Source organism: Pan troglodytes, chromosome 11 (genome assembly GCF_028858775.2).
Source record: "Pan troglodytes isolate AG18354 chromosome 11, NHGRI_mPanTro3-v2.0_pri, whole genome shotgun sequence".
NCBI classification, from domain to species: domain Eukaryota; kingdom Metazoa; phylum Chordata; class Mammalia; order Primates; family Hominidae; genus Pan; species Pan troglodytes.
This window is the reverse complement of record NC_072409.2, coordinates 63,333,017-63,621,374: the sequence shown is the minus strand read 5'-3', so window position 1 is coordinate 63,621,374 and position 288,358 is coordinate 63,333,017. Positions and strand designations below refer to the sequence as shown.

Here is a 288,358-nt window from a genome sequence, read left to right as displayed (position 1 = left end):
AACCTTGAATCATCAAGTTTTTTAAAAATTAAACTTAACAAAACTTTCATTGAAAATGAAAATTAAGGCCAGGCGCAGTGGCTCACACCTGTAATCCCAGCATTTAGGGAGGCCAAGGTCACAAGTTTGAGACTAGCCTGGCAACATGGTGAAACCCTGTCTCTACTAAAAGTACAAAAATTAGCTGGGCGTGGTGGCAGGTGCCTGTAATCCCAGCTACTCAGAAGGCTGAGGCAGAAGAATCACTTGAACCCAGGAGGTGGAGGTTGCTATGAGTTGAGACCGCACCAATGCACTCCAGAGCCTGGGCGACAGAACAAGGCTCTGTCACAAAAAAAAAAAAAAAAAAAAAAAAAACAACTAAAAGTAGTAAAAAAAACAAAAAAAAACTTTAACAAAAATAAACCTTATAATTCAATTTTACAGAATCAATCATTACAAAGTAAATCTATAGGTTACAGAATAAAACAATGGCATTAGGTGACAATTTGAAGCTAGAATTGATGAAACTGCTGCCAGTGAGTACCCATCTATTTCACCCTGTCATTTTCCTACACTTCTGTACCCTTGAAGTGAAGATAAACTGTTAATTTACACTGTCAGGGTGAGGGATGCCCCCTCTGAAGACATTAGCTGTCAATTTAGGAACAAAAGGAGAGGCAGATTTGGGTTGTTTTATTTATTTATTTATTTTTATGACTCAGCTTCCAAGTTTAACTCTTCCCTTTTGGCATAGTGAATTTGGGGTCCTGAGCTTTTCTTTTCCTTTCACAACAGTAAGGAAAAATTTTTTAAAGATAAAAGTGTGTCCTGAAATCAGACAAGTTTAGGTTTTCTTTTGGAAATGATTCTTTCACCATTTTTCATGTTTTATGATGAAAGTGAAGTTATTTTGGAAAAGAAATTCATTATTTTTTGTATTCTTTGAAGTACTCTGAACGTGTTTCTATATTTTTAAAGGCACCTGATCAAATTTCTCTAAGAGTTTGGCCCATAAGGAAAACAGATTAGTAGAAACCTTATGAAGCTGAAGGAAAACAAGTGAATTATTTATTATTCCACTTTTTCTAATTTCGTTGTATGTTCAGAACCACCACAATGCTTATCGTGTTATTATCAGAAGACTATATGTCATAAAACAGAAATGAAAGGATCGTTCTTATGAAAAACACTGAAGAAAGAGAAGAGGGACGTTAGAAAACATTGCCAAAGATGTGGGAGGGCCGGAAATATTACAAATACTAAAAACTGATGAGGAGAGAAGGCAACAGCATGGGCTACTGCAGCTGTAGCGTTTAATGCTGGAAACTCCAGGCGCTCCGAAGCCCCACGGCTGAGCCTGTCTCAGCATGTTTCTCTTTTGAGTCTGTGTGCTGGCAAGGCATTTCCTCAGCTGGTTGCTATAGAAATCATTATACTACACAACTTTGAGAAGCAGAAGCAGACGGAAGTTACAGCAGAAACACTGTCATCTTGGTGTTGTTCTAATAGCCTTAGGATTCGAAAACGAGGCAAAATTAAAAACAAAAAGCACCATTATTTAAATTGAAAATTTAGAAATGTGGGTTATTGTTCAAGTATTCAAAGTCAGCACAACAGAACAGTTAAGTGAGTGTTCTTACACCGAAGTCCTCAGAGCCACTTGGCAAATGCTAGAGAAAACAGGAAGTAAGGACCTCTGTCAAGCAGAAGAATGTCTGATTTTAATCAGGAAATTGAGGATAAGTATATTTTTGAAGGGATGATATCATCCGATGAATGGTCTCTTTTGTTTGTAGTATATGCTGGAATGTCACCACCTTGGGAAAAGGTATTCAAAAATTCATAGCCTTTTTTTTTTTTACTAACACCATATTCACTTTGATTCTTTCTTTTAAATTTTATTTCTTGTGAGATTTATCAACTATGTGTGATTGCATATGCATATTTGTATGTGCAGATATAGACATATAGATATATGTCTTTCAATTTTCTCTATTCTCTTCCGTCTATTTTTTGATCTTTCTCGTTCCCAGTACCACAGTATCTTAATTTCTAAAGTTTTGTAATGAATTTTGATGTCTGAAAGGGCAATCCCAACATCCTTTTCTTCATGTCACCAAGAAGCTAACAATTTTCCATTAGGAAACAGCCAGCCACGTTTCCCAGTTTTGGCATGGTAACATACTGAAGACTGCTGTGATAGTAATTGTAGCTTTTTAGTCATTACAAAGTAAAAGATGACAGAGTTAAGAAAGGACTTAAACTGCAAGACCGTTCATTAGTTCTACAATGGATATCAATTTTCATTTGACTCATCTGATGTTGACTACTTACAATTCCAGCTTTTAAACAAAAGCTAAGTTTAATCTGTCTATCTACCCAAGTTAATCATTCTGTATTAAGTATTCCTATCTATTTTAGTTTATCTCAAGGATTTCAAATAATTCAACCAATTAACAATCTAGGATAAAGGGATAACTATAATAATATTTGCATTTTGAGAATCAATAATAATTGATTCTCGAAGGTCTACTTCAAGTTTAATAAATGGAATAAATTAAGTATATCAAATGGACAATTCCAAAAAACTTTTATTTATATAAAAATTTTAACAACCATTCGAAACTGAATATAGTAAATGTTAAATGAACAAGATAGCTGTTTGGAGAACGTGATTTCTACTAAGAGATAGAGGTCATCGAGAAAGGTTACCGTAAGCCTTAAAACATGAAATAGCACTCACATAGAGAAGGTGCCAAAGGGTATTCCAGAGACGAGAAGCATCATTACCCAAGATAAAGAGACTAGAATATGCATAGTGGACTCCCTGGTTGTAATTCAAATTATAAGTGGATTATTTTTAAAATGTATACAACTGTATGCACAGAAATCTCTGCTGTGTATGCTTGTGGCATTGCAGCTTCCTTCCGTGGGTCTGAGAATTGGTGCAGGTTTTTAAACTGGGTCAATAAGTGATATTCCGTGGGCATTGATGACATGAGGCTTCCAATTGCTCATCCAGTTTTAATCATCCTTGATTATGTATAGCCAACCACGCTTTTGTTGTCTATCCATCTATTTTTTCTCGATAAACACCTTGGGATATCAGCCATCACCATAGATCTCTAGTGGTTGAGTATATTGCACTTGACCCCTGATATTCTGGAATATAATCATTTCCATTGACACTAGGGAGCCCAGTTCTCTAACAGTATTGCCTACTGTCAACTTCGGTCCAGCTATCACTAAGCTTCTCAAATACGCCAATCCCTCCATCAATAGCACATTCCTTATCAGCTTTGTGATGAGAATGTTCTCTGGCCCTTCAATGAACATAATCAGCTGGTAGTCTCTCTGGTGTTACATAATAGAATCATTCTAGCATGCTCACTTCTCTGAGCCTTTTGAGCCCTTCCTCAAAACTCTGCTAAAGCAGTTCTGTCATCTCTGCTTAATTTAATGTGAGCCTTTTTCTTCCCCCTACAGAACTTTTAGTAACCATCCAAGCAGCGTATTAGAACCATTCCCAGGTGCTCTTGTTAGGGAGTTTTCAGTCACGGAAGAATGTTCCCTTGTTGACAAATGTTCCTTTATCGAGCTTCTCTCTCACTATCCCCAGCTCTCACCCCAATCCAGCGCTATCAAGATATACTTCCTGGCATGCTGTCCTGATTCCTTTTGCTGCAAATTAATCACGTCTTGATGTTCTTTTGGAGAGTAACTTTTTCCCTTCCCTGGTTGGCCCATGCTGAGACTTAGATACAGAACTAGAAGACAGGAGAGAAAGTGAAGTCAGATCTTGATAAGGACAAATATCATCGTCAAAGGCATCCATCTCGGTTGAGGTTTTGGTGTGGCCTTCAAGCAAGAGAAAGCTGCTATGTTCCAGCAAAACTAAATAAGCCACTCTTATATGCCCAGGGGTTCAAAGGAATCTGGGATTTCTATAATTTTGAGCACATCCACCTACAATTCTCTGCACCATCTCTATCAGGGTTCTGACTTAGCATAAAACCTTGCCAAGGCTATTAACTCATCTTTTGTTGTATTTCTACTACTTTTACAGTAAAGTTTATCATCCAGTCTTCCTTTCAATCTGTCTTCTAGCTATAGAAAGCATGGGTTTCTTTAAATGCTGCCCTGGAGTCCTCCAATCTTTCATACCATGCCCCTGGTTAGTAACGGACAAACCTGAGCTTGTCAATTTTCTTCTTCGGCACAATGACACTTAGCAACAACCAACCAATTTCCAGACCTTATAATTAACAAATCCCCCCATAGCTCTGAAATGCATGTGTAGTCTCCTTTCATCTGTATCCCATGCCAACTCACCACTGGCAAAAGTTATGCAACGACAGTGCTAGAGTTTTCAGTTTTTAACAGTTTAATCTCCAACAGTGTGATCCAATTGTTATCCAGATGGCAAGTGATCTAACTCAGAATCCCTTCCTAAGTGTATGCTTCCTAGGACCACTTCTGAAATAACCTATTTTCAAGTTGCGTTTCTTCATTAGTTTCCTAGGGTTGCTATAAGAAAGTACCACAAACTTGCTGGCATATAACAACAGAAATTTAGTCTCTCACACTTCTGGAGGATAGAAGTTCCAAATTAAGGTCTTGGTAGGGTTGATTTCCTCTGGGTGCTCCAAACGAAATTATGTCCTGTGCTTCTCTCCTGCCTTCTGGTGGTTTGCTGGCAATCTTTGCCATTGCTTGGCTTATAGATGCACCATTCCAATATTTACATCTGGTTTCACATGGCACTCTCCTTTTTGTGTCCTTGTGGTCAGATAACATTCTCCCTGAGTGTCTCTATCTCTGTGTCCAAGTTTCCCTCTTCTTATAATGGCACCATTCATATTGGATTTAGGGCCCACTCTAACATAGTGTTATTATCTCACCCTACCTTAATTACATCTACGATGATTGCATTTCCAAATAAGATCATATTTACAGGTTAGGACCTTAAGATATATTTTTAAAGGACACAATTCAACCCATAACAGCATTCGAAAGACAAATCTTATGATGAAAATTTGTGTGTAACTTGTGTATTAGAGTATATTCCCAAGAAATTACAGAGAAATGGGAATAATAACAGAAGAAGACCAATAAAGGATGCATTATCAAGCAATTTCCAATGAAGTACATCTTTTGTTCAAGCCTGCCATGCATTTCTGGGCACAGTATAGGTCTCAACTCTGAATTGGTCAATAGAGGTAAAGTCTTACCTGTGCACCTACCAGTCATTGATTCAGAGCTATGACTGAGGGAATGTAAATTTCCAGGCATATTTAGTTCCCTTTTGTGCAGATAAAGTGGTTGTGACAGCCTGAATTGCAGGTCCCTCACCCAGATTCATAAGTTAAGGTCCTAACCCACAGTACATCAGAATGTGACTTATTTTGGAGATAGGGCCTTTAAAGAGAAATGGCCTCTCTCCTTGCCATACCACGTGAGAGAGTTTTCTCAGAAAAACCAAACCTGCTGATGCTTTAATCTTACATTTCTGGCTTCTGGACCTTGAGAAAATAAATGTTTATTGTTTAAGACACCCAGTCTTAAAGACACCCCTAGCAAACTAATACAGCAGCCACTGATAATCACAGGGTGCTGTCTCATGGGACTGAGAGCACACTGAGGCAGCTATGAATGTAGTGAAAGAGCCATCAGAGGGAAGAGCACCCATGGTGTCTTCTCTGGCCCTAAGCCTTCATTGCCAGGAAACCATTTGCAGAACACCTGCTTTCTGTCCTCACAATTTTAGCTTTTGCTCCATTAGACATCCTGTTTTTTCCAGAAAAGGAACCTGAAATTGCCACTCATACTTGGTCAATGTAGGCTGCTCTAAAAAGTTTACCCAGGATAGCTTTTATATAATAGAGTATCAACTATGGACCCGGGAAGATCATTTGGATACATCTTGACATTTCTCCACCTGCTGATAAAAGTGAATGAATAAATACAGCAGCTGTAGTAGGATGAGGGCAGGGTACCAAGAGCACAGTTCCTTCAAGGCTGAGGAAATGTGTCCCCCACAGAATGATCAATTTAGACCACCAGGTACAACATTAACCGAGGATAAGGAAAGTCTAGGATACTGGAAGAATAAAAAGAACACTTAGTTGATTGATTACTATTAAAGCCTCTGCTTAGTTTAATATATATTAAATTCTGTTTTCTTAACTGCACACACAGGGATTTCCATCACAGTCCTAAAAAACAAAATGCATAGCCAACTTTGAGAATTGTTGTCTATATGTAAGAAAAAAAATGCAGTAAACAATCACACAAGTGGCAGAACCTCTTTGCTTCCATAAAGGACTAATAATAAGACCCATATTTTAATCTACTTTGTTAAATCTGATTGTACATAATTTTATATTTCCAAATCTAATTAATATAATGACTCATTGAATGACATTCTACCATATAGTAAAATGTTAAAGTTGATCTTACTTTTTTCGCTCCTCATCTCTATTGTTTGTATGATTTTTTTTTTTTTTTTTTTTTTTTTTTTTGAGACGGCGTCTTGCTCCGTCACACATGCTGGAGTGCAGAGGCACGAACTTGGCTCACTGCAACCTCCGCCTGCTGGGTTCAAACAATTCTCCTGCCTCAGCCTCCCAAGTAGCTGGGATTACAGGTGCATGCCACCACGCCTGGCTAATTTTTGTATTTTTAGTACAGACTGGGTTTCATCATGTTGGCCAGGCTGGTCTCGAACTCCTGACCTCGTGATCCACCTGCCTTGACCTCCCAAAGTGCTGGGATTACAGGCGTGAGCCACTGTATCCAGCCTGTTTGTATGGTTGTTATCTTTACCTGGGATTATAATTTTACATATTCATTGCCTGCAGAAGATATTTACTATGAATCTTTAACTCCAAAATTAATATACCTAACATCTTTCTTATTATCTAAAAAAATTACAAGAATGATGATCCAGCTTTCAAACTTTTAAGAACAAAACATAGAGATGCAGTTCTTAATAGAAAGAGATACAAAATGGTAAATGTGGTATAGCATTTTTTATTCAGATTAGGAATATTTTGTATAAATATATACAAAAATTAGGTGATTATATTTTTATTCTGTCAAATAGAATTGATGTGAAATCATTTAGTACTATTTTTAATAATAGAAATTGAAAATGTTGCATGTTACTTTATAAGTGACATGAGAAATTAATGTAAAAGAGGCTTTGGGTTATCTTCAAGAATGAATTTATGTGGGGACATTGTTTATACTCATACAATAGAAAATATCCCGAACACAATTCAACTTATAATAGAATAGTCTTCAACACCTTTTCGGAGCTAAAATAAACTTTTAAATAAATATTGCATGGACATTATATTTTGTATGGGAAACTATTTTTATGTTAGTTTCACAAATGCTTTATTCACAACCAGTGTGAATTAACTTTTAAATCTACGAATTAAAACATCAAAATCTCATGTTATAATACAATAAAGAGACAATTTTATTCCCAGGAAACAAAACTGAGTTAGTATTTAAATCCTAGAAACTAAATATAGACAAAAATATTAACTTTCCAATTCAGCCAATCTCCAATTAACACATATAGGAAAAAGAGTGGGGGGAAGCGGAGGGAGAGCATTAGGACAAATATCTAATGCATGCAGGGCTTAAAAACTAGATGATGGGTTGATAGGTGCAGCAAACCACCATGGCACACGTATACCTATGTAACAAACCTGCAAGTTCAGCACATGTATCCTAGAAATTAAAGTAAAATTTAAAAAAAATCTTAAAACACAATAACTTCATGCTTACAGAATATAGGCTTATTGTGAGGAAAAAAACCCAAAAGTCCATAACTGTTACAAAGTTGGTCAGGGTGTGAACTGAAAAGGCAAACATTTGGTGAGCACACAAATCAGCATATATTCTAATATTGTAATATTATCTCATTTAAACCTGTTCTTACTCATGTGTGTGTCATCCTAGTTTTCTCTGACTTACAGCACCTCACCCTTATTCCTCATCCATCCAAGTCTCTGAGTGTCTCCAGAGAAGCTGCAGTATTCAGTGGCTGAGAATAGTGATTCAGAGGTCATACTACTTGCCTTCATTTATCTATGCAACCATATCGATTTAGCCAGGAAATGTTTTAGGTACTGAAAATATAGGAGTGAAAAACAGTCCATACACAGTTAATCCTTGAACAGCATGGGTTTGAACTGCATACGGCCACTTAATACATTAATTTTTTTCAGTAAAAGTTACATCAAGTGTGCCTGCCTCTCCTGCCTCCCCTTCTACCTGTCTACCTCTTTCTCTGCCACCCCTGAGACAGCAACACTAACCCTTCTTGTTCCTTCTCCTCCTTAGTCTACTCAACCTAAGGATGAGAAGGATGAAGGCCTTTATGATGCTGCACTTCCATTGAGAAGAAATATGTCTTCTCTTCCTTATGATTTTCTTAATAACATTTTTTCTAGCTTACTTTATTGTAAAAATTCAGTATATATACATATAACATACAAACATGTGTCGATCAACAGTTTATGTTATTGGAAAAGCTTCCAGTTAACAGCAGGCTATTTAGCAGTTAGGTTTTTGGAGAGTTAAAAGTTCTACTCAGATTTCTGACTATACAAAGGGTTGGCACTCCAAACCCACATGCTGTTCAAGGGTCAACTGTACCTGTCTTCATTAAGGTGGTTTTTTTATGGTGTAATATACATAAATAAATTGAAAGATTCATAAATAAGTAAATAATTATCTTAAATTTCTGAATCTTTTACTTACTGTACAACCTTGAGTATGCTATTTAGCTAACTAATCTTCAGAATATTTTTTAACCTGTAAAATTGAGATGCTAATATTGAATACAGTTAAGTATATAATATGAATATATATTTGTGAGTATGTGTGTGTGTGTGTGTGTATATTATATATAGTCTTTATCCATTTTATGTTGCTGTAATAGAATACCCACAAACCAGGTAATTTATAATGAACAGAATTTGTTTGGTTCATAGTTCTGGAGGCTGGAAAGTCCAAGAGCAAGGTGCCAGGATCTGGTGAGGGCTCTCATGCTGCATCATCCCATGGTGGAAGGCGGAAGTGCAAGAGAGCATGAGAGCAAGCAAGAGAGAACCAAACTGGCTTTTATAAATTCCCACTCTTGCAATAATGAGCCCACTCCTGCAATAACGACATTAATTCATTCATGGGGTGGAGCCATCCTGACTTAATCACCTCATAACAGTTCTACCTCTTAATACTGTCACAATGGCAATTAAATGGCAACATGAGTTTCAGAAGAGGCATTCAAATCATCGCCATACACACACACATACACACACACACAATATATATATGTATATATGCACATATATATGTATATATGTATATATACACGTATATATGTATATATACACATATATGTATATATGTATATATACACATATGTGTATATATGTATATATACATATGTGTGTATATATGTATATATACATGTGTGTGTATATGTGTATATACACACACATATGTGTGTGTATATGTGTATATACACATATGTGTGTGTATATGTGTATATACACATATGTGTGTGTATGTGTATATACACATATATGTGTGTGTATATGTGTATATACACATATATGTGTGTGTATATGTGTATATACACATATATGTGTGTGTATATGTGTATATACACATATATGTGTGTGTATATATGTATATATACACACACATATATGTGTGCATATATATTCTTTCTTGAGATTAAAAATTAGCTTTTATTGAAAAGTATTAATAAATAACAATCAGACTGAGCCAGGAGCCTTAGATAGATATAAATCAAACTTATAAAACTAAACACATACTTCACTCAGGTTTTGTCCTACAAATTGCCTTGGTTGCCATGATGAAATAGAAATAAAATTAGAACATTTCTTGTCCTTTATCATAAATTAAAGATTCTTTCTCCATCTTTTTTGACATCCAATGTAAAAAGATAATAAAGACTCTCTGATGCACCAAATCATGTTGCCAAAGAGGCCATTATTTTGTATTAACTCTAAAACCTAGAAATCATTGGTTTTTTTAAAAGTGTTGAAATCTTAATAGTCTACTGTATGAAATAATGTTAGTTCATATAGTTTACCATTTATTAATGGCAGCTTATGAATAAGTTCAGAGTTCTTTTTTTCTTTTATCTTATTTGATCTTCCAACTAATCTGTAGCCTCTTGTATGAGGGAAAGCAGTTCACACAGGAGCAGCTCATCTTATGAAAGTGTAAAAGGCAGTCTTTGGCTGTTTCCTGACTGTAAACAAAATGCAAAGCTTTATTTCTTTCATATTATCTCATAAGCTTGTTCTTAAGTTAAAATGAGATAATCCATACAGAATTCTCTGCACAGTGCCTAGCATAGAGTAAATGCTCAATAAATGCTGGTAACTGATCCCTCTCTATCTCATCTCTCCCTCTATTCTCACTGAGCTTATCATCATTTAGAATATCACTGCTTTTGCTTTGTTATATTTGCAATAGCCTTCTGTTAGGTTTTGCCTTCTCTAATATTACCTTTCCCCTCTTCCCTATAATTATGTGTTGTCACCAGATTAAATTGTCCTCATGAATAATTCTGAATTATCCAGGTTTCTGATCAAATACCTTTAATGAGTTCACACCGTAATTATTGAAGAATACCACTGTCTAGATGCACTGTCCCTTTCTAATCCAGTTCCTTCTGTTATGCTTTGTAATAACTCTTGTATTCCAGATAAAACAACTTGTTCATTGTTCTTTTAAGTGTCTCAAAATTTATATTCTATGAGAAATGGCCCCACTTACTATTTCACCCCCAACAGAAACAGATGGACACACCAGTCCTCCAAACGTCTTCTTGTAATCTCCTACCTGAAAAGATTTTTTTCTCTTTTCTTATCTTTATTATTACTTTTCTCATAGCCCTTTCTATGTAAAAGGACTTTTTACACCCTAGTTTCTAGCATTGGTCCATGTGTACATGGTGTATTTCTCTTAGGAGAGTCTACTGTCCTGGAAGGAAAAATCTGTATCTGGTTCGTATTTTTATTCCTAAAGTTTCCACATTAAATCAATATTTGTTGACTAAATGCAGGAATTAATTTTTCAAATTCTTCAGAAACATTAGAAGTTTCAACACCAAATACAAAAATAAATTACTACAAAACTGTTTTTTTTTAACCAGGTAGATGTGACTTAATTTTTGATATGATTGCTGGAAAACAAGGTGATTAACCCTGTTCCAAAATATCTCCCAACCCCTTGTATTCCCCCAGTAGAAAGCCACTAGCAGTTGATATTCCTAGTCTTCCTGATGATAGCTTTATCACATCTGATTTAAGAGACATGCACTTGCTTGTTTGCTATATTATAGAACACAAAACAGACAAGAAATAGTAAAATGACACTGAAGGTGGATGTAGAGTTGTGAAAAAGACACACTTTGCCTACATAGAGCTTTTGAAATAGATGTCTCTGATTTAATATTTTGCAGCAATTTAATTTCTCAGTAGGATGTGTCATAATCTACGTAACCTGAAGTAGACAGCCAGCAAGTTTCAAGAACCTGTCAGGTGGCAGAATCAGAGGGCACAGCTGACTGGCAATAATATGAGGGGATACAAAGGCAGGTATGAGTCTATTTGAAGCTGGGAATGTTACAACCAGGAAAGAGAAGATGGAGCTAGAACAATTCATATTCCCTTACTTATGCAAATTTAGAAGCCACTGTTGAGTCAAACCAGGCATGAACAGTCACCCACTACCTTGAAAAAAATTCCGGAGAAGTTAAGGAAACAATTATGTTAAGTAAGGAAGAGAGAGTCACTAAAGCAAACTCAAAAAGGAAACAACCCAAGTCAAAGCAGGGGAAATATTGGTGGTTGCAAAGTAGCAAAAGAAACAAATATACAGGGTCCATATGACCTTGTGTTAGACACTGTATTGCTCCATCCCATTTGTATTCTTTTTTATTTTACACGTAAAGGCCATCAGCATACCTTTATAAATTCTTAGAATTATGACATATAATTTAAGTTGCCCAAATACCTCAGATCAGATTGATATGAGACAATTGGGAAATTGATTAAGTAGTATATTATTTTTATTGCTAAGTCATGACAGCAACCACCACTTGACTGGTAGAAAGTAATGCCCATGAAAGTGCATGGTCACTTAAAAAGCATCTCATATGTACTCGAAGTCAGTTTTCGGCTACAATAAGGATATGGGGCCTGTAGCCAGTACTGTGCTAGAGTGGCTTCCTAGCAGCTCAGCAGATCCAGTTGTGCACATTTCTTCCCAAATCCCCAAATCCAAGCTCAGTGATTGTTGGTAACTTGAAATTGGCTGTGGTAGAAAACATGACAAGCTAGGGCTTTTCCCCAACCTTGGTGAAGGGTTGTTAAATATTACCAACATGCCACTATGTCTGTCCTGGTGTTTCTTTCCACCAGGTCTCATTTGTGGTTTAATTCTACTATTCATGAAGACCTTTGAGAAAGCCCTACCATTGCCACTCATCATCATGAGTTCAATAGTTGTGCCAATAGTATTGTTTCCAGATGCTTTCGTAGCTTCCAGTCTTGGAGTTGCCAAAATATTCCTGGATTCCATGCAGAGATAGGGAAAACAGTTTACCTCAACTCCTCATTTTTACACGTGGGCTCTGAAATCTCTTTATATTCATCCCCTGGTTTCTCACTGTATCTTACTGACTTCTCCATGTTGTCTCAAAATGAATCCAACGAACCATGTAAGAGATAGACATTATTCCAACTTTGATTTGTTTTACTACTTAAGGTCCTCCTGCCAACCTCCAAAATATGTTTCTTCTTCCCCAAGAAAGCATTCACATATATCAGTAAATGAAAACAATGTCGAATGTATGAGCCTATGGGTAAAAAAGAAGAGAAGAAATGCTGTCTGATAAGAGGGGCATATGGAGTCCAGCTTAGCCAAAAATCAACCATGCCATTTAACAGTTTTAATTGTATAATTTGCTAGATGTTTCTGCTTTTCCTCCTTTCTCAAATTGACTCTACACAATTTTTTACCCTGCTGTGTATTCTGGAGAATTGATATTTAGGGGCTACCTTGATGGCTTCCTTTCTCCCTAACCTCCTGTTGAGTTTGGCCAAAGGAAGGCACAAGCAGGAGATTTGGAGATTTTAGTTGAATGGCCTTCTCCATATAGCTGCTCTCCCTGGGCTATGATAACTGTTCTTTCCCTGGTCTTTCCGACCTGAGGTTAGTAATAGCTCCTTGCTAGCACTAGTCCTTGGACACAGTACTGTTCTTCATTGTTTTTGGAAAAACCCCATCCCATACCTTTAAGAAATTCTCTCTATAGAAATCTCATCAATTATCCTGTTTCAGTATGTCATTCCTTATTCTGCTGGAATCCTGGATGATACTTCAATTAACCTAAGTCATAGCCCATGAAGCTCAATATTCTTTTCACTAAAGGTATTTCTATTTAGTATATTTATGAATCATACTTATGGTGCTTCAACTATGAAAAAAATTTTAAAATCATTCTGCCAAAGAAGGCTGTTTATTTGACCCTAAATATTGTACATCTACCCTACCTGCAATTTCATTAGATCTTTTCAGAGTGTTTCAATTTTTTTTTTTTTTTCTTGAGATGGAACCTCACTCTGTCGCCGAGGCTGGAGTGCAGTGGCGCGATCTTGGCTCACCGCCAGCTCCATCTCCTGGGTTCACGCCATTCTCCTGCCTCAGCCTCCCGAGTAGCTGGGACTACAGGCGACCGCCACCACGCCTGGCTAATTTTGTTGTATTTTTAGTAGAGACGGGGTTTCACCGTGTTAGCCAGGATGGTCTTTCTAAATGAATAACTCCTCTTGACGTAAGTATTTGAAGAGAAAATCAAGGATAATGGAGGAACATGGAGCACATTGAATCTTGTAATACATATAACACATTGGTTTGATATATATTGATATGAGAAAGAAACCCAGCAGTTTTATCAGAGTATTAAATATGTAGTGATGCATTGGAAAAAATAGGCTCCATCTCCTCAACATTGTCTCTGGGTTCTTTTACATTTAAGTGAAAACTTGATTGTGCAATCTGAGTTTAATGTAGGTGCTAGAAAATCCACTCATATTATCAGGATCTTGAAGCTCACATTACTGGGTTGAAAAGTTTCCAGAAAAAGATTTTCCTACCCATTAATGAAAACCAACAATTGGAATAATTCAAATCAAGAATTAACCAGGATACATTTAAGCTGTCTAATCCTCGAATCCCCTAGGCAATCCTGAGTCATTCAGCTACCTAAGGTGCTGCTCCAATGATCAAGCAGTTTCCAGAGTGAGAAAGGGCGCCCTTGCCCTGACCTGCAACTAGAAGACTGGGAGAAAGGTTACGTTATATGAATGATTCATATGAAAATGTGGGAAGGAACTGCTGTATCATTTTATCATATTCCAGTGATGACATAGTTTGTAAAACATATGTTTTCTACTATGAGGGAAATGTTAACTTAAAATTTCCTATTTTTACAATATAATTTCTATTGTTTTACCTATTGGCTCTGATGAAGGTGATCCTGTAACTGTAACTCTGTTTTTAAATGTAGTTTAAGAATGTGGGTACATGAAAGGAAAGGCCTAAGTTACTATCTGACCCTCCCCAATCCCCAAAGGGCCTAACGTAATAATTTGAACATATTAAGACCTCTACATTTATTTATTGAAATGAATACAAAATATTCAAAATATTGTTAAAATCATATTGTTTATTTCTGAGAGCAGTCCCAAACTTAAACATTTGGTTATTTTTCTTTTCACATAATGAAAAAATAATATGCTTACAGAAACTTTGTATCTCCAAGAAATTCTATGACTCTCTGAAGGAGCTGAAGGTTACCTAAAAAGATTTGTCATCAGAGGCATGACGCAAGTAGTCACTTCCCCTGGTGCTCCCTTGCCTGGAATTGTTCCTGGTGAAACAAAAAATTACCCACCCTGTGTGACTAAAAGAATTAAAAGCAATAGAGAATACAGACAGGGTAAGCTATGATTAATTGCTTGGTAAGATGAAACTTTAATCCAAAATATACACGAATCCTGGTATTTAATGCTCAGGGTTTTTAAAAGGTAATCTTTGAGGTTTTAACACACCTTCAAAAGCATGGCTTTAAATATATTCTTTTGCCTTCATAAGAATTTCCGCTTATGAGTTCTCAGTAACAGCAATAATACTAGAGAAATTAAATAATCTAATCAGGCATAAACTTTCCAATGTCATCAAATTTATCTAGCATGAACAGTTTTGATGAGATCTAATTATAGTCCTAATTACTGAGAGTTGCCTACAGATCAATATTTTCCTGCTTCTCTTTGGCAACAAGAAAACATGTTCCTATAGAAAAATAAAAATGTCAGAAAGCATTGAACTGAGAAGAGGCAGGAGAAAGCATCAAACTAGGAAGAGCCAGGACAAAGCTGTGAATCAGTACAGAGCCAAGACTGTTGCAAAAGTTTCTAATAAATCTGAGGGATGGTTCAAGGATACAAATGGTAGAATGTATGGCAAAGTTGGTGATTTGGAGAGGCAACACAAGAAAGAAGACATTTTCTACTCAATTATATTATTCAGGATAAGATAGATTATATTGTGGTAGTGAGATGAACCCTGAAATCTCATCAGCTTAATATATAAAGCTTTATATCTTGTTCACCCAAAGTCAGCTGTGATTTGGTAGCTCTCAAGAACAGCTCCCTTTCCCCTGTACCACAGGTATCAAGGCAAAGCTCTTGTAGCACCACCGTCAGCAAGGGTTGGTTTAAGAGTTGTGTTGAGAGAAGAGGGAGCTAGGAATTGTGTCAAGGGAGGTGTGTCTGGACTCTTCCCAGGTGAGGATGTAGAGGGGCAAGTGGACTGAGGTACAAACCGTAGAACTCACCAAATATCTCTATGCGCTTTTCCACATTTCCCAGTCTCCATGTAGTTATTTTGGGACAACAAGACTACCCTGACCAATGGGATATGAACAGCAATAATATATCACCTATGAGATGAGGCATTTAAGAGACGGTGTGAGTTATTTCTCTTCCCTTGACATGGTGATCACTGCAGTCCCAAAAGATAATGCTAGAAGATTTAAAAAGAAAAAAAGAAAAGGACCTGGATCTCCAAGTCACTGTTTGGAAGGAAGCTGTCCTAGAGAGTTACTTGAACCACAAATGACTTTGTGTGGGCAAGAGAGGAGTAAATTTGTATGCAATAAGCCCTGAGTGTTGAGATTTGTTTCCATAGCATAACCCATCTGTCTTTACTGATATCCTAGTGAAGATGAGTGCTTCAGAACTAAGCTCTCCTATGGAGGATGTTCTGGAGATCTAAGTTTCCTAGAATCCTACTGTGGTTTAAAAGAAAAGGGCATTACAACCCAGGTATGAGCATTACATGATTATATGAATAAGAATGAGATTACGTGGTTAGAAATGTGTCTATCCAACTTAAAAGTTGCAGTACATTTTCAACATAACAGCTAATTTTCCCAAAAACAGACTTGATCTTACTCCTAATCATTTTCTCCTCTTTTCCTTTAGAATCTACAAAAACCCTGCTGAGGTTATTTTTACCCCATGGTCAATAGGTGTTTTCCTAATAGACCTGAGTGACCATTTTTTTCACAGTACAGAATAAACTTTCATCCATCAAGTTTTTTTATTAAAGAAGATCTTCCCAATTGTGAAATTCTGCCATATAGAAAATAATTTCAAATATTTTTAATTGAGCATGAAATAGATGGCACAAATTATTGATTCATTGTCTCATTGCTACATAAAAGACACTGTTAGTATGTTTTAATGTGTTTGCTTCAGATATGTATTCAAATAGTCCAGAAGTAGAAAGGGCCTGATTTCTAAAACTGGAAACAATCCATACTAGATATTCCTAGCAGAAACAAGGCTCTAAAACGATTTTAATAGGCCTGCAGATTTTAGTTTAAATAGAACTAGTACATGGATTGAAAATACTTAAAGGAAGATAAATATCCTTGCCTCTGTGAGGGCCGAACCTCATGACTGGGAAAAGTGCAGTCAGAGAAACCATGAATTACATTTATAATTTTGCTGTGAATCTTGAATCCCTTAGTTTCAGTCAGGATATATGAAGTCAGGTTTATGACTAAGAAAGCCACTGTTTCTCTTTCATGCAATGAATCAAAGGGAATAGGCAGTTAGCTAGAGCTAAGCATAGATTAGCAGAGACAGAAACGCTGAGCTGTCAAATACTTCAAAACCAGTAGCAGCAAACAAAATATCCAAGTGCTGCTCTAAACTTATAAGACTATTACAAACCTAGGAATTTTCAACACCCAAAGCAACATAAGTCTTAAAGGTATCTTTTGGAATATGAAAAACCAGAGTCATGCTATAAAGTGATAATAATAAGATATTTCTTTCTTATTTATAGTTCTTTAACACTTGCTTTTAAATATAGTATTCTTTTAAACACATTATCCCTTGCTATAATACAAGAAAAATGACAGATGAATACTTAGAACTTCTCACATTACTCACATGTGAGAATTTTTTTCTTGTTTGTATGGCCTGGAGTAGTGAGTGAGGAAGGAAAAAGTAATACCTGTCAGCTGAAATCCACCGGATTGATTTTCACTGCTCAGAGCCGGGAATTATTTGTAACAAAGGAAGGGTAGCAGCACAAAGACAAGAGAGAGGGAAAAGACTGGGCTGGGTTGAAGGAAGAGATTTGGAAAGATTTTAGAAATTGAGGAATGGGATTGGTACTAACCTGCCATCTTATGATGATTGGGTTTTTATTTGTATGAATGGAAGTCTTCTTTTGGAGAGGATTCAGTAAAGGTTAAAGAATCTCTCTCTCTCTCTCTCTCCCCCCGCCCCCACCCCATTAAGAGGTAGTTTTCTGAAAGTAAAAAAAAAAAAAAAAATTGCTGAAATGGGCCAAAGAGTGACCAGTGTGATAGATTGTTCTAATTGTTCACAAATATTTTAATTTTCTAGAAAAATATACTTAATCAGACATCAGTGTGCTAGCCCAAGCCAACAGGAAAATATCAGACAATGATAGACCAACCTGGTCATCAACTTAATGAAAAATCTCAAAGTAACAAGCAGGAGTCAGGACATCTTTTTCAGTGAAGAATGCTCCCACTAATAAGTAACAGAAAGTTTAACAATAGAGGGATATTTTTATTATATAACAAGACATCTGAAAATAGATCTCTGTTGGCATTTGTTCAGCAGCTCATTGTGGTCAGGCCTAGCATCTCTGTTACTTTCTTTGCCTTTCTTTCATGATTCAAAAGTGTTGCTATTTCACAGTGGCAGGTCCTTGAGATGCAAGAAAACAAGACATCCTCTTAGGTCCTCCTTAAGGTCCTCTTAGCTCATAGCAAGGAAGAGGATGACATGGGAAGCATGGTAGCCCTGAGAAGGTAGCCTGAGAAACAGGCCTGGAGAAGACGGAAGAAAGCTCTTGTGTAGTTCAAAGTTACCTATATAAGTTTGGTTTATACAGGTGTTCCACAGAGGTTATATTTTTGGCTTTTTATGATTTCCATGTGAGTATTCTCAATACTCAAATATTCTCAATACTCAGATTAACCTGGGAATAAGAATATATCCAGGCCCTGGAGCATAACTTATTCCTTCCATCCACTCTCTTCTTTAAGCTAAAATTATTTCACAAAACAGTATTGATAAAAGCAATTTGGCATATATTTGTACCACTAAAACTCAGGCTTTTTGATTCTCAAAAGAGACTGCCCCTTGGGTAGAAAGAGAGGGGAAAGTTGTATCATCAAGTACTTTATTGGCAATATATGTAGTAGCCAGTGTATTTTATAATTCCAAGATATTTAACATCGAAAATAGACGTTCTATATGCACAGATTGAGCTTCATTTGGGTCATGACTGAAACCTTTTATATTTCAACCTGGACGATAGAGATGTAAAAACTTGAGAGTTTTCCAACAGAACAGAGTAAAGTCAACATAAACTATGCTGTCTACTAACTAAATGCACCTTCAGGCATGTTTAAAATAAGGCAATGCAGTATTGCTTTTTTTCTATGCACTGTTCTGGCAGAGTTTCTCCAATCTGCACCTGTTCAATAATGAACAGCGTTCATCTGAGAGATTAAAATTCTGGGCCATAGTGAGGAAGTAGTAATTAAAGCAGTATTTTTATCTTCCTTACTCTGTGGGACTTCTTACCACAGAGTTCTTCTTTCAGTTTAATGTTGGTTTGAGGTTACACCTTGATCTCTTCAAAATACATTCCCATGAATGTTTTTCACCCAAGTTTACCTATCCCTTTTGAAGTTGCAGAGCTGGGAGTGTCCTGGATGAATAGATTTGGCATCAACAGAAAACTTAGTTTTGTCAGTTGGCTCATTAGATATAAAGAAAATAATACCACTATGGACAAAGGTATTTTATTATGTAACATGCAAATGTTTTTATTAACTGGTAGAACAAGTTTGATAAAAGGCAACCCGTACCAAGATAAATAACATACAAATAGTCTATTCCACTAACTAATTACAGAACGTTGAAGAATGTGTTTCAGGCAAGCCATGGTGGATTATACTTGTGATCCCAACATTTTGGGAGGCCAAGACAAGAAGTTTGCTTGAGGTCAGGAGGAGTTCAAGACCAGCCTGGGGAATAATAGGGAGACCCCTGCCTCTACAAAAAAACACACACACAAAAAATTAGCTGGGCATGGTGGCTCGCCATTGTCCCAGCTACTCAGGAGGCTAAGGCAGGAAGATCACTTGAGCCCAGGAACATGAAGCTGCAGTGAGCTGCGATTGTACCATTGTGCTTCAGCCTGGGCAACAGAGTAAGACTTGTCTCTAAAAAAATTTTAAAAAAGAATGTGTTTCTATTTGCTTATCATAACAATAAGTATTCAAAAAATAGTTTTTGTGCTATATTGATAAAACCTGGAGGTGGTAGGAATTGATGTCATGTAAAAGTGTTAAGAATAAGAATAAATCTGATACAAAGAGGTATGTTTATATCTGTTATATTAAGCAAACAAAATAAACTTTTTTCCATAATGATGAGGAGGATAATAATTGTAGCTACTTTGTATTGAGTGGCTTAATAAATATCTGGTGATATATTAATTTTACATCAGCCCATTAAGTCACAAACCCCCTAAGCGGTAGGTATTACCTTCAACAATTTACAAATGAAGAAAATGTGTCCTGAGAGGGGTAATCATTTGATTAAAATCAAACTGATTGAATGGTGTAGCACTAGGAAAGGATATCAGGTTTTAATACTTCAAAGCCTTTGTATTTAACCATTATTTTTTTCTTCCCAACCTTTTGAATCCTAAGAGAATAGTGAAAAAGCATGAAAAATTAATTATATGTATCTCCTTATTGAAGCATTATATATAACAGAAAAAACTTTGAGGTCATTAAAATGTATAAAGAATGTATTAAGAAGTAAATATGCTTATGAGAGGATGGCAAATGGAAAAAAAGCTCAATATACAAAATATATCTGATCCAGAGCAATAAGAAACAATATGAGCAATAGGCAGTATTTGAAGAGACAATGAGCAATAATTCTCCAAAACTCTTCCATGGATTAGAAGAAGAAGCAATACATTCCAACTCATTTTATGAGGCCAGTATAACCCTGATATAAAAACCTGACAAGAAAGATTGCATGGAAGGAATGTACAATAGCTTCTCTTTATCTGTAGGGGATCTGTTTCAAGATGCCCATGGATATCTGAATCCAAGGATATAACTAAACTCTATTGCCATCAATAGGACATGTTTCTACGCATGTCTTCCACCCACAAATTAAATGCGTTTTCTATCTCAACTAAGTACTTACACACCGTAGCTGCAACTTTTGCAGTTTGAGGTGTGGCAACAAAACTAGCACAAATTTCTTTTTTCCTTTTTTGAGATTTCCAGGATAGAAGATTCATTCTTACCATAGATCTTAGCAACCTCAGCCTGCAATTTTCCTTTCCTTAAGTCAAGAACTGATGGCTGGGCGTGCCTGCAGCTCTGCAGTATGGATACTCTGGACTAGGGAACGGGCAAGACAGAGGGTGAAGGACAGCTCAAGATTTCATCACGCTACTCAGAACAGCATGCAACTTAAATCATGAATTGTTTACTTCCGGATATTTCCATTTAATATTTTTGGACCACAGTTGATTACAGGTAACTGAAACCGTGAAAGCAAAACTACAGATGAGGGGGGAATACTGTAGAGCAATCTCATTCCTGAACACATCCTTTATCAAATGTAGGTATTATTTATTTGAGCAATAGCTGATAGAAATCCTGATGAAGATGAAGCAAAAAAGCTAAAATAGAAAATGTTAATGTAATTTAGTTATGTAAATGTTCATTATACATATAACACACTATATATATGTAACTTCATATATATATATATTTCTCTTCACAAAACATGCTTCTCAGAAAACCAAGAAATATAATACTATTCTTATGTTTATTTTATTCTGCCTTTATGTCAACAATGGCCAGTGAAAACAACTTGGGAGTAGTAATGAAGATGACCAGAGGCCAGCGAGCTGAAAGTGTTTCCAGCAAAGCAGCCCTCTGATCCATATACTTTAGCTACATCTTACATCACCAAGGTAAATATGCTCTCCATGAAAGAAATGGGTCCAGCAAATGTATTTTGTTTTAATTTTTTCTGATTTGTGTAGAAACAAATGCACAAAAATACATTCATACCTTTTAGGAATATAGGCAGTTTTTGAACATTTACCTATTGAATTAAGTGACATCTATCTTAGAAATAATATAAAATTCATCCCAGAAATCTGTGAAAATACTATAAGCAAGAGTATGTCCTTGCAAGCATTTGGTAAATATGAAAAAACAAGCTCAATAACAAAGATATATCATAGTGTTGTTTTGAGGGATGCAGTCCAGATTCATGGTATTCCAAATATTCCTATAATACCAGTTGAGTGACACTTGGATAAAAGATAGACAACTTTTTTTCAACCTAGTAACCATCCCCAAAAGTGAAGAATATATTTATTCCACAAGAGATTTTGAATATATCCTAAATTAATGTTACCTGTTTAGAATTTTTTAATTTTAGAATTGACAGGCAAGAATGTATCTGAAAATCGTTGAATAATGACTGGGGTTGGAATATTTTCCATTTTGACTACGTATTCATATTTTTTGTATATACTTAGTATATGTTAGGCACTGCACTAAATGTAAAAACAGTATGAAAGGAGACAAAGAGAATTGGGTTTGGAAGTGTAAATAAATGAGTTTCTGTAACTAGATATTTGTTACTAAAATTGAAAAGCAAAAATCTTGAAATAGACAATATTTTTGATCAGTTGGAATTTTGAGGAGGCTACAGTTACAGCATATTGATATGAGGAAATAATTGAAGCAGGAATTGTAGTTCTGTTCACGGATGTAGTGCTTGAATCTAGAATACCACCCGTCATATAACACAGGCTCAGAGAAAAAATGCTGAATGAATATATGAGCTGCTCAGGATTTTACAGAGATCTAAATATTTGAGTCTGTTTAGATAATAACAGAAGGTACCAAATACAGCTCTTATTTTGTCAGGCCAACTTCTAGGTGTTTTATTCATATTAATTTACTTATGCTTATCAGTCCTATGAAATTGGTGCTGTTTTTATTCCCATTTCATAGGTGAGCATACAGAGACTTTAAGCAACCTGCCCAAGGTCCCACAGTTAGTAAGTGTTGGAAATGGAATTTGAAACCAAGCCATATGGCTCTGGATTCTGTACTGTTAGACAATGTGCTACACTGTCTATGTGGATCTTAGGAATTTTAAGAACTACCGAAATCAAACCTCACCTGGGGACTCAAAGCATTGTGGACAGAATGTGTTAAGTTTTCATTCTTTCAATTCCCAGTCTCTCATTCTGTATTAAACCACCAATCAAAGAAGAAGTCAACAATCCAGCCATGGGGGGATGGGGGTAGAGATTAAGTATTTTTGCTATTTTAAACAAACAATAATATTAATATAATATTCAACTATCCTTAAGAAACTGGTCATACAACCTGTTTGTAAGATACATCAGGTTAAGCAAGAATTGTTGAACAAAATCAAAATAGTATCAATTTTGAAATTACATGCTAAAGCTAGACTGAGACTTCACCTATTATAAACAAATCGAAGTGTAAGAGTTGTCAATATAGATGATAGAATCTTTTAAGATAAGTTTGCTATAAAATAATGAGTCTTTGGCAATTACATAGATACACACACGTACGTAAACTCATGAAGAATGACCCCATTTAAACAAGACTTAAGCTTCTGCTTCATGTTTCTTATTAAAATGTATTTTCTTATTAAAACGTATTTTGTATGCAATTTTCAAGAATTAAATGAAATTATTCAGTAGGCCGGGCGCGGTGGCTCATGCCTGTAATCCCAGCACTTTGGGAGGTTGAGGCGGGTGGATCACGAGGTCAGGAGAGATCAAGACCATCCTGGCTAACACGGTGAAACCCCGTCTGTACTAAAAAAAAATACAAAAAATTAGCCAGGCGTGGTGGCGGGTACCTGTAGTCCCAGCTACGCGGGAGGCTGAAGCAGGAGAATGGCGTGAACCCAGGAGGCGGAGCTTGCAGTGAGCCAATATCGCGCCACTGCACTCCAGCCTGGGCGACAGAGCCAGACTCCGCCTCAAAATAAATAAATAAATAAATAAATAAATAAAATTATTCAGTAACTCACCTTCTATTTTGAAAACATGCTGACAAATACGATCCCACTTAGCTTTCGAATAACACTTATGAATAGCAGTCTTGATTAGTAAAAGGTTTGGATTTAAGACTTCTTTCCTTATTACTTGAAATGAAAACATGAGGCATTATAATTGTGTTAGTCATTGTAGTAAATGTAGAATCAATATCATTAACAAAGCCACTGTGGTGATATATGGACAGGTTGTGTTTATTGTTCCCTAGTCAGGTTCTTAATGAACCAACCTCTTAGTCTCTGTGGGTTTCTCAATATTCCAGAGAAATGACAAAGCCACTGGCCACCTCAGGTTTCCAGAATATTCTGCTGTAAGGCAGGCCAAACCAGATCAGAGCAGAACAATAAGCTCTTCTTAGACTTCCTAACATAATGATAATAAATTATTTGAATAACATCAGCGCCTTTAGCATACAGTGATTGCTACGAGATCGAGTAAGATTTTGTTCTCAAGTGCTCACCATGGGAATGAGGAAAAGAAATGACCTCATATTTGGCATGTACTAGAGATTTGGTAAACAGCTGATCAGAAGAGTAATTTAGAAGAAGAGATAATCATATGGGAATTAGAGTCAAATGATCAAAGTTCAAATGTCAAATTAACCACTGAGTAGTATGATCCTTACAAAGTCACCTATTTTCTCGTGTGTGTGTGTGTGTGTGTGTGTGTGACGGAGTCTCGCTCTGTCGCCCAGGCTGGAGTGCAGTGGTGCCATATCGGCTCACTGCAAGCTCCGCCTCCCGGGTTCACGCCATTCTCCTGCCTCAGACTCCCGAGTAGCTGGGACTACAGGCACCAGCCACCACGCCTGGCTAATTTTTTGTATTTTTAGTAGAGACGGGGTTTCACCGTGTTGGCCAGGATGGTCTCGATCTCCTGACCTCGTGATCCGTCCGCCTCGGCCTCCCAAAGTGCTGGGATTACAGGCATGAGCCACCGCACCCGGCCAAAGTCACCTATTTTCTCTAAGTAGTTATTTCCTTATCTGCGAATTGGATTTATAAGACCAATTGTGAAGATAATTTTTTAGAATTATACAAGATAATGTCTAATAAATGTTTAATACAGAACCTATATGTGGTAGATGAAAATTTTGGAGGTGAACCCTGAAAACATTGTGTTACATCTTCAAAAGTTTGTTTATATAGTCATATGAGCATTTCATCTTCTACTTTTTTTCTGTTTTACTCGTATTTTGCAAATGACAAGACATGCATCAAATGCAACATAAACACAAATAACCAAGCAGATGGAGTTTATGAGAAAAGAGAAGGTGAATGGTGATAAACATTTTCTACCATTATTAATGCTATAGTACTTAAGTGTTAATAATTTACCATTGACCCAACTTATTATCTAGCATTATAAAAAATTTTATGTTAAAAAGTTATGTGTCACAATAGGTCTTATGTTACACTTTATTAGGTTTTCATTTGTTTGATTGACGTACTGACGTATTTGACAATCAAAATCTATAGTTTGGGGGCCAGGCGCCGTGGCTCACACCTGTAATCCCAGCGCTTTGGGAGGCTGAGGCGGGCGGATCACCTGAGGTCAGGAGTTCAAGACCAGCTTGGCCAACATGGTGAAGCCCCATCTCTACTAAAAATACAAAAAATTAGCTGGGCGTGGTGGCGGGTGCCTGTAATCCTAGCTGCCCAGGAGGCTGAGGCAGGAGAATCGTTTGAACCTGGGAGGCAGAGGTTGCAGTGAGCTGAGATCGCTCCATTACACTCCAGCCTGGGCAACAAGAGCGAAACTCCATCTCAAAAAATAATAATAATAATAATAATAATAATAATAATAAAATAAAAATAAAGAAAACAAAATGTATAGTTTGTATTTAGGTAGAAGCTACCATTGAGGTATGGATCCTCACAGAAAATGAGTTTGCACCTAGAGTCATGCTGTAGTTAGCAGGTGACAGCTCCCTCTCCTGGCCAAGAGCATAGATGAAACCCTGTGTATCTGACCATACTCCTAAAATCTTTCAGAGCTTATCTTGTGGATCTGCAGGTGAGAAAACATCTAGGCACAGAACACACATATGCATATACATGAGTTTATGCACACACAAAAACATACTATCCACATTTTCATTCCTGTCCCACATACATAGGCTTGACAAATGCTAAGGATATGAAAGACAAGATGATACATTTGAAAGGTACCCTCTCCTTGTGAATAGAAGTGCAATCCAGGGAGACATTAAATACAGAAATCTGCATTCAAGGCTCCAAGACTATATTTTTACTTTATCAAGGCATGAGGTTTTCAGGAATAAATAATACCTCCATTAAATTTAAGTGCAACTGATTTTTTTCATAGACTTATTTGTTTCTGTCAGATTCTTCTTAATTTCTTGAGTTATTAAACTAATATTTATTAGATCATACTCTGAGTCAGGTGGTATGCTAAATGCTAGGAATACAGCAATGAACCAATCAAGTGAAATCCTTGCCTCTGTAACAGTAGAATTCTAGGCGGGGGAGATAAATGTTCACATTAATTTGTACTTCGTCTCTGAAGTTTTCAACTTGCAAAACATGCACAATAATTAACAGTGAGTTTTAATCATTACTCCAGTGAAGTTTAGAAATGTGAGTTTTGATTCTCTCACTATTACTTAGAATAAAAATAGTTGGCCTATTCCTTAGTAAATTTGTGACTATTTCTGGCTTCTTACTGATGTTTGTAAATAAGTCAAAAATGCTAATAGGTAGAAATGTGAAAATCAGATATTGCGTTATGAAAAGTGTGAAGATCAGTGGTACTATGGCATAGAAGTCAGTGAAAGATACATCTATGTGAAAGAACTTACTGCCATTTTTTTAAGAACTTAATCCTTTTCCAGTCACCTCAAATATGAACCATTTCTATCACTAAATTTATCATTCTCATTTACAGGGAATTATGGAGAAGTACTAAATAAAGCCTGATTTGAAAAATTCCCATAGGCTTGGAATGAGCAGGAAAAATTCTCAAAACACAGAAAAATCTCTCTGTAGAGATCTTGCACAGGCCCTGGTGTTGTGTTTAAGGTTACCTTCTGTTAAAGCTCTGTTTTTAAGCTACTCAGATTAGATTTTTGAAGCCATAAGGTAACCTTTCCAAGGCAGATTTGTGAGCTTTTATTTATTAAGTCAAGAACTGTCCATAGAACACCATTGTTATCATTTAGTTTGAGGTGATTGTTTATTAACATCAGGCTGAAAAGTGACTTAGCACCCATGAGATCCAGAGTTACCAGCTGTTCTTGTTCACAGACACTGCACACTAAAAAACAGGTGTCCTTGACAGTTACTGTCTTTTTCTAGTATACAGGGCTTGTTGAGGTTTCATCCTACAGAATATCCCTCAGTTATAAGGGGCAGAGATTTATGGTTAGATAATGTGGTTGCAAGGATGCTCTAAACCTTTCTTCTCTCTATAGAATGATTCTGACCAGAAAATAAAGATACTCAAGAGAATGTGTGAGGCATATTATGACTTAGTAGTATAGAAGAAGAAAAACTAGCAAAGCACACTGAAGGTAATTTTAAAATGTAAACTGTCTCATATTAGGTTGGTGCAAAAGTAATTGCGGTTTTGCCATTGAAATTTATTACGTGGCCGGGTGCGGTGGCTCATGCCTACAATCCCAGCACTTTGGGAGACTGAGGTGGGTTGATCACCTGAGGTCAGGAGTTTGAGACCAACCTGGCCAACATGGCAAAGCCCCATCTCTACTAAAAATACAAAAATTAGCTGGGTGTGGAGGCGTGTGCCTGTAATCCCAGCTACCTGGGAGGCTGAGGCAGGAGAATTGCTTGAACCTGGGAGGAAGAGGTTGTAGTGAGCCGAGATTGTGCCATTGCACTCCAGCCTGGGCAACAAGAGTGACACTCTATCTCAAAACAAAACAAAAAAACACTAATTATTTTGCACCCAACCTACTAGAAAGGTAATTATATACAAAATACTAAATAGAACCTCAGAGATAATTATAACCAGTACTAGAAAATAAACAACTCTCTTTTCATACTAAACTTTATTATTGCTGTATTATCTATATATTTCTTCTCTTCCTTCTGATATTTTTATTCTCAGTGGTGTAAAGGAAATATTTCAAAACTTTTGCAGCAACTGTCTTTAAAGTTTCGACATATGTGAGAGATATCACATAGATGTTAAAGATGATCGTTTTGAACATATGTGATAGATAAATGCTGGTTGTCTCTCAGCCTTTGCAATTCTCATTCAGTGCTGATGAATAATGTTTAATATGAATGTCATGCATTATTCCAACTTTTTTTCTTGTTTGCAGAAAAAAATGTTCGAATCATGTATTTATATTTTAAAAAAGAGTCTGAAACAGGGAACTGTCTATAATTTATAGAATTGTGTACCTTTTAAGGTGTCAACATTGATATTTGGGCTACTGGAAAAAGAGACAAAGAACTTAGCCAGGACTCACTTATGAAACTTCATGCTCTGAGCCAGCCCCATGTTTAAGACATAGGAGCTATGCAAGAGAACCATGAGGGGAGAATTAGAAGGTTAGGCCTGGGGGAATTCGGCTCGACTATGTCTCCATAATCTTACCCCAGTCAGTATGAGAAATGATACTCCTTAATTATAATTTCGATTTAAAATAATTCTTGCACAATTACAAAATCAACCATTCACTTGACTAAACAGCAATGTTATTTTTCTCTGGAGTTGGTTTTCAAATTTTGGGGACGGAAAATTTGTATTTTTTTCATTGCAACTCTAACAAATTACCACAAATTTAGTGGCTTAAAACAACACAAATGTATCATCTTAGAGTTCTGTGGGTCACAAATTCAAAATAACCATCACTAGGTTAAAATCAGGGTGTCAGCAGTATGGAATTCTTTTCTGGAGGCTCTCAGGAAGAATCCATCACCTTGCCTTTCTGGCCTCAAACACTGCCCAGATTTGCTGGTTGTGACCCTCTCCCTTTATCTTTGAAGCCAGCAGCATAGCAGGTCTCCAACATTGCCCCCATTGTCACATTGCCCTTTCTGACTGCTTCTTCCAGTTTTAAGGTTTCTTGTGATTACCTTAGGCCTGCCCACATGATCCAGGCTAATCTCTGATTTAGGGTCAGCTGATTAGCAACCTTAATACTGTTTGCAAATTTAGTTCCCCTTTGCCGTGTAACCTGACATACTCACATGTTCTGGGGAGTAGGACATAACTTAGAGAGGTGAATGGAGTTTTGAGCTGCAACTTGTTGCAGCTAATCAAATTAATCAAATTAATTGCCTACTAAATCACAAAAGAAATCAAAATTCACCAAAGATATATAACAACTCTAGGTATCAAAGACACAATAATCACACTGAACAGAATATGATGTAAAGAACCAGGAAAGTCAGTCTCAAGGGGAAATACAGTCAACAAAGACCAATCCTGAGATGAGCTGGATGTTGAAATTATCAGATAAGGATTTTTAAACAGCTGATATGACTATGCTTAAGGATTTCTTTCTTTTAACTGCTTATAATAAAAGAAAAGAGAAAAATCATACCCCAGAAACAGAATATATGAAAAATAACCAGGTAGAAATTGTATAACTAAAAAACCCAATATCTAATTTTTTAAAATAGGCTTAATAGCAGAATGGAAATCATATAAAGAAGAGTTAGTAAAATTAATATGGATTAATATAAATTAGACAATTTTTAAAAAGAGAAAACATAATTTAAAAAGAAAGAACTGAGCCTCAGAAATATTGTAAAAGTATATGAAAATTTCTAATATTTATAATCAGACTCTCAGAAGAAAAAGGCAGAGAGAAGTGATAGGAAAAAATGTGAAGAAATAATGGATAAACTTCTCAAGTTTTGTGAAAGTCAGTGTTTCACAGGTTCAAGAAGGTTGGCACCACCTATCAGAAGAAATATGAAGAAAGTCACACCTAAGCTCATCCTCATCAGATGGTTGAAATCCAGAGATAAAGAGAAAATTATGAAAGTAAGCGGAACAAAGAACAACAATACATCACACAGAAGGGAACACAATTCAAGTTCATGGAAAATCTTTAAAAATATTTATAAATTGGAAAGGTGGGAAAATTAAGTACTGAAACAAAAAATAATTGACAACCCAGAATTCCATATCCAGCAAAAAATCCCTCATAAGTGAAGGCAAAATAGTACATGTTTCAGATATCAGAAAACTAAGAGAATGTATTGTCCTTGTACATGCACCAGGAGAGATGCTGAAAGAAAGTTCTGAGGATGAAGAAAAAGTAGGTAGTAGAGAAAAATTCATATATTAAGGAAGAAAGAAAAAATCATTATAAATGATAAATATCTGGGTAAATTTAAAATATTATTTTTTCTCTGAATTTAAAAAAAATACATGTGACTATATACATACAACATTTTCTTGTGGGATCTTAATGTGCAAAGAAGCACAAGAAACTTGGGGTTAATTAAAATAATTCATACATTGTGTGTGGTGGTGGTTTTATGGATGTATTGGTCTATTAAAATTAGTTGAATTGTACACTTTAAAAGCTTGCAGTTTTGGGGGGCATGTAAATCATATATAATAAAGTAACTTAACAAAAGATCCTGAGAAGAAGGGGCATGACAAGTTATAAATGCAATAGATGGCCAGTAAATAGTAATAGTAGGTGTGACTCTCATATGCTTTGCTTCCTTATGTTTTTCCTTGTATAGTTCCAGGAACTCTAAATGTAGGGAACTATGTCATAATATATCACTGTGGGAAGATTAATCAGAAAAATAATTAGTCCTTCAAATATGAGTACCTTTTTATTGTTATGAGGTAAAATTTAATTTATCCATCTAAAAATTAGAGTATGGATATTATGTATTTACTAAGCCTGAATATTTTACAGTCATTCATTCTTGATTCTTCTTTTATTTGGAATTTTAAAAGTGTAAGTTTAATTGTCAAAAATATATCTTAAATCCATCCATCTCTACATCCCCTACTCTGACCTGAGTCACCAACATCTGTAGTTGCTGCCTGGTAAACTACAACCACTTCTGAATGGTCTCCCCGCTCCTGTCTTGGCACAACCAATTTATTCATCACTCAGCAGTCACAGAGATCTGCTTTAACTCTGCCTAAACCCCTCCAATGGCTTTCAATGGACTGCAAGTAAAACCCATACTCTTTATTATTTCCTACAAGGCACTAAGTTGCCTGATCCAGGCCCTGTCATACTGCCTGAGCCTCTCTCTTTTACTCACTGAGATCTTGTCACACTAGCTCATAAGTTCCAAGATATTATCAACGTATTTCTTCCATCAGGGCCTTTTAGCTTTCTGTTCTCTCATCTGAAGCATTCTCTCTCACACTCACCTTCTCATTTTCAGCATGGTCAACTTCTATTCATTCTTCAAGATTCACTTCAAAAGTTGTTCCCACTGAGAAAACTCCTCTAACCAACCTTACCTAATCAGATCTCCCCAGTAATGTATACGCACAGTACTCTATTTACATCTTTGCTAATATTTATTACAATCTTTCAATTTTTCAACGTATGTGTTTAGTCATTTGCTTCTATTCTTTTTCACTGGAATATAAACTTTATCAGACACACTGAGTCTTTTGTTCATCACTGCATTTTTTATTCTAAACTAAGTGTTCATCGAGTAGTAAATATTCAATAAATATTGAATGAATGAGAGTGGAACGATGTATAAGCAAATTAATAAATACACATTGGATCAATGCTGTTTGTAAACTAAATTCTATAATTTTTTATTCATGAAATATTAACAATGCTTTTTTAATGAAAATTTCTTATAAGTTTCTTCCCGATTCTTCCTCTTATATCAGCTGCCCAAGAACTGAAAGAAATTATGGTGGAGCTGGAAAAAGTCCAGGAAAGTTTAAAACTTGCACATAGCCATCCAAATGCAACAGTATCCCCAGGGAAGATGATGTCCTGGGATTTGGATGTAGAAACAGAACAAGAGAATAAAAACAAACTTACAAATGTAATCTTTTCTCATGGCTTTAGAATAACTAAAATAACTCTTAATAACATTAATCTGGTTACCTTCAAGTAAATATCCTTCGGATATTTGAGTTTCTGATGCACAAGGCAGTCCATTAACAAACTGAAACAACCATGTTGATTGACATCCAGAAGGAATATATTTGAAGACATTTATTTCATAGATACCAAAATGCATATTTGCCATTTTCTTTTATGGGTCTTTTTTTTTTTTGACTCATGAAGATTTAAGAAGCACTTCACAATGTCATGTTGAGATATAGATTCTGACTTTTAGATAAAGCACATTTTCTAGATAAGTAACTCACTAGATTCATATTGTGCCTTAGCTTGAGAATCTTCAAAACTATAGATGCTGTATCATTGAAAGAGGAGACTGTTCCCTCTGACTTTTGTAGAAAATGGCCTGACATGTATATTGCAATTTAAAGTTTTATTGAATCAATGATTATAATTAAGATAAAACATGATCTTGAGTGGTAATAACCAGACCTAATTTTAGGGTGAACAGCAGAGGAATAATGCAGCAAATGAAATAAAACCATCATTAACTTCATAAAAACTTTGAGTAGTATTTTGAAAGCCCTCAGAACCTGAAATAATTTTACATATATATATATGTGTATATATATATATATGTGTTGTGTGTGTGTGTATGTATATATAATGTTTTCATGATACTTGTGGCTAGCCAAGATCTAGGGAAAGAATACAATGGAAAAGTATCTTAAAATGTGTGTGTGTGTGTATGTGTGTGTGTGTGTGTGTGTGTGTTAAGAAACAAGCATGTTACTTTGCAGATATGGTTCCCTAGCCATCCCTTTTCCATGCAGGCACTTATAAGTAAGTTATCTGATATTTTGGATTCTTTGAATGGCTGATCCCCATTTCATACCATGTCATAGCAGGCATAACTGACCGTGGAAAGCAAAATCCAAATTAATAGACAACATGTGGCTATTCCTGTCTATATGTGACTCACTGTTTATTGCTCCTCTACTTGACACTCACTCCAGCTCCATGTCCAGGTACTCCACATTTGCTTTTACCTGTGAAGGAGCCAATCCTGAAGCAACGACACACGGAGTTGGCCCAATTCCATTCATGAGCTCTAATCACCTCCTTCTTTCTTACTGGATTTCTGCTTCCCACTTAGCTCCCGGAATGTTCTTTCCCTGAGTATGAGAAACTGCTCTTGCCTGAGTCACCTCTTTATCATGGGTTGAGTCAATACCTAACCACCTCTCCTACTCCATCCAGACCTGCATCCACACCTATGCACGCGCGCACACACACACACACACACACTTTCTTAGGAGATTAGGATTCAGTTTCCTACAACCATACTTTTTACTCAGCAGCCTCTAGGTTAGAGTCAGACACACAGTAGGTGCACAAGACACACTCATTGGTGGCTCAGCCATAATGCCCCCATTGGGCTCATAATCACAGGTTATTATTACTTTTAAGGTAAGATAAAACGTTTTCCATATTTAACTTCACATGAGATATATTTTCCCTGAGTTTTCTTTTTTTCTTTTAGAAAAACGTTGGTAAAAATATGTAAGAAGCATATATCTTAAACACATCTTGGGATTAAAAGTCAATAAATAACCCACTTTTTACAGAACACTGCATTTGACCTAAGGGGAAAAAAAACACACACAATTGTTTTTACTCCCAGTTGAACTAGAGGAAATCAGAATGACGGAGCCGAGCAAGCCAGAGGCAGTAACCATTTTAATCAAGATTATCATTTTTAAATCTTGTTCTATTTTTTTCTTTTATTGGCACATAATATTTTACATGCTCATGGGGTACATGTGAGAATTTTTACGTGTATAGAATGTGTAATGATTGAGTCAGGGTAGTTGGGGTATCCATCACTTTGAGTATTTATTGTTTCTATGTGTTGGTAACATTTCCAGTCCTCTTTTCTAGCTACTTTGAAATGTTGCTATCCTTTGAGAGTCATGAAAAAGTGGGAGGACATTTCAGTTTCATTTTCTTCTTCATCAGTGCTTTTTCCCCTTCAATGATAAGTATTATAATTGATCTTAATTACTAGTATCTTGATTTTCAGTGGTGAAATGTAATCATTAGTTGTCATTTACAAATTGTCATTAATATTCTTGTTATAAATTTTTTAATTCACTTCAATGTAACAAATATTTACTATACTCGTACTATCATGACCTTCTCAGATTTACTTTCTTGCTTACAAGATTCCTGTCTGTAAACAGTGTCCTAGTTAGAACCTCAACTGTTCTGTTTCCAACACCTAATGTAGTGAATGAATGAGTAGATAGTATGAAGAATGTTCCCTATCTTGGCAACGTAAGCTGAGTGTAAATACTTGTCTCTGATACAAGAGAAAACATAAAAAGAACTTGAAAAAAGGTAAAAGTATTGTGAAAGTAATCACATTATTTCTGATAGTATTTGTCCCACAAATGCATCTTAAAATGAATTAAATATTTCCCTGCTTTTAAACTCTAAAGCAGCTAATAAATTACCACAGCTTCCATAGAAAATATTTTAAGATAACTTGCAAAATCATAAATCAGTAAGCTAGGTTTCTCAAAGCTTAAGTAATCCATGAAAATATTGAGAACACAGAACATTTGACTTTGCAAATCTTGAAAGAGAATTAATTTTATGACAAAATTAAAGTATGTAATTATAAATATGGATTTTAATTTAACTATTTTATCTTCTCTACCCCATATTCTAGTTCCACAGTTCTTTAGAACACTGATATTTCATAGCAGCATAGCAAATTAAACATGAGAACAGTTAGCTAAAAATCACTTGAACTCGCTATAACAAAATATCATCTGTGGATTTTGACTTAAAGAAATATAAAAATATGACTCCCATTGACTGTAATATTAATTGTTGAAAATGTTATTAATGTAAAACTTATTATCAATCTAGGCAACTAAAACTTACAGTGATATAGTGATATTCCTCTAACATTTAGACCATTAATTAAAATAATTAATTTTGTGTTCTTTCTGGGAGAATAATTTTATTTCAGAAGGCAGATGAATGGTAGACATGGAACACATTTTGTTCTTATGACACTTTTGGAAAGTCAAGATCTAGGGAAAATATACAGTGAAAATGTTTCTTAAAATTATGATTGAAAATGCAAAATCTTCAAAGCCATCTTCAAAATCTGAAGTAATAGCTATTGCTATGGCTTAAATATTTGTGCCCTCCAAAACTCATGTTGGTATTTAACTGCCATTGTAATAGTGTTAAGAGGTGGAGCCTTTCAGAGGTGATTAGGCCTTGAGAGCTCAATCCTCATGGGCGAGTTTAAAGCCTTAATAAAATGGGTTTTGGTGAGTAAGCTCTCTTTCTTGCTCTTCTGTTTCCGGAACCTAGCCAGGTCCGGCTGCATTTTCTCAGGGCCCAATAAGGAGAAGCAGACAAATTAGGAAAGAAGGGAATTTACTGCTATAACCAGACTCAGGGAGTAGGTCAGCGATAATTCCACCAGACCAACTCGAAGTGTAACAGTTTTCTTAGTGCTTATCTAGGCTGGGGTCATGTGCCAACGTGAAGCATTCACCGAAGTCTATTGTAACTAATTTTGTTTCAGCTAGAAGGTCAGAGGCAAAAAAGTGCTTGCTAAGTTTGATTAAGCTGTGAGGTCCCCAGTACCTTCAAGCCCTGTCTACTGTGGTACTGGAGTGATTATTTCTAGCCTATCTCCTTTACAGCATTGTTCAGAGAGCTGCCTTAGACTCTCCAATAAATCTATTCAAACAGCTGCCTCCGTTACCTTGACTCATCTCAGATTTCATCAACCAGAGACGGGTCCTGGCACTAGGGATGTAAGGGTGTCTCTATCATTCTCCCTTGCTCCAGCAAGGGAAAAGCCCATGCAAACCTCCTACTGACCATATTTTTCATTTCTAGCTTTGATGTCTGGGCACGATTTCCTTAGGTTTAACTATCCGCTCAATGTTAAGGCAGTGCTGTGGAAATCTGTCTGTCTAACTGGGGTGCTAGGCAGGCCTGTCTGTGTGATTGTCAGGGAGAACTGGCCTGCCACACTTCCACCTTTGATCATGGGATTGTGGTAAAGTAAGAAGGCTCTTGCCAGGGGCCAACCCCTCAAGCTTGGACTTCACAGCCTCCAGAACTGTAAGAAAATAGATTTATGTTTAGTATAAATTACCCAGTGTCAGGTATTCTATTACAGTAGCACAAAACGGGCTAAGACAAAAAATTGGTGCCCAGATGTGGGGCTGTTGCCATAATAAATACCTAAAATGTAGAAGCGGCTTTGAACTGAGTAAAGGGTAAAGGCTGGAAGAATTTGGAGGAGCAGGCTAGAAAAAGCCTAGACTGATGTAAATAAAGAGTTAAGGGCAATTCTTGTGAGTGCTCAGAAAAAGATAACTGTAGAGAAAGGCGGAAACTTCTTAGAGATTATAGTTGCCCTTCCATGTCCATGAATCCCACATCTGTGGATTCAACAAAACATGGATAAAAAATATTTAGGAAAAAATTCACAATGTTCCAAAACACAAAATTTGAATTTGCAGTGTGCCAAGTACAATGTTGAATACTGTACTGTTGAAATAATGTGTAAGCTTTGTATTAGGTAGTATAAGTAATCTAGAGATGATTTAAAGTATACATATGAAAGGATGTGCATAGATTATATGCAAATACTATGACATTTTACTTAAGGAACTTGAGCAGTCATGGATTTTGGTATCAATTGGGGGTCTTGGAACCAATTCCTTATAGATACTGAGGGACAACTCTACTTAAGTGATCGTGACCAGAGTGTTGATAGAAATACAGACAGTAAAGGTAATTCTGATGAGGTCTCAGATGGAAATGAGGAACAAGGCATTGGGAACTGGAGAAATGATATCCTTATTATAAAGTGGCAAGAACTTGGCTGAATTATGTCCCTGAGTGGCAGAATTTATGAGCCATGTACTAGGATATCTGGCTGAAGAAATCTATCCATAGCAAAGCATTGATGGAGCTGCATGATTTCTTCCAATAGCATATAGCAAAACTCAATAAGAGAGAAATTATTGAAAGATAGAATTCATAATTAAAAGGGAAGCAGGCTGGGTGCAGTGGCTCATGGCTGTACTACCAGCACTTTGGGAGGCTAAGGCAGAAGAATTGCTTGAGCCCAAGAGTTCAACAGCAGCCTGGGCAACATGGCAAAATCCTGTCTCTACTCAAAAACAAAACAAAATGCAACAAAAATTATCCAGGTGTGATGGTGTACACCTGTGGTCCCAGCTACTCAGGAGGCTGAGATGGGAGAATTGCTTGAGCCCAGGTGGTCTAGGCTGCAGTAAGCCATATTCATGCCACTGCACTCAAGTGAGACCCTGTCTCAAATAAATAAATAAATAAATAAATAAATAAATAAATAAATAAATGAAAAGGTATGAGATATAAAAAAAAATGGAGCATCCCCAGCCTGGCCATGTAAAGAATAAAAATATGGGAGAGAATACAAAGGGTATGTCCAAGCAACTCTTTGATGAGATTAGTATGAATAGAAGAAAGCATGGTGCTATATATCAAGATAATGGGAGAAAGATTCTGAAGTCATTTCAAAGATCTTTGAGGCTGTCCTTCCTATCTCAAGCTGAGTTCCAGAGCCTTGAGGTAGAATGGCTTCAGGGGACAGTCATGGGGTGCTGATGGGGCATCAGGCCTTGCTGCCTTGACCACTCCAGTTATGGCTCAAGTAGACCCAGATGTGGCTTCACCTGCTACTCCAGAATGTATAAGCTGTAAATCTTGGCAGCATCCACCTCGTGCTAATTTTCAGGTGCATAGTACAAGAGCTGTAGAAGCATGGCTGCCTCCAACTAGATTTTAAAGTACCTACTAAATAGACTGGAGGCCCAGACAAAAAACTGCAGCAGTAGTGGAGTCATTCCAAAGAGTCTCCACTGAGGCAGTGCCAAGTGGAGCCAGCTCCAAATCCCAGAACTATGGAGCTACCATAGTGGAGTGCAAAGCCAACCTGGGAAAGCTACAGGCATTCTACTCCAATATGCAAACGCAGTTACGTGGGCTGTAGTCAGCAAAGCTATGGGAGTGGGGCTCCCCAGGACCTCAAAGGCTCAGTCCCTACCACAGTGTGTCAGGGAGGTGAGACACAGAGTCAAGAAAGGTTATTCTGGAGGCTTAACACTATCAAACAACATGTTTCATGTTGTTTGTCCTGTTTGGTTTTAGACTTACTTGGGATCTGTTTGTTACTTCTTCCTTCTCGCCTATGAGAATGTCTATCCTATGCCCATCCCACCACTGTATTTTAGAAGCATATAACATATTTAATTTACAGGCTCACAGCTGAAGGGGATTTGCTTCAGGATAAATTATGCCTTGAGTCTCATGCATATCTCATTTAGATGAGACTCTGGACTTTGAACTTATGAGTTGGTGCTGGAACGAGTTAAGACTTTTAGGGATGAAATGAATCTATCTTGTATGTGAGAAGGACATGAGTTTTGGGGTGCCAAGCACAGAATGCTGTGGTTTGAATGTTTTTCCCCTCCAAAATTCATGTTGAGATTTGATTGCCATTGTAACAGTACTAAGGGGTGTGGTTTGTAAGAAGTCACTAGGCCATGAGGGGTCCAGCCCAATAGGTAGATTTAATGCCTTAATGAAAGTGTTGTCAGGAGTTGGACTCTCTCTTTTGCCCCCCTGCCTTCTGCCGTGGAATGATGAAGGAAGAAGGCTCTCTCCAGATGCCAGCCCCTCAATCTTGAACTTGTCAGCCTTCAGAACTATGAGAAAATAAATTTCTCTTCATTATAAAGTACCCACTCTCAGGTATTCTGTTATCGCAGCACAAAACAGACTAAAGCAGATGCTTACCCATCTATTCATTCCACAATTATTTATTAAGTTAATGTTGACTATTCCCTAGGGACATTTTAGTTAATAAAATGTTCCTTTTGTTATTTACCTCATTTTGCTTTTTGCTTATTTAGAGTACAGGTAGAAATTACCCTTTAAAAGCATGTATTGTGTTTTGTAAAGTAACTCTTAAAGGTTTTCTCCTTCCCTCAAATAAGCACTCAGTTACTGAAAAAATTAAATAACAACAGAAACAAACTCTTCAATTCAAAGTTTCAAACTATTTACCCCAACATTTCTGGAGCAGTTTAAAAATACACATGTATTTTAAAACACGTGTCAGAATTTAAGTATTTGATATTTTTACATACTTAGCTTTTCAGAAGTCCATTGTATTGGTGCTTTTTATCATATGATAGGATAATACTGTTTGCTCTACTTCATAGATTAAAAGACAAAATCATTATTATCCAGAAATTAAAATTAAACTTGTATTCTTTTTCTCCAGGCTATTAGCCCAGTGGAGGAAAGGAAGAATATCCTGTTAGAACAACACATAGCAAGGTCCTTTGTCACACTGGAAGAAATGAAATAGGCCTTATCCAAATAAGAAAGAGCTATTAAAGAGATCTTACAAAGTGAAAGTAAACCTAGGAGATTGAATGGTCCCCAAGAAACAATCCACTGCTGCAAATTTTAGTTAGCACAGAAAATATTGGTGACATTTTCCAAATGAAACTTCGGTGATTAAGGACACGAGAGGGAAGGTATTTTATCCATTTTTTTTTTTTTAATTTCCTGGTCGAGTGTGCTGGGGCAAATGGCTCACCAAATCGGAATAAACCAAAACAGAGAACTGGTGAACTAGAAAGAGTGCTGCTGCTAACTCAGACCAGTGGTTTTCAAAACCTTTTTATAAATTAGAGGCTTCTTTCTCCTAAGAAAATCTTATCCCTAAAACCCCGAATATAAAACATATTGAAACAAAAATAGTGATAAAAGACAGAGATGCTTTGTTGATGCCTAGATAAAGTAATTGGGGGTCTCAAAGGGACAAATGCTTGAAAATTCATTAGGAAACCAAGCCCTTTGGGGCTCACTTTGCAAGAAGCTCATGTGGTCCAATCCTCTTATTCTATTCAGGGAAAAGCAATAAGCTTATGTGACATCACCCACAGTCATACAGCTGGTGAGTGGTGACCTAGGGTTCCTCAACTGTGAACTAGGGCTCCTGAACTTTCCATCTCATGCATTTCCAGTTCCTCTGATTTCATCCTATCTCTCCAGTGTAGACAGATATTGCAAGAAGACATTTAACTGATATGCAGACAGACCACATTTGCCTTCACAAATTCAAATTCAATTTATAGCAAGAAAACTAATCAAGAATAAATGTTTTTCTTATCTTTTATAGGAGGAAAGCATTGTTAATACAATAATGTATTTATTGGAAGGAATGATCCATAGCAAGGTCAAAGGCAAAATAATTGTAATACAGACTTTTTTCTGTGTTCTTCACCATCATCAAGACTGTAATTTATGCTTACGGTGCAGTTAATTAAAACATTGAGATAATCATAGGTTTGATTTTTGTGTGGGTTGCATTGCATGTTCCTCATTGGCCTTTAATTAAAGGAGCTATTATCTTTCAGATACTAAAGACAAGAGAGTGTTGATGGATTGGTATCTTAAATATTGAAAGCCTGTTAAAAACAGATGCTGTAATTATGATGGCTATTATCAACTTTACATATAAAATATTTATAGAGTATCCTATTGTTACCATGAACAATAAATACTTAATAAACAGTTAAATGTCATGATTCTATTTCAATTTTTATGCATTTTTAGCCCTCTCTTTTCTTTATTTTTCTGTCAATACTTTTGAAGTTGGTCGAGTTAATGCCAAGTTAATGGTCAAGTTTATTCTCAGAGTTAGTATTTATAACTCTAATTACCTAAGTATAGGAGTAGTGAGTTCTGGAGCCTGGACAATTTAAATGGTTGGGGCCTGAAAGACAGCCATAGACAAAATGGCACTTATTTAGATAATGTCAATAATAGGCATATCTTAAAATAAAATTATTGAATTATTTATTAAAACAATATGTCTATATGTATTTGCAAAAATTATTGACTCTGTAATAAGGGAAAATGCAAGGAAGTTAAAGCACACAAGACAAACTTTTTACAGCTTACAAGAAAGAAAAATGAAATTTTAGAAAAGACACCCACTGTTTACAAAATGTAAATATTTTGCTACAAAAAGTCATGGAAATAAAAATTGTATTATAACAATGCAAAACTGAATCAGAAAAAACACAGCAGTTCCCTGAAGTTACAGGAAGTACATGAAGTACATGAAGTTACATGAAGTACAAAAAGCTTGTTGTTTCTATAGCACCAAGAAGTGTGTAAACCAGGGTGGAGCATTAAACAAACAGTCTTAACTCACCTGTTTGGATTTATTTAACAATGTATAAGCCAGTGTTTAAGTGCTATGCAAATATAAAACATAATTAGTCAGTTTTATATGCATATTGAGTTGGGAAAGAATAAAAATGCATTCTGAAATCAGAATCTCCAGAATCATAGAATCTCCAGCCACAATGAACTTTAAATGGCATCTAATACAATGACCCTTGATTCTCAGATCCTTCTCATAACTTCCCAGCCTATTGAGCAATTAACCTTTGTCCAAAAACCTCTAATGGTGGAATAGAACAGTTAAATAGTGGCAAGTGCAGAGTTTAAAGTTTCTGTCAATAAAATTATCTAATCTTCATTTTTTATCAGGTCCATATTATATACTGTGATATTCCAGCTGCACAGCGAAGAATCCGTCACCTGCTGACAAAAAAAAAATGATGCTGAGAGGTTTGAGCACAATAAAGTGGATAATTATACACAGGCACTTTTTCCCATGCAGCATTCTTTAAGGATGTGCCAGAGGATCTTGAAAGATCTTTGAAGAGCTATGAACTGATAGAAATACAATCTTGGATTTATTTTTTAATCATTCGCTAGTTAATAAAATTACTGCTTTCAATGTAGAATTACAGCTTTGAACTGGTCCTACTTTATTGCAGATTTGCATAAAGAAGAAGACAATCTAATGTAATATCTGAAAGCAAAACAAAGAGAATAATAATAGTTTGAGGTCTGAATTATATTCCTCTGCCTTTTGATATGCATTGCCAAATTTCCTGTAAGATATCCTAATATATTTATATAGAATTTACAATTCTATATAAATATTTTAACTTTCTTAATGTTGTGATTTTACTTTTAAGAATCTGGCAACTTAAATTCATGACTACTTACAGAATCACTTTATCCTTATACATCTAAAGACACGAAAGTCTTATTTCCTAAGGAATAATTGGACCAAAAATTTTTCAAGCCAGTTTACTTAAGTCATTATTTTCCCTGTAACTCAGAATACATTAACTCCAGTATCAAAATGTAACCATTATGATTCTTCATGTCTTCATGACTCTCTAAACTGTGTTGTTAATCATTTTGTGATGAATCTTTTCAGCAAGCCTATGATGACCAAAGTTCATTAGAATCATCAAGATGTGGAAAAAAATAACACTGGGTTCCATTAAAAATGGAAAACACCCCAAATTAACTCTTGCAGATAACCCACTGTCGAAGATAGGTGAGATAAATAATTTAGGACATTCATTTTACATTTTCAAATTAATAATGTATATTCTATGGCTTTCTATTTATATATAGATCCACATGGTCTACTGTAAAAAATACATTTGTTAAAATACATTATCAAATTATTTAAATAATAAAATTGACTTTGTCAAGTTTTGCTCATTCACAAGTATTTATTTTATGTTTCACTATATACCAGCTACTGTTTTTGTTAATCAGCTTTTTTGAGGTATGTTACATTCACTAAAATAAACTCATTTTTAGTGTGTAGTTCAATGAATTTTGATAGGTGTATATACACTTGTGTAACTACCACCACAATCAAGATACAACACATTGCATCCCTCTAAAATACTTTTCACCCCCACCCTCTGCTCCAAGCAATCATTGACTTACATTGTTGTATGTTAGTCTATTCTATATTCTAGAATTTCATAGAAATAAAATTATTCATGTGGTGTTATTTTATATGTGGCCTTTTTAAATTTTCCCTTGCCAAGTATAATATTTCTGAAATTAATCCATAGTTTTGCATTTCAGAAGCTCATTTCTCTCTATTGCTGAGTACTCCCATCCTATGAAGTTCTCTATTCATCTGTTTTTAAGATACTTTAACTGTTTCCAGTTTTAAGGTATTACGAACAAGGTGTTATGAATATTTGTGAATACGTCTTTGTATGAACATGTTTTTATTCTCTTGATAAATACTTAGATTGCTGAGTCATATAATAAACTTGTTTTTAACTTCCAGTCACGGCTTTAAGCTCCTAAAGTGCAGGTATTTGTTTGTTTGTTTGTTTATTTATTTTTAAGAAAAAGCCAATGTTTCAACTCTTATCCAACTTACATGCAAACTTAATTGAACTTACATAAAAAAATTATCCAATGCTTTATATATATATGTGTGTGTTTGTATGTGTATATACATGTATATAAATACTCTCAGACATATGCTATCTCAGTAATAAAATACTGAGCCTAGGCTAGCTCAACATAGCTTTCGCTTTTTCTAATTGAATGAAATACAAGGTACATTAATTTTTTATTGCTCCATAATAAATTACCACAAATTTAATGGCTTAAAGCAACACATATTTAACATCTCAGTTTCTGTGAGTCTAGGTACAACTTAGCTTGGGTTTCTTCTCAGGATCTAATAAAGCTTAAGGTGTTTGCCAGCCTGCATACCTTTCTAGAGCTTGGGATGCCCTTCCAAGTTTATGTGGCTGTTGACAGAAATTAGTTCCTTGTGGTTGGAGGATGTCATTCCCCATTTTCTTGCTGGCTATCACCTAGGGACTGAGTTCAACTACTAGAGGGTGCTCACGGCTCCTTGCCACATGGCACTCACAGGACACAGCAGCTCACTTCCTAGAGATCAATATGAGAATCTCTCTGACCCCAGGGTGGGCCCCAATCCCTCTCTTTAAATTACTCACCTGAGTAGGCCAAGCCTACCTAGGATAATCTCCCTTTTAATTAACTCAAAATCAACTGATTAGAGATGTTAATTTTATCTGGAAATGTCCTTTGCCATAAAATGTATCATAGTCATGCAAGTCACACCCTATCATATTTACTATCCTACCCATACCCAAGGAGAAGAAATCATACAGGGCATACACATCCAGGGCCAGGTATCCCGGGTGTCATATTACAATCATGCTTACCACACAAGGTAATATGTTGAACTTGCTCAAGCTAGTTTACCCTGCTCTCTCCACTTTTTCTCTTAGTTTGAATGCTTACATTTCTGAGCTGAACAAAACAGAGTGGTAATTTTGCCACACAGGTGAAGGGCTTAAATTTCCATTGACCTAGAAGGATCATGCCACACTTGTCCTTATTCTGTTTTTAGGGTGTTCACTGTAATCATTTCAAACAACCACCTTAAGAAAAGGCTTTTGAAAATATATATATGAGTCATTTTATAGTTATAGTAATATTGTTTTATGACATTAAATTTATTTTGGGGGGTTGTTTCTTTTGGCTTGTCCTCTGTAAGTTATTGAAATGAGTTTAAATCCACTCTTGGTCATCTGCTACATTAATAATATTGTCCTCCTTTATGGCATATTTATTACACATATATCAAGAGACACAAGTCACTCTGGATGAACCAGAAGGCTGCAAAAGAAATAGCAAGTAGCTAAAAGAAGACTGAAAAGATGAACCAATAAAGAAGTCTCTGTCTCTCTTTCTTTCTCAATACTAAACGTAAACCAAGTAAAACTCCTCTTAATTGGAAATGTGATGAGATGGTTTATTTCATAAACAAAATCCTTAATATCATCTGGTTTAACACATACATGAGATTCTGAAGCATGTCTAGTCAGTCCTCATCAGGTCCAAGAGATACAATTTATCCCAAGTAAATTCTGCACATTGGTGGAGATTTGGAATTGGCTTCTCTAATCTATCCAGCAAATCATAAATGCTATGCTAGGCCTTAATGTTAGGTTTTTGGATCATACCAAGCACTTTGTTTGGTCTCTCCATATCTGCTTCTGCTCCTAGTTTGGGAATAAACTTCAGGTGTTATGTATGAAAAAGAAAAAGAGATAAGAACCTCCAAAATTATCTGGCACCAAGATACAGTTTCAGAAAAAAACAGTCAAGCCTTTTCAATCCAATTAATAACCTCTTCATGATATAACTCTTATATTATATTATTAAAAATAACCTGATCTATAATACTGAAAACTGACTTCTATTGGGAAATGATGAGTATGTGAGGAATGGGGTATAAGGAAGAAAAGAGGATCTAATCATTTTACCACAGAATGTTAGAAATGCAAAACAATTATGAATGGAAAGACCTAACTTCATAACGAATGCCCAGGAATTGTTTTAGAGACCCTTTTTTTTTTTAACTTAAGTGTTCTGAACTCTTCAAAATAGAAATAAATGCTATTTTATAATCTTCTGTGCTAAATGCACGTGGGGAAAAGAAAGAGAGATCAGATATTTACTGTGTCTGTGTAGAAAGAAGTAGACATAGGAGACTCCATTTTGTTCTGTACTAAGAAAAATTCTTCTACCTTGAGATTCTGTTAATCTATGACCTTACCCCCAACCCCGTGCTCTCTGAAACATGTGCTGTGTCAAACTCAGGGTTAAATGGATTAAGGGTTGTGCAAGATGTGCTTTGTTAAACAGATGCTTGAAGGCAGCATGCTCCTTAAGAGTCATCACCACTCCCTAATCTCAAGTACCCAGGGACACAAACACTGCGGAAGGCCGCAGGGACCTCTGCCTAGGAAAGCCAGGTATTGTCCAAGGTTTCTCCCCATGTGACAGTCTGAAATATGGCCTCGTGGGAAGGGAAAGACCTGACCGTCCCCCAGCCCGACACCCGTAAAGGGTCTGTGCTGAGGAGGATTAGTATAAGAGGAAGGCATGCCTCTTGCAGTTGAGACAAGAGGAAGGCATCTGTCTCCTGCCCGTCCCTGGGCAATGGAATGTCTCGGTATAAAACCCGATTGTACGTTCCATCTACTGAGATAGGGAAAAACCGCCTTAAGGCTGGAGGTGGGACATGTGGGCAGCAATACTGCTTTGTAAAGCATTGAGATGTTTATGTGTATGCATATCTAAAAGCACAGCACTTGATTCTTTACCTTGTCTATGATGCAAAGACCTTTGTTCATGTGTTTGTCTGCTGACCCTCTCCCTACTATTGTCTTGTGACCCTGACACAACCCCCTCTCGGAGAAACACCCACAAATGATCAATAAATACTAAGGGAACTCAGAAGCTGGAGGGATCCTCCATATGCTGAACGCTGGTTCCCCGGGTCCCCTTATTTCTTTCTCTATACTTTGTCTCTGTGTCTTTTTCTTTTCCAAGTCTCTTCGTTCCACCTAACGAGAAACACCCACAGGTGTGGAGGGGCAACCCCCCCTTCAATGCACAAAAGGGGGAAAGATGCCTAATCTTTTTATTTTCAATTGGAAAATATGAAAATATTCCATCAAAGAAAGTGGTACCTCGAGGAGAAAATATAAAGTCAGAAATCCAAATTAACGCATTTCTAAAAAATTCTATATTATCTACAGTAATTTTACAAGTTGTATAAATTATTCAACAGAATATTTCACAAAGAAAGCATTTGTGTTTATTTTAGAATCTGTTTCATATTTACAGTATAATATTGACCAAAAAATGAAATGCAAAATGTTTTAAAATTACCAAGATCCAATCAACAATGGAGGCCCACGAATATGTCTGACCTTTTGAAAGTGTAACCAAAATTACTTAGCCAGGAACGAAAGATTTCACTATGGCAAACTGATAAGAATGTTGGCTTCCCAACCTTACAGATCTGCTCCTTATGACCCCATACACACCCCATCCCGCCTATGCTCCAAAACATCATCACAAAGATTCTTTCTGCGCCTAGCAAATTTGGCACAAGTTGAGATAAAGAAAAAAAAATAAATTTTTTTACTTTTATTTTTATTCCTTTTGCCTATCACATGAAAAATAGTCAATGGGCAAACAGAGACTATCAATAACAAAAGAAAACAAATATAAAACAAAAACAATAAACCACCACATCAAAGCAGAATTATCCAGACTGAATGGACATGATCTTAAAGGATTGCTAAAGGAATGTCTATGGTTGATTGAAATTTGATTTTAATTTTCCTAATTGTCAAATACCTAAAAATTATAATGCCACAGGAATTAAAACCCATGTAAACTGAATCCAAAGTATGCATCTGAAAACCAGTTCCATCACTTCCTAATTATGTAACTTCAAATGAGTTTGATCCTTTTGTGTCACAATATTCTCATTCTAAAATGAGGGTAAAAGAAACCTACATTACAGGGTTGTTTTATAATAATATATAGAAAGATCTTAGGAAAGTACCTGGTTGAGACTGCATACCAGTGCATACATTTTAGTTACTTTATTTTTTAAGCATAAACTTAGAACTGTATTGAAAACATTCTAAGAATTGTCAAATGTTGGCTTTTAATATGTTTTCAGAGTTTAGAAATAGATATATTCATGCCCTTTTAATTTCTTTCTTAATGAATAAACATATTTCTTATATCTCTAATTATAATTTTATTAAAAACTCATGCATTACTTTAAACTTGTATTTTTGTAAAGATAAATACATTTCATAAAATTCAGAAAATGGAGAAAAAATATGATCATCTTATATGCTAATGAAGATAGTGGGAGAGAGAAAAGCCATGTTCTCTTGCAGGGTCTGACAGGAGCTAGTTTTCCTGGCACAGTATTCCCTCTTTTTAGGGGGTGTCACTAGCTAACGAGAGTGCTGCCCATCTCTTTAGGTTGAGTGTAGGAATATGTAAAGAAAAACCAAGTAGAACTTCTAGAAATAGAAAAGTATTGTCTCTAGTCATACAAATTAATTGAGTGGATTAAATAGCAGGTTACACAATAAGTAGAGTGAGAGTACTTGGAGGTAGAGCTGAAGAAGCTATTCAGATTATAGAGACATAGAGGGATACGATCCACAAAAGGGAAGTTAATAAAAATACAGAATAGAATAGAATAAAATAACAGAATGATAAAATTGGTGTGTCCAAGAAATATCCAAGAAAAAAGAGTAGATGAAGGACCTTATAAGAAGATATAATGGCTCAAAAATTGCCAAAATTTATGAAAAATATAAATCTTTAGATCCAAACGTGAGCCAAATCTAAAACAATATTAAAATATATGTATTGAAAGATAAATTATAGAGCTACATATATATCATAAATATATAAATTCATCTATGTATACCACTAAATTACATATCATACATTGCATTTCGCAGATTGTATCTTACATAAAAAAGAGATCAGAATCAAACTACAGTACTTCAAAGATAATATCTCTCTGAAAAAAAAAGAAGATTACCCAAAAGAACATGGTACAATTGTCATAAATAAAGACAGGCTAAAGGTACCTCAGGAAAATGAAAACTGAATGAGTACCCAGAAGAATCTCACTAACATACCTTCTCAAGGATAAACCACAGGAAAAAAAAAAACCCAACCCCAAAGGAGACACTGAGATTCAAGAGGTAACGTCAGCCAAAGCAATTAGTAAATCTATGGGTAAATTTAAGTAAGCATTGAATATATAATAATAAATAAATTTGAAGAATCATAATGGGATTAAAATACTGGATAATATTGACTTACAGTCAGGAGGCATCTGATCGGAGTTAGTATGCTTGGGTTTTTGTTTAATTCATGTATACATTTTAAGTTACATACGTTAATTTAAGTTCAGGGAACAAAAAATTCAGTATATTATTTCCAAACCAATAAAGAAAATATATAGCATTACAATAGTCATTAATTTAAAAGAAAGTGGAAGGGGAAGAATGAACAAACATCAACAAAGCGGGACAAATACAAAGTAAAATGATTTAAATAAGTCTAAATATGTCAGTAATGAAAAGAAATTAAATAGACATGTTCATTCCTCTTGTATTTGAGAGTAGAGAAAAACATGTAAAATGTTATATTACCAATGGCATTGTTAAATACTATACACTTTGGAAGAAAGCAGTTAGTAATTTAACAAAGCAATTTGACAACCATTCTGATAGTTTATTTGATAGAAAACCCTAAAACACAGAGAAAGCCATAAATACAATGCATTATTTAAAATGCTGAAAGATGAAAGAAGGAAGGAAGTAAGGAAGGGAGGAAACGAGGGAGGGAAAGCAAAGAAGGAAAGAAGGGAGAGAGAGAGAGGGTGGGAAGGGGAGAAGAGGAAAAATTTAATGCTCAATGATATAGGTGGATGTTAAGATAAATTATATGATCATTTGCTGGATAATGTTGCAAGCATTTGATGCCTACAGAGATCATGTAACAATATGCCAAACTGTAATCAAATAATAAAACTAATTCATGCATACTATAATTACTATATATATGCATAGAAAAAATATATGCATAGTAAGAAATATTTTTAACTATCAAAGCATGCATTTAGTGTCATATAATTGTGGGTGACTTTTTCATATTCTTTTCAAGTTTTCTACAATGTAATTGAAATTTAGACTTAAATAAAAAGGAAAGAGGATTCTTGTTTCAAAAATCACTCCATTATGCTATACCTCAGAATATTTCTGAAGATACATGTTATAAGCTAGATGGTCTTAGCCTTTTTGGATTTGCTGAAGTCTACACCAAATCTAATATTGTGGATTTCCTTCGGTTGTCATTTGTGATATGTATATACTTACTCATATTTTTACTGCCACACTACATTCTCCTTTGTTTCTATCCTGGAGAAACTAAAGCATACAAAATCCAGGTGTGCCACCTCTTCCAAATTTTCTGGACTAAACTCTTAATATTGCTACATCTAGTGTTAGGACATTGGGCAGAAAATACTTCACCTTTCTGTGTGTGTTTTTTGTTTTTTCGTTTGCTTATCTGTGAATGGAGGTTGGCTAGATGACCTCTGATACCTCTTGTTCTAGTTACCCATAATTCTTGCTTCTTTCATTTTAAAATGGAAAGAAGCAGAATCCCAGCCAGTATAATTGCTGAATTATACCCAAATCTAATTTTAAGGCTGGTAAAATTACAGTAAAGATAATAGAGCTGAAAGAAATTTTAGAGATGGTATAGCCCACTTCTTTCTGAAGAAAACTAAGCCCTTGGGAGGAGTGCTCAAATTTTACCTAGAAAGTTAGTTATGAAATGGAGTGACATGTTTTTGCCCTGCGTCTCCACCCAAATCTCATCTTGAATTATAATCCCCACATGTTGAGGGAGGGACCTGGTGGGAGGTGATTATATCATGGGAGCAGTTTCCCCCTGCTCTTCCTGTGATAGTAAGGGAGTTCTCACAAGAGCCGGTGAGATGGTTTAAAAGAGGCACTTTCCCCTGATCTCTCTCTCTCTCTCTCTCCTGCCACCTTGTGAAGAAGGTACTTGCTTCTTCTTCGCCTTATGCCATGATTGTAAGTTTCCTGAGGCCTCTCTAACCATGTGGAACTGTGGGTCAGTTAAACCTCTTTTCTTTAAAAATTACCCAGTCTCAGGTAGTATCTTTATAGCACTGTGAAAACAGACTAATACACTGAGAATGGAAAAAATCAAGATTCTGTATCTATCTAGTGAATGAAATGACACCTACAAAGTGCTTAGCAGAGTAGCTAGCTCATAGTCATGGCAATAATGTTTTTTTCTTCTACTGTACTCTACACAATTAATTTTCTAGTATATACTAAGACATAGAAGGAAATATGTAAACCCTCTATTATGCACTCTGAAGCTACAGAGATGAATGAAAACACGAACTTTGTCCTCAGAAGGGTAATTATAATGGAAAACTTTTATTGTGCATTGCACGAAAGGTGCTCTGCTGAAGTTTGCATACATCACATATCATTTAATTCTCAAAGCATTCCTATCCAACATGTATTATTAGCATTGCTTTTTTATCAAGTGAGCAAATAAAGACTTAGGGAGGTTATACAGCCTCATAGCTAGTTAGTGGAAGAATTATGATTCAATGGATTCTTGCCTTGAGAATATTAAATATTAATATTAAGTATTAATATTTAACATGTAAGATAATGGATTATGAATTTAATATCCATGAATCATCATTTGCGGTGAAGACATATGACCTAAAATAGACTTGATTTTTTCTCATCTCCAACCTTTCCACGTGCCATAAAAGCAGTTGTTTTAGGGAGTTGTTTTAGAGTTGTGTATGAGAATTACATTGAGAAAGCTGGAGTATTTATACCAGAGAAAGGGAAACAAACAAAAATGAATAGAAAATCAACAGAAAATAAAAGAATAGGAAAAGAAGAAAAATAAATACAAGTTTTGAGAGAAAGCATCAGAAGATTTTGAGTTTGGGTTTCTTGTAATTTAGGGCACTATAAACCCTTTCCCAGTAGGTGGTGCTAGAGTATATCAGTTCCAAAATCCAGAAAGGCTGGCTTGGTCCCTTTCCTCTCCACATACAGAAACAAAACAAAACAAAACCCCTCACAACCAATCAAATACCAGAAGTTGAGCATTGACTGACCTTTTGTAGTGATGCCAACTTTAGAATAAATTATACTTTCCTCTGTATTACACAAAAAAGAGACTATTTGAAATGCACTCCCCTTGTGAGGAAATACTGTAATGCCAGCAAGAGTTGAAACCTTTTATTCAGTATTTTTCCTCTGAGAATTTGTCCTTCATTCTCGAAAGATGTTTTCCATAGCCACTTAGTACGAAGTAAAAGGAGTTTCAGAGATTCCCAGTTCCACATAATAAACGCAATATAAAAAGAGGTTTGCAAATGCTCACCTCCCCAACAATTTTCTCATAATGAAAGAAAACATGAGAATAATAAAATGTCAGTATAATATGATTTAAGAATACACTGAAGGAAAATCCTTTAATTTCTCAGCCAAATAATACAGAGTTATGTATACCCAGGAAACTAAGACCTGATGGAACTACCAGAGACTTTTCCTTTCTCAGCCTGGGCTAGTCCCCAAAAAAACACATTTATTAAAGTGTATTCTCTTCCTGGCCCATGGATACACTGAGATAGACTTTCTTGTATGTTGAGAAATGATCACTTGTCATTTTCATTCCAACATCTTTAGTTTAATCATAAATGTGTCATTGAAGACATGTATAAAATGTAGGTATAGCTCGGCCGGGCGCGGTGGCTCACGCCTATAATCCCAGCACTTTGGGAGGCCGAGGCCGGCAGATCACGAGGTCGGGAAATCGAGACCATCCTGTTAACACGGTGAAACCCTGCCTCTACTAAAAATACAAAAAAAAAAAATTAGCCGGGCGTGGTGGCACACGCCTGTAGTGCCAGCTACTCTGGAGGCTGAGGCGGGAGAATGCCGTGAACCCAGGAGGCGGAGCTTGCAGTGAGCCGAGATCGCGCCACTGCATCCAGCCTGGGCGACAGAGTGAGACTCCGTCTCAAAAAAAAGAAAAGAAAAGAAAAGAAAAAGAAAGTAGGTATAGTTCTATTGGTTTCTTATCAAAAGCAACATTCCTCTGCCTATTATTCCCAGCAGTATCTTGCCATTTCCATCTTATCTGCCCATGAGAGTCAAGAAATGATTGTATTTCTTTAATGTGCTAAAGAATACAGCTAGTGCAAAGGGCTTGGAAAGATTGCAAGAGAATAAGAAGCATCTGCATATACAGAAGGAGATAATTTTTAAGTAAATGAGTGATGACATTTGTAATTTTTCTCCTTCAACTTTAGATTTCAGGAATAAAACACTGTTGAGTGTAAGATTATAAAGGCCAGACCGCCGATGGAGGTTTGGGGCACTCCTTCAACCACTCACAAATTGGACAGTATGTTTTGATGGAGCGTGCCCTCCTTTATCAGGTATTTCAGGTTATGAGGAGAGGCTACAAGCTGTGAATCAGCATAGCTAATCGAGACAGAATTTGTGTTTTGTGCTTCATGGATCTTTTTTAGATTCATGTCCACTTAAAGAAGGCAGCCAGCTCCTTCATTCTTTCAACCTCACAGGAGGTTTGTGCTGTAGGACAGAAAGGCTAATTATCCAGCAGATGATCTGCCTTCCTGGCACTCCTTGAGGGAATTATGCCAGATAGGGGAAAGGGAGACATGTGCCTTGTGGAAAAGAGAAGGTGGGAGGGGAGGCATGCCCCAGAAGTCCAGGATGGGAAGAGAGATCTGCAGACTCCCAGGGAACCTACAGCTTTCTCCTTCACAGCATTGCAGGAGGTGAGCGGAGTTTTGGGTTAAGTGGGAGGGGTGTGGCTGCCTAGTATGCCTGAGGGGCTGGAGTTTAGGCTGAGTTTCACAGCCTTTGCAAAGTTTACTGGGCTTCCAGATGGCACTAAAACCCAAGGCTCTCAGATTTCAGTAGCCCTTGTAAGTTTAGACAAGGCATCTCAGTGGTAACCGGATGAGTAAAAGACCCCCAAATGCTTCGGTTTTCATAAGGTGGGTGTGAGTGAGACAGCACCAAAATAAATTCAGATTGAATTATCACGGGATTTGAGCTCAAAAAAAGATCTAAGCTTACTTTAAATAATTACATTTGATTTCTCAGATTTTTTTTACTAAGACTTATATTTATTTTAGTTCAAGTTTAGTTTCTCATTCTGAGATTTTCCCTTTAAAAATGTAACTAACTGTCCATGCCAACAAAGGCAAATAACATTTTTGTCCCAAAGAAAATAAAAAATGCAAGAAGTGGTGAGAATTGTATAAGAATACCTTTTTAAAATACTGTTCTTTTCTGGGTAAACATAATACTTGATGAAAACTCAAGGAACTATCATTATTATGTAACAGGCAAATTTTTGCAAGATAAGAATTAGGGAGGGGTGCGTAGATTTTAACATCCTTGTACCTGCAAGTGTGCATGGCAACAAAAGAATAATGTTTGGGCTTTTATGATGTGAATCAAGAGAGAGCCTCATGGCTGAATTATCCAGTGACATAGAGAAGTTATTGTTCACAACCTTTTATGTTAGGGTAACAAGGAGATGACAGCCAAGACCTAACTAAGGTCATACCACAATTCCTTTGGTTCAGTGTTCTAGCCACACCTTGCTGTACCTCAGTTCTTCAACAAACAAGGTGTGTGCCACCTTGTGGTTAGAAATTCTCAGCAGATAATTGTTCTTTTATTCTGGCTTATCTAGAGCTAAGTTCAGGACAGACAAGTATTTCAGACATCTCCATTTTAAAGCAAAGTCAGGTTTTTCCCTTGAGATTTTGCTGCTCCCGGCATTATGCTGTGGATCCTACCAGAGCTCTAGTCTCAAGCTTTGTTTCCTGTCCCAAGAGCTCATGACCCCTCACATTAGCAGATCCAGTACTCACTCACCCCTCTGGATTGCCTTCTTATTTATTTATTTATTTATTTATTTATTTATTTATTTTTGTGAAAGAGTGTCATTCTATCGCCCAGGCTGGAATGCAGTGGTGCAGTCTGCTCACTGCAACCTCCGCCTCCCGGTTCAAGCGATTCTTGTGCCTCAGCCTCCCAAGTAGCTGAGATTATAGGCGTGCACCACCACACCTGGCTAATAATTGTATTTTTAGTAGAGACAGGGTTTTGCCATGTTGGCCAGGCTGATCTCAAACTCCTAGCCTCAAGTGATCCGTCCACCTCCGCCTCCCAAAGTTCTGAGATTGCAGGCATGAGCCACCGCGCCAGGCCTGGATTGCCTTCTTATATCAAGCTTCTAGATTCCCTTATTTTTACTTTCCTACCATAATTTTAAAAATTGTTAAATTGTGTTGAGATTTTTCAATGTGCTTTACCAAAAAAGGTTTTTCTGAATATCAAATCAACCATTTTGACCCCATTTTCCATTTTCTGTCAAGTACCTCTGAGCCAGTCTTTTGCCTACATCACCACACCAAAGTTAATGCTAAAAAGATAATTTTCAGAAAAAGGTGAAATCATAACCCTCATTCAGATATGAAAATGAACATGTGTTAAATAATTTTACTTACATAATATGAGGGAGCCACGGAGATGTTATAACTGATTCAAAGGAAAAGTCAAACAGCGCTAATTTATCTAGAGCACAGAATGTTGAAATTAATTGGAAATGCAGACAAAACTGATTTTTCCACATTCATTTAGATCACTACCAAACTGGACACAGAAAGTCAATTAATGTCACTACCAGACAAGTCAGAATTTGTTTATCAGTTACCTACCACTTACAAAGATTTGCAAAACAGCTCAAAGACAATGAGCAGGGGTAGAATTTGATACCCTAAAAGAGTTGTCAGACTATGTTTAGTTGCCCACTGAAACACAAAATTTTTTCATACACTGATCTTGTCAAGGCCATTAATGACTTCTACACTGAAAAATTCATTGTCATTTCTCCATAATCATCTTGCTTCAGTTATTAACAGCTTTTGATATAGCTAATGACTCCCTTTCTTTTTGGAAAAAAAATTATTTGCTGTCCCCTTTGCTGATTTCTCTTTATTTTCATAAACTCTTCTCCACCTGTACTCCTTGTGTAGGTGACTTCATCTGATTCCAAGTATTTAAATACCAACTATATGCTTAAAAAATTCCTAAGATTATATCTTTAGTCCCAACATCTCCTGGATACACCTGACTTATACATTTTTTGGCTTACATCTACTGTCAAGTTGCCATCTTAAATTTCTGCTATCTGAAACTGGACTTTGATTTATTTTAGTCTACCCCTTTTCAACACACACTCTCACACACACACACACACACGCAAACACCCACACCCACACACACACCTGATCTTCATATAGTTCTAGCTACTCAAGAAAAATCTGCAGAGTCATTCTGAATATCTTCAAATTGTCCCTCCAGGTTCATTCTCTTTTCTAAATCCTGATCCATGCCAGCAAACTAAACTGAATGTCATCTCTCAGTAAACATCTTGCAAGTGTGTAATAGCCTTTTACACTTGCCTTTCTACAATCTATTCTCATATGCAAACAGAGCAAACTTTTAAAATGAATATCATATCCTGCCCTTTAGACCTTCTTGCTATTCCTTGAATATACTTAGAATATTCTTGTCTCAGGGTCTTACTTGCCTGGAAGGTGTTTCCCTTAGATATCCATTTTGATTTCTCCTTCACTACAACTCCATGAATAGATGTCACCTTATCAGAGATTTTCCTGACTCTCATATGAAAGAGCATCCTTCCCCTTCTCCACTATCATTCTCTATCCCCCCTACTCTACTTCACATTACTTCACAGCACTTACCACCACTTTACATAATTTATATATCTGTAGTGTATTTATATTTGTTTAAGGTTTATTTGATATCTTTCCTTGTCAGAATCTAAGTTCCATGAGAGCAAGAACTTTTGTCTGTTTTTTTCCAGTGATGTTTCTGCTGTGTATATAAACATGTCTGCATCATAGTCACCCCATACGGGTGTGGAGTGAAATAAAAGATTGAATAAATGAATTGACCAATGATGCAGAATTTATGTTATGGCACACTGAGTGATACATGGTCAGTACTACTGTTATTTGAGTCCCAATCATTTTTCAACAGGAAGAAAAGAAGTTCCCTACATATAATCACAAATATAATCAAATACTTGAAAGATGTTCATTGGTCTCAATGTGACTTTAAAGCTGAAACACAAAATCAGAGTTGAGCAACGATTTCTTAAGAAGCCAATAATGAGGAAACAAATCAGCAGGATAAACAAAGATCTATATAGAAGAAACTTCACATCATTGTGGGTTCAAGTTATATTTTCTTTGAGTCAAAAAGCACAGTTATGCTATTGATAGTATAATTAGCATCTTGTTTAATTCATAAAATTGCCTTGAATAAAGTAATGATTGCCTAGTGAATTTCTAAGTTCTCCATTGGAAGAGAAATATAAATATATCAAATCCATATTATGTAAATTTGATATATAATATAAATTTGATATATTTATATTTCACAAGCAATAGAATAAATGTTCTTCATCTTCCTTTCACAGAATTACTTCATTTCATTTTTATAGTTTTGTATTTAGAGGCTTCTATACTTTTATTATATCAGTAACTATTAAAATTCAGCTCTTTAATGAAGCAATTCCAGCTTTATCCTATGCATCTGTGATAACATTGAAGCAACTCTCCTATGGCCAACTCTATACCATTAAATTATTTTTCATTATATCTTCATGATAGTAATAGAGTGTATTGATCCTGGTATTTTTTCTGAAGATTACTAGCATAAGAATTATCTGGGGAAGCCAAAATTCAAATTTCCACACCATCTTATTTGGTAAACAATGAAGAATAAGACCTATTTAAACCAACTTAATTTTTTTTTTTTTCTTTGAGATGGAGTTTTGCTCTTGTTGCCCAGGCTGGAGTGCAATGGTATGATCTCGGCTCACTGCAATCTCTGCCTTCCAGGTTCAAGTGATTCTCCTGCCTCAGCCTCCTGAGTAGCTGGGATTATAGGCACACACCGCCACAACCAGCTAATTTTTTTTTTTTTTGTAGAGATGGGGTTTCACCATGTTTGCCAGGCCGGTCTCGAACTCCTGACCTCAGGTGATCTGCCCACCTCAGCCTCCCAAAGTGCTGGGATTACAAGCATGAGCCACTGTTCCTGGCCTAAACCTACGTAAATTAAATGAACATAGGGAATAATGTAAAGGATAACTGGTAATGGTTTCAAATATGGCTTATTCTAGGAGTTCGAATAATAGCTCCAGAACCTGCCATATCTCCATCCTTAGATTCTACTTTCCTTCATGTTGAGTGATTCTTAGATTCCTCATGACAAGATGTTTGCCAAAATCTCTGTTCCAGGAATAAAGATGTCTCCGTCTCTTTCCAGTAGCTCTTGAAAAGCCTTAGAATTAACTTTGTATACCTTAAGAAAATCAGTAACTTTTTCTCTGTCAATAGCAAGGTTGAAGCAAAAGAAAAAAAAGAAAGATTCATCTATAATAGGGACTAAACATGAAAATTCTTAGACTTAAATATAGCAAGAGTAGCATAAGATTTATATAAAAGTTAATTTATAAAATCCAAATGAAGTACATAAAATATTCCTAATGATACTACTATTATAGAAATGTCACTACTTCTAATATTATTATAGAAATGTTATGCAACTTAAATTACAATCTTAATAAGCTTTTCTGTTGAACAATATAAAGTGATTCTAGAATGTATGTGGAAAAATATATCTCTAGAAATAGTCAAGAAATTTATGAATACTGAATAATAACAAGAAGGCGAAGTAGGAGGCTTCCAGATACTAAAATAACTATGGAGTAACTGTAATCAAAGGTAAGTGTATAATTTTAGCACAGGAATAGGTAAATACATTAGTCAAATATGCCTGAGCATCCATAGAAAGATTTAGTAGTTATAGGATTTTAATTGAACTTAGTGAGAATGTCTAATTTCATAAACGATGCTTGTATGTTTGATTATCCATGTAGAAGAAAAATGAATCCTTGCTCTAAGAAAAATATTGAAAGAAAATTTAGAAGGTTATTTGTGTAAATTTGAGATGGGAAAGATATTCCCAAGTATGACAGAAATCACAGAAACCATAAAGGAAAAGCTAGATATATTTGGCTCTTTTAAAGTTACATATTTCTGCAAGGCAAAAGATACCAGAAACAAAACGAAGAAACAAATTTAAAGATATTTAAAGTGTTGAAAATTAAATTAATTGTAGAATAAGTTTATTTTTCTCAGGCACTAGTTATTAAAGGATCATTACATGTGAATTCCTTCTGTAGAATTCATAGGATTATCAAACTGTATAAGCAACAGAAAGAGAAATTACAAATTTTATCAATAAAACTATTTTACAATTAGCACTCAAGCTTTTATTGTCTAGAAATATCTTTCTAATGAAATGATACTTCTAGAAAAGCATGAAAAATCACCCCAATTCTTTATTTTAAAAATAAGTAGATAAAAAGCAGAATGGTACTCATTCGAAAAGATACAGAGTAAAACAGAGCAAAAGAAACACAAAGGCAATGAAAAATAATTAATAAGAACTCAAAAATGTCCCTTTCAAACAAAAGTTGAAAGGGTCAACAGACTTGCACTTTTGACCAAGAAGGAATTTTAGAAATGTGAGTCGATAGAAAAAAACATCCTGTTTTTCAGTCCAATCATGGCAATGAAAAATAAGATTCTGGAAAACATAAAAGTGGCATGCCACAAGATAAACATAAGTCACTACTCTTAGATGACTCTTAAATTATGAACAAAATGTAGACATTGTAATAACTGAAATGTATTTTAAATGTAGGGTTTGATCTGATTAATGGAGAAAATCCCACAGCATCCCTACTGAAAGAAACTATAAAAAAGAAGTACTGGTAAAACAGCTTTCTCAGGGGGCCATGGTAACTGTGAGCTAATATCATTTGTATTTGGTAGGAGGTGGGGAAGAATGGGAGATCATTAACTTTTGAAGGACTTCAGTGGATGAATGCACTCAATCTGTCCCAGATGCATGTCATTAAGAAAGAATAAACTAGCTAACATTGCCAAAATCGAGTTCACTTAAGGTATCAGGTCAGGGATGTTTTTCATGATCTGTGTCTTTAATAAGGATATGTTTTCCATCAAAGTGGCTAAAATGAGAAAGACAGAAAATATCACATGTTGAAGAAGGTGTGGAACAACCAGAGAGCTGTTTTATGGCACTGGTAGGAGTGTAAATTGGTACAACAATGCTGAAAAACTAGCTGGCAGTTCAAAAATTAAACAAATGAATGTTTGTGACTCAGCGGTTCCAGTCTTAGGTTTATATGGTCAACAGAAATGTGTACCAAAGAATGTTCACCAAAGAATGTGCACAAGAATGCCCAAGCAGCACTATTCATAACAGAACCAAACTAGAAACTAAGTGATTACTAGTAGCAGAACAAACTCATAAACTGCTGTATTCACCTAACGGAACACTCTACAACAATGAGAATAAATGAAGTGCAACTATGCAACATGGAAACAGGTCTTGCAAACACAACATGGACGAATCTTCAAATGCAGTGTGGCACAAAAGAAGTCAGGCACAAACAGCATGTGTTGTTTACTTCCCTTTATATACAATTAAAAAACAAGCTAAACTATGGGCATTGGAGGTCAGGATAACGGCTGTCTTTGGAGCACAGAAACCAGAGACTGTAAGGGGAATCAGAGGACAGGGGGTTCTGGGATGCTGGTAGTTCTCAGCTTGTAAAAATTCATCAAGCTATATAGTTATGTTTTGTATGCTTTTCTGTATGTATGTTATATTTTAATAAAAAGATTCCCAACACAGGTGTGTGTGTGTGTAGTACAGAGCTGGAAGCAATAAGTAGGAGAAGTGAGCAAGTTAATTTTCCTTAGAGGAAATCATTTATAAAAATTTATAACTAAAATGCAAACAGCAACTTTCTATTTATAGGATAATGGACTTCATATATATGTTGTCCAATAGCCTAGGAAAAACAACATCTTTGGTTCTTATCTCAAAGCCAAAGGCTAATATTATACCTGCTTCAAATAATTGTTTTCATGTACTTGATTCCATTATGTAAACTAAGAATATTGCTGTATTAGTCTGTTTGCATTGCTATAAAGGAATATCTAAGACTACAAAACTCTTTTATTTAATTTGTAAATAAAAGAGATTTAATTGGCTCACAGTTCTGCAGGGTGTACAGAAAGCATGGCATCTGCCTCTCCTCCTGGTGAGGGTCTCAGGAAGCTTACAATCATGGCTGAAGGCGAAAGGGAAGCTGGTGCATCACATGACGAGAGACAGCAAGAGAGAGCAAGGAGGAGGTGGCAAGCTCCTCTTTTTTTTTTTTTTAATGTGTATTTTTATTTATTTATTTTTGATTTATTTATTTTCTATCTCAACAGGTTTTGGGGGGACAGGTGGTGTTTGGTTACATGAATAAGTTCTTTAGTGGTGATTTCTGAGATTTTGGTGCACTCATCACCTGAGCAGCGTACACTGTACCCAACATGTAGTCTGTTATCCCTCGCCACCCCCAACTTTTCCCCCTGAGTCCCCAAAGTCCAATGTATCATTCTTATGCCTTTGCTTCCTCATAGCTTAGCTCCCACAGATGAGTGGGAACATATGATGTTTGATTTTCCATTCCTGATTTATTTCATTTAGAATAAGCTTCCAATTCCATCCAGGTGGCTGCAAATGTCATTATTTCATTCCTTTCTATGGCTGAGTAGTATTCCATGGTGTGTGTATGTGTGTGTGTGTGTGTGTTTGTGTGTGGTGTCTGTCTGTGTATCACATTTTCTTTATCCGCTCATTGATTGATTGGCATTTGGGCTAGTTCCATGTTTTTGCAATTGCAAATTGTGCTGTTGTAAACATGTGTGTGCAATATCTTTTTCATATAATTACTTCCTTCCCTCTGGGTAGATACTCAGTAGTGGGATTGCTGGATCAAATGGTAGATCTACTTTTAGTTCTTTAAGGAACCTCCACACCGTTTTCCATGATGGTTGTACTAGTTTACATTCCCACCAACAGTATAAAAGTGTTCCCTTTTCACTGCATCCCCACTAACAGCTATCATTTTTTGATTTTTTAATTATGGCCATTCTTGCAGGAGTGAAGTGGTATTACATTGTGGTTTTGATTTGCATTTCTCTGATAATTAGTGATGTTGAAAATTTTTCCATATCTTCTTTTGAGAATTGTCTATTCATGTTTTTTAGCCCACTTTTTGATGGGATTGTTTGTTTTTTCTTGCTGATTGGTTTGAGTTCTTTGTAGATTCTGGATATTAGTCCTTTGTCAGGTGTATAGATTGTGAAGATTTTCTCCCACTCTGTGGGTTGTCTGTTAAATCTGCTGATTATTTCTTTTGCTGTACAGAGCTTTTTAGTTTAATTAAGTCCCATCTATTTATTTTTCTTTTAGTTGCATTTGCTTTTGGGTTCTTGGTCATGAAGTCTTTGCCTAAGCCAATGTCCAGAAGGTTTTTTTCCAACCTCATCTTCTAGAATCATTATGGCTTCAGGTCTTAGATATAAGTCTTTGATCCATCTTGATTTTTGAATAGAGTGAGAAATGAGGATCCAGTTTCATTCTTCTACATGTGGCTTGCCAATTATCCCAGCAGCATTTGTTGAATAGGGTGTCCATTTCCCACTTTATGTTTTTGTTTGCTTTGTCGAAGTCCTGTTGAATATAAGTATTTGGGTTTATTTCTGGGTTCTCTATTCTATTATATTGGTCTGTGTGCCTATTTTTACACCAGTACTATGCTATTTGGTGCCTATGGCCTTATAGTGTAGTTTGAAGTCGGGTAATGTGATGTCTCCAGATTTGTTCTTTTTGCTTAGTCTTGCTTTGGCTATGCGGGCTCTTTTTTGGTTCCATATGAATTTTACGATGCTTTTTTCTAGTTCTGTGAGGAATGATATTGATATTTTGATAGGGATTGTATTGAATTTGTAGATTGCTTTTGGCACTATGGTCATTTTTGCAATATCGATTCTACCCATCCATGAGCATGAGATGTGTTTCCATTTGTTTGTGTCGTCTATGATTTCTTTCAGTAGTGTTTCATAGTTTTCCTTGTAGATGTCTTTCACATCCTTGGTTGGGTATATTCCTAAGTATTTTATTTTTTGTGCAGCTATTGCGAAAAGGGGTTGAGTTCTTGATTTGACTCTCAGCTTGGTTGCTCTTGGTGTATAGCAGAACTACTGATTTGTGTACATTAATTTTGTATCCTGAAACTTTGCTAAATTCATTTACCAGTTCTAGGAGCTTTTCAGATGAGTCTTTAGGGCTTTATAGGTATATGATCATATAATCAGCAAACAGCAACAGTTTGACTTCTCTTTACCAATTTGGATGCCCATTTTTTTCTTTCTCTTGTCTGATTGCTCTGGCTAGGACCTCAGCACTATGTCGAATAGAAGTGGTGACAATGGGCATCCTTGTCTTGTTCCAGTTCTAAGGGGGAATGCTTTCAACATTTCCCCATTCAGTATAATGTTGGCTGTGGGTTTGTCATAGATGACTTTTATGACCTCAAGATATGTCACTTCTATGCCAATTTTGCTGAGGGTGTTAGTCATAAAGGGATGCTGGATTTTGTCAAATGATTGTTTGTGTCTATTGAGATGATCATGTGATTTTTGTTTTTAATTCTGTTTCTGTGGTGTATCTCATTTATTGATTTACCTATGTTAAATTTTCCCTGCAGCTCTGGTATGAAACCCATTTGATCATGGTTGATTATCTTTTTGATATGCTGTTGGATTTGGTTTGTTAGCATTTTGTTGAGGATTTTTGCATCTATTATAATCATGGATATTGGCCTGTAGTTTTCTTATTTTGTTATGTCCTTTCCTGGTTTTGGTATTAGGATGATACTGGTTTCATAGAATGATTTAGGAAGGATTCCCTTTTTCTCTGTCTTCTGGAATAGTATCAATAGGATTTGTACCAATTCCTCTTTGAGTGTCTGATAGAATTCAGCTGTGAATCCATCTGGTCCTGCACTTTATTTGTTGGCAATTTTTTTATTACCATTCCAATCTTAATGCTTGTTATTCGTCTGCTCGGAGATTCTATATCTTCCTGGTTTAATCTAGGAGGGTTGTAAATTTCCAGGAACTTATTCATCTCCTCTAAGTTTTCTAGTTTATGTGCATAAAGGTGTTCATAGTAGTCTTGAATAATCTTTTGTATTTCTGTGGTATTAGTTGTAATATCTCCCATTTCCTTTCTAATTGAGCTTATTTGGATCATCTCTCTTCTTTTCTTGGTTAATCTTGCTAATGGTAAATCAATTTTATTTATCTTTTCAAAGAACCAGCTTTTTGTTTTGTTTGTCTTTTGTATTTTATTTTGTTGTTGTTTCAATTTAATTTAGTCCTGCTCTGATCTTTGTTGTTTCTTTTCTTCTTCTGGGTTTGGGTTTGGATTGTTCTTCTTTCTCCAGTTCTGTGAGGTGTGACCTTAGATTGTCTATTTGTGCTTTTTCAGACTTTCTGATGTAGGCATTTAATGCTATGAACTTTCCTGTTAACACCACTTTTGCTGTATCATGGAGGTTTTGATAGGTGGTGTCACTACCATCATTCAGTTCAAACAATTTTTTAATTTCCATCTTGATTTTGTTGTTGACCCAATGGTCATTTAGGAGCAGGTTATTTAATTTCCATATACTTGTATGGCATTGAGGATTCCTTTTGGAATTGATTTCCAATTTTATTTTACTGTGGTCTAAGAGAATACTTGATATAATTTTGATCTTCTTAAATTTACTGAGACTAGTTTTGTGGCCTACCATATGGTCTATCTTACAGAATGTTCCATGTGCTGGTGAATAGAATGTATATTCTGCAGTTGTTGGGTAGAATGTTCTATAAGTATCTGTTAAGTCCATTTGTTCTAGGATATAGTTTAATTCCATTGTTTCTTTATTGACTTTCTATCTTAATGACCTGTCTAGTGCTGTCAGTGGAGTATTGAAGTCCCCCACTATTATTGTGTTGCCATCTATTTCATCTCTTCGGTCTAGTAGTAATTGTTGTATAAATTTGGGAGCTCCTGTATTAAGTGCGTATATATTTAGAATTGTGATATTTTTCTGTTGGACTAGTCCTTTTATCATTATATAATGTCCCTCTTTGTCTTTTTAACTGCTGTTGCTTTAAAGTTTGTTTTGTCTAAGAATAGCTACTCCTGCTCACTTTTGCTGTCCATTTGCATGGAATATCTCTTTCCACCCGTTTACCTTAAGTTTATGTGAGTCCTTTATGTGTTAGGTGAGTCTTCTGAAGACAGCAGAAACTTAATTGGTGAATTCTTATCCATTCTGCGGTTCTGTATCTTTTAAGTGGAGCATTTAGGCCATTTACATTCAGAGTTGGTATTGAGATGTGAAGTACTATTCTATTCATCATATTATTTGCTGCCGGAATACCTTGGTTTTTCTCACTGCATCACTGTTATATAGGTCCTATGAGATTTATGCCTTGAGGAGGTTCTATTTTGATGTATTTTGAGGATTTGTTTCAAGATTTAGAGCTCCTTTTAACAGTTCTTGTAGTGGCACATTTTCTCAGTATTTGTTTTTCTAGAAAAAGACTGTATCTTTCCTTCATTTACGAAGTTTAGTTTCACTGTATACAAAATTCATGGCTGATAATTGTTTTGTTTAAGGAGGCTAAAAAGAGGACCACAGTCCCTTCTATCTTTTAGGGTTTCTGCTGAGAAATTTGCTGTTAATCTGATAGATTTTTCTTTTTAGGTTACCTGATACTTTTGCCTCACAGCTCTTAAGATTCTTTCCTTTATCTTGACTTTAGATAGCCTGATGACTATGTGCCTAAGCAATGATCTTTTTGTGATTAGTTTCCCAGGTGTTCTTGGAGCTTCTTGTATTTGGATGTTTAGATCTCTAGCAAGGCTGGGAAAGTTTTCCTTGGTTATCCCCTTAAATATGTTTTCCAGACTTTTGGACATCTCATCTTCCTCAGGAACACCAATTATTCTTAGGTTTGGACATTTAACATAGTCCCAAAATTCCTGGAGGCTTTGTTCATTTTTTAAAATTCTTTTTTCTTTGTCTTTGATGGATTTGGTTAATTCAAAAGCCTTATGTTCGAGCTCTGAGGTTCTTCTGCTTGTTTGGTTCTATTTCTGAGGTTTTCCAGTGCATTTTGCATTTCTCGAAGTGTCTCCTTGACCAGAAGTTATGGTTGTTTTTATTTATACTATTTCAGTGAAGATTTTTCCTTTCATATCCTGTATCATGCTTTTTATTTCTTTAAGTTCGACTTTGCCTTTCTCTGGTGCTTCCTTGATTCTTTCTCTGGCAATTCAGAGATTTCATCTTGGTTGGGATCCATTGCTGGTGAGCTGGTATGATCTCTTGGGGGTGTATTAAAGAACCTTGTTTTGTCATATTACCAGAATTGTTTTTCTGGTTCCTTCTCATAGTCTGGGGTAGGATATGTCAGAGGGAAGATCTGGGATTCAAGGGCTGCTGTTCAGATTCTTTTGTCCCACAGGATGCTCCCTCTATGTGGTGTTCTCCCCCTTCCTCAAGGGATGTGGCTTCCTAGGAGCCAAACTACAGTGATTCTTTTTGCTCTTCTGGTTCTAGCCAACCAGTTGAGCTACTGGGCTCCAGGCTGTTACTGGAGAGTATCTGCAAAGAGTCCTGTGATGTGATGTGTCTTCAGGTGTTGCAGCCCTGGATACCAGTACCTGCTCTGATGGAGGTAGCAGGGGAGTGAAGTGGACTCTGAGTTTGTGTCGTGTTTTTGTTTAGTGCACTGGTTTTGTGTTGGTTAGCCTCCAGCCAGGAGGTGGCGCTTTCAAGAGTATATCAGCTGTGGTCCTACAGGGAGGATGCAGACTTGCCCTAGGAACACCTGGTTAAGTATTCAGGTTTCTCAGGCAGTGGGCAGAGCCATAGAGCTCCAGATTATGACTTTTGTCTTCAGCTACCAGGGTGGCTAGAGAAAGACTACCAGGTAGGGGAAGAGATAGGTGTGTCTGAGCTCAGCCTTTCCTTGGGCAGGGCTTGCTGGAGTTATATTCCCATGGGAATTATGGCTGCCTCTGCTGAGTCATATATGTCACCAGGGAAGTTGGGAAAAGCCGGTAGTCACAGGTCTCACTCTGTTCCGACACAGCCCACAGTCCTAAAGGCCAGTCTCACTCCCACTGTGCCCCCCAACAGCACTGAGTCTATTTCCAGGCAGCCAGTTACCAGGGCTGAGAACCTGCTCCAGACCACAGCCTCCCTGTTGAGAAAGCAAGCCGACTCACAGCTTTTCAGTGTCTCACGCAGCCTCCAGCAGTGATCCAGTTCCTTCAAAAGGTCTGTGGATTCTCTTAGCTTTGCTGGTATGTTCCTGCAGTAGTTTTTGGAGCAAAAGTCCATGACATGAGTCTCCACACACCAGTGTGTCCATCTGAGAGGGAGCTGCAAGCTAGTCCTGCCTCCTATCCACCGTCTTAATCCCCTCTCTTGCAAGCTCCTTTCAACAACCAGCTCTCATCATCACCAAGTAAATGGCACCAAGCCATTCATGAGAGATCTGCTCCCATGACGCAAACACCTCCCACCAGGCTCCACCTCCAACACTGAGGATTACATTTCAACATGAGATTTGGAGGAGACACACATTCAAACTATATCGATTGTTAAATCAAGAGATATCATCTTCTAAATCATTTCACTGCCCATAGCAATTTTACCTTTCGAAAGTCTTTACAAGCAGTACTATTCTGTGACCCACAAAGGCCTAGTGAAGTAGATTGCCAATCAATAAATATTTTAAATGGTCATGAATTATCCAGTATATGTTCAATGACTTTACATTTAAGTCACTTAGCTAAGTACTGCTGGGACAATAGGTGACATTCTGCCTTTCAAATGTGTTAAACTCTCTTCCTAATCTGCTGGATTTCTAAACTACCCTGTTTTCACCGACTCAGATGGCAAAAGCCTTTAGCAATGCCAAACACATAGATGAAAGTCAAAATGCTGGGCAGAACAGTAAGAGGCACACTGAGGCCCAATGAGGACTGCAAGTATGGAATGCTAGGAAATAGTGTAAGCTAGGTGAAGTTGGCATGGAGGAGTCAAGGAATGAAGACTCTAGAAAAGCGACCTTCTGTGCAAAGAGGTAAATTGGTAGAGCTATACAAATATGCTTATCAAAGAAAAAGCATCCATCATGTTGAGATGGTATAATTCCCTTGAACCCCTTCAGCAGGAACTGAAGTGGCTCATTTCACTCAGGCTGCCACTGGCCACTCCTTGCAGGAGGAAGCATGCGAGCAAGGGAATGAGGGAACCAGAGTGAATGAACTCTAGAACTGGCTAGTCACTCCTCTCTGGAGGGAGCAGGCTCTGTGTGGGCCCCACAACGGTGTCAAACCATGTTACAACCAGTGCTCTTTCAGCTCTGCAGTCCAGGGACTGCCAAGTGTCAATCAGCTCAGTGGAAGGTCACAGTGGCAGCCTCTGTCTTCTTGGCGCCCAGGTTCTTGTCCGGCATCCAGGAAGAATCAGGTCACACAAACTGAAAGGTGATTAATGCAGAAGACTTTATTGAGCGGTGGGTGGCTTTCAGTGGAAAGGAAGGCTGGAAAGGGAATGGGAAGGTGATCTTTCCCTTAAACCCAGCCATCTCCGGCTGCGCCCATCTCCGAAGCTGCACTGTCTGAAGTTAGCCACGTTTATCTGTTGTCTCTGATGCTCAGTTGCTTCTCTGCTCGCCACTCAGCTGCTTGTATCCTTGATGCCCAGTTGCTTGTGTTGCTCTGCCAGCTGAAGTCTTTTATGGGCACAGGATAGGGGTGGGGCAGGCCAAAAAGGCAACATTTGGGTGGAAAAATGGGGTCAGTTGTTTTCACTTAGGGCCGAGGTTCCAGGCTTAAGGGTGGGGTTCAGGCAGGAGCCCAGCCCTACTGTATCAATGTCAGGGTCTGTTTTACAAAAAGAGGTTATTGCAAAGCAATTTTCAGATGCATACCCCATTTATATGTGTAAGGAGGGTAGGAGGAAGCTTGAATATTTATGACCAGTCTTCGAACAACTAAAATATGTGTATGTAACTTTATGACTATATATACACATTATGTACAGGTATCTGTGTATATAAATGCATATATATATATAATTGTATTATCATTATTTATGTCTACTCTAAGGAGTTTTGCAACTTAGGGATAATATTTTAGTCATTTTTTTTATGCTTGGCACCTAAAGTGCCTGGCTTAGACTAGGGCCCTGAAAACACTCATTAACATGAAATAAAAGTGTTTTGTATGTATGCAGAGTTTCTTGATGAATCAATGAATAATCTCAGACATCTAAGGTTTTATACTTACAGTTTTTTGTCTTCCTGTATTCTCAGTTGCCAGCTTTTGTTTTCATTTAATTAATGCAAAACTTCTATATCCTGCAGTTTCAACTCACAGTTCGGTTGTCTAGTCTGAGAGTCTGAGGATTCACTCTCCCTCTAGACCAGCTCTACCAGCTTTATGACAGATACTTGCCACCCTTAAACATTTCTTTACCATTTACATGAGTTCACAGATGTGAAGGGAATGTATAATCTTAAGTAAACACAATAATATGCTCTGTATTAGGCTTATGCTCTAAATACAGTGCTGTACTTATAGTATTACGTTTTTTGAAAAATTCATAGTTTTGTCAGCATTCTATTTACAGCACATTGCCACATCTTTCTCTTTTCCTATATTTTTAACAAAATCAATGAAAGTATACATGCAGTATTTTACACTTGCTATTTGTAATATATTATCCCTTCATTCCAAAAAGTAAACTTCCACAACAATCATTAAATAGCAGGAAATATTAACCATCTGCATGCATGTATCACACTTCAGTTTTAAATTTTAGTTTGGAATATTTCAAACATAGAGAAAATTAGAATAAAAAACGTGATGAACAGCCTTCAACTCATAATCAAGTTCTATGAAATTATATATTATATCATTGAAACTCTGTGATACCTTCCCCATCTTAAATCCTTTCTCCACAGAATACTGGATTTTGTGTTTATCATCCTCATGTAAGCATTTATTCCCATAGTATAAACACTTGAATATGTCCATACAAAATACAGCATGATTTTTCGTGTGTTAAAAAAAATTATGTAGGCCGGGCACGGTGACTCACGCCTGTAATCCCAGCACTTTGGGAGGCTGAGGTGGGTGGATTGCCTGAGATCAGGAGTTCGAGACCAGCCTGGCCAAAATGGCAAAACCCTGTCTCTACTAAAAGTACAAAAAAGCTGGGCGTGGTGGCGGGCACTTGTAATCCCAGCTACTCAGGAGGCTGAGGGAGGAGAATCGCTTGAACCCAGAAGGCAGAGGTTGCAGTGAGCCAAGATTGTGCAACTGCACTCCAGCCTGAGCGACAAGAGAAAGACTCTGTCTCAAAATATATATATATATAAATATTATAATATCTTGCTCCATATGTACTTCTGCAATTTACTTTTTTACTGAATGTTTCAGCAATGTATTCATGTTGATTTATGTAACACTAGCATACTTGTTTATACTACCGAATTCTATTATATGACTACAACATAATTATGTATATCTAGCATCTTATTTATGAGCATTGGGTTGTTTCTAGTTTTTCACTTTTAAAAAAAGCTGGAATGGATAATGCATGCCTTCTTCTGCATTTGTGTGAGGATTTCTCTAATGGAATTGCTAAGTCTCAAGCAAGTAATCTTCAAGTTTATTAAACGTTTTCAAATATTTCTTCATATTTACATACCCAATCAGAGTGAATGTAAGTTCTCATTTCTCCAAATACTTAGCACTATTTGTATTGACCTATTTGTAAATTGCAGATTGTTCGCCAACCTACTATGTGCAAAACAGTATTTTAGGTTGCTTTAATATGTATGTCACTGATTATTACTGAGGTAGGTACCTTTTTATGCTTGTTGGCCCTTCATATTTTCACCTATTTATAAGCCTTTCCGATTTATTGGGATGGAGATCGGTGACTTTTTCCTTATTAAGTTGAATAAAGTCTTCTTAATTCTGGATACTACTCCTCTGTCTACTCTGTGTTCCAAATATCGTTTTTCACTCTATGGCTTCTTTAGCTTTTGTCTATTATGCCTTTTTTAGCGAAAATTTACCATTTCAATGTAGAAAATGAATTGTTTTCTTATGGATTGCATTTTCAGTATCTTGTTTAAGAAATTTTTCTTTATTCTTCTAAACATCTAAGGTTTGACTTTTCTTATGGAGGTCTTTAACCTACCTGAAATTGATTTTCTGAATGGAATAACTTTGGAACGTACTACAAACACAACTTAATATTTTGAGATGCTGCCAGAATTTCTTTTAAATTAAGGCATATACTGTTGAAACCATTGCCATTATGGAAACTACATAAGTTTTGAGTTGAGTTTGATGTAGATTTTAACTCTGCAGTAAGCCTTACCTGAAGAGTATCTTGGGCATATTCATCTTTCTGAGCCTCTTTTTCTGCAAAAAGTTAATACTAGGCCGGGCGTGGTGGCTCATGCCTGTAATCCCAGCATCTTGGGAGCCTGAGGCGGGTGGATCACTTGAGCTCAGGAGTTCGAGACCAGCCTGGCCAACATGGTGAAACCCCATCTCTACTAAAAACACAAAAATTACCCAGGTCTGGTGGCACATGCCTGTAGTCCCAGCTACTCAGGAGGCTGAGGCAGGAGAAATGCTTGAACCTGGGAGGCAGAGGTTGCCATGAGCTGAAATGGTGCCACTGTACTCCAGCCTAGATGACAGAATGAGACTCTATCTCAAAAAAAAAGATTAGTACTAATGCCTGTTTCATGGTTCGTGTCAAAATTAATAATTCAGAAATATCTACTATATTGCCTGACACACAGAGTATGCTGTTAGGGACTCGATCTCTGGCAGTGAAAGGAAATAGCAATAGCTTGAGAGAACCAGAACAAATCAAGATGAATGCTTGCTTATCTAATTTTGGCACAACAAGATGATGATAAATAAAAATGAATATCTCACATTTTGGAAACTGATAATATGAATGTCTGTTGAGATTATAGGATCAGACTTTCCCTCTGTGAGTCCTAGATAATCCTAGGTTAGGAAGTGAAGATTCAGAGTTCTGCCCAGGACAAGGGCCAGAAGAGACAGTTCTCGGCAGCTGAGAGAAGGCTCCTTTGCTTCTTTATTTTACCAGCCTCAAGGTGTTCATAAGTTGGAGTGAACAGCTCTAATGGGGATTGGATTGGTCAGGGTAGGGAGTGGGTGGGGGGACCTATCCACAGGGAGAAAAGAATGCAAGGAACTGTTCCAGGATGCAGTCTGGGAAGAGTCTGTGCTTAAGCAGTAGGCTATAGAACTTTTTAATTTTTCTGGAGTCATCCTTTCCAATAGCCCCAAACCTTCAAGTAAATTTTCTTCAAAATCACAGCTAAATCTCAGTTACAGTCTTGAAAAATGGGTAAATCCCAATACCCATGCTTAGATACAAACAGTCCAGGGAGAGAACAGGGATCCTTCTCTTCATCAGAATGGACAGAAGACATGGCAGATGCCATCAGACAACACTGTTTCTGGTGGAGCCGATGACACTGTCAGCTACCCATGCATTTGTGTTGGCAAGATGCAATGGGAAGAGAGGAAAAAGTTCAGTGACATTTTGGAATGCACTTGAGATGTTGGCTTTGGAAAGCTTCCTAAATACCAAGGACATACTTTGATTATGGTTCTGGAAAGACACATGAGGGCTAATTTCCATTAAAATGTGCCATAAAAATGAAAGGAAGAGAGAGAGAGCCTAGAGCAGTAGCGTGCACTTGTAATCCCCAGGAGGCTGAGGTGAGGGCATCACTTGAGGCCAGGAGCTTGAGATCAGCTTGGGCAACATAGCGAGACACTGCCTCTACAAAAAAATAAAAATAAAAATAGCTGGGTGTAGTGGCACACACCTGTAGTCTCAGCTCCTTGGGAGGCTGAGGCAGTAGGATCACTTGAGTCCAAGATTGTGAGGCTGCAGTGAGCTATAATTGTGCCACAGCACTCCAGCCTAGGTGACAAAGCGAGATCCCATCTCTAAAATAATAATAACAAAAAACATTTTTAAAAAATTAAGAGCTTCTTTGATGAGACTTGGACCTTGGACCTTGTAGATTAAAAAAGTGTGAGAAGACTGAACAGATTTTTAAGCCGAGGAGTTGTAAGCAACACAGTAGAAATTAAAATGTGAGCAGAGATATCAGAAATAATATCTTTACCAGACATTCTTAGACACTTCCTTTTTGCTAAAGCTTTTCCTGTTCTCTCACTAGATCCACTCACTTAATCATTAATTAATTCCATCATTCACCGAACATTCAAACCAATGTGAATGGATTGAATGTTGGGCCTCCTTGTAGCCAATTCAATCCAATTAAATGTGTACTACATACTTCAAATAGTGCTAGACACTGGGGATACAATAGGAAGCAAAACAGACTTGGCCCCTGCATTTGGGGAGCTTGCCAGGTGGTAGAGATCAGCCTTAAAATAATGAATGGAACCAGGTATTGGGGCAGGGATGGAGGATGTAATCAAGAGATCATCAAATGATTACACCCCAGCGCAGTACCATATAGAAATGAATGACACTATAATATCTGGGAAAGAGAAAATTATGTTTAATAAAGGAATCTTAAAACATCAGAAACTCAGAAAGACTTTTAAAAGCCATTAAAATGAATGTTTTGTACGTTGATCATCTCACTATGCTGGGAAATGTATTCATGCGCCATGCATCAGTACACAGGAATAGCAGATAAAAACAACACTTTTGTGTGCAGAGTTTACTGTTTGTGGGGCCTGATAGTCAAACTGAATGGAAGTACACTATTCTCTGGAAACAACTTGAAGGATAAAAGACCTATAAACTCTTATTTTTTAATGTATTTTGGCTCTTCCAGTGTTAACAATAGAAAATATGTTGACTGCATCCTGCATTTTTTTGTTTATCTAAAGAGAAATGCAATGGAGGTATTCCTCACAGGGAATTTCTTTTTATAGCTTGTTAAGCCATAAAAACAACTCCCTTTAGCTATTTCTGATTTAAAGTGCATGTAGCATAGGATTTTTGTATTTGTTTATTTAAAGCATGACTTGAATTTTGTGAGGAGGTCCCATGTGAATCTGAAATATCAAATTGTGTATCTACACTTCCAGAGTCCTGGAACCATCTGCAAACCAGGACAGATTTCACAGCCTAATTAATAATTATGTAGATAGTAAAATCCCCAAAGACCCCTTCTGCCTTTCTTTAAAATAGTTCAGATTTCTTCTTGTGTTATTATGGGTTGATATTTCATCTGAATTATAGGTTTAACTGGGAATAAATTAGAGAATTACAATGTAGCAGGCGATCCTGTTCTTTTAAATTTTGGGTGCAAGTTTTCTTCTGTAAAAGACTTGAGACCAGGCACATCCTGCACTCATTTGCATCATGGAGTGGATAATGTTTCCAGACTGATCTTTGTCTTTATAACGTTACCAAGAACTCCCAGGGACTGTGGCTACAAGGAGGCCTGGGAGATGTAAGTGTCTGCATATACTTGTATGAAGCAGGGTATTTAATTCCTATAACTCTGCTTTTGTATTTCATACATGTTGCCTCTAAGACCTCACTCATCTTGGATTCCCAGTGGATGCATATATCCATATATTATCAACTTCTCTATAGTCATAATGATTTCTGTGAGTAGTTTCCAGATTATTATTCAATGTGTCTTTGTTAGTACAAGTTTATATAGATAGATAGATAGAGAGAGAGTTATACTATGTTGTTTCTGATTACATATTTCATGAAACAAATTATTGCTTTAGGATAAGCAAATACACATAATTAAAATGAACTTATCATTACATATTAAATGACAAAGAAAAGCTATTCTTATTTTGCTTTCACACTTTCTTTCCCCAGTTTTATTCTCATCCTTGTTTCTAAAGATACATAAAATACAAACATAAATTATACAAAAAGCCCAATAGTATACTATTTAATTATGCCTTAGGAGCAGAGGAAGAGTGCAAAATAGCATTTTACAATACAAGGTGTTGAAAGTATAAGCTTTGCTTATTTTTTTAATAAAGTGGTTAGAAAAATGCAATTCTTTCAAGAAAATATCAGATAAATAGATACCAAGCTTTTCACAGCTTCTAATCATTCCCATTTTTCTTGAGTATACAGAAAATTTGACAAGTTTCTTATGGTAAAAATATAAGAATAGTTTCATTTTGACACAACGCCATGAGGGTAATATAAATAATTTCAAAAGCTCTTAGAGAAGCACAAGCAATTCAATTGTTTATTCGCAAGGAGAATGTTGAATTTATTTATATTGGAAAAAAAGACTAAGTATTGACTTTAATTTTCTTTCCTTTTTTTTTTTTTTTTTTTTGAGATGGAGTGTCTCACTCTGTCGCCAGGCTGGGGTGCAATGGCGCGATCTCGGCTCACTGCAACCTCCGCCTCCCAGGTTCAAGGGATTCTTCTGCCTCAGCCTCCCGAGTAGCTGGGACTACAGGCATGCACCACCAAGCCCAGCTAATTTTTGTATTTTTAGTAGAGACAGGGTTTCACTGTGTTGGCCAGGATGGTCTCGATCTCTTGACCTCCTGATCTACCTGCCTCAGCCTCCCAAAGTGCTGGGATTACAGGCATGAGCCACCGCACCTTGCACTGACTTTAATTTTCAACGTCTGTGAATTGCTTAAAAGTTCTCTACTTCCATTGTCACATCTTGGCCAAGATCATCATTATCTAGAGAGCCACATCTCTCTCACTGTTCTCCCCAGTTGAATTAGACCCCAGATGTTCTCTTACCTCCCAGCTTGTATTGCACATCCTTTATAATGCAACTGCACCTCAAACCTTCAATCTGAAATACTAGTTCTTTCACTGCCCATTTTAAGTTCACTTATATGCCTTAGCTCATTAACAAATTCAATTAATAAAGCATATACTTAGTGCAGAGTCTTACATTTAAAAGCATTTTTAAAAATCAGCAGCCAGTTTTATTCTCGTAACTTGCTATTATGGGCTCAATTTTGTTCCCCACCCCCCCGACTCTGAAATTGATGTGTTGACATACCAACTTTTAGTACTTCAGAATGTGACTGTATTTGGAGATAAGGTCTTTAAAGAATAATGAACTTGGCCAGGTGAAGTGGCTCATGCCTGTAATCCCAGCACTTTGGGAGGCCGAGGTGGGTGGATCACGAGGTCAGGAGTTCAAGACTAGCCTGACCAACATGGTGAAACACCATCTCTACTAAAAATACAAAAATTAGCCAGGTGTGGTGGCACACGCCTGTAGTCCCAGCTACTCAGGAGGCTGAGGCAGGAGAATCACTTGAATCCAGGAGGCGGAGGTTGCAGTGAGCCGAGATCGTGCCATTGCACTCCAGCCTGGGCAACAGAGTGAGACTCCCTCTCAAAAAAAAAAAAATAAATCAATCAATAAATAAAAATAAAAAAATTTTTAAAAAGGAATAATGAAGTTAAAATGAGACTCTTAGGGTGGCGCCTTAATACATTATGACTATTGTTCTTATATAAAGAGGGAGAGACCCCAGGGATGTGTGCACAAAAAGAAAAGGCCTTGTGAGGACACAGTGAGAAGGCAGCCATCTGCAAGCCAAGGAGGGAGGCCTCAGGAGAAACCAAGTCAGCTGGCACCTTGATCTTGCACTTTCTACCTCGAGAACTGTGAGAAAGTAAATTTCTGTTGTTTATGCTACCTAGCTTCTGGTATTCTGTTATTATTGCAGTCCTGGTAAGCTATTAATTTTATATATATATATATAATATGTACCAAAAGAAGTTGGTAACATTGTGAAAACACCAATTTGCCTTACAATTAAAAATTTAATACACAAAAATACATAATCTGATACAAAAATTGGCTTGAGGCAATCCCTGTCATCTCCTTTTCTCTACTTCTCTAACTCTAGCCCAGCTCATCTACTGTGACCATGCAATGCTCTCTGCTAGGCTACTCTAGCTCCTTTCTCTGGCCCTCCTGAGCATCTATGCTCTAGATCACTGAAAATATTTAAGATCAGAACTTTTTCTTATTCTGAACCCCATATTTAAAGCAAAGATGAGTATGCCTGTTTATTTGAAGCTAGCATAAAGGGAAGGTAGACAGAGTCCCCTTGCCTGCCTGGTCAATCTGTCACTCACTTTTCCCTTCCACTCATACCCACATGACACCCGGGACACCACTGTGTGAGATCTGGATTTAAACCCCCTGATTTACATCACACTTTTTTATTATCTTAAAGTATCCTCACACTACAGTAAGTCTCATATTGGAACTAAAGCCATGCCACATACTTGATAAAACATGTCACAGAGTTGAATTCATAGCATAGCTCAGGGGAATAAACTACACATTGCTAGTTAAATAAACTCAAATCATCTATTTTTCTGAATTAAGAAACCCTCCACTCAGTCTGAGAATCTAAGCAGATGAACTGCCTGAGGGGTGGAGTTCTGCTTGGAGTTGGTATGGTTTTGGCCTCATGACTAACCCGTATGTAGGAGTCAGGTCTAGCTTGGCTCTTGGGCATTTTTTCAGCTTGAACTGCTGCAGAACGGTAGTGATGAAAATGAATATCTCATTGCGTGCAACATCTTCTCCCAGACACTTCCGGATGCCCATTCCAAATATCAAAACTTTCTCGACAAGACTTTTATTCAGTTCTCTGTTTTCGTTTAGAAATCTGTCAGGTCTAAATAAACTAGGATTATCCCAAATAGTTCTGCATAAAATAGACAAAAACAACACTTTAAAAAGAAATTATTTTCTCATTTTTGCTATTGTTGGCAAATTTTCCACGATAATTTTGTTTTTCATGAACTACTTTAAGTTTAGAATATTCCTTAGAAATTATATATAGAGAAAAGAGGTATACATAAATGAAGTATATATACACATATATGTATTAGTATTTATGGAGATGTATGATTATATATAATTATGGATATATGTCACTTTTTCCTTTAATGTTTGACAAATCTAGTTATGATAAAGATTTAGTACAATTACACTTAATTTTCACTGAAATGACTACCAATTCATTAGTGAATAAAATACTTGAAAATCTATTTCATCAATTTTTCTGAATTAAATAAGAAACCCTCCACTCAGTCTGAGAATCTGAGCATATGAACTACCTGAGATGCGAAGTTCTGCTTGGAGTTGAGATGGTTTTGGCTTCATGGCCAACCCTATACAAGAGCCAGTTCTAGCTCGGCTCTCCTGCAAGCTAACTTCAAGGTATGGGTTAGCCATGAATTTAATTATTTTAAATGAAGAATTCCATAAAATTGTCATAAGAATATTCCAAAATGGTGACATAAATAAAAAGTAATAAATATTCAATATCTTTTGCTTTAGCAGAATGAATAAGAATGATGAGACTGGGCCACATCTCTCACTCTGGTAAAAAACATGTTTAGGAAATGGCCTTGTACAACAATACAGAGAGGATCTGGGTCTCCAGAAAGCAGCTCTAATTGGGGGATTGCCCACAGTTCTCAAATCACTGTGTACCTGATTCTTTCTTCTATCTCTATCTTTTCTTACAGGCACCATATTTGGCTTGTTTATGACAACCAGTGCTAGCATGTTTTCTGTAGGTCCTAAACCATATATCAGGAACCCACCTGGCTTCACATAGAACTGGCCCTGTTTGTGTGTAGATGTCATCATCTCTCTAGAAGGAGAAACTGGTTTCTGTCTGTACCAGAGACCACAGACCTAGAGGATTAGTTCTGTACACAGTCCTCCAATACATTTTGGTTTGCTCTCATAATCTTTTAAAAATAATTCACTATTGCTAACATTTAAAAATCAGATTTCACACGAAAATATGCATTTCCAGGTTCTCTTTTATAATTGTAAAAGCTGACAACATTGGGACATTGTCCTGCTTGCCAATGGTTTACTGAGCCGAGTTAGGTGCGGCAGATGACCTCCCCTCCTCACAGTGCTTCACCAAGTGCAATTCACTTATTTTTGGTATTTTTCATTGCTCAATAGGTGCTTGAGTTTGTGACCTATGCTTTAGATTAATTAAATATGAAGAATTTTCCCATAATATCAAGTCTTAAGTTACATACTCGTTCAGCTTAAACAAGTGCCTCCATACAAATGGTATTTCTTTAGGAGCACCCATGTTAACTCAGTTTGTTTGCACATTACTCAATATTCATTATAATCACCAGTTCTTAGGATATTATTAATAGAATACTTAGGATTATACTAAGTAAGAATAAATGTTATTAAATATACACTTGCTGTATTTCTTCTTATAGTGATTTCAAAATGCCTAGGTGTGGAGAATGGAAGTGTCAATCTCTGTGACAGTAAGTGTTGCAGTGGGACAGCATATGCATAGTCTTCTACCATCTTTCTGTTTACAGAGATTGTGAAGCTGCCATTAGGTACACAGGATAATCACTTCCCTCTCTTACAGCTTGCAGCCTGAAACATCAGTCAGATGAGATCTTGGGTGAAGAGAAAAGACTGTATAACATATTTACTGTCTGCTGAGTGCATAAGAATGCAGTCTCTGCCAGTCACTGGAGACATCAAGCCCTGACCACTACAGGAAGCACTTGGTTTCCATTACATAAAATTTACACATTTGGATTTGAGTCCTACCTCTGCCACCTTCTGAACATGCGACTTTAGGCAATGTGTTTAACTTGGCTCAAGGTTTCTTTATCTGTTAAATGGGGATCATGATAGCACCAATCGTGTTACTATTGAGGCTCAGGAAAGATACTGCAAGACTTTGTGCCTTGCCCACAGTAGGAGTCTATAAATATTAGCTGTAATCATCATTCTCACCACCACCACTGTCATTATCCTCACTTTCACTGCATTAGGTACTCTCATCTCAGCCCTTTCTTTCATAGCTGATGTGGGTGAACTTCTAACTTTATTTTATTCAACAAATATTTATTGTGTGCCAACTACGTGTGAGGCAGTGATCCAGGTGCTGGGGTAGAGGAACAAGTAAGCAAAAAAAAAAAAGAAAAAAAAAAATCCCTGCTTGGTGGCTTATATTCCAGTGGGGGATTTCAGACTCCATTTCAATGTACTAGCCATGGCCATGCAAAGGGTGAGCCCATGAAGTCCTCGGCCCAAATCTCTCCCAATGAGCTCACTTTTGAAATTGGATTTGCCCTATATTGGATTTTTCCTCAATTTGTGTCAATATATCACTGTTTGCATTATAGATGAGGAGAGAAACTGAAATTCTTTCCAATATCTTTCAAGAGAAACAGGAGTGAAGGTTGGCTAAGAAGACTGTAAATCTTTTCCAGATTAATAAACAGTAAACAACCAAGCAGGCAAGCAAATTTATCCAAAGATTAATTTTGGTAACTTACTCATCATGATTTACTTGATACATGTTGATAAAGGTGCAAGTTTTCCTGGGAATGAAATAGCCATTCAGAGTGGTGTCTGCTGTAGTACTAAGACAGCAAAAAACAGCATTACAGCACGTCCTGTCAATTCAAATTACCCATCTCTAAACTGCCACCTACAACTCACAGACTATTTATATTTATGTCTTTTTTTACTATAATAATATATCTTTATACATCTTCATTCTTTCATTAATTAAAACAATTTCCACTTCTTGTCAAATTAATAATTTATTTTTCTTGCATATATTAAGCATATTGTGCACTTAATATATTCAAAGCACTTCTATGAGCTAAACATTTCCATAGAAAATTATCTCAATATTTCTGTGACAGAGTTGACCATAAGCAGGCAGATCAAATTACATCAGGAAACGATGAAGAGAATTATTAAGTACTTCTGTGTGCTCAATGTGTTTGTGTCTATTATTAATAAATTAGAAAGACAAAATGTCACACCTTTTAGTACTGGGTAGAAGGAACAATGGAATTGGAGCAAGGAAATCTGAACTCTGGATGCTGCCCTCAGTGGGATATTGGGCAAATTATCTATTCTGCGACTCCACTTCCTAGCTATGAAACGAAGGTGTTGGTTGTGTTGGATGGTCTCTAAGTTGCCTCTAAAGCAAATATTCTATTTTTCTAGTCTGATACTCAAACTCCTTCCTGAAACCTGTTTGCCTTTCCCCTTTATACCTCTATAATTATTCATGGATTGGTTTCAATCGTTTTATGTTTCCCTGTGGCACTCCCTACCTCGCTAACCTACTCTCACACTCACTTCCCCAAGAGAAGCAGAAACATTTCAATTTGATTGGTTTGAGAGAAGGCATTGTCTCACTACTTCTGGGTTTTCTCTTCAGATTAGCCAATTTGTAATGAAGGTACATCTTATCTACAATCAGAAATAGGCTGAGCTTAGAGGGTCAGATTTTGTCCTTCCACAGGAGACCTGAAAGTGTTCAACCTAGCTGGAGACTGAGTAGAGAAGTATGTTAATTTCGAGGTCTACTTGATCTAGCTCTAAGCCACATTGTGAAAACTAGCTCTGATTATTTAAAAAGCTAATAATATAATTTCTATTTTACCTGTGTCTATTTTGTGGCTAGTACTGAGCTTTGGCAAATAATATGAATGTTATTTATTGAGTTTCTCAAAACCCAACAAGGGGGAACAAAACAAGCAATAGACTCGCTTTTTGGAAGGTTACCTTTTCTCATGCATAGCCACTTGCCTTTCTCAACACATCCCTGTCCACACTGCCTCTGTGGATTCAGCTGCTCAGATTCTACTCATAGAAGTTATATGCTTCTATTTTACAGAAACCTGGTATGTAAAATTTTATTTCACTGGTATTAAAATATAAGCGTGAATTGTAAAGTTTCTCTCTCTCCTTTTATGTTCCTTAAATTTCATGTGTATATGTGGCTTTCCACACAACTTTTAAGAAATGCATATGCAATAAATATTTATTAGGATATGGTTTGGTCTTTCCTGTGTGTTTTGTATGTGTGTATATATGTTATATGTAATAGCAAACTTTTGCTGCTTTTACTTAAGTTTATTTCATTTAGTTTGTTTAAATTTATTTTATCATATTTTGTGCTTTTTGATTTATTTTCATTTTAAATGAAAAACAATAAACTTCCAAGTGTAATAGAATAAATCAGTCCTAAACAATATAAGTAAGATAGCTCTTTTGTGTGCACAAAATTCCTGGTTCATATCATGCTGCTTTCATTAGCCAATGCAGTAGTTCTTTCAATTTTCCATTTTAATGTATTCCGTTACTTTTAATAATACAATGAATATCTATGTCCTAATACATATTTCTCCCTATCACTTAGACCCTCAGATGAGTTTACAGGGCCCTAATTAGATGATCACTTTCATTCCAAATGATGCCTATAAACTTGGCAGAGCCTCTCTGTTCCTGGGTACTTAGCAAAAGTGTAGATAATACTCGTATGAAGCACCCAACGTCACCTTTAAAAGTTATTGGGACAGAAGAGTTGCCTTTAAATAGGTAGAACTTTTTAATTTTTTTAAAACTTACAATAAAACGAAATTTGCTTTAACTGAGAGAGGATCTGACATAGCAGCTAGAAAAAAAATGGATCGCTGTGAAAAAAATAGCCACTGTGTGTGAATAAAGAGAGCAAACAAAGGGCAAAATACAGGGAACTATGTCACTTGCTGTCTGGCCTTGACTCTGCTCAGCTGGTGGTCTTGCCCTTTGGGACACTTAGCTAAGGACACTGCATGCTGTCACACCAATTACTAAATGATTACATCAGTTTCCTGGGAAGAGAGATATTCCCACTCCTTCACTATTTAAAGGGAGGGGGAAGAACGAACACTGAGAATTCCAGGTGGTTTTTTTTTTTTTTTTAAGAATTTTTAATTGTGTGGAATAAAACCAGAACAAACTACTAGAACTTTGGTTCCCCACAGATGCATTTAATGAAGTATCTACCTAATCTATGCTGGCATGCATTTGCGTGCTAGAGATTCTGGAGTAAGATTCAGTAAAGTTTCAAGTATCTGCAAATGAATACTCTGTTTAATCTCATTGTGACAACATTAGCTTCCTTAGTTTACTGTTTAGCAAAATTCTAGGCTACTAAAAACAAATCCATATAAGAAGGAAGCTAAGTCGGCTCCTTAGCTTAAATTAAGCAAGCTTGCATGACTTTTCATAGCCAAACACATACTATGGTTGGATTATCTGTTGTTTGGACATTCCATAACTTTCTGACCCTGTGATTAGTACACATAAAATAAAAGTTAATGACAACATAGTTTAGTAATGAAAAATGTTCATGAAATGTGCTTTCACTGACCACAAAAATTTTATTACAGTGTTTAAAAATAAAATAAGATTTAAAGTAATATTAAAACCATAATACAATGTACATTTTAAAGAACTTAAGGTATTCCAATGTCTAAGATTCTTCAATGCCTCCACCCCACCACTAGTGGCTGTTTTAAAGGAGCATTACATGCTTACCAATGTGGAATAGTAAATGGAAGAAAAGAGGCATGTCTGAATACTTCACTTACGAAAGCTTCTGTGTATGGTAAAATTTTCCTGTCTTCAAATCTGGGTGGTCTCAGCCCAATGTTTCCATCTTTAAAGAAATTATTTTTTGATTTAATAAGAAAAACGATAATTGTAAGAATTACATTTTTCATCTGAAAGCATATTACCAATTTCTTCTTGAATTCTGGCTTGAATTTCTGGATAGTGTATCAAATAAAGAAAGCTCCAATATAGACATGTTGATACTGTTTCAAACCCTAAAATAGAACCAAGAGACCGAGTGTCATGAAAAAAAGCATAGTTAAATCAGTTTGCTCATTTTATTTCCTATTTTACTGCTAAGAATTAGCAGAAAGAAATCTAAAGAAATTAGATTAAGAATTTAGAAGTTAGATTAAGAAAAAGAATTAGCAGAAGGAAATCTAGCCAAAAAATAATAGAATCATAATAAAATTATTATTAAGGTCATTTCCAAACTATATGTGCTTTTGCTGAACTTCTCACCCATTAGGATAGTGCAAAATGGTGTAGCTACTATAGAAAATAGTATGGAAGTTCCTAAAAGATTAAAAATAGTATTTATATATTATCTAGCAATCCTACTTCTGGGTTATATATCCCCAAAAAATTTAAAGCAAGATATTTGAGATACATTTGCACATTCATGGTCATTGCAGCATTATACACAATAGCTAAGAGGTAGAGACAACCCAAATGTCCATTGATGGATGAATAGATAAAGAAACTGTGATGTATACATACAGTGGAATATTATGTAGTCTTAAGAAAGTAGATTCTGTCACATGCCACCACATGAATAAACCTTGAGGACATTAGGCTCAGTGAAATAAGGTAATCACAAAAGGACAAATACTATATGACTTCACTCATAAGAGGTTTCCAAAGTAGTCAAAGTCATAGAAACAAAGCATAAGGGAAATTGCCAAGGGCAAGGAAGGATAGGGGAAATTAGTGTTTAATGGGCACAGGATTTCAGTTTTGCAAGATGAAGAAGTTCTAGAGATCTGTTGCACAACCATGTGAATATACTCAATAGTACTGAACTATATCACTTTAAAATGTATATTTGTAAACATAATTAAAAATAAAATAAAATTTTAAAAATATATAGGTACTATTTATAAGACTAGTGAAAATATAGGAAGCATTGTATTACATAATAAACACCATTGATGTAGATAATAATGGCTATTATTTGTAATAAAAATAAGAAGTTATTAAGTAGTTACTCTGATCCAGGAGTGTGCTCTCTCTCTCTCTCTCTCTCTCTCTCTGTGTGTGTGTATGTGTGTGTGTGTATATATACACACAATATATAACATATATATGATACATTGACATACATATAATATATATATTTTATAAATCATAATATAGATAGGAAATGTATAACTAATTATGTTAATTTTACTGAACCTCAAAGACATTATGGGTTTTGCTCAAGGTGAATGAACTCATAAAAGGCAGAGCCAATACTTAAATTTGAACATTATATGAGCACGTAATGAAGGGTTGACCAGATTCAATTTATTTGAATAAGTTTTAATGTATATTTTATAGTTTCGATTTCACTCTTTAAACAGAGTATCTTTATTTTTGAGATTATCCATACATCAGCCAAATGGTTTCATTACTGAAAATAAAAGCAAAGAACTCTGTGTGCCAAACTTCATCTTTTTTCAAGGGCTATTTTATGATTACTACATCGAAGAATGTACTCAATCAATTCTTGAAAACCTAAAACTCAGAAATGCCACGTTAAAAAGCTCTTCTAGACTGTTTTAATTGTAAATTCACCTCTATGATGACCTAATGTCAAAAGTAATGTTATTTGTGTTTCCTACTCAAATCTTATAAAACCAGTAGCAAAAAATGAGTTTTTAAATCAATATATTTAATTTCTAGATTTTCCTGATGATGATAACAACACAGGTAATGATGAATATGTTTACCAAACATTGACCACTTAAATACATTGTCATCTGAGATGGGGGCCACAATTGTCCTCACATTAAAAATGAGAAACTTGCCTCATAGAAATGGTAAAGTATTTTACATGGGTCACACAAGAGACAAAGGTAGTTGTTTTCTAAATAACTTGCATCACAATATGCACAATAAATATACCCAGATACAGCTGCAGAACAGAGTTGGCTCCTTTCCAAACTCCACTTCGTAAGCCTGTTTTCACATCTGTTGAACATGGCAATCTCTCATAGTGAGCCAGTGGCTTCTTCGGTTCTTAACTCAGAAAATTTCTAATATGACTTCATACTGCGATAAGTTATTGTAAAGGTAAGCTGTTCAAATACAGTTACTGACCATGATGTCTATAGCAGAGCACAGTGTAGTGTGAAAATTTGGACTTCTGTGTGGAATATATCAACTCTATTCTCTAGCATAAGGAACTTTATTCTCTAGAACAAAGAACACGCCATGAATATTGCATGCAAAACACTGCTTTCACTCACAGTAGAGCCATGGACTTTATATCCAAGATCTATAACTATCTGTATGAATATCAGGATCTATATTTTGATTATCATAAATTTTGCTTTTTATATCAAGGCTTAAGCAATCAGCAGTTATCTGTCTTGGTAGATTATTGAAACATTGAGGGTAAAATCAATGATTTTGGGAAAACCTCACTATACCCAAAGAAGAAACTAAATTATTTCTACAATCAATTTTAAAAGTTAAATATGGAAATATAAATCTTAATAATATAGTAGATCTGATGGAACAGAGTGCTTGCAAATTTTATCTACTAAAATATATGGTTTAGAGCTCACTGATTTATTCTAATAAAAGATTTTATTACATCTCACTAGTGAGGTAGCAGGTACATGTGGAAGTTTATGGTTTTATTAATTTCATTATTCCTCTATTTACATTAAAATATAAACTCCATCAGATATGTTTATTTAGCAAATAAATGTTTTATATAGTAATCCATTATACTGTATACTGTTTTGTGCACATTTTACCCAAACCATTTTTTAACTGTGTTGTACATGTCAGATGGTTTTATTCTCCATCCTAGTCATTTTTGTCATCTGCCATAATTTTATATTTGCTAATTACTTGATAATCTTGGAAGTATTACATATTTCTGAAATATATTGATATTATCTCATTGAATCAAGATCAAAATAAATTATAGTAAAACAGGAGGAATAAGTTCAAGAGATCTATTGCAGTCTGATGACTATAGTAAACGATTATATATTGTGTTCTTAAAAAATTCTGAGAGTGGATTTTAAGTGTTCTCACCACAAAAATGATGACTATGTGAGGTAATGCATATTTTAATTAGCTAGATTTAGCCATTTCACAATGTATACATACTTTAAAACATCATGTTGCATATCATAAATACATACAATTTTATGTGCCAATTTAAAAATAAACAAATAAAAAAATAAAACTCACTTGATGTATTTATCACACCTACACATACCCAGTCTTTAGTACTCACTAATGTTCAGGCATTTAAAAATGTTCTGACAAATACTCATATTTGTACATAGCATTATTTAAGTCGTCAGAAGAAAGTACAAAGTACAGCCTGGTCACGTTTTTATGATAAATAATCAGATGAAATAATCCATCAAATTGAAGTCATGATTAAAATAATAAATACACACACACATATGTGGGGGCTCGTGCATTTGCATAAGGAAAAATAATACAAATCAAAACAAATGCCTCTGTTTGCAGAGAGAATTCATGATCACAAATGCATAGATCCTAGAAACAAATGAACCCAATTACCAATAAATATAATATAAAGAAGAAAAATAAATACATTTGAGGAGTATTCCACATAAAATGAAACTGCTAAAACGTTTATGATATTTTATATTTTCTTATACTGAGAATTGGCTTCCTGCAGTCTAGTATCTTAGAGGAACTCTAATAAATGTGACAGATAAAAAATGACTTTTAAAGAAAACTATAAAATTTAAGAATGAGAGTAATGTGGTAGCAGTACGAATTGGCACAGTCTTTGTGAAAACGAATTTAGCAATGTGCATCAAAACTCAATAATTCTTTCATTAGTTGATCCAGAAATTCTGTGTCTTAGCATAAGGTTGTATTTCAAAAGGAGGCAAAATTCATGTACAAGAGTGGTCATCTTAGCTTTAGCACAACATTCAATATCTGCATTTTCTGTGCAAGCCAGGAGGTGCAAACAATCAGGGTATCCACATGAGACGGGTAAAATAAATATGGGGGGTGCCAGACATCTAATATTACATGAACTTTAGAAGCAGCCAATTGGAAATATACCTGACAATCATGGTTGGATTGTAAGAGTACAGAGATTCATGAAAAAAAGCTAGAAACAGATTTAGATGTGAATAACAATTATATTTACATAAAGTACATGATAATACAACAAGCCTGTTTTATAAGAATACATAAAACAAAAACAATAACACTTTAAATAGTTTCAGAATAAATGTCAATGGATTGGGTGAAGGGACTGGAAGTGAAAGTGATAAACAAGGACAGTCATTTCATGGACAATAATGTGAAGGCACTATTAACTGCGGGCTATTATTAACTCAAGTCTCTACTCCTGAGATCAAAATGAAGTTTTCTGAATGACGTAAGAAGATAGATAACAAATTTATACGATGTGAGATCAACTAGATAAAATGGCCGATATAGGAAGAGCAAAGTCCTCTAAACTGTGAACAATGGATAACAACAAATTGCAACTAATTTTTACTGGTCTTACATGTTGCTAAATTCTCTCACATACCAGCTCCAAAGAGGTCGGTCACGGTGCTTATGATTTCACTGTCATTCAAGGTGTCTGTTTTGGTAGCAGCATATTTGTTGTGGCATACATTAATCAGAGCATCAGTAATGTCTCGGATATGATCCTGAGGAGACAAATCTTAGCATGACTTTTCATCCCTGTCTATGTTGTATATCAATTTAAATCCCATGCAGGAAGAGCCATATCACCATATAACTTGAAGGGAACCCATTGAGTCTTGGAATAAAAGGAATGTAAATAGATCATCTTAAACCTTGCAACCATTTTTGCTTAAAATTTGTAATGCTTAATCTTGATAGTGTGGAATAGAAAACCAAGTTACCAAACTCAATTTTCTCCTCAGAACTTCTTTCAATTAATAAAAAAGAGTTCCTGTATCTATAAGCACAACTTGAAAATATCAGCATTCTCTATAACTTATTACAGAGAAATTGCTTGGCAATGTTTAAAAAGTTTATTGATTTATTTATTTATTTATTTTTATTTTTGACACACAGTCTCATTCTGTTGCCCAGGCTGGAGTGCAGTGGCGTGATCTCCAGTCACTGCAACCTCCACCTCCTGGGTTCAAGTGATCCTCCTGCTTCAGCCTCCCGAGTAGCTGGGATTATAGGCACGCAAAACTACACGTGGCTAATTTTTGTATTTTTAGTAGAGACGGGGTTTCACCATGTTGGCCAGGCCGGTTTCAAACTCCGGGACTGATCTGCCCACCTCGGTCTCTCAAAGTGCTGGGATTACAGGTGTGAGACACTGCACCTTGCCAGTAAAAGGTTTTTAAATCTATTGGAAGGATTTTGTGTTCACTTCAGGCACCATGGAGAAAGAGAGAGGGCTGGGGTATTTGACAGAATGGGAATAAAAGTTTATACACCTTACAAATGCTGATACTTACTATACCTGATCTAGAATTCCCATCTTCCCATCTGGTGCCTTGAAACAGATTGTCTTCTGCCTCTTCTTTTTCACTGGAAGGAACTTAACTACTTACACCTCTTCATTTGCTTAATGATCCCACCTCTGGATGTTTTATTTTTTTCTTGATGACTTCATCCCAGCAAATTGCCCTTGTGAACTAGGATTCTTCCTGGTACATATGTATTTCAAGACAGAAATTTATTCTGCTGACCATCAAAGTGAGCCCCAAATAATTTAATAGCCTCACAAGAAAGGTCCACTCTGCCACCTGCAGAAACTTAATACATGTGTTTTCATCTTAAAATTCATGTCTGTATAACAAAGAAACTCAAGAAGAAAATGAAGGTAATTTGAAAGCTTCCTATAGAATATCCTTTATAATTATTCAAAAATACTATCTGATAAAAATATGCTAATATTTGTGATACCTGTAAGTCTGAGATCATGGTGCCAGATATGAAATGGGAGAGATGAAATTATTGCTTTGTTTCTTCAAGGAACTCACTTATTCTTCATCATTTATAAGGCAATTACTTAGTTTTATCACAATATTCAATATCTGCACTTTCTGTGCAAGCCAGGAGTTGCAAACAATCAGGGTATCCATATGAGATGGGTGAAATGTATGGGGCAAGGGGGTCATGTCGTGAAATATTAAACAACTTTTAGAAGCAGCAAGTTAGAAATACACCAGACAACCATAGCTGGATTTTAAAAGTATAAGCCTTCATGAAAAACAGTTAGAAACAGATTTAGATTAAATAACAATTACATTTACGTTCATAATACAAGTATATGCCCTATCCACACACAGAGAAAATTTATGTTTCTGGGGACAATTTTATGGATTAAAGAATTCAGAACTTTTCTTAGGGTTTTATATGAGAACTGAGTAATGCTGTCATGCAGTCTCACTGTTTGGACCTCAAATTTACTAATAGCTTGGGTACAGGTCATTGTGACAAAACTGTAGTGAAAAGAACCAATGATATTCGAAGCATTTCACCATTATCTTTTGTTTCTCACCAAAACCCTTGTCCCGGTATAAGATCAAATCCTTACCTTACCATATGTAGCAAGATGATCTTGTACGTGTAGTGCAATAAACCCATTCAGGGCCTGGTAAAACTCCAGAGGAGCATTTATAATCTGCAGTGGAAGGTAGTGGAGACATGGTATGAAATCGGCAGGGTTAGCTGCACTGGAGGCCTTGAGTAAGTCGTCATTTGTTTTAACTATCCTAAGAAATTCCTCATCACTGTGGTCCTATCTCTTGCCAAAGCAAAGGGCACAGACAATGTTGGCCACCACACAGGTGATCGCATTTCTGGGGTCAAAGCTGCCATTCTTGGAAGTCAACTCTACAAAGACTGTCACCAGTTCAGAAATTTCTTCAGTGACATGCTCCTCAAGTGAGCAAGAGCAAGTGGAGGATTTCGCTTCTGCATTAGAAAAAGTTCATAAGCCTTTAGAGGCAATTTTTTAATGAAGTTTCCAACTCTCTCCATAATTCACTGAAAATGAAAGACTCTTTCCTTCTGCTAGGAAAGAAAATGTGTGCATGTTAGGTCTGCCTGCAAAATGCTCCCCATCCTTATGTAGTACTTGTTTCACCATTTCCATTCCATTTACCACCAAGACAGGCACCATGCCAAGTTTGAGAAGAAAGACATCTCCATATTTCGTCCTCATCTCCATTAATGTAAGGTAAGGATGATCTCCAAGCTGGAGAAGATTCTCTATGATGGGGAAGGACTAAGGGCCAGGAGGAGACACCTGCTTTCTGCCCTTGCTCCTGAGAGCTCTTACAAAAACAAAAACCATCACCAAAATGATGAGAGAAGTGGTCTCCTCTCCAGGAGTGACTGCCAGGTCAAGAATCATTTTTGGGAATATAACACCTAAAACAGAAAAATGTCTATCTTATTTTTGTAGTTTTAGACATATACTAAGTAGCCTCTCTCCCTTTGAACATTTAAGGGGAAAGTACAGACTCTTTGAGACTAGTTGAAAGCCCTTCTTACCTGATGCACTGAAAGAGCAAAATCAAATTCTTGCAAAATGAATGGCATCTTTATCCTAATTTGATTCTTTTCACAGTTCTAATCACCAGACCAAAATCCTGCAAGGTGAGTCACTGACCATAGACAGAAGAAGATGAAAGTCAATGGAGAAAGCAGTCTGGTGACTTGGAAAAGGATTAAGGCTCCAGCAGCTGACTTTATACTCATTCGGGGGACCTCAGTGCCTCCACTTAACCTCAGTGAATCCCAGTTTTCTCCTCTAACTATCCTACCTCACAGATTTAGTCACGTTCTTTCAGTAAATGTTTTCCACACCCCCTAATATCAAGCACTAAGAATATAAAACAAAAATTCACAGACTAAGGAGGAAACCAGGTAAATAAAAATAAGATTAGAAAGTGGAAAGTGCTATAAGAGAATTGGGTGCAGAGTAGTTTGTCATTGTCTGTGGATCAAATCAGATTATTATTTTTTTAAAAGTACTTGGGGACAGGTGCAGTGGCTCACACCTGTAATCCCTGCACTTTAGGAGGCCAAAGCGGGTGGATCACTTGAGGTCAGGAGTTCGAGACCAGCCTGGCCAACATGGCGAAACCTAGTCTCTCCTAAAAATACAAAAATTAGCCGGGCGTGGTGATGTGTGCCTGTAATCCCAGCTACTCATGAGGCCAAGGCAGGAGAGTCACTTGAACCTGGGAGGCAGAGGTTGCAGTGAGCCAAGATCACACCATTGCACTCCAGCCTCGGCGACAGAGCGAAACTCTGTCTCAAAAGAAAAAAAAAAACAAAACAGTACTTTGTGAATTACCAGCCATTTAACGGATATCTAATTGGTTGTTTGCCTACTCCCTCTGTCCTTGGACTTCCCAGGCTGTTTATTAGGGTGACTTTCTCAATTCTTTCTGCTCTATGACCATGGGTGGTTAATCCAAGAATGGGCCACTAGCCCAAGATAAATCCTCCTTAGGAATAGGGAAGGGGACTGTGAAAGATCATCCTTTCTCTGGGCAGCTAGATCTATAAAATCTAAGCTCCAAAGATATGATTTGGTGGTCTTTCACCCATCAGGTGGACCTAAGAAAGCATGTTGGAAAAATAAATGAAGTAGAAAGGAAAGAAATAAAAGATAAAGAGAGGCCTCATGATCTTACATTCACCACTTCTACCTTCAGGAGACCTAGGTACACTCTTGTCTCTAGGTTGAATTATTTCCCACTTAAACTAGCTAGAACTGGTTTCTGCTACTTGTGACCAAGAGGATCCTAACCAAAATAATAATAATAGTAATGCTTTATATCCATGCAGAATATTTTTATTAACTATTGCATTTTATGGTAACTATAGACAGAAGAGGAAAGTCGATGGAGAAAGCAGCCTAGTGACTTAGAAAGGAAAATTTAGTATTTCCTCTCTCTTAAAAGAAAACACAACTAAACTGTTCACACTTCTCAAATTACTTACAGAGACAAATAGCACTGATAGATACACTCATTGGCTAGTGTAAATGTCCAGCTCTCTTTGATTTTTGAGAAGACCAACACTTCGTTTCTTCTAAGCTTTAAAAATAATAAATTTTAATAAACTGAAAGATTATTTTGCAAATAGCAATGAATTTGTCTTCCAGTTCAGATGAAAGTGACAGGGTGGTAAAAACTATTCCAATTTGTTCTCCTAGAAAAAGAACCTAGGATCAAAGGCATATTTATCTTAAAGACCTTACACAGCATAAATAGCTCCCACTATTAATATTCAAGTAAACACATTGTCATTAATGTGTCTTATCTAATTATTTCACCTTTCTTTTTCTTTTTCTTTTTTTTTTTTTTTTTTTTTTGGAGATGGAGTTTTGCTCTTGTCACCCAGGCTGGAGTACAATGGCGCAATCTCGGCTCACTACAACCTCCACTCACTGCAACCTCCATCTCCTAGGTTCAAGCGATTCTCCTGCCTCAGCCTCCCAAGTAGCTGGGATTACAGGCGTACACCACCACTCCTGGCTAATTTATGTATTTTTAGTAGAGATGGAGTTTCACCATGTTGGCCAGGCTGGTCTCGAACTCCTGACCTCAGTTGATCCACCCGTCTTTGCCTTCCAAAGTGCTGGGATTACAGGCGTGAGCCACCACGCCTGGCCTTATTTAATCTTTCTAAGCTTCATGGATAAAATGTGGCTAAGTACAGCAATTTGCTTGGCATTGTTTTTTAAGGGATAATCTTTGGAGTTAAAATTGAGAGATAAATTTTTTTATGGGAAACAAAAAACCCTGAATACGCATTTAAACTTAGAAAAAATAAGCTGAGTACCTAATCAATGTAACATCCACAATTTGAAAAACTACCATTAACTGCAATCTTACCATGTGGCAGATATAGCAGTAAACAAAGTCTGCACTGTCTTTCAAAACTCACATCTCTGGGAGGTAATAAATCATCCTCCTATGGGGAGACTTAGAGAGATAAAGTCATTTTTTCCCATTTATTTCCCACTTTGAGCTTAATAACAAATTACCACTTATTTACATCTAGTGCTTGCCCAGGAGAAAATTCAATTTCTCTTGAGCATACACAAAAAACTGCCAGTTTCTACATTGACAATAATCAGTTGCATTTCCAAAGCTGAGTAGTGAGTAGGTGGGAGGTATGTGTGGCTGGAAAAACACTGGACTCAGAAAGATGACTGTGTTTCCAGCCTCTCTTGTCCTCTATTTAGCCCTGGAATTTCTGTTAAATTACAATCTCTGTTGGCCTCAGTTTCCTCATCTGTAAAATGGTCACGTCAGAGTAGAAGATGTCTAAGGCCAGCTCCAGACTTCAATAATGAAAGCTAAAAGGAAAAGAAGGGCAGAAGCCAAGTGTGATGTACATTGTTAACTGCCCAACAATACTATTTTTCCAGAGTCTCTGGAACAGTTAGCAGTTCATCAACAAATGTAAGTAACTGTGTGATCACCCTGGATTGTATTTTATTTTTTTCCTCAGCCTGGGCTCTTCTCATTTCTTTTACTAAATTCTTTTTGGCGATTTACCAGGCTCAGATGCTTTGCCAACTTTCTCAGCAACATTCTTGGAAAGCACTGAAGCACATTCTGTTCCTGGTGTTTTGAGGATAAACTCAGGCAGAGGACAGGGGATGTGAGGCTCCCCAAGGGTGGGCTGCTGTACCACCAAGGATTCAAAGAGAATTTTAAGCAATTTTTTTAAAAGCCTGGTGAGAAAGACATACATAGGTTGAAGGTTTCTGTAGTGATCTGAAGTCTAGACACACACATTAGACTTCCCTCAGGAGGTGTTAAACAATAGCAGTGTCCACATGGACCAATTACATCAAAATCTCTAGAGATGGATGCATTTTTCAAAAGCTTTTCAATGTGACTATGGGGCATTTCCAGTTGAGGACTTTTTTAGGGGAAAACTACTTGACAGGATAATCATCCAACAGTCTCAGCAAACCCACTCAGTCCAGTTACAGCTTGGAAGGCTCACCTGTGCCCAGAAATCTTGTGGGTCAGTGTGAGGAATCCAGTGCAGGAACCAAAAGACAGAGAAGGATTTTGGCAAAGCTGTGTGTGTCCTAAGAAACACAAACAGTCTCTTCCATAGCAGCAGCAGCAGGCAGGGGCAGAATTTTGCCTGGAGGGAAAGGCCTGGTGAGAACACCCCTTCCTAGAAGACAGGGGAGGAGGGGTGGACCTTTGACCTGTGTGGGAAGGAGTTTGGAGCCTGATCAAGGGCACTGGGAGCAGGAGAGAGGGGTAGAGAGGCTTTTGTGGCCAGGATCGGGTCTGGGAAGCTGGGAGATTCCACTGTGAGTGGAGTCAGAGGGAAGGCATTTGGAGCAAAGGCTTCTGTAGGAGGGAGTAGGATGGAAATTGATCTTTGAAGAAAGCAAGACAGAAGAAGGGAGATGGAAAGATGAAATCATTTTAAAATTGCTGGTAACAAACGAAGGTAGGATAGAAAGATGTATAACAAGGAGCAGGGAAGGAGAAACAGGGAGGAGTGATACAGAGACGTTGCTGTGATGTGAATTTTGAATTCCTTTTCTCCAAACTGGACTTTGGCACCAGGAAAATGTGTGCAGCTCTCTGAGTGGTCAGCAAGTTCAGGGGCAGGAGGATCGATGAAACACAAAATAAAGGGAACATAGGTCCACTTTCTCAGATGAGTTTGGTAGATTCATCAGGAGTCTTCACCAACCAGACAGACCTACATTTCCACAACTAGAACAGTTAACTTCTGAGTGCAATATTGGTAGCTTTGGTTTGAGTAAATATTCCCATCTGCACCAAGGCATTTTTGCCCAATCTGGATAAATGCCAGTTTTTCTACATAATGCAAGGTTTTCTGTGTAACTGGGTAAATGACCTGTGGTTTTGGACCACCTTCTTGTCAGGGTGTCTGCAAATTATTACATAATAGACTTTTTTGTTTGTTTGTTTTTAGCATTGAAGTTTTTGGCTTCCTAAATATTCTGAGTTTCAAGGTCAGATTTAATAAGAGTGCCCAAGAATAATCAATGGTAGTCAGTACTTTCTCACAGAGGGGAGAAAGCCAGCCCGCAAGGGGAGTGCTCAACCTAATATGTTCCCTCCATGGTAACTTTCAGGCCGTGACCTACTGTGTTACTTGGTGTCAGGTTCAAAAAAATATCATGGGTTTCTAAATAGCTAGACTTCAAAAGTCACACAACCAAAAAAATCTGACAAGAGCCGACAAACCACAGGAATTTTCTGACCCACTGGCAGACGTTATGCTAATTGACATTTAATCATGCCATACTTAGCTACTGCTAAAAAAAAAAAAAAGTTTTACTCCTAATGTTTTTTCATGAAGTCTCTCCTCTAATGTAATTAACCGCACATTGGATTAATGTATAAATATTAGGTAGCTCTATCAAATTATTTACACAAATACCCATATTATAGACAACTGAGAATAACTGACTAATAATGTGTTATTTAAAAGGGTTGATAGGAGAGGGTAATGAGAATTGCCTTGCATTCCCATTGGTTAAGAGGAAAATCCATACCACGATAATAATCGTTACAGCTAATATTTATTGTGTGCTTACAAGCATTAGGCATTTTAAAGTCATTTGTATTTCAGTTATTTCTCGTAGCCAACCTTTGAAGGGATTGCTATTTTTTTCTCTGTTTTACATATGATGAATTCTGAGGCCCGGGGAAGTTACAAAATCTGTTCAGGCTAACAGTGTGTAAGTGGCGGAAAAAAAGATTTAAAACCAAATATTTTAATATCTGTGCCCTTTGCCTTCGATTGTGCCACCTTCTAGTGGAGAATTCTTCAGCTGAAACCTGAAGCTTCTACTGTAAACAATAACCATCCTTACTGATGTGACCTCATATAAGAAACTGTCATATAAGATACATCTAGCAGTACCTGCCTCAGAGAGTAGTTAAAAGAATAAAAATTACTTGATCTCTGTAAAGCACTTAATATCTGGCACATGATAATCATTCAAAAATAGTAGTTTTTGTCCACAGAAGAGGAATATTCTACGTTTAGGGATTAAGTGGGCGGTACTTTAAGGAGAAGGTGATATTTGAAGTAAATTTAAAGTATAAAGGGGAGCTTACTAGGTGAAGTTGGAATGAAGCAATGTAGCAGAGAAGAACATTTTAAAAGGAAGAGGGGTTCAAAAGAACTAAATATGGTTAAGAAATAAGGTGAGATACAAGATGGCAGGAGGTGAACATGGAAAAAAATATTCTTAAATCAGAATCTCAGTGATTCCTGAGTCTTCAGTCTTCCTTGTAACCCACAGCTAGTGACTTGGTCTTGTGGATTCAGCCATCTACATGTTTCTCATTGTCCTGGCATTTCTATTCCCAATTGTTGTTACCTAGATCTGGTCCCCATCAAATATTTTCTGGACTATTTTAATAGCTTTGTATATTACATTCAGCAGCCAGTAAGAACAAATGGCTTAAATGAATAGAATTTATCTTTCTTACATGACAAAATGCCTACATGTGGGTGACTGCTTCCATTGGTTCAGTACCTTCATGACACTTGGGGTGATATCTCTGCCATTCTTTAGACCTTTCCCTTTGGCTGCCATATGGCTGCTGCAGTTCTAGCCATCATTATCTGTGTTCCAAACAAAAGAAGGGGGAAAAGTCCATGTCAGCCCCATCTGTATCATTCTATCACTTAAGACACTTGAGCTTTCCACAAAACCACCAGTAGACTTCTGCTTAAGTTTTATCATGTCAGATAGGATGATAAAGTATTTGGCTTGCAATACTGCCACTGCAAAGAAAAGAAAGGGCAATTAGTAAGGAAGGCAGGTAGGCTGGATATTGGGCGTAACTAACATGCCTGCCATGCTTCAGATCTAGTGGGTTTGCTGCTAGTCTCTCCCCAGTCATACTCCACTCTGCTGGTCTAATCAGTTTTCAAATGAACAAATCTGATAACATTGCTTATTCACTTCCTCTAGCAAGCACAGTGCTTTGAATTTCATTCATTATCATCTGTGACTGACTCTTACCTGCCTTTCCAGTGTCATCTTTTGCTATTGGGTCACTTTCATCTTGTACTATCTGCTTTGATTCTCTCTCCTTCCTCTTAGTCAGTACGGGTCTAGAATTTTGTCCACATTTTTAAGTTTTACCAGTCCTTATGCTGTAGTGTTCAATGTTCCCTTTGCCTAGGATGTCCTTACACTCTACATTGTAGACTTGAAAACACCAGTCTTCGAGACACACTTGATTCTATGAAACCTAGCCCTGCTTTCTCCCTTTTTCCTTCCTTGGCTGTTGGAGTGGATACTGTGGTGTCTTGCCGAGATCTTCTCTTCAGGGTCAACATATATATCCAGGCAGCTGATGGGAATTTCTGCTGCTGATGGTTCTTAACTGCATCTCAGGAAATTTTGCTCTTGGTTTTAGAACACTCCCTCCCTCAAGATGTTCCTTCTTTCTGGGTGGCCTACAGTCAGCAATGATGAATGTAGAGACACAAGGCCCTGATGTTTTGATTCAGTCCAAGGAAGCTGTGAAGCCTCATTCCAGCTCCACAGCTCCTTAGAAAATGGATTAAGACTTTGGTTGCACCCACATATACCTTGTGGATTGTGTTCACCTTCTGCCGAAATTGGCTTTCTCTATTTCCTCGAAAGTGTATCTTTTGAGAGTTCTCAATGAAATGTTGACATAAAAATTTCCATTCTGGATATATTTCCAGAAAACCCAATAAAAACAGCTCTCTAGGCATTTGTGCCAAACTAAATATATTCTTTTGGGCAATGCTGCCCATATAATGATATTTGGCATATTTGTAAACTGACTGCCCCCTGCAGTCAGCTCTGCTATGGAAGTCTGGACTCTCACGATACTAGAAGGATTTTATACATCTTGCATTTAAAATAGGAAGAAAGATTTTCTAGAGAAGATGCTGTTAGAAAGACTTGCCACTACCTCTCCCCACAAAATAGAAACTTTAATATTTCTCCTTTTGTCTTATCAAAATGGCAATCATAAAAGCCACAACTCTACAGACACAAATGTCTGTATCTGAATGTATCAAATTTCTGTATACAGAAGACTTGCATTACTTATTAGCATTGCCCCTCCATCCTGATCACATGCACATATGTCCAAGTCCACTCCTCTATCACAACACACATAAATACCTCCCACATATACACACAGCAGTGTTCTTGACAGTGAGTAGGAGATACTCATAAAGTCTCAAATATAGACCACCCGTATTGGCTCCTTTTAGAAAAGCAGCTTTAATCCCTCTTGCTCGATATGCATACAGAAAAAAACCCATTTGCTACAATTCTGATAACTGAAATAGAGTTTGATGCAAGAACTTAAAGGTAATCATACGTGAATGAAGTATGGCAGATATTAGCTGCCTTTGTTTCTTTGCCTCTGCTGCGATCCAACCATTTTTTAATTGTTAAAAATTAGGATGTGGAATGATGAAAGCTAAGCCTCATGATAACTATTTGGGGGCTGAAATATAGGAAAAGAAAACAATAAAATATGAGTTTTATGCTACTGTTTTGGTGTTCAGGCTAGATTCCTCAGAATGATACCTTTTTGGAAGAATGTGCCAAGAATGTTTGTCAACAAAAACCTCCTCTGGAAGTAATCTGGCTGCCTATATCTGGGATCAGGAACTAATGAGTCCATGAATAACTTTTTTGGCCTGCCATTCTGTTGGTGTCTGATATGTCTGAATTGAGGAAGAATGGAATTTACAGTTTGTTGGTGGATTACTATGACTTCTATCAGGAACTTCTGAGAACAGGTAATAATTGTGCCTGTTATACTTGGTGCCTGTGTTAGACAACAATGTCAATAACGAAACGGGACCACAAAGCCTTGAGAGAACATTATTCTGTTCAGAAAAACTCAATAATTATTCAGTAATATCTTATAGAAAAATAAAAATGGACTTCTTCCTTACATGTTACAGGTATTTGTATATACAGGTTGGCAAATCTATACAAGTAGCTAAACAACACGTTTCTACTTTTCTAACTGAGTAGCTTACAGGTTTATACTGTAACATCATGCTTCTACCCTTGGACCCAAATATCCAACATCTTGGAATTTATCTTGAAGAGATCATTAGCCAAGGGAATTAAAATGCATGCACACAAAAGCTAATCGTGGCATTGAGTATGACAGTGAAATTTCAAAACCACCTATGTTTCTTTCAATATAGCATTTTACATAAAGAACACTTTGCATCCATTAAAAGTGATAGCACTATCTCAATATTTATAACAATGAAGATGTCCCTGCCACTTTGCTGAGTAAAAAAGTAGACACCACACCACATGCGTAGGAAGGAATTATCTATATAAAATTATACATGCACCCAAACACATACACATATATCTGTAAAGAGATGATATCTGGAGGCATGTTCTCATGTGTTCATGAAGAGATTTGGGAAGATATTTACCTTCTCTTCATACTTTGCTTGTGTTGATTTTTTTTTTTACAGTGAGCATATATTATTCTGTTAATAAAATGTTGATCTACTTTGATTTTTAAGTCATGCTTCTATAAATCAGAGTTTTTATCAGTATGTCCATTTCTGTCCTTACAACGGTTCACTTATTTTTCCTTATTGTAATATTGCTTGTGTAGTTCTCATAGTTCAGTGCTAAAACTCTTAACATTATTTGAAGATACAAAGTTAGTAGTATGCAAACCTTCCCAGGAAATGATACTGACACACATAGATTCCCAGGAAATGCTACTGACACACAATGGATTCTGACATGACCAGCCTCTATATTAAGAGGAAAGTGTGGTCTCTGTACACTAGCTTTCAAACCAATGGGAAAATACAAATGGGACCAACAAGCCTGTCTTGTCATGCTTGTATGATAGACATGGTGGTATCAAAAGGAAATAGGGGATTACTAATGCCAAAGTATATAGAAGAGGAAAGATAGCATGGTCCTAGCCGATTGTCTTTGGGAAACTCATCTATCTTTTGTGAATCTCTTCATTTTTCTCATTTGCAGTTTGCTGTGATGACTAGAAAAGTATATGTCAAATGTTGACTTATAAGAGGGTCTCAATTAATGAAGTTATGATTGCTATTTTTATTAATATTGTTGCTGCTGCTATATTGGGAAACGTAATATTGAAAATCACATGATAAGTTTTATCAATGTACTCATTTGAAATAGATAATTCATGTAAGGAAAAAAAGTATTCTTATTCTACAACACAGGAAATTCTCATTTTTCTTCTCTTTTTTTTTTTTTTTTTTTTTTTTGAGATGGTGTCTCGCTCTTTTGCCCAGGCTGGACTGCAGTGGCACAACCTCAGCTCATTGCAACCTCCACCTCCTGGGCTCAAGCAATTCTCCTGCTTCAGCCTCCCAAGTAGTTGGGACTACAGGTGTGTACCACCACACCCAGCTAATTTTAATAGAGATGGCATTTTACCATGTTGCCCAGGCTGGTCTCAAACTCCTGACCTCAAGTGATCCATCTGCCTTGGACTCCCAAAGTGCTGGGATTATAGGCGTAAGCAACCACACCCAGCCACTTTTCTTAAAAATATAAAATATTACCAAATTTTTACTTTTTAAGTTATAAGGATTCAGCTCGAGAGTTCTTTTATGTCACTTATCTACGACGAAATATAAATTTTAATTTAACACCCCCTAGTTCATTCCTTGGCGACTCCAATTTTTCCATTGCAGAAATCACACAAATAAGTTTGCCTTCAGATAAACAACACTTGATTTGTGGCATATGCTCTACTGTGCTAAACTTTTTACTCTGTCTCAATTTCTACAAACCACAAACATTTTCTTTCAACCATTTTTTATTTTTTATAATATAATTTTTATAAATATTTTTTATTTTGGTAAATTTCACATTAGTAATGTGAAAAATTACCAATGAACATTGCACACATCGAAAGTGAAGACGAAAACAATAACAACATGGAGTTCACTGAATGTTCATTTACATTTTAAATAATAAACAACATGCATGACGTGATTTTTAAGAAGTGAAGGCAGTACTAATAAATTCCTCTTTAATTTTTCATGTATGTGTGTTCAGGCTTGTCAAGTAAATCATAATCACATGTGTTGGTTTGTGATGCGGTTTATTAGCTTAATATGCTCTGTATCTAATACATAGGACCATAGCAAAGAGAACAATTCTATTCTATTTTACAATAGCATTGGAAAGAAGAAAATGCTTAGGAATAAACATAACTAAGCAGGTGAAGAACTTTCACATCGAGAACTGTAAAACATTGCAAAAAGAAATTAAATAAGAAACAAATAAATGGCAAGACATCTCATGTTCATGGATCAAAATCCCAATGGTGTTTTTGCAGAAATAGAAAAATCCATCCTGAAATTCATGTGAAATCACAAGGGACCCTGAAGAGCTAAAACACTTGAAACAGAAGCACAAAGTTGGAAGTCTCACACTTCCTCTTTTCAAAAAGTACACAAACCTACACTAGTCAAAACAGTGTGGTACTAGCATAAAGAATGTGTAGACCAATGGAATAGAAGACAGAGTCTTGAAATGAACTCTCACATATATTATCAAATGATTTTTGACAAGAATGCCAAGATTATTCGATGGGGAAAAGACAGTCTTTTTAGAAAATGGTGCTGAGAAAACTGGCTATCCACATACAAAAGAATAAATTTGGACCCTTACACCATGTACAAAAATTAAAACTTAAACATAACAGCTAAAACGATAAAACTTTTGTAAGAAAACATAGGTGAAAATTTTCATGACAGTGGGTTTAGCAGTGAATTTTTGGATGTGACACCAACAGCACAGGGAACAAAGAAAAAAAAATAGACCAATTTCTCCTTTGCCAATATTTACAAACTTTTTTTGTATTAAAGGACACTCTCAACAGAGTAAAAAGGCAACCCACATAATGGGAGAAAATATTTGCAAATAATATATCTGATAAGAAATTCACATCCAGAATATAAAAAGAACTCCTAACAACTCAACAATAACAATAAAAACTTGGTTTAAAAACAGATGAAGACCGAATAAGCATTTCTTCAAAGAAGGTATACAAATGGTTAATAGGCCCATGGAAAAAAATGCTCAACAACACTAATCATCAGGGAAACGCAAATCAAAATTGCAACAATGAGATATTCCTTCATACCCATTAAGATTGCTATTAAAAATCAAAGCAAAAGAAAAACAAGACAGGAAATAAATGATGTTGGCAAGGACACGGAGAAACTGGAACTTTTGTTCATTCCTGATGGGATGTAAAACGATGCAGCTGCTGTGGAAAACAGTATGGTGGTTCCTCAAAAACTAAAACATTGAATTACATATAATTGACTAGACTCTCTCTGACCTAACTTTAGTTAGTCTCTCTTCAGCCCTGTTTTTAACTAGCTCTCATCTTTGGGGCCCTGTCTTAGGCCTGCCTAGTCCAACTACAGCAAGAGTCCTGCTAAGTCTCTTTAGAGACAATCCCCCACCCTTGATATCTGATCACCCTTGGGATCTGATCAAGTTCTTCATCCCCCACTTTTGATATCAGATCACCACAGTCTGGCTTCAGCAAGAATTCTGTTAAGTCAGGTGAGAAAGAACCACCTTACCTTCATGTGTCCTCTTAGTAATTTTCTGTCCACTGACTCAGTCACTCTGCTGATTGTCTCTGGACACCCAGCTGTCCTTGCTGTATTCTCTCTCCCCTAAGGCGATAGTCTTGCCACCTATCGCAACAGTCCAAAGTTTTCTTTACCATTTTCATAAGTTTCAGAACGATTTTTTTCTTTAACATGATCCAACAATTTTACTTCTGGGCATGTATCTTAAAGAATTGAAAACAGGATTTGAACAGATAATTTGTACACCCACGTTCAGCCAATCTGAATGCCTACTGAAGGATAAATGGATAAACAAAATATGGTATCCGTAAGCCATGAAACATTATTCGACCTTCAAAAGGAAGAAAATTCTGACACATGCTACAACATAAATGAAACTTCAAAATCCTATGCTAAGTGAAAAAGCCAATCACAGGACCAATATTGTATGATTCTGCTTATATAAGGTCTCTAGAGTAGTCAAATTCATGGAGACAAAAAGTAGAATGATAGTTGCCAGAAGCTGGGTGCAGGGGAAAATGGGAAATTATTGTTTAATGGGTACAGAGCTTCAGTTTGAGAAAATGAAAAAAGTTCTGGAGATGGGTGGTGATGCCTATATAACAATGTGAGTGTACTTCATGCCACTTTAATGCCACTGCCCTGTATACTTAAAAAATATTAAAATGGTACATTTTATGTTAAGTATACATTACCAGAATTTGAAAATGACTGAAACTCTCAACTGAAAAAAATTCTGCACACATTGGGCTTCCTTTCCAGTTTATAACATCATAATACAGTTCCATGTTACATATTATATGTTTCTCATTCAGCTGTTGCTGTGGAATAACTAGAGAAACTGGGCATGTGGTTAAACCTCTTTTCCAAGCATCTCCTCTTGTTGATTGCAAAAACATTTCTTTTTAGCTTAATCCTTTATTCATGTATTACTGCTAAACATTTTAGAGCTGAGTAAACCAAGACTCTTTTTTAATCCTTTATTTTAAAATGGCAGCATTAGAATATTTGAAATTTTCTTAAATGAATATAAAAGTCACTCTTCTTTTATAAAGACAATTTTAAAGAATACTTGACCTGAGGAGTGCTTACTGTTACTACACTAATAAGTCTGGATTTCACTTGAAAATACAATGAATTGGTTTAGAAGGCTGGAAACAAACTGAAGAACACATCTAATTCGTCTGTTCTAAGAAGGACTCACTCATTTCAGGAAAAGATGGTCCATTATGATTTTATTTTTTCTAAGACTCAAATTAGAGCCTATTCTACTTCTTAATAATACTATTCCAGTTTCAAATTGCCCATGTTTAACCATGTGCTCTTAATAAAATTTATGCTTTTTAAGATTCCTACTTAGGAAATAATACAGTCTGTTAACATAAAACATGTTTCCATAAACTAAATTTGCTTATATCTGCTAGGGGAATCGTGCTTTTCTGTAAAGAATAAGTAGGTTCACTGAATTTGTGATTTCCACTAACATATTAATGTTTTGAAGTAAGCAGGGGTAAACTTTTTCTCAGTTAAAGAGAATCATTATCAGTACATGAAAATGTAAAGGAGGGGGGAAAGCTTAAATCCTGAAAATCCTCCAATAGCCTGCTGTCCACCTAGTTAGCTATTTGGTGAAACTAAGAGTGCACATGAAGACTCTCCAAAGACAGTTACTCTTGTGGTTTAAAAATTTTAAAGTGGTGATTAAGAAGTCTATTTTTTTGTTTTGAAGAAATTGTTCCATTAAAAATGAAGGACCTCTTTGAGTTACATTTGGAGGAGAAACTATGAGCCCACAGTAAAAGGCTGCAAAGGGTGAAACTGCCACTGGAGGTTTAACTGTGTTGAAATTTTTATTGAAATTTTTATTGGAATTTTAGATTTTTTATGTTAGTACTCTGCTTTCAAAGAAGAGTATGTTTTTAACGGCCTGCCTCTTGCCGTGTTTCCCCACCCCCACCACCAATAAGCCCTTCAGTGCACCTTTTCACAAAACTTTAGAATTCTCAGCATTGCATACATTATCTCATTTAATCCTTAGTAAGAGCTTTTTATGTTCAGTATAATTATGCCTTTTTTTTTTTTTTTTTTTTTTTGAGATAGAGTCTCACTCTGTCTCCCAGGCTGGAGTGCAGTGGCGCAATCTCGGCTCACTGCAAACTCTGCCTCCCGGGTTCAAGCAATTCTTCTGCCTCAGCCTCCCGAGTAGGCCATTTTTTTAAAGAACAGTTGACTGTGGTCCAATGGTATATTTGCAAGAATATATTCATCAAACGATTTCCCCAAATGGTAACATTTCATTTCACCTTAGCTTTATCATTTTCTTTCTCTAAATTTTTACAGGTAAGTAACAGACATGCCACCCTGTTACCTCTATTTCAGAGTATATTTCCAAAAAATGAATAAATTCTCTTATATAACCATAGTATAATTATTAAAATCAGAAAATTAACATTGATAAAATAATATTGTTTTATTTAATTTGCCTGATAATGTTCTTTATAGCAGAAGCACGTTGCATTTAGTCGTCGTGTTTCTATAAACTCCTTCAATCTAGAATAGTTTTGCAAGTTAGCCTTTGTCTCTCACAACCTTCACACTTCAGAAGAGTACAGACTAATTCTTTGTTAGGCTGCCATTAAATATGGCTTTGTCTGTTGTTTCTTCATGACTAGGTTCAGGTTGTGCATTTTTGTCAGAAAAATCCAATGGAAGTAGATAGCTCTACACAGTTGCACAGCCAATTAAAGTTGGGGCCAGGATTTGAATTTCAGCAGGAATCCCAAGACTACATTCTCAACCTCCACTCATAACATCACAAACAATTACTAATTTCTCCTAAGGTATCTTTAACAAAGTTAATGGTTTCTGTAAATATCACTGAAGGTTTGCTCTAGCCTCTGCCACATGATAGAATGTAAGAGCAGGGAAATCAAACGACATCATAGTATAAACCCATTATAGAATCCACATGTTTATTATCTATTACGTGGGAAATGCAATTCAAAAATTTGGACTGATGGAAAACTTTATCTAAATCTATTTTGTATGTCTTGTGTCACCAATTATATGGTCCCTCACTTGCTTATTTGGCTTCTGTCTTGGTTTCTGTCTTAAAAACTTGTTACATAATATGAAAATATCAGTTTTACTCTATAGTATTTCAATTTACATTTTCTAAAGAACATAATATAAACCGAATCAAATTCCAGAAATTCAACTCCTGAAAGCTTTGTGCATAGGTGGCAATTTCTATATAATACCCTACTTTCCTAATTATTTCAAAATTCAACAGGTTAGCTAAGTAGATTTAAAAAATAGTAGCATGAGCCAACATTAATCATAAGAGCCCTAAAGAGAGACCTGTGTATTTTCAAATTCTATGTGCCTTGGGCTACTTTTTCTAATGTCACCATTACCATGCAAATTGAAACTTAAAGCAATAATCACTTAATACTGTAAATTATTTTTGATGTTTTGGTCATGAGTATCCTTTTCCTTTTTTTCTTTTTTCTTTTTTTTTCTTTACTTGAGACAGGATTTCATTTTGTCACACAAGCTGGAGTGCAGTGGTGCGATCATAGCTCACTGCAGCTTTGAACTCCTGGGCTCATGCAATCTTCCCAACTCAGCCTTCTGAGTAGCTAGGACTACGGGTGTGCACCACTACATCCAGTTTTTTTTTTTTTTTTTTTTTTTTTTTTTTTTTGTAGAGATGGAATCTCACTTTGCTGCCCAGGCTGAGTCTCAAATTCCTGGCTTCAAGTGATACTCCTGCCTCAGCCTCCCCGAAGTGCTGGGGTTACGGCCGCGAGCCACCACATGCAGCCATGCATATCTTTAAATGCAAACATGTTCTACAAATAGAAACATAAATTTACACCGGATATCCTCCATCATAAAATTTCAGTTTGTGTATTCTTAAAATATTATGATTGACTTGACTGGTAAAAGTAAGAAGCTCCTGAAAATAAGCACAGCATCTTGATATAAAGTGGTATTGCATCAAAAAGAATAAATAAGGAAATTATCCAATTCTGACTATAACTTAATAGTATAAGAATCATACTGTATCTCAGATCCTACTGTACACTTTCTGGACCTCATCCTGGAAAATCCATGGTGCCCATTGAGAAGAAGTAAAGACTGATATACAGTGACATGTGTCCGTTTTATTTAGTCCACTGTTTTCAAAGAGGAGGGTTTGACTCATTATAAGGTCATGATAAGTGCCTTTAAAAACCAAAATAAAACAATGGAAAATATCTCAAGGTGTCATATGTAGTAAATGTAAATATTAATGTAAAATTTGGTTTTAGTGTGTGTGTATACACCTAAGTGTGTGTCTGCTCTTGTGTACACTATGGAAAGGGAAAATAATTTTTTTTACTATGACATAATCCAGAGAAATTGAAAGCCACTGGTTTAATAAGTTTTCATTTCAAACTGATTCTTTGCAGCTATTTCCTACAAGAAACAAATGTGATATATTTTATTATTCATTCATTGTCTCTCTTTTCTATCCATATTATGTATTTTTAGGGCCATTTTCACCATCCTCCCACCCCAGGCAATACACACAGATAGAAAAATGCTTCACTAGGAATGGTCTTCCCTATGCCCAACTTTCTCATTAATATTAAAGCAGTTTCAGCCAACATAGTAGTTATTTATTTCAGCTCTTAGAGTTCTTCCTTCCATTGGTAATGGCCCTAAATCTTTTCCTATCTGATGAAATTTCCCTGAACAAAACATCGATGTTTCTAATTTGATCACCATTATATACTGAGTTCCTACCAGGTAGTATAGGCTGTATTTGTTAAATAAATAAATGAATAAAGACGTACTAATAAGAATGATCCTACCTACCAGTATACCAGACTTTCCTAAAATGTCCCTTGCTACTAAATTGTTAAATGTTTAATCTGATTCTCACAGGACTAAAAGCATTCTCCCCTTAGATTGTCTAATTTAAGAGGTAAGGTAGAGAAAAGGCTGTCTTCCTGATTGCAAATACGTTAGGATGGGCTGCACGTTAAATCTGGCTAACAAACATGTTTTGTTTTGGCCCACACATTTTAATTAATATCCTATATTTTGGTATTAGAAATTGTCTCATAAATTTCGGCTTGTTTTGAAAGATCCTAAGGTCTGACAGTAGGTCCGCAGTTGGCTGGAGACAGGGTGGCTGATTTATTTAGAAAAAAAGTGTGTGAATCTTCCCTTTTTGTTTGTCTCCACTACTAAGTTGTGAGTTCTTCATAATCCTCATATCATTTTTATTATGCAGAACTCAAGATATATGTGTGGGATGAATGCATAAATAATGAATGGGCCAGAATTCGGTTTTCAGGACAGTTTTCAAGATGGCTTAAATAGGCATAGGGTTTATTTTTCTGTCTTCTTTCTCGCTGCATCTAGAGTTTGTCCCACAGAAATCTTATCTAAACTCACGACTTTAACTATCATCCCTACCGTAAGGCAAAATCTCCAACTCTGCCCTGTCACCCGGACTCTAATCAGATATCTCTAACTGTCCCTCAACTCAGACTTTCTGAGTCAAAAGTTTAATCTGTTATCTCACCAAAACATGCTTCCCAACTGACTGCCCCTATATATATATATAGGGGCATATATGTACGTATATTGTTTTGAGGCAGAGTCCCACTCTGTGGCCTAGGCTAGAATGTAGTGGTGCGATCTCAGCTCACTGCAACCTCTGCCTCCCAGATTCAAGCAATTCTCCTGTCTCAGCCTCCCGAATAGCTGGGATTACAGGGGCCAGCCACCATGCCCGGCTAATTTTTTTTTTTTTTTTTTTTTTTTTGTATTTTTAGTACAGACAACGTTTCCACATGTTGGCCAGGCTGGTTTTGAACTCCTGACCTCAAATGATCCTCCTGCCTCGGCCTCCCAAATTGCTAGGATTACAGGCGTGATGTCACCACACCAGGCTGCCCCAATGTTTTTCACCACTGTCACCGTCCTCCCATGCATATAATCTTGAAGCCTCAGCAATTTGAGATTCTTCTTTCTTCCTCATCAGCCACATTCAGTGAGTTATCAAGTCTAGTTTATTCATTCTTCAAAATATTGAATGTCTCTTTTTATCCTCATTTCCTTCCTCTCTCCAAGAGCAAGTTTTACCATCTTGATAAACAGACAATTGTTCTTCCTGCCTCAAGCCTCTTGTTTTTCAATACAGATTTATTTATAATATTAACAAATATTTATCAAATGTCTACCATTTATTTATCAAATATCCTATCTTAGAAGTTAGGGATACAACAGTAAACACAAGCAACAGAGCCCCTACCCTCATGAAACTTACAGCCAGTTAGTGATACAAGCAAACAGAAAAACACATATATAATAATATAATGTCAGGTAGTAATAAATTATATGAAAAAAGCAGAGTAAGGGAATAGGGAATGATGGACTAGAGAGGTACAACTTTACTTTTTAATAATAACACCTCTTTTAAACATTTAAATTTACATGTACTTAAGAGAAATTTATAGCATATATTTTCCCAGATTAAACTTCCTGAAACATTTGGCCATATGCTACTTCTCTATTCATCTATACAATCATTCATCTATAAAATAAATGGGATAAAATCCAAAGCACTTAGTGCAAGGTTGTTTAATCTGGCCCTAGGTACTCTTTCTTGCTTTTAGTCTATACAGATAAAACTCTAACAATATTGACTATTTTCCTGCTTATTATGCTTTTCTACATGATTCATTAAAAGCCTCTCTCCTCTGGCGATTCTTCTCTAACCATAATAATCTCTCTGTTCTAAGTCATTCAGTATGGTACGGAATCTACTTGTAATTAACTGTCTCCTTGTGGCTATTTCATATTTTATCTTTCCAGCTGAGTGACACACTTTTGAAAAATGACTGTTTAATATTACCTTGTACTATTCTAAGTACTGACTCTTCTCAAACTTACAAAATTGTTGACATTAACTTAACACATATTTGTTAAGTAGGTGTTGACTGACCAATTACATGTGTTGACCACAGTCAGCCTTTGTGGTCTCTCTAGCCACAACCTAACATCCTCTATCCTTTTCTTTTGGTGACATTAAGCCTATATCTGGGATAGAATCATTACTTGAGTTGCCTTCGTATGCCATTTATTTCCCGCTTCAAAGCAGCGTGTCACTATAACTCAAACAGATCTTGTATCACTGCGTTAGAATGAAATACTTTTTTTAACAGGATGCCAGCTTTTCACACTTGCCGCAAGGGGGAGCAGCAGTTCTTTTCCAGGAAGCGGAATGACGCCATAGTTTCATTCCCCAGCAATTACCCAAACATTTTATTCTCCCCCATATGATTTCCATACATCTTTGTGTTTTTTTCTCCTGCATGTATTTACCACAACTAAAGGGACAGTCCCTCTTCACTTTAAACATAAATTTTTATTTTGGTTCACTTGATTTTATCCCTCTAACCACTTATACTTGAATTTCTACTCCGGTTCTTAATTTCTTTATTTTAAATTGAGCTCAATATCTAAAATGGCGCCAGTACTTTTTGGGAAATATTTATTGTTGGAGGCAATCATTGAAGAAGATATCAGAACAAGTAATTTCCCAATGAATATCTGACATGCACAACAGATAACATATATTTTTGTTACTCAATTTGCCCATAGTGTTGAGTGAAGGTAGGTATTTAACACTTGCCAAATAGGAAATGTTCTTAATGAAAACTAGGAATTCCAATACTGTATATATATATACCATTCTAGAGCTAGCAGGACTATTAGAAAAAATCTGGACCAACATCTTCTAGTTTACAAATAAGGACAGTAAGTCCCAGAAGGTCAAATGACTAAGTTAGTTCAAGGGCTCATTCTGTTCCAATGGTCTTTCTATTAGTTCCACTGTCTCTCTTGTGATATTAATTATAGAAACCGGCCTGTAGTTTCAACATACAGCTAAAATAGTTATTTCCAAAGGTCTGCCAATATTATGCTAAGGATTTTTATAAAAATGTTGTTTTGGGTTCTGAATACTACAAAACATCTTGTGCTCACACAGTGCTAAATATTACCTTGCAATTGTTACAGTTAACCAAGCAGTTCTGTATGTGCCAATTTGGAGGCTTAGGTGGGGTGAAAAAAAACAAGTTAAATAAAAATAGTAGCAAGAGAAATATTGAAAATATTAGTACTACATAGTATGATTTTCCTTATGTTAAAAAAGCTATATAAATGTATAAATGCATGAATAAAGTTCTGTAAAGCTATACGGTGGGAACTGTGAATTATGATACTCTGGAGAGAGAGAGGGAGAAGGTGAAATGCCTTCTAGAAGGTGCAAAAACTGGCCCCATGGGATTCACTCCAGTCAGTGGGTCACACCAACACTCCCAGAAGCTAGACCACTGTCTGAGCTACTATACGGCCACTGTCATGAAGATGTTTTAGAATAAGGTATTGATGGAGATGGAGAGAAGTGGCTGGTACTAAGTTCTGAATACCACACAGTATTCTGATGCTGTGTCTACCTTCATAATGTTTGATTTTTAACAACAAATATGCATACATTTTGAGTTTATGAACAACTAGAAGGCAAAAATCAAAATTATAAAAGAAAATTCCCCATTAGCATTACTAACAAAAGATATTACTTATATAAAAGGCTGTTTAACTTTATAACAAGATATCTATTATTTTCCCACTGAAAATATAGTCAATCAGTGATTAACCAGCACAGCAGTAAGAGCTCAAAATTCAGCTCTATAGTAGCTCTGTAATGGAATAATAGCTAAGTAAGAGTGGAACTGTTTTGCAGCCATACTTAAAAAAGTCTTATAAGATATTTCCTAGTAGATCAATTACATTATACCTGCTATTCACCACAGTGAATATTCTCAAGAGATAAAGGTATTTAGGCTTTATTATTGTTGGTTAAGTTCAGGCTGTAGAGGTTTTCTCTTTCCATGAACACTTGGCTCATGACAATGGCCAAGCCCTGGAATGCTACTTCTAGGCAGCCATGTATAGATTTCTTATAATATTTTTATGTCCACTAATATACCATCATCTTTGCTTATTAAAAATGTAATTATATTATTTTCTTTTATATAAACTGAACTCCATAGTTTCTCCTTTCTAAAATTAGAATATAACAAAATAATTTTGAACTCAAATACCTATTCTTTGTTCTTGATATGATTTCGGTTTATTTTATTAAAGGGAAACCTTTAGCCACTCAATTTCCCCTACCACAATGCCTCACATTGCCATAAAGGAAATGGTATTTCAGTCTCCATTCCCTAACACAGAACAGTATCAGAACAAACACTTCTGGTTCCTCCCTCTGCCTTGCCGTTTCTCCCTTGGAGAGAGAAATAGCTTGCCTGTTTGGTAAATTCAGTGAGAATCTGGCATTCACTGGTGATAGCTTCCTCTATTGGGGGAGATAATTGGTGTTAAAGTTCTTGTTCATGAATAGCCCTGAATCTTGTCTATTTCTTTTTCTCTTGGAGTGGTCCATCATCAGTGGAATATGTTTTCCTCCTCCAGCTCTTCTGTGTCCATCTGATACCTGCCTGTAGAGCACTCCTGCCTTTCTCTAGTTTCTCTGCTTTATGTTGGGGGATATCGAATCCCAAAGAGAAGAAGTCTTCATATCTAATATTTTCAGAATAATTCTGATCCTGGACTTTCATCTTTATTTATCTCTTAGGGTTGGTTCTAAATTTTTTAATAACCCGCAGGAGAAGATGTATATGTAATTAGAATTCTTCTTTAAATGCCAGAATTGTATATCCAACTTTCTAATATATATCTTCTCTTGGATATTTAAAAGTAACTTCAAAATTGGTACATCCAAATTTAACTCATAATCTCCTCCCCAGAGTGAAAATCAATAAGCAATACACTGGTCCTCCTTCAACCATCCCCTAACTCAGTGGATGATATTGCTTTCTCTCTGGTTGCATGAGCCAGAAATCACAAGTCTTCTCTGACCTCTTTTCTCCTTCATTTCACATATCCAATTAATCACTAAATGTTTTATTTTTCCTCTTAAACAAACCTCAAGCCAGCCACATTTCTCCATCACTACCACAACACCTTATTCTAAAACACCTTCATGACAGTGGCCATAGTAGCTCTAATGGTGGTCTGGCTCTTAGGAGTGTGGGTGTGACTCCCTGGCTGGGGTGAAACCCATGGGGCCATGCAGGGAAAGAATCATTGGCCCAGCCATGATACACAACATGAAACTGGACAATTAAGCACTCATAAATTGAACAAAGATTACGAATTGGAGGTTAAAAGAATTACAAAAGGATATGAATTATTTGTATGCCAAAATATTAGATAATCTAAATTAAATAAATAAATTCCTAGAAACGTACAAGCAATTAAGCCTGAATCATGAAGAAAAAGAAAATTTGAACAGACCTATGACTAGTAAAGAGAATGAATCAATAATCAGAATTCTCCCCACAAAGAAAAGCCCAGCACTAGATGTCTTCACTGGTGCATTCTACCGTACATTTAAAGAATAATTAACACCAGTTCTCTTCAAATGTTTCCAGAAATTGAAGAGGAGGGAACACTTCCAAAGTCATTATATGAGGCTAGCATTATCCAAATAACAAAGCCACACAAAGACACTATAAGAAAACTACAGATTAATATCCCTGATGAACATTGGTGCAGAAATTCTCAACATAATATTAGCAAACTGAATTCAATTGTGTAGGTAAAGGATCGTGCACTGCAATGATTTGGTTTGTTTGTCCCCTCCAAATCTCAGGTTGAAATTTAAGCCCCAATGTTGGAGGTGAATCCTAGTTGGGAGGTCTTTGGGTCATGGGGGTGGATTCTTCATGAATGGCTTAATGCCGTCTTTGTGGTAATGAGTGAATTCTTGCTCTGCTAGTTCCCACAAGAGCTGGTTGCTAAGAAGAGCCTGATAACTCTTTCTCCTCTCTCTCTCTCTTGCCTCCTTTCTGGCCATGTGAGCTCTGCACATGCTGGCTTCCCTTCACCTTTTTCTATGAGTGAAAGCAGCCTGAACCCCTCATCAGAAACAGATGCTGGCACTATGCTTCTTACACAGCCTACCAAACCCTGAGCCAAATTTTGTTTATAAATTACCTAGCCTTAAATATCCCTTTATAGCAACACAAATGGACTAAGAGATATACCATGACCAATTAGAATTTATCCCTGGAATGGAACAATATTTCAATATATAAAAATCAAACAATGCAATCCACCACATGAATGGAATGACAGACAAAAATTTACTGATCATCTCAATTCCTATAGAAAATGCACTTGACAAGATTCAACAAGATTTTATTAAAAATAAAAAACTATGCAATAAACTAGGAATAAAAGCAAACTACCTCAACATAATAAAGTTCATATATAAAAAGCCTATAGCCAATGTTATACTTACTGGTGGAAGACTGAAGACTTTTCCTCCAAGATCAGAAAGAAGACAAGATTGCCCACTTTGCCACTTCTGTTTAACATAGTGCTGGAAGGCCTAGCCAGAGCAATTAAGCAAGAAAAAGAAATCAAAGGCAACCAACTGGAAAGGAAAAAGTAAAGTTATCTCTGTTCACTGATATGATTTTGCTGTAGAAAACCCTAAAGATTCCACCAAAAAGAAACTGTTAGAACTAATGAATGAAATCAGCTCAGTGGCAGGATACAAAATCAACATGCAAAAATTAGTTGTGTTTCTATACACTAACAAAGAACAACCTGAAAAGGAAATTTTAAAAATTCCGTTTACAATAGCATCAAAAAAAAAAAAAAAAAGAAATACTTAGGACAAAACCTAACAATGAGGTGAAAGACTTGACTTGTATGCTGAAAGCCACAAAATGTTGCTGAAAAGAAGTTAAAGAGGACACAAATAAATGGAAAGACAGCTCATGTTCATGGATTGGAATATTTGATATTTAAGATGTCAATACTACCAAAAGTCATCCATAGGTTTAGTGTAATCTCTATCAAAATCCCAACGGTATTATTTGCATACATAGGAAAATCCATCCTGAAATTCATTTGAGATTGAAGGGACCTAAATAGACAAAGCAATATTGAAAAGAAAAAGGTTGAAGATCTCACACTTCTTGCTTTCACAACTTATTACAAAGCTATAGTAATCAAAACAGTATGGTACTATTTAGCATAAGACAGATATATAAGCCAATGGAATCAAATAGAGAGTCCAGAAATAAACTGTTGAATATATAGTCAAATGATTTTAGACCAGCATGCCAGGACAATTCAATGAGGAAAGGACAGTCTTTTCAGCAAATGTTGTTGGAATATTCACATGCAAAAGAATGAACTTGGATCCTTACATTATATCATATGTCAAAATTCAAAATGGATCAAAGGACCTAAATGGGAGAGTTAAAAACATAAAATTCTTAAAAGGAAGCATAGTGGAAAACTTTATGAGATTGGATTTGTTAATGATTTCTTGTGTATGGCATGAAAATTTCAGGGTACAAAAGAAAAAATTGATAAATTGTACTATGTTATTCTTAATAACTTCTGCGTGTCAAAGGGCACTGTCAACAGAGTGAAAAAGTAACCTACAGAATGAGAGAAAATATTTGCAAATCATATATCTGACAACTGGTAAATATCAAAAATACACAAAGTACTCGTACAGCTCAACATAAAAAAAAAAACCCAATTAAAAAATGAGCAGAGGAACTGAAGACATTTCTTCAAAGAAGATACACAAGTGGCCAATAAACATATGAAAATGCTCAACATCACTAATCATTAGTGCAATGCAAATCAAAACCACAGTGAGATACCACCTAATACATCTTCATCTCTCATCTGAACTACTGCCTCATTGCTTCATAATCAATCTACTAATTGTTCAATGAGTTCACCACATTATAACAAGAGGCATCATTTCCACACAAATGATGGCATTCTATTACTTTTTCACAAAGACAAAACTCCTAGCACAACCTGTAACAGGGATCAACAAACTTTCTCTAAAAACGATAAATATATTAGGTTGTGGTGAGCCTTATGGTCTCTGTTGCAACTGTTCAACACAGCTATCATAACAAAAAAGCATCCAGAGGCAATAGGCAAACAAATAGGTTTTATTAAACAATGAAAATGGCTCTTAGCAGAGAGGAGAGCTGGAGAGGGGACAGGATGGGCAGGTCATCTTCCCCCGAAGTCAGGTCATCTCTTCCATAGTCCACTGTCTCTTCCCTGAAGTTTGGCCATCTCTTCCCCAAATTCCAGTTGTCTCCTTGAAGTCCAGGCATCTCCCCCTTTATTTACTGAGTCTGGGCTCTTTATAGGCACAGGATGGGGGTGGGGTGGGCCATAGGTAGTTTTGGAAAAGGCAACATTCAGTTGGTAAAAGGACATTATTCAGAAAAAATCAATCAGGAGAGGGCGAGCAAATAGGAATAGAAGTTCTAACTTTTGGCCAGTTTTTTTTGTGTTTTTTTTTTTTTGGTTTAAAGCTAGGGTTTCACTGGACAGCCACCCCTGTCTGCCTAGAATTTCTCTTCCTCCTACCTCTATTAACATATTGTAAACAAGAAGCTACAGCTAAAGGCTAGATGGATTATAAATTAATCATTTGAGTGCTATAAAATAATATGAGCAGTATTATGCTGACTTTTGGTATAAAGTATATAACACAAATATGTGTATATATATAATAGAGGGTATCTATATGGATGTTTAATTTTGTCAGGTGCCTTTAGAGATGATTATATAATTTATCTTCTTATATTTATTAATATTTATCCCAATAATGAAGCACTTTTGCATTCCAAGAGTAAACCAAATCTCATTGGGATATATTAATGGTGTAAGATTCTATTAGCTAACATTTTATTTAAGATGTTGACATCAATATTAATGTGTTATTATCCTATAATTTATTTTTTCAATTATTAATTTTAAAAATCATCATTAATCTTTTTTCATAAAACAAATTTGGACATTTTTATTTCTTTTCTATGCTCTGAAGCTATTTAAATACCACTAGTATTTTCTTTTCATTAAGGTTGGTGAAATTTTCCTGTAAGCATTGTTTTTGCTGCATCTTATAAATTCTGGCATATAATGTCTTAATTATTATTGTTTTTAGCAATGCTGAAATTTTGTTTGTACTTCCCTTTTGACTCAATAATTATTTGATAGAAATGCTTATTTCCAAGTGGAAATTAATTGATCCTTTCTAATTAGTTGAACTGTGTTCAGGGAATATTATTTGCATTGTCTATTCTTTGGAATGTAATGAGGTCTTTTATGTGATCTAATAGAAGACCAATTTGGGTGAATGTTTTCATAAATACTTAAAAATCAGATATATTTGTTATTATTGAGGTACCTATCTTATCTTTATTATAAATTGTAGACTTCTTAGCATTATAGTGTTTTCTTCTTAATCTTGTTAAATTATTTTTAGGTGGAATTATACCTTGCAGTGTTATCAATCTAGTAGTGTTATCAACAATGTGACTTTTTAATATATTTTCCTGGAAATATATTGTCCATCCTTTCATTTTAAACTTTCTGTATTACTTTTTTAAAGCCATACTTCACATTACAATGTGGAGTTTTGTTTCTGTTTTGTGAACCAATCTAAATATTTTCATTTAGTAAGTTAAAAACAAGCCATTTACATATTGTTATAACATATATTTTAACTGGATTCTACCATTTTATATTATATTGACTATAAACATATATATGATATGTTTTTTTTGCTCATTTTTGGCAGTTCTGGTATTTTGGAAGATTTTCATTTTCTTTCTTTTCTTTATGTTTTGAAGCTTTTTATTTTTTTGTCTTTAGGTCACATTTCCAAAAAAGGACTTCTCTAACCTAGCTGGGACATTCTATGCCATGACTCTCAATCATTTATTCCTTTTAAGTTTTCTCATATTATAATAAGTATCTGAAGTTACCTCATTGGTTATTGATTTAATAATTTATTGGTTCTGGCTGGACGAGGTGGCTTACGCCTATAATCCCAGCACTTTGGGAGGTCAAGGCAGGCAGATCATGAGGTCAGGAGTTCAAGACCAGCCTGGCCAACATAGTGAAACCCCGTCTCTACTGAAAATACAAAAACTTAGCCGGGGGTGGTGGTGGGAATGTAATTCCAGCTACTAGGAAGACTGAGGCAGGAGAATTGCTTGAACCTGGGAGGTGGAGGTTGCAGTGAGCAGAGATCGTGCCACTGCACTTCGGCCTGAGTGATAGTATGAGATTCCGTCTCAAAAAAAAAAAAGAAAAGAAAAATTTTTGGTTCCTTTCTACTATAAATTTCTTCTTATCAGAACTTCTCTCTCTCTCTCTCTTTCTCACTCACTCTTGCTCTGACTCTTTCTTCATGGTATAATTAGAGCTTGCAACAGTACACATTGGGTAACAGAAGATAGTTAATAAATATTATGACTGTTAATTGAAGCTACTTTTTAAATTTCTTTCAGCATACTTTTCCTAGTAGTGCCTCACTCATTTTAGGCACTCAGTAAGGATTTGTTACCACTAAGTTGAAACTGTGAAGACTATAGCCTTATGTAAAATGTAAAATATTATTACGATAATGATAGCTAATACTCATGGAGAATTTACTGTATGCAAGGCACTGCTCTAAGCCCTACACATTTATTAACTCATTAATCCTCACAATAACTGAGTCACAGAGTGGTTAAGTAACTTTTCCAAAGTCGCAGAGCTGGTAGATTTGTTGATATTAGAAGGTATAAAGGCTATAACCATATTGAAGATGAGAAATGTCAGAAATAACATCATCTTAAAAGTAGAAGATTACTACTACACTAATACTTTTTTTATTATTATATCTTATTTATGATTCTTATCTCCTGTATTATATTTTAAGCTTTCTTGAAAGCAGGCACTTTTAAAGTCCTCATAGAGCATAGAAGGGTGCTAAGTTAATAGTAACCAGAAAAGTAGCTTATATTTTCATGGCACTTACTATATGCCAGACTTACTGCTTTAAATATATTAGCTCATTTAATTCTTGCAAGAGCACGTACTATTATTTTTCCCATTTTACACATGATAAGTTAAAGCACAAAGAGATTCAATAACTTTCCTGAGGTTACACAGCTTGTAAATGGCAAAAGCAGAATTTGAAGCTAGCCAATCTGGTCCAAGGTCAGTGCTTTAAATCATTATGCTGTACTACTCACTGAGTGCTTGTGACTGATTAGAGACTCCAGTGATATGTATTTCATTACAGGTTTATATGATTCTAGGCATGATTTCTCCACATGCTTATCTATCCAAGTCTCAGATTTATACTTTTAGATAAGCCACATAAAAACAAATTTGAGGTGTTAGTGAATCATACTAGGTGCATTAGGAAGTATATTTACAAACATTTACAGGTTTCAGAGACTATGGTTTATCTTTAGATAACATCGATCATTTAAGTAAGGTCAAATTTAGATTATTTTTGAGAATCACAGCAATGCTTTTCACTTATTCGATATTGTTCTTTAACCACTCTTCTCTAGATACAATGTAGGCAGGATATTACTAAAAATGACCACAAATTTGGAAACATTAATATTTTCAAAGCATACTTGCCAAAGTAAACATCCCAAATTAGATATAGCTATTTTACTAAACAACATTATGATTCCTCTTCAGAAGTATTATTGTTTAAACCACTACCAATTTCTTTTATTTCCTACAGAATATTAATTTCATAATTCAAAAAAAGAAAATAAGAGATGATTAAGTGCAAATCTCATCAAGGCAAAACTTGTAATTTTGCCCATATTCCTGACCACAGCTATATTAAGAGACAACAACAACAACAAATGTTTTCCAAAGAAACAGAAGCAAGTGTTTAAAAACAATAACCACAATTACACACTACTGTTGAATCAAGCACGTGTATAATGGGGCAAAAATACATTATAGCCACCAAAATACATATTTCATTGTTTGTGACTTACTAGATCACCACAAATAGATCTATTAATATGGCATTGGACTCACATAAGAAACTAGTACTACTCTTTAAAATTAAATGAAAAGATGATTTTCTTATCTACATATATATATTGCATATTTAGTATTATAATAGTATTTATATACACATAGGATACATGTAGTATTTCAGATCAATAGCATTTTACATATTTTATATATAGTTTTCACATAGAAATATATAAAAATCATAGAGTATAACATAGGAGAATATAAAAAATTGTTACTAGAGAAAAAGAAAGATATTTTGTAATGATCAAAAGGGTTAAAGATAGTTAAAAACTAGAAGGAAATTAACCATTTACATCTTTGAATACTACAAATCCAGAATAACTTTTTTCTCTTAAGTGTTTCTAATGTTTCCTTAATTTCTAGTATCAGCTGGTATAACGTTTAAAACATTACACAGTGTTACAAAATTCTGCTACAAAAAAATCAGATAAATAATTATTTATTTGAGAAGATTAGCAATTTGAAGTAGCAAACATCTCCTAAATGACCTGAAAACTATAACCCGTATAATTCCAAGTTTAGTATTTGGTTTGGCATTAAATAAGTTTCAGCACCCCAGTAACATAAATAATAAATCATAGTACCTGTATTGAAACACTTTTATAAAATTCAGAAAATTATATCCAATAATGTTCTACAATGGCACACTAAAGGAATACAGGAATATCATATCATTTATATAATTTGACATAATAACTAGCAATAACAGGTTAACAATATTGCCCTATCATATATAAGCAATGTACACACAAATTTATAATAACTAGTCCAAGTAACATAACTTAGCCTTATGGAAAATAACTATATATGTCTGCATGGGAGAAGAATAATAAAAAGTAAAGGGTCCTACCTTCTCAAAGACTAAAACCAAAAAGTATTTTCCATGTTTAATTAAATTATTTTGGTAGATAACAGACCTTCCCTACTGGGTTAAATCCAATCACAACTTTCTAAGCCAACGATTAACAGATGCTGACATCTTCATTCAAGAACAGCCAGGAAAGGTGTATGCATTCCAAAAAAAAAGAAATTTAAAGATATAAAGCAATTTGTAGAAGTTAATATCATTATCCATTCTAGGCTTCTTATTCTTGTCAGAGAGGAGAAGGGCTTTCTTCTGGGTTGTCTCCGTCAATTCTCCTTCTTAACTCCATAGGAAATCAAGGCTTAAAGTTCTTTGGCTTTTAAATAAACATATGTCTTCATAGGTGGGGAGGAGGCCCAACTAACAATTTTGAATCATTTCCTTACAATTCTCAGAAGTTCCACTTTGGCCAGACTCATTAAAGAGAATGACAAATTTCTATCTTTAACAAATTTCATTTTAGGACAGTTCTTTTGGGGCGGAGAAAACAAGATAAAAGAAAAAATAACAACAAGTGGAACTGATATTTGGACAAGAAAGGAAAGAAATATTGGAATTTAAATGGAACTTTCCAGGAACAAGAGCACAAGCATACTTTCTCATCCTCTTCTTGCTCTTCAGTCTGATATGGTGATCCAGATGGGACATCCACTTCCCAGTTAGTTGATTCTAGCCATGGGCTTCCATCCTCTGAATAAGGGCATGGGTTTCTAGTCTCTGCATATGGAGGGGATCCTCTCATTTCAATGTGTGGACCTTCATAGGATGGAGTAGGTAGGATACGTTTTATCTCCTTCACTGTGTCTGATTTGGGGACCACTGAGTTGAGGTGTAAGTGTTTGCATTGCAAAAGAAAGGCAAAATAGCCTGAAGATAATTTCATCCTCATGAGAGACTTTTTGGGCTCCCTACAAATTCTTCCTGAAATAGCTGATGCTGACTCACTTGCTCTGGGAACACATTTATTGTGTCCAAATTTTTCATGGCACTTGATTATGAGATCTTAGATTAGTAATGTTGCTTGGCAACACAACAGCATCCCTAGACTTTTTCAATTTGACTTACCTAAATTCAAGTTTCAAACTTGCAGAAAGAGCACAGATGGCTTTAAGATTTAGCATTTTATATTTATAAGAAAGAATATATGTGTGTATATATATATTTGATTCAAATTTATGCTCCAGCATAAGAAATTCCAAGTTTTTCTGCTAAGCAATTCCATTTATATCTATGTTGAATGTCCTTGCCATTTCCTCCAGTCTACATCCCAGCTGTTCTCATCACTACCCACATTCAAAAACTCTCTCCTCATATGCATTTTTAGTTATAATTTCTTCTCCAGAAAGGAATGTGCAATAATCCGAGTAATGTCTTCATATTCACACCATAACATGATGAAAGAAGGAAGGAATAAAGGAAAGAAGGAAGGGAGGGAAAGAGACAGGAAGGGAGAGAGAAAGAGGAAGTTTGCATCTAAACTTTTATTCAAGAAATTGATTTTTTTTAATGTGGCCAATACTTCTCTTAAAATAATTTACATAGAGAGTAAATATCTCTAAGATTCAAACACAATATAATAAGGGTAGCGTGGACATTTCTTCACAATTTGGCATAACAATAACTGCAAACAATTTTCAACAAAAGTATTTAGCACAGTATTATTTATTAATGCAAGTTATTGAAAACATTTAAAACATTTCAAATGTGTCAGTGTATGTATAACAAGGGCAGTAGAAGCAAAATTTATAAATACTGTGATCATGAATAATTTTATTTTATTCTTTTTTATAAATTTTCCACAATAAATACACACAACTTCTGTAATATTAAAAATAAGCCAGTTTAAGATTCTTTTATAAATGTTGTGCAGTAGAGTAAATCGATGATTAGTTTCATTCTGTGCTGATTATTAAGCTACTCCGCGTCATGTCCTATCTTACCCTTCTGGCTTAGTTTTCTGATACTGAGGTTGCAACTCTGCAAATAATCTTACCCCCTCCTAGCTGCTTTCCTGTTAAAGTCTACCAATGAAGGAGCTAACGGAAATTTAAAGGCAGAAATAAGAGAAGGAACATGGTCTTCCTATTTGCTTGTTGTTTCTGTAGGTTTTGTCCCAGCAGTGCCCCGGCTTCCTTCAGCACTCCCAGAGCAAGCCTTCCCATACCCCATTGGTAGTACTAGCATGAAGCAGGCAAGTATCCTTTCTTCAGAGATCTGATTCCCAGCTACCATTTCCATTTATTGAGTCACATCTAAAACTGCCAAATTTGAGTGGAGACCAGAGCAAGCGAAGGCTCTGCAGCAAGTCCAGACTGTAGTGTGAGCTACACTTCCCCTTGAAGATCAGCAGCAGTTCCTAAGATCTTAAGTATCTGTGGTATACAGAGGCACCACATGGAGTCTCTGGCAAGCCCTGATAGGAGGATTACAATGCAGACCTCTAGGGTTTGGGAGCAAATCTATGTCTTCAACATATTTGCTTCTTTTTTTGAGAAACAGTTACTGGAATGCTTTTGATCTTTGTAGAGCCTGAAAGCTTGACCAAGGAACATCAAAATAACTGTGCAATCTGAACTGCCCCTCATAAACTGGGTGTTATATGGTCCACCAAGCCATAAGTTTGGCAAGCAATTAATCATCAAGTGGACATGCTTTTAAGAGATGTACATGAGAAGGTGGTTCAATGCCTCAATTTGTCCTTCATGTCCTTTGAGACCTACTCCATCTTCATTGTCTTCTCTCACTCAATCCAAGGGAATTCCTTATAACTGAGAAAGAAAACCTTGAGCTTACTTTACAGATGGCTAGATCCCAAGGGAGGAATGTACACATAGACACCAAAAACTCCATTAAACTGGAAGTTAAAACTGTAGCCTGGACACCTTGGGCTCATGCCATTGAGCCAACACTTGAAGGAGGTTGTTGTATGGAGAAGAGCAATTGATGTTCATTACCAAAGGGAACCTGAGCAGCTTCCAAACAGTGAGGGAGGCAGAGAGCACAATGACTGGATTCTCTGAACACCTATTAACACTTTATGTCCAGGCCAGGCACAGTGACTCACACCTGTAATCCCAGCACTTTGGGAGGCCAAGGTGAGTGTATCACTTGAGCTCAGGAGTTCAAGACCAGTCTTAGCAACATGGCGAAACCCTGCTTCTACCAAAAACAAAACAACAACAACAACAACAAAAACACAAAACTTAGCTGGGCATAGTGGCATGCACCTGTAGTCCCAACTACTCGAGGCTGAGGTGAGAGGATTGCTTGAGCCCTGGAGGTCGAGGCTGCAGTGAGCCAAGATCATGCCACTGCACTTAGAATACTAAGCAACTACACAAATGCCCATTACTGAGGATTCACATCCTTCAGAAACAAAAATTCAGATAAGCCCACTAGTACAGAAATCTAGTTAGCTGAGGACAAGGGGGACATGGAATAGACATGAAAAGACAAAAGTTAGAAATGTTAACCATGCTCTCGTGATTAGTTTCAGAAATGAGGACAAGAGCAGTGATATAAGCTTTCTTCCTTTCTTGTTACTTATAGGTATATTCATAGTAATGCATATTAGCTAATTTATATTTATTTTCTTTCTCTTTTTCTCTCCTTATTTTACACAGAGCTTATTGGATCATGGTGTTTTACACTTTAGACTTTATATTACCAATTTCCAGGTGGGACTGTGACAGAATTTGAGGAGCAATCAACATCAGTCAGAAATTGATACCGTGACTCTTTCTGGAAATTGTTACTATGGTTGGGACTTCATGGCTTTCTCTTTTAGAGAGAGGAGAGAGCAAAGGATGGATAGTTCCTTCATCTTTCTAGACAATAGCATAGCTTTTGCTTTATGGAAATTCAAAAATTCATAGAAAGGTGTATAGATGTAGAATGGTCAAAGGGGTAGACTATGCCAGTTTATTAAACTAGCTTTTCTCAGTTCCAAACTCTTCATTCTATGCTCAGCGGAGACTCTGCAATCTACTTTTCTCCCTTGCCAGATTGTGTCTTTCTAGGTTCTGTTAGTAGAAGGCACTGGCGGGAGAACGGAAGGCAGAAGGGAAGAAAGCAGACTCCACCCTACTTGCTTACTGTTCCTTCAGCATTTCCCTACTCAGATCCTTTTCCCTAGCAGCAGCAAAAACATCTTAAAAGACAACAGAGTAAGACAAGCAGAATCTTCCCCTGAGCTGTGTGGATCTCAGCTCTGTGGGACCCCCTCCCAGCATCTGGGCTCTGATAACCCATCCCAACACCTTCCTTTTTCCCTCAGCCTACTGGCAAAGCTACTTCCTGCAGTTAATTTCTCTGTTCCCTTCATGTTCCTTTTTTACTACTTTAGCTGTTCATCATACTACATTCTTTCTGTTATAATTAGTGTGGTTTCCGATTTCCTGACTGATATGAGTACTTATTAAAAGGGCCAGATACTGTATTTTACATATATTGCTTATATTGCTTTGCTTAATCTTCACAAACCCTGTGAGGTCTTGTGTGTGTGTGTGTGTGTGTGTGTGTGTGTGTGTATTCCAGTATATTGGATATATAATATTCAATCATATATATATATATATATATATATATATATATAATTCAGTGTATTGAGGCTGATAAAATTGAATTTAAACTTTTTTCTTTTAACATACCCATCTTCATAAAGGAAGTCAATGTTAAAACTTCGATTTGAACACACATTAGATTGACCCAAAAGCCTACCAACTGATAAATAAACAAATGTGGTACAGCCATACAAGGAAATATAATTCAGCAACAAAAATGTGAAGAATTTATACATGCTAAAAAATGGATGAATCTTGAAATTATCATATGGAAGAAACCAAACAGAAAAAGTAACATGTTGTATGATTTCCTTTATATATGAAATGTTCCGAATAGGCAAGTATACAGATACAGAAAATTGATTAGTGTTTGTCAGGGGCTTAAAGTGATTAACTCCTTAGTTTTCACTCCAGGAAAATGGTTATTTTACATTTGTTAACCAGCTTCAGATCAATTCAGAGAATGGTCCTGGAGTTTTGTGAGTAAACCACTATTTTACGTATAGTGCTTGTATTTTCCTCAAAACGCTGCCACACAGAGAGCACTGTAATTTTCCATGCTATTGCTATGTTGATCTCAGACCTTGAAAAGTAGCTTTGATCCTGGACTGAAAAGAAGAGAAAGTGGTGCATTTCATGCAAAAGGAATTATGGATGGCTAACAACATTAATAAGATGCTCAACTTCACTAACAGAATGTAAACAAATGAATGTAACAATAGAATATCACCACAAACACACTCAGACAGGCAAACATGAGCATGGTAACAAGAGAGGAAGGAAACTCTCATCTATCACTGGTGGAAGTACAAACAGATATAGCCTTTTAGAAGAACATTCTGGTGCTATGTGTTAAAATTAATAATCCACATAGCCTCGTATTCAGTAACCCCACTCTTAGTTTTCTATACCATAAAAATAAAAGTTTCAATGCATAAGGATATAGTGACAAAGAGATATTTGACAATTTTGGAAACAAAGTAAATGTCTACACAATGAGGCATAATTTAATATACTGGGGTAATTTCATACATTATTACCTAGTCATTAAAAAGAATGACCCAGATCTATATATATTTCCCTGGAAGTATGTTCTTGATAAACACCAAAGGAAAAAAGCAAGTACGGAGAAATAAATACAATATTCCATTTATGTAAAACAAAGTGGCAAAATGTGTTTCATAGGTACCACGCATATTTGTATGTATGTGTATATGAATCTAAAATAATGGAGAAAGTTATAGAAAGACATATACCAGATAGTTAACTTTTGGTTGCATAATCGGTGAGTGGGGGACCAGGTGGGGAGGGTAGGATGGAGTACAGGGAGAAGATATGTCAGTTCACAAAAAACAACTGTATTTATTAAATATGTGTCCCAGTATGTAAGATATTTTTCCATGTATGCTGTTTTATACATAAGTGTGATATTACATAAAAATACATAAATGAATTTAACCAAAACACTACAAATCAGTATATATAAGAGTAGCAGGATTTCAAAGGACTTTTTTCATCCTTCCCTATAATTTGGTGTATTCTTTGAAGTTTTACAAAGATTATGCATTGCTTATATAATCATACAATCAATGGAGTGTGGGCTTCCCCCTATGACTTAGTACCCCTGCATTTTTTAGCTCTCAGACTTGTTCGCATTGAGACTTCAACAATTTGTTAATTACAACTTAGATTTTCCTAGGCTGGAATTGATTCCCATGGAGGTTTCTGGTACAGTAAGTTGTAATTCTCTATATCTGCCTGTCTCTAAAATTTTGGAGTAGCAGTTTTTCCTATGACCTCACCTCTCTAATGGATTTGGAAGAGTTGATTTTTAAGTTTGTCCAGCTTGTTACTTGTTGTTACAATAAAGTAGTAACAACATGCTACTGCTATGTTGATCTCCGACCTTGAAAAGAAAAGTAGCTTTGATCCTGGACTGAAAAGAAGAGGAGGTGGTGCATTTCACAGAAGAGGAATTATGGATGGCTAACAACATTAATAAGATGCTCAACTTCACTAACAGAATGTAAACAAATGAATGTAACAATAGAATATTACCACACACACACTCAGACAGGCAAACATGAGCATGGTAAGCTCCTTGCATGCTGAACCAGAAACCAGAAGTCTGAGCAGGTAGATTTTCCAATGGGTTTATTATTGGCAATGAATATTTAATTGATCACATTATATTTTCAGCTCTATGAAAATTAGAAAATAAGAGAAGATACTTACTATATGAATATACTATAATAAACTGAAGGTTATAAGGCACTTTCTCTAAATCCCATAATAAACATTTGTCTTTTTGTATTATTATTTTATTTTATTCTATTTTTGAGATGGAATCTTGCTCTGTCACCCAGGCTGGAGTGGAGTGGTGCCATCTCGGCTCACTCCAACCTCTGCCTCCCAGGTTCAAACGATTCTCCTGCCTCAGCCTCCTGAGTAGCTGGGACTACAGGTGCACGCCACCACTCCTGGCTAATTTTTGTAATTTTAGTAGAGACAGGTTTCACCATATTTGGTCAGGCTGGTCTCGAAATCCTGACCTCAGGTGATCCACCCACCTTGGCCTCCTAAAGTGCTGGGATTACAGGCATAAGCCACCGCACCCAGCTGGACTTTTATCTTTATGTGGTATTTAGAACATATATTTAGAATACATAAAGCAGTAAGAAGAACGTTTATTTTTCCTTTTGAAACACACAATTTGCTAGATCCTTTAGACCTTTAACAAAAGTGATTTAATTTGACTTGCAATAAGTTTCAGAATGCAATTTATATACATTATTTTGCTTATAACAGAATATCTAAAATTGGGTAATTTATAAAGAAAGGGAATTTCTTTCTTATAGAAAAAAAAGCTTTCCTATTCTTAAATTATTGAATAGTTAACAATTTGCTCAGGGATTGCATCTGGTGAGACCATTCTTTTTAGTGGGGACACTGCAGCACCCTGAGGTAGTTCAGAACATCATGTGGTGAGGGGGCTAAGCATGCCAACATGCTAGCACAGGTCTCTCTTCCTGTTCTTATAAAGCCAACAGTTACCCTCCGAGGACAAACCATTAATCCATTAACTCATTAATGCATTAATCCATGAGTGGATTAATGCACTCATGATCCAATCACCTCTTAAAGGTCCCACCTTTCAATACTGCCACATTGGGGATTATGTTTCAACATGAGTTTTGGAGGGAACATTCAAAATAGGGCAGAGACTTAATAGAAACAATGTACAACCGGCCGGGCGTGGTGGCTCACGCCTGTAATCCCAGCACTTTGGGAGGCCGAGGCAGGCGGATCACGAGGTCAGGAGATCGAGACCATCCTGGCTAACACGGTGAAACCCCGTCTCTACAAAAAATACAAAAAATTAGCCAGGCGTGGTGGCGGGCGCCTGTAGTCCCAGCTACTCGGGAGGCTGAAGCAGGAGAATGGTGTGAACCCGGGAGGCGGAGCTTGCAGTGAGCCAAGATGGCACCACTGCACTCCAGCCTGGGCGAGAGAACCAGACTCTGTCTCAAAAAAAAAAAAAAAAGAAAGAAACAATGAACAAGCTTCAAAAACAGATAGATAATGTAAGTAGAAAGATGCAAATTCTAAGAAAGCATCAAAAAGATATGCCTTAGATCAAGAACAATGAAACAGAAATGAGTTCCTTTGATGGGCTTATTAGTAGATTGGACGCAGCTGAAGAAAGAATCACTGAGCTTCTGGATATAACAATAGAAACTTCCAAACTGAAAAGCAAACAGAAGAAAGATTGAAAAACACAGAACAGAATATCGAAGAACTGTGGGACAGTTCAGAGGGTATAACATATACATAATGGAAAAAAACTGAAAGAAGAAAAAATATTTGAAACAATAATGACTGAAAATTTCCCCAAATTAATCTCGGACATCAAACCAAACCAAAGATCTAGGAAACTCGGGGAATAACGAGCAGAATAAATTCCCAAAACCCTACACCTAGATATACCATATTCAAACAACAAAATCAAAGGCAAGGGAAAAATCTTGAAAGAAGCCAGATGGAAAGAACATCTTACCTATAGAGGAACAAAGAGAATTACATTTGACTAAGTCAACTCTTTAAGCACTGGAAAGGGGCTCAGAGCTATTTGGACAGGGAATTCAGGCTTCTGCTACCCAGATCGTGGTCTAGGAGGGAAAAACATTTTCCTTGGTCCCAAGGACAACTTTCCCCTTGACTTACTAATGCAGGGATTCCTTCTCTCTGGGTGTAGGGACAGGACTTCTATTAGATTACCTGCCACAATCAGACCTCAACAAATCATGATTGAATGAACCATGCAAGCAAGAAGAAAGTGGAATAAAATATTCAAAGTGTGGAGAGAAAATAAATCCACCAACTTAGAATTATATACCCTTCAAAAGTGAAGGGTATATAATTAATATACACCCTTGAAGGGTAAATAAATAATCCTTCAAAAGTGAAGGAGAGGCCAGGCACGGTGGACCACCCCTGTAATCCCAGCACTTTGGGAGGCTGAGGTGGGCAGATCACCTGAGGTCAGGAGTTCAAGACTAGCCTGGCCAACATGGTGAAACCCAGTCTCTACTAAAACTACAAAAAAATTAGACGGGCGTGGTGGTGGGCGTTTGTAATCCCAGCTATTCAGGAGGCTGAGGCAGGAGAATCGCTTGAAACCGGGAGGCAGAGGTTGCAGTGAGCCAAGATCACGCCATTGCACTCCAGCCTGGGCTACAAGAATGAAACTCTGTCAAAAAAAAAAAGGAAGGAGAAATAAAAAGTTTCTCATACAAAAAAAAATTGAGGAAACTTGTTGCCAGTAGACCTGTCTTATAAGAAATTTAAGAGAAGTTCTTCTGAGAGAAGGAAAACAATATAGGTCAAAAACTCAGATATTCATAAAAAATGAAGAACATCAGAGCATAATTGAAAGCAAAAAAGTTTTCGATTATTAATTGATCAAATAGTTAACAGTTTGCTGAAAATAATAACGGCAGCAATATATTTGATTATATATGCATATAAATGTATGTGTGTATGTATATATATGTTCTTATGTATAAATGAAATGAATGACAGTAATTATACAAGGTACAGGAGTAAGGAATTAGGAACATTTCATTATTATAAAATATTTGCACTACCCATGAAGCAGTGCAGTGTTATTTGAAAATAGATTTAGATTGGTTGTAAACGTATATTGCAAACTCTATAGCTACCACTAAAAAAGGTTTAAAAAAGTATAATTAATATGATAAGAAAGGAGAGAAACGAAATCATATAAAAGATTTAACTAAAACCACAAAAGGTGGAAAAGGTGTGGAAGACCAAAATAGAAACAGAAAACAAGGGTAACAGAATACAGTAAAAAATATAGTAGATACTAATTCAACTATATCACTTTAAATGTCAATCATCTAAATATACCAGTTAAAAAACAGAGATTGAATGAATGAATTAAAAAAAAACAAGACCTAAATATATATTATCTACAAAAAAAACTACTTTAAATATAAAGACAAATATAGATTAAAAGTAAAGTAAATATTAATGGAGAAAAATATATCATGCTAACAGTAATCAAAAGAAAGTGGGAGTGGCTACATTATTTTCAGACAGATCACATTTTAGAGCAAAAAAGTTATCAGAGGTAAAGAGAGGCATTATATAATGGTAAAGGAATCAAAACTCCAAGAGCACATAACGATTGTTAATGCGTATGTACCTAACAGCCAAGTGTCAAAATATATGAGGCAAAAGCTAATACAACTTTATTGAGAAATAGATGAATCAACTAATATGTTTGGAGACTTTAACACCCATCTGTCAGAGCTATAAGTCGGATAGATTTAGCAGGCAGAAAATCAGTGAGGATATAATTGAATTCAACAGCACCGTCAATCAACTGAATAAAATTGACATCTAAAGACTACATCTAACAATAGCAGAATACATATTCTTCTCAAGCTAACATGGAACATTCACCATGATAGGCCACATTTTTGACCATAAAACATAACTGAACAAGTTTAATAAAACTCACACTCCTTGATATTTACCTAAATGAACCGAAAACATGTCTACACAATAGCTAGAAAGTTCCAAAATACTTAAAGATTAAGCCATACCTTTCAAAATAACACGTGTCCAAAAATAAATCCCGAGTAATTTAACAATATTTGAACTAAAACAAAATGAAAATTCAACTTATCAAAATATGTGAAAAGCATTAAAGCAGTGCTTAGAGAAAGATACATAGATTGAATGCATATATTAGAAAAAAAGAAAGATCTAAAATTGATCATCTAAAGTTTCACCTTAGAAAACTAGAAAAACAAATTAAACCCAAAGTAGCAGAAGAAAAAAAAACAAATTAGAGAAAAAATTAATGAAATTGAAAACATGAAATCAATGGAGAAAATCAATAAAACCGAAAATTGGTTCTTGCCAGGCTAGCTAAAAAAAAAAAAAAAAAAAAAAAAAAAAAAAGACAGACATTACTTACATGAAAAATTAAAGATGGGACTCATATCTGTAATCCCAGAACTTTGGGAGGCTGAGGTGGGAGGATCACTTGAGCCCAAGAGTTCAAAACTAGCCTGGGCAACATAGCAAGACCCCATCTCTACAAATATATATTTTTAAATAATCAAGGATGGTGGTCTATGCCTGTGGTCCCAGCTACTGAGGAGGCTGAGGCAGGAGGATTGAGCCCAGGAGGTTGAGGCTGCAGTGAGACATGATTGTGCCACTGTGCTCCAGCCTGGGTAACAGAGTGAGTTACTGTCTCAAAAAAACAAACAAATAAGTAAATATATAAAATTAAAATTAAAGATGGGACATCAATGTAGAACCTATGAACATTAAAGAAAATAAAGGAATATTATGAACAGCTCTATACCCCAAAATTCTACCAATTTCTTGAAAGACACAATGTGCCAAAATGTACACAAGAATAAATAGACAATATGAATAGGCTTATATGTAATAAAGAAATTGAATCAATAATTAATAACCTTCTAAAACACAACACCCTAAGTTGGTTCCCCAGTGAATTCTGTCAAACATTTAAGGAAGAAATTGTATCAATTTTCTACATCTCTTCCAGAAGCTAGAAGCAGAGAGAATACTTCATACCTCATTTAATGAGGCCAGCATTATCTCAGTATCAAAACCAGAAAAAGACACGATAATAATCAAAAACAAATTTTAGAACTAGTGATTATAGCAAGGTTGCAGGATATGAGGTTAATATGCAAAAGTCAATTGCATTCTTATATACTAGCGATGAACAAGTGGAATTTCAAACTAAAAACATGTTAGCATTTACATTAGCACTCCATAAAAAATGGAATACTTTAAATGTAAACAAAATATGTACAAGATCTATATGAGGAAAACTGCACAACACTTATGAAAGATAACAAAAAGAATTAAACAAATGAAGAGATATTTCACTTTTATAGCTAGAAAGACTCAATATTATCAAGATATAAATTCTCACAAATTGATTTATAGAGTGAATAAAATTACAAACAAAATTCCAGCAAGTTATCTTGTGGATTTTGACAAACTGTTTCTAATGTTTACATGGAGGGGCAGAAGACCCAGAAGAGCCAACTTTATGTTGAAGAAGAGAAACAAAATGGGAGGACCTGCACTACTAGACTTCAAGACTACATTAAAGCTTCAGTAATCAAGACAGTATGGCACTGGCAAAACGATAGACAAATACATTAATGGAACACAATAGAGAGCCCAGAAATAGACCCACATACATAGAGTCAACTAATCCTTGACAAAGGAACAAAGGCAATACAAGGAAGCAAAGATAGTCTTTTCAACAAACAGTGCTGGGACAAATGGAAGTCCGCATGCCAAAAAATAAGTCTAGGTATATGCCTTACAGCCTTCACAAAAAAATAGCTCAATGTGGACCACAGATCTAAATGTAAGAAGGCAAAACTGTAAAACTCCTAGAAGGTAACATAGGAGAAAACCTAGATGATCTTGGGTATAACACTGACTTTTTAGATACACCCTTAAAGGCATGACCCATGAAATAAATAAATAATAAGCTGAACTTTATTAAAATTAAAAACTTCTGGTCTGCAAAAGAAAATGTTTTTAAAAATGAAATGGCAAGCCACAGACTGAAGAAAATATTTGCAAAAGATACATCTGATGAAGGATTATTATCCAAATATACCAAAAAACTTTTAAAACTCAACAATAAGACAACAGACAAGTTGATTAAAATCTGGACAGAAGTCCTGAACAGACAACTCACCAAATAAAATTTACAGATGGTAATAAACAGAGGAAAAAGTGTTCAACATTCTATGTCAGTAGGAAATTGAGAATTAAAACAACAATGAGATACAACGACATACCTATTAGAATGTCTAAAATTCAAAACACTGATAATACCAAATGCTGGCAAAGGTGTGGAAGAAGAAGGTCTCTTGTTTATTGCTAGTGGGAGTGCGACATGGTACCGACACTTTGGAAGATAGTTTAGCAATTGCTTATAAAACATACTTTTACCATACGATCCAGTAATCACACTCCTTGGTATTTACCCAAAAGAATTGAAAACAAGTTCACACAAAAATCTGCATATGGATGTTTACAGCAGATTTACTTATAATTGCCAACACCTGGAAGCAACCAAGATGTTCTTTGGTAGGTAAATAAGTACATGTGGTACATTCGGACAATGGAATATTACTCAGTGCTGAAAAGAAATGAGTTATCAAGCCATAAAAAGACATAGAGAAAGCTTAAATGCATATCATTAAGTGAAAAATATCAGTCTGAAAACGCTACATACTGTATGACTACAACTACAGGGAAGTCTGGAAAAGGCTAAATTTTGCGGTAAAATGATTAGTGGTTGCCAGGGTTTGCAGGAGGAGAGAAGAATAGTCACAGCACAGAGGACTTTTAGGGCAGTGAAACTGTTCTGTATGATAGTGCAATGATGGAGCCATGTCATTATACATTTGCCCAAACCCACAGAATGCAGAACACCAAGAGCGAACCCTAGTGTGAACTACGGACTTGGGGTGATAATGATGTGTCAGGGCAGGTTCATCAATTGTAACCAATGCACCCTTCTGGTGTGGGAGGTCAAATAGCTGGCAGTTGTGCCTCTGTGGAGAAAGAGGGTGTATGGGAATTCTCTACACTTTCCACTCAGTTTAGCTATGATGTTAAAATTTATTGTATATCCTTAATTAAGAACCTATTATTCCCCCAAATTTTGCTAGATGTTGAAAATTCGAGGATGAGCAAGATATCGTTTGTATTTCCCTAGATCTTGGATTCATTTGGAACAATATTCACGTAAACAAAGAACTGTAAAAAAAGTGATGAAATTGCCACAATGCAGGTATATAAAAATGTTCACCTCGTTTATACATTCTCATTTTTCAATTATTCTTAATATAAAAAATATTTAAATGTTTTCATGCATTTGTATGCCTTCAGTCATCAAGTAAAATGTATTTTAATGCTACTACTGATATTTTTTTCTAAGAAAGGTAGCTTATAAAAATGACAAGTTAAATGAATTTTTAGTTCACTTCTAAATATTAGTTTTTTAAAATGAAGAATAACTTGTAGAATTATATGTATATGTTATATTTAATAATATAAAGAATCATCTATATATTATATTTAATAATATGCTTAATAATAAATTATATTTAAGGATATAATTATACATACCTAATTACATTTTATATTTCTATTGGAAAAGCTTTTTAAACAATGCTTTGTGGAATTTTCCCCTCTCTTCTCACTCTTATACCTTCCCTTCCTCAGTGTCAAAGCAAGTAAAGTCTTACATTTTTAAAAATAGAAATAATAACAATAACAAAAAAGGAAAGGAAAGAAAGTCAGAAACACAACATTAACAGAATGCATATTTAACCAAGTCTGGGAGATCAAGCCAGACAGCACTTGGTAAATACTCTTTGGAGACAGTAATGCTCAAAGGTTGTGTTTGCTGTTGTGCTTGACGTTTGTTTTGCGTGTGATCTAAGACACCAGATGACCAGTAATCTCACTTGCCCTTTCTTTTTCTACTCTCTGTGGGCTCTGCATACACCTCCTTCCCCTGCAACCTTGCCTGCCCCTGGCCATCGCCCAGCTCACTGTTCTTCCAAAGATGTCTGGGATGGTTAGGATTCAGCAGGTCACACCTTAGCCTGTCAGGACCTGGCGCCTCCTGTGCCCAGCATTAGTCCATCGCTTCATTTCACCTCCAAAGAGCCCAGCGACAAGTCTGCCTTGTTAGACACAGATCTCAGTGAGCCCAAGGCAGCCAGCAGTTTCCCGTTTGGTTTCCTGTCATATCTCCTTATGTTTTGGCAGTCTGAGATATCCACAGTTCCTATTAACCTCAGCAAGGGCCATGCCAAGGAGGATGAATTGCTGGGGTAGACGACTTCACTCAAGGGCTGTAAGATTTAGTCTGCACAAGGTCAGCATTTACAAACTGAGTATGGTTGGGTTTTAGTTTAGTTTATTTCAAATCCCCAGCCTTTTACTAAAGTTATGCAAGTTAAGGGAACCTGTCCATGGCACTTCGGTTTACAAGGTTTAATTTAACTTATCACACATTATCAGTTTTGAGCTTCACAACAATCCTGCAAGATAGATGGGTAAATATTTCCCACATTCCATTGGATTTCATTCATTTGTTATCCATTCATTCATTTAACTAACTTCTTTGAGAATCTGCTCTGTATCTAGCACTGCACTTGGAGTGGAACTACAGACTAACATGTTCTTACTCCCTATGGACTGCTAGTCTTACAAGAGAAGCAAAGAATTGGGTAAATTCTGCACAAAATGCTATTACAGATATAAGCAAAAAGCAGAGAAGAGTGTACCCAGTAAAGTGGGTAAGAGGGTACATTTAAAAGATAGATGCTCAGAGGAGGTGATGCTGAGTTGGAATCTGAAGAAATAAGACTTTGCCAGGAAAACAAATACAAGACCCTAACATATTGTGCCCCTATTTAGTACTCCCATGAACTCTAAAACATTCTAATTCATATGACTGCCTCTTTTCAGATTCAGTCTAGGTTTAAGGCAGTTATAAGAATGAGGCAGTCAATTAGCAAATAACTGGCACAAATGAGACAAAAACTCATTCCATATGACTTAGTGTGTTTTCATGAATCAAGAGTATTTTCCTAGGAGGAGCTAATTCTGTTTCAAAGAAAGCATTGAAGGTAGAGAAGAGATAAATTATAAACTGAGATAATTTCAATCTAATTATCTCCCAGATAACAAAAATGGACAAGATTTCCCACTCATATTTTAAATAAGGCTTATTATATGGTGAAGGTTTTGAGTTTTATGAAGCACAGGCTTCACATTTTTTGCTAAATAAAAATGGTGCTCGATTTATAGTTAAATTTCATCCTGAAGAATTTTTTTTTCAGGAAGCATTAAAGAAATTCTACCCAGCCAGAGTACTTTTTAAAGTCATTTTATTGAATAATGAGAGGAAGTGAAACATATAAAAGAATGTCAATGCTTTCCTCTTGTAGTCTTTCCTGGAAAAACAGTTGAAAAAACTTTACAAAAGATCACTAAGAAAGATTACTCATTGGAAAACCATGGTCTGTCTCAATAGATCATGCCAGGTCTATCAAGATTTGCTGTGTGGCTCTGGACACTTCACTTTACCAGAGTGAGTCCTTCTGTCTTCTCTTGTATGTCATAGGTACTGGTCACAATTGTATTCCAATTTACAGTGTTTCAGTCACTAAATTAAATGATGTATGGGATATAATTTGAAACACAAAATACTATGCATAATGAAGTACTAAAAAGAAGAATGTTTGCATTTATTATTATACATTAAATATGTTGTGTAATTAATGAAGAATGATGCGTTTATTAGTAGATATTTGAGGGAAAGATTTGATGTAGACATCTCAATAAAACTTAATGTTTTCTTATGGGTAGATTACAATAACTCCTGTTACGTTACCTGCAATTCATTTTAAATACTTCATCATACATTGTATGATACAGGCATACCCGGGAGATACTGTGGGTTTGGTTCCAGATCACCACAATAAAGTGAGTCACGCAAATTTTTTATTTCCTAGTGCATATAAAAGTTATGTTTACCCTTTACGGTATCTATTAAGTGTGGGCTAGCATTATGTCTACCAAAGAATTATACATACCTTAATTAAAAATACTTTATTACTTAAAAAAAAAAAACCAACTCTTTTCAATGAAAAAAGTTAGGACTTTTCTCTGCATTGGGCTTTGGTTTAAGGGAACATTGTGGCCAGTTTGATCTTCTTTCCAAAACACTAAAACTTTCTCCATATCAGCAATAGGCTGTTTGCTTTCTTATCATTCGTGTGTTCACTGGAGTAGCACTTTCAATTTCCTTCAAGGACATTTTCTTTGCATTCACAGCTTGGCTAACTGTTTGGCCCAAGAGGCCTAGCCGTTGGCCTATCTTGACTTCTGACACACCTTCCTCACTAAGCTTAATCATTCTAGCTTCTCATTTAAAGTGAGAAATGTGCAACACTTAGTTTCACTTGAACACTTAAAGCCCATTGTAGGTTTATACATTGACCTAATTTCAATATTGTCATGTCTCAGAGAATAGGGAAGCTTGAGGAGAAGGAGAGAGACGGGGGAATGGCTATTTGGTGGAGCAGAACACACACAACATTTATCAATTAAGTTCACCCTGTTACACTTGCATGGCTTGTAGCACTCCAAAATAATTACAGTAGAAACATCAAAGATCACTGATCACAGATCTTCATAACAGCTATGAAATAATAAAAAAGTTTGAAATATTACAAGAATTACCAAAATGTGACATGGAGACATGAAGTGAGCACATGCTGTTCGAAAAGTGGTGCCCATAGACCTGCTTGAGGCGAAGTTGTCACAAACCTTCAATTTGTAAAAAATGCAGTATCTGTGACATACAATGAAGTGAAGTGCAATAAAACAAAATATGCCATAGATGAGTGAATAAGTTAACTGTACTCTACTTGCTAGAGTGAATTGTTAACATTTGAAATATTATAATTAGAGATCTACTCTCCAGGAATGGTTAGAGCATTTGAAAGATCGTGGCAGGGCGCTGTGGCTCACGGCTGTAATCCCAGCACTTTGGGAGGCTGAGATGGGCAGATCACGAGGTCAGGAGTTCGAAACCAGCCTGGCCAACACAGTGAAACCCTGTCTCTACCAAAAAATACAAAAATTAGCCGAGTCTGGTGGCACGCCCCTCTAGTCCCAGCTACTCAGGAGGCTGAGGCAGGAGAATCACTTGAACCCGGGAGGCAGAGGTTGCAGTGAGCCGAGACGGCAGCATTGCACTCCAGCCTGGGGGACAGAGCAAGACTGTTTCAAAAACAAACAAACAAACAAACAAAAATGAAAGATCACGGTCATTATTTCATAACTTAGGTTATTCCAAGTGCAATGACTTCACATCACAATGACTCCAATATCACTACCTCCATCTGCATTTGAACAGAAGAGCTCTTTGAAACACATTTTTCCATTTTGAGAACCTGAGGAGCCAGGGTCCTAACATCCTTAAAAGCTGTGTCCTAGTCTTAGGACTCCTGTTCTTGTCTGTGGGCCACTGTTGTAATAAAGGATTCACCTAATTACAGCTAGATGACTAGCAAATTTTTCCTCAAGACTATTGTCACTTGGCTTCCAGAGAATATTTTGTGCAAAGTGCTGGTCAGTGCTTGAAGGGCAGAGAGATGGAATTTCACTTACTTTAAAGAACTGATTATTTGAATGTTTTTGTACCTACTTGACAATAAATCTGTCGTATGCTGGATTTTGTCAGAAACTGGCTTTCCTGTAACATCCCACCTGGTATGTTAGAGAGAGAGAAAATAGAGCTTATAGCTGCTTCTAATGTGGGGAAAGAGGGAGAGAAGCGAGGGTACTAGAAAATCAACTGAAAGAGCCTAAAAATGGTGAATGGAAAAACTGCCTAAATGCACTTTACCAAAATTATCTTTTTAGTATTATTGGGAATATCAATCCAAATTTTTCTTACAAATGTGCCGAGCATCTACTATGAACTGCAGGTGTTGAAGAAATGATTAGTGTCCTACATATGAGTTCCTATTTGAAAGACTTCAAATATTTCTTGAAAGCATTGAGGAATTAATGAGATTCCACTTTTATAAATCTTGAGTCATGTAGCCTACCTTATCTCCTTTTTTACTTTGGCTTCCAGAAAATTCTGTGTTACATTTGATGTTCAATTATGTGTCCCCTAATATCATCCAAACAGCTTTCATTTTCGTTTTCTTCCCTTATGTGGCCTTTATTTTTAATTCTGATAATATTGCTCTATGTTTTATATAATATTTAATTTGTATTTAAGTTTGGCTGCCTTATATCCTTTGTAGAACCACAAGGATTCAAAATACAAACATATACTTACAAATAAACTTATATATAAAGTGGATTTCAAACAAGACTGCTATAGAATTCTGTAACACTAAGTAAGATTACCTCTTCTCTACCAGTTTATTTTCATAGTAAATAATTGAAAATTCAGAGAAATGAGTGAACATTAGAAGCAGCAGTATAAAAGTTGAGCACTCATTGTAAAAGAAATACATTTTAATGAGTTGTAAATCATGGGAAAATAGAAAGTGTGAACATTTCAAATAAGAAATTTCCTTAATGCACATTTATAATTAAAGGTTTCCTCAAACAATAAAATTAAAAGTTCTCATTATACTTTTACATAATGTCTTTTAAAATATATTGTAATACTTTAGTTTTTTCTAAATTTTCTATACTTGGAAAAAACTTGCTGAGCACAGATTTTTAAATCAATAAGTTATTTTTCTATTCCTGCCACCTCTACTCCTCCCATATCCAAGCTAATGATAAATAGAGAATTAAATGTAAGAAAAGTCTTAATGTCATTATGAAACTTGGGCTGCTCTTCTGTAGGTGCTGAAATTCTTCCTTCTAGAAAGTCAGGAACATTTATTCAGATGGGCTACAGCCATTGATTGGTTAGTCTTGCTTTCAACATTTATGAAGCTGTGGCCCAATTTGTCCTTTTAACATTTATTTCCTTTGTACCCAACATCTTTGAGGTTTCAAATTAGGATTAATTTCTTAATCTTCACATTGTAGTACTTATCATCTCTCTCATTAGTCTAATTTGAGTTAATTAGAATCTGTGGTTAGTTCTCAATCTGTGTTACAGTAGAACAATTGAAAAGAGAAGCACAGACACAATTATGCCATTGTATTCTCTGGAGGAGACAGAAAGCCAGTGGGGCTTCCCTTATTAGGTTAACATCTACCTGACTTCAAAATGGTTCAATGATATAAATAGCAATGGGAGCCATTGGGAATCCCAAATTCCACCCCTTTTTCCTTTACCCGCCCTTACAATCCGATTAATTCAAAGGTGATGGAGGAAGAGAAATGTTCTATATGTCAAAATGACAAGTCCATTATATGATTTACCGAATGAGTAGTGTGTGTGATAGTTGTGTGTGAATTCACATTTTTACATTTAAAATAAATTTCCATTTTGTCATGTTTTATTAAAATTCCCCTTCAAATCAATGTGGATGAAGTATATGCCTGAATAATCTTTTCTGATGACCACAAGGGTTTGATAAACATGAGAATGAAATAAACATAAAATATTAGTGGTTACATTATATTGAAAACCTGGCAGCTGTGGTGTGATTTGACACCCTGAAAGGAAACTTCGCTTAGGAGTATAGATTTGGGAGGCCAACTTTTGTTATAAAGGTAAAACATTCTTCAAAATCTATGTGATGTAGGCCAGGTCTGAATTTCAGTGTACAAATATATCTATAAAAAACCCAAAAGAGGCATAATATTTGATATAATTAAATATACTTGCCATTTACCGCATTCAAGTAACTATAAGCTTCCAATTTAGTGGTTTAAAATTAGTAACTATTAAGAGTATGATCAATGAGTCATCAATGTTTAGAAAATACAGATTTTATTTTTTTTAAATATATAGGTACCAACAATACTCATTGTATAGGGAGAAAGATCTTAAAACTCATTCCTTAAGAAAATTCTAATTGAAAATCACTAGGAGCCATTAGAACATGAATAAATGTAAAACAAATAAAAAACAGATTTTAAGGTACCAAGATCAGGTGGTAGGAAATAAAATAAATGTCAGCTACTTAAGAAATCTACATTGAATAAGAAACTACTAATACTCTTCCAAAAGGGATATTAAGGAATTATCCTAAAGATATTCTCTTCAGAGCCCTCTAGATTCATAAAAGCACCAGCCAAGTTGTTTCCCTTATCTTTAAATAAAATATATAGCATGAAAACATTGTTTATTTTTAACAATGTTAAAAATAAATAGGTTTTAATTGACTATAATGCAAAGTTGTTTCTTAAAGGTAGCTGTTATTTTCAGGAACATTTTCAAGGGAGAACACTTTTATTCATGGATTCATGTAGATAAGTTATATAGAAGTAATAATTATAAAAATATGTTAAATTTTGGGAGATATTATATATACTCTTTGGGTCTCTTAATCAAAACACATAAATTAAATAATAAAATATGATTATATGCTTTTATTGGAAACCAAAACTCAATGAGACATATGGTTGGGTCTGTTCTTAGCCTATAAATGTTATATTCAATTTTAGTTGCAATGTTTATGTCTATGAGACTGCTTCACAAGCTATAGGAGCTATAATTTTATTTGCAAAGGGCAAATGTGATTATTCTGAATTCTATACCAATCCAAAGAGACATTTTAATTCCAGTTTCTTGGCTGTAAAATGAGGATAATAGCTGCTTAACATCTCCTTGTATTACTACGAGAACATTGATAAAATGTATGTGATAGTTGGGGGAATAGTAAAACCTTTGGCAAATGTAAGGTGGCCCCAGAATTTTCACTGCATATTACTTACAGTAATACACTCCACCTGGATGATTTGGGCAGAAAGAAATCGTCTGAGAATGTTTTTTATAATATTGCATGTTGCAATATTGCATGTTGATGAAAACATGCAGAGTTAGCTAGCCTGTATGCTGTCTTTCTGCCAATTTGGAGAGAAGCTCCTTACACCAGACAAATGCAGGTTTTTGACAGGGCCAAGGTTTCATGAGCATACTACAAGCTGGGTCTTATAGTCAGCAGTCCTGTGTCATAAATAATCTTTCATACTGTACACTGTGACCCTGCAAAGATGCTTGGATATTATAAACTCAGGTTTTTACTAAAAAACAAAAAACTAACCTAATATGGGGCTCTGAACACTTTACTAGCAATTGAAATGGTCCCACAAGTTAAGGAGAAATCTTTGCCCTGTGTGATTAGATCAGCTGTGACTATTATGAAATTCTGATCTTTAGTCAGTTTTAATAGATATGCTCAAAAATACATGTAATGATAATTGGCTACAGATTTTATAAACTGCAAAGACTGGTGAATTTTAATTTCTATCTACAATGTAGATCAATGTTGTCCAGTTGAAAATAGAATATAAGCCATCTATGTAATTTAAATTTTTCTAGGAGCCATTTTTAAAAAAAATTAAAATAGGTGAATTTTAAGGAATTTCAATAATATATTTTATTTAATCCCACATATCCAAAATATTATTAATCCAACTCATAAACAATATTAAAAACCAATACCTGTTTCCCTTTCTTTCTTTGTTTTTCATAATTGTGTCTTACACTTAAAGCAAATTTCAATCCAAAGGCTAAATTTTCATCAGATGTATTTTATCTGTATTTATATTTTATGAAATTTATGATTGAGAAAGTTATTCCAAGTATATTTAACTTTTTTCTTTTCTTGGGAAAGGGTCTCACTCTGTCACCCAGGCTGGAGTGCAGTGGCGCAATCACAGCTCACCGCAGCCTTGCTCTCCCCATCTCAGCCTCCTGAGCAGCTGGGACTACAGGCATGCACAACTACACCCGGCTAATTTCTGTATTTTTTTGTAGAGATGAGGTTTCTCCCTGTTGCTCAGGCTGGTCTCAAACTCCTGGGCTCAAGGGATCTGCCCACCTCGGGCTCCAAAGGTGTTGGGACTACAGGTATGAGCCACTGTGCCCAGCCTTAACATTTTTTTGAAGTAAAATTTAAAAATCAGTTCTTCAGTCATACTTTCCATGTTTCATGTGCTCAGCACTTACATGTGGCCCATGGCTACTGTGTAGGATGGTGCAGTTAGTTTACATAGCTACTATAAAATTTTTCAAATATTAATTTAGTAATCATCAGATATGCTTTTAGATTTTCTAAAGATATGGTATCTGACTATATGGCAAACAATTTTTAAATGATATTCACATAAAGAAGTTATTAATCAAATTTCAGCTACTTGAGAGACTGACGCAGGAGGATTGTTTCAGGCCAGGAGTTCTAAGCCTGAACAACATAGCAAGACTCTCTTTATGTTTAAAAAAATTAAGTTATTAATCAAATACAAAAAAAGTGATAATTTCAATAAAATATATGAGGTTTATATAAAAGATTTTGTAGAGTAATAAAAGTCAATCTTATTAAAATATTAGTTTTCCTGTATTTGCTTATTAACTTTGCGACAGTCATCTTTTTGTCAAAAAGTGACTTTTATATTTATAATAGTTACATTCATAATTGTCTGTTTAAAATATGAATAACTCAGATGTTGCCTCAGTAACAAAAAAGTATTTTCAAATCTTCTAACATGATCAAACTTTGCCTGTTTTTACTTTCAAGAAAAAAGTGAAAAACTCAGCTTATTTCTTTGTTAATAAGAGTGGTTTTTTGATGTAGAGGAAAGAGACAAGAAAAGTTTGATGCTCTATATATGTTTTTAAAGTTGCAACTTGAAAAATAAAATTATGAACACAATTTAGAATATTCATTCTTCACCACTCACTCTGCTAGCCCCTGACACAATAGAGGAATTGCAAAAGTATACCAAACATTTTTTTAAAAATATCAATGTTTATTACAAATTATATTATACAATTTTTCTACTTTTATATTCGTTCTATATGTTCTGAAGACTGTTCACCTTGTAGAGACAAGATGTATTATTTTTATGGAAGAAAAAGTCTTGAAAATTTATTCTATTATTATACTATTATTGTCACCATTATGTGAGAAGCAAAATCAAATATAATAATCTTTCCTCTCCAAGTAAATGGATATATATTATTAAAATTCTTGATGTACTTTTACTTAATTGAACTTAAATTTTTAAACATAAAGTTTGCATTAATTTAATATGTAAAAATATCTGTCAAATCTGTGTACCTATTTCAGAAATTAAATATTTTCATTATTTATAATTTTATTTATTCAAATTATTTATACCTTTAAAATGTATATCTTAAACACTAACTTCCTTTTGTCTGACACATTGATGAGGTGAAAAAGACCAAATTTTTATAACAGAAAATCATGTAAAATTGTTTTCCTTACAAATTATGTTGTTTTATAAGTATGTACTGAAAAGATCATACTATAAGCTTTTCTTGTCTAGTGCTTTATATAAATTTTTCTACCCAAGGCCAGTCAGTAAAAAAGTGTCTAAAGTACTGAAGGCCAATTAATTATTTTAAAATTGCAAGTCTTTCTCTTACTGAATCTTTTGAGTTTGCAAAATCTGTACAGACAACTATACAGACAACTTCGTGTCTGGACTTGAGTTGGTATGAACTTGAATGACTTTTATGGGTAAATGACACAAACCGGTTCTAGGTTATCAAAGTGTTCTCTTTCTCATTGAAAATTACACAGAGAGTTCATGCAATTTCCTCCAGAGGAAGCAGATGTCTTGTTATGTTTCTGTTTATGACGTCCACCGAATAGGGTGGCATTGTAATACTTACTTCAGTAATGTAATTCATGGCACTATAAATATGCTGAACTGTCTGGTAATTCCATGAGGAGTCAGTGAATTGTAGTGACAAAGGAGAATTCTATGCAGAAAATGATGTGCAAATAAGAAAAGCATGCAGCCTCATCTTTGAAGAGACAATAGCTTTTATAAGACAAATCCAGGCCAGGCGCCATGGCTCATGCCTGTAATCCCAGCACTTTGAGAGGCCAAGGCAAGTGGATCACTTGAGGTCAGGAGTTCGAGACCAGGCTGGCCAACATGGCGAAACCTCATCTCTCCTAAAAATACAAAAATTAGCTGGGCATGGTGGTATATGCTTGTAATCCTAGCTACTCGGGAGGCTGAGGCAGGAGAATCACTTGAACCCAGTAGGCGGAGTTTGCAGTGAGACGAGATGGCACCACTGCACTCCAGCCTGGGCGACAGAGAGAGACTCTGTTTAAAAAAAAAAAAAATCCCATTGCAGACAATTTTTATATAAGCATTTTATTGTGTTTAATGCTCCTTGTAATAAGTAATACACCTGTTAAAGTGTAGAAAAAACATTGTTTCACAGACATTTATTTAATTATAATAATAACAGAGGGATTTACACTCCAGAATATAAAAAGGGAGCTCCATCTTGATATCACTTACAAGCTTATGAACCAACTAAATCTTTTCTTATTGTGGTGTTCCTACTAGAAAATATGTTTTTCATAAATTTATAGTGCCATATTTAGCCACATAAAAGTGAATATGTATTTATATGTATCATGAAGAACATGTCTACTAGTGTTTAAATTTAAACATAGTCTAGTTAAAACACAGTAATTCTTCACATTCTGTTTAAAAAATGCATCCAACCTTGTTGTTCTTCTTTAAATACAAAGCTGATGAGAGTTGTCACTTTGTATGTAAGGAAAGACCTTTTATTCCCCCCAGCAGAATAACTGTTTGTTGGCTTTGCCCCTTTACATTCATGTATCATTTTGGATTTTTAAGCTCCCGGATATAAGTATGGGCAAGGACAGAGCTAGCGAATGTACTTAGAATGTTCTGACACATTCTTCACTCTTCTCTAGTCTACTCTGGGTTTTTGAACATGGTTGCAATTCATTTCCCATCTTTTTTTTTTTTTTTTTTTTTTGCTAAAATAAACTGAGAATATTGGGAGTTAGATCCAAAGTTTCTTGCTCCCTCCTTTCCTGACTCCATTCCCATGAAAGCATGCTACTCCCACATTGTCATCGAAAGACCACTCTACGTTGCTACATCTGTGACCCCTCTGCTGCCCTCTTGTAAAGAAGAGCAGTTGTGAGATGTGTTTATTGCCCTGGTTTTCAAAATATGTCCCATAGCAGAAGCATTAGTAATTATTTGGGAATTTATTAGGAAATCCAAATTCTTGGACGCCACTCCAATCTTCTAAATTAGAAACTCTGTGGATGGGAGACATCAATTCGTATTTTAACAAGTTCTCCAGGTGATTACGAGTTTGAGAACCACTGACATAGTGAAAGGCAAAACAGAATTGCCCAAAGTCCTATAGTCAAAGGTAGAATCGGCCTAGAATGCATGTGCCTAGACTCAGCTTAGCTCTAATCACCCAAGACCCTACATTTGTGTGATCATCAAGCTCCTCTTACACCTGTATTAAAGGGTATTTGGGTAATACTTGAAACAGAACTTCTCCAGGACTTTATTAACTTGAAGAAATTAATGACAGCATAGTCATATTTTAATAATGCAAAAAATGAGAATATGAGTAATGAATAATTTTCATTAAATATTTCTTGCCTTTAAGGATTATATAGAAATTATTGGCCCCCTGATTCTAGGATCCTACAAATGGGTATATCTGAATGCCAAAGAGTGATCAACAAATTCTTTGTGAAGTTAGCTTTAGCGCTTCTGTTTGAGAAGTAAAATGTCTCTTGTAGGACATTGGTGAACTAAACCATACTGATGTACTCAAATACCATTCTTACTTCCCTTCATCTTCTTATCAAAAAATGTATCTAAAGTACACCTGTGAAATGGCACTCAGTTCTTTTGGCACTTTCAGATATTTGAATGCATTAGTGCTCTGTTTTTATTAGCCTGTAAATTTGTGCAAACATAAACGAACTATGAACACCATCATAATTGTTTTATTGTTTGCAGCCAAGATTTACTATGTATCCCTTTACTCAGAGCACTACTTCTTTCTCAGTTTACTTCTGGTAATTTCTATGTCTTTTCATTGATAGATTTTTTTTAAAGTTAACATGGTGGCCTGTCTTATCTTTAAAAATATGTAGAGATCTAATAAGCACCATCATTTCAGAAAAAAAAAATTGAACCGTCTTTCCTCTCAAAGCCAGTATTTCACAAGTGATCACAGTGATAGTTTGGCGTGAGTATAAAGTTTTCAAAGGGGGCTGACACTGGAACCATTTTATTGAAATAGGTAAGTTTTAAATACCCTAGATGAGAATGCATGTCTAAAAGCACAAGTTGTTGAAAGGAGACAAGTTATCAAGGGTGATTATGCTTAGCAGGCTTGATTTCTCTATACCTCAGGTATCCCCTCCCCCGGCTCCCACTGTCTCTAGGGGAGACGTTGTGTTAAGTACAATGAAATTATCATCACTTAGGGGCTTGCACCGCCAGACATAATCCAGGTAAAACATCTCTGTGATGCAGCCAAGTATATGGCTTAGTGTACTCATGATGCGATTCCTTTTGCTGTGTAAAATGATAGGCACAGGCAGCAGGATTATGTAAATTATAAAGGGAATGAAATGCAATGCAGAGGGTGTAACTCTATGCTGGGCTGCCAAGCAGGAGACGGCATGTACCTGGCACCATGCTGAACAGAGATGCCTAAAAATGGAAGCACAGTTACTTTTTATAGGCATGCTCCTCCCAGGCACTTGCTCTACGTAGTTATATTAAACAATCTCCTCACAATTCCAATGTTACTGACAGAGAGTCTCTAAATAATTCCATATTTTGCTGCCCACAGCTCTCTTGGAACAAACCTTAGGCTTTGGAATCATGGTGATTAACCATTTAGTGTACTTCATCTTCAGAACAATTTTTGTAAAAATCTGTTATGAACCTGGTACACAAAGAAAACGTTTTCTTGCATCTCCCCCAGGACCATGATATGTGTTACTCTTATATTTGATAATTATGTATTGAACAGACTTACTTTAAGTCATGTGCTATATTAGTTTCTGGGGATACAGTGCTAGCAAGACACAGTCCTGTAATAGCTGAGTGCATATGACAGATTCATAGATACCATAGTATAAGTTCCATGATTGGAAGTCGTTAGATGCTTTGGATCAAGCATCTATTAGATCACATGAAGGAAGGACACTGACCCCACTCCTAAGGGGCCAGGGAAGGTTTCCTAGAATAAGGTCATATCAAGGTTGAGACCTGAAATAGTAATTAACCAAATGAAGAGAGAGAGAGAGAGAGAGAGGAAAGATGGGCAAGAAGAAAAAAAGAGAGAGAGGAAAAGATAGAGAAAATATCATATTCTAATTCCCATAAGCCAAAGAGGGAGTTCTATTCAGGGTGGTAAAGTAACATGAGGAAGCTCAATTTATGGGCAAGGAAGTAGAGAGGTGAGGCTGTTAGAGGTGGTAAGCTAGGACTACAACATGAAGGAAATTTAACATGGCACACTAAGGAGTTTGAATTTTATCTGCTAGAGTACAACAGGGAGCCACTGAACAGGCTTGTGCATTAGCAGTGACATGACGACTAGATTTGTGTTTCACAAGGAATGGTCTGCCTCTGTGGAGAAAACATTAGAAGGGCCAAGATTGGCAGAATATTTAGTAATCTATTCAACATTTTCTTTCCCTAATATGTAAAGCACAATGCCAGGAATGTTTCAGATGCTCAATAAATATCAGATGAAGTATTATCTAAAATAATTTCCTCTTGTACTATACAGTCTAGTATAAGTGTAGAAAAACAATGAATCCTTCTAGTAAATTTCTGTTACACATCGTTAGCTTTCTCCAAAGGCTACAGAGCTTTCTTTAGGGAACTCAAATCATTAACGATGACATCCTATCACCAAGCATTCAGGTGGGGGAGGGGGTGGTTTAAAGAGTAACTTTTCTCTTATCTATGAACTTTTTCTCTTATCTATGAACTTTACCTTCAAACTAATTTAACCCCGGTTGTAATAGAATGACTTAGCACTTTGGATATGGCCTTTTTAAATGACATATAGGCAAAAGTTTTCACCATTAAACAATTATTTCTTGTTATTATGTAACTACATTTATGTAGTCAGTTCTCCTCTCTACTTCTCTCAAAATGCAGTGTCATCAATGTGATGCCTAACTGCAAAAATATTTATCTATAGATTTACTGCCCACATATCCAACATGTAAAAATCAAGAGGCTATCTGAATCTTGACTTGAAACAGATTGCTGCAGTGAAAGCTGAAAGCTGTTCAACCGCAATTGCTTTTAACAGTGCAAGTTGATGATTAACAACTTTATGTGCAGCCTGATGTGGGGATGAGGATATTTTTTCTATTTATATTCTATTTAATAGAGAAAACTTAAGTCAGCTGTTCCTTAAATATTTACATGCAAAATAGTTTAATTTTAAGGTAGGAAAACTTCATGTTAATGTTGAATTTGTTCTCTCTAGATACATAATTTGAATCAGATTATTATCTTCCACGGCAAATAAGTACCTTAATGAGCAGCCTGAGAGAATGTGCACATGGAATCATGTAGCACAGAGCTTGAAAGGCAAGCCCATCTGCTCTAAAGCACTGTGTTCCAGTTAGGAACACAGAGGTCTTCAGAGCCTGGCACTTCTCCTTGTCCAGGCCTACATTGTTGACTTTCAGATGGCTGAACTGAGACACTGACTCTTGACTGGAATCAGGATCCTTTCCACTTGATCCAGTATTCTAATTTTTTTGTGAGAATTTTCCAAATTGGTGCTGTTAATAGATTGTGAAAAATCATTTAAAAGGATGATCTTTGTATTTTGGCACCTATTTTTATACTTATCTCAATGATTGGTCTCTAAGGGGGATATTTTAGTTAGTTATTCCTCTTTTTGCTTCCCATTGCCAGTATTTAGCTTAAATTTCATGAATGCAGGCAAACTTTATACATAGCATTGTATTCCTTAGTAGGTACATAAAATCAAATAAACTCTTTTGGAACAGTTTTAAGGATAATTCTTAATAATTGACTAACATTTCCAGGCACATTATCTGATTTCTGGTAACTCCTGTGATGTATTCATCAAAAGTTGTCTGTTAAGCCATTTTGTAACCACAGAAGACATCTAAATTAGATTTATTTTTTTCTTTCAAAGCATTTTTTTAACAGACTGGCTTGATTTACAATAGGCTTATGAAAAATAGTTTATGTTTCACAGTCTCCTAAAACATAGAGCAAACTGTAGATTTTTCAAACATCACAGAGGAGCCTAGGAAGATGATTTACAAAGGTAGGTCCTCTATGCCATCATCATGAAGCAGGTGGGGGTAAAGAATTGAAGAGAGTTTGAGATTCCGAACTTGGGACTACTCTTATGAAACTTTAATCCCGATAAGAATTCTCTGCATTGAGTGCTCTCACTGTAAGATTTGTGGACCCAACGGATCATTGTCCAACTTTGGCTATGATGGCCAGATTTGAAAAGATACCTGGGCAGATGTCCTGTTGAAGCCTAGATTCCTCCTTAGAACTGTGTTCCTTTGAATGAGTCATGCTGCCTCACTTTCAAAATTCTGCTTAGGTTCCCTATCCCCATGACACAGATATTTCTCAGAAATAGTACATTCAGGAACTTTCATCATTTCCAGCAAATATTGAGGTAATGTACAATGTGATATGATATTTGTATGTCATATTTTATATAGGATATACTTATATTACATATGGTCACATAAGCGTCATTTTTTTTAAAGTTCATGAATAATACTGACTCCTTCTACATGCAGTACACACTAACATATTCCACTGCATTTTATTTTTGTAAATGCTGGTCTCAACTTACTGAATTGATATTACATTTTAGTTTGACAATTAATTTGACTGATTTTCTGATTTGTCATTTGAAAAATACTGTTTAAGCCATATTAAAAATATATATATATATTTATGCCATTTAAAAAATAGTTGTAAGCCTTGTCAAGAATTTTATGCTTTAGCGTACAAGTAAGAGTAAATTTTTGAAGAGTTTTAAGCAAAGGAATGAGGTGATCCTTTCGGTATTTTGAAAGACTATTCTGCCTGCACCATAGGGCATGGGTTGGTGGAGATGGAGACGTTCTGGGTGTCATCTGTTCAACAGCCTGGAGCCTCCTTGAGCAGCAGAATAGGATCCGCCTCTCCTCACTATGGCTTTGCCTGCATGTCCAGGAGGCAACTGAAGGGCTTGGGTTTTAAGATGGTGATCTCCATTTCTCCAGAGGCCAGATCTAGGAAACAAGAAAGCAAAGCAAGGGGGTTAAAAATTAGTCCAGTCTTTTGGAGCAGCGGTTTAGAAACTTAAAGAACCTACTTGCACACTAGCCATGTGTACTCTGTTATCCAAATTACTCACATATTTTAGTCACTGGAGTATTCATTAATTCAAGATATAAAACAGTTGTTGTGTGTCAAAATTTGTCCTAAGTGTCAGAGATTTAGAGAAATAAGGCTAATTCCTGGCCCTGAAGGAGATCTACACATCTTTCACTAAAAGAAAGTCCACCATGTATTTTCCGCATTTATTTCCTTTTTGTTCCTTGTACATAAAAGTCTCTGAAAATCTAGCCTGGCTTAGTTGTACTGAGAGGAACGCCTAAAGTTAGGAAAAAAATAACATAAAATGTAGAAAGAACTTTCTCGCCTACCGCCAGCACCCATGGGAAAGTGGAAACTCGAGAGAACAAGTTTGGAGTCGCTTTGTTCAAAATGGACGTCCCCGTGGGGGACTCTGCTTCCAGTGATAAATCTTTCGCGGTTCTGGATTTTGTTTGAGAGAGTCAGCATTTCCTTAATCCTTCAGCATAGTCTTTTTATAAGTCTTTTCAAAACATGTTAGGTTAACTATTAAGAAAATCAGTTGTTTATCATGAAAAGCCCAAAGATGAATGAAAGACACTCTCCATTGTTCATAAACACATCTCCCTTAATGTAGTTAAGCTATCAGCGAGTAATGCTGGCAACAGCTGAAAAGGGTTTACAAAATACTAAGGGACGTGAGATAAAGATCTGAGCAGTAACATGGAACAGAGGTAGGGTTATTCAAAGCACACTTTCCCCCAAAGCCCAGCATACACAATAACTCCCTCTGTGAGTAGCAGGCTTCGGTAGAAGATCAAAGAACTAACACTTGAGACTATATCAAGAAATCTACTCGTTAAAGAGCCAAAAATGTAGATCAGAATCTTCTTTCAGATTAACTCAGGATACGAAGCAGAATAAAATGGACAAAATATCATTCCAGTGAAGTGAAAAAGAAAAAAAAAAAAAAAGAAAGAAAACAATAATCTACAGTTCAAAGTGGACCACTGAAATGTGGGGCCCTAAAGTGTTGTGTCTATTTGGATACCTGTAGACAATTTCATCACTGCCCCCACCACCACTAAATTGCCAACTATTTGTCTCATATTTCTGAAAATTATGAAACCACTATAGAAAATGTAAAACGTTAAATGAGAAACAAGGCATTTTGGAAAACTGCTCAATAATTACGGTAAATTATCACTGCAGGGGGACTGGATTCATTGGCAAATCATTCACAGGCTCCCACTTGGCCTAAATAATTGGTATCCAGTATTTTATAGGTAGTTTGTAATACCTAATGAATATTTCTTTATTACTCCTCTAACTTGAAAAATGAAACAGTGAAACTAGATGATCTCTAAGGCAGTTCCTAGTCTTAAGACCTTATACCCTAATACCCTGGGGTAAGATAAACCTACTTGTCTAGAATATATATTATTTATTAATGTGTGTGTATATGTAAAAGAATGATTCTGTTAATAAAGAGCACACCTGAACTATGACATCTCTGATAGATGGCACCACTAGGTGCATCTCATAGGGTTCTGAATGTTACTATCATCTTGATGATAATTTAATATATTAAATAAAAATCACTAATGGGCATATGACTTCATACAGCATCTTTTGACAAAGACCATGTCTTGCATCTGAGGAAAGTGCACTTTTCTTTGGATTTAATCTATATATTAGAGTTTGACCTTTCATTTCTTGCACAGTGAGTCAGCATTATTTGCTGATAAAGATAATAAACTAATTTTCATATCACTGTTATATAACCCACAAAAAGAAAATCTACACCTTTATCTTTTCCCATGGCATTTGCATAACTTTGCACCTCATTACAACACAAAAGGCCCTTATGTATGGTATTTTGCAACAGGGCATACTCCTTGTGTATACACCTGAAGTCTTGTTTATATTTGGTGTGGTGGTACCCATGAGAGCATTTTTGTGGTCGGTGTTGCTGTTTGCACCACAGTTCTACTTCTAGCTTGACTTACAGACATCAGAACCTAGTAAACACAAGTGAATTTGATGTGACTACATTGTTTTATATGTGAATAGTGTCTCCCACAATTCTGTGATTCTTGTGCCCTGGTCTTAGTGAAAATAATCACTTCTTTGGTAAGGACTTGAGGGAGTCAGTAGAAAAGAAAGCAGTAATCTACAGTTGCTCTGAGAAAAAGGCTACATAGTAAAAAGTTTCAGGGTGTGCTTGATCATAATAGTTCAAGTCTTGCTAAAATGGTTGTCTTCTGTTCTTTAATAACCATTTTGTGGATATTCATGAGATGGAAACATACAAGAAATTAAAATTTATTCAAACATATATTTCATGAACACATACTATGCCCTGGCTTATCTAAAATGTGTGAGGCTTAAAGCAACTGTTCACATATAAGTAGTTAGAAATGCAGAGTACTGGTTGGGAGCCAGGGGATTCAAGTCCCAGAAGGAAATACTTTTAATATACTGCATTATTCAGGCCTTTAATCTCTTGGATTGTTATATAATGTTTCACTCCACTATTTGGAAATGCTTCCAAACCGCAGAATGTCTTCAGCATTGCAAATAAATTACTGTGCCAACATGTTTCTGCCACCCTGTTGAGCCACATTATTAGATGAGGTCCCTCAGCACAAATTACTTTTTGAGCAACTAGATTCATTTGGTTGGAAACATCAGGCCTTCAATAACCTTTTAACACAAAAATCTAGGATCTTATTTCATGTATACATTCAGTTAATCAACATGTATTTGTTCAGGCATTAGCTAGGAGTTACAGTACAGGGTTTGGCAGAGAAAGTAGACAATTAAAATGATTTCTGCCTTAAATCTAGGAGAGAAAAGATATATAATCATTATAAAACAGTATGATTAAGATTATAAGCAAGAGTGTCAGAAAGTAGAGCTGAGGATGGAGAAAGAGAACCCTGATGGCATCATCTGATCCCCTGTATCCAGCTATATTTGAAGCCAAATCTCTTACTACAATTCTTTGGTTCGATAAGTTCTGTTGGTTTAATTTTGTTTTGTTGGCATTGTTTGAGTTTCTGTACTTGTAGTTTAAAATGTTCTCACTAATATCAAAAGCAAAAGTCAGGAAAAATGGAAGCAGAGAGCTGTACTGAGGAATTAAAATAATCCAGATGAGTGATAACAATATAACTAAAGAAAAGCGGATATATCCAAAATGTGTGAATCCTGAATGAGCAAGACTCACTAGCTGTGTGAGGGTGGGGAGAGGGAGAATGAGGGGCTATGATGTTATCTGTAAAACACTTTTCATCATGAAACCTAGACAGGTGAAAAGGGTACATTCTTAGCTAAAATGAGTGAAAGAAGCATGAGATCTTTTAGTTCTTCTTGGGGTTCAGTCCAAGGAAATCTTTGTGGTTTATTGCATGCTGGTGAATAGCCAATGTGAAGAAGTAAAGGTTGTGTGTGCATCTCCTCCCAGATACTACAGGAGTCACATTCTAAGCTTGGTGTAATTAACTAACATAGCACTTGATGTTCCTTCACCTAAAAGCTGAGCACTGTCAGATGTGAAGTACCAGCTAAGCTGGGTGCCCCCGAAAGGATGAGGATGACTCACTGTGCTCTGCTTCCATGCCTGCCACTGCTGTGAATGGGATAAAACTTAAACCCTCATCTTTGAAGCCAGTCTTTGCGGGTAACTCCAAGCAGAGCAGTAATTCAATCTCCAGTTCCCAGAGGTATAAGTGACAGTGGTTTCAGAGAGATGATGCCATGTCTGTGCCAAAATGCAGCTGAAAAAATCATCCATTGTCACTATTCAAAAATTCAAGATTAATCTTGAGTGATGTGTTCCTTATGATGAAATGAAAAAAAAAGGAAAAGCTAGGTAGGATCTTAAAATAAATTTGGTTCTTAAAAAATCGAATTATACATTATCTAATATAAACCTATAACCTATAGAGAACTCATTCAAATCTGCATGTGAATATTAAGACTTCAGTATAAAGAGAATGAGCGGGAGGCCCACTCATGAAGAGACAGGCACAATAAAGAGACTTGTGGAAACTTGCTTAGCTTTATACGCAATGAAATAAATTTAAATTAAAATTCAGCTAATGTATCATTTCATTACTAATAACTTAGAATCGGGACTTTTTAAAATATTAAAGTGAAATCATCATTTGGAATGGAGTATGGCAATATTTAATTTATAATATTCAAAACCATAAAATATCTTTAATCTTACCCAATATTTCTATCCCTACGATTGTAACCTAAGGATATTACTCAGCAGAGGAAAAAGATATACGCATGAAATAATCATTTAGCATTCTCCATAATATCAAATATATTGAGAAAAGCTTAACTGACCAACAGTAAGCAAATGGATAAAACACATGTTGTAAAAATGTATGTAGGCATAAATATTATAGTTATAAAACAGTGTGGAAATATGGAAAGTGGTTTTGTAACTTTTGAAATAAACAGTATACAAAATTGTATGCATATTATGTAAACTAAATATATATATTTGGACAAAGATTGAGTTCAATCAAATAAAGAAGACAGAAACAAAGTAATATATGTATTAAAAATTAATTTATGACAGAATGAAAGAGGGACAGAAGAGGAATCATTTAATAAATTGTGTTAGGACAACATAAAGACAAAATCGATTCCGGGCAAATAAAAAACTCATAGGGAAAAGATGAAACTGGTAAATATTTATTTATTTATTTATATTTTAAGTTCTGGGATACATGTGCAGAACGTGCAGGTTTGTTACATAGGTATACATGTGCCATGGTGGTTTGCTGCACCCATCAACCCATCATTTCCATTATGTATTTCTAATACTCTCCCTCCCCTAGCCCCCAACCCCCTGACAGGCTCTGATGTGTGTTGTTCCCCTCCCTGTGTCCACGTGTTCTCATTATTCAACTCCCAATTATGAGTGAGAACATGCGGTGTTTGGTTTTCTGTTCTTGTGTTAGTGTTATAATCCCTGTAGTATGGGGATATCCAGTCACAGACTAGGTGTATTTGTCAGGACAAGACTAAGCTACTGTAAATGATGTCCAAAATCCAGTGACCTATTGATCAGAGCAGCCCATGTCTTTCTCCCATAAAGGTCCATATGAGTTCACTCCAGGTTTTCAGGAAAACCTTATTCTTTGAGATCATTCATAGACCAAATTCCTTCTATATCCTTGGCACTGTCACTATTTATATGATCAGACCTGAATTTCCACCTCATCTAGCTTCTTGCTGATGGGAAAGCAAGAGAACATGGAGGAGGTACAGTCAATGTCAGAAATCACAGACCAAGCAGTGGCATGCTAAACTTCTGGAAATGTGCTGTGCAGTAATGTGGCAGCCTCGGTATTATTGCTATAGAAGATGAGGGTCATCGATTTTGGTGGGAAAGTAGCAGTCTCTCCCTCAGAGGGAGTAACAGTTGTCTACCTAGCAGAAGAACACCAGCCCAATCCACACTAAACGGAGATGTAAAGAATATGCTTCCAAATGTGGAGATGATCAAATAACATATCAATGATATTTTCTTGGAAGAAAAGTCCATAAAAATTCTTTGGGGCTTTCTACTTTCAAACTGAATTATGAACGATTCTCATAATTTCTGTCTCTTCCACTAGAGATGAGAGAAGGAAATATGATCTTTTTCTAGTCACCAAAATATCTATATATTTAGTTATTCCATGAGAACAAAGTTGGCAGAATAACAAGGTGATCACAGAATAAATTCACCTCAAACTAAGAGGAAAAAAAAAACAACTAGTGATACAAAATTGTCACAAATTAAGAACACTGGCAAGGTGATATAGTCATGGTCTCCTTATCTCACAAGGCAAATAAATATAAAATTTTGTGGAAATAGCCTTGTATATTAACCAAAAAAAAAAAAAAGCCCCTCACCAGGTCTCTTGTTTTGTTAAGCAGCTCATGCATAGTTTTGTAAATGAAAATTTGATATTAATGACTTTCTAAATGACTTTTTCTAATGACTTTCATACTTTGGACCAAGTATGCTGGTTGGGAGTCTTGCTTCTAAACTATAATATGAGTATTCTATCTCTGCCAACTCAGGTTGAACTATTGCTCAGGAAACTTAGAACTAATAAGTCATTAGCTATTCATTGAATAGATACTGGGTGGTCTATACCCAAATATAGGTACTTTTCTTTAATATCAATGTGAATAATTTTCAAAATGGGAAAACAATTATGAAAGATTCTATCATATGCAAAGCACTTCCCTCTGCACCACTTTTGGTACAAAGCTGAGTGACGCAGGCCGTTCTCTCAATTTACACGGTGCTAGAATGATGAGCCAGAGTATTTATGGGAGCTAGATGAAGAGATACATCAAGATAAGATTATCAAATTTCTGTAGTGGGTGGCCAGTCAGAGGAGGTAGGGACTAAATTGACTTGGAATGGTTAGGAGGGCAGTAGAACTCTGGGGGTATTATTGACCTCTTCAAACGTTAGTGTTCTCATCTGTACAATGGAAGAAATAATAATACTTTGGACATAGACTTATAAAGCACTTAGAGCAGAATCATGTTCACAATAGCTAGAAATAATTGCCAGTTGTCATTGTTGCTCTTTGTGTTTTAGTTAACATAGTTCTTTGAAAGTTTGATTTGGGATGATGAACAGGATTCCAACAATTGAAAACACTGGAGTGTAGGATGCCAGGCACATGGAATAGAATCATCAGCTGCTGGATATTTCATTGGTATGAATCCAGAATGCCACAGGACTTAGTATGGAGTTATTGAGTGAAATGCCTTTTCTATGCCAGATGCCTACAACAGACTGAGGCACCAAGGTTTTTCTGTCCTTGGTTTGTATTTAGAAAGAATTATTTTATTAACACAATTTTATGAATTTACCATTTTACACTTTTGAGGGAGAACTCCACCAGCCACTTTCCATATGTTGACTACGGTAAAATAATTTTTCCGTGCACATATCAATGACAGCTCAGATATGAAGAAACATAAAAAACATTTCTAAGGGGTCAGTCATCAGATGACCTCAAATGGTAATTGAATTAAGGATAGTTACATAATGTCAATTTCAATTCCCCTGAGAAGTCTACTTGAGTCAAGTGGTAAGGAATGAATAATTTGCAATTCTGTAGAGCAAAGTAGAATCTATGAACATGGATGCTTCTTAAAATCCAAACAACGACAACAACAAAACAGTATTTTTGGCATTAGTTGGGTGCTTCTTAGAATTTTGCAGTTTGGAGGGATTGGATTCAATACCTAATTTCTTATTTGGAAATGGAAAATAAACTTGTTAATGCTAAGTGAATCTAAATGAACCATAGCCTTTCCAAGAATTTGAACTGTTGACATTCATTTTCTTGAAGATATAGTTTGGAGTGCCTGCAGATAATTTTAGGAGATAATACATGTTTATGGAGTTTATGACCCATCTATTTAAGAAATCAGTCTTCATATCGGACTATATGGGAAAGAAATGTTCCATTACTTTTTTGGCTAGGAAAGTTAGATCATAGGATAAATATCTCCCAATGGTTTAGAGGGAGGCTTTGAAATCTGGGTCCAGGACAGATCATGATACTATCGCCTGAGGGAAACTATTTCCTATGTTCATATACCATTTGTTTTTTAAATGTTTAAATCCCATATTCTACATTGATATTCCTTTCTTTAAAGCTCTAGTAATCTGATTTCAGAGAGAAATGAGTTTCTAATTATCAGGATCTTGTCCAGGCCCTTCCCAAAACTAATGAGGATGGCTTATTAATATTATAAATTAATAGCTACTTTTGTTTTAGTCTTTAAATGAGGGAGAACATAAGATAAATCATCTTTAGTTTTTCAGAAAATGATCAGAAATAATGAAAAATATACACAAAATTTACCCTTTTAGAATATTCCTGAAGATCTATCCAATACATGCTAATCATTATTTATATCATCACAATATCTAAGAATTGCAATTGAACCAATATAACATGGGAACAAAATATTTTAAATGGTATGAAATTTACATTTCCCCAGTGCATCCATTGCTGAGTCAGTTTCAAAATAATAAAAACTGTATTTCTTGGGCTTTTAATATCTCTGATGTTGGAAAGTCTCTATCACCTATCAAAAAATCATCCGTTATTTGGGGTAGGTCTTGGGTTGTTACACTTGAAAGAGTATCTCTCTGCTTCTCATTTTCAAAATAATTTATTGAAGTGAAATTCAGATAACATAAAACTAACCATGTTAAAGTGAGCAGCTGAGTGGCATTTAGTACATCCTCAAAGTGTTACAGCCACTACCCTTATCTAGTTCCAAAACATTTCTATCACTCCAAAGTAAAACCCCTAACCTATTAAGCAGTTTCTCTCTATTCCGCTCTCTGCAGCCCCTGGCAATTGCCAATCTATGTGATGTCTCATCTGCTTCTCCTTTCTTGATTCATTCTTTTTAGCGAGGGTTCTTACCATGGTTTTTGCTTCCATAAAGTCATCTGACAGTACCTCGCTGCCATCATTTACAACGTAAGAAAGCTGATACTAGAGCCAAGGGTACAATCTCACTCTTGGTGGTTACTAAGCTGCAATATCCCCCTGCAGCCTGGCTGCTATCAAACCTCCCTGGTTACCCTATCTCCTGGGAATTTTTGCTGCCATGAGCAATATACAGGAGTCTTCAAAAATGCCAGTGATGATGTATTTTCTGGATCCATTAATGCCCCTAAGCCACTGTGGGTAGAATATGTCTCTCTTCCCTTTTGCATTTTTCTTTATCATGTGGGTAATAGAAATGAATCACTCACCCCTGTAATTTCTCTGCCTATGATGGAGGATGACTTTTCATTAATTAAGCACTTTTTTATTAATTAATTTCAGCCTACTTTGTTTCTACCATTATAATTAGAGACCATCTTTGGGAGAGAGGGTGCTGGGTCAGAAAGCAAATTTCAATAGCAAATGACCAGTTATGATCAGATTCAACTCTCATGTCTGACAACCAAAGCATATTACAGACCCAAATTTACTTATCTGCTGCTATCTTCATTTAGAGAGTGTTATTTCCAAGAAGATCTTATCCCATCCTTCAAAGATGCTCCTGATAGGCCATGTGTAATTATTCCAGACACACCCAAAAATGTCTCAATAAAAGTGGATTTTAGCTTGAATTTAGGTTCAATGTGGAACTCTATCTAAATACAAATATAAAACTTTATATTGGAAAAATAACAAACTGAGATAATTCTGTAATGTTTAACAGTAAATTAACCAAGAGTGTCTGTAAAAGGGAAAAGGTGAAAGAACAGATTCAAATTAGGAAAGATCTTCCAACACACATGCGTTTATGTATCTACATAACAGTTAAGCAAAAATAAAACTATAATGTAAGAAACTAAGAACATCTTCTAATATCAATTGCTATTCATAAGAAAAAGTTTCACAAAATAAATACAAACTCAAAATGGAGACCCGTAAAAATCTAGCAGATTTATAGCTCAATGGGTTTTTTTTCTTTAAATGACTGTGACTGTTTTTCTCTTCTGATTGAAAAAAAAATTCCATTTCATTCAGTATAGCAAGCTAGATAATGTGAAAATTCTTCTTCTAAAACACAGCTAAAAATGCAAGATACAAATATAATAAGTAGCCATCAAATGCATACTTTGCTAGATAAGAAAGGAAGAAAATCTCAAGAAGTCAAAAGAACAAAGAGGAAACTAAGAATTGGGCAGTAAACAAATTATTCCTGCCCTTGAGAATTTTCAGCTTTAATAGCCAAATAGCTTAATAGCCAAGTAAGGGGAGCAGTCAGGGTTGCGTGAAGAGGAAGCAGGAACTGAGAGGCCACATCTTTGAATAGCTTACAGTCACGAAAGAATATATAGAAAAATATGTTCTCTGAATGCCTAGATGGGAAGTCAACATGATCATAGCTCTTAACCTGGGCTATGGTGTGGGTGGGGAAAAAAAAGTTATTCCTTCCATACTCATTGTCAGTGTTTCAGCACTTAGACTTAAAACTGCAGCCCCTCCCAAATGTCTATCAAAGGAATATCAGAAAGATAGAATAAAATGTTCCTTCATCCTCCGAGGTAACAAAGGAACAGATATAATTTTATGTCTTGCATTTGGTTCTGATTATGTGGTAAATTGAGAACATTTACAAAATCATCTCAATATGATTCTTCTTTCCCATATAAAGATTTGTATAAGTGTATAATCCTGTTCTATTCCATAACACACCCTTGGAAGTGTTGTTTAAACAAACAAGCCTTTTAAGACATTCAAACTTTGAAGATTACTGCTGCGTTTTATGCAATGTATCTTCCAAATGTTCTTGTATGTGTTTCGCCTAAGTAATACTATTTAAATTGGTAAATTACTTTGAGATATTTATAGTAAGTCCAGAAGAAGAACTTTAGAATTTCTTCTTTCATTTATGCATAAAGACATAATCCATCTTATAATTCTGTTGAATTATTTAGTTAAACAACGATTTGAGGCTATTTTTTAATCAAAGTCAACACAAGACAATACCAAAAAGAGCACAAAGTTTTTTAAAAGATCAAATTAAGCTCTACAAAATAAAGTCATTGAAATTAAAAACTCAATGTGTAAAACAAACAGCAAATTTAAAAATAGCTGAATAGAGATTAAGTAGACTAGAGTATAGATATAAAAAATTTATCTAGGATGCAGCAGAGGAAATCAAGATATAGGAATTCTGAAATAGATTTAAAAATACAGAGGTTAGAGTGAGAAGGTCCAATGTATGTCTAATAAAAATAAAGACTAAGAAATCTTCAAAACTAATGAAAACAATGAAACCCAGATTAAGGTATCAGACTGAATCCACAAAAGAATAAACATTTAGACATATCATACTAAAAACAATATCATGGAAAAGGAAGAGAGAAGATGACATGTATAAATGACTGACAGAAAAAAATAAGCTGATAACATAGAAATATTATTAAATCCAAATTTTTAATGAAGAAAATGTCAGAAAAAAAAGGAAAGTTTCCCAACTTCTGATTATGGTAATGGCAAAACAAATAATTTGGACTGAAGCCTTTCGTGAAGAACAACTGTAATATCTGGACAAGGTATTTATATAAAAAAATCTCTTATACATATAAAATTGCTAAACAGATGGTGACACACTATTGGGCTAGATTCTAGGGCAAGATGGAGGTAATGGAAAGGAATCCCAGTGTTTGGGTTACCTTTACTTTGGGGGCATTTTCTGGGTGCAGAAGGTATACCTGAATATCTGAGAGGCTGTGCTACACAACTGTCAGCTTCATGGTACTTAGTCCAGAGCATGCAGAGAAGTGGTGGGAATAGTCCTGATGAAAGCCACTTACTTTGATGCCAGAATACTAGAGTCCGGTGTTATTTTGGAAGAGCTAGAGACACCAGGAGTTTAACAGTAGCAAATACACATATTCTTTGAAAGAAGGTAATATTGTCATAGGTCTGTGATTATTTCTATACACAAAATTTTAAATTCAATGCTTAGGACATAATGTCTAGCAGGATTATAAAAAAAAGAAATCTTGAACAAAATTCTGAGGAAACAACAGACAATATGAAGAGAAATGGAGATGTTTCATATATTGGATTTATCCAATATAGACTTTAAAATATCTGTGTTTAAAATATAAAACTGAAAATTTCAGAAGAGGCTTGGAAACCAAAAAAGAATAATGAAATAATTATTAAACTAACAAAGACCTATATCAAGAATTCACTGGATGAACTGTTTAATAGGAATTGGACATAGTTGAAGGAAGAATTAATAAATTGGTTAGGGTGGAAGAAAATTCCAATAATGCATCACAAAGAGATACAATAATAAAAAACAGAGAAGAGAGGATGAATGACTAAAGGATGCAATGACATAATCTAATAAAGCATAACTTGAGTTCTTAAAGAAGAGGAGAGGAAGAATAGAACACAAGCTATATCTCAGAACTTTCCCAAACTTATGAATATCATAAAGACTCAGATTCAATCATAGATGACACAAACACGTAGAAAAACATTCCATCTCATGGACTGGAAGAATCAATATTGTTAAAATGGCCGTACTGCCCAAAGCACTGTACAGATTCAATACTATTCCAATCAAACTACCAACATCATTTTACACAGAACTAGAAAAAAGTATTCTAAAATTTACATGAAACCAAAAAAGAGCTCATATACCCAAAGTGATCCTAAGCAAAAAGAACAAAACTGGAAGCATCACATTACCCAACTTCAAACTATAATGTAAGGCTGCAGTAATCAAAACAGCATGGTACTGGTACAAAAACAGACACATAGACCAATGGAACAGAATAGAGAACTCAGAAATAGAGCCACACACCTACAGCTGTCTGATCTTTGATAAGTTGACAAAAATAAGCAATGGGAAAGGACTGCCTAGTCAGTATAATGATGCAGAGATAGTGGCCTAGCCATATGAAGAAGAATAAAACTGGACCTCTACCTTTCACCACATAGAAAAATTAACTTAAGATGGATTAAAGATTTAAATGTAAGACCTCAAACTATAAGAATCCTCGAAGGAAACCTAGGAAATTCCATTCTGGACATTAGCCTTGGGAAGAAGTTTATGACTATGTCCTCAAAAGCAATTGCAACAAAAATGAAAGTTGACAGGCGGGACCTAATTAAACTAAAGAGCTTCTTCAGGGCAAAAGAAACTATCAACAGAGTAAATGAACAACCTAAAGAATGGGAAAAAAAATCTGCAAACCATGCATCTGACAAAGGTCTAATTTCCAGAATCTATAAGGAACTTAACCAATTCAACAAGTGAAAAATAACCCCATTAAAAAGTGGGCAAAAGACATGAGCAGATACTTCTCAAATGAAGACATACGAGCAGCCAACAAACAAATGAAAAAATGCTCCACATCACTCATCATCAGAAAATACAAATTAAGACCACAATGAGATACTATCTTACACATGTCAAAATGGCTATCATTAAAAAGTGAAAAACAACAGATACTGGTGAGGCTGCAGAGAAAAGGGAAGACCTATACATTGTTGGTGGAAATGTAAATTAGTTCAGCCACTGTGGAAAGCAGTTTTGGAGATTTCTTAAAGAACTTAGAACTGTCATTTAACCCAGCAATCCTATTACTTGGTATATACCCACAGAAAAATAAATAATTCTACCAAAAAGACATATGCACTTGTACATTTATTGCAGCACTATTCTCAATAGCAAATACATGGAATCAACTTGGGTGCCCAACAATGGTGTATTGGATAAAGAAAATGTGGTACATATACACCATGGAATACTATCCAGACATAAAAAAGAAGAAAATTATGTCCTTTGCAGCAACATGGATGCAGCTGAAAGCCATTATTCTAGGCAAATTAATGCAGAAACAGAAAAATAAATACATGTTCTCACTTATAAGTGGGAGCTAAGCATTGGTTACACATGGACATAAAGATGGGAACAGTAGACACTGGAGACTACTAGAGAGTGGTTGAGGGATAAGGGCTGAAAAACTACCTATTGGGTACTGTGCTCAGTACCTGAGTGACAGAATCATTTATACCCCAAACCTCAGCCTCACATAATATACCCATGTAACAAACCTGCATATGTATCCCCTAAATCTAAAATAAAAGTTTATTTTTTTAAAAAAAGACTCAGATTCAAGAAGCCCTATGAAGCAGGACAAATACAAAGAAATCCAGGCTGAGGCAGGAGGATTTGTTGAGCCCAGGATTTCAAGGCCAGCCTGGACAACATAGAAAGACCCCATCTATTTTATGTTTTAAAAGGAAGAATAAAAGAAAATCAAAAGAAATCCAGTCACAGGAACATCTCAGTGAAGCTGAAGAAAAAGAAAAAGATAAAAAGAAGAAAACACTTTTATCAACAAGAACAACCAAAAAGACAAATTTTCTTCAAAGGAACAACCATTAGGTTGACAGTTGATGGAACAACACAAAGGAAATAGATGGCATTGGAATGGTATCTTCAAAGTGCTAACATAACCGCCAACTTAGAATGTCTTTTCCAGCCACAATATACTCCAAGAATGAAGGTAAAACAAAGGTTTCTTCAGACCAGAAAAAAAAATCTGATAGAATTCATCACCAGCAAACTTTCACTAAAAGAAATAAAATGAATCACTAAAGGGCATTTTTCAGGTGGAGATAAAATTATTCTAGGTATGAGTTTAGAGATGCAGAAACAAAGAACAATAGAAAGGAAAAATATGTCAATATATCTAAACAAATGTATCTCAATAAATGTATAAAACAATATAAATATAATGCTGGTTGTATTTAAAATACCTGATTAAGATCTACTTGAATTTTTATGCTATGTATATGTATAAATGATTTTTAAAACATTTAAAAGAAATTAAAAGAACAGATTTCTGCTCGCAGCCAAGATGAAATTAAAAAGACTGCATTTGCCTTCAAACCTGTAACAACAAAATCTACAAAAACTCTTCCAAAAAATCAAAGAAAAAGAAATATTTTGAACTCATTCTATGAAGTCCAGATTATCCTGATAACAAAACTGGACAAAAACGTTTTAAAAAATTGTAGATAATATCCTTCTGAAACAGAGATGCAAAAATTCTTAAAATTTCAGCAATCAAACCCAAGAGGTATATACAAAGTTACTACTTCACAACCAAGTAAGAATTATCCCAGGAATGGAACATTAGTTTAACTTTTAAAAAGCAGTCAATGGCCGGGCGCGTAGCTCAGGCCTATAATCTCAGCACTTTGGGAGGCTGAGGCAAGCAGATCACTTGAGGTCAGGAGTTCGAGACCAGCCTGGCCAACCACAGCCAACAAGGTGAAACCCCATCTCTAGTAAAAATACAAAAATTAGCCCGACACAGTGGTGGGCACCTATAATCCCAGCTACTCAGGAGGCTGAGGCAGGAGAATCGCTTGAACCTGGGAGGTGAAGGTTGCAGTGAGCAGAGATCAGGCCACTGTACTCTAGTAGAGCAAGATTCCATCAAAAAAAAAAAAAAAAAAAAAAAGCAGTAAGTGCAAGTCACCATTTGATTGTCTCAATATATGAAGGAAAAGCATTTGGCAAATTCACCATCCATTCCTGATTTAAATGAAGGAACTCTCAGCAAACTAAGAATAGGAACATCTTCTACCTGGTAAAGGGTCTCTAAGAACGATCAACAGCTAACATTATAATAAAGGTTTAAGACATTTTCCCATGATGAGAAAGAAGATGGATATTTGCCTCTCACTACTTCTGTTCAACATTTTACTGCAGATCCTATACAACATGCTCCATCAAGAAAAATAAATAAAATGGCGCTCGGATTGAAAAGGAAGAAGTAAAATAGTCTTTATTTGCAGATGACATGTTTACGTATGTAGAAAATCTAAATAAATCTACCAGGAAAACAAAAGATAACAAGACTAACAAGTGGGTTTGGCAAGGTTTCAGAATATAAGATCAATATACAAAAAACAATTGCATTTTACAGACTAGCAACAAACTATAGAAAATTGAAATTTAAAATGCAATTTACAAGAGCATAGCAAACTGAAATACTTAGGAATAGATGTGACAAAAGATCAGGTACAAGACCTGCACAGTAAAAACCATAAAACGTTACTAAGAGTTAGCATATAATTCAGCAATCTCACTTCTGGGTATAGAGCAGATCCTCCAATAACATTTCTTTGTTCAACATCTTTTCATTATAACATTGCTGAGGGGAAAAAATCGATTTCCAGCTGGGCCACTGTCTGTAAGGAGTTTGCAGATTCTCCCCATGTCTGTGTGGGCTTTCTCCGGGCGCTCTGGTTTCTTCTCACGTCTCAAATCTGTGCATGTTAGGTTAGGTGAACAGGCATGCCTACGTGGTCCCAGCCTGCATGAGTATAGGTGTGCTTGTGTGAGTTTGCCCTGCAATGGGATGGCATCCTGGTCAAGACTAGTTACCACCTGGTGCCCTGAGCTGCTTGATAGGCTTGGCGACCCACAACCCTGAAATGGAATCAGCAGGTAAATAATCATCTTGTTTGTACTAATCTTTCTTAAATGTATGTATAGCTCACATTTATTTCAATGTTTAATATTAGAAGTGTTTTGGTCCTTACTCAGCAGTTTGGTGATGTTTTTGTGACCAGAAACATGCCATAGGAATTTAACTATTCTTCATATCAATTCGCCTGTGGTAAAATTGGTTTTGTTACATGCCATTCCTCCTAAAATTGCTGTTTCAAGAACCTATCAATGACATTAAGTGAGGACTTACTATTTATCCAAAGGAACTGAAATCAGTAACATTAAGAGATATCTGCACCCTCATGTTTATTGCAGCATTATTCACAAGAGCCAAGATATGGAACAACCTAAGTATCCATGGATAGATGAATGAATAAAGACAATGTGGGATCCATATACAGTAGAATATTATTCAGCCTTTAAGAGGAAGGAAATCCTGCCATTTGCAATAACATAAATGAATCTCAAAGACATTACACTAAGTAAAATAAGCCAGACACAGAACGACATGCATGATCTGACTTACATGCAGAATCTAAAAAAGTGGAACTCATAAAAGCAAAGAGAAAAGTGTTGGTTACCAGGTGAGGGAAGTGGGGGCGATGGGAATATGTTGGTCAAAGGGTATAGATATTCAGTTATATGGATGAGTAAGTTCTGGAAATCTAATGTACAGCATGGTGAATATAGTTGATAATACTGTACTGCATACTTGAAATCTGCTGAGAGTGGATTTGAAGTGTTCTCACCATAAAAAAAAAAAGGCGAAATAAATCTGGAGTAAAAAATAGAATATCCAGTAATATTAATATGCATTAAACATTTAAGTAAATATCCAGCAACAATGATGTTGCAATGATATATGTTGGGAGAGATGTAAATAGAATTTAAAATGTTCTATTGTGTTTGGATTCACTGAGGAAAAGAGTAAAAGTACTAATTAATTTTAGTCTTTGATAAATTAAAAAATACATGCAATTTCTAGAATAATCACAAAAAGAAGAGTAAAAATAATATATAATTCCAAACTAATACAACAAGGAATTCTAATCATAACTATGAGAGACGATTGATATGGTAGTTTGCACTAGTAATCATCTTACAATGTATACATATATCAAATTATAAAGCTGTATACCTTTAATATATAAAATTTTTATTTGTCAAGTATACCTCAGTAAGTCTGGAAAAACTTAGAAAGATCCAAGTCGTTTATCACTTATACTAAATATAAAAAATACCAAAAAAAGACTGTGAAAAATTAAAGAAGAAATAAGTGGGATATATATGTCATATTTGTGTGTGTGTGTATTTACTTATTCTAAACTTGTAAGCACATAAAAAACAGCCTTACTCTTGTAAGCCACAAAGATTTTGCGGTTGTTTATTACTAACCAATAGAGAAATTTTAAAGTGCACATCAAAATAACCCATGAATCAAGGAAAAGATCATAATGGGAGTTAAAAAGTATTTTGAATTGAGTAAAAGAGAAAATGCTATACAGAAACTTATGGATGCTGCTAAAGACATGCTTAGGGGGAAATTTAGGGCTTTAAATGAAAAAAAAAAGAAAAGCTGGAAAATTAAATATCTAAGTATCAAGAAGTTAGAGAAGGAACATCAAAACAACCTAAAGAAAATAGAATGAAGGAAACAATAAGAACAGAAATTAATAAAAACAAACAAACATAGAGAGGATCAACAAAGTCCAAAATCTTTGAAAAACTAGGCCAGGCGCAGTGGCTCATGCCTGTAATCCCAGCAACTTTGGGAGGCCAAGGTGGGTGGATCTCGAGGTCAGGAGATGGAGACCATCCTGGCCAACGTGGTGAAACCACATCTCTACTAAAAATACAAAAATTAGCCCGGTGTTGTGGCACGCACCTGTAGTCCCAGCTACCTGGGAGGCTGAGGCAGAAGAATCGCTTGAACCCGGAAGGCAGAGCTTGCAGTGAGCTGAGATCCAGCCACTGCACTCCAGCCTGGCGACAGAGCGAGACTCTGTCTCAAAAAAAAAAAAAAAAAAAAAAAACTAGCAAAGTTCACAATCTCCTGACAAGACTGGTCAAGAATGTGAACCTCTACAGACTCTCAAAGAGTGAAATTAAGCCAGGAAGGAAATACTGAGATTAAATAATGAATAATAAGTGAAGAAAATTTAATAAACAGGTAAAGTAAAATAGGAATTGAGTGAATAAAATAATAATGATATAATTATGACTCATTTGGGTGCTATAAATCAAGGTGGAACAAAAATTTATAACAGACAACTATAATATGTAGAATAGGACAATGAGAGTGTTCAAAAATCCCTGAATTCTTTGTAAGAAAAAAATAGTAATTATATTTACATGTAAGTTTGTTAAAATTTTTAGGTTAACAAAAAGCATTTCTTCCAAACAAGAACAGAAGTGAAAAAGTAGGAATAAATAAATTACTAGTATTATTATTATTAATATTATTATTATTTGAGATGGAGTCTTCCTCTGTTGCCCAGGCTGGAGTGTAGTGGCACAATCTCAGCTCACTGCAACCTCTGCCTCCCAGGTTCAAGCGATTCTCCTGCCTCAGCCTCCTGAGTAGTTGGGACTACAGGCACGTGTCCCCACGTCTGGCTAATTTTTGTATTTTTAATAGAGATGGAGTTTCACCATGTTGGCCAGTCTGGTCTCAAACCCCTGACCTCAAGTGATCTGCCCACCTCGGCCTCCCAAAGTGCTGGGATTACAAGCGTGAGCCACCATACCTGGCCAGGAATAAATAAATTATAATCAGTAAAACAGAAGATAGGCAAGAAGAGTGTGGAGCAGAAACTGCTAGTTACCTCTGCAATAGTCATTCTCCCCATTTTTAATACAACAAGCACTCCTTTCTCTTTTATGTGTAAACTTTAAATTCTGGGATGCATGTGTAGAACATGCAGGTTTGTTACATAGGTATACACGTGCCATGGTGGTTTGCCACACCCATCAACCCATCATCTACATTAGGTATTTCTCCTAATGCTATCTCTCCCCTAACCCCCCCACCCCCCAACAGGCCCCTGAGTGTGATGTTCCCCTCCCTGTGTCCATGTGTTCTCATTGTTCAACTCCCACTTATGAGTGAGAACGTGCAGTGTTTGGTTTTCTGTTCCTGTGTTAGAGTGCTGAGAATGATGGTTTCCAGCTTCATCCCTGTCCCTGCAAAGGACACGAACTCATCCTTTTTTATGGCTGCATAGTATTCCATGGTGTATACATGCCACGTTTTCTTTATCCAGTCTATCACTGATTGCCATTTGGATTGGTTCTAAGTCTTTGCTATTGTGAATAGTGCTGCAATAAACATACGTGTGAATGTGTCTTTATAGCAGCATGATTTATAATCCTTTGGGTATATACCCAGTAATGGGATGGCTGGGCCAAATTGTATTTCTAGTTCTAGATCCTTGAGGAATCGCCACACTGTCTTCCACAATGGTTGAACTAATTTACTCTCCCACCAACAGTGTGAAAGCATTCCTGTTTCTCCACATCCTCTCCAGCATCTATTGTTTCCTGACTTTTTAATGATCCCCATTCTAATTGGCATGAGATGGTATCTGATTGTGGTTTTGATTTGCATTTCTGTAATGACCAGTGATGATGAGCTTTCTTTCATATGTTTCTTGGCCACATAAATGTCTTCTTTGGAGAAATGTCTGTTCATATTCTTCTCCCACTTTTTGATGGGGTTGTTCAGGTAAATTTAAGTTCTTTGTAGATTCTGGATATTAGCCCTTACAACCACTGATTTTTAACTATGAACCAGGCTACCTAGAGAAAGCTTACAATCTTTATTTACCCTTATAGCTAGGTATGGACATGAGACTAAGCTAAGGTCAATAAGCTCCAAGCTTCAGGGAAACCTCCTCAAAATGTAGATGGACCCTAGACCTTTGTCACTTTCCTCTGAGTCCTGGAATTTAAATGTAATGGTTAGAGTTCTAGCAGTTTTCTCTTATCAGGAGGCAAAGTGCCATACCTTAGGGATGTTAGAGCAGTGAGGTGGAAGCAGCCTCTGTCTTTCCATTCTGACACCATGGCTGCCATGGACAACCTGCTTACAATCTGTTTATGTGAGAGAAGAATCCATTTCCATCTTGAATATTTATTTTGGGTTTTCCATCAGAGGCAGCCAAATTTAATCCTAACTGATCTAAAGACAAAGAGAAAGCACATCAGTAATTACAATAGATATAAATAAAGGAGTAAATATATATACACATTAAATACATATTAAACATAAACATTAAATAAAGACAGGTTGGAGTAAAAAGCAGTCCAGCTGTATGCTCTTTAAAACCTAAATCTAAAATATAAGGACACTGGAAATTTGGAAGTGTTAATTTGTTTCATTAAATAAAATTAATATTTTAACAGAAAAAAAAAAGTCAAGAAACTGCCAATGCCTGAAGTTCGGTTGGTGTTGTTTTGTCCTAATCAGAGACAGGAAATTCAAGAAAAAGATTATGTTGCAAAAATGATAATGTGTTCCTTTAGTGGTCTTAAAATATAAAATAAAGGACTAGGTAGTAACCTAAGTGAAAGGCGACTAGAATAAATAATAGAGATAGTTCGAGGTCTATGTTGGAGTGCAGTTATTCTCAAACTTGAGCATGAATCAGAATCACCTGGAGGGCTTGTTACACCACAAATTGCTGAGCCCCACCCGAGAGTTTCTGATTCAGTAGGTCTAAGATGGGGTCAGACACTGCATTTCTAAAAGATTGCCAGTGGATGTAGTTGTTGCTCCAACTTTGAGAACCTTTACTACTCAGCTTCATGGTTGCATTATGAGGAAATGGAACCCAGAGCTGCTCCAATGGTTCTGACGGCTGACCACACATTAGAATTACCTAAGGCACTTTAAACGCCCTTGGGCTCAAACTACTCCTACAGAGTCAGAATCTTTTATTTTTTGTTTGTTTGTTTTGAATTCCCCAGGTGATTTTAATGTGTAGCAGAGAGGCTAAAACTATTCTTCAGGTCTTCTGACAGTTTAAGAAGTTAAAATCTGGGGTTTAAAATGTTTCTAATTTGTACAGTATTGCACAGTCCACATAAAACAAATATGCAGGCTCTCAGGTTTGCAAACCCAGCAACATCATGAGGTGTGGCATTTAGCTTAGTTATCTGACAAGCAGTTGAAATGCAAAGCCAGGGCCTGGAAGATAAATTTGGATTGTGGTCATAGATCTGGATATGTATGTATAACTTTAAAATGTGAAAACAAATTCAAGCAAGCAAATGCAAACCAAAAGTTTTATATTCTCCAAATATAATAATTACTTTAAAAAGCAAAAGCTTTCACAGAAATCGTTATTTATTGCATAATACTTTTGCAATATAATAAATATTTATAATGCAACCAAAACTGGAAGGTTTTTAAAATGTAACTCTTTCTTCCTCTCTCACCATATAACATACTTGCTCCTTCTTTGCTTCTGCAATGAGTAAAAGCTTTCCGAGGCTTCAACAGAAGCAGAGCAGACGCTGGTGCCATGCTTGTACAGCCTGCAGAATTGTCAGCCAAATAAACCTCTTTAAAAAAAAATTATAACTTATCTAGTCTCAGGTATTTCTTTAAAGCAACATAAAATGCATTAACATCAAAAATTAGTACCAAGGAGTGAGGCATTTCTATAAAGATACTTGAAAATGTGAGCAGCTTTGGAACTGGGTAACAGGAAGACATTCGAAGAGTTTGTTGGGGAGGGGATACTCGAAAGAGGACAGAAAGATGAGAGAAATTTTGGAACCTCTTGGAAAGTGGTTAAGTGATTGTGACCAAAACGCTGATAGAAATATGGACAGTGAAGACCAGGCTGATGAGGTCTCAGATGGAAATAAGGAATTTATTGGAAACTGGAGCAAAGGTTACCTTTGTTATGCCCTAGCAAAGAACCTGGCTGCATTGTGTCCATGCTGTAGGGATTTATGGAAGTTTAAACTTAAGTGTAATGACTTAGAATCTGGCAGGAAAAAATTTCTGAGCAGCAAAGCACTGAAGATGTGGCATGGCTGCTTCTAACAACCTATGATCAGATTTGGGAGCAAAGGAAAAACTTAAAGTTGTAACTTATAATTAAAAGCAAAGCAGAGTGTAAAAATTCAGAAAATTTTCAGCCCGAACATGTGGTAGAGAAGGAAAGAGCATTTTCGGGAGAAGAATCCACCAGGTGGGGGAACAACCACTTGCTAGAGAGATTTGCATAACTAAAAGGGAGCCAAGTGCTAATATTCAAGACAAGGAGAGAAAGGCCTCAAAGCCATTTCAAAGCCCTCCCACCACAGACCCAGAGGCTTAGGAAGGAAGAATGGTTCTCGGGGTCAGATTCAGAGCCCTGCTGCCCTACACTACCTTGGGACATTGCTCCCCATACCAGGCCTCTCTGGCTCTAGCCTTGGCTCAAAAGGCCTTAGACACTGCTCTGGCCACTGCTTCAGAGGATGAAACCATAAGGCTTGGCAGCTTCCATGCAATGTTAAGTCTGCAGATATTCAGACTAGTGCCCAGGCAGGAACCTGATGCAGGGGCAGAGTTCCCACATAGGACTTCTACTAGAGCAGTGCTAAGTGGAAATGTGGGGTTAGAGCCCCAAACAGAGTCCTCACCAGGGCATTGCCTAGTGGAGCTGTAGGAATGGGGCCACTGCCCTCTAGGCCCAGAATGGGAGCGCCGCCAGCAGCCTGTACTCTGGAAATGCTGCAGGCATTCACTCCAGCCCTTGCAAACAGCCATGTGGGTTGTGCCCAGCAAAGCCATGGGGACAGGGCTACCAGAGGCCTCAGGACCACATTTCTCACACCAGAATGCTGAGCATGGAGTCAAGGATTACGCTGGAGCTTTAAGGTTTAACAACTACCCTGATGGATTTTGAACTTGTGTAGGTCCCATTGCCCCTTTCTTTTGGCCAATTTCTCCCTTTTGGAATGGGAATGTTTACCAAGTGCCTGTACTACCATTGTATATTGGAAGTAAACAACTTGTTTATTATTTTACAGACTCACAGGTAAAAGAAACTTGCCTTGAGTCTCAGATGAGGCTTGAGACTTTGAACTTTTGAGTTGATGCTGGAACAAGCTAGGATTCTGGAGGACTATTGAAAAGGAATGATGTATTTTGCCATGTGAGAAGAACATGAGATTTGGGGGAACTGGGGCAGAATAATATATTTTGGATGTTTTTCCCCCACAAATCTTATGTTGAAATGTAATCTCCAGTGCTGAAGGTGGGGTCTAGTGGGAGGTGTTTGTGTCATGCAAGTGGATCTCTCATGAATGACTTGGTGCTCTCCCCACGGTAATAAATTTACAGGAGAGCTGGTTATATAAGAGCCTGACACATTTCCCCCTCTCTCTTGCTCCCTCTCTCTCCATGTGACATATATGCTCCCCCTTTGCCTTCTGCCATGAGTAAAAGCTTCCTGAGGCTTCACCAGAAGCTGAGCAGATGCTGGTGCCATGCTTGTACAGCCTACAGAAACATGAGCCAAATAAACCTCTTTCTCATCTTTACTCTCTCTATATATACACATACATATATATACATAAATATATATGTATATAAAATATATAAAACACCTGATGAGTTTTTCATTGTAAGGTACAGATAGAAGCTTACCTTTATTTAAATGAGAATATTTAGATAGTAACAATAAACCTGAATGACACAAAGAATGATGGGTGCATGATCAATGACAACATATACATTTTGACATCTATGAACTTGAACTTTTATTGATTAGTGCATTAGTTTCCAATGGCTGCTGTAACAGTTATAAACTTGGTGGTTTAAAACAACACTTTTAGAAGCCAGAGATCTGAATTCAGTTTCACTGGCCAATATCAAAGGAGTGGACAGGTCAGGCTCTCTCCAGAGATTCTAGGAAAGAATCCATTGTCTTATGTTTTCCAGTTTATAGAGCTTTATTCTTTAATTATTTGTCTTCTGGTCCCCTTCAATAGCTTCAAAATATTGATTCATTGCCAGGGCAGGGGTGGTAAGAAAAGTTGTTTATATGAAAATTAAACTGAATATATTACAAACAATATCATCAAATTTCTAAACACATTGTTGGATAATCTGCATGAGAATTGTAAAAAAAAGAAAAAAGAAAAAATTGTGGAAATCTCAAAGTAGTCTACATTTTGATTCACTCATTGATGTCTTTCGTGTCTTTCTTTCTACACATTAAGGAAACAAACTGGAAACTAGACAAAACACTATGAGTACTATTTATGCAAGATTATTTCAAATTCCAAGCAGCAAATCCAGTTCCAAGAAATGGCCTCAACCCATAAGGTTTAGCAAAAACCTATTTAAACTCAAATAATTATCTTACAGAAGCTTTAATGTACTGTTTCTATTAGTGACCTTACTAATCAGTTAGTGTCCTGGTTAGACCAGATAAGAGGGGCATCTATCCTATCTCAGTAACACAAGCCAAAGAGAAGAACAATGAAAAGATATGTAAAGAGCAGGAGAAATCAGAGGTGAGGAAATTTTTCCAATTGAAGAAGAATGGCATGTGAACAAAAATTAGTCAACAAATACATATGTTCATATACTTGAATTCTGCCTTCCACTTCCATTTTTAACATCAACTTGTCAACTAAGTACAGACTCTCTCACTACATACAAGATCCACTTTTCCCAAATTATTAAAACTCAAATAAGCATAAGAGCAATGTGGTATCTGATAAAAATGTAGTAATCAAAAGCACAGGGATAGATTTCTTGCTAGGTTTACCAACAGGTAGACATGCTAAGGCAACAGAGAATAGTTAGGGGAGTGGTCATGTAACTGGAGTAGGAGAGGTTCATCTTCAATAAATGGTTCCAGCATCTTGAAATCAGGAAATATGAAAAGAAACTGTCTTAGTTCATTCAGGCTGCTATAACAAAAATGCCATAGACTGAGTGGCATATAAGCAAGAGGAATTAATTTCTCACAGTTCTGGAAGCTTGAAGTCTGAAATTAGGGTGCCAACATAGTTGGGTTCTGGTGAGAGCCCTCTTTTGGGTTACAGACTGCCAACGTCTCATTGCATCCACACATGGCAGAAACAGCAAGAGATCTCTCTGGAGTCCCTTTTATAAAAGCACTGATCCATTCATGAGGGTCCTACCCTCATAACCTCATTACCTCCTAATATGATTTGGCTCTGTGTCCCCACCCAAATCTCACCTTGAATTGTAGTTCACATAATCCCCACATGTCATGGGAGGGATCCGGTGGGAGGTACTTTAATCATGGAGGGGGGTTACCATCATCCTGTTCTCATGATAATAAGTGAATTCTCATGAGATCTGATGGTTTTATAAGGGGGTTTTCCCCCTTTTGCTGAGCACTTCTCCTTGCTGCCACCATGTGAAGAAGGACGTGTTTGCTTCCCCTTCCACTGTGATTGTAAGTTTCCTAAGGCCTCCCCAGCCATGCTGAACTGTGAGTCAATTAAACCTCTTTCCTTTATAAATTACCCAGTCTCAAGTATGTCTTTATTAGTAGCATGGGAATGGACTAATACACCTCCCAAAGGCTCCATCTCCTAATACCATCACATGGGGGGTTAGGATTTCAACATATCCATTGTGACTGGACAAAAAAAATTCAGTCCATTGCAGAAGCTATTTTTAATTCATCATATGACTTTTTTCAACATTTTAAAAAAAATTTTAAGTCCTGGGTGGCAGATTAGGTTCCTTTTATCTTTTCAGGAACTGAGGATTGAACGGAGTTCTGGAGATGTTTGTTGTAAAATGAAAGAGAAGTTTCAAGAATGGTTGAAGTCATAATCTATATGTTTCTTGGTATAATGAAAACTTTCACAAATGGCTGGAGAAGTGAAATTCAAGAGATGAATAAACTATCCTCTTATGTTTCTTGCTTCTCTCTCCATATGTGTGTGTGTGTGTGTGTGTGTGTGTGTGATTTAGTTTGTTCATAAGGAGGAAAAAGAAGATGAAACATCATTTGTCGATTACTCTCAAGTTAAAGGGACAGCTCCTCCTCTGCTGCATAGTCCTGGCATACCATAAAAATGTACAATCCTGGGTCCAGTTCTAAAATGTGCAACCTTGGTCCCTAGGTTCTCACAAAAGCCATTATTTCCTCTGTAAGGGATAGAAGTAGTCTGATGAAATCTTTTCCTCATATGCAGCAATTCCCAGAAATATGCTATTCTACAAAATAAGCTCTCAGGGCAGGATGATGCTTACCTCAAAAATATAGGTCTCAGGCCCTGTGGTTTCTAGGCAGAAAAGATCTGCTTAAGTGAGGTTAGGGCTAAAGAATTATGGATGCATAAATGATACTTAGTAAATATTTGCTGAAATTAAATGGGCAGGTGTGGTAACCTGTCTCCAAAGCAACTCCTTTTGCCTACATTCAGGAATGCCTGGTATAAAGGGACTGTTCTTACATAATTATCCAATAAAATACAATTGAGAATGATCATATAAGAAGTGAGATGACAAGCCAAGTATGTTATGAAGCCTTGAGCTTTCATTGGACATCAAATAAACCAGTATTTGAATCCACAAACAACTGTGACTCTGGGAGAAGAAAGCAGCAAAACACAGCTGTTTGGGCATGGCCAGAGCGCCACTCTCAAGTTATGTAACAGCTGTTGTGTAATTGTGCATTTAACTCAAAACACATTTTTGAGAGAGAAAACAATTAGACTTTCCAAAAAGAAAGAAACAGAGAAATGTTGAAAGAACACAGAAGTTTCTATCTGCTCTTCAAACATGAGACACGGGGGAGTCAAAGGCATTGGGAATGATATTGCCTTAGAATCTAGGGAGTTGGCCCGTGCACCAAATCTGGCCTGCCTTCTGTCTTTCTAAATAAAGTTCTATAGGAAAACAACTACACCCATTAATTTACCTATCATCTACAGTTTCTTTTAAATAGAGTCAAGTAAATTATATCAGAAACCATCCAGCCCAGAGGCTGAAAATATTTACAGAAAAAGTTTTGCAAACTCTTGTCTTAGATGAATAAAAAGTTATGTTTAAATGCCTGTAAGGGTGACTATTCACTGAGAAAACCAAAGCAGTTGATGCTTGAACCCATGTAGGAGTTCTCTTGTGGAGAATAGGGTAGAAATAGTAAACAGAAATAAGAGCCCAGGTTTGGGAGTCAGACTGGCCTGAAATGAAATTCTGGTCCTGCACTAATAGATCTGTGACCATAAGTAAGCTACTCACCCTCTGTATGTCTCTAAAATGGGGATATGAAATGAGGGTAGAAAGGGAAACAAGTGCTGCACCTGATTTGGGCAAACAATTCAGAAATTTTTAGTTTCCCTATGTAAGTCCCATATTCAGGGGAATTGGCAAGTTTCACTAGAAAAAAAAAATTGGTTGATTCTTCATAATCAGAGCATCCAAAGTATTTTATCTTGTTCCTATTGTAACGTTTGCTAGAGCTACAATACAATAAAGTATTGTACTTAAAATGGGAGTAACACTGTTTAAAAAATTGTCCTTCAGCTAAACATTAATTTAAGAACTTGAATTGTTTGGAAGCCCTGCTTAAATTTAGTCTTTGTACACTGCCTATATTGATAAATACAGACAACTTCCAAAACCAGGATTACTTTCATTTTAAATGAGTATTAATAGATGATATTGCCATATTTCTAATGGTGGTGATTGTGTGTGACAGTGTGTTCCGAATTCCCTAAAAGTCCTGCTGGCTTTTCTGTTCACATATAGAAAATAAAGATAATTTAGGGCTTCTGAGATCACAGTAGGTCTACTTACCCAGCGCTGAAAATACACAAGACTGATACGATATTTTAAAACTAACTTAGGGTAGGGTGTAGATAAAGGGCCTTTCTTCCCCAAACAGCACCTTGATTTTCTGGGAGATGGACTGATTTCCTGAAAGCCTTGTCCTGAAGACACCTGGCCAGGGTTCTCTCCTCACCAGCTTCTACTGAGAACAAGTGCCCTTTTAGACTCTTTTCAATCCTCAAATTCTCTGATTCCAAGTCTGTCAGAGAACAGAAAGTTACATAGTAGCATTAAAAAGCATGAGAAGTCAAAAAAATAATAACTGGCCTTAGTGGCCAGAGCAGCTGCTGCATACACTTATCACAGGTTTCGGCTTTGTAAATTAATTCATCTGCAAATAGTGCACTGTCTCCAGGTACAACTTCGATGCTGGAGCACTGGTTTCTTAAGGATTTAAGTTTAAAGTCAAAGGCTTCCTGCCCTAGGTGTTACAAATAAGTAGTGTCGTTTTCTTTTTTTGCTCTGAGTTTGTTCATCCAATCGTATCCGAGTATGCAAATAAACTTTAGCCCGTGCAGATAAAAAAGGAACAAATAAAGCCAAGTGCTCTATCAGAACCAAATTGCTGAGCCAGTCACCTGTGTTCCAGGAGCCGAATCAGAAATGTCATCCTCAGGCACGCCAGACTTACCTGTCCTACTCACCGATTTGAAGATTCAATATACTAAGGTGAGTAAAACTTCTATTTTCTGCTTTGACTCGGGTTTGCAAAAACTGCGTTTATGTAAAGCATTAAAGGTCAATTTAAGTAAATTTGTGTAAAGAGCCCTTTGCAAATATAAAAATAAAAGGCATGCAAAATGCAGGTCTCAGTTTAGTGTCCTGATCAAATATGATCTAAATTATATCAGACAATCTTTCATAAATTTATTTCTTAAAATATTTCCAAGCTAAAGGAATTCTCTTCTGTGTGAAAGGATTCTTATACCAGGATTCAGAGGACTTTACTAAGCACTTCTATTAACTTCACTATAGCCGGCATGTATGATAAGAGAGCAAAATACTCACTAGAGAAGCTTACTGGAAAGAACCAAACGAGTAGGAACAATAGAAAGCAAACAACGAGAAAGAGAGCATACTGAAATAACATAACTTTCCAATATGTTTAATAAAATGAGTGTTAAAATAGGGGGACTTAAGTCTGATAATTGGATTCGAAAATCTTCAGATGGACTTGCATTATTTTGCATATTTTGGTGGGGGGAAGAAAAGCATTATTTCTTCAGCCAAGTTTGTTGCCATTGGAGCAGATGTGTAATTGTTAACTGATAAATATTTAGAGAAACAAGAGCAGGAGCTAGATCCAGACTTTAAAATCCGCAGCTGGGGGGAACTAGGAAATGGATCCTGCTTGAGTCGTTCTGAGAGTAACTCTGAACTTTGCCTGTTTCACACTGCTTTCCTGTCAGATCCTAGAACTCCAAAACAAACAAATGAATAAAACACAATCTAACCAAAATTACTTGAAGTTATCTTTATGGTGTGATGCAGAAAGTATGGTAAGAAATTAACTCTTGCAAATCAAGGGAGAGCCATTTTGCTGTCTGAATTAGCCAACAGAAAAACAAAGGGCATTATAATTTAATGATAAAGTAAAAGTCCCCACTGTTATATATTTATTTCCTCACTTGTAACCATGAATGGCTTTGAAATCCCAAGGTCTGTTGCATTTTCATTTTCATAAAGCACAACAAATGAGGAAGTTGCTCAGCTGATTGGCTCTTTTCCTCAGGAAAGTAGCAGCAGAGATCAGATTGTGCCTTTAACATGGTTGACCAGCAGCTATGAAGTGTATTTTAAGGTATTATTATCACGAGATTTTGTTAAAGAGGAAAGATTTTTTCCATTTAGTTTTACTACAAATGGTAGCATGAAAAATGCAGTAAATCCATACCGTCAAACAATTTACATTTGGCAAAGGTATGTCCAAAAGGTTGCAAGAGTCCAGTCTCCCTCATTTTCTTATTCCAAGTTTGTCATTCACAAGAAATTTCAATTGAAAGTAGGTACATTTAAAAATACATTTCATGAAGCTCAAAATTGTTGACAATGCTTAGATTATTGTATTACTATTATTAATGGGATTTTTTTTTTAATGATACTACCTAGGAAGATATTTTGGTAGTCTGGATGCCCCTGTCTCCCCACTCCTTTGGCTTTGCAGAAGTTTGCAAAGTCTTCCTTGTGTGTGTATTTCAAGGAAGCTCTAATGTAAATAACCTTCCTGCTAAATTAAGCTTCACTTAGTAGTCATTAATTAAGCATGTAAGAAGCGGTACTAGACAAATGAGATGGTCCTAAAAATCTAACATACAAGCACAGACCTAATGAACCCTTAACACAGAGAGATGATTTTGAGATTGAAACCTATTCACTTCGAAGTCACTGTGCAACAACTCCCCTCTAGGGGAAGTGACTGACCTAAGTGTCCAAAAGAAGGCAAGACTCAAAGAGCAGGCGTTTTGCTCTGTGTTTAAGAACTTTTCTGGGTAAAAATACTCCAAACAAGTCAGTGAATTTTGATTTCTCATGCATCTTCTATATAAATCTGTTCTGCTCAGATAGCATTTTATTGTTTAATTTATTGGTTACAGCGTTTTCACACTTGGGAGGACACCAGTTATGTATGTAATTAAATCTAAATGGGTGAACTTTTTCAAATGCCTTCGCATTTTTTTTTTTACTATGTCCCAGTGAAGAATTGGATTGAATTTGCTCTTGCAAGAGGAGTTAAAAAAAAATGATGGTTATTAACTATAATAAGTTCCCTGGTTACAAACCAAGTAAGCAAGGAATTTATAGTGTCTGAGGAATTATCTTCTATTACCAGCCCCTAAAGTCTTGTGTTATTTTTCTGTTACTATTCTAATGTCCTTTTTTATTATTATTATAGCTAGAAGTATATTGGTTGTTAGGACAAGTTGGAGAGAACAGATAGGGTTGAGTAAAAAAAAAATATTACAACTACGACAGAAAAGCTACATACTCTCAAGCTTGGGACTGCTTTTCACCCAAACAAAAGAATTTATTGATGCATATCTTTTTATGACTTATTTTCTAGTACAGTCTGATTATTTCTTTGTTGGGGTAGATTAAAGAGAGATCAGAGTTTAAGAAATGCTTTCTAAAATTATACAAAAGCTTTTGGAATTTAAAACCTCAAAAACATCGTTACAAATTCACTAATATGAACTCGTATCCCATCCTTATCCTCATTACTCCTCTTTCCAACTCTAAATGAACCCCACATTTTCCATTTTATTGAGCCTTTAAATGAAGAGATTCTTTGAAAGTTATGTGATCATTGGGCAAGCTACATTACTTCTCTCTGCCTCGGTTTTCTTATGTTTAAAATGGGGATGATAAAGGCACGTATTTTCTAAGGTCGATGAAAGTATTAAACGAACTTAATGCGTACAAAGCCCTTGAAATAATGCCTGGACATGGGCAATGATTTAACGTTAGTGATCCTAGTCCTATTTTTCTGAATCCTTTCCAGTTTTTCCAGAATTTTCCCTTTTACCCAACCTTTCCTAGACCTGTTTCCTACAAGTATTCCTCACGTCTTCTCCTAGCTTTTCTGTCACTCTTTTTTGTACAGTCATGTCCCATCTGACAAAGATTGCATCAGAGTGAAGTTCCAAGGGTCTTCCAAGATTTCAGGGATCAAAAATTTTCTCCTACAGGATTTGGTAACTTTGTTTGCCATTCTCTCTTCACAATACTGTTGTTTTACCTTTTCTTTTTTCTTTTTTTTTTTTATAAAAGGGAAATAGGAAATTCAAGAAGACAAGCATTCTCAGACAGAATTCAAACGCCAAAATGTTTAACTTAATTAGTAAGCTTCACTTATTAAACCATGGTTTGTTCATGCTACAAAAGACCTTCATCAGCTAATGACATTTTACTCATACATACACACACACACACACACACAATAAATAATTATAGGTAAAATTTATTGTGCTTACTCTGCCATGACTGTTTAAGTTCTTGACAATGATTTTATTTACTCCTCATAATAACCCTATGAGGAGGTTACTATTCCTGTTTCACAGTTCAGGGAACTGAGGAACAGAGCGGCTATGTAACTTACTAAAGTTACACAGCAAGTAAGTGACAAAGCTACACTGCCAATGCTGGCAGTTTGAGCTAACACACTAGCAAGAGACTTGTCTAAGGTCAATTCCACTACTCTGGGACACTGACTTGCCAGAATCCTCTTGTATCCTTCTTCATCCTGACTTTCATTTGCCCATTGCTGATTACCATGGTCTTTCCAGCTGCTGCTCAGCTGTTCCCAGGCCAATAAGAGAAAGTTTGCAGCCAACTTAGAAAAAGAGAACAATAGGGAAATTGAAAGGAAATAGGTTTTCTGCTTTGACTGAAAATGTGACGTTTGGGCTAGGAGAGGCTATGAGGCAGAGGACTTTGACATGGATGTGAAATGTCTGTGTGAACTACATTTCTTCAACTCCTATGGAATCGATTTTGGTTAGAGTAGGAGATTGCTTTCCTAGATTTCTGGTTTTGTTTAACCCTTCTGGGTTAAAGAGATATTTTCAATGGAGAAGAGTTATGAATCATTGAATAATACGTCCCAGGCACGATTTGAAGTGCTTCTTTTCCCCCATGATTATCCCTTTAAATTCTTACAACAAACAAATTCAGCTACATGAACTTTCAAATACCTCCTTTGTCCCCTTTGCTTGTTTCTCCCTTTTGCTTTTCGTTTCTCCCATATTTCCCTTCCTCTTATTTAACAAGGCCTTGAACAAGTGCCCTATGCTAGTTCTCATGATATAAGAGGGCTAATATGATTCACGTCTCATGCAGCCTCTATTCCTGGAAGGTGTGTGGAATAGTGTGGGGCAGAAAATAAGAGAATGCTTTAATCAGAAATTAGGAGAAATGTTTAAAGCAAAATAACTGAAAGCTGAGAGAATATGAATAGAAGAGCTTTTGATGAGGATTTTTAGGAAGGTGCTTTAAAGGTAAGCCTGAGGGATGTAGAGAATAAGGTGGCCAAGAGTGGGGAAAAACAAAGATCCAGAGGTCTTACCACATGCAAAGACCCCGAGGACAAGAGCATGTTATGCTCAAAGAACTATCCAAAGGCTAATCTGGCTGGAGTAAAGTGAATAAGGGAGAGAATGGATGAGATGAAACTGAAATACAGGCTGGGGCCGGATTGGCTGGCGGATTTTGAGGAAAATCACTGAGAGGTGCTTAAAACAGGAAAGGACTTATGTTCAAGGCAAAGCTGATTGTGCTGTGATGCTGCTTTCACTTGGGAAATGTTTTTAACTTCCTTCCAACTGAAGCAATATTTTGTTTGCTTTGGGCTTGGAAGCAGGTGAAAAAATAGCTGACTGGCTGCAAGGTGCAGTGACTGAACAAGCTAAACCTGGCTTCAATTTCCAGCTATTCTATGTATTTAATTATATGACCTTGGCCAAGCTTCTCATCCCCTGGGGCTTCAGTTCCTCTGTCTGTGAATTGGGAATGAGAATGACTACCTTGGAAAGTGGCTGTGAGAATTAAGTGAGGTAATTTGTGGAATGTGGCTGGCACTTATTAACTACTTAGTCCTTTCTCTCCTTGATTCTCTTTCCCAAGATGACTCCTAGAATTATATGATCATTCTGTTCTCAATGTAAGTTATATTTATATTGCTTATCACAGCTCAAAACTGATTTCATATATTTCTCTCATTTGAGGCTCATGATTAACCACTGGGAGGAGCTAGAAAAGATGCTAGCAGAGTCCCATTTCAAAGCTGAGGAGCCCGAGCTCAGAGATCATGACTGACTTGAGGTCACATAGCTCTTAAAATGCAAAAGTAGAATAAACTGGATTCTAAATATTTTTATCTTGGATCTGATGCTTTCCCACATGATATCCTTTTTTCCTTAAATATCAAAACCAGTAGTACTAGAATCTCACTCAAGAAAACCTAATCAAGAAAAAAATCTGAAGTAAATGACACATATCCTAAGAGAAGAGGGTATTATCCCCCTTTCCCAATTAGCTCTAACAACTGTTTTCACACCTATTACTGCATTTTTATCATTCATTCCTTACTGTGGTTGAAAGAATAGATCTAGGCTGAAGTCTGAGATTCTGTGTTCTTAACAGTCTTTCAGCTTTTGCTGATGCTACCAAAATGTCTGTTGACCAGCAGCAAGGGTCTAAAAGTTTTAGGTGAGTGAGCCTTATAAGTTCAATGCAGCAACCACCTTCCAGTTACTTCACAATAGAGCTTCCAGTTTCTTCCAGAAACTCGCACTCAGCCACATCAGAAACTTTCCTTTCAGAAAGTGCCAGAGCTAAGCAGAAACATGTTCATGGCCACAAACCAGTGACAGAACCAATCATTGATTTTAATAGTGGGAGATAATCATTTACTAATATTGAGAATGCAATACCTTAGCTCATCTCTGAGGACTGCTGTCTTGGCAAGTTGTTTTGTTTTCTGGCACCTGCCTGACTGTAAGAAAATGGAATTAACAATTCTAAAGTAAAGAACACATGTCCTAAGAGAGGGTATTGTCCCAATTTCATAAGGGCTCTCAGTACAACTCTTTATATAACTTTGTAACAGGGACTTTAACCTATTGAATTTGTCACTACATACTTGCCAGAATGAGGGAAACACTCTTAGAGAATAAGAAAAATAACTCATTTGAAGACCAACCCAAAGTAAAGGTAATGACTCTGAAATGGCATGGATAATCTATAGGATGATAGGTTGCAAATCAGCATAAAATAAGTCTCATGGAAATACAGACATCAAACAGAGATATCTGAAAATAGCAATTATCTGGCTTGGGATGGTGGTGTGGGGGGGTGCACTTTGGTTTGATTTATCATGATGCTATTATAACTATAGCCAGGGGATACATTATATGTTTACAAAGTGTAAGTGACAACATAGAACCATGTTCAAAAGAATTTGAGCAAGGATTGCTTCACAAACCCTTACTTAAAATCTAATAAATCAGAAAAGTAAATTTGTGTAATACTGGTTTTCCTGACGCTGACATGTTTTGGGTGTATAGATGTATATAGCAAAAGTATCCACAAACTTAGAAGCATTGCTTGAGAAGGATGTGAAGTGTTGCTAATATTGGGTTTTCTGATATTATCTCTACCTGATCCATTGTAACGTTTGACTTACTAATGGAAATTTGTTCACTGGGGACTTTGCACAAATCTCACATCTCTAAAAACTTTGCCTGAACTGTTCCCTCCCCCAACCCAGGTCCCATTTCCACCGACTATTTCCACTGCTCTATCGATACTTTTTTAGATGTCAAAGGAATACAAATAACTACTGAATTATGCTTTATATTTGGCATTCTTTTAGAAGGAAGAGGGCTTACATGTGAGCAATTCTATTACTAGGTCTTGATACTGCTAAAAATGGGCAGAACTTTCTATCGCTTCTACATCTTAACTCTGATACAGAAAATACATGATGTACAGAAGTTGCTGACAAGTTTTGTTATCATCTCTAGGACACAGTGATGGAGTGGCTCAAAACAAATGCTGTGGCATCTTTTCTCTTTCCCTGACACAATTGAAAAGGCTGACGGGGTTTTGCAAACAACAAGAAAAAAGAGTATATACTCACGTTACTAAAGTCAGACTATAATTTAAAGCAAATGAAAGGAAAATTTTATTTCTCCTATTTTTTGTTTTGGTCATTCTGTCATTTTGTTTTCATTCATTTGATGACAGTTAAAAATTTTCTTTCCCTTTGTTATTTCCTCCTTAATTTCCTTTTACATTTTCTAACTTTGAGTCTCAACGTTTTGCTTTCCTGCCTCGGGGTTAGGGTGCAAAGCAGTTGCCAGAGATCCAGCTTTGATTCTTTTAAATGTTTAACACCCCACCTGACTTTTGTTCAGTCTCTCCTCCTCATTATTCATCCCCGATCTCATACTCCCTGACTCCCAGCGGCCTTTAGTACTTTGGTAGGTTCCTAAGCTGAGAAAAGGTTGACACATTTACAGCACACACCAGTCTCCACAGGTTCACACCACCACCCATGCAGCCTATGCTGTGACTCAGTTCTCAAGTTTGAAAATTCACATGGATGACATTAAATGGGGACTCTCATCACCCTCCCTCTCATTTGGAAAATCTTAAAAGAAATTCTTTGTGCATTGAAAATGTGATCTCTTAAAATCTCTCTCCCACCAAGAAAGTATTGCCTTCCTTTACAGAGTCTAGGGCTGCTGGCCCAGTCGCTGCCCTGCCGAGATAATATTAATTTAAGGCACTCTGAGTATCTTTTGCAAGGAGTCAGGGGCTCCCCACTTTAGCCCACAGACTCCAAAATCTCATATCAGCAGATAAGGCAAATAGGGCTTTATTTTGCCACTAGTCAAAACTAGCTTTATCCAAGCCAGAAATATTTTGAGAAAATTACGCTTATTTATTTAGAACTGTAGCTTTATACACAATACATTAAGACATAATAACTTTTACTCTGGAAAGGCAATTTTTTTCACAATTATGACTAATTCTTGGACACCAGTTGAATCCAGGAAATGGCTACTTGTTTATCAAAGGTAAAATGATGCATTTCTTAAAATGTGGCATATCTAAAATCTGAAGTGTAAAAATCCATTTCTAAGTTGCCTCAACATTTCTATTGATTGCTTCCCCATATAGAAAGTACTTGAAGTCCAAGAGTATGCATAGGCATTTATAATTTCCAATCAATATTGCAAACCGAAGGTTGATGTCTACTTTACATATATATTATTCAAAAGTCACCTAAGTCCAAAATTCATAATTAGAATTGAGTTAATATATAATGGTTACATAGAACCCAAGAATATTTTACTTTTATAGTATCAACTCTTTTCCTCTAAGCTGGCTAAAGGCAAAAAACAAATGGAAAATAAGATTGTCACCATTATAGAACATTCAACAAGCCTAATGTAAATTTTATAATTATTATAACAAACATTCATTAGCCTAGACTTCTCCATATAACCATTAAATATAACTATAGAAACAGTGATTATACAAAAACATTTGGTCACACAGTGAGCTGGAAGGCAAATGCCCAATGTAAAGCTCCTATAATTAAAACAGAAAAAAAAAACGTATTTGAGGTAGGCCCTATGAATAAATTATCTGTAGCTAAGGGGAAGAAAAAGACTGGGCAATACCTGGCCTTCTAACAATCTAGGTCATCACATTACCTATGCCAAATTCCCTTTTCATGCTGAAACGCCTGTTTGTGGGAGAATGGCATAATTCATAATTTGTAGACTGCCCTGTTACATCACTCTCCTTCAAAACCTTGTGACCTTATGATAGGATTATGAAATTAGTCTCAAGGCTAATTTCTTGGACTCTGGTTGGTCTACTTCAGATCCACTTGGGGTACTTTAAAATCAGTATTCCTAAACATCCATTTGATCTGGTCTCTCTCCCTTTTTATACCCAGATCTCTGGGGATCAGGATCTGCCACAAATTGACTTTATTTTCAATGTCAGGCCTTATCTGTGACTTATGTCCACTGCAACTCCATTCTGTTGGGAGCTGCTCTGTTTACTGTGTTACAAACCTCCAAAGATTTGTCCCTCCCTTTACTCTTTTTTTTTTTTTTTTCCTTCTTGCCACCAATCTAGTTCCATCCTTCAAAGAAGCATTCTTTCAGCCTATGCCCCTCTACACCATTTATTGACAACACCGCTGCTTTGGCCATTTTGCTCCACAGTCTTTAATTCTGTACTGGCTGCTCTTGATATGAATACATTCTCCTCTTAGATTATAAGCCCCTGAGAGCAGAGGCCATGGCTAACTCATCTCTCATTTTTCCACAATAACTGCCAGACTATGTCTCAAGTATTTACTCATTATTGGACAAACACTTTTCTGATAAAGCAAAAGTTACTAATCATGATTATATAAATGTCAACACAAGTTCAAACACAAGTTGGGCTCACAGTGTCCTCCTGTCTTAAAGGTTAAAACTGAATAATGCAGAACAGTGCTGGTAATTTGGGGTCCTCTACAGCTGATCTCTTCAGTTGCCTGCAGGCTGCCAGATAAACATGTGTTATTACTTCAGGTTAATGCTCATTTACAAAACATTCACTGGCTTTAATCTAAAGTGGCAGTTTTATGTACAGCTTAGATGCAAATTCTGATCATGGAACTAGATGGTACATACATACTGTAATAATTCTTTTACCAAAAAGTATGTAAAGAGAGTAAAATAAGCTATAATATATTGAGAGCATATTATTGAGAACTTGAAACCACAGATTATCACAGACCTAAGGATAAGAGGACTCGGGCGAGAACTAGAAAGTCCGACCACAGGCCTAGCAAAATGTAATTGATTCTGTATGTTGTTTTATTTTATTTTTAATGAAATTACATTGTAGAAGGGTGAAATTCTGGATCTCTGCCAAAATGAGGTCTGTGTTCCCTTAGTTTAGAGGTACAAAATCTAAGGTGGTAATACAATCTTTAGGCAGAGAGAAGGCAGAATTCCCAAGTGAATAAATCTGATGCAGGTTTTGAAAGACTGATTTAAAAGTCTACGGCAGGTATCGCAATATCTTTAGTTTTTTGTTTGGAATTTTATGGGCTGATATGTAGATATCTAACATTAACACAAAGCAGAACATAAGTAATTTATCAGTAGGATACTAACATGTTATGTTGGAAAGAAGAAAAAAGAGATTAAATTCAATTGGAGCAACTAGTCAAATCTTCATGAGGAGATGACGCAGTAAGCTAGAATTTGAAGTAAAAATAGAAGAAAATAGTGGAACTCTAGTCTAAAGAACAGTGTGAATAAAAGCATGCTGCAAAAATCAGCATGGTGTTTGAGGCAGTAGAATGAGGCTGGAACAAAGGGTAAACTGAGGGAATGGTAGAGCAAAAGACTGGAAAAGCATGTTGGGGCAAGATCGTGAACCACCTCCAGTGCCATGTTAAGCAGTCTGACAATAGAGGATCACTAAAGTATTCTGAGGAGGGCTGTAGACAGAATCTGAGGAAGATTATGATGACAAGGTGAAAATTAAATTTTAATTAGGCAGAGGTAGGGGGCAAAGAGAACAGGGAAAGCTTTTTTATACTTGTATAGAACAAAGTGATACAAAAGGGTACCTAGGGATTATTTGTGTCATTAACAGAAGGAAAGTGTGTGAGAGAGAGGGCTGGGGGACAGTGTGCATGAGCAAGCTTTAGAACTTTGGGGTGAGAGCAGCATAAAGCTAGAGATGACAGTGAGCTGAGTTCGGGACAAGGTGATTAAGTTCTTTCCCAGCCATCCCTTGAGAAGAAAAATACTAAGCTGTAAGGGCATAAATGGAAACACTCTAAGAATAATTATGGGATTCTGTAAAATGTATTTCTGATAGCTAGAGTGTTGATTCACTCTAAGAGACATTGGGCAAATCGGCACTTTCATCTGAATTTATTTTTCCTCAAATTGATCTAAGAGCCTAGTGTTTTTTCCCAAAAGATAATACAATGAATTTTATGGTCTTCATCTGTATTCAGTTAATCTTGTTTCTGTAATCTGATAGGGTTTCTTGATACTTCTTCCATCTTTCTCATATCCCCATATATGTATTTTTGCACATCTAGTCTCTTCATCTGAACAGTTTTGGGCCCCTTTTCCCTTTATTTAGGCATGCCCATGTGTTTTACCATCAATTTCAGGCTAGTACTACAATTCCTTTGAATGCTTCTAACTATACAGGATAACTTTCTTGTATGGAAATAATGCTGTTTTCTTGTATGGAAAATTATATTGGCATGAATGGGCAAACAAGACGGCTTATCCTCTTCCCCATTTTGTAGGAAATCACAAGTGTTATAGAGTATTCATTTGCAGAACGTTATAGATCTTATCCATGAGTAGCTGATGGATTATAGATCTTTGATTCAATTAATTTAGTTATTCAAGAATTTTTTACTGAGGCTAAAATTTCTTGAGGACTTTTGGACACTGAAGATAGACTGGAAAACCATACACAGCCCTTGATGGAAGGCAGACACTTAAAAATGACTATTTAAAAAGTGACAAATTGTCCAATGGAAGTATAGAGGAGACCAGGGAAGTATATTTTGTCTAAATAATAAATCACAGAATATAGAATGAATTATATTCAGGCATTTAGGGATATATAGTAATATACATTTTATTACTCTGATAGAATTTTAAGCTATGCTAGTGATCACTGGGGAATTTTTAATAAATAAGTAATTTGCATTTAGCATAGTAGCTAATTTAAACCTTGGAGGAGTGTTTCATTACATTCTCCCTCGGGGTTGAACTATTAATAACTTATCTTTAGATATCCAGTAAGAAGGGATGTCTGAATTAGGATATATGTTATAATCCAGCACATATGTCACCTTCCTTTACTCCCTGTGTTAGCTACCTCTGATTCAAAATCGAATAAACTAGTCCATCTTGTCATAAGTCTAACAGAAAGTTATATACTATCCAAGACTGTATTTATGATTGTTTTCATATTTCAAATAATTAGAAATGTGAAAGCTGGCTCCTCAAGAAAAGACAAATTCAGTGACATGAAAGTTAAAACTGAGATGTTTTAAATGACATATTGATGCTTTTAAGTATTTCTATTTTATAGTACACACAGACAAAATTCCATATTTTTTAGTGCTTACTGTTTCTTTAGTTGCATGTCTATTTCTCATAGTTACCATTAAGAAATCTTCTTCCTGATTTTGTCTGAAGACAACGAAATTACCAGGTAATCTTTTGAAAAGGAGAATAAAACCATATGCTTTTAAAAAGCCAATGAAACAATGTGACTAGCTAATTTTCTCTAAGTGAACTCCTTTTAGAATCCTTTAGCAAAATTCTTTTTTTAACTTTAAAACATTAAAGGATTAGAAAATAGTCTCTTATGATTCCAAATCACCAGTAGCCCAAAATGAGGATGTTCAGAATTTAAAGTGGAAAATAGAAGCATCATTAATAAAGACCAAGCCCACAAAAGCCTTTGCTTTTGCCTCAAATTCATGGCCATTTCAGGTAAAAGCATTGTTTTCTAGATTGTTTTCTCCAGTATGTATTTTCTAGTGTTGAAGTGATTGCATACCTTAAACTTAAAAGCATTATGTACTTCATTTTAGTACATGTCTACGCATGTGAACACAAAATGTCTCAAACAGCCAGAAAGTTTTGAGAGGTGAAGAGATGTGCATCATTTAGGCATGGTGAAATGCTTTAGTTTAAGTTTATGAAAATTTCCAAAATTTGCTGCATATTTAAGCGCCTTGTATGTATTTTCCCTTCATCTCTACAGATCTTCATAAACAATGAATGGCATGATTCAGTGAGTGGCAAGAAATTTCCTGTCTTTAATCCTGCAACTGAGGAGGAGCTCTGCCAGGTAGAAGAAGGAGATAAGGTGAGTTTCTGAACACTAGTTTCATTTTATGCCAGGTTTCTTGGGTTTTTGCCATTCTGAGCTCCTGAACCCCATTGCCAGTTCCAAAAGACATGCCATGAAAATATGGTTTCTGGGGCAGCTTAGGAAAATTGTCTAAGTTGTCCTTGTTACCAAAAAAAAAAAAAATGCTCTGTAGTTATGTAATAATGATAAACCTGTGCTTCTGGGTGTCATGGTGATTTTTTTTCACATCATTTTCCTTTATTTTCAATTGAAATAGTATATAGATTTATTTTACAGATTATATAAGAAGGGATTGATCATAGGTTATAAAGGAGAGAAATCTTCAGCAGGGCGCTGTGGCTCACACCTGTAATCCCAGCACTTTGTGAGACCAAGGCAGTCGGATCACTTGAGGTCACGAGTTCGAGACCAGCCTGGCCAACATGGGGAAACACCGTCTCTACTAAAAATACAAAAATTAGCCAGGCATGGTGGCACATGCCTCTAATCCCAGCTACTCAGGAGGCTGAGGCAGGAGAATCGCTTTAGCCCGTGAGGCAGAGGTTGCAGTGAGCCGAGATCATACCACTGCACTCCAGCCTAAAAAAAAAAGAAAAGGAAAAAGGAGAGAAATCCTTTATTCATATGAAATTGTTCTTTTTATGTTGCTAGATAAAACTAAAAGTTATTATAGAACTTTTAGAACAATATATTACTAAGTTATTTTATTAAAAATCACTGCATTAATATTATTATTCAACACCTGTAAAAATTATATTATAGAATAACTTAAATTGACTAACAAATTACAAGTGTTGTTATTTTCCAGCTAATAATAGAAACAACAAAAACCAATTTTTATTTAGTGAAAATTGTTCTCAAGTTCTAAATGCTATCTTCATTTAAAACTTAAAGCAACCCTATAGGGCAGGTACTATTTTGAGTCATTTTTACAAATAATGATGAGATGGCAGAGTAGAAAGGCTGAGTAATTTACTCAAGGTGACATTGCTAATAAGTAATAACATCAACATTAAAATGCTGTTCCTCTGACACTATAACCTGTGCCTAGTAGGGCTACTGCTTCACTTTGTGATTATTATGAAAGTAAGATAGGGTTGGCCGGGCGCAGTGGCTCTCACCTGTAATCCCAGCACTTTGGGAGGCCGAGGTGGGCAGATTACCTGAGGTCAGGAGTTTGAGACCAGCCTGACCAACATGGTGAAACCTCACCTCTACTAAAAATAGAAAAATTAGCTGGGCATGGTGGTGGGTTCCTGTAATCCCAGCTACTGGGGAGGCTGACGCAGGATAATTGCTTGAACCCGGGGATCAGAGGTTGCAGTGAGCCAAGATAGTGCCATTGCACTCCAGCCTGGGCAACAAGAGTGAAGCTCCATTAAAAAAAAAAATTAAATAGTCTTTCTTATTATGAAAGTAAGATATCCCAGCACTTTGGGAGGCTGAGGCGGGCAGATCACAAGGTCAAGAGATTGAGACCATCCTGGCCAACATGGTGAAACCTCGTCTCCACTGAAAATACAAAAATTAGCTGGGCATGGTGGTGCATGCCTGTAATTTCAGCTACTCGGGAGGCTGAGGTAGGAGAATCACTTGAACCCGGGAGGCAGAGGTTGCAGTGAGCCGAGATCACGACATTGCAGTCCAGCTGGGTGACAAGAGCGAAACTCCGTCTCAAAAAATAAAAAATTAGACAGCATAATATTAAATAAACTTTTTATTCTCCTCCTGGGTGAGGAGAGTAAAAAACTTCAGAATATTTATCTGAACACGTAAGTGTTTCTAAGTCTAATTTGAAATGATTTTTCTGCTCTTTAGTTGCCCAGGGGTTGCCAAGCTTTAAATTTCTGTAAAGAAGTAAAGTTTTATTTTATTTTATTATTATTATTATTGCTGCAGGAAAAGACTACTGGGAAATTAAAGTCAGCAACACCCAAGGATAATATTATTCATGACAATGTGTTTTAGTTAATTATAGCGATCACATGTTCCTGCCAGTCTCCTGCCCAGTCTTTTCCATTACTTTAGCCCCAGTAAATGAGATCACAAATCTCAACGTACTGGGCCATGCAGATACTTATTCCAAGATAGTGACAGACCTGAGGGGGCCCTTTTAGATTTAGGAGAGGCCCTTGGTTCAGATTTCAGTACGATGAAAACAAGTAAGACCGAAGTCTCAAGCCACAGGAGTACGGAGTTCAAACATAGGGGTTAACAATTTGAGAAGTAGAAACAAAATAGAATGATGACAAATGTCACTGGCTTTCAGATTCAGATTTACTCTTTATACTGAAGAGTTCACCAAAGCATAAATTCTCCATTCTGCTTCTCACTGTCTGTGGGAAAAAGTGCACAAACAAAGGTCCTTTATAATATTACTCAACCTTTGTTTATGGCCTCTTTCCCAGGCCACCACATTAACTTAAGAGTTTCAACTTCGTCATGCCCAGTGTCCATCCCCAACAATTGCTTGCTAGTCACTGCCTCTGTACATGTCCACAGTGTAGTCCTCAGGACCTAGTTCAAGTCACCATCTATAGTAAGAGCATAGATTTTCAATGTTTGTACTTAACCTTCTTTGAGATTCTGTTCTTTTTCATGTAAAATGAGGAGATAGAAAATGCTTGAGGAGTTAAATATATAGAGCTCTTCAACGGTGCCAGGCATATCCTAAAGCTTCAGTCATGCCCGGGTTTTATACTTATTTAAAGCCTTCTCTAACCTTCTCAAGCAGACTTACTCTCTTCTGTGTGGTTATAGGACATTGTATTTGCCTGTATTATAAGCTTTGTATTATACAGCTATAGGTTAATTTGTCTGAGACAATATGCTCCTTGCAGAGATCAACACTGCATCTCTTATTTATATCCTTGGTTTCTGGATATAGTATATCCTATAAGTATGCTATACTATATTTGATAGATATACTATACTATAGATATAGTATATTCTATAAATCTATGAAATAGCCTTCTTTTTCATCAAGTGTTGAATTTCCATATATTCCACATTCCTCACCTTAGGAATTTAGTACTAACCTGACTATTGGCTATGGCAGACCTTCTCAAAATTTAGCCTGCCTCAGAATGTCCAGGAAGGCTTGTTAAAACACAGGTAGCTGAGCCCCACCTTCCCCTAGATTTCACTGCAATAATCTTAGAATGGGACCTGAAAATTTTCATTTTTTATCAATTCTTTGGTAATGCTGATGTTGTTGCTTGGGAAGGAGGTGAGGGAATGCATCTTGAACCACTGAACTAAAGTGTTAAGCTGTTAAGTTGTATCTCCTCTCAAGCGTTAACATTTAACAGGGGTCAAAGAGTTTTGACACCTAAGAAAGTTAGTGATTGAAAACTGTACTGTGGTGATCACTCTGCACCTCTCTGAAATGCTACCAAACCAAAATTGGGCATAGAAATACTGATCATCCCTGGCAAGGTCTATAGGAGCCCCAGAAGCCTGTGCCCTATAAGCCATTCCCAGAAATAAGAGAGAAATTTATTCTTCACCTTTCAAAGAAGAATGAACGCTTTTTATCAGAGACTTCAGGAGATCCACACACTACCACCTCAAATGTTCGTTCCTCTAGTTGCTTGAGTGGCTCTAGCAGGCCTGGGGAGGTGAGAAAAGCAATAAAGGGCAAGGACAGAGTGAGCCCTTGAGAGCTACATACTTTCTCTCTCCATTCAAGAGGAAGGCCAGATCTGTTTGCAGTTTGCAACTAACAAACAGAAAAATATTATTGGTGTTTTAGTTCTGGAGCCTTGAACATCAACCTTTGCCACTGGGATTAATTTTATTAGGAAAACAAATCTCTATGCCCAAAGTTCCAGTTGAAACCCTGTCAGGCAGTCTGAGGACTTTTCTTAGTGAAGTTTGTGGGATTTACCTCCTTCCTAAAGTATAGTAAGGGAAAGCTAATGATCATACTGGAAGCCTTAGAAATGGTTGCCACCGATTTGCTCTGTGCTTCTTGACAATTACTATTGCTCACCCAAGAGATCAAGGATGCTCATTAACATCTACCCAATCTTTAAATCAGGTCACAATGCCAACTGAGTTGGCTGGTCAACTGGTTACTAAAACTAAAATGTTTATGGTATAAACTGTTCATGGTAAACCAGTTTGAACATCTAGCACTCTTATCATCACATTCTTTTTTGAATTATTTTAAAACATATTTTTAAATAATTATTGCTGTTCCCACAATTTTGCCGACAAATGTATAGTAAACTCCGACATTGCTTAGTGAAAGGTACAAATCTAGTAAATTACATAGTCACAGTAAACCTAATATTCTGTATCTGACTCTTTAGATAATGAGCCAAGAGGTTTTAGGGATTTAATTTGTAAGTAGAATGGGGCTAACAATGGGCTATATACCGCCTTTCAATGGTATTATAAAGAAAAGAGGAAGGGCAAGAACAAATGGAGGTTACAAAGCAAAGTACAGATGTGGGTGGGAACTGTTTTCTTTTCACTTCAGTGGTTCTTTTAGGCTATATTGACTAATCCTGAAAACTGCTTTTAATACTAAGGCATGACCTAACAAATAATTGGTGGGGATAAAAGTAAATGTCCATTAAAATAAGTGCCTTTGACAGGTGTAAAAGTAAAACTGGTCTGATAACTATTTTCTCCATCTCTGAATGAATTTAATATGGAAATGTACCATCTGGGAGTGATGGAAGAGTTCAGTCCTTCCTTAACTGTGCTTTAGGAGGCATTTGATATCTCATCATCATTTGAACTGTCTTTTTACATTCAGCTTGTGGCCCTTACTTCAAAAAAGGAGCATTTTCAGTGCTATAAGCAAAATTGTTATTGATGTTGGCAAATCTGAGTTAATGTACCAAATTGTTTTCTGTTTAATTAAAAAATTATATCCCTGAAAATTCCAGTTCTGAAATAAAAATTTAAAAAATGCTAGTCCTGGAATTAAGAAAACAATAACTCTTATGTCTAATAGTTTTTGAATAATGTATAAGTTTTGTTTTATCATGGAATCTATTAAAATATGATTTATTATGTAAATGCCAATGTAGTTAAATTAATTATGTAAGGCACCCCTTATATAAAATCAGTACAACATGATGAGTTTATAAAACAGGTAACCAAATTATTCAAAATTTATTTATTGCCCATTGTAGACCCAGAATTGTAAGAAATATTACAGTTTATAAAACAAATAGCAGTATATATTTGTTGCAAAGGAGGTCATTATTAGGGCAGCCTTACAGAGATGTAAGAACTAGATTTTGTAGTCAGATGTGGGATCAAAGGTTGATTCTACTGTCTGCTAGATTTCATATCCATGAGCCATAGTCTATTCATTTATAAACCAAGGCTCATGATACTTAATAGTAATAGAAACTATGGGGCTTTAAAGAACTTTCCTTAGTGCCTGGAGCTTAGTAGGCTCCTAGCTAGTAGCCATCATCAAGCTGGATTAGTCTGGCAAGGTTTTAGGTAGATTGATATTTGAGCTGGGTCTTAAAGTATATATAGGATTTAGAAAGTAAGGGAGTATACTGGTATAATATTCTAGACAAGGAGAACTACAGACACAAAGGTAAGAAGGAGTTGGGTCAGATAGAGTAGAAAAAATGTAAACACTAAGTTTGGATAGGTGAGATGTGGTCTGAAAATCCTGGGCCTTGAAAACCAGGGAGGACTTTGACCTTGAGATTGTAGATGAAAGGGAACAGGTGTAAACATTTGAAAGACAAAGTGATAAGATAAAATTATTTGCAGAAGATTAGCCTGGTGATAGTAGCCAAGATAGTTTGAAGAGAGAAGAGAATGAACCTGAGACAGCATTGACAATATGAAATAATAGGGCCTAAAATTGTTCAGAGCAGTGAAAACTGAAAGGAAGGATTAAAATACATTAGAACTTGCTAGGTGCAGCAATACACACTTATAATCCCTGCGTGCCTGTAATCCCACCAGGTTGGAAGGCAAAGGCAGCCAGGTTGCTTGAACCCAGGAATTTTAGACCAGCTTTCACAACATGGCAAAACCCCATCTCTACAAAAAAATTAGGCAGACGGTGGCTCATGCCTGTAATCATAGCACTTTGGAAGGTCAAGGTGAGAGGATCACTTGAGCCCAGGGGTTTGAGACCAGCCTGGACAACATAGCAAGACCTCATCTTTACTAAAAATAAACAATTAGATGGGCATGGTGATGCACTCCTGTAGTCCCAGCTACTCCAGAGGCTGAGGTGGGAGGATCACCTGAGGCTCGTCAGGAGGTCTAGGCTTTGGTGAGCCATGTTTGTGCCACTGCACACCAGCCTAGGCAACAGAGTGAATCTCCCTCTATTGAGAGAGGGAGAAATTGCTGAGAGTTATATTAAAATTTAAAGTTTTGACTGCTAGGACAACAGTAACAATTGCCACCATTGAATAATACATAATGTTCTAACATAGAAAATGTTTAAATGTTATCTTATTAATCTTCATTACAACCCTGTGAGGTAACATACCCCAATTTCTTTTTTTCTTTTTTCTTTCTTTTCCTTTTTTTCTTTTTTTTTTTTTTTTTTTTGTTTTGAGATGAGGGTCTTACTCTATCACCCAGGCTGGAGTGCAGTGGTGCAATCTCAGCTCACTGCAACCTGCACCTCTCAGGGTCAAGCGATCCTCCCACTTCAGCCTCCTGGGTAGCTGGGACTACAGGCACACGCCACCACACCAAGCAACATACCTTGATTTTAAAGAAAAGAAAGCTGAACCTTAGAGAAGTCATGCCACAACATATTTCATGGTTTATAATAATGTTTTGGGGTAGTGATTTGATTGTATGTCTCTCCCATTTGATTGAATATTGCAAAAGGATAATCTTCTTACTTCACTCTGCTGTCTTTAGCGGAGGGATGATGAGAATGCTGCAGAGTCGAATATTTATCAAACCTTTAGCTAGAGGGATGAATGGTTAGATGCCTCAAGGTTTACACAGCTAATGAAGAGGAATCAGAATTCAAATCTGGGTTGTTTTCATATCAAACTATATATTAACTAACATTACTGTATTTCTGCATCTGCAAGATTACATATAAGATGTGAGAAAAGGGGGCGCATGATCCAAAGGACGTAATCATAAGAACATCTTTATTTATAGCAGCATTCTTTAGGGATGTGCTTTCCATATGGGAGAGTTACTTATCTTGAAGCCAGTTCTCCATATCCCTTTGGGAGGCCAAGATCCCTATGATAGCCCATATTTGGCTAAGACCAATAGCAGGACACTGAACAGAAAGATCCAAATGAAAGCTGTGTCATACAGATCTGTTTAAACACAGACCAGCATGTATTTTATAAGCTCTGGTATCCACAGATCATGCTGACAATCTCAGATTTTTGTGGTTTGCTTTTTCTTTTTTTCAAACAGTGCTCTGTAAATTTAGGAAAAAGTTAGAACGTGTGGCATGAAACAATGTCTAAATATAAGCAATCAATGTGATTAACTGAATGCCCCAAATATGCACTGTATATGTATTTCTCAGGAAAGGCAGGCAATAAATACATATATTTTGTATATATCATCATTCTCTGAAAAGTTAGACAGTGAGATATACCAGTGTGTGATGTATTACACTGAAAGAATCTTTGCTTGTAGTCAGTAAATATTATTACTTAATCAGACCAGATTGTGCTTCTAAAATATCTCTCTTGCCCCAGATTATATTATTTTGGTGATAAATACTAGAAGAATAGTTTTTTTGTATTTTAATTCACAGACTTGTAAGTGTGGGTCTTCTTGATTGAATATAGCCTAAGGAGGAGGATGTTAATTTGAGGTCCATTTGAGGGGAAGATATCTCCTTAGATGGGATTTAGCTTAATTGTGTACAATTTTTAAAAAAAATCTAGGGTCATTACTTTTTCTCTCCCCCAATTCTTAAAGAGAATTGTGTCTCCTGCAAAATATTGCAACCTACTGGCCTGTAATATAGCCACTATTTGTGGAGCTATACATTTCCATGTAGTGGCCAGTTCTATGTACAAAAGAACACTGGAATGATATATTCCTTTATGGTGTTTGCAGTAGTAGTAGGTATGTTCTGTAAGAGCTCAGAAGAGGTCTGAACAGGCATCTGCAGGGGAGTGGAGTGGTCAGGGCAATATTTGTGACTGAGGTGAATTGCAAAATAACCAGAGAATATATCTGGTGTAGAAAAACACAACAGAGAAAGAAATTGAGAGAAGGCACTATGAGAGTGAAGGCCAGGAGGCTAGACCGAATGTGGAGTCACTTTACTCTTTGACTTTTACTTGAATTAATGTAGTTTTAAGCCATGCATCTTCAATAAGAAACTGACTTCTTTATCGGATTAGGGATTTAAAAGGATCTCTTTGTACCCAGTTGGGAAATGAGAGGTTGTCACATGCACATCCTACTCTATTAGTTCCACTATTTCTATGCCCTGTTCCCTCTGCACAAGAGGAATGAGCACATGTTTCTAAGGTTTATTCTTCAACAGCAAAGAAAAGTTCTTATTCACCCTTCAATAGGCTCTTCATGAAAGTGGACAGCCTGTTGAGTCACCAGAGACCAAGGAAGATATTCATTATTTTGGATCTTGATCTTGACCTGGAATTCCTGTAACCCAGTCACTAAGAAAGTATAATGTGTGGTAAACAGCAAAGATTCTACAATCAGATGGGCTCCGTTTAAAACTCAGTTCAGCCACTTTTAGTTATTAACCTTGAGCAAAGCTCCCCTCTCTGCTTTAGTTTCTTCATCTGTAAAACAGGGAACATATTTGTGCCATAAAATTATTGAGAATTAAATGAGCTAATAGGTATAAAGTCATCAGAACATTACTTGAAATACGGCAAGCACTCAGATGATAGCAATTATTAAAATCATAAAACATTTATATTCTAGGAAATCCAGCATGTGCTAGGTATGTGGAGCTCGTCATGTAAAGATTATTCAGCAGGAGTAATTCCAACATACAGTAGTTGAATGTGCGCAATGTGTTAGACTTTGGGATAATGGAGACACAGTGCCTGCTTATGAGGCACTACAGTCTATTTTACAGGGTTATTGGCATTAAATTTGCTTGCCTAATATGTTTAGCTTACTGAATTGGATTCCTGTTGACTTACAGGAGGATGTTGACAAGGCAGTGAAGGCCGCAAGACAGGCTTTTCAGATTGGATCTCCGTGGCGTACTATGGATGCTTCCGAGAGGGGACGACTATTATACAAGTTGGCTGATTTAATCGAAAGAGATCGTCTGCTGCTGGCGGTGAGTATTATCCAAGCTGGATGGGTAGCTAGAGCTCTCAAAAGCATTCAGCGTTTGAAATGGCAAGTTGTTTTGATTTTAGGGATCACTATATGCTCTCTACCAACAAAATGAAAACATTTTTTGTCCCAATGAATAGGCCCCTTAACATTGAACTATTCTCAAATAGTAATCTGCATTTCAATTCTGGATGATGTTAATTTCTGCTCCCATAATAGATTCTACGGTCTAAACTTTGGCAAACCCAAGTTAAACCAAATTTTAGAAATTTCTTTACCTTAAAACTTCTCAGAGGCTTTGATAAGATCACACGAAGTTTGAGTCTCCTAGAATGATATATTAGGTTTATTCAAGCATTTGACCACTGAGCTCTTTTGATGGAAAAACTCAAGTTTGTTAAGGGTGCCCAAAATATTTCTCTAAAATAAATCTTATTTCTCATTAGTCTAGCTCACTAAGATATTTAATAAATGGCTACTTTTTTTCTTCCTGAAATGTGTCTGTTCACAAGGGTCATAATTAAGTGATGTTCTTTTTACAGGTGAAAGAGGCAAAAAATAAAAAAAAAATCCAATTATTAATGTGGTTTATCAAAATCATGTTTTTATGAATACTATTTTTGTTTGTTTATGTTTTAGCAGTTAGATGAGTCAGAGCATAATATAGTTGGGGGAGGGTATTTCCTTGTTTTTGTTGTCTCAATTGGGCATTATGATGAAGCCAATTTAACATAAACCAATACCAAGATCAGGTTTCAAGCGAATTTCATCTTTAGAATCTGAAAGTGGCAGTAACAAAGAAGTCTACATTTTTAAAAAATCAACATTAGCATGTATGGTTAATAGCAAGTATGGTTAATCAAAGGACCATTTATTTCTCAAATATTCAACATAATTTGAAATACACAAAAATTCAGAACGAGCAGCTGTGTGCAATAAAACTATAGTAATAAAAATGGCCTGTAGGAAGAAAGCAGAAAATGCTAAAACTTGGCTTTTCTCAATTATCTGATCTGTTGACTGCCTGTCAGCATAAGATCCTATGGAGAGAAAAGTACAGGCATACAAAAGTCACATTGTTAAATTTTGACATGATAGAGAGTGTAGTACAGAAACAAATAGCTTTAACAGTTCATCACCTGTGCATTTCTGCCAGGTAACCACCCCAGCAGAATATTAGATCTCAAAGAGCTTAAGGTCCTGCTTAAGAAGAGAAGCCAAAGGGGAGATAGGTCATCTTATAATGGTTAGGGCACATGACTAGAAAATGTTGAACTTTACCTGACCATTAAAACGGCAATTATGACAATAATGGCAACACTGGTAGTTTCCTAATTAAAATTCTGCTGAAGGAAATTCATGGATGAAAAATCCAGGCATTACTTAAGTTTGTGTGAGTAGACTGTGTATATCCAGATGGAATGTAAAAATTAAAAATGATTACTGAGGCATCATTAATAGTCACTGACACTAAGTTGTCACCCACAGTTGATTATAAAATAAGAGAAATCTTGTTGGAATTCTGATAGGACTTAGAAGACTAGGTTTCATTCTCAGATGTTATGTGTATATCAAATTGTGACCGATTCCTAGAAAGCTGGTTAGCAGGAGAACATTCAGAATGAGACAGAAAGAGCACTGGGATTTAGAAATCAGAATCTCACTACCCTTTGTGCCCAGATCTTGCTATTTGACCTAAAGGAACTCATTTTAACTCTTAAAAAGTGGAGGTTAGACAAGATGACAAGATTTCTTCTATTTCAAAAATTCCCTAGCACTTGATAGCTGAAAATATTTACTACATATTTTTAATCTAAAACTTTTATGGAATTTTAGATTTGGTGTTTGACATGTTTTTCAGACAATGGAGTCAATGAATGGTGGAAAACTCTATTCCAACGCATATCTGAATGATTTAGCAGGCTGCATCAAAACATTGCGCTACTGTGCAGGTTGGGCTGACAAGATCCAGGGCCGTACAATACCAATTGGTAAGTATCTTTGAGAAACCACTAATGGTGAGGATAGGAGCGAGGAGTTTACTATAGAGCTGAATAATTTCAAACTCTCCCTTTTAAAGCTGTCAACCAAATAAGGCAAAATTATTTTCCTCTTGACTTTGAGACAACACAGTTTTCAACTTAGAAGTTCTATTAAAATTCATAAAAGGTCTTTTAAAGTTGTTTCAGCATAATTATGAAGATAACATTATAGATATTTTAGAAAATGTCAAAGTAAGAACATTCCTTTGGCAATAATTACTGATCTGAGGCAATTGCCTCTCTAAGGTCCCAAACTTTTAAAAGCTGACCTCTGAAATTATTTATTTGGGTTTTATTCCAATACTGACATTTATATCCTTTCTGTAATGTAATTATTTAAGCCTCTTTACATGTTCCAGTATAAGTCAGTTATGGTCATCTGTGCCTGGTCAAACTCAGTGTAGTTAGACCAGACTAATCAAACAAGCCAGTTCACACGGACTCATTTCAAATATCTTCAAAGCAAGATGGGACTGCGTTTGCAGCCTAAGTTAAGGGTTTGTGTGTGTGAATCTGTATGTATGTGTTATTTTAGTGGGGTATGCACATAATGGAGTAGAAATACTAAAGATATTTCATGTGAAACATGAAAACACACACATTTAGGAAACAGTATGGGTGGAATTTAATTCATGCAAACCTATGAACTTTAGGAATACAATACCCTCCAGGACTGGCCCTGATGTGCACTTCCAATCCAGTTGGAGCATCCAGGAGGTCAGAAGTGATAGCAGAAATTTGAGAGGAGAGTAAGACCTCGGTGGTACTAAGAAATGTGGCTACTTTAGAACTGTCCTACTTTACTCTGGGACAAAATGGGAGAAGTCACTTAAAACACAAATAGATCTTGATGAAGAGAGCTCTTGCTGAAGCCAGGAAGCTTCTGTGGGAACTAGAACAGAATTGAATGTAAAGCATAATGTATCTCTCTGGATGACCACATTAAACTTCGGGGCACATAAATTGGTCAAAGTTAGATTGAAAATAAATGTCTTATACTCCTGTCATTTTCTTCATGTATTTAGAGAATTTGCTATTATTGTTTGGTAGGCAAATAAAATACATTTTAGAACAAGTCAGTAGGAAAGCCTTATTACTCATAGGGAGATTTTCTTTTTAATTCTACTGTTTTTAATTTTACTATTTCTAAAAATTATATTATAACCTTTAAAAAGAATTATCTTATTGGTAGAACTTTGAGCTACCAGAAACAAATTGGAATGTGGTTCTTCTCTTTGCTGGAGACCTCCTACTTCCTTTCTCGTCCCTTTTTTATAACAGTTAGAGAATAAAGATAATTTTCAAATCAGGCCTCCTAGAAGATGAAAGGTGGAATTAATTATCTTTCGGATGTTTTCCAATTTTGCATCTTTGATTTCACCTAACTCAATTTTATGGTTCCTATCATTTCGAATTACTATTTTAGGGCTTCACTTACCATTTTGTGAATAGTTGGAGATATAGATGGTCTCGAACTCTTGACCTCGTGATCTGCCCGCCTCGGCCTCCCAAAGTGCTGGGATTATAGGCGTGAGCCACCATGCCTTGCCAGATATATGTTTTTAAAATTATTGTCTACACCTTTCTCTCACATCAGCCCCCAACCACCATTTTGTGAATGTCAAATACATTTGTTTATATATCATTGTGTGTGTTTTATTTTTCAGATGGAAATTTTTTTACATATACAAGACATGAACCTATTGGTGTATGTGGCCAAATCATTCCTGTAAGCTTTTCTCCTATATAATTCTCAATTTTAAAAAGAAGAGTTCTTATTCTATCTAATGATGAAGCTTTCTCTAAAACAGATGGATGCTTATGTATTTGTTAAATGTGGAGTAAATGTAAGATTTGTTGAACTTGGTCTCCCTGTGACTAAACTTCTTGCATATGAATTAGGTAGTCCGAAAACATATCTATATTCTGGCATATCTCTTGAGAATGTTTTAATACTACATCATCCATAAATGTTAACCCTTTACTCTATGGGTTGTTTTTTTAAAAGCTGTATTATGTACTCTTTATAAGAGCCAGGCTTTACATGTATATGGCAAGGTGCTCTCCACTGCACATCTGCAGGATAGCATTTTAGCGGAATGTAGTGGGGCCTACTATTCTCCAACGCACTTTCTCATTGAGACATCTCATCATGCAGAACAGTAGCTCCCAGAGTGTTCAACTCATGACACACATTTTTTAATCAAAATGGAAAAAAGAATACCAGAGGCATTTGAAGCACTGCATGGAATATATTTTACGTTTAGATAAGAGGCTCAGATCCTCCATATTCCTCTTAGAGAAAAGTAGCCTTTTTAAGAGGATTGTGAAGATTTTTTAAGCCCAACAAACAGGAGACTATCTAAATGATTTTATTTTAACTGACATGCTTTAAAAGGCCAAACAACAATGGTAGCGAAGTCCTTGTGTGAAGAAATGGTCAAGACTTATCTTTTGCTCCAATGAGATTGAAATATATTCGTATCAATATTTTAGTGAAATTGCTTATTAATTCAAAAGTCCCAATAAATCGATAAAAACTATATAATTATGAACACTGATAATAGCTGATATGTACTACGTGTCTATGCTAGACCAGTCATTGTGTTGAGTCCCTGGCCCTCTTTCTTGATTAATCCTCAAGACAGCCTTCTGAGGCAGAAAGGACTATTGTCAGCACTCCAGATTATGAAATCAGATACAGAGAGCACGTAACCTGTGTGAGTTCACAGGGCTGGTCAGTGATTGAGCTGAGATTTGAACCCAAGTTCTTGGCCTCTGGACCCTGGACATCTTTGTCTTTAGCAAGGTATTTTTCCTGGAAATAAAAGCTACTAAATAATATTATTGGGTAAATAATTACAATAAATGACTTATGGAGAAGGAGAGTAATCATCCTTTTTAAACATTTTTAGATAACTTACAGTGTGCTCCATAATAAGCCAAACCATGCAGTGACTTTTTTTTTTTTCCTGGTAGAAAAAGAACTCAACAGCACTTGATTAAATTTTGAGGTTCTCTCCTATTTCCTTCTCATATCTCATATCTGGTTTATTCAGAGCGTTTTAGCATTTACTAGTTGCTTTTAGCAATGAAGTATAATATGGCAGATGATTTCACAAAACTACGCAATTATTACATAACATCTACAGGGGGTGTATAATGTGGAAGTTGGATTAGCAAATATGCCTTTTGCAATACAAAGAATCTATTGTTACATATTGCTTTCTAGTGGAATTTCCCGTTGGTTATGCTCATTTGGAAGATAGGGCCTGCACTGAGCTGTGGAAACACAGTGGTTGTCAAACCAGCAGAGCAAACTCCTCTCACTGCTCTCCACGTGGCATCTTTAATAAAAGAGGTAAGTCTCCCGAAATCAAAATATGCACAAGAACTCAAGAGTCCTAAATTACAATAGGAAGACCTCGTTTGTTGCTACTATAAAGTACATTATTTACAGATGGCTCCTGTCCAGTGGGGGGAATACATTTAGCATGACTGCTGGCTGCAATTTCTGGCAGTCACCCCAAATTCATCTCTGCCCAAATGCAGACAGGAAGCCAAACACAAAGGCTTGGTGTCAAACAGTCAACTTGGGATCACATTTTTGCTTCTTTGTTGAAATTAATGTAGCATTAATTGCTTCATGTTGAAATTAATGTAGCATTCTTTCAAATGTTGAAACATTAAGTTGGTTTGTACCTGCCACTGATGGCCTAGTGTTTTCTGCAAAATTGTGTAAACTAATCTATGTAAGGTTGAAAGGGCCTCTATGCCAATATGCTTGTTTGTAATATTGGGCCACATTATTTCCAAACACTTTTCAATCTACTCATGAGTGGATATGTTTATATTCAGTTTTCTATTATGAGTTCCTCTGCCTTTATCTTCCTGTTCAAAAACAGTAAAAGAGCATGTAAAACATTTTCATCAGCTATCTAGATTGTGTTAATATACTTGCAAACAATTCATTGTCCTTTTTTCTTCATCTTACCAAATCTTAAAAAATAAATGTTAATCACTAGACACTTAAAGTTACAAAACTGAACTTATCTTTTAAAGATATTATTTATTGAAATTAAAAACAGGGAAAAGAGATGTCAAAATGAAACATTTCGATGCAAATAACATGAAATTGTAATGTGCCCAACTCAGTTCCCATGCCTTCTACCTGAATTCTTTAATGAAGATTGAAATCAACCTGTGATGTTGAATCATGAATGGGATGACAGTATTTACTTAACAATTTACTAAGTAATGCCAATGGGAATTTGCAACTCAGCCGTTATGCCCTCAACAATCAACAACAGCTAGGAACTAAAAAATGTGAGATCCCTTCAGCTTCTTATTTTTGCTGATGGGAATAATAAACATGTTACTTACTTTCTACATAAGTAACTTACCAAACACTTTTTTACATACAATCTTTTTGAGTTAGCATTATGAAATTTGAAAGAGCCATCATTGGAGCAATGATTCATAGAGTATGGACTTACCCTGACAAGAAATTGTCCCTCAATAATGCAACCCTTGAAGTTATTCTCTTAATGTGTGCTTAGAAATGACGTAATAAGACTAAAGAATAGAGCCAGTTAAATTATTTTTTTCTAGAGCATCTCATAAGGTTGGCATTAAGAGACAATCTCAATCCCCTACTCTCCTCCTTTTTGAATTAAATTCTTATATTGTAACTTTTAAACCTTTTATCTTTTAGGCAGGGTTTCCTCCTGGAGTAGTGAATATTGTTCCTGGTTACGGGCCTACAGCAGGGGCAGCCATTTCTTCTCACATGGATATAGACAAAGTAGCCTTCACAGGATCAACAGAGGTAATATTATTTACTCAGGGCAAAAGTTAAGAATGTCTGCATTGCCAGCTATGAAGTATGTTTTATGTAACTATTTTTGAGCCAACAATTTTAAAACAAAAACTCTTTTTAATGATTTGTTATTTATTTTAGCCTTCAAACATATGGATAGAATATAAGCAGATGTAGTTTGAATGACATGATGCACCTATTTAAAATCAGAATGAGAGTAAACTATTCTTAGTATGTTCATTACTTTCTCTGATGAGAAATATGGCTGCTGAGACCTTGTCATATTATTAGGAAGATTTATAATAGAAAATTAGGCCATAGTGATTTGTATGAATGAATATGATTTTATCCTATACGTTATGAAAATTAAATAGTAGACTCTCACCTTTTGCACCTTATTTGGGGTTGTCTTTCTCCTGGACAGTGTGAAAGAGAGCCAGAAAGTCAGCTTCCCTCAGTGGTACCTAGACTAACTTTTCTGCCTCTCTGGCTTGAACTTGACCATCCTAAAGGTTAAAGAAAAAGACCCCAACCACAAAGGAGAAGCGGCGGGCAGGAGGGAGAGCAGACTAGAAGGTGAAGTTTGGGAAAATAGATCCCCATTTATTGATGATGTTCTATCCTAAGCAAAAGAAAGTGGTGGAAGCATACTGTACCATGCAAAAAAAATTATTGAGTCATTCTATTAAATTATGTGACTTTGTTAGATGCTCAGTGCAAAAATGTTATTCATTGGTACACAGTATAGACAGTGAAGAGTGAGCTTCACTCCATCTTAGAAAGCTGCTGATAACAAGAGACAAGGCAGGGTGTGATAAGGTACTAAAGTACGTACAAAATGCTGTAAAAAAGGTTCACAAGAAGGAATGATGATGTCCAAATGGGTACTAGAACTAGCTCTGGGTTTTGAGGAATTGTTACTTTTTTAACTTCTTGGAAGTTGAGAAGCAAAAAAGACATTCCAGATAGTGTGGTGAGCATAATTTGATTATTTTATAATCTGAATTATTTACTCCAATATAAAGGCAAATTTACATAGCAAACAGAAATGGTGGAAAATCAAACTTTATTTTTCTTGGTCTTTTTAAAATGAAGTAAATAAATATATATATGTCTTCTTTGTTTTTCACAGACATAGAGTAAAAAAAGTTTGCATTCTGCAAGTCCCTAATTGAGATAGGGAAAAGTAAACCCCACAGTCAAGATTTATTGTAGACAGAAGAAGTGGGAATGTTCAAGATATGGCAATACATTTAAAAATGGTGACACCACAGGTTGAAAGCATACCAGAGGAATAAAGGTGAAAATTCCTCAGCCTAGAATTCTAGACCCTCCCCAATAGGGAATCCATGTACCTGTTGAGGTCTGTCCAACCCATGGCCAGGGATGGCTTTGAATGTGGCCCGACACATTTTTTTTTCATTCTCATCAGCTATCTTTACTGTTAGTGTATTTTTTGTGTGGCCCAAGACAATTCTTCTTCCCATGTAGCCCAGGGAAGCCAAAAGATTGAACAACCCTGGTCTAGATCCTATGCCTACTCCTCCAGGTCATCTGGACCAGGAGCTACTGTTTGCTGATCTCATCTTCAGCATCAGTTTGTCTTCACTCATCCATGATCCCCTATAACATTGGGGGAGCACTTTACCTACCTTAAAAAAGTCCCTGGAGATTAAAAGTCTAGAAAATATCTTGGTTTAAATTCTGACTCTACCCCTCCTAGCAGTGTGTCTTTAAAAAGTTAAGTAGCCTTACTAAATTTGAGTTTCTTCATTTGTAAAATGGAGATGAGATCAAAGTTACTAAGTTGTACAGAATACAATTAAATGAGCTAATGAGTAGTAAAACATTTATCACCCTACTGAGCACTCAGTACATGCCATATTTCCTCTTTCCTCCCATATTTTTTAATTTCGCACACTAGTTTACACAATGTGAGAAAAAAGCTTCCTGTCCCAATATTTCTTTTTCTCCATCTCTGCCACTCTGCCCCATCTCTTCCTGATTATTCCATGTATCTTTTCATTCCCCCAGGCTTTTAGTTCATCCTTGTCCGTAACCTACTCTAAACTTGCTCCCACACGTTCCCTCTCTGGCTTTCTCCTTGCCTCTACAGTCCCAGGAGCAGAGCAGCCTAAATTTTAAAACACCCCATCTGAGTTCCCATTGTCCACCACATATAATAACAGTGCATGCTTATTGCCTTATGTGTCTCTCTCTCTCTTGCTGATTATCCTCAAAGACAGTCTTACTCATTGTTATCTCCAGAAACCATCACGGTAAGAAATTCTAAATAAGTATTAAAGAATTAAATGTGAATAACACGATTTTAGGAGCCACAAAACCCATCCTACTTTCAACTCCTGAAACTTAGTTCCATACTCCCTGGAACTTCTTTCTGGATTTTCTTTTAGCTTCACATTTGTTGCTTGGCAGATATTAAGGAACTTGATAAATGTCATGAAAGAGGCAAACAATAGACTGTATCCTTTGTGTTCATTGTAGCAAAGACCCTCCATTCTAACAACACTTTTGGCAAGGTAAGAATTTTTTTTTTTTTTTTTTTTTTTTTTTTTGAGAGGAGTCTTGCACTGTCACCCAGGCTGGAGTGCAGTGGCGCGATCTTGGCTCAAGCTCCACCTCCGTCGTTCACGCCATTCTCCTGCCTCAGCCTCCCGAGTAGCTGGGACTACAGGCGCCCACCACCACGCCAGGCTAATTTTTTGTACTTTGAGTAGATATGGGGTTTCACCATGTTAGCCAGGATGGTCTCGATCTCTTGACCTCATGATCTGCCCGCCTCAGCCTCCCAGAGTGCTGGGATTACAGGCGTGAGCCACCGCAATATCCCATTAGATTCATATAAAATAGAACTCTACCCACATTGTGCAAGACATAATAAGCTAGACCATTTTCATGAGCATTTGCTACTTCTGCTCCACATGGCAATGCCACAGTATCATGGAATACACTGTTTAGCCATAGTCTTAATAGTTCTTATCTTTTCTTCATTGCATACTCCTTTGAGAAAAATGATAAACTTTTACTTTCTCCAAATAAGGGAATGAATTCATGAGACAAAAATTAATGTCTCTTTGTTTTGACTTTAGCTAGACGCTTGGAAAAACTCAAGCCTTTTATTTGCCATCTAAACTTGTGCTAAGCAAAAGTGTAGCCTTTCTTTCTCATTCATACTTCTAACCATTCTTCATCCTAGTTCTTTTGACGTTTGTAGCTTTTACAAAAATATATTTGATTTTATTACCTTCTCCAAGGCAAAAGTTATCTACTTTAATGGAGTTACTTCAGTAAACCTAAATTAAACAAATAAAAAAAATTCAGAAAGAATTTAGAGAAATCAAAGGGTGACAGGCAAGTAAATTTTTTATCTACAAAATTAAAAACTCCTTAACATCTTAAGTGAAAATTCAGTTTCTGAAAGTGGTCATAAGAAGTGTGTTATAGAATGGCATATAAGAGAAATTTCAGACAGGATTTCCTTAGTGCAAATCTCCTTTTAATTTATTTTTTATTAATCTTTTAGGGGTTTGATTTAGAAACATAAAATATTAAAATAAGATGAAAACATTGGCATACTAATGCCCTATTCTGTAATGCACAGTAGCAGTTAGTTCAGTAACCACATAAAATCTAAACATACACTCACGAAACATCTATTTCTCTCTTGTTCAGTTGGGATAGAAACTTTTTATTAAAATCTGACATGCGGAGTAAAAAAAAGAAACCTAGAAAATAAAAGAAGCAAAATAGTGAATTGCCTTTAAAAAAGAAAGGCAAAGAACATGTTGGTGGATGAAGGCTGCCATACAAATAATAAAAAAGAAATAATTGTAGAACCAGCCAAGTTTTTAGAGATAGAAAAACCAGAAACAACTATAGTAGATAATCTTGATAGGAAGTGATCCGCAAAGGAAAAAATAATTGAAAACAAAGTCTTCCTCTGAAAAGAGGAAACTAGCATTAAAGAAGAAACCAGAACTGTAGGATTCCAGCTAACTGAAGTAGCTGCACAGATCCCATTTCTTTCATCCAGTTCCACTGTTCAAAGGTGTGTGTGTTGGGTGGGAAGACAGAGAAAGAAAGAGATAGAGAGACGACTGTCAATCCGCAATTAAATGAGCCTTCTGTCATAGATACTAATGAGGAGAGGTATGCAGTGATACGTTATTGTTACTGCTACCACAGAGTTAACAATCTATTTGGGAAATGTATTTCTATACAAATGATACAATCTGGATCAGACTCTGAAGGAGACTTCATGAGGTTTTTTGGGAGACTAGAAAAAGAAATGGTCCTGTCATTTCTTCTAGCATCTGACCTAGTGTCATCAGAGAAGGATTTAAGGAGAAGCTAAGATATGAGCTGGACCCCTAAGAAGAATAGAACTTGAAGGCAGTCCAGGTTGGGGTGCACAAATAATGAGAAGAAGGATGAGATTCAAGAGGTAGTGAATATGTCAGTTTGACTGGATAGAGTTATCTGGATGCCAGAAGAGGGATAAAAAAATGAAATAGCTATGTTGTGACTGGGTCATGATAAGTCTGATCAATCTGTAGAAAGATGATATTCTGATTAAAATTAAAAATAACCTCCATAGCCATCAATATCACTTATCCGTGTTCTATATCTCTGCTTTCTTGCTGATGAAAAATCAGCATTTTTCTGATTCCTTTTATGTCTATATGCTTGGATGAGGGAGCTTTTCATATCTAAAAGTGCCAGATCTTTAAAAATGCCATTTGCCAGAGAATCACTTGAACCCGGGAGGCAGAGGTTGCAGTGAGCCGAGATTGCGCCACTGCACTCCAGCCCAGTCGACAGTGTGAGACTTCGTCTCAAAAAAAAAAGCCATTTGGTGTTTCTCCCAAATGAAATTTTGCTGTGGCACAAACATCACATAAATTTAGAATGCTAAAGCAACCTGTGTTCATGAGAGCAGGGTAAGCCTCCTCCTTTGTAATGCTCCCTTTCAGGTTGGCAAGTTGATCAAAGAAGCTGCCGGGAAAAGCAATCTGAAGAGGGTGACCCTGGAGCTTGGAGGAAAGAGCCCTTGCATTGTGTTAGCTGATGCTGACTGTGAGTAGAAGCCACTTTATTAACTTTTCGTCCTTCATCGTTTTTGGTGTCTGATAATGCCAAAAGTGAACTTGAACTTTACAAAAAAAAAAAAAAAGCATTTGCTTCTAACATCAAAGTGTAAAGAGTCCAAAATTACTCTTGAAAATCTCTTAAATCATCCTAAAGTTATAACACATAGATAATAGACACAATTTCTTCCTCGTTTAGAATAGATTGCTATTTCCTCAGCTGAACCCTAGATGATGTAAACATTTTGCATTTAAGTGCCATGGTGTATTTTTTAAATTCCATATCTGTGATTATTAGCATTTCATTGAGCTAATGAGATACTCCAGAATGGGACTTGGATTGAGACCAACTGAGGAGACAGCAGTTTCACATTTGCCCTCTCCCTTCACTCTGGGTCATACACTCATTAAATGAAATGATCAGAAGAAAATTATACCTAATATTTAAATATTTTTTCCTAGCAAGTATAGTGGAGTTTATGTACATTAAACCTACGAATTTGATATAACCCCACTATATAATATTTTAGGTTCATTCTGATTATATTACCAAGTAGAATCTCCCAATTATTTTCTAAATAGAAGTCAATTAGCAGAAATGCACGGTCAAACATTCTTTTTTCTTTCACAACTGCATTATCTGTTAGAGGCTGTAAATACAAATGGTTCATGGAATTAGCCTATGTTGCTGTTTTGATCTTAATTGAAGTATTTTAGAACACACTACCTTATGAAATATTCTATAAACATGACAGATTTCTAATTTTACTAAGACTGTCTATAAACTGCTTCTGCTACAACTTAAGCAGATGTAATTAGTTCACAAAATAAATAATAATCATACCCAGTTGCTATAACATTGAATTGAATCTTCAGCATTTAGAAAATTAAAATGCAAAGAAAATTTTATTCTTGTTTAGAGTCTACTAAGGAAGCAACCTATTTCTTCCTTTTAATGCACATTTTATCACCTAAAATAAATAAGAGTTTATAGGCACATATGAAATAATACAGTATACTTTAGATAGATTTTGAAAATGTCTTTGCTGGAATAAAATCATAAGGTGAGTGAGTGATTCTGAGTATTAGTGTTTTTTGTTACTTTTTAGTTGTTTTTGTTTTATTTTGTTTTTCTTTCCCACAAAGATCACATTTCCTATTGAGTAGAGTATTTAAGAATCTTTTGAAATTATTTAATTCGATAGACATGTCAGGTTTTTTTTATTATCTGTTTAAAATCTGGGGCCTGAAAGAAATAATCACAATCATCTAATTATATAATTGGAGATATTTATATAAATCATTTCCAAAGAGATTTGGTCTCATGATCAAATCTACATTCTTGGTGATGTCCATATCAAAGTTGTAATATTAACCACTATTTTTTCAGATTCTGTATGTTGCTATTTTTTCCATGGTAAATGCAGGATCAGAAAGATTAATTTGCCACCTGGCTGGTAGGAGGTAAACTATACTGAGCCCATGTCTGACTACACAACTCATAATTTTTCTTTATCTCCATGTTGCCTCTGAGAAACATATAAAATATATGATTTTTAGAAAATATATCTTTAATGTGAATGTCTTCTTCGCAGTGGACAATGCTGTTGAATTTGCACACCATGGGGTATTCTACCACCAGGGCCAGTGTTGTATAGCTGCATCCAGGATTTTTGTGGAAGAATCAATTTATGATGAGTTTGTTCGAAGGAGTGTTGAGCGAGCTAAGAAGTATATCCTTGGAAATCCTCTGACCCCAGGAGTCACTCAAGGCCCTCAGGTAAGTATAAAATAGAAAGGATAGCATTTTCAGGGCACAGGAATAAAGTATCCTCTTTAGACCTAGATTTTATTGAGTAAGATTACTTCCCATCTGCACACCTTCCTAGGTGACACTGCTGTGCCAGTTTGGTGATTAAAAGCAATCTAACTCCCAGTGATAATGAAATCATCCTGTTTTTGTGTTGCCCAGTTTTCATGTCTAGAAACAGTTTACCAGCCATGCTGGGAATTAAAGACATGAGGAAAAATAACAAATGTTCTAAATTTTTGGCTTTCCTCAATCTGCACACCTCTTGATTCCTATATACAGTTCTCTGTCCACTTTGAAGTTCTTATACATTCCCACCATTTTTTCCTCCTGAATCCTTCATCTCAACTGCCATCCCACAGTTATAACCAGCACTCCCCTAAATCCTCTGCAAGTCATCGGTTACTCTGACCCCCTAATCGTAGCATGGGGTCCTAAAATGTCCTGAGTTTCCTTTGTGGCAAACTTCGTATTTCAGTTGTTAAAGCCCAATTATTCCCCTAGGCACTCAGTTTTCTTTGTAGACTTTATTATCAGTAAAGGTCTCTCTCTCTCTTATCCAAAGATCATCTTTCCCTCTTCCTTGCATAGTTTTCTGTTCGTTGTTTGTTTAAGCTTCTGGATCTTTGGTTGTGAATTTCTTCCTGCCCTTTGGGTCTTGTTCTAGAGCAGTGTTTCTAAACTGGGGCAATTTTGCTCCCCTCACCCCGGGGACATTTGGCAATGTTTAGGGATATTTTAAGTTGTCACTACCTTGGTGAGAAGCGGTGGCTCTACAGGCATCTAGTGAGTGGAGGCCAGAGATGCTGCTAAACATCCTGCAGTGACCAGGACAGCCCCATGACAAAGAATTATCTGGCCCAAAATGCCAACAGGACAACTGCTGAGAAATCCTGCTCTGGAGTCTAGACATTAAGCTTAGAGGCTCTGTTCTTTCACAATAAAGGTTTTACACTGATGCATGCTGTCAGTTTGAAACCAAACACTATTCTTGACTCATTCACTAAGCCAAAAGTAAATTCAATTAACTAAAAGTTAGTGAACGTTGCTATCAGCTAAAACTTGAGATGGGTACCTGGCAATGCCAAAAGGAACAAAGAGGACTTGATCCCGGACCTCATGGAGTTTACAGTCCAAGTAAGTTGGACAGTCTTGGATTTTCCTGTTCATCTCAAGACATCCAAGTAGGAAAATCTTAGGACTTAGGCAGTGCCACATATTGAAATCTAAAAGCCCTAAAATAAGTGGCAAGTGAGGTAATACTTTGTTTTATCTTAATCCCATTATATTTTGTATTTGTCTTTGAGTTTAATGAGTACTTAAAAGTAGTTGCCCTTTTTTTCATATTTGATATATGGATGCCAAGAGATATATTCAAATCAATTTTGACTTGGTATCCCATTTCAAAAAAGAATGGAATTCTACGTTTTCTGTCGTGATTATTTATCTGTCTAACTAAAAGTGAAGCACTTTTCTTATTTTATTGATGGATTGATGGATGATTGATTGGTAGATCTGAAGAGAGGAGAGAATACCTAAGATACCTAATGCCTAATTGTTGGGCAGTACTTTCCTCCATTAGGACATCTTCACAATTCAACCAAAGACTCAAAAATTGAGCTGGAAGACCTCATTGGTTTTAAGATAAGGAAGTTAAAATAGACTTAAAAATTCCTATTTGTAAGATTCTAAAGTAAATAATCCAGTGATCTGATTAATATAAGAATTTAGTTTCTATAAATGAATAGAATCCACTGATCTGATTAATATAAGATTTTAGTTTCTGTAAATGAATAGATTTTTATCACAACTTCCATTGAGTCAGTAGGATAAGTAGGTATGTTAGAATTTGGAGAAACAAAAGACTAAAAAGCCCTGGGCTCCTTTACCATTAAATATTCATCTATTGTTAGGAGAAAAAGCTTAAGCAAAGGGGATACTCACTCACTAAGCTTTAGCCTATTGCCTCATCCAGGGGTGGTTGAGTGAACTGAGGCTTTTAAATACAATGATGGAATCTTCCTCATTAAATATAACATCAAAAAGGTTATAGAAAAAATAATGGTCAAAACGATTTGTTTTAGGGGAAAAAATTAAAGTTTAAAAAAATTTGAAGATTACAAAGTATTTGGGGGTTAGAGCAATTACAAAATATATATATATATATACTTTGTATATTTGTATTATATCTGTGCATTCATGTGTGTATCTTTTTCATATTTCAAGTGATTTTCCTATTTGACTTTATAGAAAAAATATATATTGTCTTAAACTTGGAAAAATTAGTATTTTCATTTGAAACAGAAATTGTGATAGCCACATAAACGATACTAAAATTATCACAGAGTAGCACCTTATAATAGTGTGGAAAGATGGACTTTTGAGTTACAGTTATATAGGATTTAAACTGGATTTAAAATCCAGCCTCCCTGAAACTATTGTCTTATGTGCAGAATGTGCATAGAAACCTCAATCTTGAAGAATAATTCTGCAGTGCAATTGGATAATCTATAAAATGTATCCATCAGAGTGCTTGGTCCACATGCTCAAATGTCTAGTAAATAAATAAAAATTACATGCTTCCATTTATACCCATGGTGACAATTATCATACAGATCAATTACTTCTATATCTATTCATTGCTTTTGTTGATACATGGTTTCTGAATAATTTGAGAACACGTAAGTGCTTTTTCCCAATTCATCTTCTTTAACCCATTAAGCCTAAGGAATCAAAGAATTTACCCATTAAAACACCTTAAAATATTTCCTTTGAGACTATTACAATATCATGACCTACCTAATACATTTCATAGACTAGCCCATAGGCCAATGGCCCATCACATAAAAGAGCCCCAGCTACATCCTAGCATTATTGGACAGTCCCAGGTGTCCAGAAAGAAGGTCAAGTTTATATATGGTCAGCCCGATGCCTTCTGAAGAAGGTCTGTATTTGTGGTGAATCAAAATTAGCCAGACAAAACTGACCAGTCTCTAAGTAGAGCCTAATTTTTTGTTTGTAGTCCCAAGCTCCACCACAGTGTTCCTCAATCTTTCCTGTGCCCGGGGATTCAGTAGATCTGAGGTGGGGTCAAAGAAGCACATTTGGCTACCAAGTGATGCCACAACTGCTGGTTGTAGGACCACATTGTCGGTAGCAAGGCACTGAAATACAAAGGCCTGTAGTTTTATAAGTTAGCCACCATCTAAGTTTTCCAACAAATAAGGCTTTTCAGCCCTTTTCTCCAGTATGTATGCAGGGATTTGATTGGCACTGGTTATTCAACGTGGTCACAGACAGGAAAACATGACTTGGGAAATACATCTTGAAATAAAAACCAGATATCATGATGTTGAGGGCATAGTCAGATTAATATGTTCCAATAAGACAGGAAGCTTTATGTGGAGGGACATGGACCCTTGACTATTTATTGAGAAACTAGAATACCTTACCCAGGCAGAATTTATCTCACCCCACCCCTTAGTCTGCTACTATTCAACCTATGTAGTAATTTAAATATTTCTTCTTAACACTATTTTTTTCTTAATCTGCTGGAAATGAAGGAATATTTTCCTTCTGGGATATTATATTAAATATTGCACTAAAGGCTGTTGAGCAACATTGTACCAAATATTGTGCCAAATTTTAGAAAATAGTTTCTAGTTTCAAATAGTGCTTAATCTAGTTAGATATGGGGGGCTGAGCTGTATCCAGCTAGAAATAACTTTATGGAAGCTTTTTCTTGGCTTTGGAAGATAAAGAAGATTTGCAGAGTCAGAGAAGAGTAAGAGAAAGTGAAACATAAAACTTTTCAAGTAGTGGGAAGTTAAACCTACAAGAGCTTCCACCCTCCAACCCATCTTAGTTCCTAGATCTCCTGTTTTTCCTTTAATCCTTAACCCCTGCTACACCTGAGATAGGCAGCCCTCACCGGTTACTTGGAATCCAAGAGTCACCCAGTTATTCAACGTCACAAAATAGAAATTGAGACAAAAATTAGCCCCGGATTTCAGTGCTTGAAGAGGTACATGTTCCTGGTGTTCACAACCAGAACTCCAAACTCATTTATTTTCCTTATAAAAATAGCGTTTAAATAAAGACCATTTAAGTTCTGTAATACTTGGCATATAGTTAGATGAGGCTCATTTAATGAAGCAGGATGGTGACATTCAGAACAGGCCAGAAATTGGAAGCAGGTTTACTGACTACCCCAGTGGGACCAGAACTGGGAAGGGTGCGCAGACTATGGTCAGAATGGGATATCCAAGGGCACCGGACAGGTCAGAGTGGGTGATTCAGAAATGGGGAGATCAAACAGAGGCTCAGGAGTCTTCTAAGAACAGTCTTAAAGCATCTGCTTCCCAACAGATCTAATTAAACTCAGTATCAAAGTTCTGTTTTCCTCTTTTCCCTCCTTTCATTTCAGCCGGGACAATAGTTTCCAGGTAAATGTATTTAGTGTAACAGGCATTTCTTCCAGAGTGAATAAATGATGATTGTCATTTATGTGTTTTTTATGTGTTTGCAGTGCTGAATGCTTTCCTATATAACTATAAAACAAATGTCAAATACAAATATCTGTCTTCAAGAGATTTTCCCCTAAAAGTCATGAGAAGAAAATATATCCAAAGAATGAATCTGAACCTCTGTTAGCTGTTTCGATTCAATATTTGGTTTAATTGCAATATTTTAGCATTTTGAAGCCCTTGTTAACAGGCCCAGCAATGTGTTATCTTTACAAGTGACTACTTTTTTTCTTTTCATGTGATATTTTTCAAATAGATTGACAAGGAACAATATGATAAAATACTTGACCTCATTGAGAGTGGGAAGAAAGAAGGGGCCAAACTGGAATGTGGAGGAGGCCCGTGGGGGAATAAAGGCTACTTTGTCCAGCCCACAGTGTTCTCTAATGTTACAGATGAGATGCGCATTGCCAAAGAGGAGGTAAATGGCTTCATTCTGTTCTGTTCTTTTTGTTGCCATGTTTTGTCTGTTTGTGTGTATACAAAGTGTCACTTTAAAATTCCCAGCTCTTTGGAACATCTTTCCCTCTAAACCTTACTCTTTATTCTGTTCTTGATAGAGGTTTAAGTTATTTGTGATAGATACTAAAAAGTAGTAAGGGATCCATGGGGCCAGCCACAAATGTCCAGCCAACACAGATCTGGATGCTTAACAATTTTTAGGTGCTGCCTTCACAGCTTTAAAACAATGGAAAAGAATCCTGTCATTTGCAGCAACAACCTGGAAAATTTATGCTCCATGAAATATGACAGGCATAAAAAGGCAAATACTGCAGGATCTCACTTTTATGTGGGATCTCAAAGAGTAGAACTCATAGAAGCAGAGATTGGAATGGTGGTTACCAGGGGCTTGGGGGAGTGGAGGATGAGGGTTGGGAAATGTTGGTCAAAGGATTCAAAATTTCAATTAGGAGGAGTAAGTTCAAGAGAGCTATCGTAAATATCCTGACTGTAGTTAATAACAATGTATTGTATACTTGAATATTGCTGAGAGTCAATTTTAAGTGTTCTCACCACAAAAGAGATAAATATATAGGTTCTACTTTCTGGTTCCACCTTTGCCCTATAGACTCTTTCTACATAACAGCCATCCATGTATTTGAAAACAGCATTCATGCCCTCTATCACTCCCTACCTTCTATGTGCTCTTAGTCCTATTTGTTTCAGCTGTTGGACTTCCTAATTTTGTATATTGCAGTTAAATGTTTGGTGAGAGTATATACGTGTGTGTGTATACATATATAATGTGTATATACATTATATATATGCTCACCAAGTATTTAACTACAATATACAAAATTAGAAAAAAAAATGAGCTGTCATTCTTGCATATCTTGATTAATACCAGATAAGACGTGGAAAAAAATCTTCAATTAAGGAAACATTTATTGTGTTCCTATAATATATTAATATATAGTAGAGCAGCTAGCTTGCTACTTCAAAGTAGGAGCCTGGAGCTATGTGCTGTGTTCAATTAAAATTATGTAAAATATGAACACATTTATTAGAGTAGCTGCTGTGTATATGGTTCCATGTTCAAATAGGATTAGATTTATAACGTTAAGATTCGCACTCAACCTCTATTGAACAGTAGCCCCTCCCTTCTAACACTTAAATCAGTGGTGAACACCAGAAAACCCTTTGTCATTTCTGATTTTTGTCTTTCTTCATTCAGATTTCCCAGAAAATTCTGGTAATTTCAGGAATCTTTATCTGATCTTAATAAATGTTTTATTGAAATGCAGGAGCTTAATTTTAAAGAGAAAATCCAGTTGTCTTTCTTTTACCTGAGGCTGAGATACAGGGTGAATTGAGTTTGGGCTGCAGTAACCAGGGACTTAGTGAAAGCAAAAGAGTAATTTAGGTTAGAATTTGCAAATTGTGATTTTTGTTTTCTGTCCTGCAATTATAGCCATTACCAATGAACTCATGCTTTGATTAGAATAGGATGGTTTAGAATGTATAAGCTCTTGCAGTAATGAACAATTCTGTTTGACATATTTAAGTTGCCTAAGATTTTGCTACAGAGTAGACTAAAAGTTCATGATGTTTACCTAACTTGGCTAATTATGAAAAGTAATTAGTAACTATTCTACTGAGTACAGTAGAATAGTTAATATTTTACCAATGGCATACAGGTATTTAAAGCATTATTATTATCAATCATTGCCTATTCATTTATCCAGCAGATTATCATTGCCTATTCATTTATCCAGTAGATTGCTTTCTGGCGCTTGTTATTATATGTAGTGACTTGGAAGATAAGAAAAACTAGAGAGTGAATTTAAAATATTCCCAAGTGAAAAAGAAATTCTGAAGTTAATGATTTGTTGCACAATCATAAGTTCTTGAAAGCTTAATTCCAACATCTAGAAACTTAATATTGCCTTAATTATTTGTACCCTTTCTTCTTCCAAAGGAAATTTAACACCTGACCATTATCTGTTTTCACCTACCATTTTTGCAGTTACCTATTTGGATTCTCACACATAGGTTTGAGATGAGAAGCAAAATCTTAATCAATTTAGGATAGTGTGTAGGAAAAAAAATCTACGATATCATTTAAAATATTTCATTTTAACCTATTATTTTTACTTATTTATTCCTTGTGGTATAGATTTTTGGACCAGTGCAGCAAATCATGAAGTTTAAATCTTTAGATGACGTGATCAAAAGAGCAAACAATACTTTCTATGGCTTATCAGCAGGAGTGTTTACCAAAGACATTGATAAAGCCATAACAATCTCCTCTGCTCTGCAGGCAGGAACAGTGTGGTAAGTCCAACCTAAGGAATGTAGCCTTTTCAGTAATAACCACATTAACAGATTACTACCTTGAACTTTTTCAGACTTGGATTTTTCATTTGGAATTACCTATCCTTCTAGAAAAGCAGTTGCTGCCTTGAAAAACAAACAAAAGGCTGGGTGCGGTGGCTCATGCCTGTAATTCCAGCACTTTGGGAGGCTGAGGTGGGTGGATCAGCTGACTGAGGTCAGCAGTTTGAGACCAGCCTGGCCAACATGGTGAAATGCCATGTCTACTAAAAATACAAAAATTAGCTGGGTGTGATGCCTGTAATCCCAGCTACATGGAGGATGAGGCAGGAGAATTGCTTGAGCCTGGGAGGCGGAGGTTTCAGTGAGCCGAGATCATGCCATTGCACTCTAGCCTCGGCAACAAGAGCAAAACTCCGTCTCAAAAAAAAAAAAAAAAAAAAAAAGCTGTATTGGAAGAACTTTAGGGAGGATATTTTCTTTAACTTTATCTAGCTTCTTGAAATTGCTTACCAAAAATATTGTATTGATGTTTGATTAACACAATATAAGAATTGCCAAGTAATTTCTGAGCACGTGGTACTATGCTGTATACAGGGAGGTAAAAGAGTAACAACAATATTTACTTGGTACCCTTGTGTATGCAAATATTCTTATATCAGCCTTCTTACTCTAGGATTATTAGAGATAATTGAGGTTATTTTTGAAAGATTGAATTTTGAAGATACCCTCCCTCTCCATTTTTGACCTAGTTTATATCTCTTATTTTTATACTTTAATCAAGAGGATATAAACATGAAGCCTGTGCCTCTCAAACTGTTGCATTCTGTACTCAACCGTCAGTCTCTAGACTATGTCTTTGGTCACTTTGGTCCCATTAGCCTCATTTTGGCCCCTCAGTCCTGGAAAAAGCACAAGATTATTTTCCTTCCCAACACTAAGTCACACCTAGATCAGACCTATGCAATATTCTCTTTTTCTTTCTTTCTTCTTTCTCTTTCTTTCTTTCTTTCTTTCTTTCTTCTTTCTCTCTCTCTCTCTTTCTTTCTCTTTCTCTCTTTTCTTTTCTTTCTTCTTTTTTGAGCTGGAGTCTCACTCTGTCACCCAGGCTGGAGTGCAATGGTGCGATCTTGGATCACTGCAACCTCTGCCTCCTGGGTTCAAGTGATTCTCCTGCCTCAGCCTCCCAACTAGCTGGGACTACAGGCATGTACCACCAAGCCCAGCTAATCTTTGTATTTTGTTTTTTTCTTTTTTTAGTAGAGACAGGGTTTCACCATGTTGGCCGGACTGGTCTCGAACTCCTGACCTCAAGTGATCCATCCGCCTTGGCCTCCCAAGGTGCTGGGATTACAGGCCTGAGCCACCATGCTGGCCTGGACCTATACAATATTCTAAGGCTGTGGTTCTCAGCCCTGGCTGTTCATTAGAATCATCTCGGGGGCTTTAAAAATGTATAAACTGATTTGGGGCAGGGGAGGGTATACATTAACACAAATTATATCAGTGCATAGTTTAAATTTCTCCTCCAAAGCTCATGTGGCAATTTAATTGCTGTTGTAACAACAATAGGAAGTGGGCCTAATGGGAGACTCTTAAATAAAATTCAGCAAGTTCTTCTTGAATAGTCAGTATAGCTAGTGATGAATATAGAATTTGCCTATGATAAAAGCATTAATAAAATTCAGCATAGTTACCATGTGTATGTATATTATCGCCACTTACTGAAGATATATATACCAAGTACTACAACAAGAATACTCTTCACGTGATCTTACGCATACCTTGAAACAATCCTATTAAATATTATCATCCCCACTTTACACATGAGGAAACGCTTGCGAAAGACAGATAACATTTTGAACTCAAAGTTTTTGCCAAGTGAACATTTCTCAGTTCCCTGTTAATTCACAGTAAAATAGTTTCATTTCTAGTCGACAGTAAAATGAGCAAATTTACTCTCTGCACTTTTTAACAAAGACAACTTTCAGTTTTGTATTTTCGACTAGCAGAATGTTCCATGCTTGTTTGATGAAGCTTGTTATGACATCACCCCACTGAGGGTCTTGGGAATCCTTGATCAGGAATTTCCTCTATTATGAAAAACAGAGGGGACCATCTTGTTACTACATATCCTAGAAGATAATAATTTTCTGGCATTGTCCCAGACCTAATAGCTGCTTGGTGTTTTCAGGAAAATTATTGAACTCTAGAGTTGCAGGAAGTTTACTCATAATTTCAAAGTAGGTATTTGATTTTGCAATTTAAAGGGCAATTAAACAAAGCTGAGACAATACTGCCTTTTATAAGTGTAAATTTATTAAAGGAATTATCCCTCCAGTATGAGAGACATAGTTAAGAACTTTATGGTCCAGTGAGAATGTGGAACTTCGGGAACTGGGATAGTGTTTTAACAAAGAAAACATCTGAATATTATCTCAGGATAAAAGTAATGACCAAACCTTCAAAGTATAATACAATTTATCTGGAAGCCACCCTGGTTTTTTGTTTGTTTGGTTGGTTGGTTTTCTAAATTTTTTTTGTAGAGGCAAGGGTTTGCTATGTTGCCCAGGCTGGTCTCAAACTCTTGGGCTCAAGTGATCCTCCTGCCTCAGTCTCCAGCTACTAACCCAGGCTCTGGAAGCCACATTTTTGTCCACTTATTAAAATAGCATGAAGGGAGAGAAAAGTATAAACATAAATCTCCTTTAAAAAGTGTTTTTCTCTTGCATATAATGAGAATCAGGTAAATAATTAGATTTTGCTAACTTTGGCCACCAGCAAATTTAAAGCTAAACAAATTGTTTATGGTCTGCAAAACTGCATTCTAATTTTCCCCATCTAGATCTTCTATTGTAATTTTTTGTTGGATTCTAATTACTACCATTCATGTAATTATGTTTGTTTATATAAGCATCTTTAAACACTTTATGAAATATGACAGGGAATAAATTATAATTAAACCCAACTCCTGCCAAGGCCTCTGTTTAAGCAATTTATTTAACCAATTAATGGGAAAAAAAATTAACTGAGTAATATGATACATATTACAATTGCAAAAGAAAATTGATTCTAGCCTGTTAAGTACAGAAACATCAAGAGAATTACAAGCTGATCCATATATAAGCAGTAATGAATACTGATCCAACAAATTCTAGCTTCTAGCAAACCATATCCTTCCCCCTACAGCATAGTGACTATTCTATCTTTTATAAATTCAGACTACCACTTCTCAGGGACACAATGTACGACAAAAATGACTATCCATATATATAGTTGCACTATTCTATTTGTTTCTAGGTAGTGTGTATCCATATATGTCTGCATTCTAATTTATAGTGCTGCTTTTTTTTTTTATCAAGATGAGTATGTTATAATGAAATTAATGGAGTTTGTAAGGAGCTTTCCAAATTTCTAAAACTGCCAAAAAGGATTTTTTTTTCACACATTAAGTATTGTCTATAATGCACTTTTCTTTTCCTTCAGGGTGAATTGCTATGGCGTGGTAAGTGCCCAGTGCCCCTTTGGTGGATTCAAGATGTCTGGAAATGGAAGAGAACTGTAAGATTAACGTTCTATTAATATAAATATTTATTTTTATGAAAATGATTTTCATTCCCAGGGAATTAACTCATAGTTTTCACCTTAAATAAAACCTGCCTCTGTTCTTTCCTGGAGATTCATAGCACCAAATAGCTTATTAAACGTGGGATGTACTCCATAAGTGCAAAAGGTGATTGCAGAACGGCAACATAATTTACTAAGTTCCTACTATATTTTAGGGACTATATTAAGCAACTTACATTGGTGATTGTAATATTGCTTGCTTTTAGAATTGCTTGCTATATATATGAATGTAATCCATTTGGGAAACATTTCCAGAAAAGAGGTGGAAACTATGCATTGGTGATTGCAAGAAAGGTGCAAATGTAAACACTCTAGTTATTTGAATAAACCATTTAAATAAGTAAATTAGGTGACTTATGTAAAGGAAATTTCAGTGTAAGAGGAATGATTCCCATTTGTTGAGATATTATTGATGTAGACTTTAAAATTTTTTATTACCATAAGAAGTTATTTTTAGTACTAAAACTTAAACCTAAAAGGAAATTTGAGGAAAACATGTTTTATAGTAGTGACTAGATTAAGAATATTTATATATAAATGCATTTATGAAATTTCAATTGCTTTTGAAACTAGGGTTTATAGACTTTTTAAGTATGCACATATATATGTAAATACAGAAAGTAGTGGCAATATGCTTAGTTGATTTTGTTTAGGCAATTTTAGTCATTTTATTTCTTAAAACTTTTTTACATGTATTAATGTAAACATTTATGAAGAAAAAAGAAATAGAAACCTTATAGTATCAAACACAGATTGTAAACTTGCTCATTTTGCAATTAGGAAGTGAAAATGTGTCTTTCTCAATTTCTAAATGTATTAAATGGTTGAGTACTGTACTCTAACGAATCAGCAAAATTACAAGGAAACAAATATCTCTGAGGAGTCAGTGAAATGGGGGAATTATAAAATGACCAGTCTACTTTCTTAATATGCTTTCATTTATTAAGCACTTGCTATGTGTAAGGTCCTAGGAACCCCAGAGACATGATACCATGTTCCATGCTCTACATAGCTGTGGTGGCAGGACATGCAAAATAACCTACATACACTATGAAATAAGTAGTAATATACTGGGATTCCATATCCTATGGAGGTAGAGAAGCAATTAAAGTACAGAGCAAACTATTGAAGAAAACCTAGACACTACCAGAGTATAAGAGTCAGGATGGCATCTCTCTAACCATCACTATTTTCATCTGTCAGACAAGGCCAAGGATTGTGAGTGTGGATAAGAGTGGAAGAAGAAAATAGATCTTTTAACCTCTATTCCATGCTTAAGATTCTATAGTTCTGACCCCATTGGAAATCCAGTGGTTGAAAACTTAATGGCAGTTTATAGAGAAGAAAACTTCTCCTAACAGAAGAGATAAAACTTCCTCTAGGGCAGAAAGCAAGTGTAGGATATCAATTAGTAGAGAAGAGGGCTTTCTTGCATGGAACATTACATGTGGTATGTTGAGGGGCTAGTGAATTTGGTTGATTGGTGTGGATTTATGGGGATGAAAAATATGATTTCAGAGTAACATATGATACAGATTAAGAAGTCCTGCATTTAAGAAATTTGACTTAGATTTTATTAGTGGAGTAGTGAAAAGCCATGGATATATTTAGGATGTTGCTGAAGTAGAACAAAAAGTTAGCCCATCAAAAATGCATGGCGTAGCTGAGAAAACATTACTGGAGTCTGACCAGCTGAATTTGATTCCTAATTCCGCCACTTGCTAGCCATGCACCCCAGTTCAAGCTACCTAACTTCTGAGCCTCTACTTTCTCATATTTCATGGAGATGTTCACATTCCTCTTAAGATGGAATGAGAGTTCTTGTGGGAGTTAAATGACATACTGAATATTAAATCCCTAGCCACATAACTGTCACAAAATGCAAATTCAACAAATGGGTTTCTTCCTTCCCTAGTTTCTTCTCTTTCTATTACTGGAGAATCTCTTGGCAAAACTAATTACTTTGTACAAAAAGTAAGAACAAAGGTTAGATTACTCTGAAGGGCAGTTGGTTCATTTCTGGCCTGGTTATCTAACAACACATTTCACTGAGAACATTAAAGATAAATTAATCAAAAGGAATGCAAGACTAAAGTAGACCAAACATGTCAATTTCGTTGAACATAATTTGGTCAGACTTTAAGGTGAAGGCATAAAGAAATCAAATAAGAGAAGGACTGAAAACGGGAATCAACCATCAGTAATTTCCTAAAAATCTAGAACATGAGTATAGATAATTTCTTTCAAATACAAAGGAAAAAGTTGTGGGTTTTTTTTTTTTTTACTTCAAAAATTCAACTAGACAATGCTACAGTTAAAGTGTACCTGAAACCAAATTTGGTGAATTTAATAACCAAGTCATTTGCTGCAAGATGTTCCAAGAGTTACAAGTTATTACTCAGGCGATAACCTCAAATGACTCCCAAGAGTTAAATTATAAATTTTCCTCAACAATAGAGAGAATTGATCAGTTGAGGACAGAGTCCTCAAAGAGCGAAAAATGGTGTTATGCAGACCCCAATGTGTTTGAAGGTGATACAGAGTATGCAAATCTTGATTTTGCATCTCTGATCATAGTGTTGGCTCTGGGATTAAAAAGACAGAAATTCCTCCCTTTGTGTAACTGTACTGTTTCACTTAGGTTAACGTAGGTCCTTTAAGACTTTGCTAGTATGCCATTTTAAACTTGATTGGCTCTTAGCCCCTCCCACCATATTTTTTTCCTCCTGTCCCATAGAAAAGGGAGCAAGGAAGTGTAAACTAATGGTCGTATAGTGAGAACACAAATGAATTTTTTTTCTTGATATTTACCAAGTGTGTTCAGCAAACAGTTCTTATGTGCCTACTTAATTAGTGCCAGTCTTAATCCTGGGTACAGAGAGGAAATCAGATGTAATGTGGTACTAGTGCCTTTTTTTTTTTTTACTGTGTGGACCCTGGACAAGAAGCATAGGTTGATATCACTTGCAAGTTTATTACCAATGCCAACTCAGGCTTCACTCGAGACCTGCTAATTCAGAATCAGTATTTGAATAAGGTCCCAGGTGATTTGTACATTGAAGATGTTAGAAGTATACAAACAGTAACTCACAGACATAGTAAGATGAAGAGAAATCCAAACAGATGTTTGGGGCTATGTCGTAGATATAGTATAGGCATAGGAATCCTAAGGAGCAGGACATATTTTTCAGCCTGAATATGACAAAAATCCCACTTATTACTCTCCTGAGAGCTTCAAGTGCCTATATGACCCAAAATACAATGGAAAGCCTATTGGCGAAAGTCATGGGTTGATTGATCTAACCCTGAGATAAAATACTTATTAAAATATTATCTTTTAATGGGTTTCAGACAACTGAGGCTAAGCCCTTTAATTACTTTAAGGACCATGCTCACTGAAGCTTTTAAAAGGTATTTTCAAAAGCTTAATTGCCCAAGAAAATAATCAGTGTAAGAGTATTAGGTTACCCAGCAGAAAATGATGTCTTCTACATACCTGTCTACATCACAAGAAGGGAGGGGTAAAAAAGGATCAAGATCTTATTCTTCTGTAAGCCTACATGTGCATGAGTGTTATGATTTTGAGACTACTCTTATATACATGTAATTTGATCCTCTTATCAAAACAATATAGAGAATAACTGAGCCCAATCTTTTTAGTCATCTCTTCAACAAGGGGTAAATCAGTCAGTTTCTAAAACTGGTGGGAGGTCTCCATAAACCTGATAACAAGATCCCAAAATCCAAACTGATTGACTTGAGTTAATTCCTGATCATTTGGGTTGAACTTAAGAGTTATACAAGAAAATGGTAGGGGACGAGGAGGTTGTATAAAGGGGAAAAAACAACAACTGCAAAAAGCCCAAGAGCCTGAATTTAGACCAATCTATCATCTTCCTCCTCTTAAAAAGAAAACAATTTAAAAACTTTAAATAAAAAATAAAGGTCAGGTTTTTGTTTTGCCAAGAATCAAAAGATTTTGCTGAAACTACTGCTGCAAAATATTTTGTTTCAAGCCATCTTAGGGCACCTCAGACTAGAAATGAAACCATGATCAATTTCTATCCCCTTACCACTTCTATGACAATCACACATGGTAAATACAAGCTCTGCTCTAGTACTACAATAAAACTGTAGAACTAGAGTAGACCTTGTAGTGATCATATATTACTACTTCTCCTCTTGTCCTATGTCCATCTTATTTCAATCTAAACTAGAAATGACAAAATTCTTGTTGGGTCGAATTGTCTTTTGAGTAGTTTTAGAGCTTTTCGTTTTCATTTCTCCAAGATGATCTTGTTGCATCTGCAGTTCGAGTTTTTAAAATCAAGTAGAATAATGTCAAAAGGGGACAATTTATGTGAGAAATCAACTGACAGTACATGATTATTTAAAATGAAAGTTTTAAAGAAAACTTTCCCCACAAGGGAATCTGTGTAAGACCAGAAATCTTATGATTGGCTAGCTACTATATAAAATGCTCTGTACACAAGAAATATTTTCTGTTGTCCCTAGCCAGTAAAACAAGAACAAACTTGTACCAAACATGAACTACAGTATATTTATACTGTTGTGCTAAATGGTGTTTGTGGGTATGTTTTTCTTCTCTCTAGGGGAGAGTACGGTTTCCATGAATATACAGAGGTCAAAACAGTCACAGTGAAAATCTCTCAGAAGAACTCATAAAGAAAATACAAGAGTGGAGAGAAGCTCTTCAATAGCTAAGCATCTCCTTACAGTCACTAATATAGTAGATTTTAAAGACAAAATTTTTCTTTTCTTGATTTTTTTAAACATAAGCTAAATCATATTAGTATTAATACTATCCATAGAAAACTTGACATGTAGCTTCTTCTGAAAGAATTATTTGCCTTCTGAAATGTGACCCCCAAGTCCTATCCTAAATAAAAAAAGACAAATTCGGATGTATGATCTCTCTAGCTTTGTCATAGTTATGTGATTTTCCTTTGTAGCTACTTTTGCAGGATAATCATTTTATAGAAAAGGAACAGTTGCATTTAGCTTCTTTCCCTTAGTGACTCTTGAAGTACTTAACATACACGTTAACTGCAGAGTAAATTGCTCTGTTCCCAGTAGTTATAAAGTCCTTGGACTGTTTTGAAAAGTTTCCTAGGATGTCATGTCTGCTTGTCAAAAGAAATAATCCCTGTAATATTTAGCTGTAAACTGAATATAAAGCTTAATAAAAACAACCTTGCATGATTCTTGTTACTTTTGAATTTTTTTAAGTACAAGTTTTGGTTACAGTGATTTCTTCTTGTCACTTAAAAGCAGTGTTAAACTGAGCATAAAGGTATGTTTAAAAGTAAAAGTCTAATCCACCTATTCTCAAATGGGTAAAGAAACATGTTGTATTTTCCAAAAGAATTCTCAAAATCAGTGGATTTTATCTGAAATAGATGGCCTCAGTCCTTCAGTAAGCAATTATTGAGTTCCTACAAAGTTTTGGGTATGTGTTAAGTGTTGTAGAAAAGAGGTGAATAATGAATGGTCCATTATCTGAAGATCTTTAATTTAGTGGTTAATAAAGACACAATCCCTGCACCACAGAAAGGAGGGGTCATAAAAAAAATGAGGATTTTAGAAACTTGTACTGACTTGCAGAAGTGGTCATGATGAAGGCTAACTGAGGGAATCGGGAATGGCCTCAGGTAGGAAATTTGACTGAATATAAACCTTAATAATGGGCAAATTTGCAATGAATAAAAGGGAAAGAGGTTCTACAAAATTTATCAGGACATGTTCCATTGAAAAAACATTCGGAAAAATTCTATACGATATATTTTCCTCTCTTGGAATTTCAAATTGCACATCGGCAGCATATTATAGGTTTCGAGAAGTCCTGCAACCTTCTTAGTTTTAATAGAGCCCCCCCTTTTTTTTTTCCAAATTAGCAGAGACTTTGTCTCCTCTCCCTCACCTCCTCAGTCACCACCAATTAACATTAAGAAACCCATGCTGGGCTGAATACAGTGGCTCAGTCCTGTAATCCTAGCACTTTGGGAGGCCACAGCAGGTGGATCTGTTGAGCCCAGGAGTTTGACACCAGCCTGGGCAATGGGCAAAATCCCAACTTTATTTAAAAAAAAAAATTAGCCAGGCATAGGGGCACAAACCTGTGGTCCCACCTACATGAGAGGCTGAGGCAGGAGGATGGCTTGAACCTGGGAGATCGAGGCTGCAGTGAGCCATGATCATACTACTGCACTCTAGCCTGGGTGACAGAGTGGGACCCTGTTTCAAAAATAAAAATAAAAATAAAAACCCTTGCTGTCCTATGCAATGAGGGAACCCTTAGAGTTCTAAGGAGAGATCTGGGATTCAAAAGAGAGCAGCTGAAAAAAATGTCCTCCCCATGAAACTACACCAAGCTTACACATTTACCCCCTCATAACAGAATTGCTGCTTGTGTTTTCATTCTTCTGTTGTGCTTCCATATACAAAGTGATTTAGGCCCAAATGAAATGAACATTTGTGTATAACTATACACATTCTAAAATTTTTTTAGTTTAGCAACTTAGGATAACATTTTTTTCAGATTTTATATAAGTTTATCATTTTACATTAACAGACACTTCAGTGCCTCTATTATTAGGACACTACTAGCTGCTGCAGTCAAGTGTAACAATGTAAGAACAAATGAAGTTCATTGGCTTCTTTTACAGGAAATAATTTAACTCCCATTTCGAGAGTTTTTCAAACTTATGTTGGCCTATAAACTTTGCAATTTGGACTACCTCGTAAGATTTGGGACATGTTTACCCTATTGAAAACTGAAGAAACCAAAGCCTTGGGGAGAACTGAAAGGTCTTTGGACAATGAGAAGGAAAAGTGTCCAAACACAGAGGGAGTTGTGTTTTCCTAAAGCCAGACAGTGTCTACATTTTAAAAGATGTGTTTAAAGCCACGTGTAAATAAATTAATAGGTAGACAAGTTAATATTGTAAAGGCATGCAACCAGAACATTTTAAAATGTGTAACAAAGAAAGCAGAGGACAGAACAAGACAAAAGCCAGAAGCAAGTTTAAATATTTGAAAATTTTCATTGTATAAATAAGACATTACAGGATTAAACAGAAAATATCTGTTTTATATTGGCTCGTTCTGAGTCTCTAGACATTATTTGTATTATATTTCATTATTTATATTAAAGCCATACAGGTAGTAATTCTTAAAACCTTGAAAAGTTAAAAAGTATCTTATTAGCTCATGTGCTAGAGGAATTCCAGTAAGAAATTTCATCTTGAAAAATTCAGTTTTGCAGTCATAACTATGATCTCATTGTCCTCAGTGTACAAATGGGAAAGTATTTTTATCTCCAGGAATACCAAACTAAGTGACAGAGGTTGGAATTCACTTTTTTAGGCAGAGACAACATCAGGTATCAGATACTCATTCACAAATGTCTAATCTAGTTCGGTTTTCTTCTTTTTCTTTTTTCTGTTTTGTTGTTGTGGTTGTTGTTGTTGTTTTGTCTTTTTGTTGTTGTTATCTTCTAAGGATACATACTTCTGGCTTTATTGAATACATACCTCTGGCTTTATTTTGAAACAGCCAACAAGAAATGGAAGGCAGGTTAAACGTTTTTCTTAAATTCTTGTGACCAACTCAAATAGAACCAACTCAGAGAATTTTAGCCATTTCTTCACATAATTCAGGAGGGAGCAATGAACTCAAAAGATCTTTTCTCTGGGCAATGTGTGTAATGTTTTGAGTGTCTAATTTCACTTGAACACTTAGAAATGCAATTCTGCAAATTAGTTCTCCTGGCTTTTTCAGAGTATACTACATGACCAGGTTACATTTTCACATGAAACACATTTGCTATTAGAGTTTCATTTACTGATTTATCCTGGGATTTTTTAAAATTTTATTTTATTTTAAGTTCCAGGATACATGTGCAGGATGTGAAATACCATTTGACCCAGCAATCCCATTACTGGGTATACACCTAAAGGAGTATAAATCGTTCTGTTATAAAGATACATGCACATGTATGTTCACTGCAACACTATTCACAATAATAAAGACATGAAATCAACCCATCTGCTCATCAATGATAGACTAGATAAAAAAAATGTGCTACATGTACACCATAGGATACTATGCAGCCATAAAAAGAATGAGATCATGTCCTTTGCATGGACATGGATGGAGCTGAAAGCCATTATCTTCAGCAAACTAACACAAGAACAGAATACCTTGGGATTTTTTAATGTTCTCTGGAGACGTGTTTGAGCTTTTCCAGTCTGGTGGTGAAAGAATATATTGAAAGGGAAATTGGCAATGAGAACTAAATTTTCTAGATACCAGAATTTAGTGACTGCCAGGAATGCAGGAAAGCTTTCTGTTGTAGGACACAAGGACTGTAGCATCCTGGAGAATATCCTGAGTCAAGACACAAGGGAGGGAAAAGAGTTCACTTACCATTCTGACATTCTGTGGAAGAGCAGAGGTGGTGTCTCTCTGAAGACCAAACCACAAAATTCTCTGTGGGTGCTTGAGACAAGTCAAGATCATGTCTCTTAATTGGCCCTTTGATTCTGGGTGGTGGGTTTATCCCAGAGAAAAACAGTCTCATCCATAAACATCTAGGTTAATTCCCAATTCCCTAGCAAGTCAAGTTTATCACCTAAAGAAATACCAAAGAAATAACAATGCTTTTTGGACATTTAGTGCTGCTGGGCGCAGTGGCTCATACATGTAATCCCAGCACTTTGGGAGGCTGAGGTAGCTGGATCATTTAAGTCCAGGAGTTTGAGACCAGCCTGGGCAACATGGTGAAAATCCCTCTCTACAAAAAATTAGCCACGTGTGGTGGCAGGCACCTGTAGTCCCAGCTACTCAGGAGGCTGAGGTGGGAAGATCACCTGAGCCTGGGAGGTTGAGGCTGCAGTGAGTGGTGATGGCGCCACTATACTCCAGACTGTCTCAAAAAAAAAAAAAAAAGAAGAAAAGTAAAGAAAAATAAAATACTTTAGTGCCATGTGCTGAATAGTTTCACAAGAATTTAGTTTTTAAAAAATGGACATCTCTGAGTTTTACAGACATGTTCATAGGAGGCTGCCATAGTGCTATGCTGGAGTGTTTCACCAGAGTTTTAGGATTTTGTTTGCTTTTTGTCAAGTCACTTATGTAAAGATTCATCAGGGCTAGACAAATACACTAAATATGAAAACACAAAATTGACCTAGGTAGGCAACTGATTTTCCTTTAACTGTTTATTTTAAAACAATTTCAAATATTTAGAGGAGCTGCTACAGCAGTGCCAAGAACTCCCGTATAGCCTTTGTTCCTTATTTTTAAATATTCTTCTTTCTTGACATTATCATTTTCATTCTTTTTTTTGAGACAAACTTGAGAATAATTTTTAGACATCATGCCCTTTTACCCCAAATCCTTCAATTGGGTCATTCTTTCACAAAACCACAGCACAATTATCTCATTCAGGAAATTTAATATTGACAAAATACCATTATCTAATACATGATCTATTTAAAACTATTTAAAAATTTTCTCAAATTGTTCTAATATCCTTTTTTTTTTTAAATGTAGTCTCCCTCTGTTGCCCAGGCTGGAGTGCAGTGGTGTGATCTCAGTTCACTGCAGCCTCCACCTCCCAGGTTCATGAGATTCTCCTGCCTCAGCCTCCGTGTAGAGACACGGTTTCACCATGTTGGCCAGACTGGTCACAAACTCCTGACCTCAAGTGATCCACCCACCTCGGCCTCCCAAAGTGCTGGGATAACAAGTGTGAGCCACTGCACCCGGCCTACTAATGTCTTTTATGGCGTTTTCCCTCATTATCTAAAAATTAATTCTGAATCATGTGTTATATTTAGTTATTATGGTTTCCTTTCCTCTTACTTTTCCTTAATAATGGCAATACAACTTGTAAGCACACCTAATATTCAATCAGGTTGCTAATACTGTCTTGGCTTGGGAGGGAAATGTAAGGGACGAGTTAACAAGAATCAGCCAAAAGCAGGTGGATGGTTTTAGAGAGTAAATAGTTCAATATATGATTATTAATTACCATTCTCCATGATAAACCAGATAAGAGTATGTATGCAGGCTGGAAAATGATCCTTCTTTCTTGGACAATTGTAAAGAAAAGTTGAATGTTCCCTTGAGGATCTTAGTCTCTGCTCTTGGTGTGTGTTATTACAATATTGCCCTTTGTTAGTTGATTTCCTAGCTTATTTGAACATTTTTCCTTAATAATGGGTTGCCTATGTTCTGATGTCATCTGGGTAGATACCTACATATCAATTAGTTACAAATCCCTTAGTCACATAAAACATTTTAAATTACTTTCCTTTAAAAGTCCAATTACAGTAGAAAGATCTTGATTTTTAGATTTAAATAGATGCTGCATTCTGATTCCGCCATGCACTAGTGGTATGGTCTTAGGTCACTTATTAAACCTTTCTCATATAGTAGTCATTCAGCAGATCAGAGTGGCTACTAATATTTGTGAAGCAATACAATGTTATGTAGAACATTGGTTATGCATAATCACATGGGAACTTGGAGCCCAGCAATTTGGTTTCCAATTCGTATTCTGCACTCAGTGGCCTTGGGATTTGGAAAAAATTATCCAATCTTCCTAAATTCCAGTTTCCTTTATGTAAAAAGAATTAATAACGATATCTATTTAATTGGGATATTCTATTAAATGAAATAATATTTGTAAAATGCCTAGCAGGCTTTCTAAGACACAAGTGCCCAATACATGTTACCTATCTACTAAATGGATGTCTAGGCACTGACGATTATTTCAACAAAAATAATATAAGTTTCCTGTACACACCAAGGTCTTCCTCTTGTCCTTGACTTTGAATCTTCCTTCTACATCCTCTTTCTCTCAGTCTTCCTTTGTCCTAGTTGTTAGACCAATCTCAGTTACTACTTCATAATTGTGATGCTTTGCCCATTCCATCCATTCTTTTTTTTTTTTTGCTGTTGTTTAATCATTCCCTTCAGATAAAGGCTAAAATTCTCCATCAAAGAAATAACAGGGTGGAAAAGAATGTGAGCCAAAAACTCGGCTTAGAGTTGAGGTTAGAAATTTAAATACATCTAATACCAAAGCAGGGCTAGTTCTAATTAAATGAACTCAACTGCCTTTCACTCCATAGTTACCAGTCATCATGGCTAATCTTTACGCTAATAGTCAGGGACAGGGGGACTAAGGGAACAACAAACAGACGAGGCTGGTTTCAAATGCAGCATAGGAACCCACAATGATGTTGGTCATCCGATGACTGATTCAAAGACTCAGCCCGCATGAATTCAATGGGAAGGATTAGTGGACGGAAAAGCACATGGCTTAGCATTTGTGCCCACTGCTCAGTCATCCGACATTCTTATAACCACAAAATGTCAGAACTAGGAAAGAACCTAGTGTTCTTCTAGCCCAATAACTTCATCTCACAGAGGCATAAAGAAATCAAGCGACACTTGAAAGGCTATTAAATTATCAGTGGCAGAGTTTAGTTAATACGCTTTGTCTTCTAACTCCTACTTCTGTACTATTGCCTTTATTCCATGTGGCACTGCGAACATTTAACTGATATTTGATTAAATATGTAACATCCGTTGTTGCATCTTATTTGTATTTATCTCATTTACTATATTTTATTTCTTTTGTCTAAAAAAGAAAAAGTTATATAACAACCATGTTTCGTTTCATTTGTATGTATTATATTTATTGAAATGTATCCCTTTTGTCTAAAAAGGAAAAGCTCTAAATGATAGCTTTTATAAATCCTCAATGCAAATTAGTTTCGTTCATCTGTAAAAACAGTGTATTGATAATTGAGCTACAAAGGTAAAATTGCTAATTTAGATATATAAAAATAAAAATATATTTATTTAACAGTCATTGCAGAGTCAAAATACTGTGGAAAAAATACCGAGAACTGCAAAAGGAATAATGGGCATTATGTTCTTGTTCTCTGCGAGCACAGTTCTGAGTCCTGCACAGAAGTCATTTGCTTCATATAAAAATGAAAGATCCTGCTCTTGCAATGATTAAATCTAATAGAGGAAATGAGAAACACACACACAATCATGGAAATAAAAGACAGAATGCACAGAGTGTTATAAGATTGACAGCAACAAAAATCTGCAATTGTTTGGAGGGAGAAAAATGGCTTCTCCCTGCAGTGACTTCGATGCACTAGGCAGCATTTGGCCTAGCCTCTGACATGGAGAAGGACCAGAACATTTGCAGAATGTGTGCAGGCAGAAGGGACATTCTGGCCTGAAAATGAATCTATAAGTGGAAAAAATCCAGGTTTATATGACATAGTTTCTGTTTCATTGGAAGATCAGGCTGGACAGCATTTCAAGACTTTTACCTGTAAAATGCAGAAAGTACTACTGGTCTCACATGGTTACTGAGAGGAGAAAATGAAGTAATACTTAAGTCTAGATCTCTCAGACAACCTCTGTTGTCAAAACAGAGGAAACCTTGAATTCCAAGTCAAGCCACAAAAAATCAGACAAGGAGGAACTTTAAAATGAATGGTAAATTCATTGGGGTTGAATTTTTCATTAAATTTTTACTTTTAAATAATTGTAGATTCACATAATTGTTAGCTATAATAGAAAGAGTCTTCATGTACCCTTTACCCAGTTTCCCACAATGGTAACACCTTGCAAAACTCTAACACAATATCACAACCAGAACACTAACACGATTACAGCCAAGATACAAAACATTTCCATCGTCACATGGACCGCTCATGTTGCCCTTTTATTACCATAATCATATCCCTCCCACTCTTACCCCTTCCTTAACTTCCGGCAATCTGTTCTCTATTTCTAGAATTTTGTCATTTCGAGAATCATATAGTATGTAATTTTTTGTGATTGGCTTTTGTTCCTCCACTAAGTATAATTCTCTGCAGATTCACCCAAGTTGTTGCACATATTGAATCATAACAAAGACCCACACATAATTGATTGCATTTTTCCACTTGCAATGGGAATTGTTTTGACAGGTCCTAAGACAGGTATCTTTGGAGTCAGGTTTATTTCTTTTCTTCTTTAATAACATCTGGGAGTAGCTGAAGTGTCTTACCATGCCCTAGTCAAGTATGTAAACAGAATGGCAATGGAAAGGTGGGTTAGTGGGAGGAGAATCTGTTGACAGAAACATGGAATATTCTACTTCCCTAGTTTTGTAGGTGTCACTGAATCTCCTCTGAAGTTCTGAGTTATATTTGAGAAAACAGAAGGGACAGTTCTTGCAACTTTCTTGTTAAAAACGAAACGAAGCCTTGAAAGGTATTAAGTAGGGCCCCCATGTGAGAGAATGTGCCTCGTGTTCTTAGACAGGCACAAACGGGTCAGGTCAACCCCACGAGTCTTCATTCATGAATCCTCCTCTGAAAGCCTGAGGCACAAAACATGTGGCTTTTCCCTTAGGACTTTTGGACATATTAGTCCCCACCCCGCCAAACATGATCCCCACCAACATCCCCCTCATCCAAAAGAAGTTATATTGTCCCTATATGAACTTGGCTCTGTCTTTACTTCCCCAGCTGCTGACTTGGGCTAAGACTACCCCAGCCCTCAGCAGCACTCCAGGCCCCTTCCTGCTGAATGAAAGGTCATGGAACAATCCAGAAGAGCTGCATCCCTTACTGCATGTGAGTAAGCTCCAGGCACTATTCTAAGTGCACTCAAGCATTACCTCATTTTCTCCTCTCAACAACCATGTGAGACCAGCAGTACATTCTCCATTTTACAGGTGAGGAAACTGAGGCTCAGAAAATTTAACCAACTTGACAAAGTTACAGGGCTAGTAATTAAAAGCTTGGGAATTCAAAGCCAGGCAGTCTAACTACATAATCGCCCTCATTCTTAGACATTAAACTGTAATAACTGAATGTCAGGCCCAGTCAAGCAATTGCAAATTATAGAATATCACTAGTAAAACTTAATTTTGTTCTTTTGCATTCATAGTTTGAGTCATAAGAACATTTTGTTCTTTTGCATTCATGTTTCATAAAAAGTCGTTGAGGATTTTCAGATTTCAAATATATTCTATTTTTCTCCTCTTTTTAATATTTAAATCTAGATCTCTCAGATAATCTCTGTTGGCAAAAAGATCCATAGGCAGTGGCCTCGATGGAAGGTAATCCTCTGAAAACAAAACTGTTGGAGAAATCCTTTCATGTCTCTTTATTGCCCATTTTCACAAAGGAACACATGAAGGAAATTGTCATCTCTCTTACACATTGGCCCTACCAGCCAAAAATGTACCCAAGTGTTCCTCTGCAATGAAAACAGTGGCCTCCACAACTCTAGTGCCCAAGGTCTTAGGCCACGTGAAGTGACTGTGGGGCCTCTATAACATTTCAAGACTTTTAAGCTACTCTCAGTTAATTTTCAAGGGTTGAAGGATTTTATTAGGACTTACCTCCACCAAAAACGAAGAAAGTGCCAGTTTTTAGGCATTTCAAGTCTTGAGGAAAAATATGGAGAAAGAAGTCCTCAGATTCAAGAATTTTCTTATACTCAAACTATGACTAAGTGAAAAGTCAGGGTAGGGTTTGGGGGAAATAAGGAATGAAGGCATAAGATTTGAAGGCACAGATACTACAGTGGGAGGAAGCACTGTATTTTATTATAGTGGTAACACAGGTGCTGCTTTAACATTTGAGTTAGTGAAGATCTCCACCCAGAAGCCTTTCCTCCTGCCCTCTTTTTTCTATACTTCTAGTCACTTGGTGCTCCCACATGTCTTGTAGCACACTCAGTTCATCTCTCGCCTCGAACTTACTGCTCTCAGCTGTAACTCTCTGTTTATCTGCCTGCTTCACACACTAGAACTGAGAAATGACAACCCAAGACCTGAGGCTACACTTTTATTTTATACTCCTAGATTCGGCACAGAGTTTAGTACTTGTTAGCAGTTCTTTCCTTTATTTTATTTAACTTATAGAGATGAGGTCTCACTGTGTTGCCCAGGCTGGTCTTGAGCTCCTGAGCTCAAGCGTTCCCCCCCTCCTCAGCCTCCCAAAGCGATAGGATAACAGGTATGAGCCACTAAGCCTGACCTTATTAGCAGTTCTAATATACTCTAACTTATAGAGTGGATTTATACTTTGGCATCCTGGTCTTTTGAAAATTCTTGGTTACACATCCAAAAAATACTTTATATGTAAAATATATATGTTGGATGTTCTGTGACTCTAATTTTTGCCATTTGTTCTTCTCAAACCTTTACATCTAGAGATAATGAAACTATATGGATATCGATGATCAGGGAGTGGAGGCTACGAAGTAGCCAGATCCACTGGATATCTTGGTGTCATTTTTCTCATCATCGCACATAAAAGAAATACTACAGAGACATTGCAAAGAAGAGCTAACTTTAGCATCACACAGATTTGCTTCAAAGAACCAGCTCTTACTCTGATGTGAATAGCTGTGCTACTTTGGGTAAAATAGCAATTCTAGGTTTCACTTTCTTCATCTTCTCAGTGAAATAGGGATACAATAGTGAAAACTTCAGAGGGTTGTGAGAATTAATCTATGCAAGTATTTAATTGATGTAACTAACTTATAACTAACTTAAAAGCATATAACTAACTTGGCACATAGTATGACCCAGAAAAGTTAGCTGCTCGATCATTCATTGTAGTAACATTGCTGCATAGTACATGGCACTTTCACACACATTATTGTATTTGATTCTTGTAACCATCTCATGGGTTGAGCTGGGAAGGTCATGTTATCACCCTGGATATATGAGAAATTTTAAGTTCTAAAAGATTTACTGACTTGTTTAAGTTCACCCAGAAAAGAAGTGATGGTACAAAGATTGTGCTGAAATCTTCTGATTTTATTACTCCAGGCTGCTAGCCAGTGCCCTCACAGCTCTCACTGTGCTTTTCAAGTGAAAGCATACCAGGGAAGCAGCTATGGCAAAGAACAGCAGTTCAGTGGTGGAGAAGAGGAGGCTGCAGAAAAGTAAGAAGGAAGGTGGTACAGAGGGAGGGTGACATTTCTCTTTCATATTGCCCCTCGATTTCAAAGGAAGGTTGCAGAGGGAAGAAATGCAGATAAGGAATACTGCGCTTACTGATACCGGAATGAAGACTGAGTAACATCAATCCCAAAAGGATGCTCTCTTTTCATACGATCTGTTTTCCATTCAAAAATCCATGGTTTGACCTTCTAATGCTTATTTGTTCCTTTACAATTTTTAATACTCAGTCGAGCATAGAACAGAATGGGTAGAGACAGTGCAAAAATGGAAGGAGTAGGTTGGAGAATACACTTGCACATCACTCAGAATGCTCCCTGCTTGGGGTCTGAGAATCTGATCCCAACTCTATATCTAACAGATGGACAAAAGCTTCGAAATAATATCTGAATGGTGATGGAGGTGGGACACTATAGAAATTTCTGAAGCTTTCATACAAACAAATATTGGAAGTAAAAGGATCATTATGAAAGGGCCAGATAACTTCCCTAGAGCAAGATTTGTAGCACTGGACATTCTGAAAGGTAAAAGCTCTGAACCTTGCAAATCTAGGCACCTTTGCATATAACTGAAACTGAGAGGTATGTCATATCCTACCCCCAGGCGGAAAGGGCTAGGGACAGATGAAAATGCTTAGCTACAACCTGTCTTTGAGATAATTGCATGTTCCAAACAACATCAAACAAAAAGACAGTCCTGGCTTTATTGGCATGAAGTGCTATTAGGTTGTCAAGAATCCTGTGATCTCAAACTGCAAGAATAGGCAGAAAATGACTTTCTGTGCAGGGGATATTAAGGGATTGCAGAACATTTTACCCAAAGTTGCACTATCACTTTTTTTTCCCTCCAATCTTTTTGAGTCACATTCTGGAAGAAAATAAACCAGGTAAGATTTTCCCACAAGGCAGATGGTACAATTTAAAGAAAAAGGTAGGTTTTGTGGGGCTTATGAAAATTCCATCTGAACTTCCCCTGATCCATAAGTTTCTTAGAAGCAAAGAAATATAGGCAGTTATGCCATGATTATACCCAGCAGGTAAAAGAGAGGCACTGAAATTACATTTCTGTAGATCACCTACATTTCAATGAACTTCCCAGGGCATTCGGTTGTGGCAGGTTTTTTGCCATAGATTTAAGGAGAAAGTCAGAATAAATGACTGCAAAGTCAAACTCCTCCCTCTAGAGACAGACAAAACCTTTCTATGCCTGTCATAGGGTTCTAAATTGAAAAGGATCTAGTATACATTTTAGCCTGGACATATACATATGTGAATAGTGAGACCCCAAGGGGTTAAGTGGTACGGCTCCTGTCACATAGCTCCTTAGAGGCAATGTCATGATTAGAATTCAGGATTGCTGATTTTTAGAATCAGACTTTTCCCAAGATCATGCTACTTGTCACTTTAAAAATATTTGCATCTTCAGATTGGAAATGACCCAAGAGTTTCCAATACACATATTATTGATAGTTGTTTTATTTTGTCAGCTTAGCATGTGTTTGGATAATTAGTTTTTTGCCATTCTCACTCCATATGGTTTGGGAAAGTCAGAATCCTTCTCTAACTTCAGGGCATATGATTCATATCTGGCAAATCGGAGTTGTTATCTCTCTGGGATTGGGGCTGGTATAGGGTTGGGCACATAACCACAGCTCAGCTAGTCAGAACACACTATTCAAGACTATTACTGGAACTAGCAAGAATGATTGCTAATACATCAGGCATATAGAACAAATGAGACCCAAGGGTTCTAGTTAATATACAGCTTTATTTTTATCTCCCTGCTGTCCCATGAAAATATATTTAGTGGGAGAAGTTCTTCTGACCCTGCATGAAAATTCCCACAGACCTACAAATTTTTTTTCACTCTAAGAAAATAAAAAGTTCTTTATACCTTTGTTGACAAAAAAAAAAAAAGCCAAATTCTGTAAAATATTTGAAGAAATTTATTCTCAGCCAAATGTGAAGACCATGGCCCATAACACAGCCTCAAGAGGCCCTGAGAACATGTACCCCAGGTGATTGGGTTACAGCTTGGTTTTATACATTTTATGGAGATAAGACATTAATCAATACATGTGAGGTATACATTGGTTTGATCTGGGAAGGCAGGACAATTCAAAGGTTGGGGGAGGGTTGCTTACAGGTCAATTTGAAGATTATGTGAATTCAAAGATTTTATGATTGGCAATTGGTTGAAAGAGTTGAGTCATTATCTAAATAGATGAAGTCAGCAGAAAGAAATGCTTGGGGCTAACACAAACGGAGTGGTGGAAGCCAAGGTTTTGTTACATAGATAAGGCCTCCAGTTAGTAGACTTCAGAGAGAATAGATGATGAATGTTTCTTATCAGGCATTAAAAGGTATCAGACTCTTAGATAAATCTCTCCCGAATCAAGAAAAGACCTGAAAAGGAAAAGGGATTCTCTACAGAATGTAGATTTTCCCCACAAAAGACATCTGTGCAGGACTGTATTAGTCCATTCTCACACTGCTAATAAAGACATACTCAAGACTGGGTTTGTAAAGGAAAGAAGTTTAATTGACTCACAGTTCAGCATGCCTGGGGAGGCCTCAGGAAACTTACAATCATGGCGGAAGGGGAAGCAAACATGTCCTTCTTCATACGACAGCAGGAAGGAAAAGAATGAGTGCCCAGCAAAGGCAGAAGCCCCTCATAAAACCATTAGATCTCATGAGAACTCACTCACTATCATGAGCACAGGATGGGGGAAACCAGCCTCATGATTCAATTATCTCCACCTGGTCCCTCTCATGACACATGGGGATTACGGGAACTACAATTTAAGGTGATATTTAGGTGGGGACACAGCCAAACCATATCATTCTATCCTTGGCCCCTCCCAAATCTCATGTCCTTACAATTTAAAACACAATCATGCCCTTCCAAAAGTTCCCCAAAGTTTTAACTCATTCTAGCATTAATTCAAAAGTCCAAGTCCAAAGTCTGATCTGAGACAAGGCAAGTCCCTTCCACCTGTGAGCCTGTAAAATCAAAAGCAAGTTAGTTTCTTTCTATATACAGTGGGGATACAACAGGCATTGGGTAAATACACCCATTCCAAATGGGAGAAATTGGCCAAAACAAAGGAACCACAGGCCCAGTGCAAGTCCAAAATCTAATTGGACAATCATTCAAACTTAAAGCTCCAAAATGATCTCCTTTAACTACATGTCTCACATCCAGGTCACACTGATGCAAGAGGTAGGCTCCTACAGTGTCAGGCAGCTCTGCCCCTGTGGCTCTGCAGGGTATAGCTCCCCTCCTGGCTCCTTTCATGGGCTGGCATTGAGTGTCTGCAGCTTTTCCAGGGGCACTGCACAAACTGTCAGTGGATCTACCATTCTGGGGTCTGGAGGACAGTGGTCCTCTTCTAACAGGTCAACTAGGTTGTGCCTCAGCAGGGACTCTGTTTGGAGGCTCTAACTCCACACTTACCTTCTGCACTGCCCCAGCAGAGGTTCTCCATGAGGGCCCTGCCCCTGCGCAAACTTCTCCCAGGGCATCCAGGTGTTTCCATATATCCTCTGAGATCTAGGCGGAGGTTCCCAAACCTCAATTATTGATTTCCATGCACCAACGGGCTCAACACCACATGAAAGGTGCCAAGGCTTGGGGCTTGCACCTTCTGTAGCAACAGCCTGAGCTTTGCCTTGGCCCCTTTTAGTCATGGCTAGAGCAGCTGGGATTCAGGGAACCAAGTCCCTAGGCTGCATACAGCATGGGCACCTTGGGCCTGGCCCATTAAACCACTTTTTCCTCCAAGGCCTCCAGGCCTGTGATGGGAGGGGCTGCCACAAAGGTCTCTAACATGCCCTGGAGACATTTTCCCCATTGTCTTGAGGATTAACATTGGGTTCCTTGTTACTTATGCAAATTTCTGCAGCCAGCTTGAATTTCTCCTCAGAAAATGGGATTTTTTTTCTATTGCATTGTCAGACTGCAAATTTTCCAAACTTTTATGTTCTGCTTTTGTAATATATTTTATTTCTAAATGTGATTTTCCATTCTATTACAGTCTGTTATCCCAAGTGAGGCTCTCAGTAGCTCTTACCTGGTATTCAATAAATTTAGACAAATGCACATTTGTTTATACACGTAATTTTGCATACAATTGCATGAGGCTTACTATCCTCTAAAATCCATCTGTGGGTCTTACAAGTTAAGAACTTCTCTTTTTTAGACCCCTAAATTGGCTTTGACTGATATCTTGAGCAAGGCAAGATTATTCAGTATTTTTTTAATCACTTTATATTTTTGTATTATTTTATATGTTTAAATTTAAGATGTTATTAAACATTTTATTAAGTGCTTATTTTGCACCAGGAACTATGCAAAGCACTTTGATTTTGCATAAATGATCTCATTTGTTCTTACCACAATCTTCTGAAGTACACCTGAAGTAAACAACAATAAAAATATGAAGTACATATTTGTATTCCCATTTTACAGATGAGGAAACAAGTTTAGTCGTATTGTGTGAAGCCTACTTCACAGTCTGTGGCAGACCTGGACTAAAACTCGGGTCAATCTCTTAAGGATGACATCTCATTGCCTGTGGGCTTTATCTTATGAGCATATTCCTAATCTCCTTGATTTAGTCAGGATAGGCTGTATATCATGTGCAGTAACAGAAGATAAACCTCCAAATTTCAGTGGCTTTGCACAATGAAGGTTTATTACTCTTTCACATAAAGTCTCATGTGGGGACTGTGATTTTCCTGCATCTTATAGCTATGCCATCTGGAATGTGTGGACTTAAAAGTAGATGTTTCAAGTGAAGGGGAGAGAAATGGAAGAAGCACACTAGCTTTTACCTGCCTCAGCCCAGAAGTAATACATTATACATACAATTTGGCTTACGGAACCTTAGGAAATTTTATCAACTTTATAACTCTTGCTACCATTACAGGACAGTGCATTCTATTTCAATGCCAGCTCAAAGAAATATATTTTCCTAAATATTATATAAGCTCAGCCATTTTTTTCTATATAATATTTTTCAGTCTTTTCTTCTCCATAGCAACCCACATCTCACGACCTACAGACAGAATTGTTATCAGCGGTGTGAGAAAAGGAAAGTTTTTGGTGATTCTAATTTGGGCACATTGGATATTCACTTCTTCTTCTTGTGAATATTTGGCTTCTGGTGAGGTATAACATCTGCAATGAACCCAAGAGACACTTGTGTGCTTCTGCCACCTTAATGCCAAGTGAGACACCTAAATCTGTGAATAACCATCCCCACGTCCAGCATCTACACATCAAAATAACAAGATTCTATAAATCCACCAAAGAAATTTGAGAAAAAGTTAAACCTCTGTAATGATATACCTGGACAGCAACCACAAAAAGATATTACAAAAAGCCCAAAGGTAAAAACAAACTATGGAAGTGATCAAATGATCCTATCCTTCAATAAGAAAATACCTGATGTTGGAAAACTGCCTTGCCCAAATATAAGCAGGAGAGAAAGACAAGCTGCTACTCTGGAAATGGTATGCCTATATTAATCATGACAATTCGATTGGGATTTTTTTCCTCCTGCCTTTTGTTTTTTTTCTTCCCAACCCTAGTAAATGACAGCTATATTTATTGAGCAATAGGCATGGAATTAGGGTGTGTATGTGTGTGTGGGGGCGGTTATGTATTCTAAACAATTTCTAAGTGTCCTAGTAACATGGTAGATGTCCTCAGCTTGAAGAATCTCCTTTTGAAGACTCAGTGAAGGAAAGTTAAGTTTAAGTTAAGTTATTTCTTCATAAACCTATTAAGTTGTGAAGCTAACATTCAAACCCTGTTTGGGATCACCTCAAAGGAAGTCAACTTCACCAGATTCAAAAGGAGTGCACAAGACCTCCTGCAACTCTTCTAAAAGAATTTCAAATAGACACATCTGACTCTGCTCCATTTGGAACACTCAATATATGGTAGAAATAACTAAGGAGAATGGGGAGAGAGGAACCTTGAGGCTTTTTTTGTCTCTTTGTTAGAGTCTTGAATAACAATCCAGCCAGGTTACCAAGGATCACACAATGTACTCTCTGTGTTCTTGCGTGCTTTCACTTCACCAACTAATTCATTCATTTAACCTTTGGTGGGTTTGTTTGTTAATTTATTAACTCAACTTTTTTTTCTTTTATTGTTTGACCTATTTCTGAATGCTCTGATGTTTGCTCCTTCCTTAGACAAACCTCCACACCCAGAGGGACTATATTCAAAAGAGGATTCCTTCCCAGTTCTCTGAGTAATGAGACCCACCCAACCACACCCAGTTCTCCACTTACTGTGACCACTACTAGTTTTATCACAGGACCATAAGGCAAAACCAACTGACAATAAAACACATGAAAAAAAATCGTCTCATCAACAGATCGGTTTTATTTCAATGGCAATTTTGCAAAGGGAAGAAGTAGGCTTGAACTCCTGAAGACTCTAAAGCTAGAAAGCTCTGAGTTCAAATCCTGGTTCCACCAAGTCTCATTGTGGCATCTTGAGCAAGTTGTTTAAATACAAGGCTGTCACTTGTAATGGGAGGATAAAGATGGTACCCAGCCCATAGGTTGAAAGAGGGTTCTACAGGATCATGTAAAATACTTAGAACACATGACAAGACACATATCAGTCACTGTTAGGCTCCAGTGAGAGAAGGAGGTGGAGATACACAAAGCAGAATAATGTCAAGAGTAGCGATTGGGTTACTCTTGAGGGAATGTAGGGGAGAAAACTTATCTTTTTCTTCTGCCCATCTTGGGTTCATTGGCTGGCACCCCTGTAACAAAAGACAGATTACAAAGAGAAAAGCATGCATACTTACTTAAAGTTTTATGTAGCAAGGGGGCCTTCATTAGGAAGTGAAGTTCAATTAGTTAAACCTGAATGTTTTGTAGTGAGGTGGATGAAGAATGGAGAGTTGTAGAAAAATATGAGAGAAGGAAAATAAACAGTATGAACTAAGAGTAATAAGCTGGGGGAAAAGCAAGACCTGTTCATTCAGATTCCTCTTGGTGTCCCTCATCTTGGAGACAAGGATATTCCTTTCCTCCAGGCATAAGAAGGGCATTTCTCATATGAGGGTCTTAGGACCTGCTTCGGGGGAGAAAGAAAGGGAAAGGTCAGAGAGACCTTCTTGCACATGCTGTTTCTCAATTTCCTTCAGCCTAAAATATTCAATATGCCAAGGTGCCGTATGTTAGGGTAGCCTGTCCTGAACCCCTGAGGGACATGGAGTGAGGAACATAGAGTGATTGCCAATACGCCTGCTCCAAACTGATTTGGAAAGTTGGGTCTTGCCGTGTATCCCCTAAAACTGATAGTCTCCTTGTAGAGAAGAGACATTCAGCATCTCTACCATAAGATGAAGTAAAAGTTTATCAATTGCTCCTTGCTCTCTTTTTTCCTGTATGAACAAGACTTACCAAAAATCCCTGAATCTTTCTGGCTGGATATTTTTTGTTTGACAAATTTTGGACCAAACTCACTCTCATCCAAATTTATTAGCTTGCAAAACCCAGGCTACATTCATGATGGAAAGAGCTTGAGGGCTCAAGGGCTTGAAGCCTTCATGTCCTCACGCGTTATTCTCATCCTTCTAAGTCTGAGGCTACGTGCAGCAACAATCCTGAGCTAGGATATTCAGAGGACCATCCTTTCATGCTACTGGAGAAAGTGACTTTCCCAAGTTTGTCATTGCTGGGTCATGATAGCCAGCTTGGGCTTTTGCCCACACAACTGCTCAGTGCTTATGCTTGGCTGCTTGCCCTCTTCTCCATGGCTGTGATCTGCCCAGCCAACACCCTGCTTAATTTAGGCCCCACTGAAGTGAGAGCTTCACATGGAACTACTCTTTCTATTTATGTGATGGCTTTTTAAGCTCAATCTTGATATGCTGACTTCTGAGAGATTCTCATTCTTTGACTTAACAAGATAGAAGCCTCCATGTTTAAAGTAACAACTGCTGGTTCTTGTTTTGCAAACTGCCCCCACATAGCCCTCTGAACAGAGCAGGGTAGGGAGCATTCGTGAGGCAAGGCAAGGTGTGAGCAGACTGGCTGAGGGGAGCCCCCTCTTCCTCCCTCCATCCCAATCCTTCTTTATCTGTTTACATATTGTGCTTCAAAACAGGTTTTCAGTTGAAAGGGGGTTATAAAAAAGGTTGACTACTTCTGGCCTGAACTGACTGCCCTATTAAATAGGCCTAAAACTTTCAGAGTGGTATGATTTGGTGCTTTGGGGAAGCCTTTGCCTACCAACCTTGTTTCTCAAACTGGAGACCATGAATTTGGCTTCACCCCATCTTCCTTTATTCAAAAGATGATTACTAAGAATAGATTCCATGGAGGTGAATCTAAGCATAACAGGACACCTTGAAACCTTCTCCAAACAAGACTGAGTAATATAGATCCGCCTTATGTTGCGTGAATGTCTTAATCCTGGATTGCAGGTGCCAGATTTAGACCTCCCAGATCCTGTAAAAAGTATCTTCCAGGAGTCTTTATGGGTCTCATATCTGCCTTGGCAGCCCAGAAATCCCTGAGGCAGGCTCGCTGTATAAGTTAGACTCTGAAAAACCCTCAGGGTTACGAAAAACAACTTGGTCATGTCATTTAGTAAATGTAACACTAAGCAGATGTTTTCCCCATTCACCAATAGATTATCACATTTTTAAATTTCCCATTTCTCTCAAAGAAGGATAGGCCCCATAGAAGAGATAATAAGCTCAGTTTCATACTCCACTAAAATTACAAAAAAAAGAGAGAGAGGGTATGCAGAGCAATAGCTTAATAAAATTAATAAGCACATGACCTTTTCCTGATTTCTGCCCACCCATTCCCTCAATACAGGTAAATGCCAGTGATTTCCTGGTTTTTTTTAGAGATAGGTTTTCACTCTGTCACCCAGGCTGGAGTGCAGTGGCATGACCGTGGCTCACTGCAGCCTCGAACTCTTGGGCTCAAGTCATCCTCGCACCTCAGCCTCCTGAGTAGCTCGGACTACAGGCACATACCACCACACTAGGCTAACTTTTGTATCTATTTGTAGAGATGGGGCCTCACTATGTTGTCCAGGCTGGTCTCAGACTCCTATACTCCAGTGATTCTTATGTCTTGACCCCCCAGCATGCCAGGATTACTGGTGTGAGCCACTACACCCAGCTGCCAGCAACGTTAATGAGCCCTCAATATACCACTAGTCTCCTCTACCTTCAAGTCACCCTGATTTTGGCAGTGGTTCTCAATTATCCAGGGATTGGGGAGAAGGTTAAAAAATTGGCAATGTCTGGAGACATTTTTGGTGGCCACAACTGGATGAGGAATGCTATTGGCATTTAGTGGGTCAAGGCCAGGGATGTTGCAAAAACATCCTCTAAAGCACAGGACTGTCCCAAACAACAAAGACTATTTGGCCCAAAATTTCACTAGTGTCAAAGTTAAGAAACCTTGCTCTAAAGGAAAGAAGCCTGAAAGGTGGTTTCTATGGCCATGTGCTGTCAAGTTTGACTTGAATTACCAAGTTGTTCACCCTCTGCATGCATAAATTTGACTTTGCTCATGAAAGCTTTCATAAAGAATCTCAGCCAGAACAAGCCATTGTTCCTTTCACTGGATTTCATAGAACTTTAAAATGATTAATGTTAGTATTATAATCATTATTATCTCCATTGAATGTCAAATATTTTACATAGTCATTTATTCTAAAACCTTTTTATATGCCTTTAACCTTTTTCTTATGCCTGCTATGTATGAGAAAAAGTACTCAGAGATGGGACTGTAGAGATCCAGATGATGAGTTTCCTGATCTTAAGAAGCTTAAGGCAAATAGATGCTGTATTAGTTTGCTATGGCTGCAGTAACAAATTGCCACAAATTGGGTGGCTCAAACAGAAATTTTTTAGAGACAGTCCTGGAGGCTCTCAGTCCTGAAGGCTGGAAGTTCAAGATCAGGGTTAGTTCCTCCAGAGGGCTGTGAGGGAGAATTGGTTCCAGGACCCCTCCTAGCTTCTGGTGGTTCACTGGCAAGCTTTTGTGTTCCTTGGCTTGTGGAAGCATCATCCCAATCTTTACCTTCCTCTAAGGCCACAGTCATATTGGATTGGGGCCTACCCTAACAACCTCATCTAAACTTAACTAATATCATCTGCAACGGTCCTGTTTCCAAATATGGTCACGTTCTGAGGTGCTAGGGTATAAGAATTCAGCATATGATTTTGGAAGGGGATGCACAATTTATTTACTTATGCTTAATTTTTAATTTTATTTTATTTTTCCATAAGTTATTGGGGTATAGGTGGTATTTGGTTGCATGAGTAAGTTCTTTAGTGGTGATTATGAGATTTGGTGCACCCATCACCCAAGCAGTATACACTGTACCATATTTGTAGTCTTTCATCACTCACCCCCTCTCACTCTTCCCCTCAAGCCCTCAAAGTCCATTGTATCGTTCTTATGCCTTTGCATCCTCATAGCTTAGCTCTCACATATCAATGAGAACATATGATGGTTTGTTTTCCATTCCTGAGTTACTTCAATTAGAATAATAGTCTCTAATCTCATCCAGGTCACTACAAATGCTGTTAATTCATTCCTTTTCATAGATGAGTAATAGTCCATTGTGTATACATATATATCACAGTTTCTTTATCCACTCGTTGATTGAGGGGCCTTTGGGTTGGTTCCACAATTTTGCAATTGTGAATTGTGTTGCTATAAACATGCATGTGCAAGTGTCTTTTTCGACTAATGACTTCTTTTCCTCTAGGTAGATACCCAGTAGTGAGATTGCTGGATCAAATAGTAGTTCTACTTTTAGTTCTTTAAGGACTCTCCATACTGTTTTCCATAGTGGCTGTACTAGTTTACATTCCCATCAGCGGTGTAGAAGTATTCCCTGATCACCGCATCCACGACAACATCTACCGTTTTTTTATTTTTTTATTATGGCCATTCTTGCAGAAGTAAGGTGGTATCGCATTGTGATTTTAATTTGCATTTCCCTGCTCATTGGTGATGCTGAGCATTTTTTCATGTTTCTTGGCCATTTGTATATTTTCTTTTGGGAATTTTTCTATTCATGTCCTTAGCCCACTTTTTGATGTGATTGTTTGTTTTTTTCTTAATGACTTGTTTGAGTTTGTTGTAGATTCTGGATAGTAGTCCTTTGTCAGTGTATAGATTGTGAAGATTTTCTCCCACTCTATGGGTTGTCTGTTTACTCTGCTGACTGTTTCTTTTGCCATGAAACAGCTCTTTAGTTTAATTAGGTCCCAGGTATTTATCTTTGTTTTTATTGCATTTGCTTTTGGGTTGTTGGTCATGAAATCTTTGCCTAAGCCAATGTCCAGAAGGGTTTTTCCAATGCTATCTTCTAGAATTTTTATAGTTTCAGGTCTTAGGTTTAAGCCCTTAATCCATCTTGAGTTGATTTTTGTATAAGGTAAGAGTTGAGGATCAAATTTCATTCTCCTACATGTGTCTAGCCAATTATTCCCAGCACCATGTGTTGAAAAGGATGTCCTTTCCCCACTTTGTGTTTTTGTTTGCTTTGTTGAAGATCAGTTGGCTGTAAGTATTTGGGTTTATTTCTGGGTGCCCTATTCTGTTCCATTACGCCTATTTTATACCAGTACCATGCTGTTTTGGTGACTATTGCCTTATAGTATAGTTTGAAATCAGATAGTGTGATGTCTCCAGATTTATTCTTTTTGCTTAGTCTTGCATTGGCTATGAAGGCTCTTTCTTGGTTCCATATGAGTTTTAGAATTGTTTTTTCTAACTCTGTGAAGAATTATGGTAGTATTTTGATGAGGATTGTGATGAATTTGTAAATTGCTTTTGGGAGTACGGTCATTTTCACAATATTGATTCTACCCATCTATGAGCATGGGATGTGTTTCCATTTGCTTGTGTCATCTATGATTTCTTTCAGCAGTGTTTTGTAATTTTCCTTGTAGAGGTCTTTTGACTCTTTGGTTAGGTATATTCCTAATGTTTTTTTTTTTCTTGTTTTTTTTTTGCAGCAATTGTAAAAGGAGTTGAGTTCTTTATTTGATTCTCCGCTTGGTTGCTGTTGGTGTATAGAAGAGCTACTAAGTTTGTGTAAAATAACCTTGTACCTGGAAATTTTGCTGAATTCTTTTACCAGTTCTAGGAGCTTCCTTAGGGTTTTCAAGGTAAACAATCATATCATCAGCAAATAGGGACAGTTTGACTTCCTCTTTACCAATTCAAATGCCCTTTATTTCTTTATCTTGTCAATTGCTCTGGCTAGGACTTTCAGTACAATGTTGAAGAGGAGTGGTGAGTGTGGGCATGCTTGTCTTGTTCCCGTTCTCAGAGGGAATGCTTTCAACTTTTCCCCATTCAGTAGTATGTTGGCTGTGGGTTTGTCATAGATGGCTTTTATTACATTAAAGTATGTCCTTTGTATGCCGATTTTGCTGAGGGTTTTAATTATGAAGGATGCAGGATTTGGTCGAACACTTTTCTTGTATCTATTGAGATGATCATGTGATTTTTGTTCTTAATCCTGTTTATGTGGTGTCTCACATTTATTGACTTGTGTATGTTAAACCATCCCTGCATCCCTGGTATGAAACCCACTTGTTCTTGGTGGATTATCTTTTTGATATGTTGTTGGATTCTGTTAGCTAGTATTTTGTAAATGATTTTAGCATCTATGTTCATCAAGGATATCAGTCTATAGTTTTCTTTCTTGGTTGTGTCTTTTCCTGGTTTTGGTATTAGGGTGATGCTGCTTCATAGAATGAATTAGGGAGGGTTCCTTCTTTCTCTATCTTGTGAAATAGGGGACACACAATTTAATCCACAACAGATGGGTAAACTGACTATTGTAGTTCTGTAATTATAACACAAAGCAGTAAGTTCTATGAAAGAGGGCAGTACAAACCATGGAGGAGGGGTGCCTAACGCAGACTTATCCCACAGGGTTAGGATTATGAGAGGGGCCTGAATTCTGCTAAGATGTTTGTGTCATTAAATGATAACCAGCCATTGTTCTGGAGGTCACAAGATTTGCAACTTCCCCAGTGACTCCTGTAGATAACATCACTATTGTAGAACCAGAGATTCACTTTTTGAGGTGTCTTTTCAGACTTTTTCATTTCTGAGGACTGGCTAACTCCACCCAAACCCACAACTCATGACTTAACCAGTCCTGTGGCCCAGAGGCTGACTCAGTGAACATTTTCCACACCCCTAAGTTTGCATCCCCAACCAATAATCATTCCCCATTCCCTATCCCCCTGCCCACCAAACTATCCTTGAAAAGTCCTAGCTTCTGAGCCTTTGGGGAGATTGATTTGAGTAATAACTCCATCTCCTATAAGGCCGGCCTCATATCTATTAAACTCTTTCTTTACTGCAATACCACTGAAATTGAACCAATTCAATTCTCAGTGAATTGATTTTGTCTGTGCAGCACACAGGAAGAACCCATCAGATGATTGCAGAAGAAAGAAAAATAAAAATTAAGAAGGATATGATTTGGTGGAACTTCTTCCAGTGGGGCCTGTAATCATAGTATACAACTCTCTGGACACAAAGGTGAACTCCAGTCTCTTGCTTGGAGAAGAACAATTGCCCATCCTTCTTACTCAATGTTTTTCCTAGGTTTGGACACAGAATTCATTCCAGCATAGAGTCCATCCTAAGGCATGATTCAGTGAGCCAATAAAGTTTGCATCTGTGTCTCTGACCCTCACACACACCAAAAGATCCTGACTAATTCTCCTCCCTCCCCACCTGCACAGACACACTCAAATAGGAAATATTCTCCTATTTTATATATTTTAATTTTATGTAATATACATTATTATACATATATAATATGTATAATGTATAAGTATATTATATACTTATATATTATAAAAATATAGTTTACATTTGTAATATATATTTATTTTGTATAATATATATTTTATATTTATACATATATATATATTTTTGAGACAGAGCCCACACTGTTGCCTGGGCTAGAGTGTAGTGGCACGATCTCAGCTCACTGCAACCTCTGCCTCCCAGATTCAAGAGATTCTCCTGCCTCAGTTTCCCAAGCAGCTGGGATTACAGATGCCCGCCACCACGCCCAGCTAATTTTTTGTTTTTTTAGTAGAGACAGGGTTTCACCATGTTGGCCAGGCTGGTCTCAAACTCCTGACCTCATGATTTGCCCGCCTTGGCCTCTTAAAGTGATGGGATTACAGGCGTGAGCCACCGCACCCGGCCTATATATATATGTACAGGCTCCAAAGCTCCCATACTATTTCCTGTTTCCTCTCCCTTGCACTGGTACATGTTTGATATATACAACTTTTCAATGTTTTGGCAGCTTCACCTGTGATTTTTTTTTAATAAAAAAAGAAAGGGCAGGAGGTGACAGTAATCATCACAATTTATTTTTTCTTGTCACATGAAAAGAAACAAATCTTTATGAAATAATTTAATACTTTGAAGGGTGACCCAGAAACACAAGTAATGGCTATCAATGCCTCTTCCAGCCAGTGAAGCTACAAGAACAAGGGTGTCCAATGCTTCTTTTGAAGAAAGCTTTAAATTCATGGCACTATTTTGGAATATGAGAAAAATATTTTAAAATGCATTTCTTGGCCTCTCTTGTTTTGTTTTGTTTCCTTCCTGCTGCTCTTGGGGAGTATTAATAAAAGAGATGGGATAAGTGAAAAACACAAGACAGAGAACTATTTATTTTTTTTCAGTATTTTTTGCCACTGAAATGAAAAGATTATAATAATAATAGTCACCATTTATTAAACTCTGCTAAGCACATCATGGCCTGATTCAATCCTTTTAGCATTATACAAGGAAGTTATTATCTCCCCTTTACAGAGAAGGCTGTGGCTGGGGAGGTAGGGGTTGAGAACTGAATTCTACTCAGTAGATACCAGTAGCCCCCCCACAACCAAAAATGTCTCTGGACATTGCCAAATGTCTCCTGAGGTTGGGGGAGTGAGAATCACTGCCCCACAGTTACATCCTGGCAGAGTTAAGCAATGAAACAAAATCACTGGCCATTAATAATACTATATGATTTTCAATTAAGAGCTTATTTACACACCAAGTACCTTAGAAACCTGATCTCATCCCATCCTCATCAAAACCTTATGGTGTGTACAAGCTGGAATGATGCCTATTTTATAGGTTAGGGCACTGAGGCACAAAGAGTTTAGTGGATGCCTAGCTGCACAGTAGTGACCGATAGAGCAGGCATTTGAAGCCTGCCCTGCCATCTTAGTCAGTGCACCGAGATACGAAGAGCATTTTTAAAGTGTGCTAGGCTCTTTCATTTTCATTACATGTCCACTGATATGGTTTGACTCTGTGTCCCCACTGAAATCTCATGTCGAAATGCAATCCCCACATGTTGGAGGAGGGACCTGGTGGGAAGTGATTGGATCATGGAGGTGGATTTCCCTCCTACTGTTCTCGTGATAGTGAGTGAGTTCTCATGAGATCCAATGGTTTAAAAGTGTGTGGCACTTCCTCCCTTCACTCTCTCTCTCTCTCCCCGGCCACCATGTGAGGATATGCTTGCTTCCCCTTCACCCTTCTGCCATGATTGCAAGTTTCCTGAGGCATCCCCAGCCATGCCTCCTGTACAGCCTGTGGAACTGTGAGTCAAACCTCTTTTCTTCACAAATTACCCAGTCTCAGGTAGTTCTTTATATCAGTGTGAGAACAGACTAATACATCCACAGGCTGACCTAATCTAAAATTAGCAACACAAAGGAATGAATATTTATAATTGTATACAGTGTTATCCTTTGTGAATATTCTATCTTATCCATTCTGGACCTAATTAATCTAGTTTATTTTGGATGATTTGCTTATGGGAGTCTTGCTTTAACCAGGGAAAATATTTATTAATTCTGAAGAATGTAGTAAGTTTCATATCTTGATTTATACTTTGGCAGTTCAACCATGCACTGTGTGGGGGCCAAAAAAATCCCTAAAAATAATCATATGATATTGGCTAAGACCAAATGCAGCCAGTTATTTCTGTTGGTATGTCTTAATGAGGGAAAAAGGCAGAGCTGGATGCCTCTTCTTTCTTAAATTAAAAACAAAACAAAATAAACAAGCAAAAAAAACTTCAAGAGACTTCAAAGGTCAGTAGAAAGTTTTTGTTTAAATTGCCAATTGTATAATTCGAGGAATGCAAGTAAACTGCCCTCAAATAACTTTTCTAGGTATTTTTCAAAAAATTCTAAGGGGAATATTTGCTTTCTAGGCAAGGTTTTTAAATATTTCATTATCTAGGCTTAGATAGCTTGGATAGAATAGTTATTATTTTATATTCAATCTTTTACTTTAGCAGACTATTAGGATATGCTTGTTGTGACTCAGTTTTTTGTATCTACCATCTGTTGGTTTATTACCCAAATCTATAAGTAAACATCAACATAGGAAGCTTTACTGTCACTGAAGCTTTATTAAATCATGAGTTTAATTGTGGATTGTTATCTGTGAAGTCAGGACCTGGGAGAGAAAAAAGCTACCAGCAACATTCAGACTGAGAGAGGCCAAAATACTAATTCATAATTAGCCTGGTACATATGAAGGATCAAAAAGAACAGGACTGTATGTCTAACCTCTGACAGGTATGTATCGGTGTACACAGCCACGCCAGATGATGTCAGGTGGTGTGCTGTGGTCTCAATGACTTGGTTTGAAGGAAGAATCACTTGTAGGTTGGACACTGTTTATATGCCTGGCTCAAGTTTGCCCTTGTAACCATTTAAGTGGAAACAAAGGAGAGCCAGATCTGCTAGTTAGTGTAATAAACCTCCCACAAGAAGAAGGGAGACTGGCCAACTTAAAATGCAAGGCAAGTTATTTTCATGCACTTGTAAATTACATTATGAATAAGTGTTGGGAAACATTGAGCTGATAAAAAATTTACAATTGATATCTTCAATTACTACATGAAGCAAATATGAAGAACCAACCTGAATGTAATCACACTATAGATATTTCACATATTTCCACAACTGTTTCCACTAATTCTGACAGAATGTCCCCCATTCACCACAAATATGTTTGCCCTATATTAAAATAATAAGCTATTTAAATAACAAGCTTTGTGTTCCTGTACGCATAGAAAATGGTTCAATTCTTTCTGGCTCAAATCCTTTATAAGCAATCAAACATCCTACCCCATTGTCAATCTGGCCATTTCCTACTCATCTTTTTAGGTTTATACTTAAATGTCACTTTGATAATGGTTTATTCCCTAACCTCCTAATTGTAATTAAGTCCCCATATACATTCCCTCTTCAAATTTGCACATTTTATTCCAAGCATTTATAGCAATTTATAATTTTATGTGTGTGCTTATTTTTTAATGCCTGTCTTCTCATTTAATATCTTTTCTACCCCTGTATATCCAGGCCCTACCACCATAGTAGAGACTCAGTATGTATACTTAATGAAGGAATAATGAATACATCAGCAAGAGAAATAAGAGTGACCATATGTTCCTTAAGAGAAGCAAAGAGCAGCTCCTGTTCCTGGTAAGCTCTGGCTGTATTTTGTTCCTTTTCCAAAAAGTCTGTGATATTCCTTGTTGTGTATTTATAATAACATTCTTTTTTCTTGAGCCAGCTGGAATGAGTCTCCATTCCTTGCAACAGAAGTGTCCTAAGTTATAGCCAGAGGACGGGGGCACATTGACAAAACATAATAACAAGGTACCATTCCAGCAAGAACATCTGAAGAAAGAAGCAGTGTTGTTTATTTTTCCTTCATCTATTCTGAAACTAAAATCCTTAACCAAATTTATTTCCAAAGTTTAACCCTTTAATAAACTGGCCTCTGACTCCACCTGGTGGAGATACATAAATCTATGAAAATAAACCAATCCAAATGAAGATTTTAAAGTCATCGGCTCTCTTTCATGTCTCAAAGAAAAAACACATATCCCAAAATTCAAATAGATGACCTTCTCGGATGTGTTATAGGCACTCAGAAGCCCCGAAGAAAAAATAGTTTGAGTTGATCATTTGACTGTTGCTCTCAGCCTTCATTTCTGCCTTTCTAGGTTGTGTCAGGCATTTTGACTGTCCAGGGGCCCTGCATATTCTATTTTCCTAGTTACTTGCTAAGGTTTGAATATTTGTCCCCCTCCAAAACTCATGTTGAAATTTAATCCCAAATGTGGCAGTATTGAGAGGTGGGGCTTTTCAGAGGTGATTGGGTCATGAGAGCTCTGTTCTCATGAGTGGATTAATCCATTCATGGATTAATGGAATAATGGACTAATGGATTAATGAGTTATAGGAGTGGGACTGGTGCCTTTATAAGAAGAGGAAGAGAGACCTGAGCTAGCACACTCACCCTCTTCACCACGTGAGGTCCTGTGCCACCATGGGACTCTGCAGAGTCTCATCAGCAAGAAGCCACTTACCAGATGTGGCCCCTTGACCTTGGACTTCTCGGCTTCCATAACTGTAAGAAATAAATTTCTTTGTAACTTGCCCAGTTTCAAGTATTCTGTTATAAGGAACTGAAAATGGACTAAGATACTTGCCTATTGGCTTCTGGTTAGTTTCTACCAATAAGAAGTACTGGTAGAAGTTTGAAAGGTAGGAGTGGAGAGATGGGACCTTTTTGATTTTAGTTTCTATTGGCATTTTCCAGCAGCAAGGAACAACAGGCATTTCATCATCATCTTTTAGCATTTCCAGTACCCACAGCAAGGAGTCCTTTCACCTGCTTAGTAGCAGCCCTTCAGTAATCCTAGCATCTATTTTAGGTGGTGTTTCATTTGTGGTCTCAGGACTGGCCCAGGTAGTTCTCTTCTCCATGATTCTGGACTCTGGTGATTCCATCACCTCCACGTACCCCTTCAGCCAGAAGGACTGTCGCTGTTCCCAGCAGCCATTTATCATAGTTACCTAAGTGTAACCAAATTCCTGTATTATATTCACTTGTTTGAAAAACCTTGAGTGATTTCTGACCCACTTCTGTCTCAAGGCCTGAATATTCTGATTCAGATGAATTTCAGAAAATGGAAAAAAAAATTTAGTGAATAAAAAAGATTAAATAGTTTTTAGAAAACCATGGGAGACAAAAAAGCAACTGGAAGTCACACACACACACACACACACACACACACACACACACACATTCTTCTAACTTTATAAGTTATAATAAATTACGGTAAAAGAGTGACAAGTTTACCTACATGAATATTGAAGCCTTTGTAAAATCTTTAAAGAAAAAAGGGTACCAATACAACAGAAAATTTCAGACTGGAAAAATATTGGTAGTTATCGTCTTAGTTTGAGCATTTATCAATTGCGTTATAGCAAAACCCTCCAAACTGCTCTCTCTGCTTTGATTGTCTTTTCTTTTTCCAAATCTTTTCTGCATATTGTCAAAGTTACATTTCTAAGGAGCAAATTAAATGCTGTCACTATGCTCTTTGAATTATGAGTCAACAAAGAGATTTTTAAAGTTAATTAATTTATAATTATCCACAGAAATACATATTAAAAGGACAGTAAGGTGTCTGCTAACTCTTCACTCTCTTGGATGCAGCTTAATTTCTTCTTCCAGGGACACTTTTCTGACAATCTTCTTCTTATACAATTATAGCATTTTTTTTTTTTTTTTGAGACAGGGTTTCACTCTGTCACACAGGCTGGAGCGCAGTGGCATGATCTTCGCTCACTGCAACCTCCGCTTCCTGGGTTCGAGCAATTCTCATGCCTCAGCCTCCAAAGTAGCTGGGATTACAGGCATGCACCTTCACATTCAGCTCATTTTTTTTTTTCTGTATTTTTAGTAGAGACAGGGTTTCACCATGTTGGCCAGGCTGGTATTGAACTTCTGACCTCAAATGATCCACCCACCTCGGCCTCCCAAAGTGCTGGTATTACAGGCGTGAGCCACTGCGCCTGGCCAGTTATAGCAATTTTAAAAACAATATTCTAATCATGTCCTTTGCAGCAACATGGATGAAGCTGAAGGCCATTATCCTAAGTGAGTTAACACAGGAATAGAAAACCAAATACCGCATGTTCTCACTTATAAGTGGGAGCTAAACAGTAAGTACATATGGACATAGAGATGGGAAGAGTAGACACTGGGGACTACTAGAAAGAGGAGAGAGGGTGGGGGTTAGAGCTGAAAAACTACCTATTTGGTACTATGCTCACTACCTGGATGATGGGATCACTTGAATCCCTAAATCTCACTGTCACACAATATACGCAGGTAACAAAGCTACACATTTACCCCTTGAATCTAAAATAAAAGTTGAAATTATAAAATAAAAAGTTTTTTAAAAATAAAGGAAATTATGGCAAATCCTTTAGAAATAAAACAATATTCTAAATAAACAAAATAGAGAATAAAAAATAGAGAAAATTAATGAAAACAAAAATGGATTCATTGATAATATTTTTAAATGACAAATCTTTAACTAGATTGATAAAAAGAGAGAAAAGTCTCAAATAACTAAAATCAGAAGTGTGACATTACTACCTATTTACAAAAATAAAAGGATTATAAGAGCGGAACAATTGTACTCCAGCAAATTGAACAACATAGACAAAATGGACACATTTCTAGAAACACACAATCTGCCAAGACCAAATCAGTAAGAAATATAAATTTTGAATAGAATTGTAACTAGTAACTGAATCAGTAGTCAAAAACCCCCAAGATGAAAGCCCAGAACTTGATGGCTTCACTGGTGAATTCTATCAGACATTTAAAGAAAAATTAACACCAATCCTCCTCAAACTCTTTCAAAAAAAATTAAGAGGAAGAAACATTTTTAAATCATTCTGTAAAGGCAACATTACCCAATACCAAAATCAGACAAAAACACTACAAGAAAAAAAAAAAAAAAAGCAGACCAGTATCACTGATGAATATTGATGCAAAAATCTTGAACAAAATACTAGCAAACTAACTCCAACAGCATGTTAAATGCATCATATACCATGGCAAGTGGAATTTATTAATGAAATGCAAGGATGGGTCAACGTATAAAAATCAATTAATGCAAGACACCACATTAACAGAATGAAGGAGAAAAAAAACATGATTTTCTTAATTGGTGCAGAAAAAGCATCTGACAAAATTAAATTTCTTTTCATTATAAAAGTACTAAACAAATTAGGAATAAAAGGAAACTACCTCAACATAATAAAGGCCATATATGAAAAATCCACAGCTAACATCATACTCAATGATAACAAACTGAAAGTCTTTCTCTATGCTCAGGAACAAGGCAAAAATGCCTCCTGCTTTTGACACAGTAGTAGAAGTTCTAGCCAAAGCAATCTGGGGAGAGAAAAGAAAAAAAGGAAAGGAAAGGAAAAGGAAAAGGGAAAGGAAAAGGAAAGGGGAAGGGGAAGAGTATAGGGAAGGGGAAGGGGGGAGAAAGGATTAGTCTGTTCTCACAGTGCTATGAAGAACTACCTGAGACTGGGTAATTTACAAAAAAAAAAAAAATGTTTAACTCACAGTTCCACAGGCTGTACAGGAAGCAAGGTTGGGAGGCCTCAGAAAGCCTACAATCATGGCAGAAGGCTGAAGGGGAAGCAAGACCTTCACATAGTAGAGCAGGAGAGAGTATGAAGGGTGAAGTGCTACACATTTTTTTTTTTTTTGAGACAGAGTCTTGCCCTGTTGCCCAGGCTGGAGTGCAGTGGCAAGATCTCGGCTCACTGCAAGCTCCGCCTCCTGGGTTCAAGCCATTCTCCTGCCTCAGCCTCCAGAGTAGCTAGGACTACAGGCCCGCCACCTCGTCCAGCTAATTTTTTGTATTTTTAGTAGAGATGGGGTTTCACCATGTTAGCCTGGATGGTCTCAATCTCCTGACCTCGTGATCCGCCCACTTCGGCCTCCCAAAGTGCTGGGATTACAGGCGTGAGCCACCACGCCCAGCCGCTACACACTTTTAAACAACTATATGTCATGATAAATCACTTAATATATCATAAGAATAGCAAGGGGAAAATCCACCCCCATGATCCAATCACCTCCCACCAGGCCTCTCCTCCAACACTGAGAATCATAATTCAACAAGAGATTTGGGTGGGGACACAGAGCCAACTTTCTTCCTATCAAAGGAAGAGGAAGAAATAAAAGGCATCAAAATTGGAAAGGAAGAAGTGAAATTATCTCTGTTCAGAGTACTTGATCTTGTGTGTAGAAAACCTGAAGATTCCACCAAAAAAAACCCCATTAGAATTAATTAATAAATTCAGCAAAGTTGCAGCATGCAAAATCAACATGCAAATATCAGTTGTATTTCTATACACTAACAATTAATAATCCAAAAAGAAAATTAAGAAAACAATTCCATTTACCATAGCATCAAAAAGAATAAAATAGTTAGAAACTAATTTAATCAAGGAGGGAAAAAATATGCCCTGAAAACTACACAATATTGCCAAAAGAAACTAAATAAGGAGCAAATAAATAGAAATATGTCCCATGTTCATGGATCTGAACACTTAATATTGTTAAGATATTAATACTACCAAAATCAATTTACAGATTTAATGCAATCCCTATCAAAATCCCAATGACGATTTTTGCAGAAATAGAAGAATCAATCCTAAAACTTATATGGGATCTAAAGGGACCCCAGAAAAGCCAAAACAGTCCTGAAAAAGAAGAACAAACTTGAAGATCCTTTTTTATTTTAAAACTTACTACAAAGCTAGAGTAACCAAAACTGTATAGTACTGGCATAAAGACAGACATACAGAGCAGTGGAATAGAATAGAGAGTCGAGACATAAACCATCATACATATGGTCAAATGAATTTCAACAAGGGTGCCAAGACCATTCAGTGAGAAAAAGATGGGCTTTTTAAACAAAATACTTTTGGGAAGATGGTTATTCACATGCAAATGAATGGATTTGGATCCTCATCTTCTACCATATACAAAAGTTAACTCAGAATGGACTAGTTAACAGCAATGTATTGTATATTTCAAAATAGCTAATAGACAGGACTTGAAATGTTCTCAATACATAGAAGTGATAAATACTTGTGGTGATGGATACCCTAAATACCCTGACTTGATCATTACACAATCTATGCAGGTAATAAAATATCACAGGTAACACATAAATATGTATACATATTACATATCAATACAAAATGGACCAAAAACCTAAATGTAAGAGCCAAAATGATAAAACTTTTAGAGAGAAATATAGGGAAATCTCATCTAAGATTACATTAATCTTGGTTAATCTAAGATTAGATTTAACAATGATTTATTGGGTATCACATCAAAAGCTCAGATAACAAAAAAAAAATAAGTTGGGCAACGTCAACATTAAAAACTATTGTGCATCAAGAGACACTACTAACAGAATGAAAATTTTCTCCCACAAAATGGGAGAAAATATCACAAACCATATATCTGATAAGCATATAATACTCAGAATATACAAAGAACTCCTACACTCAACCACAAACAAAAGAACAACCTGATTAATAAATAGTCAAAGCACTTGAATAGACATTTCTCCAAAAAAAGAGATAAAAATTTCTGAAAAGCATATGATTAATAATGTTCAACATTACTAATCATTAGAGAAATGAAAATCAAACCCACAATGAGAAACCACTTCTCACCCATTAGTATAGCTACTATTTAAAAAGACAAAAATGAAATAGAAAATAATGGTCTGTGGAGATACAGAGAAATTTCCACCATGTGTGCTGCTTTGGAAATGTAAAATGGTGCGGTCATTAGGGAAAAACTGTATGGTGATTCTTCAAAAATTAAACATAAAAGTACCATATTATCTAGCAACTCCACTCCTGGGTATATACCCAAAAGAACTGAAAGCAGAGACTGTAGTATACATTTGTATACTCATTTTCATAGCAGCATTATTCGCAATAGCCAAAATGTGAAAGCAATCTGTGATCTGTGTCCCTTCATGGATGAGTAGATAAACAAACAAACAAACAAATATATATATAATATTATTTAGCCTTAAAAAGGAAAGACATTCTGACACATCCTACAAAATGGTTGAACCTTGAAGACACTTGAAAATAGTTAAAATGGTAAATTTTTTTGTATATTTTACCATAATAAAAATTTTTCTTGAAAGGATCAGTGAAGTGATCAACTTATTACTGTAACTTTTTATATTATTGCTAATAAATTTCTATGTAAAATTTTTCTGCCACTGGAATAAGAAAAGATAAATATATTTTTCAGTGATGTAATTTACAGAAATGCTTATAAATTCTGGAAAGTAATACTTGATGAGTATGTAACTTGCATACATCTCTCATTGTTAGCTTGTCTTTTAACTTTGTTCTAAATATCTTTTGATATCAGAAACCTTTAAATGTAGTCAGTTTTATCAATATTTGTTCTTGTATTTTTCTTTTTCTTGCTTATTACCATCAGTCTTTCTTTCTTTCTTTCTTTCTTTCTTTCTCTCTCTCTCTCTCTCTCTCTCTCTCTCTCTCTTTCTTTCTTTCTTTCTTTCTTTCTTTCTTCTTTTTCTTTGAAACAGGGTCTTGCTCTGTCACCCAGGCTGGAGTACAGTGGTGCAATCTCTGCTCATTGCAACCACCTTCCAGATTCAAGCAATTCTTCTGCCTCAGCCTCCCAAGTAGCTGGGATTAAAGGCGTGCACTGCCATGCCTGGCTAATTTTTGTATTTTTAGTATAGACAGGGTTTTTCCATGTTGCCCAGGCTGGTCTCGAACTCTCAGGCTCAAGCAGTTCTCCCACCTTGGCCTCCCTAAGTGCTGGGATTATAGGCAACAGCCACCAGAAAATCTTTGAAAACAGCTATGACCTGTAAGCCCCCTGCTTCAAGACATCTCACCTCTTTAGTCTGAACCAATGTACATCTTCCATGTGTTGATTTATGATTTTACCTAAAATTCCTGCCTCTCTAAAAATGTGTAAAACCAAAATGTAGCCTGACTGCCTCAGGCAAACTTTCTCAGGACCTCTAGAGACTGTTGCCCAGGGCCATGGTTACTCAAAATTGGCTCAGTATAAAACTCTTTATATATTTTACAGGGTTTGGTTTTTCCATTAACAAATTCCAGTGTGAATATACTAAAGTCAAGGACTTCTGGTGTCCCCTCCCCTTTCTCATGAGGAAGTTAATTTATAGCTGCTGTAAACCAAGACTAATGGAAACTGCTATTGGGGGTGGAGGAGGGGCATGGAGGGAGATTCTTCTTTCTCACTAATTCTGTTCCTTTTCCTGCAAAGCCTTCATTGCACAAATACAAACATAATAACAAAGAAGTAAGTATCATAAGAGCATTAGGATTGAAGCTTAAGTTGAATATTCTAACAATTACCTGTTAATTGGAGGAGTCCAGATCAGGAGGGAGGCAGGTATAAGCAGTTAACAGATTTGAAGTAAGATTTGCTCATCATAGGACATTTGTCTCTAATCATACAGACTGTCATTTCAATAGCACAGTATAATGAAATGTAGCATTTAATCAGAAAGCACTGATTAATATATTAAAGCCATTATTGCAATAAGAATGGTTCATTTATATACAGATTAAAAAAATGAAAAACCAAACCATTTCTTATCAAATTACTTACCCCCCTGGCACGGACTAAAGAAACAGCTCAATATAACACCGTTTATCTCTAAAGCAGGTGAGAATCCTGCGGCTCCTTCTTCTCAACACTGTATTGATAAAGGGCTTCTTCTTATCTCGTTATTGCAGTAATGGAGTTTTAAAATGGAAATGCTAAACTTTCATTTCAAGATAGCAGAAAGGACATGATTTTTTCCTCTCATACCAAAACCCTAACAATAACAGAAAACATATTTTAAGAGATATTCAGCCATGCTGAAAGATTAAAAAGGAGAACTTAGATAAGAAACTGTGAGAAATACTGGAAACACAAGAGGCCAACAGATTGGATTTATGAGGAAACTCATAGCTCAAGATAAGTGTGAGAAAGTTCCAGCAGAGAAGGTGGGAGCAGCCACAAGGGTTTTCTACATGAGTATTTCAATGTGAAAATTCTTGCCTGGTCTTTCTTGGGAAATTTATGTTTTTCAGAATCTTAAGAAAAATCAAGAAACCAAGCTGAGAAACTAAGAAAAAAAGAAAAACTGTTTACTTCTCCCATAATTATTAAAGACTAACAATCAATGTGGAGGCATTACTGGTTAGAAGGAGTTCACTGATGTCTAGTTGAAAGCAAGACATTTGGTGGCTGAAGGTTAAGGCCAACATTTCCAGGAACCTAAACAAGACATAGAGGAGAAAAGCAAGAACCATCTCATCAGTCAGTCTTGCTATAACTGTTGTCTTGTTATGAACAGTTGCTCATGGCCCTGTCTGCTGCTACTGGTAAGTTGTTTTTGCAAATAAATACTAACAAGTTTATTTGTATAGTGTACTTTAAACAAATCCTATGACTGATGTGCCCAGAAATAACAAGTTTTGGAAAGCAAAATAAGTCCTTTAATTAACAACTTCAAATGGTGATTCTGTGCAGTATTGTTAACCTTGCTAGCCAATTCTAATATTTTGATCAATCGATAGATAGATGGATAGATAGATAGATAGATTTTTTTCCCCCAGGCTAGAGTGCAGTGGTGCGATCTCGGCTCACTGGAAGCTCCATTTCCCAGGTTCAAGCGATTCTCCTGCCTCAGCCTCCTGAGTAGCTGGGATTACAGGCGTCTGCCACCACGCCCAGCTAATTTTTGTACTTTTAGTAGAGATGGGGTTTGGCCATGCTGGCCAGGCTAGTTTTGTACTCCTGACCTCAAGTGCTGGGATTACAGGCATGCGCCACCGCGCCCGGCCTTGAAAAGATAACATTGGAAAAACTCTTCTGGACATTGGCTTAGGCAAATTCATGACAAAGACCCCAAAAGCAAATGCAACAAAGACAAAAATAAATAAATTGAATAAATTAGAGCTAATTAAACTGAAAAGCTTCTGCAGAGCAAAAGAAATAATCAGCACATTAAACAGACAACCCACAGAGTGGAAGAAAATATTCACAAAGTATGCATCTGACAAAGGACTAGTATCCAGAATCTACAAGAAACTCAAACAAATCAGCAAGAAAATGACAATTCCATCAAAAAGTGGGCAAAAGACATGAATAGCCATTTTTCAAAAGAAGATATACAAACAGCCAACAAACATATGAGAAATGTTCAACATCAGTGAAATACAAATTAAAACCACAATGAGATACCACGTAACTCCTGCAAGAATGGCTATAATTCAAAAGTTAAAACCATAGATGTTGGTGTGGATGTGATGAAAAGGGAACATTTACACACTGCTGGTGTGAATGTAAATTAGTACAACCTCTATGAAAAACAGTATGGTGATTCCTTAAAGAACTGAAAGTAGATCTACCATTTGATCCAGCAATCCCACTACTGAGTATCTACCCAAAGGAAAAGAAGTCATTACATGAAAAAGACACATGTACACGCATGTTTATAGCAGCACAATTCACAGTTGCAAAGATATGGAACCGGCCTAAATGCCCATCAACCAATGAGTGGATAAAGAAAATGTGTATATATACACCATGGAATACTACTCGGCCATAAAAAAGAATGAAATAATTTCTTTTGCCGCAACTTGGATGGAGCTGGAGGCCATTATTCTAAATGAGGTAACCCAGGAATAAAAAACCAAATGCCGCATGTTCTCACTTATCAGTGGGAGCTAAGCTGTGAGGACACAAACACATATAAAGTGATATAATGGACTTTGATGACTGCAGGGTGGGGAGCTGGGAGTGGGGTGAGGGATAAAAGATTACATATTGAGTGGGTACAGTGTACACTGCTTGAGTGACAGGTGCACTAAAATCTCAGAATTCACCACTAAAGAACTCATCCATGTAACCAAAAACCACCTGTACCCCCAAAACTATTAAAATTTTTAAAAATAAAAAAGTTAACTTCTAAACATTAAATATACATAATATAAAGTTTACATTTTAAAATTATTTTTATTCAGCAGTTGTTGTGTTTTAACACCCTTTCTTTCAATGTTTTCTACTATAAAATGTCAATGTCAGTTAAAGATCATTTTAACATATCATTTTAAAACATATCATTTTGTCCCAATATATTGATTTATAATAATAATTTTAAATAAACTTTCTGTAAAATCTTATATTAGAAAAATTATTCATAGTTTAATATTATGGTCACTTGTTACTAATTAAAAATATGTAAATATGTATTCTTAAAAATAGAGAATAATACCATTTCAGGAATTCTGATTATTTGTTCTGAAATTTCAAAGATTACCATCTGTTGGGAATTTGGAAACCCTATAATAATCTAAACCCAGCGACAGTGAAAACCAGGAGGCAGATGGAGACCAAAGGAAGAGATGGAAGGGTCACTCTTGTGTGGCACCTTCCTATCCTGGCCAGGCGGCAGTGCCTGGGGTAGTCGAAGGGAGCAGCAGTGAGGATGAGACCTTCAATTAGAGAAAGGACAAGAAGAGAACGTGGGAAGACCCACACTCGGGCCCACTTTGGTTAATCCTCCTTAGTTTCCTTGTAAACTATTAAGGCAGTTAAATTTTCAACTGCTTGAATTTACCTATTTCAAAGATTCAGCTTTTCACTTGACTTTGATTGGTCACCAAGAAAATATAAGTATTATAGCCATGTTATTTTCAAAGAGGAAAGCATGCCAGTCACTAGAACAGTGACTGGTATGTAGCAGGCACTCGGTAAACATGTGTGATATGGGTTGATCTGAGTCCCTGCCCAAATTTCATGTCGACTTGTAATCCCCAACGTTGGAGGTGGGCCTGGTGGAAGGTGATTGGATCATGGGGGCAGATTTCTGCCTTTGGTGCTGTTTTCATGGTAGAGTTTTCATGAGAACTGATTGTTTAAAAGTGTGTAGCACCTCCCTCTCTCTCTCTCTGGCACCTGCTCTGGCCATGTAATATGTGCCAGCTTCCCCTTCACCTTTCACTGTTATTGTATGTTTCCTGAGGCCTCCCCGGAAATGGAGCAGATGCCAGAACCATGACTCTTGTACAGCCTGCAGATCCATGAACCAATCAAACCTCTTTTCTTTATAAATTACCCAGTGTCAGGTATTTCTTTATAGCAATGCAAGAAGGACTAATACAATGTGTTAAATTAATTACTGGATAATGCAATTCACAGAGGAACAGAGAATCCTTTTACTTGTGACTGGCCAGTTTCCTGTAAGTCAAAATTATGCAAATCCAATCAAATTTTCCATAAAGAAAATATTGTGATTGAATTTTAGATTCTTTATCATAACCTTGAAATCCATACAACCTCTGTAAAATTTTAAAAGATTGTGTCTTTTTTTAGCTTCAATGAATTGGAGAGTGAAGCATCTGCTTTAATAGGAAATTTCAAATTTCTTCAGCAATATCGTGAGAATAATCTCAGCAGAAGTCAATAGGAGACTCAGAAGCATAAGAATACCTCCTAGAATTTAAATATAAGAAAAACAAATTGAAGTTAATAGTCTTATTTTCTCATTGTAAAGTTGCCTGCTCATCTTACTGTATATAAAATTGGGATCCAGTTATTCAAAATCAGTGTGTTTTGTGTGTATTACTCAGCAGAGTATTTACCAGGTTTACAAGTGTAGATCACACATCTAAGTCAAGGCCTGCCTTATCACTGCTGGTCACCAACTAATCCTTAAACTTTTTTAATTCTAAAAATAATTGGGAGTAAAACATCAACAAGTTAGCTGGACAACGTGTTTAAAGCTTTAAAAGCTGCCTTGAAAACTGTGATAGATCAGTTTGAATGCCAGGACTGTCGATTCAAAGTGCCAAACGTCTGCTATAATAATTCCTAGCACATAGGGAGTTCTATGAGCCAGACTCTGCATCTCAAGCTCTTCACAGATTTTAACTCAACTACTTTTCACAAAACCTTGTGGAAGAAGTGCAATTACCTTCCATATTTTACAGGGGAGGACACTAAGTCTCAGGGACATGCATTTTTTTCCAGGCCCCATGGCTAACATATGGCAAAGCTAGGTCAACTTGGACGTTGGCCTCCAGAGTCATTGAACCGTAAGCCCTCCCCTCCTGCCTGGACAGCCCCAGAGCCGGCACTGCTGAGTCACAGTGACAAGACTTACCCTCTGGCCTTGAACAGCTCAAACTCTAATGGAGTAAATAGATAAATAAGCCACTGTGATGATAATAATAATAATAAAAAGTAAAAAATGGCAAGATAAGACCATGAAGCATGTAGTGTAACAATTCAGGGAGATGCCATAGCTTAGCAGATAAGAGCACAGACTCAGGACTGAGATGAGTCTCACTCCAGTGCCAGCTCCAGAGGCTCAGCTGCATCAGTCTCTCTGCTCTTCAGGGGTCTTAGCTGTAAAACAAGAATGCTCTTCGTGGGAACTCAGAGAATGGGCATGTCAGGTATTCAGAGCAGTCCTGTGCCCAGAAAGCCTAAGTCAGTACTATCATGATCATGGAAGAGTAGATTATTGAAGCTGACTTAGAAGAACTGGAAAGACTTCTTGAAGGGCTTTAGATTTCAGCTGAGCCTTGAAAAAAGGGTTGTTATTTTAAAACAGAAACAAAAAGGAAAAACTCCAATAGTCTGGATGCAGCCAACAAAGCACCTTCCAGACAACAGAAGCAGCTGGGAAACGAAACAACAAACAAACAAGGCAAAGCCACATCTCAGAACAGGGCATGTTGTATGGACTGATGTACTTGGAAAGTGAGGTTCAGGGAAATTCCAAGTGCATGGCAGGAAATAAAGCTGGAAACCTAAGGAAGGACTAGGCCCTAAGGCAGAGAGAGATTCTTTAAGTACCTCAGCCCATAGGGACAAATCATCGGTTTTCCTTTTACCTAAACGGAAACATGTTTCTTGTCTTAGAGAATCATGTTTTCTTTTTGGTTTATTTTCTATTTTAAATTTAAAATTTGAATTGTAAGCCTATGGGATCCCAAGAGTTCCAAACTCTACATTTTTCTTACTCCTTTAACTCTGCCTTCAGCATATGTCATGGTAAAATGTAAATTAACCTAAATCTATACAATAAAAATAAAATAAAAATTAGACGGATAGGCTGTTATGTTTTCAGGGTGTGCGGTGTTTGTTTGCTGTTTGTTTTTACAGCTAATAATTCTGAACAAAACCAAAGCACATAAGCAATCTCAGCAGGAGATAAACTAAGCTGTCATAGAATCATAGTTTCAGTTATTGCATTAATCAGCATTAACTTCATGTAAGACTCGACAAAAAAGAAAAACGTTTGAGCTCCACCTTGTGGTAGCATATCTGAGCCAAGCTCATGTCTCAGGTTCTTTGTGCAGGAAAAGCATGTCTTAGTGAGCCCGCAAAAAAACCCTGCATTATTTAAAGAAGAAAAAGACTAGGAAAGCTTTGAAAAATTGGTCCAGAATGTGCAAATAAGGGCTGCTTATTTATAGGGTTTCTAATATTAGAAATATCACAGCGTACACTGATGGCCCTTGGACAGCATCCTGCCAACAGATGGGGTGTGTGTGTGTGTGTGTGTGTGTATTAATTTGTGCTAATTACTAACATTTAAATATTATAGTATGTGACATAAAAATCAAGGTTTCCAGCTTCTCTTTAGACACCAGAAGATCTGGGAGCCCTGTGTCTGCAATAATTAGCTAGAACTAAGCATTGGATGCCCCCTAAAGATAGTGAATGTTGTCTACATTTTATTGGCTATAAACCGACAGAGGAGGCAACACAGAAGTGGCAACGTGCATATCTGTCAATACTTCTCCATCTTCACTGTACCCCATAACCTCACCCAGACAACCTAGGCAAGACACATGAGCACGCTGCCTGCTGTTTGAAACAACACAGAAAACCTGGTGTGTCATTGCTGTCAAACAACTTTTATTTTTAAAGACCTTTATGTTGCTTTGCTAAAAGAGTAAAATAAAAACTTTCCTTGATCTCACTGGCCTTATCAACATTAAGATGCCAAATGTTATCGCACCCACATTTTGAGTCCTAAACATTGGTACTATTCAAAATCTCATCTGATTATGTCTGAGAGTCCATAGTTTATGAATTGATCTATCAGGCTGTCTCACTGTGTGGCCTGCTCTGTTCTCTTATTTCACTCCTTCAAGCCAATACCTGAGAAGTGCCTGCTGTGCCTGTCATGAGTTTAGCAGACTCCTTTGAAGTGGGCTATCACCAGTGCTCCCCAAACAGACAGCTGATAGTAGTATCACAGTGTTTTCCTACCCCATTCGCAGGTGGACTTGCAGGGATTTATTTCCCGAGAACCAAAAGTGCACTACATGTACTCCACTGTCTCAGAATCCCCACTCCATGAACAGCTCCATTGGATTCTGGCTGCAGTCTCTATCTGTCCCCAGTGGACTCTAATCTCATCCATTCCCCTTCCCTTCTCCTACTTCCTCAAAGGCTACATCTCTGCATAGCCATGCAAATCAACTGCTGCAGTCAGATGGAGGGGGAGCCACCAACACTATCTACTTATCAGAAATTTCCCAGAAGATCTGAATTCTAGCTCTGGGTATGATTTAATTGGAACTCTCACTAAAACTTATTTCATAAACTCAGAGAATTCTTAGAACAACACTGCCCAATAGAGATGAAATGCACACGACAAATGCAAGCCACATGGCATCTTAACTTTCCTAGTGACCACATTAAAAAAGAAACAGATCAATTAATATTAGTAATATATTTTACTTAGCCAAATATATTCAAAATAGTATTTTTTTAACATTTAAGCACAATGAAAAGATATTAATGATACATTTTACATTAGCTTTTTCCTATGGAGTCTTCCAAATCCAGCGTATATTTTACATCTCCATTTCCAGCCATGTTGCATGTGCTCAATAGTCACATATGGCTAGTGGCTGCCATATTGGACAGCTCAGGTTTACAGCACAGGAAGAAATTTTAGAATCATGTTATGCAACCTCCTTGTCTTACAAATAATTGAGACTTGGAGAGGTTACATAATTTCCAACAGGTCAAACAACTAATCAGTAGCAGAGACAGGCCTGAAACACTGGGCCGTTAATGCTCAATCACATGCATTTCTATTCATTTAATGCTGCTTATCTTAAATTTGTGAAGCCAGTCTACTATTAAGACATTACCATCTAGAAATAACTAAGAATGTACCAAAATAATCCAAAGAGTTGTTTTTATTGGATATATAAATGATTAGGTTTTTCCAGTTGAGGGAAACCTTCTTTAAAAATAATTAAAATAATTTTTCATTAATAACTCTCTGAATTAGATCAATTAAAGTAATTCTTTTTTTTTTTTCTTTTTTTTTTTTTTGGAGACAGAGTCTTGTTTTGTCACCCAGGCTGGAGTGTAGTGGTATAGTGGCACGATCTGAGCTCACTGCAACCTTCGTCTCCCAGGTTCAAGCAATTCTTCTGCCTCAGCCCCCCAAGTAGCTGGGACTATAGGCACCCACCACCATGCCTGGCTACTTTTTTTTGGTAGTTTTAGTAGAGATGAGGTTTCACCATGTTGGCCAGGCTGGTCTCGAACTCCTGACCTCAGATGATCCGCCCGCCTTGGCCTCCCCAAATGCTGGGATTACATGCGTGAGCCACGGCGCCTGGCCAGATCAATTAAAATAATTCTAAATTTTTAACTACAGTGTGACTAAATTTTTTTTAAATAAAAATATTTGATTGACAGAAAAGTGGAAATGTGGGTAATGTGTATCCAGCCTTTAAATCCGTGCTAAATGCACTGCTCAGTGGTTTTCAGCATCATCTCATGTAATCCCTTCAGAAACTGCAGTGGAGATGATTATAGTCCATTTTAAAGATGAGGTCAATGAAGCTTGGTGAGTGCAATTAGCCCATGTCAAAAGGATAATAGTTGTAATACAAACATCACATGGCTAGCAAGTGACACTTGCAGTCAGGGACAGAACCCATACTCGTACCTTGGCTGTGACTCTCAAGCCAGTGCTCCTTCCCCCACCACTTAGCCACCACAATTACCTTGTAGTCTATTAAGCTGAGGTATATGGAGCATTTTCTGTGACGAAATGCAATAGGCTGAGTATTTTCACTCAGTCTTATCTATTATTCCACTAGCGACAAACACTGCCCATGGAATCAACTCATTGCATATTTTGTCAAGACCAGTTGTAATTCCAGCCCATGGTTCCTTTTGCAGTAGGCTCATTTGTCATCTGCTGAGGGGCTATTCCATGGTCATTTATGCAATATTGAATTCCACTACAAATGTATTTATTAATTCCACGGTCACCTTGCCCTTCAGACCTGTTACTCTATTTTTCAGGGTTACCGTCACACCATGCACAGCAATGTGACATCACATCAAATTTTTCTTCATGAATGTTATACAGTTTGACTGCCTTAACACATAGATTTATTCCTAAAAATTTGTACCAAATTAATTTTCCCCATTTACTTCTGCCATTAAATCTGACCTATGTCAATACTGGAAAAAAGGTTTGATTCCAAAAGAAAAAAAAAAGATTTAGGATTTTAGCACTCAGTTCAATGACACTGTTGACTCACAGTTCTTATGCATTTAGCCCATGTATATAATTACTGCAAGATACTAACCATGGCTATAGAACCCTACACTCTAATTATGAAAACATAATTATTACAAATTGCTAATTCCATGGCTGGATTACATAATAGAACAAGTAAGCAGTTGTTTAGAGAATCAGCAAAGCAGTTTTTTTTTTTTGTTCCAGAAAGAAACATCTGACTTCAGTATGCATGTATGTTTAGTGTTGTTAGGCTTTAAAAAAAATAGAAATGGGGTCTTGCTTTATTGACCACACTGGTCTCAAACTCCTGGCCTCAAGTGATATTCGCACCTTGGCCTCCCAAAGAGCTGGGATTAGAGGCACGAGCCACTGCACCCAGCTTGCTAATATATTTTGTTTTAAATTAGATGTTGGAGAGTACCATGATATTTGCAGTGTTCAGTCCTGTAAAAGTCATGATCAGGCTTTGCCTGATTCTCATTTCAATGGTATTTTCAAGTGCTTCACAGAGTTTATATGTATGACCAAGCAGAGAAATTAATTACATCACAATGCAAATATTTAGAACTCCATAAAAACAAGGATGACAACCTTAACTATTATTGAGCACTATGTGCCAGGCATAGTGCTATGTACTTTTCATGCATTATCTCATTTAATCCCAAATGAAAACTTTATGAGGTAGGACTGTTATTATCCCCGTGTTTAGAGGCAAGAAACACAAGATTTTGAAAGGTTGAATAATTTTCTTAAAGTCACATGTCAGTTTTTGCCTGTTTTAAATGATCATGAACATTCCCATTTTGGAGGACGTGTGATTGGCTAATACATAAACCAAAAAATCCAAGCATACAAAAAATCCAGGCATACTCAATACAAGAAAGAGGAAACAAATAACAAAATGAATAATATTCTGGCGACTTCTAAGCTGCAATATTGAAGAAAACAATAGATAACTTCTGCAGCTCCATTTGAACACATTGTCCACTAATATTGCAGGCTAGCACTGAGCCCCAAGCCCAGCTGAGCCAATCAGATATGTTGCTATAAACCTATGCTAAATGAGAATGAGCCGGATAAGTTTATACAGCATCTAGCTCCAAAAGGCCCAAAGGTTTTCAGAGACCCCAGCAGTTGTATTGGCCAATTTCTTTTTTAGTTGCAAATATTTTATTCCTACTTTCAGTAGAAACAATACCACACAGATAATAAAGCTAGGAAGCTCTAACTTTTGACCTAGTGTTCTGTTGAGTACAATGTTATCCTCCTCTCCAGGTTGAGCTGAAAAGTAACTCTAGGATCCTCCAAATTCTCATCCATGGTTTTTCTGCCTGCAGCAATGGGAAGGTCAACTAATTTGTGCCTGCTTCCATTTCTTTCTATATAAAATAAGCATAATTATATTCTATCTTAATGGAGATCATAAATTTAGAACTTGCTTTGTCTTTAAAGATAATGCATCTAAAATAGCTACCAATAATTATTTGGCAAATTGGAGAAAGTGTTTTTCCTGTCTGGAGCACTAAACAATCTCTTAATTCTCTTTCCAGTTTATCGTCATCACTCCTTAGATATAATGTGTTGGCTGTTACAGAATATTTTGGTGTAACTAAAGGAAAGTCAACTCAGAAGACGGACTATAATAACGTGGTCTTATACTGTCTATACCTTTTCATTCACTACTCTTAAATATTCTCTCAGTGATGGTTTTGGTGATAAGGAAATAATTGAACCTGATCAGTTATTCTCGGATGATTTATGAAGAGTCACAATTTTAGAGTTTTCAGGGAACATGGATATTCTAACCTGCTTTCGTGACGGTATTTTTCCCTTAAAATTCCCTTAATGTTGGCAAAATCTGAAGATGGCCAGTTAAGGCTTTCAGCAGCTAAATCACCCTGTGAATTCAAGCTGGATACATTGAATATGTCATGATCCACTTGACATTATCAATTACTAATTTGATACATTATGGATGATTCTATGGCTGTATTTGAATTTAGGTTTCTATTAGTTTATATATGGTGCAAAGTGAATGATCCAGAAAAGAATTGACTGGAATCTTACCAGTGATAGAAAAGATGCCAAGGTCATGCATCCTGGGCTTTACTTTAAAAATATATATATTATTCTTTTTTATTTCAATATGTTTTGAGGAACAGGTGGAGTTTAGTTACAAGGATAAGTTCTTTAGCGGTGATTTCTGAGATTTTGGTGCACCTATCGCTCAAGCAGTGTACCCTGTACCCAATGTGTAGTCCTTTATCCCTCAACCCCCTCCCACCCTTTCCCCTGAGTCCCCAAAGTCCATTGTATCATTTTTATGACTTTGTGTCCTCGTAACTTAGCTCCCCCTTATGAGTGAGAATATACGATGTTTGATTTTCCATTCCTGAGTTAGAATAATGGTGTTAGAATAAAACCATTATTGGTCTCCAATTCCATCCCATATGTCATTTCTTTTTATGGCTGAATAGTATTCCATGGTGTATATACACCTAATTTTCTTTATCCACTGGTCGATTGATGGGCATTTGTGCTGGTTCCATAATTTTGCAATTGCAAATTGTGCTGCTATAGGCATGCATGCGCAGGTATCTTTTTTGTATGACTTCTTTTCTTCTGGATAGATAGCCACTAGTGAAATTGCTGTATCAAATGGTAGATCTACTTGCAGTTCTTTAAGGAATCTCCACACTGTTTTCCATAGTGGTTGTGCTAGTTTACATTCCTACCAGCAGTGTAGAAGTGTTCCCCTTTCACCACATCCCTGCCAACATCTATTATTTTTTTATTTTTATTTTTATTTTTATTTAGGCCATTCTTGCAGGAGTAAGGTGGTATCGATTGTCGTTTTGATTTGCATTTCCCTGATAGTGATGTTGAACATCTTTTCATATGTTTTTTGGCCATTTGTATATTTTCTTTTGAGAACTGCCTGTTCACGTCCTTAGCCCACTTTTTGATGGGATTGTTTTTATTGTTTTTTTTTTTTTTTTGGTTCTTTTGTTTTTTTTTTTTCTCGCTGATTTGTTTGAGTTTCCCATAGATTCTGGATATTAGTCCTTTGTCAGATGCATATTTTGTGAAGATTTTCTCCCACTGTGTGGGTTGTCTGTTTATTCTGCTGATTATTTCCTTGCTGTGCAGAAGCTTTTTAGTTTAATGAAGTCCCACCTTAAAAACAATTTATCCTTGTTTTGTTGAATTTGCTTTTGGGTTCTTGGCATGAATTCTTTGCCTAAGCCAATTTCCAGAAAGGTTTTCCCAATGTTATCCTCTAGAATTTTTATTGTTTTGGGTCTTAGATTTAAGTTTTTCATCTATCTTGAGTTGATTTTTGTATAAGGTGAGAGACATGGATCCAGTTTCATTCTTCTACATGTGGCTTGTCAATTATCCCAGCACCATTTGCTGAATAAGATGTCCTTTCCCCATTTTATGTTTTTGTTTGCTTTGTTGAAGATCAGTTGGCTGTAAGTGTTTGGACTTATTTCTGGGTTCTCTATTCTGTTCCATTGGTTTATGTGCCTATTTTTATACTAGTGCCATGTTGTTTTGGTGACTATAGCCTTCTGGTATTCTTAGAAGTGGAGGAATGTGATTCCTCCAGATGTGGTTTTTGCTTTTGATTTTTTGTTTGTTTGTTTGTTTGTTTGTTTTGCTTAGTCTTCCCTTGGCTATCCAGGCCCTTTTTTAGTTCCATATGCAATTTTGGATTTGTTGTTGTTGTTGCTGTTCTCTGAAAAATGATAGTGGTATTTTGATGGGAATTGCACTAAATTGGTAGATTGCTTTTGGCAATATGGTCATTTTCACAATATTGATTCTACCCATCGTTGACCATGGGATGTGTTTTCATTTGTTAGTGTGGTCTATTATTTCTTTCAGTAGCATTTTGGAGTTTTCCTTGTAGAGGTATTTCATCTCCTTGGTTTGGTATATTCCTAAGTATTTTATGTTTTTTGTGGCTATTGTAAAAGAGTTTGAGTTATTGATTTAAATCTCAGCTTGGTTTCTGTTGATATATGGCAGTACTACTGATTTGTGTACATTAATTTTGTATCCTGAAACTTTGCAACAGTTTGACTTCTTCTTTATCAATCTGAATGCCCTTTATTTCTTTCTCTTATCTGATTGCTCTGGCTAGGACTTCTAGTACTATGTTGAATAAAAGTGATAAAAGTGGGCCAGCCGCAGTGGCTCACACCTGTAATCCCAGCACTTTGGGAGGCCGAGGTGCCAGATCACGAGGTCAGAAGATCGAGACCATCCTAGCTAACACAGTGAAACCCCGTCTCTACTAAAAATACAAAAAATTAGCTGGGCATGGTGGCGGGCACCTGTAGTCCCAGCTACTCAGAAGGCTGAGGCAGGAGAATGGCATGAACCTGGGAGGCAGAGCTTACAGTGAGCCGAGATCGTGCCACTGCACTCCAGCCTGGGTGATAGAGTGAGACTCCATCTCAAAAAAAAAAAAAAAAAAAAAAGTGATGAAAATGGACATCCTTTTCTTGTTCCAGTTCTCAAGGGGAATGCTTTCAATTTTTCCCCACTCAGTATATGTTGGCTTTGGGTTTGTTGTAGATGGCTTTTATTACTTTAAGGTATGTCCCTTCTATGCTGAATTTGCTGAGTGTTTTAATCATAAACGGATGCTGGATTTTGACAAATGCTTTTCTGCATCTATTGAGATGATCATGTGACTTTTGTTTTTAATTCTGTTTATGTGGTGGATCACATTTATTGACTTACATTACTAAACCATCCCTGCATCCCTGGTATGAAACCACCTTGATCATGGTGGATTATCTTTTTGATATGCTGTTGGACTCTGTTAGTTAGTATTTTGTTGAAGATTTTTACATCTATGTTCATTAAGGATATTGGTCTGTAGTTTTCTTTTTTGTGATACCCTTTCCTGGTTTTGATACTAGGGTGATAATGGCTTCATAGAATGATTCAGAGAGGATTCTCTTTCTCTATCTTGTGAAATAGTGTCAATAGGATTGGTACCAATTCTTCTTTGAATGTCTGATAGAATTCAACTGCGAATCCCTCTGGTCCCGGACTCTGTTTTGTTGTAATTTTTTAAAATAACATTTCAATCTCACTGCCTATCACTGGTCTGTTCAGAGTTTCTATTTCTTCATGGTTTAATCTAGGAGCGTTCTATATTTCCAGGAATTTATCCATCTCCTTTAGGTTTTCTAGTTGGTGTGCATAAAAGTATTCACAGTAACCTTGAATAATCTTTTGTATTTCTGTGGTATTGGTTGTAGTGTCTCCTGTTTCATTTCTAATTGAGCTTGTTTGTGTCTTCTCTCTTCTTTTCTTGGTTAATCTTGCTAATAGCATATCAATTTTGTTTATCTCTTCAAAGGACCAGCTTTTTGTTTTATTTATGTTTTGTATTTTTTGTTTTAGATTCCTTTAGTTTGCTCTGATCTTTGTTATTTCTTCTCTTTTGCAGGATTTGGATTTGGTTTGTTCTTGTTTCTCTAGTTCCTTGAGGTGTGACCTTAGAATATCTATTTATGCTCTTTTAGACTTTTTGACGTAGGCATTTAATGCTATGAACTTTCCTCTTAGCACTACTTTTGCTGTATCCCAGAGGTTTTGATAGGTTGTGTCACTATTATTGTTCAGTTCAAAGAATTTTTTCATTTCCATCTTGATTTTATTCTTGACCCAACAATCAGTCAGGGGCATGTTGTATAATTCCCATTTATTTGCATGGTTTTGAAGGTTCCTTCTGGAGTTGATTTCCAATTTTATTCCACTGTGGCCTGAGAGAATACTTGGTATAATTTTGATTTTCTTAAATTTATTGAAGCTTGTTTTGTGGCTTATCATACGGTCTATCTTAGAAAATGCTCCACATGGTGAGGAGTAGAATGTATATTCTGCAGTTGTTGGATAGAATGTTCCGTATATATCTGTTAAGTCTATTTGTTCTAGGGTATAGTTTTAAATCTATTGTTACTTTGTTGATTTTCTGTCTTGATGATGTCTAGTGCTGTCAGTGGAGTATTAAAGTCCCCCACAATTATTGCATTGCCATCTATCTCATTTCTTAGGTCTAGTAGTAATTGTTTTATAAATTTGGGAGTTCCAGTGTTAGGTGCACATTTATTTAGGATTGTGTCATTTTCCTGTTTGACTAGCCTTTATTATTGCATAATGTCCGTCTTTGTCTTTTTTAACTGTTGTTACTTTAAAGTCTGTTTTGTTTGATATAAAAATAGCTACTCCTGCTCACCTTTGGTGTTCAATTGCATAGAATATCTTTTCCTACCCCTTTACCTTAAGTTTATGTGAGTCCTGTGTTACGTGAGTCTCTTGAAGACAGCAAATACTTGGTTGGTAAATTCTTACCTCTTCTGCCATTCCGTATCTTTTAAGTGGAACATTTAGGCCATTTATATTCAATGTTAATATTGAGATGTGAGGTATTATTCTATTCGTCATGCTAGTTGTTGCCTAAATACCTTGGGTTTTTTTTTTTATTATTGTGTTATTGTTTTATAGATCCTGTGAGAATTATCCTTTAAGAAAGTCCTGTTTTGGTGTATTTCTAGGATTTGTTTCAAGATTTAGAGCTTCTTTTAGCAGTTCTTGTAGTATTGGCTTGGTAATGGTGAATTCTGTCAGCATTCATTTATCTGGAAAACACTGTATCTTTTCTTCATTTATGAATCTTAGTTTTGCTGGACACAAAATTCTTGTATGGTAAATGTTTTATTTAAGGAGGCTAAAGATGAGACCCCATCTAGCTTGTAGGTGATCCCTTCTTGTAGCTTGTAGGAATCCCTTCTCGCTTGTAGGGTTTCTGCTGAGAAATCTGCTGCTAATCCAACAGGTTTTCCTTTATAAGTTAACTGATGCTTTTGCCACACAGCTCTTAAGATTGTTTCCTTCATCTTGACTGTAGAAACCTGATGACTATGTGCCTAGGCAATAATCTTTATGCAATGAATTTCCTGGGTGTTTTATGAGCTTCTTGTATTTGGATATCTAGATCTCTAGCAAGGCCAGGGAATTTTCCTCAATTATTTTCTCAAATATGTTTTCCAAAGTTTTAGATTTCTCTTCTTCATCGGGAACACCACTTATTCTTAGGTTTAGTCATTTAACATAATCCCAAACTTCTTGGAGGCTTTGTCATTTTTAATCCTTTTTCTTTGTCTTTTGTCACATTGGGTTAATTAAAAAGCCTGGTCTTTGAGCTCTGAAATTCTTTCTTCTACTTGCTCAATTCTATTGCTGAGACTTTCCAGTGCATTTTGCATTTCTCTAAGTGTGTTTTTCATTTCCAGAAGTTGTGATTGTTTTTTATTTATGCTATCTATTTCACTGGAGATTTTTCCATTCATATACTGTATTTTTTTTTAATTTCTTTAAGTTGGACTTCGCCTTTCCCTGGTGCCTCCTTAATTAGCTTAATAAGAGACCTTCTGAATTCTTTTTCTGGCAATTCAGAGATTTCTTCTTGGTTTGGATCCACTGCTGATGAGCTAGAGTGCTCTTTGGGGGATGTTAAAGAACCTTGTTTTGTCATATTATCAAAATTGTTTTTCTTGTTCTTTCTCATTTGAGGAGATTATGTCAGAGGGAAGATCTGGGGCTCACGGGCTGCTGATCTGATTCTTTTGTCCCACAGGGTGCTCCCTTGATGTGGTGCTCTCCCACTTTCCCTAGGGATGGGCTTACTGAGAGCCAAACTGCAGTGATTGTTATTTCTCTTCTGGGTCTAGCCACCCAGCAGAGCTACTGGGCTCTAGGCTGGTACCGGAGGGTGTCTGCAAAGAGTCCTGTGATGTGATTCATCTTCAGGTTTCTTAGCCATGGATATCAGCACCTGCTGTGGTGGAGGTAGCAGGGGAGTGAAGTGGACTCTGTGGAGGTCCTTAGTTGTGGTTTTGTTTAGTGTGCTGGTTTTGTGTTAGTTGGCCTCTGGCCAGGAGGCGGCATTTTCAAGAGAACAACAGCTGTGGTAGTATAGGGAGAAAACAAGTTTGCCCTAAGGTGGCCTAGATAAGTATTTGGGTTTCTCAGGCTGTGGGCGGGACCATAGAGCTCCCAAGAGATGATATCCTTTGTCTTTGGCTACCAGCGGGGTTAGAGAAAGACCCTCAGGTGCGGACAGGATTAGGTATGTCTGAGCTCAGACTCTCCTTGGGTGAGGCTTGCTGCGGCTGCTGTAGGGGATGGAGGTGTGGTTCCCAGGCCACTGAAGTTATGTTTTCAGGGGGATTATAGCTCCCTCTGCTGCATGATATGGGTCACCAGGGAAGTGGGGGAAAGACAGCAGTGATAGGTCTCACCCAGATCTCATGCAGTTTGAGTGGCCAGTCTCTCTCCCACTGTACCCCACCAATAGCACTGAGTTTATTTTGAGGTAGCTGGTGAGCAAGGCTGAGAATCTGCCCTAGGATACAAGCCTCCCTGGTGAGAAAGCAAGCAGGACTTTCAGGTTTCACACCTCCCTGCTTGCTGCAACTTTACTAGTATCTGCACTCCCAGTTCGCCCCCTCCCCCAGATTATGTCCGAGGAACTTTGTGTTCAGTCAAAATTGTTACAAAGTGCAGCTGGGAATTTCCTTTTCCCTGTGGTCTTTCCTCAATTTTACTGGCAGTCCTCCCCAGGAGCCCCTGCAAGACAAAGTCAGAAATGGCTTCCCTTGGGACCAAGAGTGCCCACAGGGCTCTTCCCACTGCTTCCTCTACCCCCTGTATTTTGCTTGATTTCTAAATTTATCTCATCTCCAAGTAAGGCTAATCCTTCTCCCGTGATCTGGACCTTCAGGTTCTCCAGTATGTGTGTTTGGGGGCGGATGTTACCCCTCACACTTTGCGCACTCACAGTTTTTTGGCTGTCTCGCAGAGCCTGCAGAGGGAAGCTGCTTCCTCCAAAGAGTGTGTGGATTTTCTTGGCTTTCCTGGTATGTTCCTGCAGTATTTCTTGGAGCAAAAGTTCACAATGTGAATCTCCACACGCTGTTCTGTTTGTCTGAGTGGGAGCTGCAAGTTAGTCGTGCCTCCTATCTGCCATTTTCCCCTATTGTCCCATGGGCTTTATGTCTGAACCATGATAGTAACCTGAAAAACATGACCTTCATGAAAGTGACAATACAAAAATTCAAATCATAATAAAATATCAGGGACACTATCTGTTTTCATTGAGTGAGAGAATAATTTTGGACCAGTTATTTTTAATAAAATCAAAACATAAATATAACTAATACCAAAGATTTCTAAATCAAACAGAAAAAAGTTAATTTCACACGTGGCACTTTGGATTGATTATCAGATGTAGATGACACTTGATTTTATGCATCCTGTGAGATTTGGCTTCCAAATAATGGTTTTAAATATTTTCCTTAACCTTAAAATGTCTTTAAAAGAAACAGAGATAATTCTTATAGAGAGTTTATGTAACCACAAATAAAATAGTATAAAGAGAAAAATTTAGTGACTTCTAAGGCTCATTGCTATGAAATAGGAAACATATTAAGTGGTAGTAAGTAATATAATTGATCCATATGTTGATCAAGCTGCGTTAAAATGTGTATATATTGATTTAAAAGTCTATATTGACCATCAATGCCTTGACACAAAAATGTGTTCTAAAAGGAGTCAAATTTAAAGTTAATCCACTTTAATGTAAAGTTAATCTTTGCAATTTAATCTTTAAATTCAGTGTACAAAGTAGAATAATTAAACTAATTATGCTATATTAATGTAGAGGAATATTTGATACCTATTAAGATTTCCTGAAGTAATTTTTGTGACATAGGAAAATGTTTAATTAAAAAGTGGGATAAAACTAGATATATCTTATGATCCACACTTTTTTATTGAGTCTGTGCATATATAATTGCGAATCTAAAACAAAATGTTAACAGAAGTTATTTTGAGTGGTGGAAATGTGGGACTTCTACATTTTTATTTTATTAACATTTTCCAAATGTGCTGTCATTAATATATACCATTTTATAAATTTTTAAATAACCATAGGATTTGTATGGAAACTTCTTTGTGGTATATATGAAGAAAATGTGTATAATACAACATCTAACTTGTCAGAAGAGGACAAGCATTTTACGTACACATTTTTTCATTATTCATAACTGCTGAGTCATCAAAATCAGTCCTGGAAAAGGCAACCGGACCATTTGAGGCCAAATAGCCAAAGTGATCTGTTACAAAAGAACTTCAAGAAAAAGATAGCTCATGAAGGGGCTTAAAAATTCCTGTTGCCATCATGTAATGGCATTTCCTTCTTACAGGGGTTATATGGGAATGAAGGCTATGACTACAGTTTTGTAGGTTTTTTTTTTTTTTAACATCAAGGTTAGGTCTCAAAGTCTCCTCCAAGAATGCAAGTGCATATGTGCATTGAGAGCTGCGAACACATGCAAATCTCATTCTTGAGTCTCTTGTTTTTGAAATCCTGCTTACTTATTCTTTTGGTTATATTTCTGGCTCTCACACTTGTAGAGATCCATCAAGATAGGAAAACATAGCTCAGGTCAAAATTGTGTTAATATAAACCCCTTGATAAAGCTTAAACTATGTGTTCCTCTGAGAAGCCTAAATAAATAATTCAAAGAATATGTTGAAATGCAGTTCTTTGTTTTTCAAGTGAACAGCAAAGCTCTTTAGATAAGTAAATCTAGTTTTTGCACATTTTATCGGACCTTTTTTGTTGTTCTCAGAAGGAATAAAAGGCGAA

The 288,358-nt window shown here is 36.4% G+C and overlaps 1 protein-coding gene, 1 long non-coding RNA gene and 1 pseudogene across 4 annotated transcripts; 2 read left to right on the top strand and 1 right to left on the bottom strand.

Moving 5' to 3' along the window:
* Positions 1-52,964: 52,964 nt before the first annotated feature.
* On the top strand, positions 52,965-232,220 carry ALDH1A1 (aldehyde dehydrogenase 1 family member A1). Of its 3 annotated transcripts, XM_016960316.3 has the most exons (14): positions 53,001-53,099; positions 180,179-180,258; positions 192,919-193,023; positions 202,151-202,291; positions 204,152-204,281; positions 206,000-206,061; positions 207,565-207,693; positions 209,047-209,160; positions 214,146-214,248; positions 215,855-216,039; positions 220,852-221,016; positions 223,213-223,370; positions 226,857-226,931; positions 231,611-232,220. In XM_016960316.3, exons 2-14 carry the CDS (start codon positions 180,193-180,195, stop codon positions 231,681-231,683), a joined length of 1,506 nt encoding a protein of 501 aa, XP_016815805.1. In that variant the 5' UTR covers positions 53,001-53,099; positions 180,179-180,192; the 3' UTR covers positions 231,684-232,220.
* Positions 76,477-90,525, bottom strand: LOC100613356 (cytochrome P450 1A1-like; annotated as a pseudogene).
* A 24,783-nt stretch (positions 232,221-257,003) lies between the features above and the next one.
* On the top strand, positions 257,004-260,956 carry LOC104007887 (uncharacterized). The gene is made up of 4 exons (XR_682246.3): positions 257,004-258,690; positions 259,550-259,678; positions 260,468-260,590; positions 260,682-260,956. It is a non-coding gene; the product is annotated as an uncharacterized LOC104007887 (long non-coding RNA).
* Positions 260,957-288,358: the final 27,402 nt, after the last annotated feature.

Bases quoted from the DNA above. Each gene is read 5' to 3' on its own strand.
- ALDH1A1 (XM_016960315.2), top strand. From the start codon at position 52,980: ATGTGCCTTGTGGAAAAGAGAAGGTGGGAGGGGAGGCATGCCCCAGAA. The intron at 193,024-202,150 runs GTGAGTTTCTGA...GTTGACTTACAG, and splicing joins AGGTAGAAGAAGGAGATAAG to GAGGATGTTGACAAGGCAGT. The intron at 204,282-205,999 runs GTAAGTATCTTT...TTTATTTTTCAG, and splicing joins GGGCCGTACAATACCAATTG to ATGGAAATTTTTTTACATAT.